Here is a 254,941-nt window from a genome sequence, read left to right on the forward strand (position 1 = left end):
AAAACGGCAGTAAAGTTTATGAAGAGTTGTAAGTCAAAAGTCTTTCATCAACTGATAACATCCCCCAAATTATATGTATATATCTATCACAATTATAACCATATAGTCCCTTGAAGATATATGTAGATTGAACACTTTAAATATCTAAATATACCTAATAATTATAGATGAATATTAAAAATACCACTTATGTCAAGGCTATGGGCCTTCATTGCATTATTGCAAGGTGTGAGCACTGCAGTTCATCACTGCCGAGTATCTTGAACACTTGAGAACACAATTAAAAAATAAGTTTTGTTGATATTTCTTTTAAACTTAGTTGTGCTGTGGTTTGTTGTCTTGTGTACAGAAATTTTTTTCTTTTGGAATACAACAACATCTTACCCAAAAATTCTGGTTTTGTTATTTTTCTCTGTCAATTTTCACATAAAACAAAATTCAAGGCATCTAAAAAAGACTATTTCAGTCAGAAAATTGAGTTTAAAAAACTTTTAATTTACAAAATAAAAATGTATTCAGTATTTAAATTCAAGAATGTGTTTAACACATAGATTACTTTGAAACAATATCTTCCGTACAGGAGGTTTTCAGTATAGATAATAAAGGGCAGAAAGAGCAGAATAATGGGCAAAAGTAATAAAGGATAGAGAAAAGTGGACATAAAAAAAAAAGAATAGAGAGTAATTGAGTGGTAAATTATAAAGCATGGGGGGGGGGGGGGGGGGGGGGGGGAGGGGGGGGGGAATAAATTAAGTATAGAGAAAAATAGTCTAAAAAATTAAAAGAATAAAGAATTGAAGGACACCCACCAGACCCTCATACAGAATAACTTGATTGTAATGATCCATATAATAAGATTAGTTTGTTTCATTTGATCACTGTTATATTATATTTAGTAACAAAATTTCAGGACAAAGTGAAATAAAAGAAAGACTTCTTAAACCAATATTGCACTGCAACAGCAATAATAAAATATTAAAAATATAGACTTTAAATAGCCATGGCAACAGTCATGGAAAAATATGAACACTGAGTAGATGTGAGAAATAAAGAATGTGATCTTTGGCAATAAATAAACAAATATGATATGTGATTCAACAACAAAAACACAATTAGGAAATTTACCTGAACACAAAAAATATGTCAACTGTCTTTAAAAAAAAAGAGAAAACTTTATATAAAAAAATACTTATTTGGGTTGTTGTCTCTTTGACACATTCCCACTTCCATTATTACTTTACATATACAGTGAAACTGTTTAAAACCAACTTGTCTATACTTGTCTATACTGAACTTAGTTTATCAGGATGTGCAATTCATTTTCTGTAGTTACTTTATTGTATAAAATGAAATACACAAATCTCAAGTTTGTCCAACAACAAAGGATAATCAATATTTCCCGCAATTGACAAAAGAAAGCAGTTGTCAAAGACCAAAACAGATTAATTTGCAAGTGCCATCATGTCAATCTGAGCAAAAATGACGTCAGTTAGAGTAAAATCGTGGCTCAAAATAGGTGTAAATCCAACTTGTTTATTATCCTTCCAAAATAGTAAGTCTCAAAGGGGTATTTGGTTTTAGACAGGTTTCACTGTTATGTTTTTTCAAGTATGACATATTTTGCATATTATACTTTTCATTTCGTCCCAAGAATTTCAAATGGCCCCATGTATGTTTAAATAGAATAGTCCTTTGATCTCACTTCTATCTGAAAAGAGATAGTTGATGAGACTTATTAGGAATTTGAAAGCCTATTCTCTACAAATTCCAATATATTTATTATGTCCAATAGGCAGAGAATTCGCATCAAAATTGGAAGACAGTTGCCTCCCTTCATGTGACAATTAACTTAAAGCTTTCGTAGTATAAATCAACTCCACTCCTAGAGCATTTAAAACAATCAGTAAGATGGTTCTTTAAAATGATATCATTTACAGGTTGATGAAGGGCAGACACATCATTTGTCTTGTACACATAACTTTTTAAAATCACCCATAAACTGTCAATCAGAGGAAATCTAAAATGTACATTGCCAAAAGGTTAACTAGTTATTTTTAATACAAATAAATATTACCACACAATTGCATAGTTAAGATGGACAGGCATTAAAATATCAGAAACTTTAAAAAAATAATTGAAATCTCAATGGATAAGACATATTATTTTTTAATGTACCAAACTAATTTTTTTATTTAAAAAAAAAGTTCCTCTGTTAACTAGTCGAGTGAGTTCAACAATGTTTTAATCTGCAACAAGAATCTGAAAGTCACAGTTGTATGATGGTGGTGTTGACAAAACCTTTATTTTAACTAACAATTTTTTTTTTCATTTATTTGGTTTTATTCAGTTCTCCTTTCAAAAGTTTAGCATGTTGAATACTAGGACTCCATATATCGTCTAATAAAAAATTACTTACTTTAGACCTTGCTCATAAACACCATTGAGAGTTCATTAACTATTTAAAGAATAAGATAACTAGATTGAAATTTCAAAATCAGTTGAAACTAAGCTCAAATGAATATCTGTTTCTCAATCATTAACAAAACTAACTCATTCAATATTACTCTGGGATTGAGTAGCAAAATGCACAAAGAGATGCACATTAATGATTTTTTCAATGGTATTTCTAAATGCCGTGTAAACTGTAAATAGCTATTACCAAGTACATGTAGATGTAAGTTAAAGATTCTTAACTTTTAGATGAAGACCAAAAGAGGGATTATTATAGAGGTCACAGATAAAACATGACAATTTCAATTAAAACAGTAATTCTATTTAATTTGGATTTCTCAAAGTAATTGATGCACAAGAAATGATATAATGAACACGAATATAACTTCTTTTAAATTCAATAGAACAAAACAATTGATAAAGATAATATGTTTTACGAAAGTAGACAATGAAAATAAAATCCATTTACAATGCATAGAAATTTCATTTAAAAAATACATTAAAATGTTGAATGGGTAAATACATCAACTGTTTACAGCTGTTTTGTGTCATCCCTCAGTATAATACCACTGATAAATACAAAACAACTAAAACTTCCTTGAGACTGTTACAGAAACAGTTTGATATTATGTTTCTAAAAATAAATATTCTATACATATACATAATATATCAACACTTTGCACATTATATACATATATATATAAATATTGGATTTATTTGTGAAAAATTAATCTGACCATGAATATATAAAACTAGAGGGCTCAGCAGCTACATACATTTACATACATATATAAATAACAATGATTTATAACAACTGTAACAACATGTATAAAATATACATCTTTAATATCACAATGAGTTAGCTCCCCTGACAGGAAATGGGACAATTACACAACCAATCAATCAACTTCAATATACATAAAATGAATTTCAATTGCAAGGATTGATCTTTAATATAATCAATGTTTTAACTTAAATATTTTACTATCTTGTTGTATAATATCTATATAAAGGATCTTCCACTATTGATTAATACATCATGAATGGTGTAAGTAAAAACAGACTTATCTTTTGTATTTGTATGTTTGCTTTGTTTTTTGTAGGAGGATAGTCACTTACTATCAAATACCAGTAAATCCTTTTTAACAAAATCTTTGCTGAGGGCAAATCTAAACCCCAACTAGGGTTAATCAGTTGAAATTACCAGAGCTAATGATAAAGCCTTTTTCAAGCTGTTTCAAAGACATTTCTGATATTTTGTTGTTTATATTTTCCTTCAGACAGTTAAGCACCTCTTTTTTATTCCTCTTTCCCCTTACAAAAACAGTTTTAAAAGAGTACAGGATTAAATATTGTACAGAATTTATTTTGCTAAGAGAAAATGTCTCTTTTTAAAAACATATCTTAAGACGAATTAATATGAAAAAAGTACTTCTATAATATGCAGATCTGATAATATTGGATAATGGAAGAATTAAGTATGAGAATTGAAGTGGCTAAAACCTTTAGTTCAAAAAAATTCTTGTTGACAAGATTAAAAAAAATAGCTTTTAGTAATATTCCTATCTTTATACAACTTCAGTTAATAAAACCAAGAAATATTCCAGCGAAGGGAGATTTAAGACATTTTTTTTTCTTCAGAAAAGAACAGAAATGGAAAAAAAATTCACAATGGTACATGTTATATCTTACTGCAAAATGCACTCAGTGGCATCTACCTTTTAAATGAACATAACAAGATGCAACAATCAACATTGAATACAAAAATAATGAACATGAATTTGATCATAGAAATGTGATTATAATGTCTCACAAATATGATCATAACTTTTCACAAAATAAAACATGTTTATCATGATCATGATGTTCATGGTGACTATGATTATCATGAAGTATTGAGCTGGTCTCTTTCCTGGGACTACTTTGAAATGTATTTTTCTGATCATTATTTTGGTCAAGTTTTTTTACATTCGTCAATTTCACATTTTCTGGAGCTCTTTGTCTCATGTTAGTTCCACTTGTGATTAATTCTCCAAAACCTTGAGAATGTGAAAATGCATAACCAGACCGCAGAGAACGTGTACTCCTTCTCATTGTTGATGCTCTCCTTAGATGGAGATCTTTAGATCTGGACTTTGACGCAGTCATTCTCTGCTTTAATCTAATACGATCAGAAAGTGTTGGCTTTGTATCAACCATATAATATCTGTAAGCCACAACTGGCATTAGTAATACAACATTTGTTAATAACAGGCAAAACCAGAAATTAGGCGACCCAAAAACTTGGTATGCAGCGCCTTGATAGACGTAGTTGAACACTGGGGCATAGAAAGCTAAGATGAAACAGTAGTAAAAGATACAGCTTCCCCAGACCACAACATGACTAAATCCTGTCCAGTAGGATGTATCCATTCCACACTGAAAAATATAAACATGATATTAATAATTGACCGATTAATTGACTTATCATTTATATTTACTACTATTTTAAAGCCTCACAGCATAATGTTTTCTCTTTCTGATCCATGTTACAGGTTGAGATCTAATACATCATTTATACACAACATAGTAATTAGTTTTAGATAATGGGGCATCCAGCATGTTTAAAAAAGGGAACAGTAGTAAAAATTCAGAAAAACTTATGAAAAAAAAAAAAAAAAATAAGGGAGGGCCCAAGTTTTTCTTCTTTGTTTAAAGCCTTATATTTGTAAAATTCTGTTTCATGTTCATATATTGACTTGTTTACTTGGGTTGTTTACTCATTAATATTTCCGTTCATATATACGTATCATTCAAGCCTTTGGTATATAAAAGGAAAAAAACTCAAAATTAAAACCAAGCCATTGTGTTTCTTCAACTTATGCCCCCTTGGTTTCTTATTAAAAAAAAAAATATATATATATATATATATATATAAATAAAAATATAGTTACCCTAAGATTGACAGCTACAACTAAAATACTGGCTACAACAACTCCAAATGATTGAGAATCTGCTAGATCTGTTCCTGAGCGACCAAGACCATCATGGAAGGCACCATAAGGTATGAAGAATAAAACTAAAGACGTTATAAACCCCTCAGCAATACTCCAAGCAAATACTTTCTTATTGAACATTGAGTCTTCTATACCTGGTGCATACAACTTGGGGTAACGAAGGGAATAGTATTCATTCACATCCTACAAATAAAATATATTCTGTCATAAAGGATTCAAATGAAATACATGGTCATAAAGGATAAAAATGAAATACATTGTCATAAAGGATACAAATGAAATACATTGTCATAAAGTATACAAATGAAATACATTGTCATAAAGGATACAAATAAAATACATTGTCATAAAGGATACAAATAAAATACATTGTCATAAAGGATACAAATGAAATACATTGTCATAAAGTATACAAATGAAATACATTGTCATAAAGTATACAAATGAAATACATTGTCATAAAGGATACAAATGAAATATCAGTCAAACCAAAAACTATGCATATTTCAACCAATTATCTTGCAGATGTAGGATTCTATTTTAATTTTCTTGTGAGCCATAAAGAAATCAGTGCATTTATTACAACTGAAATTGCTCATATGGAACTTAATTTTCTTGAATGCACTTTCAGGCTTGTTTGATCTGCCATATTGTGTGCCTATTGTCCAATCTATCAAGGTCATTTTCCAATATAACAAGGACAATAATTCCTGTTCTTGAATTACGATAAAAGTGAAAATCTTCAATATATCTAACTTGACCTCAATTTTGTCAATCGGTAACAACATATTAAAATATAAAAAGCATTGGTTGAACAGTTCAAAAGTTATTGCACCGAAACTGTTGGCTGTCGCTTGCCAGCAGCCTGCAATACTTCAACAAATGGATAACCATATTTTTCCTTTGGAAAAACCTCTTTAAAAGATTGTGACTTTCATATTCTTGATAAAACTTTTATCATAACTGTACACTGCATACATCATTTTTATATAATAAATAAATGGTCTTTTTCAGTTGGAGATGGCTAACTTATGCAAGGTAAGGGGACATGCTCTGATATTTTTTTTGTCTGTTTTTTTTTTCAAAGACATATATATTTCTAATGGAATTTAAAATCTAAAGTCTATAATGTCTTTTCCACAATAATAATAAAACTACCATTACCATATATATTTATTTCTTACCTGATCAAATACTCCCATCATCAAAACAGGCAGTGAGGTATACATTACATTGTAAAAAGTGATGAAGTATGGATCAAATAATGTCTGAAAAATATAATTGTATAATTACTCACAAGATTTTCGACAAGGGGCAAATGTTGAGATTTTCTTTTGAGAGGTCAGAGTCAAACATAGAAATGTTAACCCATGCAAAATAAAAATTTTGAACTTCCTATCAATGTAGGGAAATTATACATATATATTTTTTTTATATAAATTTGTTCTTTTCAAGCACATATTCAAAGAAAGTTCTATAGTTTTATCTGCTCAGTACCCAATATGAGTCTGGTAAATGTACTTCATATGACCACTGGAATGCTATAACATATGATTTAAGAATAAAGCCCACGTTACTTTGGTTATCATTAAAATTGAGAATGGAAATGGGGAATATGTCAAAGAGACAACAACCCGATCAAAGAGCAGACAACAGCCGAAGGCCACCAATGGGTCTTCAATGCAGCGAGAAAATCCCACACCCGGAGGTGGTCCTCAGCTGGCCCCTAAGTAAAATTGTGTCCTAGTTCAGGGAAAATGGACGTCACACTAAACTCCAAAACATATAAATGAACTAAAATTAAAAAACATACAAGACTAACAAAGGCCAGAGGCTCCTGGCTTTGGACAGGCACATAAATGCGGCGGGGTTAAACATGTTTTGTGAGATCTCAACCCTCCCCCTATACCTCTAGTCAATGTAGACAAAAGAAACACAGCAATACGCACAGTAAAATTCAGTTTAAAAGAAGTCAGAGTCCATTGTCAGAATAGATAACAAAAGAAACTAAGCAAAATGACAATGATAAATAAATGAACAAAGGACTACTAGCAGTTACTGACATGCCAGCTCCAAACCTCAATTAATTTGATTGAAAGATTATGTCTTCATCAATTAGTCTTTTTCATTAAACATCAGAAAAAGAGGTAAATAAATCCATGTTCACATTTTGACAATACATTTCTATCACCCATATTTTAAACTAAATACCCCAATGGTGATTGTGGTCAAGTTTGAATAAATTTGGCCAAGTAGTTTTAAAGGAGAAGATTTTTGTAAAAGTCACTACATCTGCCATTTTTAGACCTTGCTGGTGACCACATACACATTTTGTCCTACTTAAAAATAAAGACTTACCTGAGCTGAAAATCCACAGAAGAATGCATACCAGAAATGACATAATGTGAATGCAAAGTTTTTGTAGAAAAAGTATTTTAGAAATTTGCACATTCTGAAATAACTCCATCGTCCATGCACTAACAACAAGCGTTCTAAGTATCTAAACTGACAGATTGAATAGTCACTGGCCAGAACAGCCTGCATTCCTTCCTGACCACTTATTCCAACTCCTATATGTGCAGCTAGAAAAATAGAGATAATATATTTAATGGTTAAATTATGACTTTACTATTGTTTGAACTATCATTAAAATCAATTTTTAGAGGTGTGGACAGAAGGTCCAGTTATTTTCATCCCTCCCCTTGTTTTACTTCTACTTCTATCTATTCAACTTTTATTTCACTCCAGATCTAACTCAAGTTCTTCACACATGTCTATAGGCAGCGGTGACCACAGATATTTTCCTGAAGATTATTTGGTAATTTGTATCATTAGGTAGTTGTCTTATTAATGTATGCCCCTCATTAACATTTTGTTTTTTTTTAATTCATATTAGAAAGTACTGTAAATTCAGAAATTAATGGGTTCGTTATTATCAAAATTCCAAAATATGAATAAAATTGACGGAGAATGTGTCCATGGGACACAAATGATGCCCCCCTTTGCATATAACGTTATAAAGGGACATAACTCAAGAACAATAAAAGTGAGGCCACCTTAATTCAAGCTTGATCTGAGTTCTGTGGTAATAAGCACTAAGAATAAGTTTAATAACATTTGGTTGATGCAAACTGAAGTTAGAAAACAGAAACCAATTTCGGGATGTACGTACAGACATACAGACAGACAAGGGTAACACTTAATGCCCCCCCTGTTCCATTAGTGAATATAAGTAATTATACGTCAACTTACAGCCTTCAACAAAGAGAAAAACCTATCCTTATAGTAGATTATAAAAGGCCCAGACATGAAAAAATGTGAAACAATTCAAATTAGAAAACTAACGGCCTAATTCATAACAAAACAATTTACAAACTAGACAAAGTGATGCCCCTGCACTCCACTCTGAAGTAACTGTATTATAACAAAGTCAATGTAGGACTTTCTTTGAGATATTATTGTGTCTGGGAGACACAAATGATGCCCCCACAGATGCAAAATGTTATTTTAAAATACACAAAGTTCAGCATGGGAGCACATAGGTCTATGGTTCACTGTAGGAGGAGTTATACGGAAACCCTTATGCACCTCATATGCAAGTATATACTCCAAAAATGACAAAGTTCAACTATCTCCCAAAAGAGCAAATATTAATATAAATCAATATCCTGACAAAATGCACACCTTCAATATATGTACAAACAGCCAGCAAAGTGAAAACTTCCTAGCATTCAAACTGTAGGAGAAGTTATCCAGAAACTCTATGCCCCTCTTATGCAAGTATATACTCCAAAAATGACAAAGTTCAACTATCTCCCAAAAGAGCAAATATCAATAAAAAATCAAAACCCTGACCACATGCACACCTTCAATATACGTACAAACAGCCAGCAAAGTGAAAACTTCCTAGCATTCCAACTGTAGGAGAAGTTATCTGGAATAGCTATATACCCATAATGGGACAGACTGACAGAAGGACGCACAGACTGATGTACGGACAGGGGTAAAACAATTTGCTCCCAACTCTCAGTTGCGGGGCATAATTATTGCGGGAACATAAAAACAAATATGACAGTGATGAACAAACAACATTCATTATATTCAGATGTTGTCCAACTTACAACCAAAAAGGACCAAAAGTAAAGCAAACCCAGACAATTGTTTATATACCAGTAAATACAAATGTAATTTTAACTGGTTATGATCAAGTTCAAACTAAACTGACCACTTGTAAAAAAATTGGTTTACATATATGGTTTTTGTTGTAATTTGCAATCATACATTAACATTGAACAGTGAAGAACAAATGAAGATCACAGCTTTATTTGGTTAATCAAAGAATGCAGGAGTTTTTATTTCTAGCAGCAAGTATGATAAATTGCACAAAATAGTGCAGATTTTCACAGTTTTTACTGATTGTAAATTATTATGACATACCGTAATCTGTAACATCATCGTATCATACAAAATGTACATTATGCTTCGTTATAATAATATTTGATCAAGGACAGATATTTTGCTACATTTTCTGTACTGCTAAGCAATACTAACAAAGTACAACAATTTTGTATCCAAAAAACTAGACCTAAAATTCAATATTACTTACTTTTAATCATACTGACATCATTGGCCCCATCACCAATAGCTAAAGTTATAGATTTTTTGTTCCTTTTAACTAGATCAACAACCATAGCTTTCTGTAAAGGTGTGACTCTACAGCATATCACAGCTTTACAAGAACAGCCTAGTTCTAACAATAGTAATTCCATATCTCGTTGCAAGGCATGAATCTGAAAATACAAAAGTACATACATCAGTATTCAAATTTGTAGTACACGTTTTTTTAAAATACCACTGAAATATGTTTTCTGATTTAACATTACTCTCACTAGTTTGTACTTTTAGTCCCTTGATCTCACAACAAGATTGAACAAATATTTGTAATAAACAATCAGTACTGACAGCTATTGCTCACTAATAAAACCCAAACTATATAAATTATAGGTATTCATTGAAGAAGATGTCAAGGCATTGATGTGATAACACAGTATAGAATGCTCACATGAAGCTTGATACCAAATTTCAGGAAGCTCTGATATGAAGTTTGTGTGAAAAATGTGACAAAAATTTCATTGGATGGACAAAAGGGTGACAGATGAAGAGCAACCTACCTAAAATCCTCAGAATGAGGAGGGGTGAGGGGTATAATAGTTGATTGGCATACATATGTTCAATAAAGTTATGCTCAAATAAAAGTCTGTGTTATTTTTTCAAATAAAATGTTTTCTCCAAGCATCGATTCCATTTTTTTCTAAAGGGAGAATAACAAATATACCAAACTTTAAGGAAAATTAAAAAACCAGTTGTGTCGCCCATGCCTGGTGCAAAACACAAAAGGACTGCCATACTTCGCAGTTCTTTTCAACTGAACATTGAAAAAGGGAGATAGCTGAGTACTGCAATCTTAAACTACTGTAACCCCATTAAACTATTTTTGTAACGGTTCATTCAAAATGTGCAAGTCTCTGTCAGTAAGTTCATGTCAACATATTAAAAATACATTGTACAGTAAATATTCTTTGGTTGCTGACAAAAAATTTGAAAGTTCATTCAGCGGTATATGTATATTTTCACAGTAAGAATCTAATAAAAACTAAAGCAGTGCAAAATTAACATATATAGAGAATTTTAGAAACAAAAATGTAAAAGTATGTTATCGAAATGCTAAATTTTATATAAATAACATTACATAAATATTTCTTAGTATACAGTTTGCTTTATAAAAAAAAAATCATATGTTTGGTATTTTTATATACAAAGACTAGATGCGTCGGAACGACACGAATGGCCCCGTCTCAAAAAGTTGAAAAATCTGCAATTTCAACAACACATGTGGACACAAACATGCATGGATAGTATCCAGCTCTCAAGACCAATACTAGTTTGATGAAAAATTTCCTTGATCAATGAGTAGTTAAATTTCAAACTATCAGCAAACAGGAAGTGGATGTACTGAAGATGTGTTGAAACGACATGAAAATCAGCATATCTGAACGAAACATAAACTTGACCTGTACTTATCATTGTAGACTCACATATCAAAAATCAGCGCAAAATCTGAAGACGTATAGAAGAAAGTCTGTATATCTGTGATTTTCAACCATTTATCAAAGTCCAAAGCCCGTAATTTTGGCAAAAATTAGCAGAGCGGAACGAAACTTAAAACTTGAACTGTAACTCATCATGGTTAACTCACATACCAAAAGGTCAAAACCCGTAATTACGGCAAAAATCAGCAGAGCAGAACGAAACTTAAACTCGATCTGTAACTCATCATGGTTAACATACATACCAAAAATCAGCCCGATATCTAAAGGCATTTAGAAAAAAAGTCTGTATAAATGTGATTTTCAACAATTTATCAAAGTCCAAAGCTCGTAATTTCGGCAAAAATTAGCAGAGTGGAACGAAACTTTAACTTGATCTGTAACTCATCATGGTTATCAGCCCAATATCTGAAGGTGTTTAGAAAAAAATCTGTATAATGGTTTGTTGCGGAATGTCGGAATGACGGACAAGGGTAAAATTATATGGCCCCGACATCTTTGTTGCGGGGCCATAAAAATATACTTCATGTTATGAATTTTTTCAAGTACTTCTTGTATGGTTGAAAAAAAAATCCAGTGTTTAAATTCTTACCAAACTGTGTCCATTTATAACCAAAGCAAATTCGTCAGTATGAGGCAGGTCAGGACTGACGTCTGCTTTTCGTCCATTATAATAAACTCCACCATTGGCAAAAGCCACCCCTACTTCCTCTTCTTTTTGGGTTTTATTTTCATGTTTGATCTTTTTTATATTTTGTAGTGCATCTTTCATTTGTTTTTCAACTGATTCATAAGTTTCACCATCAACGATAAAAATCTCCTCCATTTCATCTGTGATCAGCTGACATGAATAACCAATGTTTATTGCAGTTTCTGAAACAAATAAACAATCAGTGATCAGCTGACACGAGTTATCAATGCTTTTTGCAGTTCCGGAAACAAATAAACAGCCCATCAATTACCGGTAGCCGTTATTTGTATTTATTCTTAATGATTACCAATTTTGATCTGTCTATAAAGTTTTTGACAACATGAACAAAGATTGGAACATAAAAATAGTATATAGCTCATATATTATCAGCTGGTAGAAAAGTTCTTAAACCTGTTCCTTTAAAACTTACTACATTAAACCTTAATTATAATATTATGGCATTTGGTATCTTGTTCTTACCTTGTTTATCACCTGTAAGCACCCAAATTTTAATCCCTGCTAGAGCAAGGTTTGCTATTGCATCTGGTACCCCATCCTGTAACTTATCTTCTATAGCTGTAGCACCTATCAATACCAAATTTTTCTCAATTTCTTCATAAACTTCATGTAACTTGTCATCTCTGTCTTCCATAGCAGTGCTAAAATACAAATACATTCATTTAGTAATTCATAACTTAAAGACTTGCTTTTTCTTGAGAAAAAAATTACTAATATACTTCTTTTGAATAGGGCCCATACATTTCTTGATCTGAGATGTTTCCCTTTAGAAGACGTTCTACTAGAGTATAAAAGTGTTGTTATAAATAAAAAAAAAATATTTATTACTTTTAATTCAGAAATTCTGCTTCTATTTATAATTCCGATGAACAATGGACAAAGATGTGAAATAAATTTTTCGATTTAGAGAAATGCTGCATACAAATAATGCTAGAAAAAAATTGAAGCCAGTTTTTATTTTTGTGAAATCTATCCTGTGGCAAAAGAGACAACCCCTGGAAGATTTGCACAATATTAAAGTAAAGCGAAGCAAAAATTCCTAACATTAAGATCATAATCATCATTATCATTATTGTATAAATCATATAAATTGACAGCATTTGTTTTTTTAAATGAAATCATTGCAACTGTTTTCTCTCCTTTATCATGTTTATTAATATATAAACATAAATCTTGTCATACCTTGCAGCATGATGTTTTTTCTTCCATTCAGCATAAACATTATCAGGAATATCTTTGACTGCCAAACATAACGTTCTAAGTCCTTCTGATGCATACTCCTGGGAAAAAATGTGGTTTAAGTCAACAACAGTATAATTGAAATCATCTGAACAATATCTAAATAAAAGTCTTGAAATAATAGGGTCATATTAAAATATGCTCAATATAGTTTAGAGTAAGAGTTCAATCTCTTTTATGGGTATATTAATGAATCATTTATAGCAATTTTAATCAACCACAAATTTTTTTTCTGTTAGAACAATGGTACGATGTTGTGTCTGTGCCATAACTTTAGTTCTAGTTCAGATTATCATGAAATTTTTACACTTTGATCCTTATCATTAAAGGAAGATTAGTATTACATTGTAGCTTTGAAAAACTGTTTTCAAAACAAGAGGCCTATAGGAGATAAAAATTTAATTTTAATTAAAAAATGTTCATCCTACTTTTTGATTTTGGTTTCTTATAAAAGTTTCTTCAAGTAGTAAGTCAACACATTTGAGCAAGCTTTTCCAGTTTTCAACATACAACGACTTATACTGTAACAGTTGAATTTGATGAAATCCTAACAGTTAAAAGGTTAAAACTGAGATACACTAAAAGTATAACTTAATAAACTGCTTCACCAAGTGCAGATGGATACGACCGCAGAGGTCCAACCCTGAACAGTTGGGGCAAAAATGGACACAATATTCAAGCTTGATACAGGTCTGAATTTGGATTGTAATTAAATATTTTACACATTATAGGTTTCTGACACAGAATAAATGTAGTCAAAGAGATTGAAATTGGTTGTATGATTTGAATTTATATTCAATTGAAGATTTCTTGCTGTTGTGCAATACACAGTGCTGTTGCGCAATACTTAGTAAATCTGTTTTCAGACTATATAAAAACGAATTAGCAAAATAAATTGTGACCCCCAATTTTTTTCTTTGGAAAATTGACAATTTCTTAAATCTTGAGGAAAAAAAATTTTACCCCCCCCCCCCCCCTCCAAAAAAAATAATATTTGAAGAGAATTTTCTTTTGAGGAAAAAAAAATCCCCCCCCCCCCCTCCCCCAAAAAAAAAATTTTGAAGAAAATATCTTTTTGTAAAATGTGGTACAAATTAAGAGACATCCATACACTTAAAACACAAGTTTTTATCTGAAAACTAGAAAAATGCTTGTTTTAGACCCTTTTTGGCCCCTAATTCCTGAACGATTGGGACCATTACCCCAAAAACAATCCCAACCTTCCTTTTGTGGTATTGAACCTTTTGGTTAAATTTCATAGAGATCCATACACTTAAACTAAAGTTATTGTCCTGAAACCAAATGTCTTCAAACGACGACGTGATACCAATATACGACCGCAAAATTTTTTGGCGGTCATATAAAAATTAAATGGGTATTTGATAGTTTGGTTTTTTGGCACTGACTTACTTCAAAAAAATCCTCCCTGCATTGCCATGCTTTTGTGTAGGTTCATATATCACAAATACCTGTCAATTTATACTTAACTATTTTCCTAAAGTGGTAACAAACTTACATTTAGATGGTGTAATGTCAATTCCTTTAGGTCTGCACATTTTGGATCCATTCTTTCTAAGACAAGAGAATCAGCTCCTTTACAAAATAACTGTATTTTACCTTCTCTTCTTACTATAACCTGTTAACAGAAGATAAAACAAGTGTGTTTGAAATTACTATATAATAGTCAGAATGATGTCAGACAACTTAAGTATTTGTAAAGTTGTAGTGCTCATTGCTACGACATATCAAACATTTGTAAAAAGGTCAATAGAAAATTTCATAATTACCCCTTTTTTTTCATTTTTGACTTTTATCTTCAAAACTATTCCTGCTCTATCCCTTTTGTCTTAGAAATTGGGAGGAGCATTTTTGCCAGATATTCATAATAAAGATAAGGATTGAGAACTAGATAATTTAACCCTATGTACATCCCCTGCAGATGCACATACTTTATCTGTCCAAGGGCAATAACTTATTTTGGGGTTATTTTAAATTATTTTTAAATATCCTACAAGAAGTATAGGCATGAGATTGCTTACAATAATATTTTCCATATAATTTCATTTTCCAAGGGTTATAATTCCAGAAAAAAATAGTTGAACGGAACTGATTATCAAACTCTTCAGACCTAGCTTGTATAAATTTCATAAAAAAACAACAATGAATGTAGGTGTGAGAGTGCTTAAATTCCAAGGTTCTATATAAATTACATTTTAAAGGGAGATAATATTGTAAAAATCATTGATTTGCACTTATTTTCCAAAGCATCCAAGACATTGGAGAGTTGTCTCGTTGGCAATTATACCACATCTTGCTATTTTTATAATTACTGATATAAATCTCTGATATAAAGTTAATAAAAAATCTGACAAGAAACGTAGACTTGAGAGTACTAGCAATGTAATTTCCTACAGAATTTACATTTCTAAGGGACATAACTTATGTTAAAGTAGTTGACCCAAACTGATTTTCATATTCGTCCCAGACACTGCTCATTTAAACCTTTAATATAATTTCATAAAAATCTGGCAAGAATTGAACATATTAGAAAGCTTACAGGACCAGACAGACACCCAGTATTTCTATGTCCCCTGCACTGCTTTGCGCTGGAGATAATTAAGGAGCATAACTCTTTAAGGGTTTATAAAAGCAGAAAAAAAATAAAAAAATTACTTACAGACATTCTCTTTCTGACATTGTTGAAGTCAAGAATACTCAACAACTCATATACTCTCTGTTCACCTTGGATCTCTACTGTTATAGTTGTTGGTGTTCTAGACTGTAAATAGTGATTTAAAAATTTTAATTAAAATTAAATCTAATGAAATTTTTAAGATATAACATTAAATATTAGTTTAAAGAAAAGTCACATTATATACAATCCTAAGTAAAGTTTCTGCAGTGAAATTCAAATTCAAATTAATAAACTGTTAACACAAAGATATGTCTCGCCTATTTGTTATTTTGATAATGCAAATGTTGAAAATAAAATAGCAATACTTTAACAAGTAAGTTATGCAAATATTCAAAGTCAATGAACCATGACTGAAGGTACAGGGCTAAACAATCTCCATTCAAATCAGATGTGCCAATGCTAATACAACTGCATACCAAATACCATTGACTTTTCATGTTGTTCTCTTAAACAAACCTAAAAAAAACATTAACTTGTAAACTATGTAAAAGTTTCAAAGTCAATGAACCATAATGAGGGGTGGGGTTATATAATCTCCGTAGAAATGAAACTTGCAAATGCCAATACACTTGCATACCAAATATCATTGACTTAACATTAGTGGTTCATCTTAAACTGACCTAATCACAAACTAATACATGTTAACTAAGCAAAAGTTTCAAAGTCAATAGACAGTGACTGAGGGGTAATGACCAAATATTCTCCATGGAAATGAGATGTGCTTATACAACTGCATACCACTTATCATTGACCTACCACTAACGGTTCCCCTTAAACTGACCAAATCACAAACTAATACATGAAAACTAAGCAAAAGTTTCAAAGTCAATAGACCATGACTGAGGGGGCGGGGCCAAATAATCTCCATGGAAATGAGATATGCCAATGTTTATACAACTACATACCAAATATCATTGATCTACCACTAGTGGTTCCCCATAAACTGACCTAATCACAAACTAATACATGTAAACTAAGTAGAGTTTCAAAGTCAATAGACCATGACTGAGGGGGTGGGGCCAAATAATCTTCATGGTAATGAGATGTGCCAATGCTAATACAACTGCATACCAAATATCATTGACCTACCACTAGTGCTTCACCATAAACTAGACCTAATCACAACTAATACATTGTCGACGCTGCCGCCGCGGGAAACAGCATACCTATGTCTTGCTTTTTGACTCCATCAAGGCGAGGCAAAAATACAGCAAAAGATTTTAATCCATAGCTGCTATACTTTATAGATATATTTTGGTATTAAGGGTTTAACATAAGGTTTTGGGACTTTTTGCATTTCTGTTTGAACAAGCAGTCTGAGAGTATTGCATGGCAATACATAGTCCCATACCGATTAAAAATTCATTGTACTGGAACAAAAATGCTAACTTGATCTATAACTTGTCGTGTAAACTATATAACAAATATCAAGTCAATATCTTCAAGCATGACGAAAAAAAAGTGTGAAAAACTGATTATTTAAGTGAATTTTTCTAAGTCCAAGGACCATAACTCTGCACAAAATCATCAGACCGGAACAAAATTTAAACTTGATCTGTAACTTGTCAAGATTAAACTATATACCAATTATCAAATCAAAATCTTTAAGCATGAAGGAAAAAAGTGTGGAAAACTGATTATTTGGGTGAATTTTCTAAGTCCAAGGACCATAACTCTGCACAAAATCATCAGACCGGAACAAAATACGAACTTGATCTGTAAATTGTCATGATAAAACAATATACCAAATATCAAATCAACATCTTCAAGTACGAAGAAAAAAAGTGTGGAAAACTGATTGCCGGACTGACGGATGGACAGACAGACAGACGGAGTGCAAACCTAAAGTCCCCTTTGACTTCGTCGATAGGGGACTAATAGGAAAATGTGACTAGGAAAGGTCTTCTAGAAAAGACATTATATGACAGTTGTTATCCATTCGTTTGATGTGTTTGAGCTTTTGATTTTGCCATTTGTATAGGGACTTTCCGTTTTGAATTTTCCTGGGAGTTCGGTATTTTTGTGATTTTACTTTTTACATAATTAACACAGTCCAGCTGACCAAATTAACTTCAGAGGTGGCTATTCCATTTTCAAAGAAGTACCCCTTGGCAGCACAGAATTTAAAATGTAACATAACTAATAAACAAAGCAAACCTTGAAAACATAGCCAAAGTTTCTAGCTGCTGACACAAGTGCACCTTCATCTGGAGACTGAGCTTGATATTCAAGTTTGTCTGAAATGATGATAATTCAAATAATATAAAATGCAGTTAGTTCAAATAATTAAGGTTAATCTAATTTATAAATTTGTTCAGTTCTATTGAAGTTATGGATCCATGCTTAGTGTAGAGATTTTTTTTATTCTTGTATTCTCTTCTATAATTTGTTAAAAAAAATCTTTATTTCATAGATTTTTGTCTTCATGGTTACAGAATATAAACTAGTGTTGGGTTACATGAATGTTCCCTCCTGTTGCAAAGGCCATTGTTCTGTGAAAAGGTCATCTAATGATGAAACACACACAAAAAAATCAGATTAACATCTACACCATAAAGAACAAAATTCATACAACCATTTAATTTCAAGAGGATGGGAGGACAGTTTGGTGGTTAGAATGAGGAACACATGTGGGTAGCACTATATCCATGGTAAAAATTTAAATAAACAAATTGACACATTAAAATGTCTTGTCTGTTGCAATATTAGAATTAATAATGGGGTAAATGAATTCTATAACGGAGTTAAGATACATAGAAACCTGTCTGGTGCAAAATACTTTCTTAAATTTTGGCTAACCTACATGAAAGTAGGAATAAGGTATAAACCAATTTTTTAGTGTCAAATGCTGTTGCCCAAAGACTGATATCAAAGTATCCCCTTACACCAAAGACAAGATAACAAAAACATTGTTAATACACTTGTAAAATTAGTACTGCTTGAAATTGTCAAAGATCAGTTTTTTTAGGGATTTTTACATTACCAAAATAATAATAACAATAAATAAATGAAATAGAAAAAATGTATAAAACAAAATAAATTTACCACTGCCAAAAAACAAAAAATCTTAAGAAACAAGAAATGATTGTAACAGGATGCTGTTACGAAGTCTCCCAAACGAAGCTCCCATAATTCGTAATTCCCAGGGTCGCCTGACATTGGACAAAGTCCAGTGAAAATTGGTTTGGTCCAGGAAAGTTATTTGCATTAGTGATGCCTGGGGACTAACCCTGCATATCATTCAAATCATCTTGGCATGACAAACCAGAATATATATGGTTTAGGGGTGGGGATCTCGACCATTTACAAGATACTAGAACATTGGGGGTGGGGGAACCCCTGGGGATTGACCCTAAACGTCATTCAAATGTTCGAGACATGACGAACAGGAATATATATGGTTTAGGGGTGGGGATCACGACCATTTACAAGATATTAGAACTTTCTCAAATGACAGGGGGTCGGGATGACCCCTGGGGACTAACCCTGTATATCATTCAAACCATCTTGGTATGACAAACCAGAATATATATGGTTTAGGGGTGGGGATCTTGACCATTAACAAGATATTAGAACTTTCTTAAATAGCAGGGGGTGGGGGTGACCCCTAGGGACTAACCCTGTATATCATTCAAACCATCTTCATATGACAAACCAGAATATACATGGTTTAGGGGTGGGGATCTTGACCACTTACAAGATATTAGAACTTTCTTTAATGGCAGGGGGTGGGGGTGACCCCTGGGGACTAACCCTGTATTTTATTTGATGTGCTTTATCATGACAAACCAGAATATATATGGTTTAGGGGTGGGGATTTCGACCATTTACAAGATATTAGAACTTTCTTAAATAGCAGGGGGTGGGGGTGACCCCTAGGGACTAACCCTGTATATCATTCAAACCATCTTTGCATGACAAACCAGAATATATATGGTTTAGGGGTGGGGATCTTGACCACTTACAAGATATTAGAACTTTCTTAAATGGCATGGGGTGGGGGTGACCCCTGGGGACTAACCCTGTATTTCATTTCATGTGCTTTATCATGACAAACCAGAATATATATGGTTTAGGGGTGGGGATCTTGACCATTTACAAGATATTAGAACTTTCTCAAATGACAGGGGGTCGGGATGACCCCTGGGGACTAACCCTGTATATCATTCAAACCATCTTAGCATGACAAACCAGAATATATATGGTTTAGGGGTGGGGATCTCGATCATTTACAAGATATTAGAACTTTCTCAAATGGCAGGGGGTCAGGATGATCCCTAGGGACTAACCCTGTATATCATTCAAACCATCTTAGCATGACAAACCACAATATATATGGTTTAGGGGTGGGGATCTTGACCACTTACAAGATATTAGAACTTTCTTAAATGGCATGGGGTGGGGGTGACCCCTAGGGACTAACCCTGTATTTCATTTCATGTGCTTTATCATGACAAACCAGAATATATATGGTTTAGGGGTGGGGATCTTGACCACTTACAAGATATTAGAACTTTCTTAAATGGCATGGGGTGGGGGTGACCCCTGGGGACTAACCCTGTATTTCATTTCATGTGCTTTATCATGACAAACCAGAATATATATGGTTTAGGGGTGGGGATCTCGACCATTTACAAGATATTAGAACTTTCTCAAATGGCAGGGGGTCGGGGTGACCCCTGGGGACTAACCCTGTATATCATTCAAACCATCTTAGCATGACAAATCAGAATATATATGGTTTAGGGGTGGGGATCTCGATCATTTACAAGATATTAGAACTTTCTCAAATGGCAGGGGGTCGGGATGACCCCTGGGGACTAACCCTGTATATCATTCAAACCATCTTAGCATGACAAACCAGAATATATATGGTTTAGGGGTGGGGATCTTGACCACTTACAAAGATATTAGAACTTTCTTAAATGGCAGGGGGTGGGGGTGACCCCTGGGGACTAACCCTGTATTTCATTTAATGGGTTTTATCATTTAGAACATTTTCAATTAAAAAGATTGTGTCTATCACAAACGGTTTTCAAGTTATAATCATTTGAAAATTTTAAAAAATAAAATCCCATAGGGTTCTATAGTAAAACCCTCTTTTCTTTTTGCCCCTCAAAGTACCCCTTTATAAACCCCATTGCACAAACAAAACCCTGATTGCACCACTAGACATGTTAGTCTAACATATTGTGAAACCCTAAGTTAATCTGACAAGCGGTTTTGGAGAACGGGTGCGGACAAGTTCAAATTTAAAAGCGGCGGAAGAGGAAGAGGAAGAAGAATAATAATAATAATAAGAACTGAGCAAAAACAATAAGTCTTCCCAAACTTCGTTTGGGAGACTTAACTAGTAATGGATATTGTTTTAATAGCTACAGAATAATGAACAAAATGTACAGAATAATCAATAGAAAAAATAAAGAATAGAAAAACTAGGGTACTAAAATATAAAGAATAGAGAAAACTGACATAAAGAATTAAAGAATACCGAAATGAGGGACCCTCATCCAGAATCTTATATATACAGGAAAATCTATCACCTGAATATCTCCAATACGTTTTCAGTCCACTATCTTACCATCTTTAGTTTCAGGCATCACAGTATGACATAAGGCTAACAATGTAAAGAACTGTTCCACTTTAAAATCTTTTTCTCTCATTTTCTCTATCAACTGTCTATCGTAAAACTCAAAGTTGGGCTCTGCATAGGGATTGCTGGATAGGTCAACTTTTGGTGTATTCTGAAAAAAATTTAACAATCAGAAGTTCAATTTATTTTTAAAACAGAAAAGTAATTCAAATATTTATTCCTTTAGGAGTTGTATCTTTTTTAATATGCACATGATTGCAGTAGAAAAGGAGATTTTTGTTCTGCACCCTAAAATATATTTAACATGAATCATATTTGAGGGAAAAAGTTAATTATATAAAGTAAGCTTCACTGTTCATAACTTTTCACTTAGACAAATTATATTTAAAAGTTCTGTATAACAACTCCCATCCCCTCCCAGTCTCAATGGTTAACTGGTGACAAGCACAAAACATCAAGGTGTTAGAGAAAGGACTGTTTCTTGGTATAGTCATGCCCTCCTGTGGTCTGTGGAAAAGGAAAATGGAGATTTTTAAGAAATTAAGCTTTGGCATAGTCATTAATACACAACTTTAATAGAAATTAATCATTTCATTTTGATATTTCTGAAAAAGATAAAAAATATCAGTGTATAAAAAAGCAATGGCTTGTCTATTTTATTTTGTAAATTAAAAACATTGGAGAAAACTATATCTGATTACATGCAAGATCAAATATTTTTTGAAAAGGTTTTTTGTATAAAATTTACATAGGACATGCAGTAATTCCTTTTTGGTCATGTTTTGGTTAAATACTCATAAAAGATTGATTGTAACTTGTCTAACCAAGAGCACTAGGTAAACCATAAGATTTCTAACCATGTTGACGGTTAACTTATACAATTTGTGTAGTTAGAAATTCCTGTCTCTTCCACAAGTTTTGAATTTATTTTTTAATCCATTTTAATATTAGAAGTGTAGCAAATCCATATCTTCATGCCCCTTTCATAATGATGTTGCAGTGAAAATGTGACAAAAGCCTCAATTAATATAATTAACATGTTCTGAAAACTTTATTCGGAATTTTGAAAAATTATTACATAAAATGGTATTTTACAAAAGGCACTAAAATTTAACTTCTGTTTGATCCTTACTTTCAAAAGCACAGTTAACCTCCTTACAAATTTTACAAATGTTGAGAGAAAGCTTTTGAGTATAAATATTCAGCGTAGTATTATTTGTACATACACTGTACATGATGTATGTATATCAATTGCATACTAGATAGTCATTTAGATATACAATATGTATAAATGTATGAACAATAATAAGTAAGAACATGTTTCCTGAAAAATATAATTCTCCATGCCTATATCATCACAAAAGGAAAGATAACATATATTTGGATAGTTTTGTGTGGCAAACTATGATTGCAATTTCATCACTTGTTATATAATGTTATATTTGCTATTTCATCTCCCAAATGATAGAAATAAATTATTTTTTCATGTGTTTCTAACAGTTAAGACTTTTGTTGAAATTGTATAAAATTGCCTCCACACAAAAGTGTCCATGGTAACAGTAAATAATTCATTTCAACTTACTATAAATGTAAACAATCATCACTTAACATAATAATGAAACAAACAAAGCTAAAGAAGGCTCAACATGATTTCTGCATCATATCTTAATACTTACTTCGGCAATTTCTAATATTAAGTTGATATCATCCTGCATATTTCAAATATATTTATGAAATTTTTGTTTATGTCATTTTTTAAAAATTTTGTTTCATACTTAAATAGATGTCAACTTTCAAACCTCCAAAGTTGGAGATCTCCTTCCAAGGAAAATATCAGATTTTAAATAGAGTATAATAATTTAGGAGTAAGAGCTCTACTCAAGGTTAAGAGTGTAACTTCTTCTGTGGATTAGTTATTCAGTGAAATTGTAAACTAAAATCAACAAGAAAGGATGGTCTTGAACAAAAACTAGGTTTTTATGCATATCACACAGACATGGCTTTTTCCTGAATACATGCATCAAAATGACAAAACCTCTGGATTGTGATGTTAAAAATTCATTCATTTATCACTTTACTAACAACAATTTTTATTTTTTTTTTTTTAAGACAGTTTTAAGCAATGCAATACTGTTTTTGTTTCTACAGTATAAACCATATAAAATTATGTTTTAACCAATCTTTTTGTGCAATATATTTGATTACAGTCAATTTTTTTTTGTGAGTTGTGTTGAAAATTGTTCTAAGCAGAACTAGTATAAATTTTTGGTAAAGAAAGCGAAATGAAATCCAACCATACCAACTGAGCAAACAATTTTCATACCCCACCTAGGGGCATTATGTTTTTCGGTCTGTGCGTCCTTTCGTTCATCTGTCCGTTCGTCTGTCTGTCTGGCTTCAAGTTAAAGTTTTTGGTGCTTCAGGTTAAAAGTTTTTGGTCAAGGTAGTTTTTGATGAAGATGAAGTCCAATCAACTTGAAACTTAGTACACATGTTCCCTATGATATGATCTTTCTAATTTTAATGCCAAATTAGAGTTTTGACCCCAATTTCACTGTCCACTGAACATAGAAAATGATAGTGTGAGTGGGCCATCCGTGTACTTAGGACACATTCTTGTTAAAAAACTTTGAATATGTTTAATTGAACTAATCAGTCAAAAGACAAATGGTTAAAATATGATAACTTATACTGTAAACTGACAAACTTCTTATTTAAACATAAAAGGGATGATGATTGTTATTTTATTTATTGAGGATTAGTTAAGTTTACAACATTTTGTCATACATGTGATGGACTGTGAAACTCAGATCAGGAGATTGGGAAATTTTGGTCAGGAGATTAGGACTCAGATCAGGAGGTTTTTGATCGACATAAATTTTGTTGTAAATGTAACCGTGTGATGTAGAAATTGTCTTTTAAAGTGTTTTTTTCTTCAACTTTCCATCCAAATGTAATATGTTTATGGTACCCTTGTACTATTAAATTTTCTTTAACTTTATTCAATCTAACATTCTGTTTTTCATACATTCTTTAATTTCATATTTTTTTTATGTCTATATTCTATACAACAATCACTGCAGAAGGCACATTCTTTCTTGCTGTTATCATCCATATACTGTTATTGTTTTTGGAAGCTTTTAACAACTCTGATTAACTTAATAGCCCTTGTGCAGACGGTATAATTTAATAGAAAGGTCATACTTATTAAATAAATTTCAGTTTAAGCCTTGAAAAGAAGTGTAAAACCCTCAAATAATTTCCAAATTATTATTTTTTTATTTGTCCTAAGACATTTAAAATCATTTTATTACCATCCTTTTATGATTATTTTGTTCAATTCATGTTTCATTCATATTCTTTTAACAATTAACATTATTTAAAGGAAAATAACTTGAAACAGAATAAAACAAGGGAAGTAACCCAAAATTTATTTCAATTACTTTTAAATACACAAAGTTTTTATTACACAACGGCAGTTAGCCTGAGGTAAAAATCGATGATTACCAATATGCTTGACACCCAAGCTGGCAAGTGAAGCCATATAATTATGCATGTTCTTTGATTTACAGGTAAAATTTAACTTCAGGTAATGTCAGTTACACTGGATATGGCAGCTGAAAGTTTTCATTCATGAAATGTTAAATGTTTTGTGGTGTTAATGTGCAAACCTTATCTTACCAAACAAGCTACCTACAAAACGATACATTTCTTTCATTGAACAATGGAAACAAAGTGCTGAAAACACTATTTTATAAAATAGTTTGATAATGATTTTAGATATATATCTTCTTGACTGGTACATCTTGATACTTTCTATACTGAACCTGAGACAAAGAAAGCAGAAGGGGAATCAGATTTCAAAAAGAAGAAATGTTTGAGTAATTTTAAAGAATGACAATCACAAGGTTTTGGTGTATGTTTTTGGAAATATTCCTTATTATGATTCTAAAGCAGCATACTACCTCAGTAATGACGATAGAATTTCCAAACTCATCAAAGGCATCTCCATATGATTTCCCAGCTATTGAACATTTCTTAAATTCCATGATATTCTACAAACAGAAGTAAAATAATAAAACTTTAAAGTAAATGTAATGGTTGGTATATTAATCACCTAAAATAGCATTTTAACTAGAAGTTGCTGTAATGTCTGTGATAATGGTAAAGAACTTTATAAGATCATCCCTTTCAATAGTTTCCAGACACAATTATGTGTTTAACTGTTATGGAATATCTGTGTCATAGATGACCACTGATATGATCCACTTGTCGTAACCGCAATCCTGATCTCTTTTCCTCGATTGAGACATAAACCAAAAAGTGACATCATTTGATTTTTGAAACACTGTGGGTGCCACATGGACCAGGAACAGTTTACCCTTCCAGAGCACCCGAGTTCATCCCCCTTTAGTGGGGTTCATGTTGCTTAATCTGTGGTTTTATAAGAAATCAAACGGTTTTGTCTTTTCTTTTTTCTTTTTGGCCATGATGTTGTCTGTTTTTTTTTAACTTATGATTTTTTATTATCCCAATAGTATCTTCTCCCCCTATTTGTACTTGATTTGACATTTTATTTGAAAAAGTTTTCAGTCTAACAAGACATGTGAGCCTTGTTACATTGAAAGAAGTTGAGGTTTAATACCTGTCTAGTTATAGTTAAAGACATAATTTGATAATTGTTGCCATTTTGTCAACTGAGTGACTAATTGTTGTGTTGGCTCATGTTTAACAGTCAATTATGGCAAAGTAGTATACACTCTGGTGGATGGTTGTCTCATCGGCAATCATACCACATCTCCTTATTTTTATACGCTTATGTGGTATTTCAGATTTGATGAAATTTTGTATGCATTTAGAACTTGTGGAACTGCATCTGAGTATGGGATATTTATATGTAGCATTTATATCTTCAGAGATATAATCAATTAAAAATGTATGCCTTCTGGGCATCAATAAATAATACTTTTAAAACACAAAAATTCAGATGAAAATGGGTTTAATATTTGACAATCAATCTTATGATTAAGAAAATTCAGGCAAGTGGGCAAGCTCATATTCATAACCCAAACAAATCTAGCAAATTATTATGTAATGTTCAAGTTTATATTCTACTTTGTTAACAACTATATTTACCTGAGTTAAAGTCCCAGTCTTATCTGAGAATATATATTCTATCTGACCTAATTCTTCATTCAAAGTTGTTGTCCGTGCTTTGGCAGCGGTCTTGACCTTGTCATAGTACATCTTCACATCCCAATTTATCCACATGCTATTGACTAATCTAATTATCTCTACACTAAAATATCCATAAATGTATCTATTAAAATCTTGCATGTCATATAATTATAGTTTTATGCAGAGGTTGATGTAAGTTTTTACAGACATAAGACATACAAATTGAGCAATGCTGTAGCTGTGAAATGTGAAAGACTTGCAACAACCTATTCTCCTACTACTGGTACTTCAAAGCTTACAATCTGCCACTGGACGTTAAGCAACCAACAATCAATCAATCAATCAAAGCTTACTGATATCACAGCAGAAGCATGAATTTAAGGTCACAGTGACCAAATGTTGAAAGCAGCATTTCTTTTTATATTATACACAAAAAAAACCAACTGAGTACTGAGTAAAATGGCTGTTTAACGTCAAATATGTGATTTTGATATCTTTAGGACACCACAAATGACTTTTCTGTACTACACTGACCAGGTATAACATTCTACTCATGAATTGATATAATCTACATAACTTTTTTAAGAGTTGAAGAATTTTACTATTTTTGCAACTTCAGCTGCCTCATAACTTGCATACAGTATTCTGGAAAATCCCAATACTTCTAGTATCTGATAGAACTTGTCCAGATATGCTACCTCTGAATATTTGAGATTTTCCTGATTTTTTTCTATTGACAATGAATTTTGTTTTTGTCTTTAAACAGGTACTGGAGTGTGAACACAATTAAACAGATAAATGTCTTACCTGACATATAAAGATATAGGCACAACTGTATTCAAAATAATGATGTATGAAAAGAAGACTAAGAGTGCAGTGACAGTGGCTCCCTCTTGTTTGCTGCCATCTTTATCAGGGGATCCTGGGATATAACTATCCCATGGTAAAAAGACCTGAAAGTCATTTCCTTTTAACGTCTCCCATATACCACATGCTGCTGTCATTACCAAACAACAGGTCAATAGAAACAGAAAGATCTGAAAAAATAAATAAAATTCCAAAGTCAGGTAAGATAATAAGTGTACTTGGTTAGATTGTAAAAGAACAAACATTATAGCACCAATAGAGAAGTCTCTTCTCCCTATGCATTCTATGATTCTGAAGAAGTGCAAAAACTGCTGTAATTGGGTGATATTTCAGAAATTGACTGTCTCTTTTAAAGTATAAATGATTTATATATCATTATTTCAAATGCTGGCATCTAATAAAAAAAACACACAGACCATATTACACCATAGTTTTGATGTATTATAAATTTTCTATTGGTAAATAAAAGAAAAACAGTACTGTAGTTGAACAGTTGCCACTTTCCCTTAGGGATTTGACAGCGCAATCTTACTGGCAACATGTAGCAATCATTATTGAAAAGAACAGACAATTCGTAGTAAATCTCAAAATTCTGAAAACACTGAACATGAAATGAGGACATTTTTTTTTTTTTAACAAAATACTTATTTTTTATGACAAACATGATAAAAATAAACAAACAAAAAACCCTAGCAAGCTGTATAGAATACTATTAAAATAGTTTACTTTCAACCTACCCCAATAATTAAAACATTCATTAGTCTATCAATATTGGTCCTTTTGAATATGGCTTTACCACTATTCTGCATCAACTTGGTGTCCTTGCCAGCAAAGATGACCAAACCATAACACCATTTGGTATTACGTAAAACACACCCACGTAACAATATCTTCTCATTATCAATGGAGTATGTATTGTTCTTATAAGTCATCTTTCCTTCAAACTTACTCAAGTTGTTGTTAGGAGCTTCACACACTATATCAGCTAAAATATAATAAGGATGGTGATTAGGACTTGCTAGCATAGACTCATTTAGAAGGGAAACTTTAATGTTTATGACAACAAATGCCAACAGCACACAGGGCCAAAACTTAGCCAGTTATTACTAAGTCATAAATTCTGCTCAATAATGGTTAAAGTGACACTACCCAAATTCAACTTGATCTGTGTTTTATCAGTGGAAATCAAAATTCAACATTGCATTGTATAAAGCATTGATTGTAGTTGATTCAACTATAATCATGGACAAAGGAACAAAACTCCAATTTTAAAAATTTCTAGATATTTAGAAGAAAATAAAAATTTTGCAATTTTTCCATTTATAAAGGGGCATAACTCTAGAACGGTTAAAGTGACGCCACCAAAATTCAAACTTGATCTGTGTTTTGTGGTAATAAGCATTGTGTATAAGTTTCATAACATTTGGTTGAGGCAAACATAAGTTAGAGAACAGAAACTAAAAATTTTGCAATTTTTCCATTTACAAAGGGGCATTACTCTAGAACGGTTAAAGTGATGCCACCAAAATTCAAACTTGATCTGTGTTTTGTGATAATAAGCATTGTGTATAAGTTTCATAACATTTGGTTGAGGCAAACTTAAGTTAGAGAACGCATACAGACGGACAAGGGTAAAACTTAATGCCCCCACCGCTACGGCAGGGGCATAAAAAAATGCCGACCTATTGACCCTTTTTTTGTAAGGATGTAACTTGAACCACACATATATTTTTATTTTCATTATGACTGAAGCAAAATGTCGAAAATATATTTGTTTCATTTTCCAGTATTCTACATTTACAGAGAGTCTGGGATTAAATGTTTTTGACATGATAAATTTGTAAACCTCAATGGATAGTTATGAAACTTTGACAAAAGATATTCTTCAAGATCAAGAAATAACACCTGTAGAAAAAAAGTTTGATTTCAAAAAAAAATTCTGTATTTAACAGATAAATGGACTTACTTTTAACATTCAGCATTACGCTTATATACTGATGGCAGCAATCACAGACAAGACACCTTTACGAGTTTTTATCATATCAAGCAATTATACACTTGCATAATTAATTACCATGGTTATATAATTTAAAGACAAATAGCAATGAAGAAAGGAAAATATCCTAGTAGTACATGTATAGAAGTTTTAACTTGATACTTATATGGATGTAAAGCATGTATTACCATCAAAGTTTGACAGTTTTTGTATATCATCTTCTAGTTCTGATGTTTCTGGAATGGCTTGTCTTACTTTCAAATTTGTTTCTCTGAAAAAAAATAAGCTGAGATTAAGTAATAACACATAATCATATTTACATTTACCTATAAAAAATATATTAAAAGCAAATCTCAAGATGCTGAATATTTTAGGTAATGTTTTCTATTATCATATTGTAAAAACGAACCACACTCATATCAATTAACCAAAGAAATTCCTGTAACTTTGTAAAATATTTGGCTTCTGGTGAGAAATATAACAGAGACTCCTACAGCTATGTAACTCTTACAGAAAATTTCTTTCACTTAAAAACAATTATTTTAATATCATGCTTGCAATATATAGCTTGTCATTTTTATCAAAAATACTGTAAATTTCCAAATTTTTGCAATGTTTTTATTGTTGCAAACATTGCTACGGGATAGCTTTTGCAAAATTTAAAACTCACATTTCAAATTTAAATAGCATTATTTGAAGGCAGCATTTCCTGAAATTTCAACAATTAACACAATTTGGTCCATTCTTCAATAACCGCAATAATAAATAACGAATTTACAGCAACAAACTTTTTCAGAGTCACACAAAATTTGATAGATAAGATAAATGAAAGAGACTTATCAATGTTTTGATGAGATTAATCAGAATAAGAAAATCTCAGATTTTAAAAGGATTATCAACTTAATCAAATTAATGATTTTATTCACATACCCATCTAGTTCAGCAGTTTCTATGTAACACAAACTATGTGGTTCACTGGTAGACAAAAGTAACAGGTCAGCCTGCAATAAAATGTCATATATTTTATACATTGATACATGCATTTCAATACAAAAAGTTATCTAAAAAGGACAGATGGTTTTTTATCTCTTTGTGACATTTAGTTGCTGTCTCATAGACAAATACCTTTCATCCAGAAAAAAAACTATTAATTATTACGAATTATGAATATGAATCCTTTTTTGTACTACTCCACAAAATTTTAGATTTTTAATGTGCTAGTTCATAAGTAACAGTCTGCAGAAAGACATGGGATTCTGCTCCAACAGTTTATTCCGACTCAAAGCCAACATGTCTTTACTGCTACTCAAAAGGATCACATGCTTATGGCTTGTTATGACAGCATTTGTAAGATGTCTTTACCTATTATAGTCTATTTTTGAAGATATTACCCAATATCTGAGTTTTTCAATCCTCAAATGTATTATTATTAACAATTGACAAAGAATTCCAATGAAACCTTTACTAATGGCCCTCTTCCGCATTCAGTGAGGTGTCAAATTTTGCTCTGTGCTGATAGCCTCATTTTGACTTCCGAGATGAAATACAGCAATTAAAGTGCTGTTCCTTTGCTTTAAGATGTTGTCAGTGTGTGTAGGTATTTTGTGTCAAGAATTCATACTCATTTTCTGTGTTTCTATCAATAATTTTAAAACACTTTAAACTTTTCTGTAACTACTGAATATTATCAAACAACTTACTGCAACGAACTGATTATTTTCCATCTTGATAATATCCCCCACAACGACTTTATGCCATTTTTCATTCAGAGGCTGTCCATTCCTTAGAACATCAGACAACCTGTTGTTGACCTGGTTATCACTACTGTGTCGTCTCTGTCAAATGTAACCAAGAATTTGTTATACATCAATAACAATGTTAAGCCTTGATGGAATTTTTTGAAACTTGGACACAAGCTTCTTCATGATCAGTATTCAGAGCAAATCTTTTGAATGAAAGTATTTTATATTTCCATATTTCACTAATAGAACAAAATTTTTATGACCCCATTCAGGTAACATCTTTGCTTTGTGAGAGTGATAAATATCAACATTTGGCAAGGAAATCAACTTATTTAAAATCTCAGTTTAGTAAATATTTTAAAAATTAAGTACTGGTAACAACAGTTCAAAACATGAATTCAGAATTTAAAAGGCGAATTACTTAATGCAAATCTTTGAAAGCCAATATTAATTCGAAATGAATCTGTAATTTCTTTGCTTTCCATGGTAGATTACTTAATACAAGAGGCTGTCGAGTGACAGCAAACCGGATTTTCCTGCAGAGGTCGAACCCTGAACAGTTGAGCAAGTATGGACACAACATTTTAGCTTAAAACAGCTCTGAATTTCGATTGTGATTGAATATTTAAAATAGATTATTATCTAATTAATAATTAAAATGATATTTGCAAATTTGAACCCCAAACAGGATCATGTAAAAATTAAACATTAACACTCACAACAAAAAAAAAATACCACATAACAACTGTGACATCTACCTCCATAACACACATGACTTAAAAAAAATGGTTATAAAGAAATTTTGATGTTATCATGTGTTCATGGAATATGTTTGAGTTATTTCCCTTTGAACAGAAATATAGTTTAACATAGTACTCTAACATTAGACATGATTAATAGTTCTCTAAAATTAGATATGATGTAGCACAATGTATATCTATTTTCAAATTATATTCAAATATAATTAATAGTTCCAAATATTTTTTCTTTTATTTGTCAAAAACTAATACAGATCTGCAACTTATCTATGATCAATGTCAACAACTTTAAATGTAATGAAATATGTCCTATAATAAAAATAGATTATTGTCTAATTAAAGGAGTTCACTTCAAAAAAAAAAAAAAAATATATATATATATAGCATTCAGAAAATTAGTTTATACAGAATATCAAACAAACCTTCCACAAAATTCTTCAAACAATTTACCAAAGAAAAGAAAAAAAGTCCAAAATGTCATTTATCATTAATACAATGTCTTTTAAAAATCTTTAAAAAATGAGTTATTTCCCTTTGTACAGAAATGGATTAATTCATCAAAAATTGAATTCTTGGAAAGCGCTATAACTGAACAACGAGAAAAGCTAAAATTGTGAAAATTGAACTTGACCTTCATTTAGTCACAGGAAACAACATATCTAAATTTGAAAAAAATTCTTCAAAGCGTTTTCATGTAAATGAACGGATACTGTTTGGCAGCCGCCCGCCTGCCGTACATCCCCAAATCAATAACCGATTTTTACTTCCAAAATCAGGTTATATATAAAAATTTTAAGAATGTGAAAATGTATTCTGAAAAAGTAGTTACAATCAGGACTCATCCTCATAGAGGCCCTATTGTATATTGAAAACTTTCTTGAAGAAACATATATACATGTGCCTTTTGCATTAAAAAGTAAATATGGTTTTCTTTCCCTCATTTTGATATCTTAGAAACCTTTCTAAATATCATGGAAATCTGTGATCAAGCTACTGTTACTGCACATTTAATTCTTCTAATTTTGCAATAGAGTTACGGATAACTAATTTTGCAATAGAGTTACAGATAAAGATTCTGCATTTTTACAACAGACTTATATTATGAATACATATCAATGCATATAATAATGAAATAAAATAAATTCCATCATTTTCTCAATAATAAAAATACAACATTGTAACAAAAAATCTATCAATCAATAAAGTCTATAAACTGCATCTAAAATATAAAAAAATAACAGTAAAAACAAGACAAACGCTCAAGAAATTAAAACATAATTTGACCACCCACAACACATGAAACAGCTGTTAAATACTGACGTACAAAGAAAAATATAGAATAAATGAGTTTGAAAAATCATCACGTTTACAAATGTCAAAGGTTGTAATACTTCTAAAATATAAAGAAGGCAACAATAAGGAAAAAAAAACCATATGTTCAATACAGATGTTAAATAAAATATGTATTTATTTACCAAAATTGATTATTTTTTCAAAAATTTTTGCTGTTGTTTTTTATTCAGTTCAAGATAGTAGTAAAAATATGTTAGGGATCTAAGGACTGAAAATTTTCTCATGTAAGGCTAAATAATATATATAATCATAATGGAAGAATGTTACATTTTCCGTAATTGAAGACCCATTCAAAATTCATGTAAACTCATGTTTAATCTACCAGTATTCAAACTTTTTATTGTATTGAGATGGAAACAGAACAGTAATGTTTACAGTTTACACTCCCAAAAACCTACTAAACCATGCAAAGAAATCAAATATAACAATCGTTCACAAAAACCTCTTTAAAAAATCTTTTTCAAATTCATTACACAAATGTTAATTTCACTGCATGCATTGGGGGGAAAAATTCACAAATGTCAACATGCTGAATTCCACAGAAAGACATTTCAATATTATCAGCTACAAATCATGCTCTACGATGATTCCAACTCACAAAATCGTCATTTATATCTTTTACTGCAGAAACACACAATACTGCCATCAACGGTATTAATGTTGTTAGCGGGGTCAATGAAGAGATCCATGGGATCAGCTGTTTAATATAGACAAGACAAAAATATGTTAGTGACAGAAATTGAGGAGTGAAACAAACCACAGGAATCATCCTGCAATACTGCATTCCATCCATTCCTCACTGCATCTGAGCTGAAAGTGCAATCAAAGCTGAAAGTAAGCTGAAGCTAAAAGCTAAGTGTATGATTTATGTCCCTTTCATAATTTTTCAAACGTTTGAATAAGTTATGCAAATTAAAAAAAATAATACATACCTATATACAGAATGATATATGTATGTATTAAAAAGAGACATTATCTCGGCAGTTTTTGTTTAAAGTGATGAAAAGAATATAGAAAAGTGTATGAATATACCAAAGAAAGAATTTTAAATAACAGTGAAAATTTGAGAACAAAAGAAGTGCAATATGTTAGTTGCAAAAACACAGCCATTGCAAGAAAGAATATGTTAGTTGCAAAACACAGCCATTGCAAGAAAGAATATGTTAGTTGCAAAACACAGCCATTGCAAGAAAGAATATGTTAGTTGCAAAACACAGCCATTGCAAGAAAGAATATGTTAGTTGCAAAACACAGCCATTGCAAGAAAGAATATGTTAGTTGCAAAACACAGCCATTGCAAAAAAAGGGTAAATGTGATAACTACCTGTCAAGAAACAGATCTAAATAAAGCTTCAAGCGGTGGAAGAAGGAAATACCTCATATCAATAAAACAATTCTATATAATATCATGAATATAAAATTATAAAAAATGAAAACAACACGTTAAATGATTGCATGTGTCCAAAAGCGCTTTTCTTGATTTACCTTCATCAGGAACGCTCAAAACCGAATATTTGAAAGAAATTAGCCTATTTATCAATTTAATTGGTTCTACATATGTCAAAAGCACTATATTATTTTCAATTTACTAAATATATGTAGTTTCACAATTAGAATAGCTTTACCTTTTGTTATTACATTTCATAAAAGAACTTTGAGATATTCCCTTCTTTTGTTAAGCAGAGCAAACCAATGTCACCAGGTGACCAAGATGTGTAGTCATGGTTACAGGTGAACTTACAAAGTCATCAACAGCATCTTTGATTGCTGTTACTCCTAAGACAAAAGCCAAAGGAACCAGGGTTGAGTACCATGGCAGTGAACTTACAGCTGGAATAACCTGAAATCATCAATTCATTAAAAAACAATGGACAAATATAAGATTAATTATTGCTATTTCAAAAAATGCATCATACGAAAAATGTTACCAAACTTAAAATGTGAGTTTTCATTTTTATTAAGCATATCACATTGCAAAAAAAAAAACCATCTAAAGATGTACCAAGGCTTATACAACTGCATACCAAATATCATTGACTTATGATACATGTAAGTGGTTCCTTTGAACTGACCTAATCACTAACTTAAATATGTAAACAATGCAAAAATATAAAAGTCAATAGACCATGATTGAGGGGGCAGGGCTCTGTCAAGTTGGGACATAAAATATTTTGGAATACCAATGCATATTACCATTATAGAAAAAAATAAAGCGTAGCTCATTAACCCATTATAACACATGTATAGACAAAAACTATACAAAGATTTCATTAATTCATTGAGCCATGAAATGATCTCAACAATGAAGCCATTAAAGGACCTACATTGCATGTATAATTCAAGTGGCGTTTGTTGCCACTCTCACAGTGACTGCCCAATTAAAATATCTTGCAGGAAAGATACAAATCATGTGGACTGGATGAGAATCTGTATATGAGATATGAAATATTAAACATGAAAGCAATCTAAACTTTAATTACAATCTATTTTTGTTAATGTTTACTAAATTATATATTTAAATCAATATTTCATACAAACATATACACAAGAATGAAAATTCCATTTAGGTTTTAAATTAGGGTGTTTTTAAAAACATTTTATTTATCTGAAGAATTACATGATAAATAAAATATAAGTACATTTAAACATCTGTAATTTATGACATTTCTTCAATAGTCTCTGTTATTATATTTATTCGCAATTTTTCTAGCTATAGGGCGTTTTAGAGCTTGACATATTGTACACACTGGCCACTTGTCTATTGTTGAAGACGATATGTCTTTCTGTTCTTTTTTGTCATTGGGTAGCTGCCTCATTGACATATACTACACACCTACTTTTTCCTATGGATTATAGGACAACACCTGCTTAAAAAAAGATTGACATCACCACACAGAAAGCTAAAGAATCATTAGTATGAATCCTACTAAAAATTGAGGGTGAATTTAGGTGCTCTTGTAGGGTAATAAGCTGTTTCTGTGGTAGCACCCAATTTTTTACCTCAGCAAATATTGGAAAATTTATATTGATATCCTGATTTTTCAAAATAAAAAATCAATTTACAGATAAAAGTTCTGCCAAGAATTACTTTCCATTTACAGATTGTTGTTTTGAACTAAAATATTAATCAAATTCTAGTTAAGATTTTGTTGGTTGAAATAAAATTTTGTCATTTGTTAATTGTTCAAAAACTTCTACCAAATAAACTGCCTTTTGACCAACACAAGCTTTACTAGACTTCACAAATTAACTAGAAATGGGGAATGTGTCCATGGGACAGATGATGATGCCCCCGCTTGCATATTACGTTATAAAGGGACATAACTCAAGAACTGTAAAAGTATTTGTACTTGGTCTGAGTTTTGTGGTAACTAGCATTGTGCATAAGTTTCATAACATTTGGTTGAGGCAAACTAAAGTTAGAGAAAGGAAACCAATTTTAGGACGTAAAGACGAACAAGGGTAAAACTTAATGCCCCCTCTGCCAGGGCGGGGGCATAAAAAAGAAATCCTATTAGAAAACTTAAATTGTCAACCTTTTTAATTTATAGGAGAAAATCACAAGGTGGCAAAAATAAGCCCAAGAATTTTCAATGGACAAATATCTAGGGAAATAAATATCAAATGTATATAGAGTCCAAACAAATATTAAGAGTTTTAAAGGATTTTGCCTATTGAATTTTAATGTGTTTTCTAATGAAAATTAAAGAAAAGAATAAATATACATTTTGTATCTAGAAATGAAGGCAATCTCTTGAGAACCCAGCTTACAGAGAGGTTCTAGATGGAAATTGTAAGGAGTTAGGCAAACAAACCATGTGACCTTTATGAGGATGTCCACAAAGGGATACTTACTGGAAAACTTGACATATATGTTACAATATGCTCCCATCCCTACCCTCAAATCATCAAAAGTCAGGACAAAGAAAATGTTCTCCAGTAATATGGTATTGTTACTAAAATTAGGAAGAGAATATTTTAACAAATGGAGAAATGAACTATGACCTTTGGCAGAAAGATTCAGTTTTAATCATAACCTTTTCTATGCCAATCACTTCACCTTTTACATCAGCAACATATGTTTACGTACCTGTAACACTAAGAGACAGAGGAAGTACGTGTTAGCCAATCTCCGAAACTGTTCCAATAGATTCTTCGGCAGGAAGGTAAGGAGTGTATACTTGGATGTACAGATATAATTGTTCTGAAAGTAAACAATGAGCATTATGTATAAGTTTTATAACATTTGGTTGAGGCAAACTAAAGTTAGAGAATGGAAACCAATTTTAGGACGTGCGGACAAACGGATGTACGGACGTACGTACAGACAGACAAGGGTTAAACTTAATGCCCCCGTCGCTACGGCGGAGGGGGCATTAAGTTTTATACAGTGTTGCACAAGTTTTATACATTGTTACATAAAATCATTATGATGATAAGAATATAATCTTATGAAATTGCATCTGCTTTATACTAAGAACAATCTTTATCTAACCACCAATAGATAAACTTCATCAGCGTTTGATCAGTTTGAAGAGATAAAATAGAAGCACAACTTAGAACTATATTTTGGTTAATTGATAATTGTTAATGGTGTATATTTCTTTGAAAAACATAGTTACAGCAACATTTTAAGATATATGTTACGTAGCCAATTAAGCATTTTATTCTGTAATAGAAAACAACATTTAGACAATAATTTGCTAAGGTTTTTGGGACAAATAACTACTACCCAGGTTAAATAACTTTACAGTAAAAGTGGTATGCTTATGATATGTGAAAATACTTTGTGAGACCATTTGATGTCACTGCTAGTTTTTTTTAAAGAGTTTTATTGTTCTAGTGATTAGCATTGTGTATGAGTTTTATAAATTTTAAATGAGGCAAACTTAAGTTTGAGTGTGGAAATGAAAAAAATTTCAATTTTCCAAGTTATAAAAGGGCATAATTCTAGAATTAATCAAAGCAAAAGTTTCAAAGTCGAAACTTTTTGACTGAGGGGGCAGGGCCAAATAATCTCCACAGAAATGAGATGTGCCAATGCTAATATAACTGCATATAAAATGACCTAATCACAAACTAATACATTGTTGATGCTGCCACTGCCAATGCTGGAAACAGCATACCTGTCTCGCTTTTTAACTCTGTCAAGGCGAGACAAAAATTCTGCAATTTTGAAATGTATAAACACGTTCACATGATTATTCCATATTTTATCCAGTTGCTCACTGTTAGGTGTATGACGAAATTATAGGGACACACCCTGCATTCTTTTTTCATCGAGTTAAAAATATTCATACTTATTGAGATAAACCAAAGAAAATAATATATAAAAAAAAAGAGATATCCAAATCAGTTATTTTTGATTAATATCTATTTACACAAGAATTTTTGGGGGTGAGTTTAGGCTGGGAAAATAACGGAAAAGAAGAGAAATAAAATGCTCCGCAGGGCGCAGCTTGATACGACCGCAGAGGTCGAACCCTGAACAGTTGGGGCAAGTATGGACACAACATTCAAGCTTGATACAGCTCTGAATTTGGATTGTGATTAAATATTTGACACAGCATAGGTTTCTGACACAGAATGAATGTGGTCTAAGAACTTAAAAATTTTAAATTGGACATTCAACTATTATGGTCCAATATCCAAAATCTAAATACATGGTTAGATTCAGCATATCAAAGAACCCCAAGAATTCAATATTTGATGATATCAAACAAAGTTTAATTTTGGACCCTTTTGACCTCAATGTGGACAAAGTTGATAACGGGGCCCAAAAATCAAAAATCTAAATACATGGTTAGATTCAGCATATCAAAGAACCCCATATATTCAATTTTTGTTGAAATCAAACAAAGTTTAATTTTGGACCCCGATTTGGACCAACTTGAAAACTGGGCCCATAATCAAAAATCTAAATACATGTTTAGATTCAGCATATCAAAGAACCCTAAGAATTCAATTTTTGTTAAAATCAAACTAAGTTTAATTTTGGACCTTTGGACCTTAATGTAGACCAATTTGAAAACAGAACCAAAAATTAAGAATCTAAATACACGGTTAGATTCGGCATATCAAAGAACCCCAATAATTCAATTTTTGATGAATTCAAACAAAGTTTAATTTTGGACCCTTTGGACCTCAATGTGGACCAATTTAAAAACGGGGCCCAAAATCCAAAAACTTAATACACGGTTAGAATCAGCATATTAAAGAACCCCAAGAATTCAAGAATAAAACCCCATTGAAATTGGTCAAGAAATAAGCAATTTATACGAAGTATCTTCTTTTGCACAATACTATGCAATTGAATATTTCTTGCTATTGCGCAATACTGTACAATTGACAATTTCTTGCTATTGCGCAATATTGTGCTATTGGATATTTCTTGCTATTGCACAATACTGTGCAATTGAAGATTTCTTGCTATTGCGCAATACTGTGCAATTGAAGATTTCTTGCTATTGTGCAATACTGTGCAATTGAAAATTTCTTGCTATTGCACAATATTTATTTTATAATAATTTACACATCCTGTTTGGTGTGTATCTCCTACCATATCATTATTTTTTGCTTTTAAATATAAAACAGAAATAACCAACTTAAAATGGAAAATTTTAAAAGAAAAAAAAAAGGAAAAAAAAAAAAATCCCCCCCCCCCCCAAATTTTTTGAACCCCCTTATGATTCATCACCCCCAAACTCAATCCCAGCCTTCCCTTTGTGGTATGGTACCTTGCAGTACAATTTCAGAGAGATCCATACACTTGAACACAAGTTATTGTCTGGAAACTAGAAAAATGCTTATTTTTGGCCCCTTTTTGGCCCCTTATTCCTAAACGTTTTGGGCAATTGCCCCAAACTCAATTCCAGCTTTCCCTTTGTGATATGGAACATTGTAGTACAATTTCAGAAAGATCCATACACTTACACACAAGTTATTATCTTGAAACTAGAAAAATGCTTGTTTTTTGCCCCTTTTTGGGCCCCTAATTCCTAATATTTTGAGGCAATTACCCCCAAAATCAATCCCAGCATTCCCTGTGTGATATGGAACCTTGTGGTACAATTTCAGAGGGATCCATACATTTGAACACAAGTTATTGTCTGGAAACTAGAAAAATGCTTATTTTTGGCCCCTTTTTGGCCCCTTATTCCTAAACATTTTGGGCAATTACCCCCAAACTCAATTCCAGCTTTCCCTTTGTGATATGGAACCTTGTAGTACAATTTCAGAAAGATCCATACACTTACACACAAGTTATTGTCATGAAACTAAAAAAATGCTTGTTTTTTGCCCCTTTTTTGGCCCCTAATTCCTAATATTTTGAGGCAATTACCCCCAAAATTAATCCCAGCATTCCCTGTGTGATATGGAACCTTGTGGTACAATGTCAGAGAGATCCATACACTAACACACAAGTTATGTCTGGAAGTTACAAAAATGCTTATTTTTGGCCCCTTTTTGGCCCCTAATTCCTTAATTGTTGGTACCATAACCCCCAAAATCAATCCCAACCTTCCTTTTGTGGTATTGAACCTTATGGTAAAATTTCATAGAGATCCATTCACTTAAACTAAAGTTAGAGTGCGAAAACCAATGTGTCTTCGGACGACGCCAGACAACGACGCCAGACAACGACGACGCCGACGCCAACGTCATACCAATATACGACCGCAAAAATTTTTTGCGGTCGTATAAAAACAACTCTCAGATGATAAAAGCAATTATACATGCATGTTAACATATCTTAAATTCTATGAATGATTTAAAGTAGATGTGAAGTATTCATAATTAATTTAGACAGCAACCCAATCACAAAACAACACAGCAAAAAACTTTATTAAGTTTTTTAGCCTCCCAAGTCTAGCTATAATATATAGAACAGCTGATAATACATGTGAAAAATTATCTTAACAGTGAAAAATGATTAGATATTGTTCTTCCACGTCGTAAATAGCATCATAATGCTAAATTCAATGATACCTTATCTAACCTGCTCCTTTTTCTAGAGTCTTTTAAAAAACATTGATTAGTTTGTTTATCGGGGCTATTGTCACCTGTGCATTTTACCTACACTAGCTTTATTTTCAGATCTCAACCATACCTGTTTTAATCAGTCTTCAATGACAAAAGGCATATATAAGAAGTTGTTCATTATAAATCATCACAAGATGAGCGCTTTACTTGAAAGCAATGGTGTAGTACATAAAAGAGAGACATGTACAAGTAAAACAGTAACAAACAATACTGTATCAAACTGTGTGCTTTAAACTGTTTGTTTTTGTAAAATTTGTTAATTTTATTATGTTGATGACCTCATATCGAAATCTAATATGGCATCACAGCACTTATCAAATTCTTTATAACGAAATTACTATAATATTGAAAAGAATAGCAAAACTACTATGTTCAGAATCTCAGGCCCTTATAATAGGTCTTATAACAAATCCCCCTTTTGAGTATTTTTTCTCAAAATGTATTTGAGAAGTCCAATAAAAACTAAATACTAGTAGTCTCTAAAAAGAAACGTTTTAATTTTAAGGATACTTTGGTCTCCAGTGTCGAGTTGTCTCATCGGTAATCATACCAAATCTTATTTTTATCTTTATTCAATTATAGAAAAAGAGGCATGGAGTATTCCACATTACAGTCCAACTACAATGAATATACAAGATCTTTAACAACAACATAACAATGACTATACCATATGTAAAGCTTAAAATTGTAAGGATCATTTTGAAAAGATGTCAGAAATCTTTTGAAATATATTATTTGTGTTCTTAAATGTTTGAATTTTACTACGTTACACGCTCTACACTTTTCGATGCCTAATAAGAAACACAAATATTCAGGTGAAAGTGGCAATATATTTAATCTAACACAAAAAAAAATAATTGGTAAAAAGCTGATTAAGAAATACCCTCTCCTTTTCATGTTTTTATAAATTTCCCTGGAAAGAAATGGGTATGTATATCTCAAAAAATGTATTAGTCTTTTATAATTTTTAAAATTCATATACAAGGCTGTTCTACATGAATTAAAATACAATGCAATAACATTTTTTAATTTCATCAGATATGAGACAGCTAGCTTTTTAAAAATTATAAGCTATTACTTGTTAAATTTTGCAATGAAGAACATTGAGAACCAAAATATATTAATTTGTATCAGAAAGACAACACATAGCTTTACTTTCTACAGAATTTTGGTTTTGGGTTAACAATGTCCTTTTTATACCTTTTAGGGATAAATATTCTAAATTTTTGAAATAGCAGTTCTTTGCTATAGATCTTGAGGCGTTTATGATTTAGTGATCTGTGTAGATATTAACCATAATATTGTTAGACCCCAAAAGTACAAGCATTGATACTTTGAATTGTAGTAAAGATTGAAAGACTTGTTGAAAATATATCTGATATCAAATAAATTTAGGGAATTTGACCCTACCTGTTAACACCAATGGCACAAGCATTTCTTACAGACATACAAGATAAGATCACGGGACAATTTTAGAACCTAAGAAGGTCAGGAGGGACAGAAATGGTTAAGACTATATGACCCAGCTACTGAGTTACAAGTTCATCTAAAATATTGGAAGACTCCCATCAACATCTGGAGAGCAGAAGCCTATGTTAATGTTTCTTTTACTTACTGCATATTCAAAATGGGCATTCTCTGATGGACTGTTGGCTTTGATTATTCTTTCTAATTCTGAAAAGAAAAAACCCAAAGAAATTACAATAAGATAGTTAAAGTGCTAGAAAGATCTAATGCTAATAAAAAGAGCTGATCATTTTTGCAGGGTTTAGTCAAGTGCATAGGGGGTCTCTTTTTGTATGAAGGTTACAGAGATATGTTGCTGGACTAGGTCAATTTTTTATAAGTCAAATACACCAATAGGTCAGTAATTTTCATCTTTTGATAAGATATCTGAATATACTGTGCACCACTTCTTATATCTAAACTATAAATGACCCCATTTGGTAAACATCTTTAATTGGCACAAGTTAAACAATACTATTACAAATAAAGATGTCATAGATTGTATATTATGTGATTACTGAGAAATACATGAATGGGAATATATGATATTGCCAAGAAATAAACACAATGTATATGGCCCATACTCGGTTGTGATTTTCACTAGACTTCACTATATAGATAGAAATTAGATCCCAGCTGCACGTCTGTACCCAAAATCCTATGATGGGAACCCTCTGTGGTCAAGCATATGTAAAGATTTTGTGTCATGCATAAATACACTATATCCCTCTTTTCTCATTAATAATCACAAACCAGCCTCAAAGTGATATTGGTAAACATATATTTTTTACACAATTTGAAACAGAAAAAGAAATTGTGTGACCCCTTGTAAAATTTTAGGTTCTTTTCCCACAATGAAAGTGTGTTCATTGATTAACTTTGTGTACTAGATACAGAGAAGTGTATTATGACAGTTTTATTTATGGCTGTTTTTTCACACTTCATTACCTCTTTAACTAATTTAAAATGTGACAAACCGTACAAGATTTCAAATAGGAAAAAAAAAAAGGACCCCTTCACCTAAAATGCAGGAATGGCAAAGTCAATTATTTGCTAAGGGAGACCCCATGACTAGGAAATGAAAAAGGAGGTATGTATACAATAAAATAGAAAGGACAGACAGTGACACATATCACTATATACCTCCTGCTTCAGAACAAAAGAGGGGGTATGATAAATATCATAGTACTTAGTATATTATTTTGTCACTAAGCAACAGTCAACCAGGAAGAAGTTTATCTTAAATTGAATATAAAGGGTGCAAGAATAAAAAAATAGGCTTCTTCACCAAAAACCCTTTGTTATGTTAGTATATAATTTGTTAGTAGGTATATATACCATATTTATTAAGAGAATATTAGAAAATAACATTGATCATTTATAAGCATGGAAATCAAGTCAATTTAAAGCATTACTATACAATGTAGTAAGAATTTCGTAACAGGGGAACACATGCACAGCGGATCATAAATAAATGTCTTTCTAAGAAGAACAACAATCTGACAGTTTCATTCCTTTCACAGGGCAAAATGATTGATTGGTTGTTGGTTGCTTAAGACGTCCAGTGTGGGCAAAATGAATATGTTGAATAAAACACTTCAAATAAAAAGCATCTTGCATGTTAAATGCAAATGGGCAACAGGTTGAATGAGCAAATATTATACTATCCTCAAAGGGATGCTTCATTGTACAGGCAAAAAGTGTAGACTCAAGAGCTTTATACCAGCTCTCTACTGGTAAGCTCCTCAAAAGATGGACCCAATCACTTCTACATTTTGTAAAAAAAAAAGAGTTGGTATCTTAAAGTACAGATACAGCAAAACAATGACATCTTATATTATTGAACAAACTATCAAATCAAATCAATTGATATGCATCACAAAGACAATAGTCTGTGTCATATAATATTGTGATAATATACTGATTAATAATTGGTATAATGCAAATAATCTGTGAACAGCTGTCATTATAAAGGAATAAATATAATGATTTATCGTGATTTATATTTCCTTTAGAGATAAAACAAATAAATGGGAATGTGTCCATGGGACACAGATGATGCTCCCGCTTGCATATAATATTATAAAGGGAAATAACTCAAGCACTGTAAAAGTGATGCTACCCAAATTTGTACTTGATCTGAGTTTTGTGGTAATAAGCATTGTTTATAAGTTTCATAACATTTAGTTGAGGCAAACTTAAGTTAGAGAACTGAAAGGAAAAATTCAGCAATTTTTCCATTTGTAAAGGGGCATAACTCTTAGAACGGTAAAAGTGAAGCCACCAAAATTCGAACTTGATCTGTGTTTTGTGGTAATTAGCATTGTGCATAAGGTTCATAACTTTTGGTTGAGGCAAACTAAAGTTAAAAAACAGAAACGAATATTTCAGCAATTTTTCCATTTGTAAAGGGTCATAACTCTAGAACGGTAAAAGTGTCATCACCTAAATTCAAACTGGATCTGTGTTTTGAGGGGAATAAGCATTGTGTATAAGTTTCATAACATTTGGTTGCGGCTAACTAAAATTAGAGAACAGAAACGAATATTTCAGCAATTTTTCCATTTGTAAAGGGGCATAACTCTAGAACGGTAAAAGTGTCAATACCTTAATTCAAATTTGATCTGTGTTTTGGGGGGAATAAGCATTGTGTATAAGTTTCATAACATTTGGTTGAGGCAAACTAAAGTAAGGGAACAGAAACAAATATTTCAGCAGTTTTTCCATTTGTAAAGGGGCATAACTCTGGAATGGAAAAAGTGTTATTACCTAAATTCAAATTTGATCTATCTCGTGTTTTGGGGGGAATAAGCATTGTGTATAAGTTTCATAACATTTGGTTGAGGCAAACTAAAGTAAGAGAACAGAAACAAATATTTCAGCAATTTTTCCATTTGTAAAGGGGCATAACTCTGGAACGGTAAAAGTGTCATCACCTAAATTCAAACTTGATCTGTGTTTTGGGGGGAATAAGTATTGTGTATAAGTTTCATAACATTTGGTTGAGGCAAACTAAAGTTAGAGAACAGAAACGAATATTTCAGCAATTTTTCCATTTGTAAAGGGGCATAACTCTAGAACGGGAACAGTGTCATCACCTAAATTCAAACTTGATCTGTGTTTTGGGGGGAATAAGCACTGTGTATAAGTTTCATAACATTTGGTTGAGGCAAACTAAAGTTAAAGAACGGAAACAAAAAATTCAGCAATTTTTCCATTTGTAAAGGGGCATAACTCTATAATGATAAAAGTGACACCACCAAAATTAAAAATTAATAATCATGTCTTTGAGTAATATGGGATTGTCTTAGTCTTTGTCATCTGTATAGGATCAGAAACAGCTATAATGCACTTGTTTTAATCTCATATTATTGCTCTTATTGTCCTGTCAAATGTTTATGCCCATTGGGTCCTTAATTGGAATAAAATATTTTTAATTGTACACCTTTAATATCTTGTTTAAAAACAAAGAAAGTATTCCAACTACACTGTATATCAGGATAAACAAAACAGTGATAATTCAAAAGAAATAAAAGAACAGAGTTCCAATGTCCCCTGAGTTGCACATATTTTATCTATCCAAGGTACAAAGGAAATAACTAAAAAAACACTTTTTTTTACTTTTTTTTTTCCTTCAAAATATTTCATAAATATCTTAGAGGAATGAAGGCTTCAGAGCAATTAATGCAATGCGATTTACATTATAATTAATTTTTCCATATAATTAACGTTTTCATTGGGCATAACTCTTTTAAAAATAATTGATCAGCACTGATTTTTGAACTCGTCCAAGACATTGCTGATATAAACCTATGATATAAGTTTCATAAAAATCTGGTAAGCACTGTACACTTGAGAGTGCTAATAAGACCGGCCGTATTTCTATGTCCCCTGCAAGGCATTACGCGGGGGACAAAAAAGGACCAGGCCATTGTAATTATAATACATGATACTTTCTGATTTAGTCACATTCATTTTCTACATGTTAATACTAGTAGATTTTTTGTCTTTTCAGTGTTTGCCCCAGGTCCTAGTTTGTTATCCTCAATTGTACCATCATGCTACAATGCAGTTTTTTAGTCTAGTTATATAAACAGAATTCTTTTAATGCACTTAAAATTTATTGATACCTCTGAAGTTTGAGCTCTCATTGGTGAAATTACGCTCCTCAAAAAAGATCACCCAGCATTCTTTAATTATTTTGTTGGTCATTGCACGGCAGCATTATTGTTTCATGCATATCTATCTATTTCTTGTAGCTTCTTATACATTTATGTATTCTACTTGTTTTCAATGAACTAAAAACTGAATACTATAGTACTAACCATGTATTTTCGCTGAACGACATGACCATGAAAAACTTGACATAATGTCTTTCCCCGTTCCATGTAATACTATACACTCCAATCAATAGAACTATTGTCTGTTTTTACTAAACCCTTATTAAATTCTAAACTTTTTCCAGAAGTATTATCACTATTTGCCATGCAATTTTTTTGTACACTTAAATCAGTACCATGATGTAAATAAATAATGTTATTATTTTCTTCTTTTGTTAACTAAGAAAAACTACAGATTCAACTCTATCATTATAAATTTTCCCATGTAACAGTTAATGATCACATTTTAACTGAAATGTGAATAATATATTCACAAAATAGCATTTTGTAACCAGAAAAGGAAAATCCCAAGAGAAAACTCCAACTAAACAGAAAACTATTGCATTTCATGTATAATTTATATTATTTGATAAAGACAATGATTTATTTATTTATTGTATATATATAGAACTTAATCAGATGTTGTAAACTATATTGGTGGTATATAATTATGTTTTGACAACAAGCTACTGCATTATTTTAAACCTGATTAGAAAAGATTCTGAACAAGATAAAAACTTGTTATATTTCTGGCTTTCTTAGGATGTTCAACTCCAGAAGGTTTGACACTGAAACTAGTCTGGTAAAAGGATGTTTTCAATATCTATCACATTGCCATTTTAGAAGTAAGAAAAAAGAAAGATCAACACAATTTGAAAAAGAAAATGTGTCCATAGGACACCATGTCCCGCTTGAACTAATTTCCCTTGTTTAACGAACCTTAAAATCAGGGTAAAAACCATCAGATAGAACATGTGAACTAAGATTCAAGTTGATGTGACTCAACTAACCTAACCAAAAACTTTAACCTGAAAATGCACTGGTGCCACACTATCACATTTCCATGTTCAGTGAACCATGAAATTGGGGCCAAAACCATAACTTGGCATATAATTATAAAAAGTTCACATCAAAATGAACATGTGTACTAAGTTTCAAGCTGAGGTGACAATACAATAAAGAAAAACTTTAACCTGATAAAGGATATACAACAGAATTTTTGAGGGACAGACACACAGACCAGAAAACAAAATGCTGTTCTAGTATTATCATAGGCATGGCAGGGAAATCACTGACAAATTTAAAATGGTAGCAGAATTTTGTGCAACACCCAAATTTTTATTTTTGATATTAATATCTTGTTTCATTGTTCAGCTATTTGTAAATTTTCCATTTTCTCGTTTGAGAAATCATATATCAATCTAAACAGAATATTCTAAGGAAACCGTAAATAATAAAATGTATTTGTAAGTTGTTTGTGTCAGAATTCTGTCTCATTATTAGGCTACTAAAAACCTTATGACATGACTGGTAGGAAAGTTAATATCCTCAAACTATAACCTAGGCAGATATTTGTCTTGTTGACAATCATATCACATCCACTTCCTTTTATATTGTTTGTATCAATGCAATGTATGAGATAAAAATTTAAATTCCGGTGCATTAGAGATTGTTTTTGATAAAGGACAGTGTTGCCTTTGTTTCATAGTTCTTATTGCAGGCAATATGAATTGCCTTTGTTTCATAGTTCTTATTGGAGGCAATATGAATTGCCTTTGATTCATAGTTTTTATTGGAGGCAATATGAATTGCTTTCGTTTCATAGTTCTTATTAGAGGCAATATGAGTTACATTCATTTCATATATCTTATTGGAGGCAATATGAGTTGCCTTTGTTTCATAGTTCTTATTGCAGGCAATATGAATTGCCTTTGTTTTATAGTTTTTATTAAGGCAATATGAGTTGCCTTCATTTCATATATCTTATTGGGGGCAATATGAGTAAAAATAGATGGCTATATGCTTTGATTACATTCACCTCCATTTTATCTTAATGTAATAAAAAGTGTAAGTGTTGTCTGACATGACTTTTATTTCTTTAACCATCCTGATATACAGGCACAGCTGAGGTAAGCTCTACTTTAGCTCAATTGTTACAGGTAGGGCCATAGGTCTAAAATAAAGTTGGTTGCTCGGAGGTCCATAAATTGTAGGTCTAAAATACTTTTGGTGTACTTTGTTAGTTTGGAGGTCTATGGGTTTAAGTTATAGGTCCTTGGGTCTAAGATACAGTTGGTGGCTTGGAAATCCATGGCTTTAAGATACAAATGGTGGCCATTGGAGGTCCATTGGTATAAGATACAGATTAACTTAATTTTACAGGTGTTTCATTTAGTGTTTAATTTAACAACAGATGGTCTATCAAGAGTAAAGATGGGTCACTCACGAGTTGTGTAAAAATAAAACAAGTTTAACCCAAAACAATTTTTGGTGAGAGAACCAAATATAATCCAGTTTATATATGTGCCATCAGCTGTTCTCTGTAAAAGTGTTGTTTTTCCATACAGTATTCACTATTTAGGATCAATAACTGATATCCTCACCCCTCTGCAAATTTAATTCGTACATACATCCTATTAACATGTTAGAACATTTTTCTTAACAATTTCACCATCTAAAATGACATTAAAATATTGTTTAAGATGATGACGGACCAAACACTGCACCATGTATCATTAATATCGTTAAAAGTTTGCACAGACAAATAACATGACTCCCACATTTTTGTACCAGGTAAGTCAAAACATGACTCCCACATCTTTGTACCAGGTAAGTCAAAACATGACTCCCACATCTTTGTACCAGGTAAGTCAAAACATGACTCCCACATCTTTGTACCAGGTAAGTCAAAGGTTCTCAAAGAGCAAAACAGAGTTTGAAGAGTTTGAAACAGAACAAATTAAACATAAAAACAAAGCTAGTGAGGTACAACACTAAGTAAAGAACAGTGAAAGGCAGAAACAAAACCTAGTAAACTTAAAATTTGATTGCATATAAATGTAATCTACATTCTTTATTTAGCTGTCCAAAGTTCAGGAGCCTGTAGTTCAGTGGTTGTCGTTGGTTCATGTCTGTCATATTTGTTTTTTGTTAATTGTTTTGTTATAAATTAAGCCGTTAGTTTTCTCAATTGAATGGTTTCATTGGCAATCATACCACATCTCCTAATTCTTATATTAGCGTATCACTGGTAAAATCTAATGTAAAGACACCTCGATCAAGCTAAAGGATGTATTTCAATAGAGAAATTTTGATGTCAGAACTTACTAACAACAGTCTCTACAATGATCCAAATAAGGAAATAAATGAGCATTTACAAGAAAATCAAAGGAATATATAGTGTGCCTCTGCTTAATCAAGTCTGCAAAGAGCTTTATATTTTCAAATATCTTAATTCTTGATTTACAATTATTTCTATTGTACATAACATGTTCTCTTTCCTTTTTGTACCTCTGTAAGCCAATCAAAGTTATTCAATCAACAAATGAACATAATCTTAAGTTAAAACTTTGGCTATCGGAAAATGATTAAGAAAAAGAGGCATGCAAATTATACAGAAAATTCAGATTAAAAATCTAAAAAGTGTAAATAAATTAAAAAGTTAGAGTTATTACTAGTAATAAAACAATAATCACAATATAGATATTGGCTGTATAGTTTATTTACTATAAGAAATTTTCTATGAAGAAACAAAAATTTTCCAGTACAATTGGTCCATTCTTTTTTTATTGCTACAGCTGTCAATGACTGTTAATATTTTTGACAAAGGCAGCTGCAGAATCAAATCTTTTCAAGAGGAAATCACACAAAAACCTGAATAAAAATATTTCACCTGATAAGGTTTGATCTCACAGCTAACAAGTTTTTAAATAGCTTTTGCAACACCCTAAATGGACTTGGATCACTTGCAGAAAAACATGTATAAGACAAAAGATATTTCCACAGTTATTCAAACAGACAATTTCAGTTTGTTTTCCTATGAAATTACTAAATTCCCTTTCAAAAGACATATAAATCCTGTACACCATTGACTTTTGTCAAAGTAAACAACCAAATAGACTATTAACCAAACCTTCTATCAAGTCTGCGACTACAGACTTGTAATATATAAATTACTTTCAGACAAGCAGAAGTAATTGAAAGTGTTTACGTCTGAAGCAAAATAAGGAAAAAAAACCTTTGTCCAACTTCGTTTATGGAAAAAATAACTGATTTATCATAAATGAAATTCATCTGTGATAAGACGCAAACCAAAAAAAGAGCTGTACTATTTATTTAAGCTGGCAGCCGAAAGTTAATAAAAGACTTGGTAATCAAAGAGCTGAAAGCTCTGAGGAAAAATGACGCCACTGTCTCTAATATTGTGATATTTTTTATGCAAGTCTTGATTTTCACATACCGTAATTAGTTTAACATTCCAACATGTCTCGTAAGCATATAATTGATATTCGTATATGCGTGTGTTATGTGAAGATGACAACTGGCTGTTTTTTTAGTACAAATGTATAGGTCAACACTACCTGAATGATCTACAGTATCCAATGACTACTGGCTGTTTTTTTCTATAAATAAATAGGTCAAGACTACCAGAATGATCTACAATATCCAATGACTACTGGCTGTTCTTTTGTACTAATAAATAGATCAAGACTATTTGAATGATCTACAATATCCAATGACTACTGGCTGTTCTTTTGTACATATAAATAAAGACTACCTGAATGATCTAAAGTATTCTAAGTAATGTGATTTTTGTCTTACAATTACATTTTTCTAAATCAAGAATATAGACTACTAGCATCCTTTTCAAACCAAATGATTATGAAGAGCCTGTTGTTATCAAGCTCTTATACCCCACATACTCATTAAATAAGTTACTATTGACCTAGTTATTTCTGTTACTTGAAGCAAATTATATTTCTGTAGATTTAGACAATAGTATAATATTGTTTTACTAGTTTTATTTCACCTTGAAGATTAGACAAATAGGGATACTCCTTTGATTTTTTATTTCATGTCAGTCAGGTCGCTTTATATGAAACTTGAAACCACTTCTCTGCCATATTGTTATTTCATAACAACTGTGCCCTTGACCATGTTGACCCATGTAATTGATATTCATTCTTTAACCATATATCATAGTCAGTTAGTTTTTGATTTTGCACTCCCACACCACCTTTCAGGCCAAATGTCTGTCTCCATTTAAGTTAATGACATTGAAAAATCATGGTATTAAACACAATTTCAATAGTGATAATGCTGTTCTAGTAGGTCACCATATATTCAACTTGGGTAGCATTCCAGTTATTGAAATTTGTGTCAGATTAGAACAATGATCTAGACCTTTAGGAATGGATCTTACAATTTAATATGGAGCCATAGTATGGGACCCCTACACGGTAACAAAAAAAAAACAAGCTTGAAAGGATACAACGTCAAGCGGCAAAATCTATCACCAGAAATTACAAGTCAAGAGAGGATGGACGGGATACGTCTCTAAAATGCTTGCCTAACTGGAACTACAACAAGATCTCCAGACAAGACGAACAAGGAGTTGAAGCCAGAAGTTAATATTTATGTAAAAAGTAGTTGAGGGGCTGATTCCCGCTATTGAACCATACTGCCATTCTATAATATTATTGCGTAAGTATTTCTGTATTGTCCTTAATTGTTATTGGTCCATGTCTTGGTGTATTGGTCTGAGGCGAAGCCGAAGGCCAATACTGCTGGCCGAGGACCAACAATAAGGCCAATACAGAAATACATGTAATAGTATCTTTATTAATTAACTGCAGTGTTACAATATTTTTTTATTTCATTTCACAAGAGATAAACATTTTTACCTTGAAGTGGAACTATCCAAATCTCAGTTTCTTTTTATAAGATGCAATATCTAATGATTTGGTGCCGTTTCCATGTATCTTCAGCCTTTACTCATCTGATGAATTTTTCTACCCTTTCCAGTCACTATAAAGTGTTACAACTTTAATTTAGACACAACACATAAATAGTAATTGGAAAGGTACTGCCATTGCATGTGTAATGCAAATATATTTAAAAAAAAAATAATGTAAGAGTTGAAATTGATACAACTATCCATAAGCCAATTGACCAAAGAACGAAGATTTGCGCAATTACAGAATGCATATGCCTGGTTCGGGTTTAAAAATAAAAGACCGTTTACAAAACATGAGAAGCGAAAGTAAACAGTAAAAATCGATTTGTACCATCGACATGATGAAATTATGAGGTCGTCAAGAAATGAACTTTGTGATAATTGACTCGTTCCCCAAACCTGAAATAATTCCATCGTCTACTTTCAAAATGCTTTTCAAATGAATGGGACCGTCTTTAACATAACATATATGCCATACTGAACGTTTCAGCTTGTTTATGGTGAGTAAATAAAAACTGCGTCGTACAAACAACTGTTTACTTTCAGTTTGAGTTTTATCGTGACTTACGATCTAAAAACTAGAGACGTTCCGAAATCCTGTTTTGGCCGGATCAGAACTCGGCCAATACGGAAAAAAAATCTGTATTGGCCGAGTTGACATCTTATATTGCATATGCAGTTTTCATCATATTAAGTACAATAACAGTGTAGTTAATTAATAATGATACAGTTACAGACTCTGCTGCTATAACTTTGTAAACAAAGATTCATACGCACCGCGTGGGTATAACCGTATTACTAATTTCCGATTATTAAAATCTTCGTAAATCTGGATAAAGACCAGTTTCTATCCAATGAATATCAAAATGATTCCGATTATTACTTTTTTAATGATTGTAAAGTTGAAATGGCATGAAAGGCTGACATTATTTAGGAGAACTATTTTGTCTAGCGATTGCTGATCATTGGAGGGTAAAAAGTCCAACACCATAACAAAACGGATCTATTTATCATGTATACATACCGATTGTTTACGATTGTAAGACATGTGCATAAAAGTCAAAGCTCGAATAAATATGAAAAATATAACAAAGTGATAGCTCCAAATACCATTTAATAACAAAAAACATATGGACAGTTCAAGATATCTTTTTGGTAAATAAAATAACGTATGTAAACTGGTTCCTGTCCGACTACAACACTTTGTTCGAGTGTAACGAAATACAATCAGATTCCAGTCAGTATGTTAAATAGTTAATATGAAACCGAGTGCGGTAGGCGGAGGCATAATCAACTTCCGTTAGTTCTGGTCAATGGTATCGGAAACATGCCGCTGATAGCGTCATTTTCCAAAAACAAATAGTGAATGACCAGACCTTAATTGACTATCAATGGACGATGGGTTTAACTTGTACACTATATAATACCATATTAATTTAATGTCAGTGTCTGTGTTACAGATTTACTTCTGTAATATTGATAGATCGAAACCCTTTGTAGTAATAATCTGATCTTTTCTAGTGAACATAATCTAGAGAATGTTAAAAAAGAACTGAAACTTAAGGTGTATCCATTTATTACCAAAAATATCAAATCAAATCAAAATGGATACAAATACCTGCAAATTTGGCTAAATAATAAATGTTTGCAGCATTATAATATCAAAGGAAATGTTGTAACTTTCTATTAGTACCTGAAGAACAGGTCATAAAAGGTTTCTGACAGATCTCTTAGTGTTATCTTGTGTTTGTTTAAAGATCTAGATTTATAGATTAATTGTTGTTTGCTTAACATCCAGTGACAAATATTTCATATGTATTCAGGATGAAATAAAATTTAAAATCAATAGGTTCTGCTAAGTGTGGTTAAGCTGGAAAGATAGGCAGGAAATTTACATAGCCATTGGGAACATAAAACACAGGTGATAGGGGTTCAATGGAATTGTTTCTCTCCATATAATATTTCTGTTTTGTTCGCATTTTGATAAAATCTTTACTTTCATTGACTGCATGGACATGCATTGATTTCTTTGGATACATTTCCCAAAGGATCAGTCAGCTAAGCCTCCACAACTCTGTATTTCAACATTTTTAACCTATATTGAGGCTTAAAGACTTGCCATCAAACAATTTGTCAAAAGTATCCCTTACGTCATTGATTTAGACTTTTCAAATGTTGGGAGTTCCATTATGAAATTGGTGTCAATTTATATTGCAAACAACTTTTCATTTTATTCAATGTGATTGCATGTCTCAGAGTCAATCAATGTATTTTCGTGTAGTTTCATGTATGACAATTGATCTCTCTTTTTATTTGACAATTTTAGCTGAATATCATTAACCTGTTTCTGGTTGTAAACAACCGATCCCCTAATCTTGTCAACTTGCTATTTTTATTTGTTTTGGTCTGTCGCTATAAGATGCCAATTAGATTGTCTTGCTAAACTGAATTCTTCATTTCAGTAAATTGAGAAACGCTCAGGTCAATTCCACCTACAAATTCATACTTAGCAAAAAGTACAAGTACTTCATGTCCATAAAAACTGACAAATATCATAAACAAATAAAATCTTCTAGTACATAATGTTCTGAAATACAATCATTGACAATTATAAAAATATTGACATCACTTTAACGTTTATATGATGATTTTATTTACATTTTACCACAAAATCAATGGTTACAATCACAAGTACACTTTTCGTTTGTAGGGGTTTTTCTCTGCTACATTAAGCAATCAATTTTTTCAGACGACAAGCTGCCAGATTTCTTAATGTCTTTATAAATGAGTTATATCAATATACAAAACTAATAAATGGCTTTACTTATATCCTTGGAAACTTCTTGGAAACATAATAACATTATACAAGTGCAAAACAAGACAAACATTTCAAATTTTGAACTTGAACTACAATTTATATTATGAAAATTAAACTCTGCTAAAATTATTAAATGTATCCTAATTTGGGAATAAAACTTTATAATTTTCTTTTTGCCTAATGATTATACTAAGAATACAATGAAAGTTTTCAAAAAACCAAAATAAACATTAAAATACAAATTTAATGGATCCTTCTTGTTTCGGCAGCATAAAATTTCGCTATTTTGTTGTGTATTTGTAATAGCTTATACTCAATTACTAATTAGTACGCAGTTCATGCTCCAATTTGTGGCACACATGCAACTCATGGTCAAATTAAGTGACATGTAAAACCTGGTAATACAAATGTAAGTGTTATTTAAACACCATTTTGGCCAACAGAACAAAGATAAAACAGCCCACAAAACTCTACACAGAAAACTAGAATGAGCAACACAAACTCTATAAATAAACTGTTATCACAGAGATATGTCTCGCCTTTTTGTAATTTTGATAATGCAAATGTTGAAATTAAAATAGCAATACTTTAACACGTAAGTGTGCCAATGCTAATACAACTGCATACCAAATACCATTGACTTATTATAAGTCGTTCCCTTTAAACAAACCTAAACACAAACATTAACTTGTAAACTATGTAAAAGTTTCAAAGTCAATGAACCATGATGAGGGGGTGGGGCTATATATAATCTCCATGGAAACAATACTTGCAAATGCCAATAAATTTGCATACCAGATATCACTGACTTAACATTAGCAGTTCATCTTAAACTGATCTAATCACAAACTAATACATGTAAACTAAGCAAAAATTTCAAAGTCAATAGACCATGACTGAGGGGGCGAGGCCAAATATTCTCCATGAAAATGAAATATGCCAATGCTTATACAACTGAATACCAATTAACATTGGTCTACCACTAATGGTTCCCTATGAACTGACCTAATCACAAACTAATACATGTAAACTAAGCAAGATTTTCAAAGTCAATAGACCATGACTAAGGGGGCAGAGCCAAATAATCTCCATGAAAATGAGATATGCCAATGCTTATACAACTGCATACCAAATATCATTGACCTACCACGAGTGGTTTCTCATAAACTGACCTAATCACAAACTAATACATGTAAACTAAGCAAAAGTTTCAAAGTCAATAGACCATGACTGAGGGGGCAGGGCCAAATAATCTCATGGAAATGAGATGTGCCAATGCTAATACAACTGCATACCAAATATCATTGACCTACCACTTGTGGTTCACCATAAACTAGACTTAATCACAAACTAATACATTGTTGACCGCACCCGGAAACAGCATACCTATGTCTTGCTTTTTGACTCCGTCAAGGCGAGACAAAAATAAAAGAACAGAGTTCCAATGTCCCCCCGCCGCGTTGCTCATATTATATATTTCCAAGGGGCATAACTCTTTTAATAAAGTTGATTGTCCACCATTATAGAACTTGTCCGAGATATTGCTGATAATAACCTATAGTATAAGTTTTATAAAAATCTAGCAAGAATTGTACCCGTGAGAGCACTAATGAGGCTATTTTCCATAAATTTAATATTTCCAAGGGCATAACTCTTTTAAAAAAAGTCTGTCGTCCACCATTTTAGAACTTGTCCAAGATATTGCTCATCTTAACCTATAGTATAAGTTTAATAAAAATCTGGCAAGAATTGTACCCGTGAGAGTGCTAACAAGGCCATTTTCCATAAATTTAATATTTCCAAGGGTCATAACTCTTTTAAAAAAAGTCGATTGTCCACCATTATAAAACTTGTCCGAGATATTGCTGCTATTAACCTATAGTATAAGATTTATAAAAATCTGGCAAGAATTGTACCTGTGAGAACACTAACAAGACCGGAAAGACAGACAGATGCCCGGTATTTCTGAGTCCCCCGCAACATTTACGCATTTACGCAAAAGTGTAAAAACTATGGACTTATTACATGTATTCAAAGTATTAAATTTTCAAAGAACTTATTGTGTGAAAAAAGGGATTTTTTTACCATGAAGAGCTGCATTACAAAAGGATTTTCGGGGTATGCTAATTTACGGAAAAATGAATCACACTTCGTACCCTGAAATTTAACCACATATGTGAAAATGTCTCAGCTTCGAAACGAGCCATCATACATATCCAAGTTTTTGATATGGACTGAGCTACAGAAGATAACGTAACCATTACGGCCTATGGAGAAACAATTGCGCATATTTCCCCAACTACTGGTATGACAGGATGCTGGTTCTAATTTTTACTCAGTTTTAAATCTAACTTTTCTGCATTTAAACCACTGGCCTGGATAAGGATTCACCATACATTTTTCCCAAAATCACACGACTCTTTTCTTCAAATATCTGTTTCATTCTATTGAGCATCTCATACATTTACACAAAAATGTAACACACAATCAAATAATCTTTCTTCCTCTGTTAAAATATAGTCTAGGGAAATGAAATTAGAACTCCATAAAATTACAGTCTTTGTCAAATAAATCGGAAATCCATACCTTTAAATTTCATGTACATTTCAATCAAGATTACTGAAGCAACAGCACTATACAAATTTTATCAAACAGCACCTTCCAGTTCACTATGCTTGTCTAAAAATTTTCTTAGCAATTATTTTTAAGACGTTATGAAAGCATTCTGCCTTTGTTTGTCAATTAGTGTTGATGCTACAATAATCTTGAAACACTCAATCAATAGAATACAATCATGACAAAGGGATGGAACAAAACAGTTTCAGTTATGTGTAATATGATAGTATGATGTGAATGTTGAAATTTATTCTTTCAAAGGACAGACTAATGGGAGGGGCATACAAATCAAAACTAATGTTAAGACAGCTATAACATGGAGGAGCATAAAAATCAAAACTTAAGTTAAGACAGGTATCACAGGGAGGGGCATACAAATCAAAACTTAAGTTAAGACAGGTATCACATGGAGGGGCATAAAAATCAAAACTTAAGTTAAGACAGCTATCACAGGGAGGAGCATAAAAATCAAAACTTAAGTTAAGACAGGTATCACATGGAGGGGCATACAAATCAAAACTATAGGTTAAGACAGCTATCACAGGGAGGAGCATAAAAATCAAAACTTAAGTTAAGACAGCTATCACCGGGAGGGGCATACAAATCAAAACTAAAGTTAAGACAGCTATCACATGGTTGGGCATACAAATCAAAACTAAAGTTAAGACAGCTATCACATGGAGGGGCATACAAATCAAAACTAAAGTTAAGACAGCTATCACAGGGAGGGGCATACAAATCAAAACTAAAGTTAAGGCAGCTATCACAAGGAGGGGCATTCAAATCAAAACTAAAGTTAAGACAGCTATCACAGGGAGGGGCATACAAATCAAAACTAAAGTTAAGACAGCTATCACAGGGAGGGGCATACAAATTGAAACTAAAGTTAAGACAGCTATCACAGGGAGGGGCATACAAATCAAAACTAAAGTTAAGACAGCTATCACAGGGAGGGGCATACAAATCAAAACTAAAGTTAAGGCAGCTATCACATGGTGGGGCATACAAATCAAAACTAAAGTTAAGACAGCTATCACAGGGAGGGGCATACAAATCAAAACTAAAGTTAAGGCAGCTATCACAGGGAGGGGCATACAAATCAAAACTTAAGTTAAGGCAGCTATCACAGGGAGGGGCATACAAATCAAAACTAAAGTTAAGGCAGCTATCACAGGGAGGGGCATACAAATCAAAACTTAAGTTAAGGCAGCTATCACAGGGAGGGGCATACAAATCAAAACTAAAGTTAAGACAGCTATCACAGGGAGGAGCATTAAAATCAAAACTAAAGTTAAGACAGCTATCACAGGGAGGGGCATACAAATCAAAACTAAAGTTAAGACAGCTATCACCGGGAGGGGCATACAAATCAAAACTAAAGTTAAGACAGCTATCACAGGGAGGAGCATAAAAATTAAAACTAAAGTTAAGACAGCTATCACAGGGAGGGGCATACAAATCAAAACTAAAGTTAAGACAGCTATCACAGGGACAAGCATAAAAATCAAAACTAAAGTTAAGACAGCTATCACAGGGAGGGGCATACAAATCAAAACTAAAGTTAAGGCAGCTATCACAGGGAGGGGCATATAAATCAAAACTAAAGTTAAGACAGCTATCACAGGGAGGGGCATACAAATCAAAACTAAAGTTAAGGCAGCTATCACATGGTGGGGCATACAAATCAAAACTAAAGTTAAGACAGCTATCACAGGGAGGGGCATACAAATCAAAACTAAAGTTAAGACAGCTATCACATGGAGGGGCATACAAATCAAAACTAAAGTTAAGGCAGCTATCACAGAAGACTTCTTTGAGTGACCTGATACTTCCCTATTTATCAAAGATAAAAGAAAAGTTTTAACCTGCAGTGAATTGCTCCCCACTATCTTAAAATGCTATAACTTTCATTACACAATTTACAATCACATTTGTTTACTGTTTACATTGCATTTTATTGGGTCATAAAATATATATATGATGTTATTAAATAACACTTTATCACTGAAGTTCACATTAAGCCAAGCAGACAGATAAAATAAATTGTCATCATAAAACTACTGTTTCTAAAATGACACTATAAAGAGAAATTACATTTTAGGGCTTATTTGGCCATCTTAATTAATTAGCATGCCCACATGAAGCTCACTACCAAATTTCAAGAAAATGATCTGTAGTTCCTTAAAGAAATGCAATGAAAATTTCATGGGACAGACAGATAGAAACACACAGTCAAAAGAGATAAAAAAGTATACCTCCTTCCTTATAACAAAATTAACTAGAGGCTCTAAAGAGCCTGTGTCACTTACCTTGGTCTATGTGCATAACAAACAAAGGACACTCTCTAACATTGTAGACGAGAATAGGCTTCATGACAAAATCTCTATTTTGTTGATCTTGTATTACTGATCTTTTAGTCTGTTTTGTCTCTCTCTATCTTCTTTAGTTTTTTCTCAAAACACAGAAGAGGGTTAAAAAAATCCTCATTTAAGGTCAATCATTCCTATGAAGAGTGACAGTGTACTAACTATATCGGCAAAATTTGACTTTTTAATTGATCTTGCCTTGCGATGCTTGCTGATCATTTTTGTGATTTAAAGTGTTTATTTATCTATTACAATTTAAATCACATAAGGCATAACAGAAAAAAAATGTTTCTCTCTAAATATCATAGTTTTCATGATAATAGACAAAAATGAAAAAAAAATGGTAAAATTTGTCATTTATGGGCAATAACTCCTATAAGAGTTTGTCTAACAGTTTTGACATATATGGACAATTGGTAGAGCTCATTATTCTGAACATTTTTGCTCCTTTCAGATTTTCTCTATTCATAACGGTTCAAAAAATAATAGACAAAACTTGCATCTTACCCCTATGTTCTATTTTTAGCCATGTCGTCCATGTTGGTTGGAAGGCGGGGTCATCGGACACATTTTTTGAACTAGATACCCTAATGAAGATTTTGGCCAAGTTTGGTTAAATTTGTCTCAGTAGTTTCAGAGGAGAAGGTATTTGTAAAAGATTACCAAAATTTACAAAAAATTGTTAAAAATTGACTATATAGGTTAATAACTCCTTAAGGGGTCAATTGACCATTTTGGTCATGTTGACTTATTTGAAGACCTTACTTTGGTGAACATAATTGCTGTTTACAGTTTATCTCTACCTGAAATAATATTCAAGATAATAACCAATAAAATGCTTCGCTTTACACAATATTCGCGCTTGATACAGGTCTGAATTTGGATTGTAAATAAATATTTGACACATAATAGGTTTCTGACACCAAATATGGTCATAATCTCAATTCCAATTTCCAATGGAGTTTGCAACCATAATTACCAATTTAAATACATCATAAAAGTCTTAAAATAGAAAAAAAAATCCCCCCCCCCCCCCCAAATTTTTTGAACCCCCTTATGATGCATCACCCCAAACTCAATCCCAGCCTTCCCTTTGTGGTATGGTACCTTGCAGTATATTTTCAGAGAGATCCATACACTTGAACACAAGTTATTGTCTGGAAACTAGAAAAATGCTTGTTTTTTGGCCCCTTTTTGGCCCCAAATTCCTAAACGTTTAGGGCAATTACCCCCAAACTCAAACCCAGCTTTCCCTTTGTGATACAGAACCTTGTAGTACAATTTTAGAAAGATCCATACATTTACACACAAGTTATTGTCATGAAACTAGAAAAATGCTTGTTTTCTGCCCCTTTTTTGGCCCTTATTCCTAAAATTTTGAGGCAATTACCCCCAAAATCGATACCAGCATTCCCTTTGTAATATGAAACCTTGTGGTACAATGTCAGAGAGATCCATACACTAACACACAAGTTATTGTCTGGAAGTTACAAAAATGCTTATTTTTGGCCCCTTTTTGGCCCCTAATTCCTTAACTGTTGGTACCATAACCCCCAAAATCAATCCCAACCTTCCTTTTGTGGTATTGAACCTTATGGTAAAATTTCATAGAGATCCATTCACTTAAACTAAAGTTATTGTGCGAAAACCAATGTGTCTTCAGATGACGACGACGACGCCAACGTCATACCAATATACGAAATTTTTTGCGGTCGTATAAAAACTGCAAAATTTCCTTAAATTTACCAATTCAGGGGCAGCAACCCAACTACGGGTTGTCTGATTTGTCTGAAAATTTCAGGGCAGATAGATCTTAACCTGATGAACATTTTTACCCTGTCAGAGTTGCTCTTAATGCTTTAGTTTAAGAGATATAAGCCAAAATCTGCATTTTACTCCTATGTTCTATTTTTAGCCATGTCGGCAAGTAAGTTGGCGGGCCGTATCATCGGACACCTTTTTTAAACTAAATACCCCAATGATGATTGTGGCCAAGTTTGGTTAAGAGGAGAAGATTTTTGTAAAAGTTAACGTGGACGGACGACAACAGACAACGGACGCCAAGTGATGAAAAAATCTTACTTGGCTTTTTAGGCTAGGTGAGCTAAAAATGGACCCTTATTGGTTATATTTCTTAAACTCCCAAATATAGGTCTTCACAAAAATGGAAATATAATGATAGTCTTGATTGATAATGCAATATGGCTACAAGTTAATTGTGAATTCTAGCCATAAAAATAGGATTCCAATTTCCTAACCTTTATCACAAGAAATCCATTTGCAGACAGTACTTTTTTTATATATTGTTTGATTAGGTGTGAAGTATTTGCCACAGTTGACTGAACATAAATTCATCTAATTTTCATCCAGTTAAGCGTCCCATGTAGTCCACTTATTTTAATTCAAGGACTTCTAGAGAAAAATCTTCCATGTCATACATCCAATTAAACTCTGAAACTTTTGTTTGATTCACCTGATTTCATTAAATATTTAGCTATTAATGAAACTGACTTTTAATTGACATTTTCATAATAATATCCTTATGTTCAATCCAAGAGAATTAAAACTATTCAATTATAAAGGTGTTGTGAGCAATTCTCTTTTCATCTCCCACATTGTTTTCTGAACTAGAGATTAGACTAGTATGTTGTATTTTGTTTAACCAAAGGGTTTAATTTTCTAAAGAATGTAATAATTATTTCCATAAATTGATAAAGTACATGAGTACTTTGAAAATGGACTGTTATCACAATTAGCATCAAAACTTACAACAACAAAATACTCTGTTCAATAAACAACATTCTAAATTAAAAATTCAACAGTGACATTTAAAATAAAGTTTTGAAAATCAATGAAAGGGAAAAATATTACATTTGTATCTAATAATAATTGGTCATGTCACATGATGACTTGATCAATATCACATGGAGACATAAGAGCCAGTTGAAGCCCGCCTCTGGATGAGGGATTTTCTCGCTGTGTTGAAGACCCATTGGTGACCTTTGGCTGTTTTCTGCTCTTTTGTCGGGTTGTTGTCTCTCTGACACATTCCCCATTTCCATTCTAAATTTTATTGATCAATATCACATGATGACTTGATCAATATCACATAATGACTAGACCAATATCACATGATGACTCAGATAGACTTGATCGATATCACATGATGACTAAGAATCTATGTGATCTTTATAACAATGTGTTAAATTTTTGGAAAAAAGAGCAATGGAAATTACATAACTCAACATAATTTGTACTAAACTTTATTTAATTGCTCATATGCTGAGTTTTAGGTAACAAAATTGGCTGATTCATGACAACTAGAGCCAATGAGTTGTATATATGCATTTGAAAAGCTATATATAACTTATAACTTTTAAAAGTACATAAAGTAAATTATTCATCAAGCTTATGCTCACAGGTATTACAGTCTCCAGCTATTACACTTAACAAGGTATTACAGTCTCCAGCTATTACACTTAACGAGGTATTACAGTCTCCAGCTATTACACTTAACAAGGTATTACAGTCTCCAGCTATTACACTTAACGAGGTATTACAGTCTCCAGCTATTACACTTAACGAGGTATTACAGTCTCCAGCTATTACACTTAACGAGGTATTACAGTCTCCAGCTATTACACTTAACGAGGTATTACAGTCTCCAGCTATTACACTTAACAAGGTATTACAGTTTCCAGCTATTACAATAATAATTATTATTGAAAATTTTAACATGATCAGGAAAAGTATCGATAGGATTGTATAAAATGTCCAAATTCCTTTTCACAAAATTACAATTTTCAGTTCCAGAGATACTTTTCCTAAACAACTGAAATAATGAGAATTCTTACATACTGTTATGTTAAATAAAATGCTTCGCTGAGCGCAGCTGGATACGACCGCAGAGGTCCAACCCTGAACAGTTGGGGCAAAAATGGACACAATATTCGCGCTTGATACAGGTCTGAATTTGGATTGTAATGAAATATTTGACACATACTAGGTTTCTGACACAGAATAACTGTAGTCAAAGAACTTAAAAATTGGTTATATGATTTGAATTTATATTCAATTTTTTGCTTTTGTGCAATACACTATGCTGTTGAATATTAACCCCCCCCCCCCCAAAAAAAAAAATATTTTGAATAAATTTTCTTTTTAATTTCTGAAATCTGAAATGAGAAAAATTGTAGCCACCCCACAAATTCTTATTTACCACCCCCCCCCCCCCAAATTTTTTTCAACTCCCCTTTCCCTTATTCCAAAAATTATCTCATTTCAAATTTCTAATGGAGTTTGCAACCCTAACTACTCATTTAAATACATCATAAAATATTAAAATATAAAATGACATACAGTCATGATTAAAATTAATATCAATTAATAGTAACTTCTAAAAATAAATTTACAGCTAATCATCTCAAGACAATCATTTCTTAATACATAATTTACAAGCAGTGTAAGGGAGGTAATCAAACATATATACAACAGTATCCTTTAAATGGATTGGATTACCTCCCTTACACTGCTTTTAAATTGTCTAAATTGTCCTTAAACCATAAAAACCCTTGTTTCCCCCCCTTTTTTGCCCCTAATTGCTAAATGGTTTGAGCCATAACCACCCATAACCATTCCTTTGTTGTATGGAAACTTGTGGTATAATTTCAGAGAGATTCATACACTTAAACACAAGTTATTGTCTGGAAACTGCAAAAATGCTTATTTGGGCCCCTTTTATGGCCCCTTATTCCTAAACCTTTGGGGCAATAACCCCCAAAATCAATCCCAACCTTCCTTTTGTGGTTATAAACCTTGTGTTAAAATTATATTGATTTCTATTTACTTATACTTAAGTTATTATCCGGAAACCATCTGTCTTCGGACGACGTTGACGACAACGACAACGTGATACTAATATACGACCAAAATTTTTTTAATTTTTGCAGTCGTATAAAAATGAATTATAACTATATTTAAATTCCACATTCTTGGTTCATCAAAATAATTAAATGAGAATAGACAAGATATCAATAAGACAGGAAATCAGCAGGAAAAACCCAAAAGATGTTAAGAGGTTTTCTTTAACAGACAAGTGTCTTTACCATAAATAATGTCAAGCTTTAAATCACCGTAAGTACACAAATGTGTTGATAATCAATCTAAGAGACTCTTCCGGATGCACACCTCTGAGGAGCCAATTTTTTTAGAATTAAACTTTTTTTTCTTTACCTGATTTTTGGGTTTATATGACTGTAAAAAAATAATTGGTGAAGAAAAAATCATATGGTGGTGCACTTCTTTTTTTGCTACGGCCCTTTGAAAGTACCCAATTTTGATGATTTTCCCATTTTTGGGCTATTATCGTGAAAAATACCACAGTTCCACAATTAAACTTTTTTTCATACTTTCAATAAAGATGAAGTGGACCATTCTGTATAAATTTAACTTTCAAAAAATATAGGTAGGTGTTAATATAAGAAAGTTTTATTATATTTTGATGTTATTTCTTGTCAAATTTACCGTGCTGTCAATTTTGTAAATTTGTGATTTTTCTCTATTTTAAGAACAAAATGCATATTATTTCAACTTCTCTGTTATAAATGATTGAAAATATACATATCTAAGAAATTTGAAAAGAAAAAAATGATATGGGATGTACATGTTTCTGATAAAATCATTTGTTGTACCCCTCATCCATTTTCTCAAAAGTTTGGCTAAAAAGACTGACTTGATTGGTAATAAAATTTGAAAAATTTATAATTCAAAAACTACTTATTGTAGATACACAATTCTTTCACATAGTTAAGTTTGATTATAATTTTTTTTAGATTCATTGATATTTTCCACTTGTATCACATGTTTTGGAAATAATTCCAGAACAAGATTTTAATGAGACTGAAACGTCAGAAGAATACATCCTTAAAAAAGTTAAAATACTTTCCATGAAAGAAAGAAAGAAAGAGAGAAGCTATCACCAATTTCCTATTTAAAAGAATAACAAATTCCAAAGAATCCAAACCCAGAAAACTAATTGTTATGGAATCTGAAATGTATCAGTACTACATACATGTCCACTGACATTGTCATGAACCAGACTACAATGCTACCTTAATCAATGATTGATTGACCCAGAAGTTTTTGCTGGCTTCTTAATGTAATTAAGCACTGTAAATTTGTATTGATATTTATATTAATGCGTCTATAATAAGGGTTATACATAATGTTACAACATTTTAACAAAGGCTTAAGTAGAATTCCATATATGTAGATGTTTGTCTGTAAATATAAGTACAGATTTATCTCCTCTAAATGTTTATATTTATCTGTTCTCAAATTGTTATTTTGCAGAGATTGTTCATCTCTTTTTGTTTTTGTCTACTAAACATTTGGTGTTGGGTGTAAGATATTTGGTAGTTTGTTGAATGGAACTTCTCAAAAAACTCAAAGCAGTTCAGTGGTTTCTGTATAAATGTGGATCCAGTATTTTGGAAAAGGGGGGCCTTGGGACCCCCAAACTAGGCAACGTTGGAGTGGGACATATAAAAAGTCTATGTATTAACCATATATGTAGTTCCATAAGAGGTAATTCCTTCTTTAAAGGCTGAACTGTCGGTACAAACTCAGCATCAAACCCAAAGTATCTCAAGAGTTTTACACATGTAAAAAGATTAACTATACTATACCTGGAGGTTTCTCTTTACCAAAAGGCCACATGGTATTTAATCTACAAGATGTTTAATCTGCAAAAGACAGAAATTTTATTCTTTTTTTTTTAATTTCACAATGTCAACATGTTTCAATGAATTTATAACTCTTAATAAGGAAAACATAATTTCTATATGAAAAAATAAAAATGTTTAAATAGACTATTTTCATATTACCGACTTTTGACTCCAGATTATATAATTTGTCGACTGGTTACCTTGGACATCATGGTACCAAGTCAGGTAAGAGCAAGCTAAAGAAGTAAAACCAAGCTTTCAATCGGTACAATTTTTGGGGAAAATTTCCTGCTTAACATTTTTATTTCACTACAAAATCATCGGAAAACAGTAAACTTTACCCTCAAATTACACCGATTATATGTTTGAATTTTCTTATTTTGGTTGCTCTTACTTGACAGAGAACCATGATGTCCAAGGTAACCAGTCCACAAATTATATAATCCGGAGTCAAAAGTCGGTAATATGAAAATAGTCTATTACCTAGTTATTTGATCAAAATGATAAATCAAAACAAATGTCTAATTAGCATATACCCAACATATTTTTTTTCACATATGTTAAACAAGCTACTAAAGATATATTTGTTTGTATTTTAAATATGTGAACAATACTATTTTATTTTAAGCTTTGTGTTTAACATTCTTTTAAAGAGTACCATATCTATATTTGTGGTTAATTGATATTATGCTAGGCATTTCATTACGAAATCAGTATTGTAAGTGTACCATTTTTTTTGCACTTTTGTAAGTAAAGTGTACTAATAAAATTATGAAAATTAGTACAATGCCAAAAAACAGTCCTTTTTTCTTTAAAAAATGTCATACCTCTGTTGCCATGGTGTGTTGTACATTCCCAAACATACATTAGTATCTCAATAACTGACATAAACACTGTTTATTTTTAAATATCTTTTAACATGTTTAATGTAATACTTCCTTAACTTTGTTAAAAAAATCAGATGTAACATAAGACAAAAAAACTTTTCGTATTTTAGCAAAAACGTTTTGTACCAAATTTAGAACTGATTTCAAATATATTGCACTATTCAATTAAGTTTCAGTTTATCTATAGGTTAAATCAATAAACTTTATAAGGCTTATCATCTTACAGGAAGCCACTAGATCTTTGACTATAAAAGTACTTAAAATAAACCATTGTAATTTACTTCCTCATTCTGTTTTTAATTTCTAAGTTTTTTATCTACAGGCCACTGATAGTTGTTTTAAATCAGCAACAATACAATTTACGCAAAGTGCTTCAGTACAAAATCACCCTAGTGGAGTGGAGAGATTCTCATTAAAACAGTGTGATTGTGCATGATTAATAAGAATGTTTGCAATTTGAATTATGGTCACTTAAATTTCTTTTCAAATACTGCTGTAGGAGAAAAAGTTAATAACACAAAATCACCAGCATTCACCAAAAACAATTCCCGCTGGAAGAGTGATTTTTTACTAAATCACAATGCATATATGAAAAATGTTTTCTCTAAGATGTTATCATTATCTTACAGTGTGATTGGGGTTTTCACAAATTTAAGATTCAAAGTGGGCTGATATCATAAATATTTTTTTTTCATTTTAACATAAAAGTTTATTTTTAAAAGGAGAAAATTGAGATCTAAATAAAAAATAAGATATATAGTGGCAGCATGTGTGGCCACAGTGGATGTTTTTTATTATGTTTTGTGATTCTGTAAATTCAGAAATAAATGTGTACATTTATTATTGCGATTTTTAAAGAATGGACAAAAAAGATAGATTAATTATTGTCTGCAACCAGATATATACAATGTAGGTAACTGATACCTGAATACGAGTTCTTATTATTGTGAATCTCAGCCAGTTGCATTATTCCCATTAATAAAAACGTCAAAATAATTTTTGAATTTACAGTAGCTTATTGTTTTTGTCATTTGGGAAATTTGGTTCAAATCTTTAATAATCTGTTGAATCTGTCAAAACTAGGCCTATGGTGATTTATAGTTGGCATACTGTATGAACACATGTATATTGTTAGAGATCATATGTTTTCCTCTAAATGTCTTCATTTTCTTTGTGTTGTTTGAGGTTGCTGTCTCATATATCTAGATCTTTAGAAACTATTAACACCCTTCCAGTTTGAAGTACATATGACTTCCAACCTTCTTTTGCAATAACTTCTTGACAATTTTTTTAAGTGATGTTATTTTATTTCAGGAGTTTATGTCACCATTTCAATACTGACCTTAACAAATTAAATGTGTGCCAACAACTTTGTCTTACATATACTTATATAGGTAAAAAACATTAAAGCAAACAATATGTGCCATTTTTTCAATACAAGCATTATATGTTAAGTATATCAAATTGATAGGTCAATGAAGTCAAAGCAAACATTAATTCAGACCACATTCATTTCAACCAATAACAACCATATCATTCAAAACCAATGATGTGTATTGGATCAAGCTCCAGTGATAACTACAGTTTTTCCTTATTTATTCCTACAATTTGATCGAACAATACACCAGGGATTACTTATATCTAGTGCTTAGCAATATCTGCATACAAACAAGTGATTAATTTATCCTAGGAACAATCAATGAATCAATCACACATATTAAACTCTTACCTTGAGTCCTTCAATCTGTTGCCATCATCTTAACATCCTGAAAAAGACCAATGTTTGTCATCAAATATATAAATTCTGTACAGTGCATGAGTATAGTCATAGTTGGTACATAATAAGACATCCAGTGAACCATAATCGTCAACAGGCTTTACACTACTATGAATATTGATATTGAGTCCTTAAATTATCAATTATGAATTATTGCTATTCCATGTGTGATAGAATTATGATGAGACTGAAAAACAATAAAAAATTACAAATGCACAAACCATGTTTTTCTTGTAGAAATTTAGGACTTTAACAAAAAAGGTTAGAATTGTTTTTTTATTCCATTTGGTTGAAAACTGTTTTTATAATTTCACCATGCCCCTCTCGCACTATCATAGGTCCAGGGAACCATGAAATAAGGGTCAAAATCTGAATTTGTCATATTATAAACTGACAACGAGCATGCGTACTAAGTTTCGGGATTATGTGAACACATCTTCATGTTAAACTACCTTAACCAAAAATGTGATCATTTGATGATTTTATCTATATATATATATATTTTTTTAGCCTACTTGAGATCACAGATTGATTCTTTCCAACAAAAATCTATACCAGTTTTTAAACCTCATTTACCATTGATTCAAATCATTGTTAATATGCAAGGATTTGCTTATATACAGTTTTCTTATAAAATATTTACAGCAAGTTTCTGCTTCACAATCTTATCACTTTCACCTGTTTATTTAGCTGGATAAAGACATTTAATTATATGCATGTTTACATAGATTTACCACAGTCAATCATACTAGATTTACAGTAGTAAAACATCATCAATAAACTTTGCAAAATACTACCCCTTAAATGAATCAATAATTCCTCGTTTGAATAAATTATTTCAAAATACTCAATCACAACATAATACAGTTTGGGTGGATTTTAAAATTTCCATCCCTCCACAAAGGGCGCAGCTTGATACGACTGCAGAGGTCTAACCCTGAACAGTTGGGGCAAGTATGGACACAACATTCAAGCTTGTTACAGCACTGAATTTGGATTGTGATTAAATATTTGACACAGCATAGGTTTCTGACACAGAATGAATGTGGTCTAAGAACTTAAAAAATTTTAATTTACCTATTCAAACCATATCATTATTATTTGCTTTTATATAAAAATCAAAAATAAACCAATTTAAATTGGAAAATTTTAAAGAAAAAAAAGGGGAAAAAAATCCCCCTTCAAATTTTTTGAACCCCCTTATGATTCATCACCCCCAAACTCAATCCCAGACTTCCCTTTGTGTTACAATGTATGGTGCCTTGCAGTACAATTTCAGAGAGATCCGTACACTTAAACACAAGTTATTGTCTGGAAACTAGAAAAATGCTTGTTTTTTTTGCCCCTTTTTTGCCCCCAATTCCTAAAATTTTGAGGCAATTACCCCAAAAATCAATCCCAGCCTTCCCTTCGTGGTATGGTACCTTGCAGTACAATTTCAGAGAGATCCATACACTTGAACACAAGTTATTGTCTGGAAACTAGAAAAATGCTTATTTTTGGCCCCCTTTTGGCCCCTTATTCCTAAACATTTTGGGCAATTACCCCCAAACTCAGTTCCAGTTTTCCCTTTGTGATATGGAACCTTGTAGTACAATTTCAGAAAGATCCATACACTTACACACAAGTTATTGTCATGAAACAAGAAAAATGCTTGTTTTTTGCCCCTTTTTTTGCCCCTAATTCCTAAAATTTTGGGGCAATTACCCCCAAAATCAATCCCAGCATTCCCTTTGTGATATGAAACCTTGTGGTACAATGTCAGAGAGATCCATATATTAAACTAAAGTTAGAGTGCGAAAACAAATGTGTCTTCGGACGACGACGCCAACGTCATACCAATATACGACCACAAAAATTTGTTTGCAGTCGTATAAAAATTCAATCCATTCCCATCCACCCATTTAGTTGGGAGCACATGCCAAAACCTTTTTTCAGCAAGAGAATGGAACATAGAATACATTGTACCATGGTAGAGGCCATCAAAGCACACTAATCTACTTGACATAAAATTCTTAGAATGTAACATGGACATTTATGATTTAACATAATCTAGGTCAATGAAGCATGAATAGTAGGTCAGAGTGATTAACTTTAAATGGAAATCTGTTATCCTAACCTATAAGAAATTTTTAAAGTTTGATTTTAGATTGTAGCAGTGGTGCCAAATGTACTCCAATAAAACCCTCAAACTAAAGATCCTAACAAAAAAGGCCTTCTTAAATCTGACAGACAATTACAAAACACTATCATCTGGAATAGACACTTGAATAATATGTATTCAAAATATGAATTCTACATACAGGTAAACTTAATTATAACTTCATACAATTCTCCTGCTTAATTGGAAACAAATAATTTAAAAGCAGAAAACCTAAATTAAATAAAATCAAGCATAAAAAACATTGTCTGGAAATTATTTCTACAAAAAATCCTAACTTGATCTGTTATACATGTGTGAAGTTTTTGTATTTAAAATAACTATCTTCTGGCTTTAAGTCAAGTACAGGTGAGACAAAAATGTGAATGTACTAATGATGTTTCAAATCAAATTACATTCTCTTTAAATATGCTTAAATATATATTATTTATTTTTGTTTATTGAAATAATACAGCAACATTTATCATGCCAATCTTATAAGTAAAGGGAGATATTGTGTAGATGGTAATGTTATATCATTTGACGCTGATCATCTAGATATAATAAAAACAATCAAGAAATGTATTAAAGAATAGAAAATTTGTAAAACAGTCTGTAGAACGGCTGTGTCTCTCCTGCTATTGCTGCTGTATGTACTTCAGAGTAAAAGTGTAATGTTGACTGTCAAAAAGTCCATTTATCAGTAAAATACAGAAAATAAATTAAAAAAAAATCAGATGCTATTTCTTGATCTTGAAGAAGCTTCCATCCAAGTTTCATAAAATTCCATGAAAGTTTGACAAAGTAATTGATGTTCTCAATTTTTTTGATCCCAGACTGTTTGTAAATGTTAATAGCAAAAATTTAAGTTCATCTATCAGTAAAATACTAAAAATGTGGGTTATATGCAGATGAGACAGGAACCTAATACCCTTCCCCCCCCCACCCCCCACCCCCCCACCCCCCAAAAAAAAGACATCTAGGTGTCAATATACAATCTTTTACAACAGACATTAAGCGTCCATACAATGCATTATGACCAGCTCTAAGCTGTTTGGAGATATGTATTTACTGCAGATTCAGAAATCATTTTTTATGTAGCTTTTTAGTAAGTGTTACAATTGAATATTGCAATGATTATACATTAATTTGGATTTTTACTTTTATTACATCGCGTTGACCCTGAGGGCATTCCGATGTATTGCTATCGCCTAGATTTCCATTACGTAACTTTCGTTTAGGGTTTGTAACCGATCTATAAACATGATAAATACGAGGATATTAACGAGTGCAAACTAACATTCTTTATTGTTTGCTATAAAAACATCTCTTCACTGAATACTGATAAAAATATTTTTGTTTAGAACATAAATTAATAATATGAAAATGTTTTGTCATTAGATATATATATTTCTCTAATTCTTCGTCAATTTATCCCTTTCTGCACCCATTGTATAAAAAAAATTTAATCAACGTGTTGTTTGTTTGATCTCAGTTCTTCATTGGTTAAAATCAGATTATGACGTAAAATTTTCTTGCTTTCCTCTGAATTTCCTATTGTGACGGCATGAAAAAAGGCGACCATGCCTGATGACGTCACATAGAAAGAACACATCTTTTTGCAGATCATTCGAAAAGAAGGAATAAATTTGCCTGCGTATTGTTTGAAAATCATTAGAGAAACAGATTCCACCACCAAATCTCGTGTAATACGATATTTATCCACTCTCGGCAGTTAAATTTTAAATATTTAAAACGCTCGGCGAGCCTCACGTTTTAAATTTGAAAATTTAACTGTCTCGAGTGGATAAATATCGTATCACACTCGATGCAGTGGTAGAATCTATATATATATATATATATAAGTAAAAAATCATTGATAATATCTATGCACACGTACCGAAAAATTGTGTTAAAGCATGCAGAAGAATATCTCAAGAACGTTTTGCGACAATCCCGGCAAGGACCGGTAACTCTGTAATTGTTTTTGCGGGAAAATATGAATGCCTACTCATATCCAATCTTTTAGAAAAATAAGAATGTCCACCATGCACTTGCACTGCACTATTATTAGAATAGTATAATAGAATGATATACAAATGGATGAAAATTATATATATATGTAACTGTTATATTAATATAATATATAACAACAAACCAGTGTATACTGATTTGTATCACTATAATATAATAGTTATTACGGTGAGGTTGAATTTCCTGTCATTTATTCATCATCCACACACGAACTTGTCTCAGAAAAAAATATATCTCTGTAATTTAACCTCAGTTTCAGGTATAGAGATGTGATTTTTTTCTGTGACAAGTGCTTTTGACCATCCACAAGAACTTGCCGTCATCGGATGTTCAGTACTTCAGTACTTTGATTTTACTTTATCAGGTCAAAGATTCAAATTGAAAGATTAGGCATTTATAATGGATTGTCAAAGACAAAACTTCTCAATGATATTGATAAAATGCATGCATAATTAGAAGTGATCAAAGTACAGGTGTGTCCCTGAGCTGGTGTCTAATCCACATATACCACGTATCTCCTTTTTCATTTTCTTTGTTCATATTACAGCAAAAACATTCAATTGTAAACCAATTGTCTGACAAGTGGTCATTTTTCATTCTTGTTTTATAAGAACCATTTGAGGAATGGACAGGTGTTAAATAAATGGGGAATGTGTCCATGGGAAACAGATGATGCCCCCGCTTGCATATCATAAACAAGAGGCTGTCAAGTGACAGCAAACAGGATTTTCCTGCAGAGGTTGAACCCTGAACAGTTGAGCAAGTATGGACACAACATTTAAGCTTAAAACAGCTCTGAATTTGGATAAATATAATAATCTATTTTGAATATTCATTTTCAGCCTCTTGTTTATGATATGCAAGCTGAGGCATCATCTGTTTCCCATGGACACATTCCCCATTTATTTAACACCTGTCCATTCCTCAAATAGTTCTTATAAAACAAGAATGAAAAATGACCACTTGTCAGACAACTGGTTTACAATTGAATGTTTTTGCTGTAATATGAACAAAGAAAATGACTTTAAGGTCGAAGATTCAAATTGAAAGATTGGGCATTTAAAATGGATTGTCAAAGACAAAACTTATATTAGACACACCTGTACTTTGATCACTTCTAATTATGAACAAAGAAAATGAATATTCAAAATAGATTATTATATTATCTAATTAATAATGAAAATGATATTTGCAAATCTGAACCCCAACCAGGATCATGTAAAAATTAAACATTAACACACACAACAAAAATAAAATACCACATAACAACTGTGACATCTACCTTCATAACACACATGACTTAAAAAAAATGTAACACAATGTATATCTATTTTCAAATTATAATCAGATATAATTAATATTTTTTCTTTCATTTGTCACAAACTAATATAGATCTGCAACTTATCTATCAATGTGATCAACTTTAAATGTAATGAAATATATCCTTTAATAAAAATAGATTATTATCTAATTAAAGGAGTTCACTTCAGAAAATTAGTTTATACAGAATAACAAACAAACCTACCACAAAATTCTTCAAACAATTTACCAAAGAAAAGATAAAAAATCCAAAATCCCATTTATCATTGATACAATGTCTTTTAAAAATCTTTTTAAAATGAGTTATTTCACTTTGTACAGAAATGGATTAATTCATCAACAATTGAATTCTTTGGAAAAGGCTATAACTGAACAAGAAAAGCTAAAATCATGAAAATTGGACTTGACCTTCACAGGAAACAACATATCTAAATTTGAAAACATTTCTTCAATGCATTTTCATGTAAATGAATGGACACTGTTTGACAGACGCCCGCCCGCCAGCCAGCCGTACATCCCCAAATCAATAACCGAATAACTAAAGTTAGAGCACGGAAACGAAAAATTCAGCAACTTTTTCATTTGTAAAGGGGCATAACTCAAGAACAGTTGAAGTGACAGTACCAAAATTCAAACTTGATCTGTGTTTTGTGGTAATAAGCATTGTGTATAAGTTTCATAACATTTGGTTGAGGCAATCTAAAGTTAGAGAATGGAAACCAACTTTGGGACGTATGGACAGACAAGGGTAAAACTTAATGCCCCCTCCGCTACGGTGGGGGCATAAAAATAAAAGTTCAGGTAATTTACCAAAAGTGCTCCATGTATTATTTCATTATGTTTACCTGAATGGGTGCAGCTGGACTATCTATATACTTATTTTAGATATATTGTACTTAGGTGATAGTAGAAAAAGGTATTGACTTCCAATTATCTTATACATATCCCCATACAAATGTACTTGTACAGTGGGCCTCACTTAATTGCATAAAATCTGTTCTTAAAAGCAATAGAATTTAAGATACATATAACATATATGTATATATTGTTATATGAATTTTACTCATTTCTATCCATATGATAGAAATGAGCTAAATTTGATCCCCCAAAAAACAAAAATAAAAACAAAGTAAATGTTACAGTAGTCAATTATAATATTATGTACTTATTAGATGCAGGCTTTTTTTTAACAGTTAAACAATTATTCTACCATTAGGCTGTCAGTTTTGACATAAATTCTAATTTGGCACTAACAATTTCCTAAATTTCAAAATATAAGTTCATGAAAGGTCAAAAAAAAATTTTCAATACAAAATGAAATACCATCCAATTAAATGACAGAAATTGCAAAATTAAGTAGAAATTAATAACACTAGTGTATGTACAGCTTTTTGTGACATACTGTAAATGAGGAAAAGTAAAAGTTTGGGGGTTGTTTAAAAGCAAAAAAAAAATGTGTACCAGCACCAACAAAAAGAAATCTATATGATCATGCTGATAAAAAATCACAATAAATGAACAGTTTGGGCACTACAAAATTACATGAGAATGGGACCAATGTCAAGTGTACACATATCAAATTTGCTACTGAAACATATTGCATTTTACGGGGGCCAAAGTACAATGTAGAAAATAAATCAAATTTTGTAAGTCCTAAAGGAAAATGTAGGTAAAAGAACTAAAAAAGAATTTAACTGACATATGGAAATGTCTTCACAGTGGCAAGGAGGAAGGTATATGAATATTTTGTAAGTTTAAACTTCTGTTTTATCTAAACTATTGAACTTAAAATTTGGACACACAAGAACCAGCTTAGGACCTGAGGTTCTATACTTTGTTTTTAGGACAAAAGCACAAACTTTAATTCATTTTGTAGATTATCAACATAGTCATTGTTGGGACCCTTTATAGCTTGCTGTTTGGTGTGAGCCAAGGCTCTGTATTGAAGGCTGTACTTTGACATGTAATGGTTTACTTTTACAAATTGTGACTTGGATGAAGAGTTGTCTCATTGGCACTCATACCACATCTTCTTATATCCATGATATCTATAGGCTTACACTGAGTGTTTGGATAACAAAAACATTAAAAGAAAAGACAGCACTTCCATAGATATTTTCAAAAAATTTCATAAACAAATTGCAACTAGAAGTTAAAAAATGGTCTTCAAGAAACAGACATATATGTTAAAACCATTAAATTTTTTTTTTACAATTTGATGACCATTTTTTATTTGTTCCCATTTTGTAAAAGGCTACAAAGCAATTATCTAGAAAGGTATTTTCATAACCTACCAGTAAATATCTCATGATGCAAATGTGGTTAGATCATTATCACATCTAACTTTAACAAAATAATATGCAATAAACAGGTATTGACTGCAAAATATTAATAACAAAATCTATCAAAATATAAAGATAAAAAAATCACCATGGCAACTGAAATGACAATGTTTTCTGTATCATCAAGTTGCATCAAATTAATTTTACAATCTATGTTTCATCATTTGAATGACAAAAGGAAATAAATATGAGCATAATTCATATCCAATCTGATTATATTACATGTATACATGTACATATATATTAAGTTAAAGTTCATACAAGCAAACATTATGATTATCACTATATTTGTCTGTTTGAGCTTTTACTTAAAAGAGCATTAGCTGTCAAATTCATGTTCACTTTTATAAATTTTGACTTGGTTGGAGAGTTGTCTCATTGGCACTCATACCACATCTTCTTATATCTATCAACAATTTGACTCAAATACATGTATTTGATTTATAATTTAAGAAAATGTATACATCCAAATTACAAAAAGTCTTAAATAAACAATTCATGGACTAGATTATATGCATCAACAGTTGTAATTAACAATCAAATAACCTCTGAAGACTGCCTACAGACTGCCTACGGTCATATAACCCAATTAAACATGAATTTAAATATAAACAGATAGAAAGCACTTGCAATTGGATTTTTCTAGGTCTGTTTGATTTCATGCTATAGGTTAAAAAATATGTTAATCATCGTTTTAACCTGCACATAAGAATGATTTTTTGGGATCGAATCAGTCAATGAAATGATTCACCCTTGTTTCACTTCCAATGTTGACATTCTTTTCCTTTTTATAGCTGAAAACGCCTTGTACATGCGTAACCTATCTCCAGCTAAAGGGTTAAATTGAAGGTCACATGAATACGGATTCAAATGAGGTTGAATTATTAACTTGCAAGTCAATAATACATCAGCAATGTTCTTATTTTGACAAATTTGGGCCAAACTGACAGCTTTATATAACGAAATATTATTTCTAAATTCCACTTTCATCAATTCTTGAAACAAAAAGAATAGAATTTAAATTTTTGTCTAAATCGTAGCTTATTCCACTTAAAAGTCATATGAAACGAGTTTCTGGAAATTATGATGTAAAGGAAATTTTTTAACCAATTTCTGACTGTTAATGACGTCTTTACACTAAATCCATTGGATGTTGGATGTGTACCGATTGATATTTTAGTCTTATTTGTCTTATATGCGGTATGGGTTTAACTCATAGTTGAAGGCCGTACGGTGACCTATAGTTGTTAATTTCTGTGTCATTTGGTCTCTTATGGAGAGTTGTCTCATTGCAAATCATACCACATCTTCTTATTTTTATATATATACTAAACTAAGTCCATTATGAACAATTCTTTACAATTATTACAAATCCATAACCTATAATCGACAAAAAAATAATTAATTCAGTGAAAACTTTTCCAGTATAAAAAACATAATGTAAATTCAGAAATCATTGGGAGGTTTTTATTATTGCCAATATTGCGAATATGTCACAGTATCACAATGATATGAATTTGCATTCTGAATTTATTATCATATGCAGATTTTCCTGAAATCGCAATAATTAATCTCACATTTTTGTTCATTCTTCAAAAATCACAATAATTTTTACATTTACAGTAATTAACTTTTTTAGAAAATTTGAAGTACCACATGATTTTAATATGATTCTCTATAACATTCCTTCAGTCCATTGCTGAATTGTGAGGAGTACATGCAAAAAAAAAAAAATGTTATGATTTCTCAAATGCATATTTTATGGAAAAATGAAACAAGACTAATTGATGTTTGATTGATAAAGCCTTTTTTCATATTCAATAGTTGCAACAGCTTTCTCAATTAACTATTGACACAGAGATAATTGTCTCTCCTATGGGCAGATAATTCAGAAAAAGACAATCTGATAGACAGCAACATTGCTAATTAATTCAGTCACTGGACCATGACCTAGTGGACAGGGCCTTGAAATTATTGTCAAACTGATATGTACTAATAGTAATGCAACTTTATAGAAAATATCATTGATCTATCACAAGTAGTACCTATCAAATTGACTTCAGCAGAAAACTTAACAATTGTTGACGCTGTAGACACAGTCTTTACTGACAAGGACTTCTTTTAAACTGTGTGTATAGCTGTGTGTTTGTTTATTCCACATTGGCTAGAGGTATAGGGGGATGGTTGAGATCTCACAAAACATGCTTAACCCAGCCGTATTTATTGCACCTGTTCCAAGTCAGGAATCTCTAGCCTTTGTTAGTTTTGTGTGTTTTTTTAATGTTATGTTCATTTATATGTTTTCGAGTTTTAGTGTGGCATCCATTTCGCTAAATTGGTATACATTATTGTTTAGGGGCCAGCTGAACCAAACTTCCGGTTGCAGGATTTTCTTGATGTGTTAAAGACTCATTGGTGGCCTTGCACTGTTTTCTGCTTTTTAGACGGGTTGTTCCCTGTTTCCATTCTCAATTCTATTAAGCAGAAAACTTTACATTGAAAATTGCGTATTAATTGAAAGTCGCTAGACCAGGATCTAGGGGGAGGGCCTCGAAAATAGTTGTAGAAACTGATATGTACTGATAGTAATGCAACTTTGTAGAAAATATCATGAATCTATCACAAGTAGTTCCTATCAAACTTACGTAAGCAGAAAACTTAACCATTGTTGACTCCATCGCCATTGTAGATGACGGAAAAGCAACACCTATGTCTTACCTTCAGGAACTTTCTTCCCAGGCGAGACAAAAACCTCAATCATATATGTATCATGTGTATGTACAAATTTACCAGTCCAATGAAGCAAGTTCCATGTATTTATATAACCATGAACTTATGACATGCTTGCTCGAAACCTCAATCATATATGCCATCTACAAATTCACCAATGAAACAAGTTCCAAGTATTTATCTAATAATGAATCTATTTTAAGTGGTATGTCAAAGTCTCAAACATATTGCAGGAGTGCTTTATCAAAATCTTAATCATATGGGATACATGTACAAATTCACCAATGAAACAAATTTCAAGTATTTATCTTACAATGTACTTCTTATAAACTACTGATACAGATCCTGCATATAATTATATAAATATGAACATTACTGTTAATAACATTAAGACATCAAACACTAATCTAATAAACTTGTATGTTGCAATTAGATTACAAACCCTGTGTTATTTCTTATTCATTGACAAGTAAACATAGGGCTGGCAAAAGTCAGTAACAAGACTGTAAGACAATCATCAAGTTAAAATGAAGTTCAAGTGTCCTCAGCCATGTGGAGATTTTTCTAATATTTCCTGCAGGAGTAATTATTTCTAAAATAACAAACAAAATAATAAAAAAAATGTCCATACATGTAAGATGTCATTATACTCTCATACTTTCACTTTTCTATGTTCAGTGAAGTGAAATCTGGGTCAATATTTTAAACTTTGTCATAACTATATGCTTGAAATTTACATCATATAATGAATATTAGTACTACGTTCCAGGTTGATGTGACCTGATAACTGTCATATTACAAAAAAAAAAACAATTACGGTATAACTTATGATCAATATAAATAATCATAATTTTTATGAAGACAGCTGATTACTTTTATTACTTACCTGTATAAAGGTCTGTAATTCTAATTATTTAAAAAATGAACGGTCGGTTTATAAGGTCTAACCTAGAAATGGTAATAGTATTAAACACTTGTGTCCACACATTATACAGTGTACATTTACTTTATATTTAACAAAGTATGTGTACACTATATTATATTCAACAGGTTATAAAATTTTAGGTTCATTGATTATATGTATCAAATTCAAAATCTGATTGAATGGTTTACCTGTATATTCTGTAGCTATCAAATTTTCTGTATAAAAAACTCCATATATTAATGATTTAATCTTAACATCTTGTACCCACCCTAGGGTGTAAGTTCATTTTTATCAGTCAAATAAATAATATCTATTCCAAGCACAAGGGAAAATACACCTTACTGTTACATTTTACAAAATAAATGGGCAAAATATACAATCTACATTGGGCTTGTAATTATAAAGGGGATCAAGTGGTCCTACTGGCCCATGCATATGGTACCACAGTGCTATCTAAATTTAAATATATTATAGTGAAAATTTATTAGAAATAATAGTATACATTGGGGAGAGGGGGTATTCATTTCCATTTTAATTAGGTCATTTTTCTCTACTTGTTATTTTTTGGCCAATTATTCTCTTTTCTGTACATTTAAGCACCCCATTATGTTCTATTCTTTTTCTGCCTTTTTTCCTTTTTTTTTTTTTTTTTGCCCATGCCAGTATTCTCTTTTCTGTAAATTCTCAGCTTCCAGACTCTCATAAACATGTTTAAGACAAACACTGCTATTTCAAAATACTGGGGAGAACACAGGCCTAACCTGACATAAAAGAAATAGAGTCTATTATTTGTGTAGGCACTTAAGTCTTTTCCAAGTACCGGTAAACCCAAACCTTTGGAATGTTTCAAATCCTTCAACTATACTTTGAGTGACTGATCATAATTGTTCATGATTCTTTTTACTTAACAGCATGAATAATGACATTTCCTGCAAATCAAATAAGCCATTTTCCTATCTATGAAAAAAGTAGGTTTTTTTTAGAGCAATTTCCCATTTCAGCTATCAATTTTTTAAAAGGATTTGACATTACCAGTATCTAGAAGAAGAAACAGTTTCAACATGAATGAACTACACACACATATAAATACCTTGTAATACCTCCTTCTCAGGCACACCCCAATATGAAAAAGTATCTATTATTGATATAATGGAAAAATTACAAAATATTTCCAATATATCAAAATTAATGTTTTTCATATAAATCAATAAACAGCTGCGCCATGAGCGCATGATACGCCCGTTGTCTTGTGTGTGAATTTTTATGCAATAAGCATAAATAGTTTCTGACATACGGCGTGACATGCGAAAACCCCTCCCCCTTTTTTTACAAAATACTCAATATCTCAAAAATAAAATTTTGAATCAAAACCAAAAAGTATACAGATCCTTAGATTAATATAACTAAGAAGTGTGTAAAATTTTAAGCAATAATCATAAATCGCTTTTGAGATACGGCGCGACATGTGAAAACCTCCCCTTTTAAAAAAAAAAAATCAATATCTCAAAAATAAAATTTTGAATCAAAACCAAAAAGTATACAGATCCTTAGATTAATATAACTAAGAAGTGTGTAAAATTTTAAGCAATAATCATAAATCGTTTTTGAGATATGGCGCAACATGTGAAAAACCCCTCCCCCTTTTTTTACAAAATACTCAATATCTCTAAATAAAATTTTGAATCATCACCAAAAAGTATACAGATCTTAAGATTAATATAACTAAGAAGTGTGTAAAGTTTTAAGCAATAATCATAAATTGTTTTTGAGATACGGCGCGACATGTGAAAAAAAAACACACACCTGTTTTAGTTACTAAGTCCCCTAACTCAAAAAGTTTTAATCTTATTTTCACCAAAAAGTATACAGATCGTTTGACCATCATAAGAAACAACTATGTTAAGTTTCATGAAATTTGGATAAGTCATTCTCAAGTTACGGTACGACATGTTTACGCCGGACAGACAGACGGACGGACAGACAGACGGACAGACAGACGGACGGACGCCGGACATTTGTATACCATAATACCTCCCGTCAAAAATTTGACGGGCGTATAAAAATGGTGCAAGCAGATTTTTAAAATGGTGACAAAACAATCACTTATTATTCTACAGGTATATATTTGTACACAAGGAAATCCCAATCTAGGATGAGTTTATATATATGTGTACAAAACTTACATCTTGTCTCCATCAAGTCAGTAAAAGTGCAAACATTGACACATGTACCGATCCCCCCAAAAAGGCACCTTTCGTCCAAATGAGCAAATAGGAAATAAAATACTCACAATAACTTTTGATCAAAGATAATTCCATAAAACAAGGAAAAAATGTACATTACAAAAGAAGACTCACCTTTAAATGTAAAACGATTAGTTTATGGTTTATAGATCGACACAGATATTGACCCAAGAATGAATTCATCCAAGTTGTCATAATAGTAGTAAATAGCACATAGTAATTCAACTCTTGCCAGTACATATTCATAATGCATACATTCTTGTGTTTAAAAAATCAATAAATCTAAATTAAGTACAAAAAATCATCCTTCTTAACATGTTACATGTATATAATGTACAGAGATTTAATAGTCTTTATAACATTTTTAAAAATAGTTTGAGAATACATGTAAGTATAAGCAGCTGAAATTTAATCAATGAAAAAAATTGGACCAATTCTAAATATGTACAATACACTTATTAACTTTTTATTGAATTAATGCATATGTACATCAACAGTGCACAAGTAAATTTTGACATTATATTGGTTATTAATTCAGGTTTTTAATTCTATTTATTTAGTTAAAAATGCAAACCTTGATAAAATTTCATCAAAAAAACTCACTGGGATTGATAGGAACAAATGAAACAGGATATGAAATATCCTTCGTTACAAATTTATGGTTTACCCCATCCACAACAACAGTAAACAAATTTATGGTTTATCCCATCCACAACAACAGTAAACAAATTTATGGTTTACCCAATCCACAACAACAGAAAACAAATTTATGGTTTACCCAATCCACAGCAGCAGTAAACAAATTTATCAATAATGATTTAGTACATGTACCTCATGCATTCAAATTAAACAAAAACGAATTTGAACAGAAAAATAAGCACGATACCGTTTTCTTCCGGAATCCTTGCAAAATATTTTAAAACAATGGATCGATGTCAAAGTAGGCCTCTGGGATAAGCAAATTATGAATATTAAACAAAGAAAAGAATAACAACCAAATAGTATTATGGATTTAGACTTTAATTATCACATACGTCAATGGTGATTCATGTATCATATCACCTATCCTTTTGAACACAAATAAAATTGACATCTTATATATAGGCCTATATAATTACTATCTTATAATAGGTGATGTCCTGTATGCAAATTTAAACATATTTTTTCAATGTCATCTACAATCTAATTGGAAAAAATACCATAGATTCTAACAAAATTATTTTATTTATATAGTTACAACTAATGTATTAATTTAAAAATTTTATTTAATGCCTAGAGTGTCATTTATTAGGATTCACTTACTTTTCATATGGCATCCTACATTAACTGAATCTGAAAAGGGGCAGAAAGGAGGGGGAGGGGGATTTAAGATTGGAACTTTGGAAACTATTTTCTTTTTGATCACATAACAATCAATAAAAAGAATGTGTCCATAGTACTCGCACTATCATTTTCTATGTTCAGTGGACCGTGAAATTGGGGTCGAAACTCTAATTTGGCATTAAAATTAGAAAGATCATATCATTGGGAACATGTGTACAAAGTTTCAAGTTGATTGAACTTCAACTTCATCAAAAGCTACCTTGACCAAAAACTTTAACCTGAAGTGGGACAGACCGATAGACGAACTGACAGATGAAAAGGATGCACAGACCGAAAAACATAATGCCCCTAGGTGGGGCATACAAATTAAACTGGAACCCCAACAACCTTGCATCAGTTGTTCTCCTTATATTTTGAAATATATAAAAAAGATACACTACTAAATTAAGAGTGACTATAAGATGTCTCAGTATGACAGGAATGGCCCTGCTTAAAGCCTAATTGTTAAATGTACATTTCTGTGAATTCATAATAATGGTGAGATTAGCAAAAAGGTTTAGAATAGTATACTATCCATGATGTTTGACAAATGTTGATCATGATCATCAAAAAAATAAAACGCAAGTGCTATTCCGTGAAAAAAGGTCAACTGGAACAATTAAAACCAAATCTGGTTCTGTAAGTCATCATTATACACAAATGTACTTTAAATCAGATACAAATCTGTCTTATAAAAAAATGACATTTTCTTACATTGTAGTTCAAGGGCTGTAACTCTATCAACTCTATCAAATGTCAGTCAACTGGAATGTATGTGTTCAATTAATTTCAATACTCCAACTACAAGTTTGTTACAAACTTACAATTTTCAAACAAGTCAATGAAATTTAAAAAAAACAAGTGTACTCAAGTTTGATAGCAAATATGTGAAGATCAGACTGTGCTTGAAATTATCATATACATGTACCACATGTACATATGTCAGTATGTTATTCCACAGAATTTAGAATTTAAGTATTATGTATACTTACATTTTTCTTAAGAAATTCACACATTGACAAAATGTTCACATATATATATGTAAAATTATCCAATTTTCTTGTGTCTCAAATTACTATTGAAATTGCCCTATACGTCATTAAATATATATACAGCACAATAATGAATGTTTCATAGTAAGACGCCCCAGACGTCATACAGAACAATAATGAATGTTTCATAGTAAGACGAATGTAGCAAGCTGTCGCTGTATTTTTTCGAATCATTTAAAATCGGTAACACTTTACATTGATTGGGCTTAAATATAAATATGATAAATGTGTCAGAACAGAGAAATTTACCTTATTTAATTGTACATATGTACAAAATAAGTTACAGTGTGAGCAGGTCATAGAATAGATAAATTGAAACAGTTGTAACACATGCAATTTAATGTTAACTTCAATATATATTTGAATTTCAATATTAATTGATCACTTTTCTTTAAACAAATTGTTACACTAATTTTGACAATAATGATATGGTGTTTCACTATTCACTAAACAATTCTTGTTTCCTACTCTGATACATTTAAACTTGGATACAGCCATATGTCCCCAACATCAACATAAGAAATGGAAGACTTCAGCAGAAATATTCAAAATCTGGTAAAAGATGACAATTATGCAGTGACAAACATCAATGAGGCAAACCAACTACAGAACAAATCTAGAAATGCCATCTAAAAGTCAATGTATGGACTTCACATAAAAAGAAAAACAATTGTCCATGAGGAGCTGAAAATCAACCCAAGTACAGATAAAGTTCTGAATAAAGTTATCAAAGACTACAAAAAAACATAAATGGAGAATGAGTCCATGGGACACAGATGATGCCCCCATAATTCAAACTTGATCTGTGTATTATGGTAAAAATCATTGTGTATAAGTTTCATAACATTTGGTTGAGGCAAACTAAAGTAAGGGAACTGAAACTAATTTTGGGACGTACAACAAGGGTAACACTTGATGCCCCCTTGTAAAAAGAACAACATCTCTAATATAAACAATGACAACCATTTATAAGGAAATTCAATATATCTATACCATTAAATTTGTAGACCAAAATTTTTTAGCCGGTTTGTCTTCTAGCCGACGATCTTCTGAAGTATTATATAATAATAAATACTCAGTGTATGTAATGTACTTTATAACTTCATATAGTAATTGCTTTAATTAGCGTAGCTTAATGAATTAAACCACAAATAAAGTTCCGTAGCTGGTTCCTTACCGTCTACATTTTGTATGCAGGCGGAAATGGTTTTGTATTCAATTTGTCTTGAATTTATGACAACCATTGTGACAGCTAGGCTCACGGCCACTCGCACCACTCAAACACTCTCACTAATTATTACAACTTGCATCACTTTATCAAAACGCATTTGACTAACAGGTCAAACAACGGATGTTCTTAAACCCTGCTGACTGCCATTTGCGATTGCCAAATAAATTGATCACCAGATGTAACAAAATGGATCTTAATATTAATTATATTAATTATATACCATATCCGGATTTCGACAATTAATGTCTCTTCAGTGATGTTAGGAATCGAAAAGGTATTTGGAAGGTCATATAATTTACCTCAATTTAGGATAGACTTTTGAATTTTAAAGAGTCAAAATAGGATGAACGGATCATATAAACCCAAAGGAAAATATAATACAAGCCCAAACGAAAAAATATAAACAAGTCTAAATTGAAAACAACGTTCAAACCTATGATTGCGTTGGATAAAAACCGCAATTTTTATACGTGGGCATGTAAAACATATATGTAGACATAAAATATACATGAACTGATGCACTGTTCATAATTTTTCAGCAACATTCTGCACGTTACATTTATGAGGTTATATTATGATTGTGTATCGAGTTAAAGATATATCCAAAAGTTGTATGGACAAATAGATGGTCACACATCATAATTATATGTGTCAATCTGCAGAGATCTGGTGGGGACAAAAATAACTTAAGATGTTACCTAAATAGCGACCTCTAGAAGTTTAGATGCATGTTTATGATACAATCTGTATCTAAAGGTAAATTCTAACCAATATCAGCCCTCAGGACTTTGAACCTGTGGGTGATATAGTTTGATATGTCATTTCATTAAGATTTTTTGTCTATTTTATTATCATTCAATTATTCAGTAACAAAATGAAAACAACATGTAAAAACTAAAAGAAAATAATTAACTATACCACTTCATACAGAATTTTATCCAACAAAAAACTCCATATATAACTGATATTGTCTAGAATACTGTAAATTCAGAAATTATTGCGATTTTGTCATTTTAGACTTAAATACGATTTTAATTTTTACGATTTTGAGAAAAATCCTGTTTAGTTCATATAAAATATTTCAAATGCGAGTTTAAATTATTGCGTTTACAACTCTGTCGCATTTGTCACAATAATAAAAACCTCACAATAATTTCTGAATTTACAGTAGTTATTTTAGAAGGTAAACAAGATGTCACCATCTAAATATGACCCTATAACTCTATATTAACTTCTTCACTTCTATCATTGTCTATGGTTTCCCCAGTTAATATATCAAAGTATCATATTGACATTTACAAGATCAATATTGAGACTGAAGATATAATCTATTCCCTGTTTATTTAACATACAAATATAAATTAATTGTAATCAAATGCTGGGATAAATCATTTGAAAATTCTTTCTTAGATTTTCAGAACTAGTTTCATATGAAGCTTGCAATTTTTCACTGTACATTTTGTATTGTTTTTTTTCATTACAAAATTGAAATGACATATATACATGATATACAGATGACCTCAACTCTTAATAAATTAGGATTTAGGTCATAATGATCTTTATGCTGCTGTTTTGTTACATGGCATCAGTTCTAAACACACAGATTTCATGGAATACCTACACAGAATGTATAGTTTTTTAAGCATTAACTGAAGGCATTCAAGGACAACAGACTTATGTTAGAAACAAGAAATAGATAATTTAGCTCTTCTACCTTTTGGAATATTAGCATACCTAGCTATGACTCTGTCAGAGAAAAAAATGACTTATAAAACTTTTGTGCTTATAAGAACGAAGTATACAGTTGAGGATTACACAGATTGTATTTTCCACTAGAAATCCCTACTTAACATATTCATTAGAGTTTAGCACTAAGAAAGTATATTACTCATCTAACAATATGTTGCCTTACATGCATTTACATTTTTACATATTACTTCATCTGAAACAAATGTAGAAAAATTTCAATGTGGTTATCTTTTCCATAATGATTTTACAAATTATTCATTGTTAAGTTTTCTCTAATTTGTGCCTGTAATTTATTACATATAATGCATTCAAATTTGATGAAGTTCTTTTAAAACACTTGTTGATTAAAGAGTCACACATCACATCTCACATGTTACTTCTGCTAAATTGATTTGAATATCAAACTGTCAAATTGGGAAAGTATATCAATAGTCATAAAATATTCTTATAAAAAAGAAGTGTCTAAAAAGACACCATATGCATGTCCAGCACAAACTATTAATATCAATGTTCTACCCAATAGATAAACACAAAAAAACTTTAAAAGATACATTTGTACCTTTACATGTAGGTCAACATGCATGAACTAACAAAGTTACATAGCTAAAAATGCACATGTTATAGGACTTTTAACACTTCTAATTCCCTTGACATTATTTTATTTCAGAATCTGATTAAATTTGTGATTTCATGATAATAATAATGATGTAACCACACAAACAATAGTTTTTCCTTAAAAATAATCCATGGGCACTGACTGAGGAATAAAAAAACACTGGACGCTACTCAAATCGAGTAGGAGGGCAGCAGCAGTTGATAAGCATTTGAGAAGTATAGGGAGAAAAGTCAAAATGTGTGAATCCTGCCAATTGCCACGTGGTAGGCAGAGTTGTGAAACTTATAAAAAAAGAAACAAAACTTTATGATAAAATTTTAATATGCATGGTGTTGTTTTCTGTTTGTAGATTTCATATTCATGATTGATTGTTGGTTGCTTAACATATTTATGAAGTACTAAGACAAAAGAAATGGGCATTTTGCTGTTTCATGCATGGAAATTATTTCAAATATATCAGTCTAGTGAAGTAAATTAACAAGTAATGTATGTGCAGTACTAAGTAATTCATTGGGCATTTTTCTATCTTGAAATTTAGTTTGAGAGGTTATATATAGCGTATTGTCCATCCATTTGTACTATAAGATCTGTCAGTTCAGTTGTTTTAAAGGTAATTTATGTATATCACTTCTTCGGTTCCATGGTTTTCAATGTACAAATATACATGTAAATTACTTTAAAGGGCAATTTAAATTTTTAACAAAATTTGCTGAAAAATTACTTATCACCCTTCTGATTTGCAATATATTTGATATGAATCGACAGCAGTGGCCAATCAAATGCTAATTTACACAAAGTGTAATATGTGTTTGTATTAAAGTCATATGAAACTTCAAAATTTAAAAAAAAAGTTGAATATGTTTTATACTTGAATGGCTAAGTTTTACTATACAACAAGCTAGTGTACATGAACTTTCTTGTAAAAGAAAATCCTTTATATTATCAAAATCTTCATAAATGTATTGCTGTTGAATTATTGTCTTCCTGTACACTAACTCGCTGATAATTTCCCGTATGCAGTGACCTTCAGTACGAGACCTCTCGTTAGAACTTCGACCATCGTACAGCGCAAGTGCAAGGGGAAAACCATGATGAAAGAATGTAAACAAAGTTTTTTTTAACGTGGACTGGAAGGTAAATAGTCATAACTGATTCTTAAAGAACAAATTTAATACAACAAATCATTTAACAATTATTAAGGAAAAGTTTAATTAACAAATAGGAACGCATGAAAAATATTAAAAAAAACAATATCAAGGCTTTATCAATTCACTTATTTGTTACGTGCTTCACGTGCTATGCATTGATCATTTTTCAATGTCACTATCCAGCAAACATTGGCAACAAACTCAAAAGTCAATTAGCTTACGATCAACAATCACTGAATGAAATTTTATTTCTTGATAATATATTATAGATTCATAAAAAATACAAAATAAATGGGGACTGTGTCCATGGGACACAGATGATGCCCCAGCTTGCATACATGTATCATATAAAGTTATAAAGGAACATAACTGAAGAACAGTAAAAGTGACACTACCCAAATTTGTACTTGATCTTAGTTTTGTGGTAATAAGGCCAAGTAAATTTAATTAGTAGATTTTCATCCAAATTTTTGAAAAAAATGGGGTGGGTGGGAGGATTTTATTTTTTATTTTTTATTAGATATGAAACGCTCTTGTGACGTGTTCTTCATATATGCAAGTGTAATAATAAGGTTCTATCATGTATATACATGTATAACAAATCAAACATACAAAGAAATGCAAAAACCAAAATTTGAAACAGGATGTTATTAATGAAACGAAATTATTGACAGTTACCGGTAACGAAAATGAACAAAATCCGGAAATCGTAAATTTTTCAAAATAAAAAAAATTGGGGCGGAACGATTTCAGAGGGGCGGGCGGGGATGAAAATCTATCAATTAATTTTAATTGGCCTAAGTATTGTGTATATTAAGTTTCATAACATTTGGTTGAGGCAAACTTAAGTTAGAGAATGGAAACGAAAAATTCAGCAATTTTTCCATTTGTAAAGGGGTATAACTCGAGAACAGTAAAAGTGACACCACCAAAATTCAAACTTGATCTGTATGTTGTGGTAGTTAGCATTGTGTATAAGTTTCATAACAATTGGTTAAGGCAAACTAAAGTTAGAAATTGGAAACGAAAAATTCAGCAATTTTTCCATTTGTAAAGGGGCATAACTCTAGAACAGTTAAAGTGACACCACCATAATTCAAACTTGATCTGTGTTTTGTGGTAATAAGCATTGTGTATAAGTTTCATACAGAGGGGAAGGGGGGGGGGGGGGGGGGGGGGGGGGGGGGGTGTGGCATAAAAAAGTGCATAAAAATAGGACTTACTTTTGTATTTATGCATGTATTGGTTCAATAATTTCGTTAACATTAATTATAAGAAACTCGTTTCATATGACATTAAATTGGGTGATAAAATTTCTGTGAATATCATCTGCTTTTGTGGGCCAGTACTTTATCTATACATTGTAAGTTTCTATATCTATGGTTATCATAAACATTATTTGTAGGTGGTTTTTTAACATGATAAACATTATCATTTCATTGTCTAAGAATCAATGGACTCGACTAAGTCATTTTAATATTTATAAGCGTACAGAGGTAACTACATGTACACGTATATTCTATTTTAAGCTTGGCCTACATGTTTGTAAAATGCAGGTTTTACTGTCACAAATTGAGTTAACCTAGCTACACACAGCAGAGCTACACATACACTGTAGGTAAACACCAACAGATATTTGCAAAAGTAAAATCAAGTCTTAACCACGCCTACCATCATTTGACGAAATTTCACCTCTTGCCAAATACGCTGGTCTGATTTTCAGAATGTAACTGATTAATGCAAGTATTCAAATTTATCAAATTTAATATACCTGTTTAAAAAAAAGATATTAGGCATATAATTTTGTATGTCAGACACGTCAGAAGCATGTTTTGTTTACAAAAGACTCATTAGTAACCCTCAACTAAAACTAAAGGCTCTAAAGAGCCTGTGTCGCTCACCTTGGTCTATGTGCATATTAAGCAAAGGACACAGATGGATTCATGACAAAATTGTGTTTTGGTAATGGTGATGTGTTTGTAAATCTTACTTTACTGAACATTCTTGCTGCTTACAATTATCTCTATCTATAATGAACTTGGCCCAGTAGTTACAGTGGAAAATATTTTGTAAAAATTTACAAAAATTTACAAAATTTATGAAAATTGTAAAAAATTGACTATAAAGGGCAATAACTCCTTATGGGGTCAATTGACAATTTTGGTCATGTTGACTTATTTGTAGATCTTACTTTGCTGTACATTATTGCTGTTTACAGTTTATCTCTATCTATAATAATATTCAAGATAATAACCAAAAGCTGCAAAATTTTCTTAAAATTACCAATTGCTTGATTGGTCTGAAAATTTCAGGGCAGAATAGATCTTGACCTAATGAACAATTTTATCCTCATCAGATTTGCTCTAAATGCTTTGATTTCAGAGATATGAGCCAAAGACTGCATTTTACCCTATGTACTATTTTTTAGCCATGTCGGCCATCTTGGTTAGCAGGCGGGGTCATTGGACACATTTTTTAAACTAGATACCCTAATGATGATTGTGGACAAGTTTGGTTAAATTTGTCATAGTAGTTTCAGAGGAGAAGATTTTTGTAAAAGATTACAAAAATTTACGAAAAATGGTTAAAAATTGACTATAAAGGGCAATAACTCCTTAAGGGGTCAACTGACCATTTTGGTCATGTTGACTTATTTGTAGATCTTACTTTGCTGAACATTATGATGTTTACAGTTTATCTCTATCTATAATAATATTCAAAAAAATAACCAAAAACTGCAAAATTTTCTTTAAATTACCAATTTAGTGACAGCAACCCAACAACAGGTTCTCCGATTAATCTGAAAATTTCAGGGCAGATAGATCTTGACCTGATAAACAATTTTACCCCATGTCAGATTTGCTCTAAATGCTTTGGTTTCAGAGATATAAGCCAAAATCTACATTTTACCCCTATGTTCTATTTTTAGCCATGGCGGCCATCATGGTTGGTTGACCGGATCACCTGACACATTTTTTAAACTAGATACCCCAATGATGATTGTGACCAAGTTTGGTTAAATTTGACCCAGTAGTTTCAGAGGAGAAGATTTTTGTAAAAGTTAACAGACGACGCCGGACGACAACGACGATGACGACAACGACGACGGATGCAAAGTGATGAGAAAAGCTCACTTGGCCCTTCGGGCCAGGTGAGCTAAAAAGTAAAGTCGTTTTCGGTTCCTTCAACAACACGGTCAACAGCATTACTTTGTCAATATTTTTTACCGAATTTAACAGCCTGATTTTTACTGTTTCTGCACCATTGCATCTTTATACATGAGATAGGTATATGTAACACATCTTTATTGGCTGATAAGACGAGTTCCTGATAACTTACATACAATTATGAGGAAATATATAGTGATAATCATCCTCAAAGGGAACTACAGGGTGCTAAGGTGGGCAAGCGCATATTCTGAGTACTAATCTACTATATATAATGTTTAAATTTGGAAATGGTGACCCCTGAAAATTTTCTTTCATCTCCCTTTTAGCATCAAGCTCAAAGAAGATCATAGAACAATCCTATGGGTGAAAAAGGGTTGAAGTTTTAAACTGTTGTGCACTTTATAAATTTAAGTTATAAAGAAACGATCCTTCCAAATAACCTAGAATGGAAGCAAGTCAACTCGTACCACGTCAACTCATACCAATGTTAACTCGTACCACTGCGAAGTTGTATCAACTTGTACCACTGCAAACTTGTACCATTAAAAATATATGCATTGTTTTTGAAAACCTTTAAAAATATTAATTGATTGTTCAAGGGAGACAACAAAGCCAATCTGCTACAGTTTTCAGGGGCGGATCCAGCCATTTATAAAAGGGGGTTCCTAACTCAGGATAAAGGGGGGGGTTCCAACTATATGTCCCCATTCCAATGCATTGATCGTCAAAAAAAGGGGGGTTCCAGCCCCCTGACCCCCCCCCCCCCCCCCCCCCCCCCCCCCCCTCCCCATGGATCCGCCACTGGTTTTCTCTATTCAATGAACCAAGGAAAAATATGCTACAAATTGGTCATTGTGATTTCAAATTATATACTTTTTAATGACTTATGAGTTATTTAGTGAAATTTAAATATTTATTCATCATTTAACAGCTTTTGAAAGCATTTAACATGTAAATAAGTTGGTACGAGTTTGCAATAATTTGTACGAATTTACCGTGTTACTGTTACGAGGTTGCAGTGGTACGATTTTTCTTTTAGTGGTACGAGTTGACGTTGGTTCGAGATAACTATAATTCTTAATTATAAATGAATATTGCGAAACTATTTTAGTATAATCAATTATTTCAGTTCTTTTTTTTTGTGGTTAGTGTTTCTGTTTACATTTTAATGTATGACAAATTTCTGAAATTTTATTGATTTCCCCGTTATCCTCGTTTACTTTCTACATCTGTAATCGACGCTTAAGTTTTTATCCGTTTAAAAAGATAATTTCTACATTCCCTTTCAATAAAACTTACCTTACGAAGTAAAAGAATAATGTTTAGATCTGATTTACATGATATGTCTGATCGATGATCATAGTTACACATACGCAGGAAGCCATATTGAAATGAAATGAGGTCACTTTCTAGTAAATCGAGTTATCGCGCTTTGGTTGCAAACACTTATTTATTATGAAATTTTCCCATGTGTAAATCTGAAAAAGAATCAGAATGAATCAATCATTTAAACTATTTCTTTTTCGAGCTAACTTTGCTATTAACCCTCTTGCTGTCGGTAGTTTTTTATGGTTGCATTTCGTGTGCCAGAAAATACGACAGCTCGACGTCTGTGACGTCAGATGACCAACAATGACGTTATTCGATACATGACGTCACACCCTAATGACCGTTACATTTGGGACCCATTTAAGAAAAATATTGCACTGTGTAATCTTCAGTATTTTATTTGAAAGAGATACAGCAATGATGAGAAGCTTGTATAAATTAAAACATGGACATATGTGTCCCTCCGGCAGCAAGAGTGTTATATTAAAGGAATGCAGCTTATCCATCATTAGAGATCCATCGAATTTTACACACTACAAATAAGCCATACCATTATGAAATGAAGCTTTGTTTCAAATTTCCTAAACCGCAAATCATAAGTCATGACTCGCAGTAGAACATTTACCGAAATCCTATTGTTAGCAGCTTTGTCAGCTGGTGAAAGCACAACTGCGGCACCTAATTTTGTTTTTCATGTCTTGATTTCGATTTTGTAAAGCGATCTTGAGAAAGAAACAAAATGAAGAGTAAAATATGATAATCAATCGCAGTGAAACATTTTTTTAAAGAAAAGAATCCTGTAATCTTGCGTTTTTACCTTCAATGAGCAAAACGACAAATGTCACTTTACTTGAGCGGTAGCCGCTGACTGTTTTGAAGCGGCACCTTATTCATCACCAATTTTTGGGAAATTGTTTTCTTTGAAGTGGTTTGTCGTTCGGGTTTTTTTTCTTCAGTTTTTTACATTTTACTTTTTGAGCATGGTGTTTTCTACATTTTTCTTTTTTGGGCATGGTGTTTTCTACATTTTTCTTTTTGGGCATGGAGTTTTCTACATTTTTCGACTTTTTGATTGTCCCCTTGGTATCCTCTCTCTCATTTTTGATAAAAACAAAACTATGTTTTCCGGTTCTAAATTGATCCACCAAATTCACGTTTCCAAAACTGAAATTTTCATATATACAATTATTTATTATGATATCCATGTATTAACAGCTAAAGTACTGTTCTCTTTCTTTCATACAGTATCTGAAAATCTTATAGTCGCATGTTTATAGAATATTCACAAACGCAAGTTATGGTAATCGTAATGTTGCACAGCTTCAGGAAAATCTAGAACAATTCCTTGGTCGCACCAAATTTACTAAAGGATAATTTATTTTTCTAGAACTGGCTCGATACCGCTGCTGGTGGCCTGTTAGTCCCCGAGGATGTCATTCCAGTAGTCAGTGCTTCGCCACTGTCATGATTTATAACATGCAATTATTAAATTTTCCAATTAAAAAAAAAAAAAAAAACGTTCAGAAAACCCTTCAGGCAAAGTTGACCTTGGATGTTTTTGCCTATTCTTAGGTTTTGGTCCCATTCGGTCATATAACTCCAAAGGTATTTAAACATCCCCGGCTTTTATAATTTTTCTTAATTTGAGCATTATGAAGTTGAATACAAAAAATGATTCGAACACATCAAACTTAAAAGTGTTAGTCTTTTTTCAGATAAGCTTACTAGAAGCACTCTGGCTTCATCAATAACATTGTCCTTGTATTCCTTAAATAACAAACACCCGTCTAAAGAAAAATTTAACACCAATAATATGTAAACAAATATATTATCATGCCCTATACATGTTTGCCGGAAATTGTAGTACAAAAGTTGTTTTACTTTATGCTAAATAACAAACGATCGGAAGTTTAGCATCATCAACCAATTTTAATGCGTTGTAAAATGAATTTCGTCGTATCAATTTAAAAGATGTAAACATTTTATGAATGTCTCATTTGAAAGAAGTCTAACAGTGGTAAGTATAATACTATAATTTATTGATGGAATACATATAGAAGATGACAATTATTTATGAAAATTACTTCTCATTTTTCATCTCAACTTTTCAGAAAATTTACGTCGGTCCCAGCAACTACACCACGATTTTTTTTTTGAATAGACGCTCTCAAATGGTATCAAGTGGAAAACTGTATCATGTTCTCAAAATTCTAAATTATTTCAGAATTGATACCGAATCACTCCTTTAAGTTGTCCTGGTTTAAAACTTTAACTGTTCCTTTTTCTGGTTATAACAATATTAGAGTTTATAATTTTATGTTTGAGGAATATGTAGTCTTGACCCAAAGATAAAAAACAAACATTGAAGGTTATCTTATAGTTCTGAGTAGAATTTTTATTTGCTCTATGGTAAATGTTGTATAACCAATAGCAGTTTGGTACAATACCATTATAATATATAACAAAATATATCTATATAATTATTATTGAACCTGAACTGGGAGAGCAGAAAAACTCATTTAAAGATCATATGCAATGGTGTTCTTTCTTATAGAATAATAGTTTACTGTCAAGAAATTTTCCCGACTCGCCTTCAGAGATGACGCGACCATTTGGTCTAATCATTATTGGGATCTGCAAATCAGGTAAGCTTTGTATGATAAGCAATTTCTATAGATGTTTTCAAAATTCTACTAAAATGTGATCGAATGTACCATTTTTGAAAAATAACTGCAAATGTCCGATCTATCATAGATCGCCGGTTGAACCGTAGTAGTTAGGGCATGCACAGTTCTTTAAAAAGTCAAAACAACGTACGTTTGAGACCTTTTACGTCGAACTGTCATTTTTACGGTAGAGATAATCAATTTGTTAACATGATGCAAGAATGAAAAATAGTATCCCCTCGTCTTTACAACTTATGATCTTGTACCTTTGGAGCGGTTTGAAATTGACGATGAACTCAAGACATGATCATTTTTCAAAATTTAAACTAAATTGTTTTTATATGCCCTAAAAGATCGACTCCTGACTGGACACCACCAGTCTGTCAAATAGCAGCCTGAAACACTGACATTCAATGTTTTGAAGCTAATACCAAGTAATTCCTAGAAAACAAACGCAAATTTAGAGTGAATCCTATACAGTAGCCTCTGTTACACATTTTCATTATAAAACACAGTATATTATCATTTGGATCACACAGTCACACAGTCAAGTGACTGTGATGTTCAAAAGAAAAAGACCTGCATGAAACTAGGAAAAGACAAATACTAGTGTACGGACATAAATTGCCTTAGCCGTGTTTGGCACAACATTTCGGATTTTTTTTGTTTTCAATGATATCCCAACTACGTTTTATGACTGAGAGCCACTAATGCGTCTTCTGTAGACGGAACGCTCGTCTGGCGTAACAAATAACAAGACTGGTCTCTTTGAGGTTCTTTTATACAAACAAACAAAACACTGATATTGAAGTTTGGACAGAGGTTTTGATAGATGCCCTTTCCACTTTAAAATATTTCTATTCAGCATACAGAGTCTTTTTTCTCGCTGTGTTGAAGACCCATTGGTGGCCTTCGGCTGTTTTCTGCTCTTTGGTCGGGTTGTTGTCTCTTTGACACATTCCCCATTTCCATTCTCAAATTTATCTTTTGCCTGCTTTATCAGCACTAGTATATATGACTGCGATTTTTGAGAAATTTCACAGACTGAAAGTTCAATGTGAATCAATACGTATGATCACGTATAGGTTAGTCCTGGACAGTTCTGATAAACATGGAGCAAGACTTTCACGATTTGTACAAATAACGAACAGTTGATACTAACCAAAAATTACGATACCATGATCAAAAAGAAAACAAAGACGAAAAGTTACATGCTTTTTCATTGGCTATTATTATTTGGCGTGAATAGTTGTATTCAAAGCGACGAAGAGGACCCTTCATATATTACCATTATGGCACTTTAAGAACAGTGTTTTTTTTTAAGAAATCTGGTTTATTGTTGGAGTGACATAGATCATCACAACCCTAGAAAATACATAGCTATTTGAACTCACACTGCCAAATAGATATACATGAAAGAAGTTTAAAAAGTCAATGTACATGGATACAAACCACGGTTTATAACGTGTTTTGTGGTATGATGACCCGGGAAAAATAAATCAGAAATTCGGCATTGTCTTTTTAGTTACAAATATAATCAAAGTACTGAACATCGGATGACCGCAAGTTCTTGTGGATGGTCACAAGCACTTGTCTCAGAAAAAAGAATCACATCTCTATACCTTAAAGTGAGGTTAAGGTACATAGATATATTTTTTTTTCTGAGACAAATTCGTGCGTAGATGATGAATAAATGACAGGGAATTCAACCTCACCGTAATAACTATTATATTGTAGTGATACAAATCAGTGTACTCTGGTTTGTTGTTATATATTATATTAATATAACAGTTACATGTATATATAATTTTCATCCATTTTTATAGCATTCTATTCTACTATTCTAATAAAAGTGCAGTGCAAGTGCATGGTGGACACTCTTCTGTAATAGTTCGATTTTTCTAATAGATTGGATTTGAGTCGGTATTCTTGATTTGTTATTGATATTTTTACGACAAAACATTTTCATATCATTTATCTATGTTCTTAAAATTTATTTTCATGAATATTTATTGATGAAATTGATATATAACAAGCGATAAGGAATATTACTTTGCGTTCGGTTATCAGTCAAAAACGAAAGTCACGTGTGCCTGTCCCTAGTGAGGAGCGTGTATTGTTGTCTTTGGTTGCTGTCTGTCAAATTTGTTTTTCGATCATTGTGTTGTCATGAATTTTCAATAGAATTGTTTCACATTTTGTCATGTTGGGCCTCTTATAGCCGACTATATGTTTACAACTACGAAAAATGGCCGCTACCGGGTGTGTTCTAGTCTTACAAGAGACATGTTTACACTGTCTTTCGTTGGATAAATAGTCAGCTCTATAAATATACTAATTATGACCTCTTCCCCATCACAACATTCTTTCTTACTGAACCTGATTTCACATGTTAAGAGATGCATGCATATCAAGAGAAGCTTACCCTGTCGACTCACCTGGTTTTGCTATGTTTTGATTTCATGCGATATTCTCATTGTTTTTGTCTTTGTTTAGTCAAACTAGGTTTACAAGTTTTAAACATCGTTAAACCACTGTTGCGTCCATGAGTTTTCCCAAAGTCATCCTTGATATTAAGCTCTTTATAACATCTCAAGAGAAAATCAGTGCATTTGTTGAAAAGGGTTTTTTGTTTATTGGACGAAGTTTGAGTGAAAATTGTTTGGTTATGTCTTTTTACAAGGGCAATTACATGAATGGTTTTGCATCATCCTGGTCCAATGATATTTTATTTCATACTTATCTTTCCTGTTATTCCCAGTAGTCATCTGATTAGTTACTGATTATTATAAAATTTTGTTTTCTTGACCAGTGCCACTGAAGCAATCTAAAATTAATGTGTCAGTTCAGGGTTTCATAGCCAATGTGGAATGTCAACTGTCCTACAAGAATGAAACCACAGGACCCATACAAACCAGTTTCGTTTTTCCAATGGATGATATGTCAGCTGTATACAAATTTGAAGCTGACATCAATGGAAATCACATCATCGCAGAATGTCAGGAAAAGGATGAGGTGAGGTCCTCCCTTTTGGAAATTTAACAAGCCAAGGCAGTACATTTCTAGCAATTATAATAGTTATTGAATATTTCTACAGTAAATGAAATCAAATTACCAAAAGTACAAACATCAAGCTTAATGTAATTACAGATTTTTATGCAAATGCCTGTACTAAGTCAGGAATATAACAGTTGTTTTCCATTTGTTTTATGTGTTTGAGCTTTTGATTTTTCAATTTGATAAGAGACTTTCCATTTTGAATTTTTCTTGGATTTCGTTTTTATTTTGTTATTTTACTTTTACAGCAACCACCCCAAAATAGTGTCTAAACCACACCAACATATACAACATTAACATTTAAAAGGATTTGATTTTAAACATAGATATGTGCCGGCAAACAATAACTAAATAGGTCAACCTATCTGGTGCAGATTTTGTCTTACTAAAGATCGCTGAAATATTCTATATCTGTCTGTAAGCAGTTTATGTAATGTAATTTACACGCAAAAACGATGTTGTTTGGGGCTTTATCGGCGGGGACAACAACATAGTTGTCATGGAGGTAGGACAGGTGTTTTGCAACATTTAAATGTAGCATAAGTATTCATAGACCCATTTAGTTTTTTTTAAATTCAGAGTTGTATCAACGACCTCAGTCACAGCCTTAATCTATTCGGAAAGAGTATCTACGTCTTCTTTCTCGCGTTTAACCCATTGATTGAAACAATTGTTCATTGGTCTTTTTTTGTTAACCTTTCATCTAAAATATTTCGTTTTCAAATTGATAGCTAAAGAAAAATGCGTCATAATTTGTACAAACATTGATAACATTTTCGCATTCATGTACCATAAAATTAAAGGTACATTTTTTTCTGCTGCAGATTCGCCTTTCAACAATTATTGTCTCTTTGGTAAATAAATGTTATTTTTCAGGCGAGAAGAACTTACGATGAAGCAATTTCTCGAGGACACACGGCAATGTTACTAGAGGAGGAAGATACAGCCGGTGACATCTTTGAATGTAAACTTGGCAATCAGCCAGCCGGACAGACAGCTGTATTAACAATGAGTTACGCTGTAGAACTATCATATCAGCCAGGTGGGGCAGTTAGGTTCACATTACCTACTGTTCTTAATCCTAGATACATGCCAGGTGAGAGAAACAGAAAATGTAGGTACGTCCTATTGTTTTCTTTTATTTTTTCATTGACAAACACAAAGAAGAGTTGCTTACATCCTCTGCATTTGGAACTTGTATATTTGTCCTATTGGCAATCATTCCACATCTCCTTGTCTTATATTGTTTAGTCATTTGTCTTCAAAACAATCTTTTCAAACAAACCATGTTACATGCCTATATGATGTCCGAGTCAATATAATGTCTCTGTGTTTATCAGATCCTCCCTTGGTTTGTCAATTTACTATCAAAAGTACCCTCAAAAACAAATCAAAACGTTCTTTAACTGCTTCACTATATCGTCGGTATGAAAGTGGTTCATTAATAGGTCGTGTAAAATTTTTTTTTTTTAATTAATAAAATACGAAACAGATCGTATGGCATACATATTACTCTTTTACAAACAGTTTGTTTCAGAAATCTTATCTGATCTGATACCGATATCATAATTATAGTAGTCTTAGATCTGATTAAAAAATGTAAGAGGGAAAAAGCAAAATGAAAAATTATTGAATTTACTCACATTTATTCAATAAAATTATGGACCACTACATTTTTTTTCTCGTTTAAAATCTACAGTTAATCAATCGTGCAATATAAATTAAAAGTAGAAATCAATCAACTCTGAATTTTGGCTGACATTAGATAAATGTTATTCTATTTAGGGCCGTCCGGGTTTTTGTTTCTGTCTTCATCATTAAGTTTCTGTGTGGTGTTTCCTGAACTGTCGACTGTGATTTCTTCTTTTTCATTTTTAGCTCATCTTTCCCATAGAGCCAAGTGATCTTTTCTCATCACTTGGAGTCCGTCGTCGTTAACTTCTCAAAAATCTTCTCCTCTGAAACTACTGGGCTAAATTTAACAAAATTTGGCCACAATCATCGGTGTACGATGACCCCACCTGCCAACCAACATGGCCAACATGGATAAAAATAGAACATAGGGGTAAAATGCAAGTTATTTTATCTTGAAAACCGCCATAAATAGAGAAAACCAGAGGAGACAGAACTGTTCAAAATAATGAGATATACCTATTGCAATTTTCACCAAAACTATCAGACGAATTCTTATAGGAGTTATTGCCCCTTAAAAGAGGATTTTTCACTAATTTTGTTTTAATGTTTGCTTATTATCCTGAAAATTAACATATAGAGAGACACTTTCACTAGCAAAAATGATCAGCAAGACAAGACGAACAAATAAGTCAAATCGTCAAAATCGTCGGACGACTCCTTATGGGCGTTTTTGGCTAATATCCGAAAAAACTATAATAGATAGATAGAAACTTTAAAAAAAATGAACAAGAATATACGATCGACAAATAAGTATCGTTGTTGAAATCATCTGATGACCCCATATTGGAGTTATTGCCCTTTAATGGCAATTTTTACCAACGTTTTGCTTTTTTGCCTAAAAACTAAAAACTTTAATAGATAGATAGATAGAAACTAAAATGAGCACACATATTAAGCAAGACAGGATCTACAAATAAGTCTACTGGTCAAAATCATCAATTTACTTCTTATTGAAGTTTTTGCTCTGTAAAGACGAATTTACCCGTTTTGAGTGATCTGCCTCTTATCTTGAAAAATATCATAGATAGATAGCCACTTTGAATGATAAAAATGATCAACAAGATAAGATCTACAAATAAGTCAAAATAGCTGAAATCGTCAGTCCACTCCTTATTGCACTTCTCTCTCGTTAATGACGATATTTACCATTTGTTTTTACATTTTTGCCTATTATCTTGAAAACTATAAAAAGATAGATTGACATTCTAAATAGCTAAAAAGATCAGCAAGACCAGGTCTGCAAGTAAATCAAATTTTCCCGAAATCCTTAGATCTTTAACAGAAGTGATTGCCCTTAAAGACAATTGTTTTATTCTAATTGTGTTTTGGGCAAAAACTAAAGAAGATGGGAGAAACTGTAAACAGAAAAAAAAGACCAGTAATACAAGATCAACAAAAAAGTGATTTTTGAAATGAAACCCATTCTAGTCCACAATGTTTGAGAGAAACCATTGTTGAAGATGCAAATAGACCTAGGTGAGCGACACAGGCTCTTAAGCGCCTCTAGTTCTTTCAGTCATCGTGTTGTCTGTCCAACTTTTGACTTTGAAAGCCTATGGATATATTCTCACTTTTTACGTTGTTGTCACATAGTTGATGAAAGTGCAATTGGAAACCAGCCATCTCGTGGAGAAATTGACATACAATATCCCTGTCTTCTGACGTTTAATAGCACCATTACAGGACGGTATAGAATAAGGTCTGTATCTAGCTCCAAAGACAAACTGAATGTGACCTACAACTAATACAAGACATCAGCTGATGTAAGTAGCATATAAAATCGAGAGGACAATAAATCAAAAGAAACTTCAGAAAGCAAAATACGATTGTAGGTAACATGACACGAGTATGTGATAAACATTTTCATTCTCTGACAATATTGACATAATTATATGCCTACTTGCAGAAATTGAACATTCATGCTTTTCATTATAAAAACAGAAAAAAGTCGGTTGCAATAAAGACGCGTATGTTACGGTTTGAAGATACCAATCACACTGATTTAAAGGAAAGTAAATATACAAAATAATGAACTAAGTCCAGGTAAAAAGCTGAAGTGTCGAGGTTAAACGAACTCCATGACACTAGGTACTGACGTTGCATTGGCAGACCTTGCTTCATATGTCTGTTGAGTTTGCTCCTGAAATTTACTTATCCCTCACATCTTTTTTTGTTCACATCTCAAATAATAACCCTTGTGCTGACCAGAGGTAGAGTAATATAAAATTGAGAATGGAAACGGGGAATATGTCAAACAGACAACAACCCGACCAAAGAGCAGATAACAGCCGAAGACCACCAATGGGTCTTCAACGCAGCGAAAAAATCCCGCACCCGGAGGTGGTCCTCAGCTGGCCCCTAAATAAAATTGTGTACTGGTTCCGTGAAAATGGACGTCACACTAAACGCCAAAACATATAAAGGAACTAAAATAAAAAAAAAAACTAACAAAGGCCAGATGCTCCTGACTTGGGACAGGCGCAAAAATGCGGCGGGGTTAAACATGTTTTGTGAGATCTCAACCCTCCCCCTATACCTCTAGCCAATGTAGAATAAAGAAACACATAGCAATACACACAGTAAAACTCACAATTTAAAAGAAGTCCGAGTCCGATGTCAGAATAGGTAACAAAAGAAACTATATATAAGCAAAATGACAATGATACATAAATTAACAAAGGACTACTAGCATATACTGACATGCCAGCTCCAGACCTCAATTAAACTGATTGAAAGATTATGTCTTCATCATATGAAAATCAGGTACAATCCCTCCCGTTGGGGGTTTAGTATCATACCATCATAAGATATGTCAAAAGTTTGCGAAAGAACACACAACCACCTAAGATAATAATAACGTCTACAATCATTTCTGAAACACACATGATACAAACTACATTTCTAGATATCTTTTAGATTCACCTTGTCGGTTCATTCAACTTTGACCATGATTTAACCTTTGACATCCATTATCAAGATCCATATAAACCCGAGGTTCTGATTGAAAATGGAGATCCGACTAAAGGTATCTACTGTTATAATATTACTTAAAGAAGACTTAATTGACTAGGTCATATTCAGAGAAACCTCAAATACTAATACTAGTAAACAGAATTATATTTTCTTTTGCATTCATATGAACTTTTAAAATTTTATTATTTTTCTTTTGCATAACGCTTTATGATTCCAAAAAAATAAAGTCTGTTTAAGCTTAAAAGAACTAGAAATATTGAATTTGCCAATTTCTTTTTTTCCATTATGATACATATGTTTTTTTTCGGACAGCGGTATTATATACCATAAAAACTGTTTTAAGAGACCACTTAAGTGGTCTTACAAGACAGGTGGTCTTTTAATACATGTTCAATCTATATTAAATCCAATACATAAGGACATAAAATTAATGGTCTTATAACAGAGGTTTTTGTTTGATACAGGTGATTTCTAAAGCAGGTTTGACTGTTTATGTTTTCGTTAGCTATAAAAAAGGAGTTTACGTATGTCTATTTTATTTGTATTGTAGATGGCATGCTGAAGGAAGATTTATTAATGGTCAATTTCCTGCCACAGTTTCCAAGTGACGGGTCATTCTTTTCCAGTAAACGAGAGTTTATATTTGTAATAGATCGATCGGGTACGTGACTTCATAATTGTCATACTGCAAATCTTTTTTTCTAATAATATCTTAAACTAGCATGAGACTTAAGACCAGTAAGAACATCTCGCGCTAACATTTCAGATATGTAATGTTATCATATGACAATGGTAATCTTCATCTAAACAAATCTGTTACACCCTACGGACTAAGGGACCTGTGCATAACAAATGTATATTGTTATTGTATCCTCTGGCATCCAAACCTATTTTGAAATTATATTTAGAAAAAAAAAACGTTATGTCGACAGTTGTTATAGAGAGAGAGTTCAGATAATGGTAGATATTTCGTATTCTTTGTTACATTTATCGTTTTATGTTTATTATTTAAGCCTCAGGTAAGACAAAAGGTGAAAAGGGTAAAGGTTCCTTTTATCTTAGTTAAAAACCGTATGTTGAACACCAAATGTCTATACGTTGCCGTCTCAAGGCCACATATCAAACTTCATTGAAAAATTACATAACATGTAAAGCTAATTCGTTTTTTGCCATTGCATTGTCAGTTTATTTTCGACTTGTGAGTATCCCTTTGGTTTCTTTCGTCTCCCTTACAACAATGTCAGTCCGAGATGCAATGATCCCTCCTTTCAAAAGAACATTGACAAATAAGGACGTACTGGTTAAACTGTAATTTACACAAATAACTGCTTATTTAAATATACAAATATCCGAACATTATGGTATTTACAATCATTATAACTTTGTAGTTATGTGAGATAGATTTAAATAAATTTTGTAGTAACAAAGATAACATATGAAATGACATAACTTGAAGAAAAAAATAAATACAAAATAAAAAATGAACATCAAAGGAATAAATAAAAGATTTTTTATATTTTGCAATATTTACTTATGCAAAGATATTTTTGAAAGGAATATTCATGTTCAAATGTAGTGTACTAATACACAAAATAATGATCATAAAGAAGAAGCGAAAGATACTAAAGGGATATTCAAATTCATAAGTCGAAAACATATATTCGGTCAATCAGTTTGTGATGGCGTCCGTAAACTTTTCGAAAGGATGATTTCAACTCGCCACTTAGAACTGATGGTAAAATAGCTTCCTTGTAAGCAGCAAGTCTCTATCATGGAAATGATGATAAGAAATTCAAGCTCTGAAATATCGTATCAACTGGGAGATACACTCCATTTGCAGGCGCTGCTGGAATGTTGCTGCATAGAAATGGAAAGTTTTCCCCCCAGTTTTTGGTGGGGTTCGTATTGATCAGTCTTTAGTTTTCTATACTGCTGTTTGTCTTTTGGTCTATTTCCTTTTTTGCCATGGCGTTGTCAGTTCATTTTCGACTTATGAGTTTGAATGTCCCTTTGGTATCTTTCGCCTCCCTTTTACCAACCAGGAAGCTGAAATCATCTCTTTTGTCGTAAAGTTTTGTTCTCAACCGACAATCATTGTAAATTTCTAGATGTAGTCTAGGATATGAGACAGGCTTAACTGTATTTATTGTATTCTTTACTTCATGTTCGATGTAATAGATGCGTCCAACATAATCACCAAACTTTGAAATATTTAGTGAGAGAGCATCATCTATATAGCGGAAAGTGAAGTTAAAGGATAATGCTCGCTTCATTCTTTCGACGAAGCTCCTGTATGAAGTCAGCCTTATATGAATAAAGGAATAAGTCGGCAAGAAGAGGACCACAGTTGATTCCCATGGGAGTGCAGATTGTTTGTTGAAAACTACATCCTCCAAACATAGCAAATATTTAGTCAATCAAGAAATCAAGCAACTTCATAATGTCAGTTGCAGATGATTTTTTGTTTAAATCAGAGTGATTTTTAACAAATTGTCAGTAACAAATTCCTTTATCAAGCAGTTTATGTAATGTGATTTACACACAAAAAGAATGTTTTTAGGGCTTTATCTGCGGGAAAAACAACATATTTTGGATGGAGGTAGGACAGTTGCTGAGCAACATCTGGGATCGATTTAAAGATTAATGTAGCATGTGTATTCATACAACAGAACACACAGCCTAAACCAATTCGGAAGGAGTATCTTTTTCGCATTTAGCCCATTGCTTGGCATAATCTTCGACTAATTCCGTCAGTATTCTGAAGTTGCGTTTCCAATTGATGGTTTTAGGCTCATGATATTTCGGGCCTTTAGATAACACATTTCGCAGGGAAATTGACAATGTTCAGATCACCAATAATAAGGCGGACAGCCGGATTACATATGAATGGGGAACTAGCACAGGTGTAGGAAGAAGTTTTAGACTTAAAGTCGTTAATGATAAGATAATGAGATCCTGGAACACATGTTTGTAATTGAACATTTTAGTTGCAATTGTTTTTGGTATAGGTATGCGAAATCATAGGTAAAGACTGACCTTTAACAAGGAAACAACGAAAATCAGCAATATCACCCCAATCATCATAAGTGAATTCATTAACAAGAATGTGTACACATTATTTTAGGTAGTATGCATGGTGACAGAATAACAAAATCCAAAGAAACACTACTACTGTTATTGAAAAGCTTACCAATGGATTGTCTCTTTAATGTCGTTTCATTTGGAAGTCACCACACTTTCTTATTTAAAAAGTTAGTATGTACATAAAATGAGATAGTTCCGTCATAATATAAGTTCCAAGTGGGAATATTCTGTAACATTATTTCCACTGGAACAAATATAACAGTATTGGTTCCTTACTGAAAAAAGGGTATAGCATATTTGTCCCAACAGGAACAGATATTATGGCATTGTTTATAACAGGTGGAAAAATATACGTTAACAAACCAGTTCCATGAACATGCTTTTTTTATTTCGATTAGCAAAATGGCTTTTAAAAAGAAAGAAGAAAAGGCATATATAGTCAAAATCAGTCCAGATAAAGCGTTTACTTTTATAAAGCATCTTATGTTATTTTATAGCCTGTTCATGCAAAGGGATTAGTGTTGAAAATCCAAACATGAAACTTTAACTGTTTTGATTCTAATACATCCATAATTATGGATTTCAAATATTCGGCTGTGAGGGTTCATGATAAAGGTAGACCCAGAAAAGCTCTTCGGACGCATGAAATCTATTAAGTGTTGTATCATTTTATGGAAACCTCTCTGGTGTAAAATATTCTCTATTATTTTTACTGATGATATATTGCTGTCAGTGTTAAAAACTTGAAAATGTTTAATGACCTCTCGTTTTATCATTTAAAAACAATTGGTTTTGTACAGGAGTGAAGAGTATAATGAGAAAACTCTTAAGGATGCGTTGGTTCTCCAAAAGCATTTAGATGCAAATATGGGTGGAACAGAAATTTTACGTCCACTAACGCAGATATATCAACAAATGGCTAAAAGCGCATACCGAAGACAGGTATTTATATGAAAAATCGGTACTGACATTCTGTCTCTAAAATTCTCACTCCGAATATGAAATATCTAAGTTCCATTTTGACATTTATCGGTTCCTGGTTGACATTTCACACTCCCAAGCTGACATTTATCATTTCCAAATTAACATTTTCTCCGTTTCAAGTTGAAATTATTCAACTCGTAGTTGATTTTTCTGGATCCAAACATTACATTTCTGCCCTAAAAAGAAATGTCTAGTTGGAACTAAAGCGTAAAGTCGGAAGTGAGAAATGTTAAGTTTGTAGTGCGAAATATCAAGCTGGAAATGGAAAATCTTTTCTGTTGTTTATTTATGATACAGAACGGGTGTTGAACTCTATAACTGTTTTGAAAGGTTAATTTGATTTTCTTTATTTTTGAATTTAAAGGATTATTCAACCAAATGATCAATAAAATACTATTTTAAGGGGTTAGAGTAATTTTCTTAGAGACTGTGTATTGTCTCTGCATATTCTGTGGTAAATAGTATCGATAAGTCCACTAGTGTACGCAAAATCGTTTATTCTAGCTGATCTGATTATCTGAAATATTTCTCTATTTACGCCGCTCTACACCACCTGGATTTTGAAAAGAACATTATTCTGCATTAATATATTTCAGATATTTCTTTTGACAGACGGCGAGGTAGGAAATACAAATGAAGTTATATCTCTAGTCAAGCAGAATGCCACAAATACTAGGTAAAAGCACGGTAACTTAAAACAACAATTTTTATTCTTCAGTATTAAGAATTTTGCGAAAATCAGATAATGCTTAATATGTTAACTTTGAACTAAGGGCAAGCCAAATCGATTCCTCGATTGTCAGATTACCCATGTGTTGAATAAGGTCGGCACTAAATAAGATTGTTTTCTTAAAACCTGTGTCCATTACGGTCCGCCAGTCGTGCGTTGAAAGTAATATTATTTTGAAAACGTGGATTTCGACACAAAACAGATCTTTGAAATTTGTGCTCACGAGTCGAATATCTATCGTCTAAGCTAAAATATATAGTTTACTGCAAACCACACCTAATGAGTTTGACAAAGACATTTCACCTACGATGCAGGATGGTAATTGCGTTCGTCCTACATACAAATCAAGGTTACAGTAAAAAAAACCGGAGAGAATCGCAAGAACACCAATAGAAGCGATACCGGAGGTGTCGACCGGATAAGCGTCTCCTGCCATGAATACATCACCCGCGACGCGAATCCATACTTAGTCAAACTATCACAATCGGTAAAATTACAGATCAGACGACTCATCTTGTATTTAAAGATCTAAGACCGAAAAACACGTCGTTCTTCCTCATAACTCTTTTGGAGCATTATTAGAACATTTAAATTATTATTGGCATGCATTGAAAACCTAACTTTAAATAAATGGAATACAATGCTTGAATTACAAATATTCCATGTTTATTATTTTTTATTTTTGGACGAATTCCAAATCACAGCAGACCGCGATAGCCAGAGGGGACAACGAAATAAATTGTTACGCAAACATTAATTTGAAAAAAATTCCCGTTCGCGCATTATACAATTTGTACGAATAAAGCATTAGATTGTTTGAATATGTATTTGAATGTAGGCAAACAGCTGTTTGAATATGTATTTGAGTGTAGGCAAACAGCTGATTGTAGAATACACAAAGAAATCGTTTTTCTTTATCGAATAAATATCACGTGTACCCTAAGAGAGGCGAAAGATGCCGATGTAATATTCAAACTCCTCAGTCGAAGGAAAAATGACAACGCCATGGCAAAAAGCGAAAAACGATGAAAAGACAAACACCAGTTTACATAATATAATGCATAAAACTCAAGATATTTGAAATTGAATTTACGTGAATGTATATATATAATTAATATAACAAATTGAAAAATCCTTTAATCTTACAATTCCGAAGGTTAAACATCTGAGACGTGTATTCAATTAAAAAATGAAGCACGTATTATTACATTTCTTCTTATATTTTATTTTTAGAGTGTTTACATTTGGAATAGGCGAAGGTGTGTCAACAAGCCTTATCAAAGGCATGGCCAATGCATCCAATGGGAAAGCGACATTCATTAGAGACAAAGACAATATGCATGCAAAGGTTTTTTTCTTCGAGCTTCTTTTTAAAAGTGGAGGGGCAAGTTTGGCCTATAAAATATTGAAATAAGGATTTAATGAAATAAATAATAGAAAAAAATAAAAAAAATAAATAATGAAACTGAAGAAAACATTGTACACTTTTATTTTTCTTCACAGAGTTTTAAATTCTGTATCAAAATCAACATTGACATAACTAAAATGAATCATGAATGAAATGCATTGTGATAATAAATTAAACACACACATAAGTATATAACACTTTATCGAATTACTGATATGTTAATTTAATAATATCTAATATAAATACTTACTTGAACCAAAATAATACACCTGCACCGTATAACCTCTTTTGGAATGCATGTTAGGGTATAAAGCAAACCATTGCCAGATATCATTATTAATTCAATTTTGTAAACACCAGACGAAAGACAAAGAAACAAATGTGAATATTAGTCTTGATGACAAAAATGACTGTGACATCATAAGCGAGATTGTCAGAATTTAGGCAAATATAGGCTACTTGTAAGAACATTTTGGCTAAATTAACATTAAGCAAAAACATTGTCCAAAACGACTTTAGTTTACCAATGTTGAAATCCCATAAGAGACAAGGTAACAAACAGAAACTGAGGGGCTCGCATGAACTACAAAAGGAGCGCGACTAGTGCGTCGACAGGGCAAGCGTCTCTTGTTATGCATGCACAACAAATTGCCAATGAATAGATTAACACTTAAACCATTGTCGTGACGTCAGCCTTTACATTTACCGTGGATTCTTTTTCTAGAATCAACGCTTTCTAACTCTGTCGCTGAAATGGATTCACCAAATTATATTCAATTGTTTCTTTTGTGTGCCTAATTTCATTAAATTTCATTAAGTTTGAATTAGCTAATTTACTGATTTCTGTTCACTAATGGAATTAATTTAAAAACTTACCTTTAATTTTTGCAATTTTTATATGCCTTCACTGGGAATCGAACCCGTCTTTGAAATCTGTTATGTGTGACTGACATCAACATATCGACGAAACCTCTCGGCTACCAATTGGTTACAATTTAAATGTCTATTTTATATATATCAATGAACATATGATATACATCGGTACAACGGACACACAGGGCTTGTACCTTTATATATACATAATAGGCAATCGTATAGTATAAGTTGGTAGCCGCGAGGTTAGCATGGTTAAGATCAATGAGTTAAAGAGTTAAGTTAAAGGTAGGGACTTGTCGGTTTAGGTTCGAATCCCTGTATTCTCTTTGTTGTCCCTATTCTTTAGTTTTTCTGTTTTTTTCTTATTTTGTATGTAATTGTGGATATTTTTGTAATAATAGCGAGTTGTACCGGTTTTTTTTTTATTATTGGCTATTTCACATAGTTGAAACGAAAATGATTACATTCAATTTGTCCATTTTTGTTTTATAAATATAGTAAGATTTCATCTGTTTTACTACATAATTTTACAAATGTTTATTCGCAAGTTCCTATGCGAGTAAATCGTGATGTGCCTAGAATTAGGCTTCTTGCTAGAAATTTCGGTAACATACTTATTATATATACTTTATATATGCTCTTTTGTCAGGTTGTTGTCTCTTTGACACATTCCCCATTTCCATTCTCAATTTTATTAGAAATAAGTTCGAATATGTCTTACTTTGTAAACACAGATAATATTCATATGCCTGATAATTTAAAGGCAGACGTGTTGTGTTATATTTGTATTTTTCTAACCAATTAGTTGTGATCTTATATTTAGTAATGCATCGTTGAACATGATACCATGGTTATTTAAACTCACTTACAATACCTTCTAATTAAGAAAAGGCTTTAATTTTGAAAAATCATTAACACAATAGTTTAAGTTATAGATACAATGAATAAGCGTTGATTCATGAAAAACAAACCATTCGCCCTCCGGGCTCATGGTTTCTTTTTCAAGAATCAACGCTTATTCATTGTATCTATATTACAGAATGTACTCACTGTTTAAATATCTTTTAATTTGGCGACGGTTGTGCTGTGTATTATTATGTTCAAGTCAAATTGTCAAGACATTGCGTAATTTCTCTATTTTACTGAATTTTGCAGCATATCACACATCCCAGGATGTTGGTTGAAAGCTGTACTATATGACATTTGTAATCCCCATATACAAATACCTATGAAACACTATATAATTCTGTAATTTTCTGAATGTATATAATTTTTCTGAATTTTCATAGATATGTAATGTCTTACATTACATAACTTCTCTGTTATAATTTCTGTGCGGAACGAATATCATAAGTAATGAAATCATATTTAATTGTTGTTTCTTTTATTAACCCAGAAGTATTTGCTTGATGCCTTTTCTTTTAATAAGGTCATGTCAGTTATGAAATGGTCAATGGAGGATTGTTTTTGTAATGGTAAAGTTGAGTGGCACTTACCACCTGATTACAAAGTAACCACTTTACCAATACAGCCACCACACGTCTTCAGAGGAGAGAAATTAGTATTATTTGCGATGCTGAGCTTTCACGACAAAGAAGTAAACATTCGATTTTTTACCTTTCCCTCCCTTTTGTTCAGAATTTTTCTTCATATGACTACGTTAACTCTGCCAACCCGAGATTATAGAAAATCATGTATTTTGTTCCAATTACATCATTGTAATATAATATTCTATGTTACTGGAAAGCATAAATGTGACATTGCACCCGACTTCACTGGGGTTACAATCCAAGCCAAGTTTCAGATGTCGTGTCCCGCATTTGAAAATTAATCAGTTTTTGCATTATTTAATTTGATTCGATATGTAAAGGTTATAATTTTGTAAAAAATACAGAATTGTATGATATCAAAATCCTTTATTTGCACATTGATAGTGGTAAAGCAAACTGCTTCATTATAGACGTACACTTTTAAAATGAAGATATAGGTGTTTAATCCGATGATTTCGAACGATATTCATGTTTTAAAACAATTGACAATTAATATAATACACACCAAACTAAACGAAAAACCATTCCTGTAGCATATTTGTGGGACATATATGTAAAGTATAAGTTAATGTTGTTGCAGAGAACAACATTAGGTTCTGTAAATTTAAGAGGAGATCTTGGAGGAAAAACTATTACTCACAGTATGGAAATAGATGTCAAACAAACGGCACATATTGATCTTCCGCTACATCGGATTGCCGCTAAATATCAGATAAAAGAATTAGAATTAAATGATAACGGTAAGGATTTTCAATTTCCAATTACACTTGTTCTTATACCGCTATTACTGAAAACCCTTATACTTATCATTTATCGTACAGGACTGTGGCATACCATACAAATAATTTATACACGGAAAACATGAATATGTAATACCCTACAACCATGTCAATCTATGATCATTATCTTTCACAAAGTGCGCCAATATAATGAAATTCACATTTGATGTTCATCTTTAGACAATAAATAACTTTTCTTATATATTTTGACTTCTTTTCAACTGTAAAACGAGGCATTTTACAAAAATGACAAATTCACAAGTCAAAGAGAAACCGACATCAAAATAGTAAAAATAAAAAAGAGAAAAACGACGAAAAGACAAACAACTGTCTACATAGGACATCAAAGACTTAGTAACACAAACTCGACATATAACCGAGGGTGATCCCAGGTGCTCCAAACGGGTAAACAAAAAGTCAAAACTGTATATAATCTTAGCGTAAAGTGTTCTTAAATTGTAAAAATGCAGCCTGTAAAACAACTAAGAACAATGTTCTGCGATGATAAATTGATTTATCGCTATTTTACGAAATTTTCCTTTGATCTTACTGACTGATAATTTCCTTTCTCAGCACAGTAGAGTGATATGAAACTAAGGGCACGCGTGCCGTTGTCAATGAATTTAAATTAACAACGTCGTCATAGGTAAAATAGCGATAAGCAGATTATCATTGGTCATCTCATCGTACCGGTTCAAGCGAGAAAATCAATCTCGTTAAGATGACCAACTATAATCTATAATTCAAGGTGATGCCCTAGTCCTATTACATTTTACAATACTTTATTTTTTCAAAATACCTTTTATCTGCAGTCGATAGCAAATTGAAAATTAGAGTATGTGTTTCCAATTCTGACTATGACCGATTTATGAATGAACGATACAATGCATGTAAAATCCTCCACTTTTGTTTAATGACAAATTTATGACAAATGCGGCATATTTTATGTAGATGGTTCCAATAAGTGGCTCATTGTATTAGCAAGCAAAGCTGCTAATGTTGTATCTAAGTATACATCATTCATCGGCGTGGACAGGGAAACTAGAGTTCCATTAGAATTAGTGAGTACCACAAATTTAAAAAAATCTAAACAGGAAAATTGATTTATTTGCTAATTACATATGAAGTTGTCAATCACTCTGAATGTTATCATAATCATGGTCATAATTTAGAATATTTAAAGTAACTTATAAATGTATGGTGCTTTAATTAAAAAAAAAATCTTTACCGTTTTGTTAAGCAAGAAAAAACAACATAAGGATATAATAAATCAAATTGACAGAAATTGACAATTAGCTTAACCTTTTTAGTAACATTTCACATAGCAAACTTTAAAATCCAGAAAACACGATCTTTTATCCCAGATAAACCGAGAAAAATGCAAACGGTTATATTTTGAGATGCATTTATAAAAAGATTCTTTCACGTGAATTGCAACATGACGGCAACCAAGAATTATGAATTTATCTGTAGGTTACTTTTTTTCATTTTTTGCGCTGCTATTTTATCTATATATATACCAGACATCTGATTCTATTTATTTTTCTTACTCAATTTCACTTTCAGCATTTGATATTTTACCTTTCCAGCCACCTGAACCAATGATTGAACCTCATTTTTACAATATGTACATACCTTCGTATGCTACAGGGGGAGCACCTCCACTTCCAATGTCACGACCTTTTCCACCAACTGCCTTCGCTTCTCCACCACCAGGCGGTTATCTACCGACGTATGGTTCAGGACCACCGCCACCACCTCCACCACCTAGCGGATATCTTCCAGCGTATGGTTCAGGACCACCACCACCACCTCCACCAGGCGGAGTTTTTCCGAAGTTCGGTTCAGGACCACCACCACCACCTCCACCATCGTCAGCAACTCCTCCAACAAACAGAACAGCTGTGCCTCCTCTCCCTCGAAAGCTTACTACCCGGTCAGGAACTACAGGCAGTGATTCACAATTACCGCCTGCACCGCCTCCATCAATAACACCTCCTGGAGCGAGTATGCCGCCATTTAGATCAAGACCACCACCACCTGCTCCACCAACAAGGTATATTATGATACAAACAATGTTTTAAGTTAAAAAGTAAAATGAAGCTCAAGTATATGGTTGACTAAATTTTTTTTCAAAGGAAATATTGCTATCCATATTTGTAAAAAAAATAGTTTTTATTATATCCAACATTATTTTTTTTATGAAATGTAGCTCAGATGGAGTCAACATATCTAGCGAAATGGACGATATGATGTTACTGGTTTCATTACAAAATTTCAATGGATCCTGGTCGTCCTCCCTGGAGATTGGGAACATAACTTTGCTGAAAATCAATTTACTTGACAACGACCGATATGCGGTAAATTTTTTATGAAATAAGATTCTTTCAAATGTGGGTTCATTTTAGATATATATATATATATATAAATCAACTGGGAGAAAAATGAAACTGTATGTTATTTAATAACTGAACCTCATCTGTCTTCACCTATATTCATTGTACAATTCTCTACAATTTGTTTATTGTAACGAATTTTCTACAATTTGTATAATGTAACGAATTCTCTACAATTTGAATAATCTTTAAAATTCGTATTGAAACAATATAAATTTCGTTTTTAGCTCACCGGGCCCGAAGGGCCCCATGTTAGCTTATGCCATCACTTGGCGTCCGTCGTCGTCCGTCGTCCGTCGTCGTCGTCCGTCGTCCGTCGTCGTCGTCCGTCGTCCGTCGTCTGTCGTCGTCGTCGTCCGTCGTCGTCGTCTGTCGTCGTAAACTATTTTAAGAATCGTCTCCTCTGAAAACTACTGAGCCAAATACCTTCAAACTTAAACTAAATGTTCCTTATGGTATTTAGTTTATAGATTATATCCAAAGTTTTGATCCATTGACAAACATATCCGCCATGGCTAAAAATAGAACACAGGGGTCAAATGCAGTTTTTTGCTTATATTTCAAAAACTAAAGCATTTAGAGCAAATCTGACAAGGGATAAAACTGTTCATTAGGTCAATATCTATCAGCCCTGAAATTTTCAGACAAACCGAACAACCCATCGTTGGGTTGCTGCCACTAAATGGTTATTTTAGGGAAATTTTGCAGTTTTTGGTTATTATCTTGAAGATAAAAGATAAACTATAAACAGCAAAAAATTTTCAGCAAAATAAGATCTACAAAAAAGTTAATATGACCAAAATGGTCAATTGACCCCTTAAGGAGTAATTGCCCTTTAATGACAATTTTTACACAATTTGTTCATCGTGTTTGCTAACATTTAAAAATTTTCTCCTCTGAAACTACTGGGCCTAATACTTCTAAACTTAACTGAATGTTCCTTAGGGTAACCGGTTTATAAATTGTATCGGAAGTTTGGATCCATTAACAAACATGGCCGCCATGGCTAAAAATAGAACATAGGGGTCAAATGCAGTTTTTGGCTTTTATCTCAAAAACTATAGCAGTAAGAGAAAAAGTGACAAGTAGTTAAAGTGATGAATAAGTCAAAATCTATCTGCTATGAAATTTTCAGACCAATTGGACCACCCAAAAATTTATTTTTATGAAATTTTACTGTTTTTAGTTATTATCTTTAATATTATAATAGATAGAGAGAAAGTGTAAATGACAAAAATGTTCAGCTAAGTAGGATCTAAAAATAAGTCAAATGATCAAAATAGTCAATTGACTCCTTAAGGAGTTATTGCCCTTGAAACGTTTATTTTTTTACATTTTTTTTTCGTGCAAGTCTCTTACTTTTTCAAAAATCTTCTTCTCTGAAACTGCTGGGCCAAATACTTCCAAACTTTAATTGAATGTTCCTTATGGTATCTAGTTTGTAATTTTTTTCCGAAGTTTTGATCCATCAACAAACATGGACCCATGGCTAAAGGAACATAGTGGATAACAGCAGTTTTTGGCTTATATCTCAAAAACTACAGCAGTTGGAGCAAAAGTGAAAGGGAGATAAAGAAATAAATGTGTCATGATCTATCTGTTTTGAAATTTTCAGACAAGTTCGACAACACATTGTTGGGTAACTGTTGGAAATAGTTTATTTTTATTAAATTTTACTGTTTCTTTTAATCTTATTTCTTTAATATTATAATAGATAGAGAGAAAGTATAAATGGCAATGAATGTTCAGCTAAGTAAGATCTACAAATAAGTCAACATGATCAAAATAGTCAATTGACCCCTTAAGGAGTTATTGCCCTTAAAACGTTTTTTTTACATTTTTTGTGAAAGTCTAATTACTTTTTCAAAAATTTTCTTCTCTGAAACTACTTGGCCAAATACTTAAAACCTTTATTGAATGTTCCTTAGAGTATCTAGTTTATAGATTGTATTCGCGGATGGATCCATTCAAAAACATGGCGGCAGTTTCTGAAATAGAACATAGGGGTCAAATGAAGTTTGTGGCTTTCATCTCAAAAACTAAAGCAGTAAGAGCAAAACTGACATAGGTGAAGATTGAAATTCATCGTTTTTTGCGAATTTTAGAATTGTAGAATTGACCGTTACCGATTTACTTGCCGGATTGCCCGTCTTCAGATTATCTTGGACTTACATGGAATTCTTGTCCGCAGAAGTTCGGACATTTCCACGGAAATATTTTAGTGTACGATCAAGAAGACTTTTCCACGGACTTAAATGGAATTCATTCAGTGTGTGGAGTATTCGGATATTTCCTGTACTAATTTCCTTGTAATGATATCATGTGAAGCTCATGAGCTTCCTTCTACATGTCCGATGACTATCACTAAATATGCTTTGAGCTTTGACTGGAAGGTCATGCAAGCTCATGTAACTATATGATTATATCAAATCAAAAACTATAAATTGGATCCTCAATGCTCTTCAACTTCGTTCTTTGTTTTGACTTTTTAACTTTTTTTATTCGAGCGTCACTAATGAGTCCTTTGTAGACGAAACGCGCGTCTTCCGTACGAAATTTTGATCTTGGTATATATGACGAGTTTATTGGACTACTGTAATTGTACTTAATTTGGCGGTGTAATTATATTCACGAATTTCGGGGTTGGTATATTATTGCGAAAATAAATACACGCGAATTTAAATAAACAAACTAGATTAATATCAACAGGTGATGAGTAGATGACTCAAGATTACCTAGAACCATATGACTTTTCTATTGTAGTTGTTATCGATTGATTTACAAACATGTGTGCATAGTAGACAATTTTTTTGAAAGCTTTTCTGTAATCTTTAATTTTGATAACAAACAAAATTGCAATTATAATTAGATTTTATGAAAATAAAACAAGCACAAATAAATACACACGACGATTATTTACTAGCGTGTAATGGTTTTAAAGTGGAAAATTGGAAGTCGACCTTAATGTCATTAACTTTTTTCCGGGCTTTCATCCCAGTCATGATTTGATCAGAGTACCATTCTGATTATTTACCCATTTACTTTTAATACAGTTTACCAGATGTCTATTTACGTATTTAATTTTAATACAGTTTACCCGACGGCTATTTACGCATTTACTTTTAATACAGTTTACCCGACGGCTATTTACGCATTTACTTTTAATGCAGTTTACCAGACGGCTATTTACGCATATACTTTAAATACAGTTTACCCGATGGCTATTTACGTATTTACTTTTAATACAGTTCATTTTGACACAATTGTAACTGTTAACAGATTTTTTATTTTATTTTCGGAAAAAAATCGCGAAAATAGTTACCCGCGAAAATTATTATTGTAGGACAAAATAAGCACTTTTACAATTAATGTGCACACACATATGATGTATATGAGTTGAACTTGTTTATTTGATACATTGCCAGAATATGTATCCTTCTACATAAAAAAAGCCACTACTTTATATAAATCAAATGACATGGTGACACATGTTTGGCAGGTTTAGAAATGCATATCTGATCTTCTCAAAATCCATTCTTATCACCAACAATATAGATACTTGATTATGATATATCTATAAAAAGTAAAATAAGAAAATACCGAACTCCAAGGAAATTTCAAAACGGAAAGTCCCTTAACAAATGGTAAAATGAAAAGCTCAAACACATCAAACGAATAGAAAACAACTGCCATATTCCTGGCTTGGTACAGACATTTTCTTATGTAGAAAATGGTGGATTAAACCGGGTTTCATAGCTAACCAAACCTCTCACTTGTATGTCAGTCGCATAAAACAAATCGACGCAAAGACAAATAACAGTACATAGAAAACTAAAGACTGAGAGCAACACGAACCCCACCAAAACCGGGGGTATATCATGTGCTCCGATAGGGTAAGCAGATCCTGCTCCACATCTGGTATCCGTCGTGTTGCTCATGAAAGTACAAACCCAGTGGTAATTATAATTCGGTTGGTCACATTCGCGGAAAAGATGACGGGATTGTTGTAACAACAGATGAAACATATATTCGATAACGATCAACCAACTCGTGAAGGCGTCCGTAAATTTCCAATAGGGATGATTTCAACTTCACCACATGGAACTCTTAGTTCAATAGCTTCCTTTAAAGCAGCAACCCTCTATCAAGAAAACCATGATATGAAATGCAAGCTCAGGAATATCGTATCAACTGGGAGAAGTATACTCTATATGCAGGTGCTGCTGGAATATTGCTACATAGAAATGGAAAGTTCACCATTGGTAAGCTGAAATCCTCTCTCTTGTCGTAAAATTTTGTTTTCAACCGACCCTCATTGTCAATTTATAGATGTATGTCAAGATATGAGGCAGCCTTAACTGTATCCTGTAGTCACCAAACTTTAAATTATTTAGTGAGAGGACATCATCTATATATGGGGAAAAAAGTTCAAGGATATTGCTAGCTTCTTTTCATTCTTCCTAAAAAGCTCCTGTATGAAGTCAGCCTTATATGAATAGAAGAACAAGTCGGTAAGAAGAGGTGCACAACTGAATCCGACGGCAATGCCGATTGTTCGTTTAAAAACGCGTCCTCCAAACATAACAAATATGTTGTCAACCAAGAAATCAAGCATTTTGATAATGTCAGTTTCAGGTAATGTTTTGTTGGAATCAGAGTGAGTTTTTACAAAGTAAGATTTATCATTCCCTAAGACAAGATGCTTGTATCTACGTCAGCTATTTTTTTTAAACAAAGCAGGACTCATTATATCAAATGTTTGGAATGGGGAATACCTGTGTAAAGGGCAGAAAAGTCAAATGTTTAAATACTATTACAAGAGGAAAGATACTTAGATTGTATGTACTCTAACAGATCTTTCGAACTTTTAAGTATCTACTAGTATAGAATAAGGTATTCTGGTGTTTTGTTCTAATGTTAGCTTACTTCATTTTCATATAAGGCAAAACTGATCCCCATTTTAGTCTGTACCGGCAGTCTTTCGTGGCTGTCAAAACATTAATGACATAATAAATGACATTACATCTTTTATTCAGTAAAGACAGCCAAAATATGTTTTGAAATTATGCAATATGCAAAAAATCCTTGTACAATATATAAGTACCGCAGACATGTCCGAGTTCTTACTGAAAGTTCCACTGAAATGACATTGATTGTCGACGTTTTAATTTAAATTTCAGCTTATGCCATGGCATTGTCAGTTTGTGTTCGAATAACGATTTTTGATGACCCTTTGGTATCTTTCGCCTCTCTTTTACATGTCCGTGTATGTCCGGTTACAACCGAAAGATGCGCGGAAAAATTGATGGCTACTAGCGTGTTTGGATAAGAAATGCAAATTCCGCGGACGCACATGTAAATTCTTTTTTTTTTTAGTTTGCGGAAACACCGCAAATCTATAGACGGGTAATTCGCTCACTAAATTCACACAAAAGTTCAAACTTTGAATTTTTATTTCAGCAGTAGAAAATATACAAAATTAGTAAATACCTTGATGGTTGAATTTATTGAACGAGTCACCAGAGTTATAACAATTATTTGTTTACCCTTTTAAGCGCATTTAAAAGATCATTGTATATGTAGTCTTAGACAAGTTGATAGCTTTGTAATTTAAAATTGTAGGAAAATGTTTGGTGCACCGCTATTGTAATTAAGTTCTTACAAATGTTTTACCCAGACCTTCGAGATGTCTGGGAGATGATTCAGATGAAAGCACTGCAGTGGCTTAATTCGCAACTCAAAGAAGACCAAACAGTTGACGAACTCTTTCAAGATGTTGATGATGCTTGCATTGTTTAATATTGCAAGAAATGAGACAAGGGATTTATATGCTCATCATACAAGCACTGTATTATGAAAAAAAAATCCAATTTAAATGAGAGGATGTCTTTTATACGTTTTTAAATAGATTATTAGTCTCAAAATATTAAGCTTCATTTTAAATTAGATATACATATATTAACTGTGATTCAAATGTTTATTATTATATTATGAAATATGCTTTAAATGAAACTTCAAATTTCTTAAGACTGTTTTCGATTTATTAAATGCATTCCAATAAAGGACCAAGAAGATTTTCAAATTTCTATTGAATAAAGATTTTTGTTGGATTCTGTTAAACACTAAAAGACTATATAATATGATTAACAAATTTGAAAAAAAAAGTTTGAATGTATTAGAAGAAATGAATTCCGAAAACTGTAGTATATGTATTTGAATGATATTTTTGCAATAAAGTTTATTCGAAGGATAGGACTTCGAAATTTGTAGCGGTTTTTTTCTTCTGGATTTACCTTCATCAGGAGCGCTCAAACCAAAACTTCATCTTCAAGGGAATGCTTGAGGAGCATCACTCTCGTCTAATGTTTAAATGCAGGAAACACATTTGAAATCTCTCTTATGTGCCATTTGTTTTCATTAATTTGACTATAATTGGTAATTGACCACAACTTTATATAAGGAGAATATACCTCCCAGTGGACAGCTACTAAAAGTTTCCCAATGACAGTTAGTAAAACGAACACACTTATATTAAAGAGACTCAAGGGATCATTGCAACACAATCCGATGGGTATCGAATTGAAATATCTATATCTTTTTAAATTTGAACGTTATATAAGTAATAAGAATAAAGATGTATCAAGTATATCGTCATTCTCCTATGATAGTATATGTTTCAATCTTATATTCAATGAAAATAACACTTTATAATTCCATCCGTCTGAAGCGCTTTTCTGGATTCCCCTTCACCAGGAACGCTCAAAACCCAAACATTTGAATGGCAAGGCAAGGATGTATAACTACCTGAAACAATAATTAAGAATATTATGACCACAAGAGACATGGATAAATAGCCAAATTTAGCTAAGGTCAACTTTGCTTTAGGTAGTAAGCACCTTAGTTTCTTTAGTTATTTTTTAATTTATCAACTGTTATTCTATATTTGTATTTTATAAATGATGTATGTTCCGAAGCAATGACAACTTAGCTGATGATACACTCTTGGACTATACACTTGTACAATGACAATACAAGCCAACATTATTGAGAACAATTTAAACATAAAGATTCGTATGATATTTTACGAAGAAATCTACTGAAGGTAGAGCTTGAGATTTTAGTTTTTTGCCCCTGTAAGTTTATTAGATACTTACTTGCATTCTACCTTTCCGTTCAATTTCTAGCTATAAGGCTATGTTGAGTGGTTTGCGGCAAACACACACTTTTCAACGAAAAATATACCAGGGCTGTATTATGGCAAGTTTAGATGCAATTAGTAATTTTTCAGAGCGAAACATTTTTGAAGAAAATTTGACGACGGAACACTAAAAGGCTGCAATAGGTCACATGGCCTTTTGGCACAACGTGGAATTACTTAGCTAATTTGCGAGTTTTCCGGCAAAGTTGGATGTAGACGTATGTATATATTATTGTGTATTAAAGATCGTTTTGTTCCCAAACGTTTTAAGGTGTACAAGTACAAGCTTAACATTTTTCAAGAAACATACGCTGTATTTTCTTGGTTAAAGGAAAGGGTTGGGTTGTGTTAGGTGTAAGAAAATTTAATTACACCTATTGCTAGGAAGGTATATCTTTATTCTATTTTGTACTCAATTATATCATGCGTTTTGTCGGGCAGAATGTTACACAATTATTGTTTTTTATGAGGTAAATTGTGGTTTTATTGACCTTTGAACTGTTTTCTTCCATATTCCGAGCGAAAAAAAAAATGTACTTGATGACAAGTATTTAACAAATCCAATTGTACATCAAATATTGTGTCATGATAATACATATAAAAGAATGAACGTTTAGCGCGGTGTAAAGAAGTGAAATTTTCACTTCAGGGTTCTTTTAGTAAGGGGGACAATCAAAAAGATCTGTCAATTGGGCGTCAACCAAAACTAAATAAAAATTTGCATTTAATAATACCACAACCACAAGACAAACACAAAACACAAATATACACATATGAAACAACCTCTCCACGACCTCTCTTCTATCTCACAAAGACAATGACAAATACACGGAACTAAATACACATAACTAAAAGTTAAAATTAAAAGTAAATAAATAAATTAGTCCATCACAGTCCATAAATCACAAGTCTATATCAATCCAGAAATCTCAAAGGTTGTTCTCGTTTGATCCGAATTATAATACTGTTCAAATTTACTGTCTGTCAACTTGACAAATATTGAAAAACCAATACTTTGACAACATAACGTTAAATACTTCAGTATCTGAGACAAACTGTCAAACAAGTTTCTGCTATGTTTTAAATTGTAATTGTCCCGAAACAAATTCACTGACGGACTATTTAACCACACAGATATTCAGGTTGTTGTAATACTTAATACTTGAAAACTATCTGTTCCATTTAAACTATCAAATGTTAACCATACACACAGTATATATTTATCCTCATCTGAGATTCAACTTTATATATAGGAAATTGTCCCATTTTACTTATCACTCCTTTCTTTTAATGGTCTAAAATACTTCCATAACTCAACAAGTCCCCTGGGAAAGAAACAAAACACAATTTTAAATAACGGACCGATTTAATCCCGAATAAACGTAATAATTTGACAACCGTGCGCGCCATAATTACAATATGACAAACAAAATTTGATATCTCGTGCGAATATTTGAAACAGAAGACATAAGGGCGGGGCATGGTGTGTTTGTGTGACAAAACCTACCTGGGAGTTCTTTATTGTCCTGATGGACAAAATATTAATGAATTCTCCTGAACTGATCATTCCTGATATAATATCTGCCCTGACAATAGTCAAACTCCAACTCCAAGTTCCAGTCAGTTTTCAACATCTGACTTCAACACTGTCCAGGTGTTATACTGACAACACCTTATTTCAAGACTAGTGTTTCTAAATTAACCTGCCTAACCAGTTTCTCACCTTCACATTACCTGTTTGTCAAACTTGATTACTTTTGTTCTATTTATAAATCACTAAGATTTAAATCCAGGTAACACTCAAAGAAGGATAACTCAAAAACTTTACAATCCTCCCCACTAAGGAGACAAAATAACATTTTTGTCCAACCCAAACACTCTCTCATACCCGATACAAAATAACCTACCTGTCTACATCATTTAGACAGAATCTTATAACTGCCAAGAACAACATGCATAAACATATATACAACTATACACACCACCTGGAGTATTTCAGGGGACTTCTATTCCTCCAACCTGGACAACGCATCTGCCACAATGTTCAACTTACCAGGCACATACGAAATTCTAAATTTTAATTCCTGTAGGGTCAGACTCCAACGTAATAATCGCTGATTACTCATCTTCATTCTCTGAAGCCATTGTAATGGTGCATGATCTGTTTCAATATCAAATTCCTTACCTTCTAGATAAACCCATAAAGACTTCACAGCCCATACTATAGCATAGCATTCCTTCTCTATAACCGAATACCTACGCTCAGCATCTGAAAATTTCTTACTCATATAAAGAATCGGATGTCTGCCATCTTTAAACTCTTGTTCAAGTACACATCCAACGCCTGTGTTACAAGCATCAGTACATAAAATAAATGTAAGAGAAAAATCAGGCGCTCTCAACACTGGTTCTGATGCAATCATAGATTTCAACTTGTCAAAGCACTGCTGATGTTCACTGGTCCAATTTACCTTGTTTGGCAAGCCCTTCTTAGTGAGGTCTGTGATTGATGCAGAATACTTTGTTTGATATAAATTTCCTGTAGAAACCAATAAATCCAATAAAAGATCTTACCTGTTTCTTTGTCATTGGTGGTTTAAAATCCACAATAGCCTGAATCTTATCCTGTGTAGGCTGGATTTCACCCCCACCTACTATATGTCCAAGAAATTCTAACTTACTGAATCCAAAACAGCATTTTTTTGGTCTAGCTGCTACATTTGCTTTTCTAAGAGCAAGTAATACTAACCTTATATGTTTCAGATGATCTTCAAATGTATCACTATAAATTCCAATATCATCTATAAATGAATCAGCAAAGCCATCACAGTCTTTCAGGACCTTTCTCATCAGACGTACAAAAGACGCACTAGAATTTACCATACCAAAAGGCATTACTGTAAATTGATAGTGACCCATCGGTGTCACAAAAGCACTTTTCCTCTTGGCATCTTCATCTAGACTAAGTTGCCAATATCCCTTGGTTAGGTCTATCTTACTTAGAAATTTTGCCTTACCTATCTTATTTAGCACAGAATCTATCTGCGGCATCGGTGCTGGATCAAATTCCGTAATTTTATTAATTTCCCGGTAATCGCAACAAAACCGTATTGATGAATCTTTTTTTTTTCACCAATACCACTGGAGCTGCATACGGGCTATCCGAAATCTCAATAATGCCAAGTTTCAACATGTCATCAATTTCTTGTTGAACCTTCTCTCTAAGTGCATACGGAACAGGATATGGCTTCCTATACACAGGCTTATCTGTAATTAATTTTACCTTATGATGCACAAGATCTGTCCTCTTTGGTACATCAGTAAATATGTCTGAGAATTCCCAGATCAGTTCTGAGATTAACCTATGTTGCTCATCTGTTAAATCCTCTGAAATTCTGACGTCATTTACTGTTTCTTTACCTATCATCTGAGGAGTTACTTTATAGTCTACATCTATGTATTCATCTTCAAACTTATCTTCCACTACATCTATACATGCTAAAAATTCTACCTCATTTTTCAGTGCTTCAGGACGCTCATACCATGTTTTCAACATATTCACGTGATAAACTTTCTCTTTACCTCTTACCTTGACTTTATAATCTACTGGTCCTACCTTATCTGTAACAACGTAAGGCCCTTTCCACTGAGCCAAAAGTTTACTTTCACTAGTGGGAAGTAGAACTAATACCTTAGTACCAACCTCAATCTCTCTCGATCTTGCCTTCTTATCGTAATACCTCTTCTGTACCTGTTTTGCATTCATTTCATTCTGGTGTGCTAACTCAGATAACATTTTCAGTCTCTCTCGAGTTTCAATCAAATAGCTAAGTACAGACGATTGGCAATCCTCTGGTTCTTCCCATTGTTCTTTCAAGACAGACAGTGGTCTTCTTACATTTCGACCATACAATAACTCAAATGGCGAAAAACCTGTAGTATCATTTGGTACCTCCCTATAAGCAAATAATACATATACCAGGTACTTATCCCATGTCTTTGGTTCTAGTGAAGCATAGGCTTTCAACATACGTTTCAAAACACCATTGAATTTCTCACACATTCCATTCGTCTGAGGATGGTAAACACTGGATACCTTCTTTTCAACCGTTAAAAGTCTGCATACTTCCAACATAAGTGACGACTTAAAATTTGATCCTTGGTCCGAAAGTAACTCTTCAGGGAAACCTACTCTAGAAAATACTTCCATCAATGAGTCAACAACTGTCTCTGCATCTTGGCTTCTCAAGGCAACAGCTTCTGGGTATCGAGTGGCACAGTCCACAATTACCAAAATATACCTATTTTTTCGTTCTGTAACCGGTAATGGTCCAACAAAGTCAATAGCAATTCGACGAAAAGGTACATCTATTGGAGGAATACTCACTAGCGGTACCTTTGCTGACTTACCTTTTGTACTTCTCAACTGGCAAACATGACATGATTTACAATACATAGCCACATCCTCAAACATACCTGGCCAAAAGTAATGATGTAATATTCTATCCCTAGTTTTCTTTATACCAAGATGGCCTGAAAGAGGAATATCGTGAGCAAGTTCCAGTACTATGGCCCTATACTTCTGTGGTAAAACAACCTGATATATCTCTTCCTCACTGGGAGTCACATATACTCTGTATAGTATTCCTGACTTCATTATGAAATAGGATGACTGTTGTCCTGGATTTTCCTGAACTAAGCTCCTTACCTTATTCAAAGATTTGTCGTCAGCTTGAGCTAATTTTAACTCATCTCTGCTATACATCTTACCTACCTGTGGTAATATATTATCTGTTACATGTTCATTTAACTTGTCTATACTTACTTGTATCTTTTCTTCTTTTTCGTCTTCTTGTTTCTTCTTGGCCCTTGTTTGTACAGCCTGGCATGTGTTTTGATCAATATTCTTACCATCGTTTTCTACTTTTTCAGTGCATACATCTTTAGGAACAGAGGTATTTACATAATTACCTATAACTAAGTCCGCAAATGGTATGTCTAAAATCAGTGCCAACACTGAACCAGATATATATGGTGTAGTAACATTGATCCATACCTCTTCACAGTTTCTGACAGATCCATCTGCTAACCAGATATCTTTCATTTTACCTGTTCTCTCCATCCCTTCTACAAGACTACCATGTACAAAAACTGTGGAACTGCCGGTGTCACGTAAAACTGATACTGGCTTACCTTCAACTGTACCTTTTACAATTTCTATACCAGGACCCTTACCTTCATCAAATTTTGCATTTACAGCTACTCCTGATAATTTCACAACTTTACCTTCATCAACATCCTTCCTTTGTACACACTCTAAAACTTTATCTTTGTCTACACAAAGTCCAAAGCTACCTTTCTTACCTTTTTCCGTACCTTTCTTTTCAGTGCAATCATAACTCAAATGTCCTTGTTTATGACAAATGTAACAAGTTTTAGGTTTACTGTTATTCTGAGACATGAACGGTTTTCTGAAATCCTTACTCTTTCCTAGATCCTTCTGTAAGCCTCTGGTTTGACCACTATTATTACCTGATTGAGGTTTCATCTTGAAAGCATCATCTGATACAAGACTCTCAATCTTGTGAGCCACTTGATAGGATTCAGCTAAATCAACAACTTCATGAGCAGATTTAGGCTTGTGCTCATTAACCCAAAGCCTTAAATCCTTACTACAAGTTTGGAGTAATTGCTCACGCAACATCAAATCCAACAGTTTTTCATAACTGTTACCAACACTCTCACGTTCAAACCAATGTGCTAAATACCTTTCTAGCTTAACCCTGAATTCTCTAAATGACTCGTCTTTTTCCTGAATAGCAGACCTAAATCTTTCCCTGTAGGCTTCTGCAGTTAACTCATACCTTTTTAGAATTGCATCTTTAATCTTGTCATAATTACCACCATCAGCATCACTTAAACGAGAGTATGCCTCTAATGCCTTACCACTCAATAATGGCACAATACGAACTGGCCATTCAGACTTTGCCCATTTATGCAAGGCTGCTAGTTTCTCAAAAGACTTCAAAAAAACATCTGGGTCTTGACCTTCAATAAATTTTGGTAACTTACTATATTTCTGATCTCCTTTGTTAGTAACAGGTGCTGCAACACCTAGAGCTTGTTGCACTGCTATCTCTTTCTCCTTAATCTCAAGTTCACGCATGCGTATTTCTCTTTCCATCTCTGCACGTTTCAAATCACGATCTGCTGCACGTTCTTCGCGCTCCGTCGCTTGTATTTCCTTCCACAGGGTCAGACAATCTGTAACAGACCCCCCTTTTTCTACTAACTCGGACATCCATTTAGGCATGTCCATGACAAAGTTGAATTTCAGTCAACTAGTATAAACCCTACTGACAGATCCCACCGTGGATGCCAAATGTAAAGAAGTGAAATTTTCAATTCAGGGTTCTTTTAGTAAGGGGGACAATCAAAAAGATCTGTCAATTGGGCGTCAACCAAAACTAAATAAAAATTTGCATTTAATAATACCACAACCACAAGACAAACACAAAACACAAATATACACATATGAAACAACCTCTCCACGACCTCTCTTCTATCTCACAAAGACAATGACAAATACACGGAACTAAATACACATAACTAAAAGTTAAAATTAAAAGTAAATAAATAAATTAGTCCATCACAGTCCATAAATCACAAGTCTATATCAATCCAGAAATCTCAAAGGTTGTTCTCGTTTGATCCGAATTATAATACTGTTCAAATTTACTGTCTGTCAACTTGACAAATATTGAAAAACCAATACTTTGACAATATAACGTTAAATACTTCAGTATCTGAGACAAACTGTCAAACAAGTTTCTGCTATGTTTTAAATTGTAATTGTCCCGAAACAAATTCACTGACGGACTATTTAACCACACAGATATTCAGGTTGTTGTAATACTTAATACTTGAAAACTATCTGTTCCATTTAAACTATCAAATGTTAACCATACACACAGTATATATTTATCCTCATCTGAGATTCAACTTTATATATAGGAAATTGTCCCATTTTACTTATCACTCCTTTCTTTTAATGGTCTAAAATACTTCCATAACTCAACAAGTCCCCTGGGAAAGAAACAAAACACAATTTTAAATAACGGACCGATTTAATCCCGAATAAACGTAATAATTTGACAACCGTGCGCGCCATAATTACAATATGACAAACAAAATTTGATATCTCGTGCGAATATTTGAAACAGAAGACATAAGGGCGGGGCATGGTGTGTTTGTGTGACAAAACCTACCTGGGAGTTCTTTATTGTCCTGATGGACAAAATATTAATGAATTCTCCTGAACTGATCATTCCTGATATAATATCTGCCCTGACAATAGTCAAACTCCAACTCCAAGTTCCAGTCAGTTTTCAACATCTGACTTCAACACTGTCCAGGTGTTATACTGACAACACCTTATTTCAAGACTAGTGTTTCTAAATTAACCTGCCTAACCAGTTTCTCACCTTCACATTACCTGTTTGTCAAACTTGATTACTTTTGTTCTATTTATAAATCACTAAGATTTAAATCCAGGTAACACTCAAAGAAGGATAACTCAAAAACTTTACACGCGGTGAACATCAATTTCTTCAGGTGTATATGCTGTTTTATTCAAAATCCAACTTACTAAAATAATACCAAATTAGAATAATTATTTTAATCGTATCTTGTGCGTATTAAGTCTTTTCATCTTTCTACGGAAAGACCTTTGATTTTGTTAAGATCAATTTTTGCGCTACTTTTGTTTCTGAAATGTCGCTTTTGTTTCAAAACATGTCGATAAGATGTTTGGTATTTTATATCGAACTGTAATTGCGCTTTTGAAACGAATCCTTTTTAAGCGAAGACTTTTCTATATTGGAGTTATCTCCCCGTACAATATTCCATCTCTTCAGAAAATAAGGTCAATTTCAAAGGTCAAGGTCATGTTCTTAAGTTATCAATATAAGGTTTTTAATAATTTGACGCAATGCCAGTTCATTTGGATCAAAGTGCTTTGTTGACTTTATATGAGTTTTCTCCCCTTCAATATTCAAATTAAGTTGTTTGGTAGGATAACTTCTTAACCATACTTATATAAGATTTGGGGTTCTTTAAATCAAGACCTTGAAATTGTGGTCATGGTAAAAGTGATATTCTAGATTTTGATCTTAAAAATATTTCCATGCTAGAACATAGTAAAGATATCTTTTGCATAAGTTTGGACGACATATGACTTTGAATAAGGTTAACTGGAAGTGCCATTATATTCTAATTTCATGTTAAAGTACCTGGAAACCCTATAAAAATCAGTGTGAGGTTAACTATCATATATGAAACCGGACGTGTTATTTTATAAACCAGAAGTAGCAAATTATGTCCCGTATTTCAAGTAAAAGTATATAAAAACCATATATTTTTTCGAGTACAATAAAAGCTATCATTTGACACCGGAAGTAGCATTTAGTATACCGCAAGTGGCCAAATTTCTTTTTTTTTCATGTCCTTTTGAAACACTGGGAAATAACTGATCATCTCGCTTATCTTAAAGAAAAGAACTACAAACTATATTTTTTTGGAATCGGTGCAAGATAACCTATCTTCTGACACAGTTTTATAAACGAAAGTTACATTTTGTAATTAAAAAATAATTGTGCAAATCTGTATAAAAGTTCATGCAACAAATAACACATATGTGGTGGTAAGACATTCAGTGTACCCTGAACAAATGGTTTTTAATTTTTCTATTTTCAGTTCCTATCATGGAAGCTTCTTCATTTCAAAACTCTCCTGGTCACGCCAGCAGATCAAGTAATTATCCATTTAAAAAATGTTACAGGATTTAACATTACTTAATTTACCATTGAAAAAGTGTGACAGATGTTGCATGCACAGCAGAAGATACCTACACTGGTCTCACTCCAATTGCACTTCATCTGTTTTTCTCCCATCTTTGATTTAAACCTGAACTGGTCACATGAAGTTTGTATTTAATATTTGTATTTGACCTTTTATTTTATTTCAAAGGATTTCCAAGCAAACTACGGTGTACCATAGAACTAATTAAGAATGTATCTGAACAACACACGAACTGATCATCCTGTTAATATAACATGGTGTAGTTAATGTATGAGCCAACCCGTCACTCTGTCCAGCCAGCCTTGTGAGAATCATTTATGCACCAGTACTAGCATTCCTGCATTTAATTCAGGATACGAGTATGCATCGACTGGGTATAATTTCGATCTCTTGACAGAATTTGATATTGACCCGGTATACTTCTTTGACACGCCAAGAGAACTAAAAGACGAAATCAGCTCACCTTCTATTCATATTTCTGACATGGTATACATTAATGGTGGCGATGTTATTTTGTGTTGTTCTGGAACAAGAACCGTGGCAGAGAATTAATTTCATCTAACAGATTTTTGAATTGCCTAAAGATTTTGAAATATAGTGACAAAGGCATGTATATTGACCAATGCCGATAAGCTAAGAAGGTATCCCGAGAAGGATTTGTTTATTGTCCAACTCCAATGAGGCCGTCGTTACACTCGGAAGCCGAATTCAATTTGTTGACTTACCGGAAGTGAAACCTGGGAGATCAATGATGGTCGGGTCTATTAACTGTACAGGGATAGCCATTGCTAATCATATGATTTATGTTGGTGATTCCTCGAAAGTTCAAGTGCTTGATCAAATTGAACGACATTATAAACAAATTGACTGCTCGGATTTGTTTACCACCATATGCTTGAATCTAGATGGTCGTTTATACTGGACAACAACAAAAAACGATTATTTATGTTGCATTTCAACAGAAGAGTTTTGATCTACCGTTATAATTCGTCTATACTTGGTCCTAGCAATGATGAAAGTTATACGACGGACGATGTATTCCTTGAAAAACTATAATAATTGCATTTTTATTTACAATTATATTTCACTTATTTGATAATTGATTAAATTATTAATATGTACCATATTGTCCGTACGAATATGTTTTAAGAATATTTGGAACGAGAACAAATTAATAATAAGTTCAATGTGTAGATTTTAGTTGACCACGGGAAAGGGCGAGATATTCATACTGCCGTTGAAAACTTAGGAAATGTTCGGAAGTGGTAGGTTTTTTTGCTTTGTACCAAGACACCTATGGACCCAAAGTTGTTATAAATGTCCTTCAACGTACAGAGAGCGAGACACGGTTCTATCGCGACGTAGTGGATATCAATTTATCCAGCTGCCAGTCTAACGAGCATTGTCGGTAGACCCCACCGTACACATTTTTGATAAAACTGCATCCAGTCTCGGTCAACAGCTGGAATATGCAGCATAGCTGTGGAACCCGTTACCACGATAGTGATCATAAGAGTTTGAATGTATAGTTATATATAAATATAATAAAATTCCCATGAAAAACAGTCCAATTCTTTACAAAATGACATGCCAAAACACATGCACACATAATATAAGTAATCCCGACGTTTAGCAACTTTTTATTCATTCATGAATTTAAATATAACTTTACTGAACTAGATCAATATGGTGTCACAACAAAAAGCGAAACAGTTTAAATCAGTTAGGACTTTTAACAAGACAACTACATAGAAAAAAATTAAAGCACAGACAAAATAAGTATTAACTTTTCAATTAAACGATTTTACGAAAAATACCTGTTTCTTATTTTAATTCTAATAGTTTCGCCGGAGTATGTTCAAATATTAATACGAAATTCATGCGCTGGTCTTCAAGAATAATTTCGCACGGAGTATGTTCAGTTTTCAATTCATGCATTTGTATAAAATGAATTGAGGGGAAATTAATCCTTGCACTATCATCACTACATTTTAAAAATTTATTCCACAAAGAGAAATGTGTTAATTTAACATGGTTCTTTTTATTAATGCACATTTGATAGTAAAACATAGAATAAAAAAACTAAAGAAACGATGAACCATAAATCAACCGAATATTTAAAACTATTAGTTAACATTAAATGACAAAATAAGTAAAATTGATAACACAGAATAGCATAAAAAAAAGAAACGATTGGATAGAAAGTTTAAACGTTGTACTTGTTTTCCGGACGTCAAGCCTTTCTACCGGTCTCTACACAGGTTATCTGAATAAGACATTGACCCTGTTATTATTGAACATTGTTTTACGTTTTTATATACCGAGTACCTCATTAGTGATATTAATAGAAATTTAATCCCAAGTAATTGTGTTGCTATAAATAAAGATGTAAGCAGTATTTTTCTTTTGTGAATTGTTAATACATATATATAAATAAAGGACGTTCTATTGCAAGCCTGTGCTATTTACTATTATTAATAAGGTTGTTAATGAAATTAATTAATGAATAGCTATAAATAATTATTTATTTTGAATTTATTGAACCATAAAATTAATTTTTGACTCTCTATCAAAAATAAGGCTCAAAGAGCTTTTTATATTATTTATATTAACAATAGCAACGTACACACATGTTGGCGTATGAATGCACAACGTCAGAGTGGGCGTGTCGCCATAAAAATTAACAACATTGAAAATAAAGGTACTACTTTTAACCAATCAGAAGACAATAAATACACCAAATTTATTTATTATGTAGTATTAAAAAAAGAGGAGAGCTATTGAAAATTTAAATATGGTCCATGCCTCTATATCGCCTGTGATGTCTAATCTGTCATATTTACTGTCACTGTCTGAATGCTATACACGAGGACTGATTAACGAAACTTCTCTACCTTCAGGTCAGATGGATGAGGGTACATCAATAAGAATACAATTCAAAATTACGAGTTATTCATTTTATTGACATGCAAGGAAACGAGAGCCGATATAATAACATTCAATTTCATCGTTGATATTAATTTTGTAATAAAGTTGTCCATAAAATTATCCGATGATACATTCAAAAACAATCTTTGTCATTTTTCTAGCAGTCAATTCTTCCCTCCGCTGTCACTAGGTATGTCAACAACAAAGAGTACGTTCTCTACTATATTCGTCTATGTCATCACCAACACCTAAACCGTCACGGTTACAACCGATACATGTACAAGGACCGTTGGCGCCGCCTCTACCATGCTCGCCTCCAATAACATTGCTCATGTCGCCAATAAAACCACCAACACCACAGAGTACCTTACTTGATAACCTTTATCGAAGACCAAAAATACCAGAGTAAGTAACTGTTATTTGTTGTATGAAAATAAGTGTTAATTTTTTGAAGATTGTTTGGGGATGGAAAATGGATCACCTGAACTAATCACATACAGCAATAAAACACATACAGAAGAGAGGCCTCCCTATGGATGTATATGTTCAGTTATTATACGGTAATTATTCATATAATTATTTACCATATATAATATCATTATTTTTCGAATAGATTTTGCGAGTTTTTTAAGCACAAATACGCAAATATATAGCAAAAACTGTTGATAAACTCGTCCGGAGTTAATAATTCTATTCTTGGATTGCTGTTTATGAGGTATTCAATGGTGCCAAAATACGACCAATACTTCTTTAACCAACATTAAATGATCAGTTTGTAATATTAATAGTATTTTATGATATTTTGTTTTAGCAAGCAACCACAAACACAACCTCAACCAACAATAGAAGAAAAGCTGCGATTGGCTTTGGTTCTACCTTTTATCAAGTAATGAATTGTATTTTATGACAAATTGTTAAGCTTCTGTGGCAATCTATTTATTGCTTTGTGCATTTGGACACACTATACCTACATATGAATATATATACACCAAAATATCAGACAAAGAAGTTTAAGGTGGATAGGGCTCTTCATTAATATCCATAGAATTTTTTGATAATGTGTCAAAATGTAGTTTATATCATGCTTTTTTGCAAAAATATAATACAACGTATGGGTCATCGGGCTTTTTTTTCACGCTACATGTTGTGCAAAAATGTCAGATTTTTTGATAGATTATGCAAGGAAAACACAATTTTGTGTGATAAAGAGAAAACTACAATATGGAATTGTAAGATAACATATGAGAAGATAGCTCTTATAATATGCTTTCAAATAAGATAAAAAAAAAATGGGATCACCGGACTCGTTTTCTTGCTACATAATAGAATAGGTTAATTCACACACATTCTATTATAAAAGTTACTTTATCAGAGTTATCTCCCCTTCTATCTGAGTTATCTCCCCTTCTATCTGAGTTATCTCCCCTTATGTGGCAAAGTTGGAAAAACAATGAATCAAACAAAAATAGTCTGTTTTTTTACAGCCGTAAATATGATAAAACATATAATTTTCTATAGTTACACGAAAAGTCTTCCACATGAATTACATACTACTCTCGAAATTTGTACATTTCATTAAAGATATAGACCAATTGTTATCTGTTATTTCAAAATCCAAGATGGAAGAAGACACCCCAGCTACCTTAAATTATTTAAATGCACTAAAAGGCGCAAGACAGGGCCGACCGTGCGAGGGCTGTATAGCCAGTCAAGGTCGTTAAAAAAACCCATCATCAGCTACAGTAAATTTATGTACTTTGTTTTGATATTAGTATTTCCTCTGGTGGACTATCTTGCAGTAAATGATAAGATGTCAAACTAACCTACTTTACCCTTTCCCAGCCTGAGGATACAAACTACTACTGTCCCACCAAGAATGCATATTTCTCGTTCAATTGCTCTTATGAATAATTTCCTTAAAATCAAATTAGGAATCTTTTTTTATTAATTCATATAAAATAAGGAGATGTAGAATGATAAACAATGAGACAACTACATAACGGAATCCGAATGAAGCAGATTTAAGCAACTGTAGGTCACCGTACGGTCTTCAACAGTGAACAAAACCCGTACTGTAGAGTCCGCTATAACAGGCCCCGACATGACAAAATTTCAAGAAATATAAAATTTCTTCTAGTGGTAAACTTTTTGTAGAAAGGACAAATGTACATATATGATCTTTTTAATGTACACAAAAATTTAATTCAAATACTGCCTAAAGATTAATTTTTGTTCTGATTTTTTTTCTTCTGTTATTGTTGTTTCGGGAATAAAATTTCAGACCCCAGTAAAGACGAGGAACTCAAATCCATACTCTCATTTCATCGGAATGGATTTTGGTGTCCATCAGACGATATCGTAAACATAGTATTGCTAGAAGATGATGAAGAGTTAAAAAGTTCGAAATACAAAGTATTATTTTTTGCTTCTTTTTTTAATAGTATCTCCTTGATCAAAAAGGTTGATGCGATACTTTTACAATTGGAAAGAACCAATAAAATACCTTTCAAAATATAACATACTATATTTTCTGTATACATTTCTTTTGGCGTAATTCTTCTCATTAAAATCATGCAAGGTGTTCATGCCATTTCTTTCCAAATCACACTGATTTTGGTTATTTCGTCTCACTGATAATGCCTGTTTCTGGAAGAAATTATACAAATAGCCACAGTGACATTAACTTTGAGCTAATCGAATGGTCAGTTATGTGTGTTGAGTAATGCAATTCAAGAGTTCATGGTTTATTTTTTTTTTTTGCCCATTCTGTGTGTGTGTGTGTTTTTTTTTTCTCTCTTAATGTAAAAAAAACAGAGAGTTGATATGATACTAAAACAATTCGTAAGGGTTCCGCGGAACCCTGTGTCTCGCCTTCTTTTGCTGTTAGTCACAGGCTCAACAAAAATGGGGAAAAAAATTATTAAACATTTTCCTCTAGATACTATCTTTTGATTGTAAGAAGTTCTGTTCAAGTTTGGTAAAAATCCAAGAAGGTTTATGAATCTAATAAATGTTTTAAAAACTTTAACTGCAGACTGTGCGTAATGCTAACTGGAATAAAACTAAGTCCATGTATAAGTAATATACGGAAAAACAGGAAATAAATTATTACAAAATTTCCTTCTAGATACTAGCTTTCGATCATAAACAAGCTTCTGTCCAAGTTTGGTACAAATCCAGGATAGTTTAAGAAAGTTATTAAAATTTTGAAAGCTTTAACCACAGAGTGAATGTAATGTAATCTGGCAGAAAAACAAAGTCCATTTATAAGTAAAATACGGATAAACAGGATTTTTCTTTAACAAAATTTGCTTTTGAATACTATCTTATGATCACAAACAAGCTTCTGTCCAAGTGTGGTACAAATCCAGGATAGTTTAAGAAAGTTATTAAAATTTGAAAAACTTTAACCACAGAGTGAATGTTATATTAACTGGCAGAAAAACTAAGTCCATTTATAAGTAAAATACGGATAAACAGGATTTTTTTTAACAAAATTTTCTTATGGATACTATCTTATGATTATAAACAAGCTTCTGTCCAAGTTTGGTACAAATCTAGAATATTTTAAGAAAGTTATAAAAATTTGAAAAACTTTAAACAGAGTGAATGTAATGTTAACTGGCATTTATGAGTAAAATACGGAAAAACAGGATTTTTTTTTACAAAATTTTACTCTGGATACTATCTTATGATCATAAACAAGCTTCTGTTCAAGTTTGGTTGAAATGCAGGATAGTTTAAGAAAGTTATTAAAATTTCAAAAACTTTAACCACAGAGTGAATATTTGTGGACGCCGCCGCCGCCGACGACGACGACGACGACGACGCCGATGGAATGTAGGATCGCTATGTCTAGCTTTTGCGACAAAAGTCGCAGGCTCGACAATAAAAACATACGGTACATGCAGATATTTCTGATATGTAGGAGTTTGATAACTGACCAATATATCAGTATTACACTACAGTAACCTCTTTTGGAATTCGTAATCCTATTTTCTGATTTAGCTACTATACCACTCCCAATTTGACAAACCCTATTCAGGATGATTTAAAGATCTTTAAACGAGTTGGCACACCTCAAACTGTTTACTTTCCCGCCAATAGCTTATACTTAGGCAGATAAGTGCTGAAAAGTAAAAATAATTCCCTTTAAAAACTCGTTACAATAATAGTTATGCCTTGCCTTTATCCGTAGTTATAGGTTCAATTCAGGTTTTAATTTTGTCACATTATATTAGAACTCTTAAAAACCATTGGCGAACTTTAAACAAACTGATTTTCTAGGTCGGGATATATGATTGTTCTTCAGTTTTGTAGTTACAATTTATCGAAACACCACAGGTCAAAGAGTAAACAATGCGACTGGTTTCGAAGTGAACGTTTTCATTAGTTTTTTTTCGAAACGGATTTGTAACTATATTTAATGTAAATGTATCATTGTTGGTTCTTATACATCTTTGGCTTTCAATTATTCCACTTTGAGCGTTACAGATGAAGGTAAATCAAGAAAAGCGCTTCGGACCCATAACATTCATAAAGTGTTCTTTTCTTTTTTTAATGGTAAGTCAATGTTTAAAGCATTCAAACGACAAGGATATCTTCGTTTCAGTGCTTCATCGAAAGAATATGCGTTTAACCTAAAATTCACTTGCTGTAGGTGAGGTTACCCGCTTAAATTTCCCGAATAAGTGTAAACGTTTTTGAATAGGAACTATTGGCAGTCAAATGTGAAAACAGTTCAGAACCCCGAATACTAATAAGGATTTACCGAACCAAAAGCACCGTATGAAAAATACTAACCAAACAAGCGCGGTTGGTTAAAAAATGATTGAGAATCAAACTGCTATGTCTACCGTACATAAGCAGAATATCACTAATAACAGCAATAAGAATAATTCAAATTGAATATATGTTAAATGTATATTAGTACTTCATTGTTTCATTTTGAAACAGGATAATGTTTGGTGTACAGCACTTGTGATCAAATATTTACGACAGAAGGTTTCTGATTGTCAAGGAGAGTGGGTTGGATTAGAAAATAATGCAATGAAGTGGCTTTTGTCCCAGCTGTGCGAGGGACAAAGTCTCGAAATGTTATTTAAAGAAGCTGTATATCAAAAGGAGGACGAATGGTAAGACCATTTTGGGCAAAATTAAATATGAGTCCACTTCTTAACCTAACAGTATAATGTGATCAAAAAATTGCTGTTTTACATTATAACATTAGGCTTTATAAGAAGTGGACTAGATTATCTAAAATTTCATTAAACCAAATTTTCAAACAGTCCCATTTCTGCCAAGAAAATAGTGAACATATTAACATATATACTGTGAGGTAGCTCCTTACAATAGAAATGCACATGTTTGAATTTCAAAAAAAATTTCAACTTGAATGAAACAGTTTGATATACCCAATATATGTTAGAATGTAAAAGTCAAGAAATTTGAATGTAATTTCAATTTAAGGATACTTGTTTTATGTTTGTAATTAATTATATTAGAATTAAATGTTATTAAAATTATTGTCAATGACAAATTACGGTCAACTTCTTTAGAAAATCGGTATTAGTTAAAAGGGCATTAGCTACGAAATATATATAAAAAAAATATGTATGTTTTTTTCTTTGCTCAATCTTTAATGAAAGTGATATAGTGAAATAATAATTCGCTTTTAGCAGCCAATTTGGTTCAATTTTGTCAAAATAAGATAAGAAACATCGCTGATAAATTATTCACTTGCAAGTGAATAATTAGACCTCATTCAATTTGTATTCATGTGACCTTATATTTAATCCCTTCGCTTGAGATGGGTTACGCATGTATTCAGCTATTAAAAGGAAAAGAATGTCAACATTGAAAGCGAAACAAGGATGAACCATTTGTTTGACTGATTCGATTCATAAAAAAAAAATCATTCTTTTACAGGTAAATACGATGATGAACATGCTTTTTAACCTACAATATGAAATCAAACTAACCTAGAAAATCCAATTGCACGTGGCCGCTATCTGTTTATATTTATATTTATGTTTATATCGGGTTATTTGACCGTTGGCAGTCTTCGGAGGTCATGGTTTATTAGATGACGTCTAGACAAAAACACACACGAAATGTTGATACATATTATAGAGTCCATGCATTGTAATTGTTTATTTTCGACTTTCTGTAATTTGGATATACGTTTTAGTATGTTATAAATCAAATATGAGAATTTGAGTCAAATCGGTGAACATGATTTTGACAGCTAATGCCCCTCTAAAGATAATAATAGTTACATTTTTCAATTTTCCCAGGTCTGATTGACTGAAAGTATGGATAGTCGCATTCAGAGTGTATCATCAGCCCCGCAGTGAGAATTTCAAAGTTACACTGTAGCTGATTTGCATCATGGTGCTTTGATCAATTCATGTATAGAAAAACGAATCACGTTTCCTTTAAAAAAAAGTTAAAGATGTCGTAACTTAATTGTTAATAATTTATTTTAATATTTTATTGTTGACTATCTTGCCACTAAATAAACGGGTTATCAATAACTGTTACCTTAAATGATGTTAAAATCCGAACAGAAAATCTCAATTCCTTTTTATATTTCTTGTGAAATTAAACTTTGTCTTGAACACATTACTTTTTGATGGAAATATCTGATATTTTCCGTGTTTTTGGTGGGGTTCGGGTTGCTCATTTTTTAGTTTTCTTTATAGTGATTGGTATAGTGTTGTTTGTCTAAATTTGAATTGGAATTCGAGATATAAGATGGTATGCAATCAGCACTGAAAAATTTACTGCTAAAATCAAACGTCACAAACTTAATTACAACGGTATCAGATATATAGCATTAACCTATAATAACTGTACGGAATGTACAAGGGCAGGGGGTGTACAAAAACTGCTTCAACAGAATTATGAGGAAGAACGACACTACATGAATTTGATGTTCACCATCACGAATTTGTTCACCGATTCAATATGTAAGTGTCTCAGCTCACTAGTGACATGTTTTTTGCAGGCTTTGATCTTTAGATACCAGAATAGTCGTCTTATCTGTAATTTTACCGATTGTGTCCTATTCCAGACTATGATATTTTGACAAAGTGTACATTCGCATGACTGGTGATGTACGCAAAGCAGGATACGCTTGCCATGTCGACGCACTCGATCTCGCTCAAGCTATTTCCTCAATTGTTATGTGTTACCTTGATTTGTAATCTTTATCATTTATGAGATAAGAACATTGGTTAACTACTGTTGACATAAAGTATACATTCCGAGCCACGTCTCTTTGACTGTGCGATAACACAGTCACACCAAATCAGTTGGCTTTTTGACATTGTTTTACATCCCCCCCGTTTTTTTTTTAATTAATATTGTATTTATATTGTGTCATAGATCAAATTTATTCGTTCAGTGTATGTTTACTTTTTTTTGTTAATATGTCTTTTTGATCGATTTAAGCCATTTCAATTGATATTTTATAGTGTGTCTTTCTATGTTGTCATGTTACACTACTGTTTCAGGTTAGGGTGAAGGTTGGCGCCTGTTAAAACGTTTAAACCCGCTGCATTTGTTTGCACCTCTCCTGAGTCAGGAACCTGTTGTTCAGTGGTTGTCGTTTGTCGTTTGTTGATGTGGTTCATAAGTGTTTCTCGTTTCTCGTTTTTTATATAGATTAGACCGTTGGTTTTCCTGTTTGAATGGTTTTACATTAGTCATTTTGTGGCCCTTTATGGCTTGCTGTTCGGTGTGAGCCAAGGCTCCGTGTAATGGCCATACTATGACCTATAATTGTTTATTTTTTACACATTGTGACTTGGATGGAGAGTTGTGTCATTGCCACATCTTTTTATTTCTACATAGACTCAAAGATACAAAAAAAACAAAACAATCTAGAACAGGAAACCGAAAAACTGTCATACAATCTTAAAGGTTTGGCGTACTGCAAAACCTGGTTCAACCAACCTCTCTAATTCAAAAGTGCCTGTATTAATTCAGAATTCTGATAGGCATTTGCCAATGTTTGCTACCAAGATTATCGTCCGAAGAGATTTTGAGACACTAGCTAGTATAAAGATAAGGAGAAGTAGTGTTATTGACATTAAGACAACTATCCACCAATAGTATAACTATATCCACCAATAGTATAACTATATCCACCAATAGTATAACTATTGGTGGATAGTTGAACTTTCATGAGAAAATTTTAGTACCATGTCCTCTGTACGAAACTTCTTGGAAATCATACTAGTAACACATTTGTACTTAGAATTAAATAATTTTTATACGAACTTTTAAGACAATATTTCAGTATCATGTCCCCTGGAGGAGTAGTAGTATTTTTTACGTACACAACAGCCGTCTTATGAAATATTCGTCAAGGATCGTAATTGGAAATATTCTATGTTTTAACGGGATTACTAAAGTTAATGATTTGTTGTGCCAAATAAAATTATGTAAATGTATGAAGTCAAGAAGGCTTTGTTCAGAAATAATCTGAATAAAATACAAATCCTGATTCCATGCTTGTTACAGTATTCCTATGAAAATAAATATCATGTGTCTACGATTTGCTTAGAAGCAAAGCGTGGATTCAGAATCTGTATTTTAATCAGATTAGTTCAGAAGAGACAAGATTTGAGGTTCAAAAATATAAGCGAAGATATTTGTAGGCAGGAAGAACTGATGTTAAAATAAAAAAGAAACCTCTTGAAATTCTTGAAATAAATTGGCGAAATTCAGATAGCTGAAGACCGGGTGTCAGTAATTGCCATGAAGGTTATAGACTAAGATGGGAATATTAATTCACAACTGACAGATAAGGAAAATCGGAATTCAGAAATTTGTTGAATCAAAAGATAAACATTTTAAATTTTGTTTTATTGAAGGAATCCATGGATAGTACTTGCGTTTACCCCGTAGTTTTATTTCTAGCCATGACGGCCATGTTAGATAGCCATAGTTCATTAGAAACAACCAGCTCTTACTAAAAATGTATGTGTTGATTCTGCTCGATAAATATGCGTTAAATTATATAAAAAGTCAATGGGTCACCTTGTGTTTATGGAATGTTTAATATATAAATTATTGAATTACAAATGTTTATATGTAATGCAAAATAATGAACTTTACTTTATTTGGCTGTATAACATCACGTCCAAACGGAACAACCAAGTCTTAAAAGCTGGACTGAAGATGTCAGACCAATCTCAGACTAACAAAACAGTGGAACATGTTTTCCATTGTTCAATTTGCGCGCAGGTATACATACAGCACATCTACTATTATGAAAATTATACAAAAATTTGCGACATCACATATTTACTGTTCTTCTGCCATTAGGCAATGTATAATAGATAATTGATCGATATATCCGATGTTGGTGAAATTTTGTATGCATTTAGAATTCGTTGATTGTATCTGATTATAAAAAAAAAATATGTCATATATAGCATTTATAATTCAAGAGATACAGTCAACTAAAATTTTGTGAAATAGGTCTTAAAATGTAGAGAAATTTAAAAGTCTTATCATTACCAGACAGATCAATGGACATTTAATTTTTTAATAAATCGGTATGATCAGAATTAAGCGCTGTGCTTGTAGAAGACTTTTATTCTATGCTTTGACAGACAGACTTCTTTGAATGGACATGATTCAAAATAATTTTATTCAAAAATGTAACATATAAAAATCTATATGACAGTTAATTTACAGAAACACTTGTTTTATAGATTAAATTGTTATAAATTAGGTCAAATTTTTTCATGATTTTTAGGAAAACAAAGAATTTGGGAATTTTTCTTTTTTTATTTTGCTCTCAGTTTGGTATTGATTTTGTTTCTCCGTCGGAACGTATATGTGTGTGGGAGTTGGCTGATATAGTACATGTATTGATTATTGAGACCACAGTAAAAAAAGCTGTTTTTTCAATGAATAGGTACACAATAAGTACGTCGAAGGTTTTTATTGAATTTTAAACTATTTTTTTTTCAAATTATGTACTTCATGGGGTGACGTGAATCTGTTAAACTGTTTGGCATGTTTTAAATCTAACTTGTTATACTATAGAGTCTAGATTAAAAATTTAAACCGTAGTTCATTTCACTTCAGATTCTGTCTTTGTTTTTATTCATTTTTATCTGCCCTAAATGTGTTCACAAATTAAAGTTAAAGACTTTCATTAAATATTCGTTATATATCAAATGCGTAAATCAGTTTCTGTTCGTAAACACACAAGGTAACCCAAAAAGGAAGTGATATACTTTATTTACAATATTTTCTCTCTATATATATATATACATGAACGCATATAAGTAGGTTATGAGTTAAAATACAGAGTCGGTAAGTAAGAACGATTGAATTTTAAATTATCAATATACCACGATTAATTGTATATGTATGTGTACTATCAATTTAACTACGATACTTAATTGTAATGTCATGATCAATCAAAACTAATTCACCAGACACAATTCTCCGTACATAATGAAGCCAGAGTCGAGACCCTGTATTGGCTATGCATCAGATCAGCGCATGACTCTTTCATGCAATACATAATAAAAAAGTTCATGTTTAACAAAAGGATTTGTTCTGACGTATGATTCCACTCGCCGACTCGAATCATAACAGATTTCCGCACAACTTTTTATCGTCGATTTTTTGTACATTTGATGAGCAACTGGTAGAGTAAGGACTGCACAGTTATCATTACCATTCCAAAGGATCTGAGTTTGCTGCTGACATTGTGATTTCTGCTTCTTCTTCTTTAATTTTCTCCGGTTGTTTTCTATAGTGATATTTTTTATTTAAATGTGTATGTCTTTTTAATCTATCGATACTGATCTTGCACTCTTTCGTCCGGATTTCTTATTCTCCATTTTAGAGAATATACAAGTTTGGATGGTCAGTTCTTTCTTTGTCGTACAAAACACTATTCTCAACACATATACCTACTTTTTACACACAATGTTGCAAGTGCAGAATTGACGCTTGAATTCAACTTATAAATTTACATTTAAAATTTATTTATTGGTATACATTTATGGGATTTTTGAGATAATTTGATGACTCCCTCTGGCACCTTTCAAAGAAGATAATATCATATCCATGTATTAACATATCTATTGTAAGTATGATTAAAAACATTATTCAAGATTTCCTTGTGTTTTTAGAGAACCTGCATTGTTCTCATTTCCGATTTTCCAAAAATGCGTTTCGAGGAAATTACAATGAGGAATTTAATTAAACAACAATCGAAAATCATAATAGAATTACGTCTAAATGCTGTAATATATGTCCTTGTTTTAATATTTTAGAAAAAGTTATTTTGATCATAATGGCTGTTCTGGGATTGGAATTACGACTGTAGGTAAACGCTTATTTTAAAATGGACGATACTTCAGATGCGCAACTGACGCCTTCATCAATACCACCACCGCCACCTTTACCTCAAGCGTCAGCGTTACCACCAGTATCAGAGTCAGGACTTGATCATCAAATGATGTTGAAAGAACCATCATCACATGTATCTGAAGTTCAAAAGTTGGAAGCAATCCCTTGGTGGGTAAACTGATAATGATGTATTGATTTTCAGGTCGACTGTTTGAAACCTGAAAACACATGATTCTTATGATTTATAAATGGCAAGGTTTTTTTTCTCCATGCAATAGATCTATTATAGTTATACCATAGATAAATCTAAAAAAAACATAATTAAACCGTACTGGATGTAACGTAGCTACCAGGCACACTTTTTCAATATAAAATGAATCTATTAATGTTCTATATGGATACCTCAACATAGAAGAAAGGCGAAAGATACCAAAGGGACATTTAAACTCATAAGTCGAAAATAAACTGACAACGCCATGACAAAAAAAGAAAAAGACAAACAGACAAACAACAGTACACAAAACACAACATAGAAAACTAAAGACTAGAAGGAAACAATATTTGTTTGTGCTGGTAGTTGTGTTAAATTTTCTTATGTGCCTCTCTAAAAATAAAATCGGGACCGAACATAAATAATCAATTTGAAGTAAAAATTCAATCTTTTCTATTGCAGCAATGATAAAGAAGACATTTGTAATCGCTCTGACGATTCTATTAATGGGGACAGTGACGACAACGATAAGGATGACGACGACGACGACGACGATGAGGATGACAATGTCAAGACGCTGCTGTCTTTTTATCACGGTGGACACTGGAGTCGGCAGCAATCAAAAGATATTTGTAACGTTCTATGGATAAACGAAAAGGAGCTAAAAAATCTAAATTACAGGGTAAGTTAGTAAATGAATAAACAGAAATGTATGGCCAAGGTGAATTAGACAGTAGTCCCTTAAAAATAATTTTTAAAAAATAATTCCGAGGTTTCGTTAAAGGTAAGGGTCCACACCACGACAAGTCACATGCCGTTAAATTCTTAATGAACTGGACAAGGCGACCGAAAATCCAAATTCATAACAAAGTCCCAAACATTACAAATACACACGATTAATACATGAAGTACAATTTCAATATGCATGGAATCTTTCTGTGACGTGTCAAGGATATTTATTGAAAACTGAAGAAGTTGAATTTGAATACACTAAAATGGAACCGTCTTTTGAAGAAAAAAAAATTTAGCAAAATAACTAAGATATCAAGTCTGGAAAAACAAAAAAAACTGAGCCTATTTCATATTACTAGCAACAGGTGCACGAAATCAATATGAGTTTGTGAAGTTCTAAAGGTCTAGGTTGAAAACTGTAGGAGGAGTTGATTACATTAAATAGGTAGTTATTTATTATCGAAACTGCCAGACCGTCTACCCGCCCAATCAACCACACTCAAGTCCGACCGACATCACCATACCATAAGGCGGTTTTGCACATTGTGCAACCGACCAAAAGCACAAGTACAATTTGCATACATATACTTGAATGTGATTGGTCCGTTAGATTTTTTTCCCTTGGTTTACACTTCCATAGACCATGTTACCGGAACTATTTCGTAAACTTGTTAACACTGACTTGTGTGTTGTTTTTACTGGATATATTACTGGATGGAAATTGGATTCTCGAGGTTATTGGTGTGTAAGCTGGGCCGATGCAGTAATCTCTAGACAAAATGTGTTTAATCCAAAATTAAATTTCCTGATAGCGTATCTAAAAATGGTCAAAGTTATTGAAAGTATCAAGTTTGAATATTCCATGGAAAAACAGAAAAAGAAAACCACTTCAACGAAAAAATACAAATACAGTCACATTTAAAATACCGGATATTGAACGAAAGACACTCTAAAGACACGGATCAAAACAGAACAAAAACTGGTGAAATCAAACAATTATATATTTTTGGTGAAAAACCTAAAAAATAAAATGCATTGATTCATTGTAAGTGAAGAAAAAAGCTAGCCGTTATATACTATATATATGAGTTCCTTATATAAAACATTTATAATTATCATTATCAGGAAAATGTATGGTGTACAGCACACGTGATTAATTATCTGAGGAATAATGATATGACTTCTTGGGAAGAAAAATGGAAGGAAATAGAAGCTGAATCTACACAATGGCTTATATCCCAGCTACATGAGCGACAAAATCTTGAGATGCTGTTCAAAGAAATTGAACTACCAAAATCTGGTAAAAAACAAGATGATAAACGATTAAGTAAATTACGATTGAAACGTTTTCGAATATTTGCTTGTGACATATTGTAGTATAAAAATTCTGCCAAATAAAGTGTTTGTTATTTTAAGAAAGAAGGAATATTGAAATCGAAATTCCAGTATTGCTGGATTCAAAGGACACGTTCTACTCGTGTGTACCTTTTTTACTTATTTAATGCGTTTTTTTAGGGTTTAACGTCTATCTGTTAGATTAAATGAATCGTTGTAAATGTTACAACTAACACTATTATACAGATATTTATGGGTAAGAGTTATGCAATATTACTTACAATCTACTAAAATAGTGTAAAAATAACACGAAAAGAATTAAAGCTGATTGATATTCAGTGTATATTGTACCCAATTTGGTAGGTATAGGTTTCATCCACAAATCTCAAGACGGTCTAAGTTCTGAAATTATCCAAATCATCTGGGTTTTTTGTCAACTCGAAAAAGAACATTTAATTTTATTGTACGCTGCTTTATAATTCTATGAATATCAATTTTATTGGAACAGTCATCAATAAATATGGGAACTGATAAACTAAGCTTTAATTCGTTCTGCAGAACAGTTTTCAGTTTGGAATCTCTATGACCACAACACGTGTTTTTGGAAAACCCTTCATCAGGTAGGATCGACACCACAAGTTTGGAAAGTTATAAAGAGGTAGGCCCAATTTGTCCTGACTCTATTTCACACCTGGGCAAATTTTCTAAAAGTACTTTAAAATTTCTAAAATTCACAGTATCATAGATTTATAAGTGTACTTTAATGTTTTAACAATATTTGATGTATTTTCTAACTTATGACCAAATTAAAGATGGTTCAAACTAAAATTTTGATATATTTTTGTCAATTTTATATTTTATGCACGAAGTACTATACATACTTTAATAGCTAAGCTGTAAAAAAAGAGAATGTTTTTGTATTGCAAGCAAAACCAAGAAAAGTCTTTACATCACGGAAATATTTACCTACATTATTGACCCTTTTCATTGAACTGCATACAATTACTAAAAAAGAAAAGTATGTAGTGCTACAATACTATATATTTTAATCTGTTTTCCCTACAAATAACTGAGTTGTCATAGTGATGTTTTTGTTTTTTGTAATTAGTTTTTTGTGGGTTTTCTTTTCGTAATAAATTAACATGTATCTGTATCATGTTTTCTTTTTTTAAATAAGTAAACCAAAGGATTGATTGATTGATTGATAATTGATTGTTATACGTCCTGTGCGTAATCATACGGAATCAAATGATGCGAGTTATAAGAGAGGCAAAAGACACCAAACGATATTCAAAGTGATAAGTCGAAAACAAACTGACAACGCCATGGGGGAAAAAAAACGAACACTAGGAAAAGACAAACAACAATTCACAAAACACAACATAGAAAACTAAAAATTGAGCAAAACGCACCCATCTAAACTGGAGTGATCTCAGGTGCTTCGAAATGGTAAACAAACCCTGCTCCACATGTGGCATCAGTTAAAATGAGACATGATAATTGATCTACCTTTTTCCTTCTTTAATACGAATTATCTCTTTTCCTTGAAGATTGGAAATATACCTCTTGCTTACTATATAATATTTTGTTGTCTTTTAATGGCGATGTATCCCTTCACACATTCTCACTTTGGAATTAGTCACCAATCATAAATACCTTAACGTACATTGTGCACGTGAAACCTGAAGTATGCACAAGAAGCCCCTAAAGCGACTTGATATAAAAATAAAGAGTTTTGTTATCATTGAAAATGAGACAACTATCCATCAGAGTTCAAATGACGTGGATGTAAGCAATTATAGGTTACCGTACGGCTTTCAGAAATGATGAAAACCTACACCTCAAGAATGCTTCCAAGAGTTCTAGATTTTTGAAATTCTTTCCCTTGAAAAGATTCCTTCCCTTGAAAAGATATAAATTGTCAAAGATTTACTATCAACACCAATTCTTAATTAAAAAAACATTAATAGATATGTCATAAGACTACTACGGACATACGTTGGACAGTAACATCAATAGATATGTCATAAGACTATTACGGACATACGTTGGACAGTAACATCAATAGATATGTCATAAGACTACTACGGACATACGTTGGACAGTAACATCAATAGATAAGTCATAAGACTACTACGGACATACGTTGGACAGTAACATCAATAGATATGTCATAAGACTACTACGGACATAGGTTGGACAGTAACATTAATAGATATGTCATAAGGCTACTACGGACATACGTTGGACAGTAACATTAATAGATTTGTCATAAGACTACTACGGCCATACGTTGGACAGCAACATTAATAGATTTGTCATAAGACTACTACGGACATACGTTGGACAGTAACATCAATAGATATGCCATAAGACTACTATGGACATACGTTGGACAGTAACATTAATATATACGTCATAAGACTACTACGGACATACGCTGGACAGTAACATTAATAGAAATGTCATAAGATTACTACGGACATACGCTGGACAGTAACATTAATAGAAATGTCATAAGATTACTACGGACATACGCTGGACAGTAACATTAATAGAAATGTCATTAGACTACTACGGACATACGTTGGACAGTAACATTAATAGATACGTCATAAGACTACTACGGACATACGCTGGACAGTAACATTAATAGATATGTCATAAGACTACTACGGACATACGGTGGACAGTAACATTAATAGATACGTCATAAGACTACTACGGACATACGTTGGACAGTAACATGAATACTCGAAAGGTTTAACCTTTTTGTTTGATCATGTTTAAAACCCGCCACATTCAATGTGTATCAGTCCCAAGTCAGCAACTCTTTTCAAAAAAATCTTACGATTAAAATTGGTCGTAAGTTATACTGAAATGTGTATGACTTAAGAGTATTTTTACTCTTAAGATTTTTTGTGAAAAGAGCCACAGGATCTTGTAATTCAGTGGTTGTCGTTGTATGCTGTCTGTGATATTTGTTTTTGGTTTATTGTTTTGTAATAAATCAGGCCGTTGGTGGTTTCGGTTGAAATATTTCATGTTTAGTCATATCGGGGCCTTTTATAGCTAACTTTATGGTATGGTTTTGATCATTGTTGAATGTGTTATGGTGACTTATAGTTGCTTAATTCTCCTCACCCACTATTGTGCATCAAGTGTGTTCTTAATTGTATCTATTCAATTAGAATTATGAACCATTTCCAAATCTGAAAAAGTGAGTTATCTGATTTAAAAGTTGTTTGCAATACCCTATTCTCATATTATTTTTTAGTTATCCCCTTCTCTTACTCATGTTATATCAATCAAATATATTCGTGGTTCACATTTTCAGCTTTTCATTGATGATTTGTAACTCCTCCAGAATTTCTCTAATAATGAACAAAAAAGTCCGAAAAAAACAACAAGCTTCATGCACATTTTTGCATAAACATACGAGAAAAGCTCCCTGAAAATTACGTTTCAACCATGAAGCTCTCACAGATATATTTTGTGACTCTGAAAATGCAAAAACGAAATAAAAATTGATTGTGTCCTGTTTTCAATACAAACAAACTATTTTTTTTCCTCCCTTCTGAATTGATGTTTTTCCTCAAGAAGTTTAGAATAAAAACATGTACGTGTACTAATATTTAAAACATAAATATACACACCTTTAAAGATGAATGGTCGGTGCCATATGGTTTTTATATAAAATCACATTAATCTTAGAGAGATAATTGTTTTGGAAGCAATTCCCAGTGTCAAAATGTAGAACCGTCAACTGATGCCAGGAAAGGGAAGGTCAAGTACCATACGGTGCTCGGCTTCATACTGAACCATTGAAATAAAAATAAATCATTTAGCCTTTGAACGGATAAAACAATAGAAAGTCATGTGCTGTTTTGAAACGTGACTTCCGATTTTTTTGTATATTTATTTATTCACGACTTTATGATTTCATTTTCTAACAGTATTAGACAGCTTTACTAGCATTTACACAAAAGGTAAGATACAGAACTTATTAAATCTCATAGAACTCTATGTAAGAAGCTGACGTAAATCACAAAACTTTTTTTTTTGCATATTAATAAGCCAACTTTGATCTTAGAATGTTATCAAAATGAGATAAATTATATTATGGTATTGTTTTTTTTTTATATTTAAGCTAAATATTTTCTTGCAGTTTTGCCATTTTTTTCGAGTTATGATCCCTTTTATCAACTTTAAGGGCATGGCAAATATTAATGTAAGTACTAATGTTTGTCTTGGTACCTTCTTATTTGTTTAAGTATAAAAAAATCATTAAAAATTATAAATTTCTATGATTGACTCAAAACGTGGTAGGCGAGTACTGTTCTGCATTAAACTTTGCAGTCTTGTCTTAAAGTTGCATGATGTATGTTAATGAAAAGTGTTTGCTACTTGCATTTTTTATGATTTAAAAATTATGTGTTGGTACGTGGACTAATAGAATGGGCGAATACTGCTTAGTAACTCAAAGTAAGTAATGCTAAAAGAACACTTAGTAATTATAATAACTTTGAATGTAAAAGTTTTGATTTCATGCATCTTGTCCACGAACTTTATAGATGAGCCTTCTTAATTTCCCACCATTGGCTTCCTGTTGTACGATTCTAACTTAGAACAATTCCCCTTCTATTAGTCCGCGTACCAACTCGTGATAATTTCTAAATCATAAAAATAGGCTTCCTGTTGTGCTATTCTAACTTAAAACAATCGCAAATACTTCCTGTTTGTAATGAGCTTTTGCTAAGTGCGTTGGATAGTTTCATTGTATTAAAGAAGTTTGAAATGGTTGTAATTATAGTAAATTGTTTATAAACTTATTTTATTTATCATGTTTTCCGGGAAGAAAACAAAAGCCTCAACATATTATATTCCTCAGACTTTTCAAAATATAATATGAAGATCAAAATTAAACTACTAGTATAATGGAGAGGGTGTCGTAACTTATAAAACGAAATACAATAAAATGTAAACAATCAAACAATCTTCTTGTTTCGATTTTAATTGGTCAAAACAAATTTGCTCGTAAGATTGACTTATTTATCGTAATAACAACTCGCAAGCATTCCTAACGTGGGTTCGATCCAAACAAGCGATTCGGTTGATGCAAACTTTACATATGTGATTATAACCTTAGTTTTAAATTCAATTTCTTTTTAATAATGTAATGAAAAATAAAACTGTTTTCATCATTCATAAATTTCACCAATATTTCCACTTTTTGATTGACAGGATGTATTTCAACAACAAACCTACGTCGACCGACCATCCAGTTAATTTGAACTGGTGTAGTAAATGTATGTCTCAACCTGTGACTTTGTCAAGCCAAATATGCGAGAATCATCTGGGCACCAGTTTTGACGCGCTTTATTTAAGTCAGGACAATGTGCTTGACTTACCAAAGCCCAATTTCGATTTCCTGGCAAAATTCAATATCGAACAAGAACTCTGCTTCGACACAACACCAGACCAAAAAGATGACATCAAACTTACATCCACTGAATTTTCTGACATAGTCTGCACTGATGATGACCATCTCATTTTATGCAGTTCTGGATCAAGAGTTATTCAGAATAGACGAGCAAGAAACAGTGAAACTCGATTTAGCCAAAAGCTTTTAAAATATAGCGAAAAAGGTAAATATGTCAGCCAGTGTCATTTAGAAGGACCACCAAGAAAAATTTGTCTATTACAATCCGGAAAAGAGGCCGTCGTTACACTTGGACAAAAGATCCAATTCGTCAGTCTTACGGATATGAGCCCAATGAAATCGGTGATGATCGGATCCGATTGTACCGGAGTGGCTTTGGTTAATAGGATGATTTACGTTGGTGATTCTTCCAAAATCCACGTGCTTGATCAGATTGGTCGTCATTACAGAACAATTGATTCACCGTGCACACCAAACAACATATGTAGGAATTTAGATGGGCGTTTATATTGTACAACCGGAATCGCTTTATGGTGCATTACACCGGAAGGGAGCTTAGTCTACTCTTACAACGCGACTGACCTTGGTCCAGCCAATGCTGTAGTATCTGATAGTAAAGGAAACATCTATGTTGGTGGATCAGAACTTCAGATGTTCCATCCCTACAGAGCAAAAGTTGAACGCATTCTACTCAAAGAAGATGGACATGGCACGATTAAGGCATTGTGCTTCAATAACGACTACACAAAAATGTTCATTTCAAACAATGAAGGAAAATCTATTTCCGTATACACTTGTAAATAAAAAAAAACGGAACCAGGAAACATGAAAAAGTACATTCTTCATGGTGTAGTTTTTAGTAACATTGCATGCCAGTATATGGGACTCATTTTCAGTTTTTTTTATTCCTTCCGCATATATAGCTTTGAAGAATAGAATAGTAACTATGATATAATTGTAATAAATGTAAATATATATAAGCAAACTTTATGGACCCTGTAGTTTCTTAAGCAATGTCATTTTGACATGATATTTCCCACGTCATGTTGGGTAGTTGTCTCATTGGCAATCATATCACATCCCCTTATTTTATACACATATGTATTTAAATAAACTTTAATCGTTATATTTTTTTAGCTGTAGCTCAGCCCAAATAAACAAACTGTTACTTTAAAATACATGTCTTTCAGACATTGCTGCTTGTCAATCAAAAAGGCGAAATTTAGAATTTACAGAAAAATCGTCATGCAGATTACTTACCTGATGTGCTAGCAAGTCACAAATGCGGCCAAGCTTGTCAGTTTTTAGATATATTAATCTTATTGTCACGGATATGCTCGTAAAATTTGCCTGCAAAAATTCGAATAAAGGTGGCTGTATATTTAAACATTTCAAACAATCATAACGACACCCAATTTCAACCCATTTGGAAACTCATATTTCCTAATATATACATACTCAAACAGTAAAACGTTCGACTCAGAAAAACATACTTGTACGACTTTGCACATTCGGATACAATGACTGTACATTTCTCAATTCACTTAAAGACTCGGAATATTTTAATAAAGGTATTATTAACTTGCTGTTTCTGTATTGTCTCTGGTCTACATTATCGTCAGCTTTATTGACCCTTGACTTCTAGGCCAATACAGCTAACATCGTCTAAACCAGGGTCAATACAGAAACAATTACTTGATAACACTTTATAAATTTTAAGGTCACCCTCACGAGCTTGTTGGTCGTTAGCAGCTTATTAATGTGTAAAACATGACTATAGACATATTTTCCCAAGTGCTATACACATTCTTTTTTTTCAATTTTGACTCTTACAAAATTTGATTAAATTCAGCGGATTTGATCACTGATGGGTGTTGCATTTGACGTAGGATAGGCTAACCTCTACGGAGAACTGGATAAGACTTTCAGTATTGATGGGCTTTTTACTGGCACACATTTACACATACAGATCATATTTGTGTGTATGTGCTTACACCTGTCGGTTGGTCTATTTCTTTCGTTTATTATCTAAAGGTTTGTTTCCCCTTTTCATATTAAAAGTTTGGTATCTTTACTTGCTATTTTTCATCATGCTTCAGGCTTGTCATACCTTTCATTTTAATTGAAGTATGCGTTATCTATATTTGACACAGGGAAATGCAAAGTTATTCATGAATCAAATAATCATATTAAGATTCTTGTGGATGCCTGCGACGAATGCAGGGACATTAATGTCTCCCACAATTTTACTCTATCGAGCAAAATGAGGAAGAGCTTTGCTTTAATCAACCTTGTGGTATTTGTAGCGTTACAAATAGGAAAAGACAAGATATATTATCCTTCGTTATGTAACACATGATCACCGGGCATGATTCATTAACAGATTTTGTTTAGCTCCCCTGGCCTACAAGACCAAATGAGCTTTTCTCATCACTTGACGTCTGTCGTCCGTCGTCTGTTAACTTTTACAACACTTATCCCTTTCTCAAACTACCATAATTCTTAGTGTATCTAGGTTTAAATGTGTCCGATAATCACGCTTGCCAACCAAATTTGCCACCTAGGCTAAAATTAGATCATAGGGTTAAATTGAAAGCATTGTGTATTATCTTGAAAACCATTATAAATGGGGAAAATCTGAAAGGACATAAATGTTATTAGAATGTTACTGTTTATTTTGACCAAAATTGTTTTGTAAAGTTTGCTATTATCTAGAAAATTATAATAGATTCTAGTAGAGAAAAAGTGTAAAAGGGTAAATAATTTGCAGGACAAGATCGACAAATAAGTCAACATGGCCGAAATTATTGTCCTTGTACGACGTTTTTTTTTTTACCCTTTTTAGCTTTTTTGCGGAAACTGAAAACAATAGAAAGAAACTGTAATAGGAAAACCTATCTTTAGGGAAAGATGTACTTTAAAGTCAACATGGCAGAAAATGTTAGTCGACTCCTTATTGGAGTAATTGTACGTGTACGACGATTTTTACTTGAGTGTGTATGCGGAAACTACACTAAATGGAGAGAAACTGTAAACAGCACAAATGATCTGCAGGACAAGCAAGGTCTACATATAAGTCAACATGCAAGTTAACACGGTCGAGATACTTAGTCGACTCCTTTTCGTAGTTATTGCTATTGAATGGTAATTTCTACTCCTTTTGTTTTTTGGCATAAATCATAGTAAATAGAAACTATAAAAAGAAAAAATGATCCACAGGACCAGATCTACAAAAACGTCAACATTGCTGAAATCCTAAATCAACGCCATATAGGATCAACACCCAAATTTGTGTTCTTTGTGGGAATTATAGAAGATAGAAAGAAACTATGAATAGCAAATATGTTATATCTGCATGAGATCTGCACATCAGTCAAAAGGCAGAAATCCTCGTCGACTCCTTACAGAGCACATTGCCCTTGAATGACGATTTTGTTACCATGTTTGTGTTCTTTATGGAAACTATAGTTTAAAGTGATCAAGCTTTCCTTACAGGAATCTGAAAACGCTTCATTTTACTTTCTGTTCTAAAGACCTTTCGGGATCCTCTGGTTTTGTCGGATTAATACACATCTTCAAAAATCTGAAGGCTGAAATTTCAATGGCTGATTTGATAATTGCCAGAACAGAAAGTAAAACAGAGTGTTGTCAGATCCTTGCAAGCAAAACTTGCACACATGATCTGTATTCTAATCAGATTGGTCATCATGATGGAAATTCTCAATCGACTCCTTATACGTATAGGAATTATTGCCCTTTATGACGTTTTTTTTTACCTACTATGATGTTTGTGTTTTTGCATAAACTATAGTAGATAGAAAGAAACTGAAAATAACAAAAATGTTCAGCAGGACAAGATTTACAAATAAGTCAACATGACCGAAATCATCAGTTGACTCCTTATAGGACTTATTGACCTTGAATAATTTGTTTTAAATTTTTTTTTCATTGTGTTAAATAATAATAAACATTTTAATGCTTTTGATCGATGTCATGCAAACAATGCCAGGTGAGCGATACAAGCTCCTTGAAGCCTTTTATTAGTTAAGGAGTAAGGCAATGAGTGCGAGTAGTGCAGTAGTAACAGCTGTACCTACCGGAGCAAAGTAGCTCGTCCCCGTTTTTAGTGTTGGTAAATGTGTATTTCATTTTGTAGTCTGCGGATTATTGTTCGTCTTTCCTATATTTTTTTATTTTGGCCATATTATTATGTGTTTTCCTTCTTTTTATTTATTTTTAGTGTCCCTTGGTATCTTTTCCATTTTTATGTAGATCCTATATCATATATAGAGCCTGTGTTTTTTATGTAGAGTCTGGAAGATTCAATAATCTAATTGGAAATTCTTACGCGAATAAAATTGATAGTGACAATACATTATCCGCAAGGATGGCTCTATAAACATGTATTTATCACGAATTTAGACGTTTTCATCCAGATTATATAAAATAGTAGTTTTAAATTTAAAAACATTGCATTATATGTCGACCTCTAGACTTTTGTGTTTGTTTTGTTGTGTTACTGTCTAATTAACGTATTTCCACATCTGCTTTTTATTATGGTACTTTAAAGAACATTTAACCACTTAAAATGTGTTTATTTTCTTTAATGTACATTTCAAAACCTTTCAATTCACTCTCTGCTTTAGATGATATTTCTATTCTTTTCTCTGAATTACATAATTATTTCATACTTTTTTTATATTATGAAGCATACTTTGAATTTTGAAATACAACCAACAATACTTATGTAACGTGTAACGGGCGATCAATGGATCCGTACCCGAATAAATCGGGATTTCAAGTGCTAAACTCAAAATTGTACCACAACCAGTTGTCCTATTTAAATCAATTAACACACCCTTAAATGAATTCACAATGCAAAATATATACACAACACAATGCACATAAATCAAAATGCAAGGTGAAGTACCTCATTCACAATGCATAAACATGTATCATAACAGAATATATATACACAATGTCACAATGTCACCAGCAGATTACTATGCAACATGCATCAAGTTAGTATCACACAAAATGAATGAACACAATAACACAGTCATATATACAACTTCTATTTACAATGTCTACCAATTTGTAGTTTCACCTTGGGAATGTACAATTGAGCACAATACCCCTTTGATTATATCCTTCAATGCACAAGGAATATGTATAAACACAGCTCAACTCACACACTAACTCTCACTATGAGTCCGAACGAAATGAATATTCTCCAATCTGGTAAGGTTAAACACAGTATAATTTCACTAATACACGTCTAGGAAGAATTCATCCTTCAACAATATTACAACTTGCAACACCAGCAGGTATAAACCTTGTACTTTCACTGTACAATAACGTATTATGTAAGTTTCATTATATATCACAAATCCGAACACTATTTACATCCTTTGGAATTACTAAAGTCACTCTACTTACTTATCCATGAAGTTTACCCTTCAATGGCCAACACAAAACTGACAGCGTTTGATAGATAGCTGTTGGGTTTAAGTGTCCGGCCATCTGGGTTGATATTGGGGACTTCATGGACCTATTCTTGCAGAGTTGGATCTGCTGTTGTTCTTTTCCATTTTTTCTTGCTCCGACCTGGTGGTTGAAATTTGTACGGAGTGTCTGGCCGTTCTTGTAAGGCAAAGGGAGTTTGAATGGCCTCTGGATCTGGCATGGTTATCGGAGATGTATGTGATAGTATACGAAGTAGGTCGGGGCCATCGATGTCAAATTCCTTTGTAAAATCTATCCTACTACGCTTACTTCTAGGTTTGGATGGAGTATAGAAGTATCGGCGATGACATGCCTTCTGGGAGTTGTATGGGCTGGTGACAATGTCCGTGCCGATGGTGACACCCTCTGGTTCTCCACGATACTTTGTTGGTGTGAGTGGTATACCAATAACTGTGTCCATGGCTTGCGTCTGACAGATATTGTCTACGTTTGTACTGACGGTAGGTTCAGGGGTAGCAGCTGAAGGAACGGCTTTTTTGGAGTCCATCCACTGGGTGAAACGCTGGGCATTTCGTCTCCTGGTAGATGGAGGCTTGTTTCCTTTGTAGGGCCGGCTTAGGTTTCCTGGATGTAGTGTCCAGGTCCTTGACCTTGATTCAGGTGAGTTGGACTGTAACCTTGTTAGAACTAGCGGTAAATTACCATTTTGGTTCATTTCCTTCTAACGTCATGGTGGCTAGTAGCTGAAATCATTTGGAATTTCCATAATAAGTGCTCACGAGGTTGACGGTTCAAAATACAACCCACGTGTAATTTTGACTTTCTTGGGCTGGTTTATATACTACAGTCTGGATCAGTTCATTATACTTAAATAGGGTGGTAATGTAAAATCAAGCAAATACCAACTATAGGGGTGTTTTCAAGTAACAGGTGGTGTTCCAACCATGAAGAAACCTATATACATATAGAAACACAATCAATAGAAAAGGACAACTGGTATTTCCAGCCATTATATTCATTTATTTTCCTCCGAAGATCAACATCGTTGATAGGGCCATCATTTCCCAAAACATCTATAACCTTTTCATTATAATAGCCAATGGTTTTTAACAACTTGTCCCTACCATACCCATCTTTGTTATTCAAGTAATCTTCCTTGTCATAACTGTCACGCCTGTATAGGTCATAAACCCTACTTTTATTGTTTTCATAATTTTTCCACCATTTATCTTTACCATACCAAAACTTTTGTCGACCATGTTTCGCTTCGAAACACCTGTCTTATTTAGATCATTATATTCACCTGTTGTCCGCCTTGGACCATCCTCGTCATATCCATATTTTTCGGAAACATCATTATCATAACCATAATTATAATCTATCATCATTGCCATATTCCTTGCTATCATCATCATCAAATATATCTAGTTTTCATTTGATTGTGTTCACTGTTTTTCCTTACAGCATCCTTGACATACCCAGTATTTTTGGAAACACCCTTGACCGTACTATCATTATCATCATTGTGTTCCAAACTTTCATCATTACTATTTTCCTGATTGTCATCATGAAAATGCGAAACATCTGTCTTTTTACCGTTCTTGTTTTTACTTCTTTTCCACCATGTAGCATACTGGCCATATCCCAGTGTGCAAAACATCTTTCTTTTCACCGTTCTTGATTTCAATGTGTGAAACATCTTTTTTTTTATTTTTGTCAATGTGCGAAACATCTTTGCTATCTTCGTCAATGTGCAAAATATCTTTGTTATGTTCGCCAATATGCAAAACATCTTTGTTATCTTTGTCAATCTGCGAATCATCTGTGTTATTTTCGTCATTTTAAGAAATATTTTTGTTGTCTTCGTCAACCTGCGATTCATCTGTGTTATCTTCTTTATTGTGCGAAACATCTTTGTTATCTTCGCCAACTTGCAGAACATCTTTGTTATCCTCGCCGTGCACAACATTTTTGTTATGTTCGCCAATGGACAAAACATATTTGTTATCGTTGTCAATCTGAGAAACATCTGTGCTATCTTCGCCATTTTGCGAAACATCTTTGTTATCTGCGACAATGTGCGAAACATCTTTATTATCTCCGTTAATTAGCGAAACATCTTTGTTATCTTTGTCAATGTGCGAAACATCCTTGTTATCTTTGTCAATGTGCGAAACATTTTTGCAATCCTCGCCGTGCACAACATTTTTGTTATGTTCGCCAATGTGCAAAACATATTTGTTATCTTTGTCAATCTGAGAAACATCTGTGCTATCTTCGCCATTTTGCGAAACATCTTTGTTATCTGCGACAATGTGCGAAACATCTTTATTATCTGCGTAATTTTGCGAAACATCTTTGTTATTTTCGTCAATGTGCGAAATATTTTTGTCATCTTCGTCAATTTGCGAAATATCTTTGCTATCTTCGTCAATGTGCGAAACAACTTTCTTGTCTTCGTCAATGTGCGAAACATCTTTGTTATTTTCGTTATTGTATTTCTGGTATTCAAATTCCACCATACAGTGTTTTCGCCATATTCATTATTTTTGTTAAAATCCTTGACCTTACCTTCATTATGATTATTGTGTTTCCACCATTCATCATTGCCAAATCCCTGGTTTTCATTTTGAATTTGTAAAACATCTTTGTAATTACCGCTTTTATATTTACTGCTTATCCATTGTACATCATACTTACCATATATATCACGTTTTGAAAATCCTTAACATTAGCACTATTTTATCAAAAGATTTTTCTCCTTTTATCGAAATCATAACCATTTCTTTGTTCATCACTGAGCAAACGATCAATATACTGTTTCAACCATACTTTACCATCAACATAACGATCACTTCTGAATAAGTCTTTTATCTTCTTATAATTGTATGCACTTGTTTTCAACAAATCATTCTTATCATATCCATGACCATCTCCATTAATAAGAATTTTATTTACGTCATTATAAGAATTTTTTTCCACCATCAATTATCCTTACCATATCTGTCGATTCTAGAAATATGCTTAACCTTCCCATTATCATATCCACTCTTTTTCCACCATACATTATCATTACCATATCCATCAATTCTAGAAACGTGCTAACCTTCCCATTATTATACCCACTCTTTTTCCACCATCCATTATCCTAACCATATCCATTAATTCTCATGCTTAACCTTCCCATTATCATATCCACTCTTTTTCCACCATACATTATCATTACCATATCAATCAATTCTAGAACCGTGCTTAACCTTCCCATTATTCTATCCTCTCTTTTTCCATCATACATTATCCTTACCATATCCATTAATTCTAGAAACGTGCTTAACCTTCCTATTATTATATCCACTCTTTTCCCACCATACATTATCCTTACCATATCCATTAATTCTACAAACGCGCTGAACCTTCCAATTGTTATATCATTATAACCATGATCATCATTTTTGTTATAGTTTAAATGTAGCCACCATTTCCGCCGTATCGAATCCTGTCCATACTCACCACTTTTTACATCTATTTGCAGGCCACCATTGTCGTAGACATCACTTTCCTGCCTTACCGAATCGTCGTATCCTTCATTACTCGCAGAGTAATGTAAATCTTTTTCTTTCTTGTTACTCGTTTCACCTATATATTAATCATTTTGATCTCCAGTTTTGATATATTTCGTGAGGCCTGAAATGGAATCGGCCGTAGTATCATTTTTTCTATTATAGGATTAATATACACCAATAATGACTCTATTTAATTACAGTGTACGATTTTTTTTTAATTCAAAACTTCTTTTTACAACTGAATAGTAATCCTTGTTTATTTGTTAAAAGTATGTCAACTGAGCTGGCATATAATGTCACATGTTACGATTAAATACAATGCATAAATAAAATCATAAAAATTATAAATAATATATTTCAAGATAAAAAATTTGAAAGAAAAATTGTAGCACATTACAATCAAACACTTTGAACTGTTTGTTAAATATTGCTAATATTGTTAATAAGTGCACAGTTTATTTATGGTAAACACTCTTGTTTATTCAATTAATGATTTCCTCTATTGAGGCCATTAATAAATGCATGCATATATCTGAACAGAAAAATTGTAGAAAAAATTAGCCAAGTCCAGCTCAGAAAGAGAAAGAAATCTACTCCTCAATGTTTTCACATATTATAATATCTTACGAATTTAAAATCAATGGGACTAACAAAGTTTAAAAAAAAACAACAACAACAAAAACGAAAAAGTGATCATATTACAGACTCGTTATCCGTACAAGTTTTAAAGTTTTAGCATACTGTTTTAGATTTGAGGTATAGTGCGAATCAAGTTACAGACTATCTAAAGCATCAACATCTTACCACAAGTGTAAAAACACTACACCGTTTCTAGAAGAAGGGAAAGTTTCAACAACCTTCTCATTGTTCTGTCACAAGAGTAAAAAAACTGTTCAAACGGAGTGATACATTTCGATCGAGTGAGTAAGTGCTGTATGCAGTTTGACTTACATTACAATATATTAAAGTAGTAGAACATATGTCGAAGTAAACAAGATGTATTTCTGTAACAAAGAATCAAATATGTACATAACCTATTTAATAAACAGCTGCGCCATGGGCACTTAATACGCCCTTATTGTGCATAGGATATTTCGACCGCATTTAATCATAAGCAAATATAATGGCTCTATAGAAAAACATGCATGAAAATACAGTTTCTTAAATCAAACAGTTTGCTATGTTCATCAAATTCAACAATTATGTAAAGGTTATAGGAAATCAATTTAGGAATACTGGAGTTGATGCGCGAATTGTGAAAAATTGCCGCAAATGTAACAGTTAAAGTTCCTTAATTCCGTAACGACAAACCGAAAAATAAAAAAATAACGCAAAGGAGCTTCCTTTAATGTTGTGTTATCGTACGAAGTGTTAACGGACGAATGGATAGACGAACGAATGAACGGATGGACGGATATTGGTATACCATATTACAAGAAAGACAGACAACATTCAGGCCGACACTTCTTTATTTCTGTTCTAAATAAAGATTTTAAATCAACTTTGCCTTAGGCAGTAGTAACCTCAGTTTATGCCAATTATAAAAAAAACTTTTACCAGAGCACTGGCTACTGAGCGTGTGTTACTCTTCGAGGTGATCATCCGAAGAGCAGCTCAATTATCGACATTTTATAGTTATAGTTTAAACCTTAGTAAAAGAAAGGCGGAATATGTCAAAAAGATATTCAAACTCATAAATCGAAGACCAATTGACAATTCAAAGGCCAAACAAAACAAAACTAAAAACGACGAAAAGTCAAACAACAGTTTATAAATCACAACATTGAAAACTAAAGACTGAGCAGCACGACCCCTATCCAATAATAAAAGAGAAAAAAAATAAATAACGGGGGGAATCTAAAACTTATCAATAACTAAGGTTATATCCAAATGTGTACAATGCATTATGACAAACGGTGGACGTAATTATGTATAAAGAAAATCTCAGACATCAGGTTAAAGATAATAAAGAACATTTTTCATCGTATAGAGGACACTGATTTCCTCTAGATATGATCCATTTCTTTTGGATGTATTGTTGTGTTGCTATCTGGGTGAGGTTTGGCTTTAATTTCTATCATTTTCATCGTATTATGGACATTTCCTCTAGATATGAGCCATTTCTTTTGTATGTTTTTTGTGCTGCTATCTCAATGAGGTTTAGCTTTAATCTCTATCTTTTTCATCGTATTGTGGACATTGTTACGACCAGAAAAATCGACTTTTAATTGTAGCCAACAAAAAACACAAATCAATAATAAAAATTAACAAGATTTATTATACACAAGTTTACAAGAAGTATTACACAAATAGTAACGTCAACTTAACTGTCAAAATATGAGTCCAATCTTTTATCTTTTCTTTATCCGGAAATCTTCTTGGAATCCACAGAGAATATTACGTCCAATAGGTCACAATCTAGTATGATGTAGTTTGTAAATAAAACGTGTCAATCCAACTGTAGAGAATGTTGATGTCTATCGATGTCTATGTCTATCTAACTTTAGGGTCTGCATACTTATATATATACTTATAACGGAAACTTCTAGATAACGGTAGATGTTTAAATTACGCATCTTTTGTTATGATCATTCTGGAAACGTTATGTAAGTGAAATAGAAAGTTCTAATCATTCCATGAGTATCAATGATTAATCCAGTGATTTCTAAACTGCATAGCTGTAACACAATGTGTATTATTTTGTACACAATGTAAAAATATATAATAGGCCACACAAAATAAATTAGGCTAACTAAATAAAAATGGTAGTTACAATATCATAACAACATGTCCTCTAGATATGATCCATTTCTTTTGGATTTATTGTTGTGATGCTATCTCAGAGAGGTTTAGCTTTAATCTCTATCTTTTCGTCGTATTGTGGACATGTCCTCTAGATATGATCCATTTCTTCTGGATGAATTGTTGTGTTGCTATCTCAGTGTTTAGCTTTAATCTTTATTAATTATTAAATTATTATATTTAATAATGTTACATGCTTGTAGTGTTTATGTATATGACATATTTCATTTTTTGTTAGGAAAATTCAAAAAACATTATATAGTCACGTATTCCTGGAATAACGTTAACTGGTACGCTATCCACCTGAACCGTCCTGGCTCAACGTTTCCGGAAAGAATTACAAATAAAGTCTGGGAAAACATATTTTAACTATGAGCACTCGTGGATTGGTACCTAATGTTTTGTCTTTTTGTCTTTTTGTCATTTATTTTAGTGTGCATCGTACCGATCTGATAAGTAAAGTCCTTTCCAACTGCGTTTTACAGCTTGTTCTTATTTTGTGCTGTAACATGACTGTCCCAGATTATGGTAGTGTTTGTTGTTGCTTGCTTTAAGCCACAATTTATTTTCGTTTATTGGTTTTTTCTTTTAATTTGTTTCAGATTTTTTTTCATTTGGCTTATGATCATGCAAACTTTGAAAAAAAAATCATAAAAGTCGAATTTTAGACAGGTTTGATTGATTGGTTTGTGTTTGCTTACCATCCAGTGAAAGATATTTCTTTCACTTTTAGGAAGACAACAAATGAACAATAATACAATAGAGAAGTTATGCAGAATGTGTCGACCAGAATGGTTAGCACGGATTCCGTCTGCAACTGAAAAAGAAGGGCATGCTCGACACGGACACAAATTTTGCTTTGCAGGCCTCATATTGAGTCATAAAAGAGTTGTTTTAATCCGATGCCTCGAGTAGGGAAAGTGCCACGCTCTCTGCATGATAAAAAAAACATTACAACAGAGAGCGTGGCATTTTCCCTACTCGAGGCATCGGATTAAAAGTCCCCATTCCGACCGGACGTGGCTTCGTATTTATACATCCCACATTATACAGCCCTTCTTCAGTATCGGCTTTACTGCCGGAAGAAAGATGTCAAGAGATGTTCATATTTCCATACCCCAGTCAACTCTTTATGATTTATTTAGAACGAGAACAATCAATAGATCCAGTAAGTAGGTTCTATAATATGGGTCGATTTTAATGAAGGTTGGATGATTTGAATTGCCACTGAAATAAAAGAGTTTATGTTCGGATATGCCTGGACTATAGAATACGTTTCAACTATTTATAGTTGGAATCATGAGTTCCTCTGTGTTTCCCTTCTTTTTTGATATGGGTCTGTTGATAATTTACACACTTTTACAAAGTTCTTGCGTATCAAAATTCCAGTTTAGTCTAATTTTTAAAATGAAATAATGTTATTTATCGATCTGCATTAAGCGTAACTTCGCTGTTTTAAATTTCGATTCTCGGTATTAGTATTCATACTAATAATAATGATAATTAGTTTATATAAAGAGGGTGTCTCAATTAACATTAACTGGCCCTCACAAAAAAAACCCCAAAAAAACATACAGAACAAGTATTACAAATATTACATTTTTTGAACATATAATTCAACTTTCACACTAAATAAATGTCTGTAGAACAAGAAAAAACAAAATTATACATTATACACAATCATTTAAAAGACATGACAGAGTCAGATAGTTGTTACATATCATTTATAGTTAAAAAAATCTACACATTTTTTTTTAAAGTACACAGATTTTCACATAGTTTATTTCATTTGATAGTTTATTCCAAAGTATTTAAGAGCTATATGTGAATGATTTTTTCATCGAATTTTTATTACGCCTCACTACAGCTAGATTATTGTTTGCAGAAGATCTTAAACTTCTGTTGTGTAGGTTTATAATTGTTTATAATTCCATTTGCTTGAATGATTTAGAAAATTTTAGTCGTCAGGGAGGGGAGAAGAAAGTATGTACGGATTGTCTGACAGTACGGGTATTCGAGGCCCGATCGAATTGTTGTTTAGTTATACTTTCAAAATGGCGTATGTATCGGCTGAAACTAATATCCTCGTGAAGATTAAATGAAGACATCATCCACATTATATGTATTAATTCTACAATAATTGGAAACTATTTATTATGTGGCGAAAAATTAGTCGTCACTTCTTTTTGTTCTTTGTCTTCTTCTGTCGCCTTTGAATTGTACTTTTAACGCTACCAAATTTACCAGCATTTTTGTCTAAAAAAGATAATTATCTGCTTTTACATACAGAAATCACCTGACGCTTGTTTAGTTCTAATAATAAACAAGTGCTTCCAAAACCAATATACATTATACTTCAGAAGGGGTCTATACTAGATATGAAAAGTACACGAAATAACTTATTAACATACTTGTAATTAAACCATTTTGTCACAACAGCAGACCTTTAAAATAAGGAACATTCTAGCAATATTTAAGACTGGATAACAAATATTTTCAACATTCTAAAAGTGTAGTATCATGTCATTTACCTCTGTAAAATGTGCCGTCTTGCGATAAACCTTTGGCAATTGCTGCGTTCTTTTCGGCTACTAATTTTTTCTGCAAAGAAGAAAATCATAGATATCATTTGAATGGTGGCTAGAAAATAAAACCTTTTAGACTAAAGTGTCATTATGAACACGAAAACCACAATTCTTTTTAACATATACATTGTATATATAGACTGGAGAAATAAAAGGAGATGTGATTAGTAAATCAAACAGCGATCCTGCGACATAGGTTAACAAAAATAACAACATCCCCCCCCCGAAAAAAAAATCCTCTGAATGCCAGACACATCGGAACACCACTTTACGGTTTCAACTTCTCTCCCTAGCAAGTCCTAGCAAACCCAAAATCGTCTAAAATTAGAAAAGTATATTTAGAAATTTAGGATTGTTTCGACTTTCAAACAGTTCTGGCTTGTCCTGAGCAAATTGAATAAGCTGAGCATCTTTTGTAAAAAAAAATAATCTTGACGAACCAATGTTTTAGAACTGTATGCACCTGAAAGAACTAAAACTCTGAAATACCTATCTACAGATGACTGATAATTTTGAACAGGTCTGCAGGCATTTAGATCGATTAGCAACATCGTTATTACAGAAATATTACAATCATATACTTGGGAAAGAATACGTAAGTTTGACAAAATACTTTAATATCTAAAATTGCATTCAAACATACATGCAAAAATAAAAACAAACAAACAACAAACAAACAAACAAACAACAATCAAATCCCATTCCCCTCAAATTAGTTTGCCAATTTTCCTAAGACAACCTTTCTTTTTTATTTTCTTATTCATTTGATCATCCAATAGATAAAATCTATATGTCACTATCACCACAACAAAGCATATCAATATACAATACCCATTTTTGAGCTTCTTTTGCTCCATACAGAACCTAAAGCGAGAAATAAAAATAGTTAATGAATTCTAAAATAAGATATCTTTTATTTTTACAATTTTAAAATTACACACTGAAACTCTTCCTTTTTTAAGGCTGTGGGAAAGTGAGGAAAAAGAGAGGCGAAAGATACCAAAGGGACATTCAAACTCATAAGTTAAAAATAAACAGACAACGCCTTACCAAAAAAGAAAAAAAAACCAAAAGATTAACGACATTATACAAAAAAAAGTAAAAATAACAAAAATACCGAATTCCAAGGAAAATTCAAACTTTGGTACAGGCATTTCCTTATGTAGAAAATGGTGGATTAAACCTGGTTTTATAGCTAGCTAAACTTCTCACATGTATGATAGTTATATAGAATTCCATTGACAACAATGTGTGAGCAAACCAAACAGACATAATAGGTGAAAATGTCAAAAATTTGGGTACATCAGTCAAAATTGTGTTATAATCTTAATCACTATAAAAACAAATAACTATTTCAACAAAACAAAATTGCATAAAGACTCTCTATAGACAAAGTACATAAGCAAAAATGAAAGGCATGAATACAAAAATGACCATAGCACAATAACACATTGGCGGGATGTATTAATAATAGCAACGCCCAAAGTATATACCAAAATGGACTAAACAGTTTAACAGGTTACAAATATGCAAAGACAACTAAAAAGAACACTATAACACGTAATTAAGATGATTAACAACGTCAATACCTAGAATTCATACTTCAAGACCATCATGAATTATTTGTGAAGTTGATATGGAAATTTTATCGCAAGGTCTTGTTATCTTCCGATGAACTTTTTTTGGAAAAGGACAAGAAGTTCTTTGACATAACCCTGATTCATCAACTTTCTGCTCAGACACTGGTGACGTTAGACACCACATAGAAAGCTAAAGACTGAGCAACACGAACCCTACCAAAAAAAGGTGCTCCAGAAGGGTAAGCAGATCCTGCTCCACATGTGGCAAAGTGAAAGTGACATTTAAGTAGTTTTATTTACACAAAAGTTTCATTCATCAAACCACTTGACATTAAGCATGCACCAATCAATCAATCATTTGTCTCATATCTAAATACTAGTTTCTTGTTTTACTATTAACTATTTGTACTGATGAAGTTTATTGATAAAAAGTGATAGTACCATCGGTGAAGTACGAACAGCTTACCCTTCCAGGGAAACTGAGCTTACAGTAGACAGTTAACATTTAGGTTGCTCCATCACATCATATTGTTCACAATGAAATCATACTCGTCATTTGATTTATCTCAAAATCAGTTGGCATGTAGATTACTGATAAGGTTTTTAACAGAAATGACAGTTCAAACCTGGTCTCTGTTGAAAACAATTTATAGAAAAATTACAATATTTCGTGAGCGCTCAACCTACCCTCCCCCCTAACTAAAACAGTTATGTTACAGCACAACATAAGAACAAACTTTAAAAAAAAACCAGTTGGAAACTACTTGACTCATCACATCGACAAGAAGAACATAAAACAAATTACAAAAACAAAACAAAAGCGCTGATCTAAAAGTGTTTTGTCTCGCAGTTACTAAAGCTAGTTCAAATCCAATTTTAACGAATAAATGAATAGAATTCTTCATGCAGAACAGATAAAAATATCAAAGCATTAGGTTCTAGTATAACAGGCAAATTTTTCTTTTTCTTACCTGTTTTAGAACGATATTGTGTTGACAAATTATACAATATTACCTAGGAATAAATTTGCATGATAGATGAGTTCGCAATTTATTTTTACATGATAGTATTTTACTTACTCTGTCAAGTGCGATTTGTTGATTACTAGTAGTGTGTTGGTTTTGTTGTTTTTCAGGATTTGACGTTCCACATCCCATAGTACATGGCTTGGTAGGTTTAATGCAGTGTCATGGCAGGGCACTTAGTTGTATATGGTTGTAAATATGTACAGAACCACTGAAAAATCGGAAATGCCGCAAAGTATTAGATTACAAGAATAATGAAAGGAACGAATAAGGACAGTATACTAGAATACACAATATATTAATAATTAACATTTTTAAGTTTTCCCATCAAATCCTACTGATCACTACGATATCATTTGCCAATGGTTTATTGAGCCTTTGATTTTTTTAACCGTCTTGCAGGTAGCTACCAAGGGGTAATAAAAATTCATGTCAAAAATTGGCTGCAACAGGGCAAAAGAGAAAAAGAGAAGTCGATGAAAAAACAGCAGTCTTATATGTACATATATGTATTAATGCAAGATGCAACTGATCAACGGACGCATGAACGTAATTACAAGGTTAACACGATAAACCAAAGCCAAATTTCAGACAAAATTAAAACTCTGTATCGGCCTTTTGATGCCAAGTTCTTAGACGTTTTATATTTTTGGCTACCAAACTTTTAATCGAGAGTAAACTTGATTCATATTTCAGAAACATGTGTTATGCGCACACGAAACATACATGTTTTTATATTCTACCACTGGTCTGTACTGCTGCTTGTAGACTATCAGTCACCAAGGGTACCATCAGGGTACCATCAGCCCAGTAGCTAGTGTTTCGGTAGAGGCATTATGCAAATGACATACTATGTCATTAAATTTCTAGTTCATGATATTTTGTTACTGTTTTAACGTTTTATGAACGTCTGGATGGGGTCCTATACTTTATTCTTTAACTTTTTGACAATTTGTCTCTATTCTTTATTTAGTTTTTTCCCATTATTCTCTATTCTGTTTATGTCAGCACCCCATGGCCATAATTCTCTATTTTTTCCTATTTTTCTCTATTCTCTGTTTTATCATTTTTGGGGGTGAGTTATCATGGCTCATGTGTAAATAGTTATCAAAGGTACCAGGCTTATAATTAAATACGCCAGACGCGCGTTTCGTCTGCTTAAGACTCATCAGTGACGCTCAGATCAAAATAGTAATAAAGCTAAACAAGTACAAAGTTGAAGAGCATTGAGGACCCAAAATTCCAAAAAGTTGTGCCAAATACGGCTAAGGTAATCTATGCTTAGGATGAGAAAATCCTTAGTATTTCGAAAAATTCAAGCTTTTGTAAACAGTAAATTTATAAAGATGACCATGTGTAACATTGTAATTAATGATGAATTGTTTCTTTTTAAAAATGTGAATTCTATTTTATACATACCGTTTGTTGTAACTCCTGTATTCTCTTGGTTTTTGAAAATCTTTATTCCAACTTTGTTTCAATGTTAGAGTAAAAATAAAGTACTATAATGACTAAAATTTCACAAATTGAAAAATAAGTGGTAAAAATCTAGGTCGAATTAATTAAAGAGAACATACAATTAGTTTTATTACTTCTTTTATGATTTGATCAATCGAAACCAAGCGTAATATATCTTTTACAAATCCATTTAATAGAAGAAAAACAATTCATTTGATCATTTGAATGCCTAAACAGACGTATAAATATATTAAAAAAACATACATGTATTACAGGTTCTTAATATGAATATAAAAACAGTGAGAAAAAACTCTAAAAATGAAACGGTTTTAATGGTAAAATTCATAAAAACTGATGATCTTTTATTTTAAGTGCTGCAAGTATTTTTTTTTCTGAAAACATAAAGTCAAATTAAGACTATCAATTTCATAACATGATGCATAAGCATTAACCTACTTGATATTTAAATCTTCAATCACTCCAAAGTGTATATAAGACACTCATTGTGGTACACTATATTTTTAGTTTTAATTTTGCAATTAAAAACAAAGTTTTTATAGAATCACCATCGAAACTAAATACGAAACGGGTTTTTTTTACGGATAATAAAGTTAGTAAGAGAGACCAGGAACATAAATCGAGTTTTAAACAAAGTCACACAAGGACGAGATGTTGAATATGATAAGATCTCACTGTTTCATCCGACAGATATGTTTAACAGTTAAATGAAAAAGCACATATACAGTGCGATTTATAAAAAGAGAAAACGGGAAAATTGTGTCAATCTAACTTTGCCAACAAGAGAGAAAGTTGTAATTTAGAATTCGGATTAATAGAAAAATCACATTTTTTTAAATACTGTACACATTCTATACAATAACTGCCGTGTCAATATTTGGCATAACAAATCGGCCAATTATTCGACTCAGTCTTTTTCGAATGAACTAATACAAAGGGAAACAACTCTAAGGTTGATGCAGTAGTGAATTATAAGCAATGCTTTTGGGATGACATTTTGCATGTATTTATTTTTCTTTCACCGGTATGAATAAATATTCAAAATTTGAAATTGTTGAAAATTAGAGTTATCTTGTAATGTCAAATTGATATAACGACCAGAGAGATGATCGGCTGACCTTATTGTGATAATGATGATGATGGTGATTGGTGATTGTTTAACGTCCAAGTGGCAAGTTAAATGTATATTTGTCTGTTGCCCAATCCAATCAATGTATTTTAAATAATATAGTGTTTAGATTAAATTAAAGTTAAACTGTATATTCAGGACTATACCATGTTAATGTGATGTGAATATGAACCCTGTTTTGTACTAGACCGACACGCTGAGCCGGAGTTTTAACGTGCTAGTTCACAAGGTAACAGTCCGCAGGAAGACATGTCATCATACACGGAAATTATTCTGAATCTGGGCAAACCAGTCTTTGTTCTTACTCCTAAATACCGTATGCCTAGCGGAAAAGCAGAAAATATCAATGTTCAAATCTTTGGTTTGATCCGGCCGGGGGTTCGACCTCCCGCACTCGAGGCGAGCACCCTACCACAACACCACTAAGGCGGTCATTTTAGTATGAAGAACGTTTTTTTTCATCTATCACATGCTTCAAAATTTATAAAATGCATCTACTACACATTCCCCTCTGTGTGTATCATTAAGAACAGGAATGCAAATAAAAAAATGTAGATTTAAAAAAAACAACCGTAAGATTCTATATATACAAGTCCAATTAAACGTTTTTATAGAGAAGTACTTCTTGTTCTTTTGTGTTTTTTTTAAAGAAATGACAGAGAAGAATCAATGCACAACACCTCATTTTGGGTACTCGCGAGGCAATCGCAATTATTTGTGTATGTCGATTTATCTTTGACGCCTACAGATTTGGTTATTCTGACAAATGTTTAACTTTCGAATGTGTTTGAAGACTAAACGCTCTCGGAAGAAAGCTTTCATTTTGGGTCTAAACAACAAAAGTTTTCAGATAAAAAGTACCTTCTAAGTTATCCATAGACTGGTTCTAGTTATCCACGTTTTATCATACATTACCCCGTATTCATTGTTTAATAATGTATGGGATATAATAACTTGTTCAGGGACTTTGCCCGATGGATATGAACAAATGAAGATTTGGGTAATGTGTATTTGAGACAGCAATCAAACTACACACAAAACCCATCTTAAGGTCTGTGCATTATCTTCAACGATAGATATATGTCTATGTCATATTAAAACAACTACAACAAAACGGCAATAACCTGGGAGAACATGACTTATTCATATTAGTTGTAATTGGCTTTAAACTACCTTTCAGTAACTACTAGTACTCATATATTTTATTTTAGTTGTGCTTTTGTGTTCCGTACATATATATTTAGTTAAGCCATTTGCACCTGAATTTTACAGTTTGGTCTTATGATGTATTGTTACACGGTCACCACTGTCCTAGATTAGGAGACAGGTTTAGCGCTCACGCAGATGTTTAATCTTGCCACATTCTTAATATCCCTGTCTCAAGCTAGGAGTCTGTAATTCAGTGGTTTACATTGGTGCGTGTCTGTCATATTTGTTTTTCGAAAATTGTATTGTTATAGATAATGCCGTTAGTTTTTTGGTTTATATCCTCGTCATTTGAACTCTGGTGGGTAGTGGTATCATTGACAATTATACCTCATCTCTTTATTTTTATATAATGATGATAATGTAATAATAATAGGAAGAAGATTGAAGGGATGAAGAAGGTTCCTATTTTGGGGGGCAGGACATCAACAAAAAGAAATTGTTCAAGAGATATGGAAATGTTTATGTAACCAAAATAAACTAAAATAAAGGTGAACATTAGTTTTACTATCAACAATGGTATGAAATTTAACAATACAAACATTGATACATACACATTCCAAACATTCAACAGTATCATAGAAATAAAATAGCATGATCATATTTAGAGTTAATTTATACATGAAGATTACGAATTCAAAAAACGAAACAATAGCCATGCATTATTTCTCTTCATTAAAACATACATTTATCGAAACAAATTATGACTACTAACAACTGTTGGTGCCTTTGGTGTGATCATCATCCACTTATTTCCATGGTCCATACGTTGGTTTTGTTTGTATGGTTCTTATAACAGTCTTTTCTGAAATAGATAATACAGTTTTTTTTTATGAAATCTTAGTTAAACTATATACAGTTTCATATTTTCACTTTTTCTCATTTCCTTAGAGTATCATTAAACAACTTTTTAACAACTAATTAAATATTTTAATGTCAAAGCTTAATTTCATTGAAAGAGGCTAACAATGAAGAAATTGATTGTAAGGTTCATAATGGTAAAGTTGAAATTAACTTTTCGAAAGGTTAACGGGCGTCATAATGATTTTGTTAGGTGGCGATAATGGAGTAATTTTTTGTAAGTTTTTTTTGTTCATAAAATGATAAAAGTTTTGGAACCAATAAATTATTTCTTTCCCAAGGCATAGATAGCCTTAGTCAAATTTGGCACAACTTTTGAATATTTGGGTGGTTTTCAATACTCTTCAGCTTCGTAATTGATTTGGACTTTTAATTTTTTCGATTCGAGCATCACTAATATGAGGGTTATGTAGATGAAGTGTGCGTCTGGCGTAATGAATTATAGACCTTATATATTTGATCAGTTGTCATAGATCAAATTTATTCGTTCAGTGTATATTCACTTGTTTTTGTTAATATGTCTTTTTGATTGAGTTAAGCCATTTCAATTGATATTTTATAGTGTGTCGTTCTATGTTGTGATGTTACACTACTGTTTCAGGTAGGATGAATGTTGGCGCCTATAAAAACGTTAAAACCCGCTGCATTTGTTTGCACCTGTCCTAAGTCAGGAACCTGATGTTCAGTGTTTGTCGTTTGCTGATGTGGTTCATAAGTGTTTCTTGTTTTTTATATAGATTAGACCGTTGGTTTTCCTGTTTGAATGGTTTTACACTGTCTATTCATTTTTGAGGCCCTTGATAGCTTGCTGTTTGGTGTGAGCCAAGGCTCCGTGTTGAAGGCCGTACTTTGACCTATGATGGTTTACTTTTACAAATTGTGACTTGGATGGAGAGTTGTCTCATTTGCTCTCATACCACATCTTCTTATATCTAATTGATGCATAATAATTGGAATTGTAAAACATGCTTACAGAAATGGTAAAAATGAATTAAAAGATGTTAACCAGATCTTCCAATTTACTAAGTTAATTTGTCTTTAATAAGTTTGAGATAAGTAAAATTTCTGAGATCATACCATGTCTAAAGTAAGTTTAGAAAATCATCCGAGTTATTTGGAACAAGAAATCAGGAAAGACAACTCGTCTCTTTTACAAGATATGAGACGATTACGCACTGTTTATATTTGACTTATTCAATGTATTATACTTTACACCAATCACATAGCCTTATATCAAACGGTTAACTGAAAAAAGAAAAGAAAAGCCAAATCTAATTATCTTATATTAAGAGAAAATTGAATGTTATTTTTATTTGAAGTTCGTACCATTTTGGAAACTATACCTCTTCTGATTATCAAACCTTCTAGAATCCAAGTTTTGTATTGCTACAGCTTTCTTCTAAAAATACATTAAAATCAAATTAATATAAATTATAATGTCTTAAGCCTGCTGTACAATAGATGAACGTATTTCGTATTTCTATTTTGTTTAGAATTAAGATTTTAACATTGTATACTTATTTTAGTCATAGTCCTGCTAATAGCTTCATCCTATCATATTTGTGCTTTGTCCCGTGGTATCATCATATTCGCAGCGAGTACAATTTGTTAGTGACTATGGCGACTTTAATGGTCATCAACTAAACACGCACCTGACATGTTGTACTGGAGATTTTACCTTGTGAAGTCAAAATCGAAAAGCTCATGTTCAATCATAATATAACATATAGTTGCTACTAAGAAATGACTTGGTCATCACTTGGAGTTACTATAACTACAGAAAAGCCAAATGTTAGAGAAAACAGTAGGTTGCAGTGTCCAACAATTGTAAATCCATTTGGAATATACACACCAACACAACAACAAAAAACCAGGGAAATTGCATGAATGCTAAACGGAGGTAGGTCGGGTGTGTATCCTGCTTAGGCATACTTCACCGCCATAAACATAAACTCATGATTGATGCCAGGATTAAAAAAATCATAGCCAGTCAAAAGAATCATTAGTGATGCTCGAATAAAAAATGTTTTAAAATCCAAACAAAATATGAATTTGAAGATCATTGAGGACCACAAATCAGACTCATTAAAAAAGTCACAAACGACCATTTTATTTTAGGTCAATTGATTTTTCTGTTGTCTGAAAACCGATAACATGTTCCTCCGAGTTGAGACGTAATATCGGTCAACCTATTCATGATGACAATCATTTATCTTGTTAAGTGTCGATTTCAGTCGTACTTCCTCATAATCTGCTGGAGGACTCAGCAGCTTTTGCGTTTGGAGCACACCTATGTTGAAGTAATCCGTATAATGTGAATTCACACGCATGAAACGTATCTATATATTTAACAGTTGAATATAATCAAAGCACAACCCGACTTTTCAGATACCACATTAAATCCAATTTAAAAAGAAATGTCCATGCTATCGAAAAACCCTCTAGCTGAAAAGACTTACAAAAGTAACAATGAATCGATAAAAGTATTTGTACCAGATATCTTATCATATTTTTTTTCATTCCAGTGTAAAAAGTGTAAACACCTTCTTTTTTTCGACAAAATAATACAACGTACACTGTTTCTCCCAGATCTTAGCAGAGAAATTAACATACCCATCTTTGTGAAATCCTAGATCCATACAGCGCCTGAAACATAATCAATTTTTATAAATAACTGTGTTTAATGAATAATATTTTTGGTCAAAGATTGTAAGGATTATCTGACTCACACGTTAGAATTGGGAGTATACCTGCTATTACAGGTACAAAATACTACTTTGTTAAAATGGAAAACAATGAAAAAAGAGGCCAGAAAACAGACAAACAAGTGAGGAATTTTCGAGCAACAAAAACTTGTGTAAGAAAGGCCAATTTTATTTTTACTATGCCATTAATATGCTTCCGAATGATTGAACGATATAAATACGAAATGCCAATATCAAACTAGCAAAATTGATCCTGTTTCAGTGACAAAAAATGGGCTGTTTTAAAGGGATTCACTTAGCTTTAAACGCCAGCCTACTGTTACACGAACACTATCAAATACATATTTAAACGCAGATGATGGAGCATACTAACATTATAACGTTCGTCATAAGTTTTTTGTTCAGTCAACCTTTAGATAAGCGTGAATTCAAATATAAAGCAGTTTCTATTGTTTCAGTAGTGTCCTTAAATTCTAGTTCTGGCGGGTAGTTGATCGTAGAGTCTTTGTATTTATTATTATTCAAAGAAAATACATCATGTAAAGCTCAAGGGCATGACTAACATTTTTGATTTTTTGGTTATAGCAATTGCTAAAAAAAATATGTTTTGCTTTAGATCATGTCCAACCTTTCTCTCAATGACCAGGTTTAGAATAACAATTTGGATTTTAATAGTATTTAACTTATTGATTTGCGTTTTTTTTTATATATATATATATAAAAATAAGTTCAGAATTCATTACTCGATCTAAAATTTAAATACATTACCCGTTCTAATGCAAACTGATCAATAGATTTTCTCCTTCGTTTTGTTGTTGTAGATTTTGAGCAACTACATCCCATAGTCTGGTTTGGTCATTTAATTTGTCTTACATTCTTGTTTATCATCATTTCTATTCATATAAAAGAAAAGTTTACATATTCAATCAGAAAGAAATTAAGATAAGACACAAAAAATAAAACAACATTGGAAATATACAATCGGATAAAAAAAGATAAATATGGTAAGAGTTTCTGTGTTATCCAACCAAATCTTTTGTGCCTTATTAAGACCTAGAAAATTGAGGCAGTTGTCGTTATCTATGTTTCTTGTCTATTTAGTAATTTGGGGTTCATGTCAAATTAGGATCGGATCGTATTAAATAACTGGCCCATCGTTAAAGGCAGTATAATGACAGAAATATGTCTATTTCTTTAAACTCGTTTTTTTTCTTCTGAAATGTACGCATATCACAATACCTCCTTTTGGACAAAATAAAAATAAGGTGAGGAGGTATGATTGCCAATGAGATAACTATCCACCCTTATCCAAACAACTATAAGACCTCAGGTCAACATTACGACCGTCAACAATGAGCATAATCCATGCAGTATAGTAAACAATATTAAAAAAAAACCTAGTAATGACAAAATGGGAATTATTTCAAAGGGAAAACTTGGGAACCGTATATCTAACAATACATATGTTCCTGGGAAAACCAATATTTGCGCTATTTGTTCGATTTTCGCTAAAAACAATTATTGAACAAATATGGCAGACAGCAACAAGTGATCACTGAATGTCATGTTCTTGCCTTGGGATAGGCACATAAATAATTTTGCGGGGCTAAACATGTTTATGATCGCTTAACAATCCCCTCCTGGAATAGTGAAATAGTGATGTTTCAGCACAACATAAGATCAAAATATTAAAATCAGTTGAAAGGTCATGACTCAGGTATTCGGCTTCAAAACTATTAGCCTAATATGTACCTAATGAAGGGTTAATTACCCAGAGCGGAAATCTATATTATAAATTGTATGTTTCACTGCTGTTTATCATGTTTGCCATTTTGATTTATTTATTCAGCCTAAATTATTTTTTATTACTCACATGCACGACAGAAAGCATAATTGGTAATTCCAAAATAAGTTATATCAATATCCTTCATCTTATTAAATGTGATATCTATAATACTACATTTAATGTTTTAGCACATATAAACTAATAATACAATCCGGATTACATATGATTAAATCGGGTGCAACGAAAGGTCATTAGACTATATATTAAGCATTTCGATTTACAATTGAATTAACCAGGTGAATTGAAAATTTACAAGTCTTTTGTTTAATAATATTGTTGAAAAATTATTTTTGCTTCACTGATTGCATTCTAAACAAGGAAAACTGTCAACTATAACCTAAAATATGCAAAAGGTAAAACAGTTGTATACACTGGACAGCAAAAAGAAATATTCACAACATTTCCAGACGATAGTGTAATTACAGGATCGTGACATATTTATTCACCTCTAGATGCGTTATGTTGCTCTTTCATGGGCGTAAAATTCATAAGATTGATTGATTGTGGGTTGCTTAACGTCCCTTATTCATAAGAAGGAATTTATCTAGTATTGGTCTTCTGTTAAACTTTTATATATATTTCCAGTGACAGATATGTTGAAGAGAGTATAACTTATATTCTTGTTTAAACATTTAACATTATATGATAAGTTCTACATGTCCTGGTAATATAATTAATCTTTATCTTCATCAAATAGAACAGAGAGAAGTAACAAAGCAACTTTTGTAAAAAAAGAAACTAGAGAATAATGCAGAAACAAAATATGTATGTACATTAATCACAGATTGAAATTTGCCTTAAACGTATAGTTTGTTTTTATTTTACTTGTGCTATGTCCAATATATTGAATTTCCCGAAAGTTACTAAGTGAATACGAATTTATTTACAGCAAGCACAACTTCGTAGAAATAGTAAAATTGCCGATAGCTAAATATTAAAAAAGCAGTATTTTTTAATTCAGAGATATATCAGTTCAAGTTCAGATACTTCTTTGCCGTTATGGAATAACCGTTTCACAGATGATATCGGACATGTTCCTTATGTCGTAACTACAATACCCTTCCCTTTTCACGAATGTGACCTACCGAATTAGACTATTTACCGGATTTGTAATAACATAAGCAACACGACGGGTGCCACATGTGGAGCAGGATCTGCTTACCCTTCCGGAGCATCCGAGATAACCCCCAGTCTTTAGTTTTCTATGTTGTGTCATCTGTACTATTATTTGTCTATTTGTCTTTTTATTTTTGGCCATGGCGTTGTCAGTTTGTTTTCGATCTATGAGTTTGACTGTCCCTCTGGTATCTTTCGTCCCTCTTGCATATTTTATAACTAGTAAAAAAGCGTTTTTTATGTATTTTGTTTTCCAAAGTTTAGTGTGTGGCTGTTTGAAAAAATAATGGACTTTAAATTGGTTAGATTTTATTGCTCATTAAATGAACATATTGGAAATTAAGAAGATGTATTTATCTTTGAGTACAAAACCAAATCACTTAAAGAGAACATAAAATCACTTCATAAATCGATTCACAACGACATGTCCAGTCAATATGTGTAATATAATTATAATCATTTCAGTGACTTATTTTTAAATATATATAGATTGATGATTTACTGTCATTTAATAACCCATATTTCAGTGAGTCCTTGCATCTCATATCTCAAAGAAACTTCAGATAAAGGATACTTTCGACCTTTTACTTTCGATAATAAAAGGTCTGCTTCATATCTTATTCATTTTCCCAATATAAGCAGCGATTGAAGACTTCAATTTTTTTTTTAATGTCAAACGTGATGATTTCAAATTCTAATTGATCAGCAGTAAAATACCAATCGTATGGCGTTTCCATATCTCAGTTAGTAAGCACGCACGACCTTTAAATGTTTAGGTTTGAGTGTTCTTTATAAACGTAAATCCAAAAAAAGTTTCGACACACGAAATGTTTAACATGTTTTTTTTTCATTTACAGTTCTAACTGGGTTGATACCACTAATGGTGGACTGTTAGTCTCAGATAGTATAATCAGCTCAGTAGTCAGTGCTTCGGTACTGACACGATTTATTACATACAATCTAAAACTCATGTTGATGAAATATGGAAATCTCAAACTAAGGTTTCAATTCACTAATGCAAAGTTGACCATACATGAATTTGGCTATTCTTTTTATGTGCATTTTGGTCATATAACCCCTAACTTGTATTTACAATCGATCGCCCTTTTTATATATTGAATGAATAGAGAAATGTTGAACATACCATACCGCAATGAGACAAGAAATAAAACGAAAACTGGAATTCAAAATCTGGCCTAGGTTGATGAACCAGGGTTATGTCAAAGAACGTCTCGTCCTTTTTCTAAAATTGTTCATCGGAAGGTACCAAGACCTTGTTGATAAATATTCCGTATCAACTTCACAAATAATACATGATGGTCTTGAAGTATAGATTCTAGGTACTGACGTTGTATTTCATCATAATTACGTGTTATAGTGTTCTTTTATTTGTCTTTGTAAATTATCAACCTTTACTGTTTAGTCCATAGTCTTTGGTAATATCCTTTGGCGTGATTCAGTACTTATGCATACCGCCATTGTGTTTTTTTTTTTGTGTTCTTGTCTTTCATGTTTGCTTAAGTGCTTTGTCTTTAAGCCATTCTGTTTTTCTTTGTTGACATATTTGTTGGTTTTTATAATGATTAAGATTATAACACAATGTTGACTACTGTATCCCTATTTTTGACATTTTTACTTATCATGTCTGTTTGTTTTGTTTACACATTGTTGTCAATATAATGGAATTTTATGCGACTGTCATACAAGTGAGAGGTTTAGCTAGCTATAAAACCAGGTTTAATCCACCATTTTCTACATAAGGACATGCCTGTACCAAGTCAGGAATATGACAGTTGTTTTCCATTCGTTTGATGTGTTTGAGCTTTTGATTTTGCCATTTGATAAGGGACTTTCCGATTTAAATTTTCCATGGAGTTCGGTATTTTTGTTATTTTACTTTAACTATAGATAGTGTCCAAACAATTATCAGGCTATTATTCCCCCTAGTGTAGAAAATGGTGACTATTAAAAATCTACCCTCAACACAAAACCCCTTTAAGGAAAATGACATTGAGACATGCCTGTAAACAGCATTGTCGAGAATTTCTGACTTAGAAATAGGCATATAAACATGTGACTAAGCGAGAATTAAAATAGTACAAATTAAAAGCACAAGAGACACTGAAAACAAACGTAAAACCACAATAACAATACAAACTGAAACTGCTTTTTCTGATATATTTATATATCTGAATTTAATCTGCATGAAAAGCAGCTAGAAACGAACACACTTTAATTGACAAAATCATGTATAAATAAATTATTTTTACAATACTACATATACAATTTAACGCATTTTCATAGAATGATAACAATGTTGAAGTATTACCATAGTTCAAATTGAAGCAACCCCTAAAAATATTTAGAAAATACGAAAATAGTCTGCATAATTTAAGATTCAATATTACCTAAAGTATGTGTAAATATAATTTATCAAATTGATGTTTAAACTATTTTTTATCGCTTTGTTGTCATGAATACTTCAATCAATAAGTGTTGATAACTGTATAAAAAATCTTTGAGATTAAGTCTATAATCATGATAATTGCGATTACATTATTTAAGAAAATTTTAAATAAATTTCAGAAACACTGTCAATAAAAACAGCATAAAATATTACCATAATTCACAAATGAATAGGATGTTTCATTTTAATTCATTCGAAAACTGCAATAGATTAATATTGCCAAAATTACAACTCGCATTTTACTACTTGCTAGTTATATTTGACTACAAATATACTAGGACGCACAGTTATTGATCTAACATTAATGTCAGTCGGGTTATATCCGAAAAGATAAATGTAGGTATTTAATCATGAGGCTACAATATAACTTTAACAGTATATTAAGTGTATTTCTTAATTTATGAAGCATACCAACTCTGTACAGCAAGCTAATTAATAGCGCTATGTCTATGACATCTATTTTTCAATTTATTTAGTAGAGACAACTAAAAGTCAACAAATATTCAAAGAGCCAGAACCATAACGACAGCAGCAACCACGAAATCTGAAATAGTACAACCCATCATGTAACATGATCAAACTACTTTTGTGAGAAAAAATTTGCCCCACTATCTGCGATCTGTTTATCAGTCGAACGTTTTAAAGTGTTTAATCTAGATTTCAGTACCGGCGAGAATCTTTGGTCGGTTGTAGATTTATTTCTGTAAGTTGGGTTGTTCTGAGTACAAATATAATTAGTTTAGCTAATTTTTATTTTACATTATTAGTTTATTGTTTCGTTTATTATCACTGTACTAGCTAAAAGGAAGAGTTGATTGTTTAAAAAAATATCTTGTGATCCCATTCTACAATTTATGTACCTGCCAAAAAAAGCATGGAGTCTAAGGTATTTTCCTTTCATTCAAGTGTGTTTGCATTCTAATTCATCCTTTTGGCCTACATTAAGCCATTAGTCATCTAGTTTAACAATTTAGGATACCATGCCAATTGTAATGCTGACATTGCGGAATGGGTATTTAAAAAAAAATGTTAGGCCTAGTATTGTTCTCTATAAACTTGTTCGTCCGGTTAGTTCTGATGAACAAATGTCTCATTATCAGTTTAAGCATACATCCTGACTCTATATTTTACATACACTCTAGATTAATTTAAAAGAATCACAAATCAAAATGGAACACTTATATAATGGTTAAATTGTTTTTTATTATTCGCTTTTAAACAGTTAATATTTGTACATCTATTAAACCTTAGGCGTTAAAATATGTTTTAAATTTATACTCAAAAGAAATTTCTCAAAAATATTCGACTTCTCTTCTATACATAATGTACGTCATATATCAAGATTTCTTTTTTAAGCATTATATATGACCACAATTATCCTGTGATTTTTGCGGTCAGTATATCACAACGCCTTAGTCAGTATACCTATATTGAAAACGTCATGTTAGGTTGCATAACACTCAAAGAATACAACTGCTACTATTTAACTATCTACCAATCATGTCCACGTTGTTGATAACCAAACACTTTTTGGACGGATTTCACAATTATTGTATTTATTCTTTGACTCTTACAAGGTTGTCGAGGCATTGCACGTTAGTGCATGTTGTCACTATGACCAACACTACTTTTCGGTAGTACTTCCATTTTCAACAAAACTGGTTGTTTGTCATTGTTACTTTTTTGGACGTCCTTTTCATTTGTTTTATCAATTATACCTATTGTTTTAACTTTCTTTTTCATTAAGAAAAGTAAAATCAAGACAAGCCCTACCCCTACAACAGATACAGTCACCCCAATGCCTGCCTGAGCTCCTTTACTTATGTGTTTAGATTTGCTGGCGTCCGCTTTTGTTGCTTCAGTCTTTTTGGTACTCAGTGTATTCTTTGTAATTTGTTTTATATTCGATGTAGTTCGTTGGTTTGTATATTTAATATCAAATTTAAATTGAGAAGTTTTCTTGAATTCCACTGTGGGTTTCTTCTTCGTCACAATTTTGCTTGATATTGTGAATGATTTAGACGGTGAAATTGAATGTTCAGTGGATGCAGAGGATTGATTGGTAAAGTTCCACTTTGTTGACATATGAGTCTGCTGTACACTATGTTTGGTTGATATTTCTGTTCCTGGTTCTGTTGTGTGATCAGTATTGAGAATTTTGAATCTTGATGTCATCATGGCTATATGAGTAGTTGGCTTTGTTACAAATGCAGTAGTGCTAACAGAACTTGATGTAGTAACTGAAATAAAATTAATGTTTATACATTTGTAATTAAATAATTATTATATAATTTAAAAGATCCAATTGCAATGCACGTAAATATATCGAAGGCCGGATAGGAATATTCGAATCGAACATAAAAAAGAACATAAAACGGCAGTGTTCGGACCAACAATGATAAAACCACTAATGAGAACTATTTTGACTCGCAGAAGACCAAAAAGAAAACCAATGTCACTGTAATGGAGCCTTACGGTCCTATATGAATAAAGCCTTTCAAAGAATCATAATGATAAGATGGTTTTTGTTTGTCTTTTACGATTCTGAATTTGCTCATTTAGATTAGGGAGGAGAAAGGGCTTGTCTTTTTTTTTGGTAACTGAATTAAATCTACCTGTTAGTAGATATAAGACTACTCATTTGCATTTATTGTGTTAATTTACTTGATGAACAGTTTTATGCATCGTCTGAAATGTGTAAGCAGTCTATTTGAGCAGGTTAAATTTTGCGATTTACAAGTTAATTGTTTTAGGATTTTTTCTTTATTGTACATATGCCATACTCATACGATAAAGTTTAAATGCTTTGAAAATCCAAAATCTGTCTTAATTCAATTTATTAATTGAATTTTCGTGTTAGTTTATAACATTTAATTATAAAACATGCTGCTAACTGAAAGTAAGAATGTACTGTGACTGAGTACTCAAGATGATTTTATTGGGAATAATATAAGAACTTGTCGGATTGAAAAAGTAAGAAATATTAAGTAGGCAATCAAAATAATAATTCGAAGAATGGCAGACACCACCATTGTCAACAGAAAAACAACGATAAGACAGACAATAGTCCACAAAACTTTTCACAAAAAAAACATTACTTTAGTGCTCCAAATCTCTGCCTCATAGTAATCATTGTACTTGTTATTGCCTATTAAAACATATACATGCATGTGTTACAAGCAGGTGACTTAATTACAGTTTGACTTTCTGTATGACTAGCGCCATTTTTATTGAAACTTTGTCGCCTTGTACTATCATTTGCAATTATTTCTGTCTTCATATATTCGTTACATGATTTAATACAATTCTTTTTGATTTATCCAATGACCATTCGTGCTATTTCTTTTCATTAATAAAATAACATACACAAGTCATACACATACTAGACATATCATTTGAATGACACGGTCTGTGCTCCTTTAACTATGTGCTTGAACAGTTAGCATCAGATTATGTCGCTTTAATCTCCTTGGAAATTTATGGGTTTTTTTTTACTTGCTTTTCAAACATTTTAACTGTCATGTTTAGAAAAAAATAAGTTATCTTTAATATCTTGTATTACATTCTTACTTGGCATTGACACTGATGAAAATTGAGGTTCGTTGGACGAAGCATATTTTCCGGTAAGGTTCCAATTTGTCGAGATTTGCATCTGCTGTACAGTTGTTTGTACCAGCATCTGTTCGGTCGATTTTTCTGTAATTGGTTTTGTTGCATGAGTAATAGTAGTTTTTAATCTTGATGTTTTTATCCAACCTGTAATTTTGGTTTTAGGTGTAGTAAGGTTTGTAACAAATGCAGTAGCGCCGGCAGAATTTGATGTGAATGCTGAAATAGATAATGTTGAATAATGAATAAACTCATCATATATACCAGGATTAAAATTTTGTAAACCAGACGCGCGTTTCGTCTACAAAAGACTCATTAGTTTGAATCCAAAAAGTTAAAAAAAAAACAAATTAATTACGATGTAGAAAAGCATTTAGGACCCAAAATCAGAATCATTAAAAAAAAAGTAGCAATCGACAAAAATTCCGAAAATTTTTCCAAATACAGCTAAAGTAATCTTTTCATAGGGTTGAAAATCTTTAGTATTGCGAAAAATTCAAAGTTTTGTAAACAGTTGATTTATGTTTATGCCCATATCAATAATAATTCAACAAAAACGTGCTGATTACTGGGATGGAGATAGCATTGGGGTGGAAATCTCCAACAGCAGTGGCATCGAGCCAATGGTTTTAAATAAACTCATCATAGATATCTGGCTTAATTTTCGTACGCCAGATGCGCGTTTCGTCAACAAATGTAACCTGCACAATGTGTATTATAGATAGAAGATACGATACCAAGTCAAGTTCTAGGTAAACAACTCAAATACTAGAGGATAATACACGTATAAGAAAAACATAAACATGTGAAAAAACCACTGAATCAGAAACATGTGGACAGAACTAAAATCCTGTATATGTTGCTGTAGCTAAAGAAATTTTTTTTATAGAATCAGTTGTCCCGACAGAACCTGATGCGTGAACCCAGATAACGTAGAAGTTTCAACAATAAGCAAAACCCATACCGTATAAGAAGCAATAAAAGGTTCCGGAATTGCAAATATAAAACAATGCAAACAAGGTACTAACGGTCTAATTGGTGTACTAAACAATAAACGAAAAACAAATATAAAATCCAGCAACACGGTAATCACTGAATGTCATTTAAAATGTGGCGGGATTTAAGATGTTGCCGGGCGTCCAACACTCCCCTTACCTGGGATAGTGGTGTAATGACACAACATAAGAACATATTATCAAATATATATAAAAAAGGCTTGACTCATCAGATTGACACAAAGCACAAAAAATACAACTTACAGATACACTACAGACACATAATACAGATTTGAGAGTACAACCAGTTACTGAACGCTGGTACAAAGCCAATTAGTTTTTATTTTCATTTTTCGCCATATTACTGTTTACTTGAACCAAGCAAATGTAAACGTAAATGGTTGCATTTATATTATATGTGAATACAAGTAAGACACAGAAGATCAAAGATCTGCCAGGAGGAGAAAAACATGTGACCAACGACTACTAACATGAGCACTAGTTTAGGAAATGCACATGCACATGTGGTAGAGAAATTTTGTTTATCGCCATATATAATTTATATTTCGCATACGTTTAAATATTCTTTCATTAAGAATTCACATCGGAAAAAATCACCGACATATAACCTTTTTCTTTCAGAAATTCAAGAATAGAAACTAATCACAGATACCATGCTTATAATTTACTAAGCCAAACGCTCGTTCCGATTGTATAAGACTCGACAGTCGCAATCGAATAAAAAACAGTTGACAGGCCAACTCAATAGTGAAGTTAAAGGGTATTAAAAATGAAGAAAACGATGTGCCAAATCTAGATAAGGCCATATATGCCTGTGGTAAAACACCTTAGTGATTCGAAATTTTATGAACAATATGTTTACAGAAAATGACCACATTAATGACATTTCATGTTATCACTGACTTCTACACTAGTGACACCCTTGATATTTAATAGAATAAGACCCATAAGCAGAGATAAAATTAACTTTTCAAACGTCGACAATAATAAGCTTGGTAAACGCTTTTCGTTAATACGATAGAATCTAGAACTATCACATGCTCATGCTTTCTAAAACTAAAAGTGTTTGCAAATAAGCAGTTTTTGGATTCCCACTGTCAAGTCTTCTCTGATTAACATTTGAATAGTGTTTAATAACTACTTTTTCGAATAGGCATTTTAATGTTTACCGATGTAAGATATTGAACATATGGTTGGTACTTCATAGCATTGCATATTGGAATTTTATAATGCCAATGAAAAGTATATACTTTAATTTTTAAATTGTAGAACTTTGTTTTATTGTTAGTTTCAACAAAATGGAAAGCAAATGATCCCTTATTTTCCTTGTTCGAAAGCATTGCTGTTACAATTGACAATGGACTTTCGTTAAATTAAACTAAATCTAGAATGCATTTATGAAATTGAACAATTCAATTTGTGTAAAATCATTTCATCAGTGTAACAGAACTCAAGATTTTATTATACAGCATACACAAAACAGAAATTAAAAATGAGATTTTGATCATACTTTTGAGTCAAAAGATTAACAACCTATACTTATTAGATTAAAATATGAGGGACACACCTTTCTTGTAAAAAGACTCTTGATGTATTATTGCTTTTTTTAATTTTTGCATTCAATTTTAATTTCAGACAAACTGTTCTTTTAAAAGTAGTAAAATCATATCAGGCCTGCAATGTTCTGATGCTAAAGATTCAGCAAGGATTTTGTATTTGTCTGTCTAAGAGCAGTTAAGAGTTGAATTCGGTGTTCGAAGTGATAGCTGAGGGAAGCTGAATAGTACGGAATGACGGGATAGCTGCATGAAAGTATGTGGTTAACTTATACCTCATGCGTAACATTTTTTCCATATGTCGCTAAATTTCTCACAATGGAAACGAAATAATGATACTAATAATATCTTAAGAAATGATATCGGAACAATGTGGACCTTAACAATTCACTCGTAAATACATGTTCTCTGTTTTGTTTTTTAAATTATTTTCGACTTACTTTCTGATTTTCCATAAATGTGGATGTCGTCAATGCCAACATAAGACAGTGATGAACTCTTGTATGCTGAAAATAAAATCTATAAAAAAAAAGGTGAAAGTTAAATGCATTTTATACGTTGTATACCAAAACAAGAAAACTTTTTACAACATCCTTGTATAAAGATATATATATGTAGGGTAAGCGTTTTATTTTGTAAAAATCATAATACAGTTGTAAGTAGGGATATTTATTTAACAAATTTTGGTTGTTATTATTGTCTTGGGTTTATCTACTTTTTATGTTTTTCTAGATCTTAGTGCATTATCCATACCGGAAAAATATTTAGTGAAAATGAATCTATCATACCTACATCAATATAAGTATTGTAAGATCACGTATGAACAAAAACAATAAGGTTTTAAATCAATAAGGAATCGACTGAACTCACAATGATAAGATAAGTATATAGGAATTACCAAAACAAACAGTATAACAGACCAGAAAAAACACCAACACCCGACTTCTCCCATAAAATACAAGAAAAATAGACAAATAACCATAAACAACACATCTTTCAGATAACCTGACAAATAAGTGATTTATTTATGATTAGGAAGATAAATCAGTATGTGTTGTAAAAATATCAGTACCATCTCATTTTATAAAATAAAATTGTTTACAGTTAGTACTTGCCTTATATCTGTCAAGGCTGTTGATAACCAATGCTTTTGTACTCCATTTACCAGAGTTAATACTTCCACTTTTCTGCCAGATTGTCTTAACATGTCCCAAAGAAGTTTCTATTTCAACTTTGATACCTGAAGATGTTCCTGGCAGACTGTACAAAAATTCTAAACATACTGAGGCAATATTTATTTCTGGGGTTTTGAGTATTCCATCACCATGTCGTACTAAGTATGTCGACACATTCAAAGTAAGATAAAAACCTATAGAAATTATCAAAGAAGTTAAATAAAAAATCATTACAAGGATACATCTTACATTATCAGACATTTCATACCACTGACATTAAACTGACATACAGATAACATTTTAAAAGATTACTAGTTAAAACCAGCATCTAGACTAAAAAAAACGATACAAAAGAAATATAAATGTATGACTCCAAATTGAATAGACATACCGTACTTTATTTTGAGGCACAACTTTTCAGAATTTTCGGTTATTTTATGCTCTTCGACATCATATGTCAATTGGCCTTTGAAATGATTTGATTAGAATTTCTTGATTCTGAAATTTTAGAATATAAAGCCATTGCTCATTGAAATTTAGATACTTTAAAAACATTTAATCTCACCTGAAATTGAAGCAGGCTTTAGTAGAAAAATAAAGTAATAAAATCAGCAATGTTTTCGTTATTATTATGGTAAAAAAATTTTAATCATGTCATTTTCAATGGATTTGTATATTCATCTAAGGAATAAACTGGTAACTTTTAATTACATTTTGCATTGTGCAATTAAACACGGTATATTGTGAACTTGTCGTTAGATTCAGCATTTTGAGATTAAGTTTGTCAGGAAAAGAGAATGCCCTCTACTTATCGACATAACTTACTATTTGTAGTTAATAAACTAACGTATAATACCAATTTTAGCGTTCTGGACAAGTGCATTTGAAATAAACTACAGATACACTCGAAACCAACAGTTTTGAAATAATTTACATCGTTGAGAACAAAACAAAAATTTACTTTCATCAACGAAAACCGTGTCTGATCAATTTTGTCCTAAAAATCATGAACCGTGGTTTTGGCAAAATATTCAAAATTTCAAAACTAGAAATGACTGCAACATGTTAGTTTTGATGGTTTCCGTATTTTCAAAGGATATACATATATTTAATATCTCATCTTAGACTTAAAATTGCTATTTTTATAATTTATTTTATTTCATTCACGCAATCCAATTTGTTTACAATCATATGGAATAACAGAAGAATTAATTTGACGTTAGAAATACTTGTTCTGACGACTTCTTTAAGTCCTCTGAGATAAATTCAATTAAAATTAGGGGAAAAGTCTAGTAACAGCAAATTTTGTATCTATGTCCTTAGTTAATAGTAAAGTACCTGATAATGTATTTTTCCTTTCCGGAATTTTTGCTAACCAACTATTGCCCCCTGCTCCTTTCTTCCTTTGCCAATGCACAGGAGAATCTATCGTAGTATAATTACAAAAATCACTTGTAAAGTCACATGATAATGCACTTAATAAACCAAAATATTCTGATTGACAGGACGAAGTTTTGTTGAAGAACATTGCAGATGAAGTTTTTGTTGTCGGTCTCGTGATAGTAGTCGCTGCTCTTGTTGTACTTTTGGCGTATCCGTCACCTAAATGTAAATATATTTGCATGTGTATGTTATTTCAGTATTGTCCTTAAATATTTGAAACTATTTCATTTAAAACATATGCATATGAGTAAACTGAGATATTGAGTATATGATTTTAAAACAACAAGAAAAAAAGGCAGCTACAATTCAACACACAGTCTCCTTTAAAGATCAATGACGACACATTTCATGAAGATGTATTGGTATTCTGAATTGATTTGTTCTTAATGGTTATCAATTAAACATTGAAGTAAGATTTTTGAATATTGTCTTTATCGGTACTAAAACTTATTTTATATCAATATGTCGATAAAACAAAATGGATAACCTGCATTTAACATGCTTTTCAATTACATATGATCAAATCACCGAAAGATCCCCTTTCTAAATTATTGTAAACTATCATTCTCATTGATAATAATATCTTGGTGTAAATTAGATACATCCGTTCGGGCTAACGCCCTCAAGGTGTATCTAATATATGTATTGCTTTCAAATTTCTGACACTCGGGCATAGTTGACCTTAGATGGATTTGGCTATTTTTAGGTCCCTTTTTGTCATATAGCTCTTCAACTGTTTCGGTTCTTATTCATCCTTGGCTTTCAAATATTCGGCTTTGAGCGTTCCTGATGAAGGTAAATCCAGAAAGGCGCTTCGACGCATGAAATTTATAACGTGTTGTTTTCATTTTTTATGGTTATTATATTTTGGCACTGCACACAATCATGCTCCGGTCCGACTTCTCCAAAAGATATCTTATGGTAAAAAAAAGAGAGAAAAAAAACATACATACAAAGAGACACCTTATTGTGTTTAAAACTACGAAACTTAATTCGTTGATATAAGACAAATTGATCATGGAAGATTTAAAAAAAAACAACATACATATGCACATTGTGCGTTTGTACATTGTCATCACAAAATATGCACGATCTTAAAAAAGTAGGGAAAAACATATCTATACTAAAAGCTCTTCACAAACACTTTTTTGCTACTTTTTCTTAACGTCGTTATGGTCGAAAAACTTATATACTTAGTTTCTTAAATTAAATATTGTACTTACATATTCCCTCAACTAAATGAATATCGTCTATAGTGACCACGCAACCTGGTTCTCCTGAATAATAGCCTTCTATGACAACCTATAATACAAATAATGCAATGAATACATTTGAGTCCGTTTGGGTCATAAAGCTCCACACCTTTTATATATCCATAAAGATAAATTCAGAAAAGTGCTTCGGACTCAAGAAACTTTTTGTTTTGATGACAGAATATAACAATTCATATATGGTACAATAATACATGTTCTTCCATTTCGATACGAAAAACAACTATAAGGAGAAAGAATAGATGTTAAAATACCAAACCTGCCTTTTAGCCTATAGTTATGTTCGGTGATCGCAGCGGTTAGAAGATAAAGTAATCAATAGTTGCAAAGAAATCATCATCATCATCATCATCATCATCATCATCATCATAATAATAAAAGTAATAATAATAATAGTAATTCAGATGTGTATATATGCTTATGTTTTTACGTACCTTCATTGGTTCAAATGACGGTAAAAATTGAACAAATGTTGACTTCCAGTGAGGTCCATGGTAGCCCGACAGTTGTTTCATAAGAGTAGCAGTACCAGTATTAGTGCCTGTCTGAAATATCTGTATAACACCACTGGTGTTGCTTGGAAGACTATAGGCAAAAGTTAAACAAGTCATTTTCTGACTACGTATTGCCGGTATATATAAACTAGCTCTGTCCGCTATCAAAGCTCTCTTGTTAGCAATAGTCAGTGACAGATATGAACCTACAACATTGTGATAGAGAATTAATACAATTTGTTGTAAACATACAAAAATAACAATGAAGTCATATTATTTAAACACAAAAGAGGAAGATTCAGTAAGGTTTAAAATCGGCCGGTGAAATGTATAAGCCGTATTTTTAGATGCTGCCATTTAGACATAAATACTAGAATTAAACATGCATAATTCATGGTCTTTTGAATAAATATCAATAAAACAATTATTTTTCGAACAAGCCGTAACAGTATGTATGAAAACAAATAATTTATAACATTTTGGTGCAATTAAAAGATTCTTTGTCGTAAATCTCGCCAATTTTATCATGACTTGGTTTTCAACATTAACAGAGGCGGATCTTGGATTTTCAGTATATCTAAAGTGCGGATTGAGCATTCGAAAATGTTTATTGTCCAAACTGTAAAGGGATGGAAAAGTAAATGGAAATGAGAGCATAATTTTCCAACAGGTGGGTATGTAGAAAACCCTTAAAATTACAACACTGCTCTATTTCTTTCCATTCCTGCATATTGAAGCTTATGACAATGATTTTAAATTGAAATAATAAATATTTATTTTTTAAATATTAACAATCGGTTTTGAAATCTCATAGATGTAAAGGTGCTAATAGCTGCAAAGGCTTAACTACACATGGTCGTTGGGGATATAGTTGGAATTGTACGGATCTACCTATATAATAGAAAAAACAAAAGATATGGGGTATCCATCCATGACACAAAATCAGTACATGTACAGCAAAAAAAAAGCAAAGGAACATCGCTTTTATTGCTATTCTTCAGTATATAGTCTGCACAATATATATAGTCTGCACAACTCGAAAATCATCACAGGAACAAAGAGCTACATTTCCGCAGCTAACGTGGTACGTCATTCTTGATCCAAAAGATGTTTTGATAAATTATTGAACGGGTTTTTTTCAAAGTTGACTGCTTTACCTTTTACATATGATACAAGTACCAGTTTTACGTGAATAGCGGTAAAATACACGTAAAATACCAAAGATATCCTGAGTATTTATAAACAATCGTTGTACCTGATACCAAAGATTACCCGTGTATCTATATACAATCATTGTACCTGATTTTTTTTCGTTGTGTTTGATAACCAGATTTCTCCTAACTCATAATTCGTTTCTCAGTATTTACAATAAAGTCATATTGTAGATATATTATGCTTTTTATAATTCAGATAGATTTCAATGAATTTTTAGCATAACATTAAATGAACTGATGTAATTAGACACGAACAGTTGTATTTAATCACAATGATGTATAAATGTATTTCAGATGTAAATATGTTAATAACAATTTACCTTACATCTTTAGTGCACAAAATATCACTGAAACTAGATTCGACAACTTTTAATTAAACGACAAAGTTTCGAGTGCCTAAAAATTTGTGCGATGAGTATTTGAAAGGGTTGATGTAGATATTGATAGTAATTTAAAATTCCTAAGCACCTTTTTGAAAGTTGCAACCGGTTTGATGAAAAAAGATACAAACAATAAAACACAAGAGGAACAGATCATCTAGAACAGAAGCACGTTTCATTCCCAGAGGAATGCCAATTTTCTATCTAAAATCCATCTACCAAACGAAATAAATATGTTGACTTTATAAATTCAATACAAGGCTCTAAAAGTACTAATAAGTAAAAATAAAAACTCAATATTTTTCATCCGTCCGAAGCGCTTTTCTGGATTTACCTTCATCATGAACGATCCAAGCCAATATTTGAAAGCCAGAGATTTATAAGAACCAAAACAGTCGAAAAGGTGTATGACAAGAAAGGACCTAAAAATAATAGCCAAATCCATCTAAGGTCAATTTTGAGGGAGTTGAAACCGTAATGTCTTAAGAATTTCTAAATTTATATAAACGGACAATCTTTTATAAATGTATTTTGTTTACTGTTGCATGAGGCACTAATATGTTTTGTTCAGTGTAAATTCATTTTTTCAAAAGATAATCATTTTTTTTTCTAGAGTGTGATAACACAGTATCGTACGAAACAAGTTCATAAAAAAATGGAATATTCGGTAAATGAAAGATGAAATAGATGTAGTTACCAGAGCCTGTTGTATTATCACCACGTAAAAACGTAAAATTCCCAAGTGATTCTGTTCCACTTTTTCGTATCCATGATGCCGAGGAAAAATTACTATTATCAGTTTTAAATCCACACAATCCACCTTCGAAATTGCAATTAATTGGTAGTGCTGCTATTTTAACGGTTGTCGGTGATGAGGGGGATGTTGTCCGTTGTAAAGATGGAAGTGCTGAAGAAAAATACTTTAAATGCCAGTTCAAAAGTAAACATCTCCTTTTATTCGTTCATGATTTTAATAAAAAAGATATACAAGTTACTAGTTATGGTGTTTGTGTGGATTGGTAAAGTAAAGAAGAAAACATTTCCCATAAACCACAATATGATTGAAAATTAGCAAGACGAGTGCAACATTTGGGACAGGATCTACTTACCCTTCCGGAGCACCTTAGATCAACCACTGGTTTTTGAGGGGCTCGTGTTGCTCAATATTAGATTTTGATGTAGTGTTTCTAAATGTGTCTGTTTAGTTATCGTTTATTTTTTTCCCATGATTTTGTTGTTTTTGTTCGTCGTATGTATTCTAATTATCCCTTTCGTCTCCATCAGACTTAGTCGAAATCTATTTATTCATTTTTTTTATGTTTGTGTTTTCTCATTTTTTTTTTTTTTACCTTTCCTCAAGGTTATATCGTCCACTGCCAGATCGCTCCCATAATGGTATTTTGCTGTTGCCTCGAGTTCTATCTAGAGATAAGCCAATATGTTGATTACTATATAATAGTAGTGGTCTTTCTATGCAAGAAGTATACATGTACTAGTAGAAACTCAAATGCGTACTCTGTCAGCACATTATGTATTTAAAATCAACAATATATCTTGATCTTACCCTTATTTTTCAATTTCTTTCTTGATATAGAAGACGGGTACTAGATGGACATTCGTTGCTTCTGTCTGAAGTGGGGATTGTAGAGTAATGATAAACGTTTCAAACTAATTAAGTACACTAGTTTTAGTATGTTGCAGATTAAATTGAATGAAGAGTAAAACACGATCATGTGGTAATTCATAAATTTTACCATATGTAGAGTTATTTTCCCAAAGTGTCATGGCATCGGACGCTATACAGTGTTCGCTCATATTTTCAGGAAAGTTTATCCGCCTTTTTGAACTGCAATTTATCCTATACATAACATATGGTCTACGTAAAATTACTATTGCACTCCCCTATTCATACCTGTGAAACAATCGGGACATTTTGTCTTGTTACAAGTAAATTTTCCGTAGATTTGTTTTTGTTTCATGAATCTATAAGACAAATCACGGTAACACACAAAAACTGACGACATCGCATTTTCAAAACTTTAAACGACATATTAATTCAAAGTGATTCAATCTTGTCTATCAATAAAAGTATTCAAAAGAAACTAACGATACGCACTAACAGGAAGTTGAAAACTGTAAAATTGTACTGCAAATAAGGTTGTTACTTATTCCACCATCACTGACTCTGGGCAATTTTGTATTATCCGTTTAGACCCTTCAGATTTTGAAACTTCCGAACGCTTGTGTTTTTTTGCCTTTCAAAAGTATAATAAACATGCCAAACTCCATGGCAAATTCGAAAAGGGGAAATCCATACAAACGGACAAAATATCAAATGAGCGGTATCGGACGTGCGTATCTGACGAAAGTTGTTGTAAAAATATGTGTCGTCTTAATAAAATCAATGTCGTACATTTATTGACAAGTTACAAATGGGCCAGGATATCGACACTAAAAATTAAAGACTTTTGATTCTAACAGTGTCGATATGATTATTTTAGTATGTTGCAGATTAAATTGCAAGAGTAAAACACGATCATGTGGTAATTCATAAATTTATAATTCTTAGATTATACTGGGCATAATAAAGTCAACGAATCTGGATATTACTGTTTACATTTAACTGTATATATATAATTGATTTTTTTTTTATTAATTTCACCGCAATTAATTTTCTAGACACTACTACACTACATGTACTGTGAATCCTATATCATACAGTAATTTTTAAATCATATATTTTGCAGCGACAAGAAGGCCTTCAAATTCTTAAATAACGTTATTGGATCTCATTTATATTACCCGAACACATCATTCTCCTATTTCGTAAATTGAATTAACAACAATTAAGCATGGCTCTTGTTTAAAATAATTTAAGTTATTTTAAACTATACTTTATCCAATACAAAAGTTAGTAATATATGTCTGACCAACATCTTTTTGAGCAGACCCATGTTAAAATTCCATTAAAAATAATAGTCCACATTGATATTATCAGCAAATCAAATTTGGTCATCAAAATTCATTATATGACAATATATGAAGACTTTGCTAAAAAAATCATTTTACTTGAGTTACTTATTTTCCACTTGAAATCTCAATGTCCATTGTAAATTTTATAAACATATTTTTGAAAGCAAGACCGAAACCAGTATATTTGATAATTTGACATACCAAAGGCGTAAACGTCAAACAAGAATTATTATCGGCACTTTTAAGTGTTTGATAAAGACAGTTTACCTTTTTTTCACACTGACCAGGTCAACGTGTTTAATCGTGCCAACATATTGTTGATAGCAATATCGGATGATAATTTTATCTGCAAATACTAATACTATTAAATCTGTAGTAATTATTTAGGGGGTTTAGGGGAAAGGTATGAGACAAAAGATTACCCTACTCCTGTTCAAGATTCAAATGTTTCTTTAAATACAGAAATTGTTAAAACTTAATTTGTTTAATGCAATAGATTAAACCCTTTGATGTAGAAATAAATAATTCAACAATAGTATAAAACAGCTTGTTTACTGTATGCAAACACATTTGTTTATAGCGAATTCTGTACAATTCTATTTTTAGCGCCTATCTTATGTTTATGAGTGACGTTATTGCTTTGAAAAATGGCGGAAGATATCAAAAGGGAAAATCACAAACTTATAGGCGAAGAGAGACCGCTAAAATCATGGCAAATGAAATACTACGAAAAGACTATCAACTTTCAGTAAAACTCTACAGCGTAAAAACTAAATACTCAGCAACACAAAGGCCTTTAAACTCACACCATCAATGCATTGTCCCCATATTTATTTTGGCGTTTCTCGTCAAAATTTATATACGATTTGTTTTTCGAACCAATTTGTATAATTGTTTGTTCTTTTTTAAGAATTGCATATCATCCGCAAACGTTTAAAATCTGGTTTCAACTAACTTCCATCTCCACTCCAAATGTGCGCTACTAGAGATCCAAGGTAACCGACAGAGTTATCGAGAAATATCAAAATACAAATCCATTGGTTTTAATACATGTAGTACCATGTTATGATAGCATTTTGATCCACGTTCAAAATTCTCCTCATCCAAATCATATTTTCACAGGAAAAAATCAATCACTACAATTCGACCCTGTCAGTCAAATTTTGTTGATCCAAAAGTGAAATAATTCATTATTTATCATTGTTGATTAATTTTATAATGTTCTGAATCTTTCTGGGTCACTCATATAAGTATATCTTATCACTTAGCGTGCTTCATTATAGTATTAGTTGTATCATACCTGATAAGACCCATTTCTTATAGGTATGGTTGCAAGTAACCAGTCTGGACTCTGGCGTCCAGTTTTCTGCCATAATCTCTGGCGAGTGCCTTTGCTGACTAAGTAAACAGTCAAACTTCCGATCCCATTTCCATTCATATGATACCAAAATGAAAGGATGTTGTTTCCAGTAACTTGTAAGTTTGAACTGTGTATCACTGCTGAACAAGAGGAGTTACGTGAACGGCGACCATATATCAAAGCATAAGAACCGTTGGACGCTACAAAGTTTTAAAAAGAAACTAATTAAAGATACCAGGTTCTAATTTTGTTCGCCAGTCGAGCGTTGCGTCTACAAAAGACTCATCAGTGATGCTTGAATAAAAAAAAAAATAAACGTCCAAATAAAGTACGACGTTGAAGAACATTGACGGTAAAAAATCCCGAAAGGGTTTGCCAAATACAATATCAATGATACTTATTATAATTTTGATATGTAAATGGCATTGTAATTGTATTTCCTCTTTTTATCAAATTGAATACATGGTTTATTTGTTGGATTTTTTCAGCATAGAAAATATTTTCAAGAAATTCAAATGCATGAATTGGTGTTTTTTTCTTAATGATTTTTATTTATTTTATACCGACGTAAAATATAAGTTTTATTTGACAAAGCGGAGCTATTTGTTTTATTTCCGGTGCTCCACATCCTATGATAAATGACACAAACACATGCACCTATTCATACGCACCTTTAACAAGGTGAAAGTTATCTTGTTACGTATGTAAATAAGAGTAAATTGCATTAATATGTGTGTCAAATAAGATAATAATTTATTTATCAGTATGTAAATAATAAAAAAAAATCAGCAATGAAAATATACCTACACCCAGTGGTATGATCTGCTAACGGACCAGAAGTTTTATCTACTGTTTTACCGTTACCAATCGTCCAATTGAAGCAACTGCTTGCCTTATTACGCCAATCGCCCAAACCATTATCAAAATTACAATCTATTATTGCTTTAGTTGTCTCTGGAAACACTATAAACAGACAAATACTTAAAATAAGTAAGCTAAGGCATTTCAAATTAAAGAATTTTTTTGACAATTTAAACTACGAGGGAATCATATTTGATAAATTACTATGATAAAAGAGAGGCGAAAGATACCAAAGGGTTACATTAGTATTGAATCAAACCGAAATTAGAAACCCATAAAGCAATCCATAACCCCATAATCCAAACTCAGAGGGAAAGTTACGTAATTCCTTCCAAAGTGATATTCTTGGCCATGCGCTTCGAAAGATGAGCATGTATTGTTCTGTACAATTTGTAACGACATCAGTCGTGTTATGCCTTGCGATAATAAAGTGTGGTATGAGGACATGAAATTTATCGTTCATCCGAAAAAAAATGCAGCTCACATTAACGACCTTTTCGCACAGTTAGATTGGGATTAGTAGAGCTGTCAATGTAATATTTGGATAATTATCCTTACATGAGAAAAGTCTTTATCTGTTTGAGTACGGGATGGGTATCAGCTATACCAATGTCCATTTTCCCACTCAAAGTACACTGAGATACTGTCCTTTTAAGTAGACACCGAACCTGGGCACTGACAATATATATATATAGACTTATTTTGTCATTTAATGTCCTTCCTTAGGTTATAAGTCAATCAAAGTGCAAGTCCGTCTTCATGAATCAATAATTATCTTTCATTACTATTTACACAGATAAATGTTAAATCTCTTAATAATAAATTAAATTGATCAATGTAGATAAATATTGTAGGACACCATTAATTGATAATACTTTGATACGTTCATGTGACTTACTAATGGAAAATGAATTATCTTTTAAAAAAAGATATAAATAATAATCTAAGTAGTTTTCCTCTCGCTCTTTGTTCAACAATAATTCAGTGATTTTATTTTGGTTCAAATTATCATTTGCAAAATATTGAGTTCATTCTCTTCTCTTTTATTGTATAAATATTAAATGATTTAAATGATACGTAATTGCGTTTCATTTCAATAGCCCAATTTATAAATCATACTGAAAAACATAATTTCATTTGTTAAAAGTTCTTATGTTTTTTTTTTGTAATAACGTTTACATCAAAATTTAAATATGAATGTTCTCTGTATAACAAGTTGTTCACATAGTAAACACGGTGGGTTTGGTGCTATTCAGTCTTTAGTTTTTCTATGTAGTGTTCTGTGGATTTGTTTGTCTTTTCGTCGTTGTTTACAAGGAGTTTCTCTTAGACTTATTAGTTTGAATGTCCCCTTGGTATCTTCCGCCCTTTTTGTTTGGATTCTTCCCGTTACGAAAAGAATACAATAGCTTAAGTTCTAATGAAGAAATCATAGTTAATTGATGAAGTTTTAAGTACAATATTCTTGTAAAATAGCTGATTAAATACCAACAGTGTTATAATATATGATATATGAATATGATATATAATATATAATTACTAAACTAAATAAACTAAACGGATTTTTTTGTTCGCCAAACAAATATAAAAAGCTATAATTAAAGCTGGTGTACTCATCCTTCCTTAATAATAGAAAAATGATTTATTGACCATAATTTGCATTTTAATTCAATTAAATGATAAATGATTTCTATTTGTATCAATGATCTATAAAGCATTTGTATTGAAATTTCTCTTTGTTGCATAGTTCATATGATCTTTAAAACAATTTTGGGATAAAAGTACAAAATGAAGCTTCACCTGTAACAATAAAAACAAATCCGAAGTTAACTAAAATTATCCTGTCCATTGCTCTCAATACGGACAGATACACAAAGGCTACTAGTACAACGGAGTTTAATCATTAATGATGTTGATAACATTTATTGAGAGATAATATTTAAAATTATTTGTACAACTGCTCTTCAATCAACCTGTCCCTCGATTATAAACTGTACATTATTACAAATCATTAACCAATGCTAAATGTAAAATGAGGAAATTCTTGATTAACGTCAATTATATCAATTTAGCAAAACAAACACATTGCGAAACAATACGAAATAGACATTAAGCTTTGTTGTTTAAGCTTCAATGTAAAATGTCATACGCTGTCCCATTGTATTGCATTTACGTATCCCAATTGATACGTTACGCTAGTGCATGATTTCACTATACATATTTTATTAGCAGGATTGTTTTCCTTAAAAAAAACCCGGATGCAACAGAGGTATGAGGATGAAACACTGAAATGAACACTACACAAGTTTTACGGTCACCTTCACGAATTGGTTGACCGATACGATTCATGTATCTCAGCTCATTAGTGACATGTTTTCGCAGACTTATATTTTAAAATACCAGGTCAGTCTAATCTCCAATATTACCGATTGTGTCATTTTACCGATAGTGACATTTTGACTAGATGTGGATTCACATGTCGGATTCACATGCAAAGCAGGAGACGCTTAGCCAGTCGAAGCACCCGGTCTGGCTTTTTGTCCACCGCGTAACGCGTTGCAGGGGACATGGAAATACCGGGCGTCCATCCGTCCGTCCGGTATTGTTTGCACTCTCACAGGTACAATTCTTCGCAAATTTTTATAAAACTTATACTATAGGTTAATATCAGCAATATCTCGGACAAGTTCTATAATGGTGACCGATCGACTTTTTTTAAAAGAGTTATGTCCTTGGAAATATTAAATTTATGGAAAATGGCCTCGTTAGCGCTCTCACGGGTACAATTCTTGCCAGATTTTTATAACTTATACCTTAGGTTAATATCAGCAATATCTCGGACAAGTTTTATAATGATGGCCGATCAACTTTTTTCAAAAGAGATATGCTGGCCGTGTTAGGCGCAACTTTTTGGAAGTTTTGGTCCTCGGTGCTCTTCAGCTTTGTACTTGTTTTGGCTTTCAAACTTTTTTCACCTGAGCGTCACTGGTTGGTCTTGTGTGGACGAGACGCACGTCTGGCGTATTGAATTTTAAGCCTAGTACCTTTTGTTAGCTATTATTCGTGTGTTTCTTTGTCCTATATGTTCTTCCATTTATTTGTATTGTGGTCCTGTCATGTGATGTTGTCGTTTTGGTGTTGTGTTTGACGTTGCCATAAAAGCGGGAGGTTTGGCATGCCACAAAACCAGGTTCAACCCACCATTTGTTTCTTAAAATGTCCTGTACCAAGTCAGGAAAATGGCCATTGTTATATTATAGTTCGTTTCTGTGTGTGTTACATTTTAATGTTGTGTTTTTGTTGTGTCGTTGTTCTCCTCTTATATTTGATGCGTTTCCCTCAGTTTTAGTTTGTTACCCGGATTTGTTTTTATCTCTATCGATATATGAGTTTCGAACAGCGGTATACTACTGTTGCCTTTATTTATGCCCCTTGGAAATATTAAATTTATGGAAAATGGCCTCATTAGCGCTCTCACTGGTACAATTCTCGCCAGATTTTTATAGAACTTATACTATAGGTTAATATCAGCAATATCTCGGACAAGTTCACTAATGGTGGACGATCGACTTTTTTAAAAGAGTTATGCTCCTTGGAAATATTAAATTTATGGAAAATGGCCTCATTAGCGCTCTCACAGGTACAATTCTTGCTAGATTTTTATAAAACTTATACTATAGGTTAATATCAGCAATATCTCGGACAAGTTCTATAATGGTGGACGGTCAACTTTTTTAAAAAGAGTTATGCTCCTTGGATATATAAACTATGTGCAACGCGGGGGACATTGGAACTCTGTTCTTTTAAAAAAAAATTTGTTGAGTTTATGTGATTCCCTCAGTTTTGATTTGTCTTCTTAATCGATTTAAGAGATTTGAACATTATTAAACTACTGTTGCCATAATTTGCAAAAGAAATAACAGTTAGTATTTATTAAGCGCCTCATTATTTCACGAAGATTATAACCTTTAACGCTAACAAACCGGGTCAAACATTTTAATCGATGTCATGGATACAAATTTGGTGTGTTCGAAGCACTTTTCTAGTTTTACAATCATTATGCACGCTAACAAATGAAAGCCACGAATGTAGTATATCATGAGTACGTGGTATATAACTGCCTACTCTTGTGGTCTTCGTGTTCCTTTTTGGTCAGGTTTTAGTGATGTATTTTGTGATAGGTTTAAAACAGTATCTATTGTATTTATCGATAACGTTCGTGTCTATCCTTTATCCAAAAAAACAATGCTTCGTTCTTAAATTCTAGATTCAGTCAAGTTCTATGGTTTCAGATTTTACATGTATCAATGGTTAATGCATTTTATCATGCCGTAGGGTTATATAAAAAGATTTTTACAAATCTTATATTAAGTGTGTTACCTTTTCAACGGGATTCAACATGAGTGACATACCTGCAAAGCACATGTTCTCATCCCAAGTGATAGATGGGTTTGGTGTTACTGAATACTTTTTTTTTGTCTAGGAATCTCTGGTGTGATGTCTTTACGTCGTTTTTATTTTTGGCATGTTGTTGTCTGTTATTCCTTGACTAATTTTTATCAAACCCTTAATATCTTCTTCTATTTTGTTATATAGTCCGCTGCAGGTCTAACGTTGATATGCTTTAAACATATAAACGCCATAGATCATACATCTAGCAAAATATATATATGTATATCATTGTAACTTATCACTTTGAATTGAAATTCAACTCTATCAAAGTGAATCTCGACGGACAAGAAATCAAAGGTAACGAAGCGTGAAATAATGAGCACATGACGGTCACTTTATCACAAAATTTAGACACATCACGGTGCATCATATAAATATATGGTTAGTTACGTGTCAGTCACCAATAGGCCAAACATAACATTCTTGACCACCTGTAAAGGTAGAAGGGATGTTACAGAGATAATTTTTCAAATACCGCTTCCCACGGTCTTTCCTTTTTTTACTCAGATCCCCTTTTTAACGTTTTGACAAATACTTGTTGACAAAAATATAAGGCACACACTCCAAAAAAAAGCATTTACGGAAGATTTTGTGTTCTTGTCTATTTGTTGACAAAACAAAAAGTTGATCAAATTATGTGCTCTATGTTATATAAAAATGTCCTTGAAATTTATTATTTTTGCTATGAAACCAAAAAAAACAATCTTCATTATGACGTCACTTAAACTTCATCGTCAAATTGTGTCATTTATCTTCAGCTTAGATCTGTATTCGTAGTGATAAAGGTAACAACTAAGGGTAGGTATATTTATTTATGATCGGAGAATGTGGTATAATGGCGTGTGGACACATACAGTAGACCGTTGGTTTTCCCGTTTGAATGGTTTTACACTAGTAATTTTTTGGGGCCCTTTATAGCTTACTGTTCGGTGTGAGCCAAGGCTCCGTGTTGAAGACCGTACTGTGACCTATAATGGTTTACTTTTATAAATTTTGACTTCGATGGAGAGTTGTCTCATTGGCACTCATACCACATCTTCTTATATCTATGTTGAGAAAAATATTGAACACTATCTCGTCCAAAAAATTCATTTATATAGGACTTGTTTGGGTGTTCATCTGCCGACTGGCCAACCAATAGTTTGTGTGATGCATGTACTCTATGTTAATTTAGAAGAAAAATATCTCCGAAATTTGCCTTTTTGCTTAAACCAAATTTGACGAAGTTTCATTATGACACTAATAATTAGTGATAATGCTAGATAAAACTGCTGAACTAGATGTTTAAAACCTTTTAATATAGGCATGGGAAACGCCTTCGAATATTGCAGTTTTGGTAACTATGGAATCTGGTATCTTAAGGGGACAGAATGTCCCTTCACACAATAAGATCTTTTAGATTGTCTTATCATCCAATAAAAAATTAGAATAGCATAGTTATGATATCATCTTGAAAGTGTATTTTATAGCTGTACATTAATGTATGTCAATAAATGTTTAAATATAATCAAGACACAATATTGAACGAAATACTTTATTAGTAACAAAGCAAAAATAATGAATTGACAGGTCTTCAAATATAACACGTATAATCATCTTTATTTCAGCGAAAACAACGATGATTTATGAAATAATGCAGTATATTCAAGTATTCTCCAATTAAAAACCAAGTAAAGAAAAAACTCACAACTGTATATCTAGTAATATTTTTTAAATGCTTAAATAAAGGCAACAGTAGTATACCGCTGTTCGAAACTCATAAATTGATAGAGATAAAAACAAATCCGGGTTACAAACTAAAACTGAGGGAAACGCATCAAATATAAGAGGAGAACAACGACACAACAAAAACACAACATTAAAATGTAACACACACAGAAACGAACTATAATATAACAATGGCCATTTTCCTGACTTAGTACAAAAATGTTTTTTCTTATTTCGATCAAAACATATTTTATATGAACATATACTATGATACGTTCCTAACGGTTTTGAGATGTAACTTCGCGAAGAAAAGTCGGAGCTTTAACATTAAAAGCATACTTTTTATAAACAACTAAGAGATCAAAACGGGTATACAACTCACCAAAATCGTATATGGTCATGAAAAGTTCATGAACCTTTGTTTCTGTAATAAAACAAAAATCAGAAGACTATTGAAAGAGCTAATGAAACGTTTAGAGATCTAATTTCTTACCAGGTCCGTTTCGAAAAAAGTATTATTTTTAAATTTCATCATTTTCAGTGTATTATTTTTAAGCTCTTTAACTAGTTAAAAAGAGACTAAGAAGTTAACGTCCCGTTAATCGTATAGACATCATTTGTCTCTCTTTAATTATAAAATTTGTTGGTGCTTATTATGTTTGATTTGTTGTTTTGCAGTTACCTATTCAGGTATATGCAAATAAACAACATTCACTATTTGACTAAATTTATCCCAACCAGAACAGGCAAAACACTTTTGTTGAAATCTTCCGAATTTACATATTTTTAAATTACGAAATCTTAACAAAATAGAGGATGGCATTAAAGACAATACACAAATATAGGAGTTACAGCAATAAAAATACAAAACAAAACAAAATGTGCTATGAACTAACTTCAAATGTTAGAACTCATAAATCAACAAAGCAGTTTATCAATAAATATATGTACATCATGACTAAAATAACTTTTATGTACCACTTTGTTACAAAATACAAAATGCTGACATTTTATCACTATAAATCACTTTATCACTGGTTATAAATTAAATACATATGTTAGATATTTACTACAGATATCTGGGTATCAATCAAACTCATTAAAGATGTTAACTCTGATTTAAACATTTGAATGAACACAAATGATCAGAGGAATAGTATAAAGGTTTTGCAAGCGTTGTTGTCATGTAGAGCTTTATCTGCAAACCCTTCCGGAGCACCAGATATCTTTCCGGTTTTTGATGGGGTTCGTGTTGCTCAGTCTGTTGTTTTCTATGTTGTGTTTCGTGTATGGTTGTTTGTCGTATGATCATTTTTCGTTTTTTTGCTCTTGACTTATTCAATATCCTTGGGTATCTTTCGCCTCTCTTGTAATTGAGGTCAGTTTTTTTCGATTTTTGCTAAAAGTGCTTTGTACTCATCTTTAGTCTCAATTACAAAATAATATTCTATAAAAATCAGATGAAGGATACACGTCAATTGTATAACAACTTATCACAAGTGCATCCCTTTTGTTTAAACCAGCAGTAGATATGATTAATTCAACAATTGATAGACGATCTTCTGATGAATCGACTTACTTAAAAGACTGAAACACGAAGACTTCGACAACCACTGACCAGACAGTTGTTGCTGGGGTTCAACGCAATATGTTAAAAATAAGTTTTAGATCAGATTAATAAATCCGAAGCTATCAAATGCATAAATGGGTTGTGCTTACTGTTGGGTCGTTAATGGTCTTGTTAAACATTTATCACATTCGGTTTCAGAGCTCGGTTTATTGTTTACCTTACAATAAAGATTGTATTTGTTAATCAACCAATCCATGTAAAGTAAATTGTGTTTTTCGATTTTTTGTGGATTAAAGTCTCATTTGTATTAGAACTAAATCTCAAAATGTTTATGCTTTCTCAACTCTGTCTGGTCAGTTTAGTAGAATACAATCAGCAAAAGTCAGGCTATTTTATTAGTTTCGTGGTGTTTTGGATTTTAATATTCTAATTAACTGGCGATTTTTGCGAAATGGAAAATTGCAATAGCATTTCGTTTACCATTTATATAAACATTACGTATCAAATACTATAACACGTCATCTTTGAATGTATTATACACTGTCTGCTTATTATGCTTACGTTGTTGCCTAAAAAATGGACGGATTTCAAGACACTGTATTTGATCTTTTTACTCACTGCTTACATAATGGATCAGTTGATGTCCATGGAGTTTGATTGTCTGTATGAATAACGCTATTTTCTATAACGTATTTTGTGTCGCCATTTATGTTAGTTTCTGTCTTTGTATATTTGCTTTCCATTTGAATTTCATTCTTATTAAATTTATCTCCTTGACCTATCGTGCTAATTTTCTTCTTCATTATAAAAAGTATAGCCACCACAAGTCCTACACCTAACAAAGCTACAGTTATACCGATACCTGCCTGTGCCCCCTTACTTATGTATTCAGAGTTGTTAGCGTCAGATTTTGTCGCTTTATTCTTTTTGGTGGTCAATCTCTTATTTGTCACTTGTATTATATATGGTGTAGTACTCTGGTCTGTGGTTTTACTATCGTGTTTATTCAAAGTAGTTTTCTTTTTATCTGTTGTAGGTTTCTTCTTCGTCACGTGCTTACTTGGCGTTGAATAGGATGTAGATGGCGTGTTTATCTCGGTATGGGTCGAAGTTGTTGAAAAATGCGTTTGCTGTACAGTTGTCTGCTTGGATGCTTTCTTTATTTCGGTTTGACCAGTATTAGAAGTTTCTAAATTTGATGTAATGATGGTGGTAGCGGTTGTGGACATTGGTACAACTGCATAAGTGCTTACAGAACTTGATGTAGGTACTGAAATAAGATAACATTATATATATTTTTAGTTTAATATTCTTCGTTTAATAACAAGAGATTAGCTGCAAAGTATTTTAACAAATCAAATTTCAGACGGCAATATCCAAAGGGACAATTACAAATTAATAACGATCAACATTGAAGAAATAATAGACAACATGAAACTTTTTTTCTTTTTTAATAATCCACATACAAAAACATTGGGCTTTCAAAGTTTAACCATGATAAGATTGAAATTTGCTTTTGTTTTTACGAGACTGAACTCCATAACAAATAAAATATTGCAGTCCACCTGTCTTAGGGATACTGTTGCTTATTGATAAGTGTTGTGATAAAATCAAGTCTATTGAATTTTGCGACTAACATTTTATGCAGACGGATCACATGTACTAAAATAAATTATAAGCTTATAACATATAATAACATAGTATCTTTGAACTCAAGGTCTGTTTATTTTTGTGTCTGGTCGACTTCTTTTTCACACATATGAGGCAGACATCATGCAAGATCATCTCAATGCAAAAAATAAAAAAAAACATCTTGCCAAGTTCTTCAATGGCAATTTCAGATATAATGATGATGGCATGTGACTCAATTACCCTCACTTCAGTTTGTCCTAGCATCTCATCTAACCATAAGGGCTGTTTCATATGTAAATCTTTTTTCATTATTTTGACGACTTTGAACAAGAATCAAAGACAAACGTGACGAGTTCATACTTTCCTTTGTAAACATCTCCTTTCGTATCCGTAACCATATTATAGTTTGTTATTTTATTTTTTAAACTGATAGGTATGCGAGTGCATATTACCTTATACTTCGAGTTATTTTATTCTCCGTTGTTCAATTTTGAAATTATTAAGAAAAAAAGGTTCCATTTTTTCAGGCAAAGGTTTACCTTAGTTTTATTTAGTTATTATTCTTAGGCCCCAATGATCATATATAGTTCCTCATGTATATTTCAGTATCTTTCAGATCACTTGGTTTTTAGCGTTCCTGTTAAGGTTATTCTAGAAAACCGCTTCGGAAGCACCACAGTTATAAATGGTTATTTACATTTTCACATTATACATCCTTATTAACAGAGTTGTTCTCCTGACTCAAAAACTGCTTCAACTGGCTTGTGAGAAAACATGACTGAAATCGACACTACAAATTGTATGGCCACTTGTCACGATCCATAACTGGTTGCTTGATACGATATTTCAGTATCCGAACTCAGTAGGAACATTTTTACACAGATTTATATATCAAGTCTGCAGTAGAGTCGTAGAGTCGTCTGATCTTATCATTTACCGATGTTGTCTAATTAACGATAATGAGTGTTGTTTCGCATGATGGGTGATGCATACATAGCAGGAAACATTTCCTGTGTTCACGAACCTGGTCTCGCTCCATCGTGCTTCCCTCAAGTTTTGCTTTTAATTTCAATTTTGAAATGCATTATTCTAATATGACGTGCTTCTTTCGCTTTGTAAACAACACCGTGATAAAATTCTCGCTATATCTATACTTAGCGCAGACTCAGAGATATACATAATAATGGGTGTTACAATATACCTCCCTCGTAAATCCACATGTATTGGAACCTATTAGCAAACGCTATGCCGATTTTATTATTTTAAAAATTGCAATTGAAAAAAGACTACAGAACTTTTATTCTTATTCGGATGCATAACAAAAAGAATAAATGCACAAGAGCTCTGAGTAATCTACAAAATCAAAATAAAATAAAATTCTGCGAAAGTCCATTAATGCTTTTGGCGTATTTTTAAAAGTCATTTCAAAACATGACGTGTTACAAATGAAAACGCTAAAGCTGAAGGTTTTTCCGTTACGTGAAGCATCGAAATTCGTATAATATTACATTAACATGGATTTTTGAGGTAGGTGTTGTTTTATTTTCTATTTTATTGCATTATTCGCATATTTACTGATTTCAGCAAGTCAACACGGCTGCTCCTTAGTTACGAAATGTCAACTTTGGATTTGACGGTAGCTTACGAGAAAAAACAAGTAATTTAAAAATGGCAAATGTTGGGTTTGAGAATTAAAAGAATTAAGCACATTTTTCTAGCGGTTGTTTACGAAATAATTCATGCCAGCTACAGATTTATTAGAATGTTTTAGCTTTATCTAACAGGGAGTAAAAAAGAACAGCCACACATACGGCACACCCACCCTCGCTTCAGTTTTTTAATGACTGTATTTGTCCTATTAGAATCGAAATAATTCATGAAAGCCATAGATTTGTTGTAAATTTACACATGGCCTGGGCCGTGGTATTCGTTAACTTTATCCCTCGCTAACGCTCAGTATGAAGTTCGAATATCACGGCCCAGGCCATGAATAAATTTCCAACAAATCTATGGCTTTTATGAATTATTTCTTAATTAGATTTACGAGATTAGAGCATCAATAAACCAAAGGTGTCCTTTATGTGTTCGACTGATGAGGTTCAATTGCGATTGCAGTATGTTCTCAATCTTGTTACTGTAAATATCCGAAAGGTTTAGTCTTTTTGCAATATTAACTGACCAAAATGTCTTTTAATTGCAGTTTAAAATAATTTCTTCAAACTCGTCATCAAGTAAAAAATGTTAGCAATTTTCTAGTGAAAAGTTGTTAGTTAGAAGCAAATAAATGAAATATATACAAAAATGTATACAATTCCAGCAATTGTCTTTTGTTTTAATGAGTAAGTTGGAAGGATTAAACACTAAGTTATGAAGAACACTAGTGTACTTAAAGAAGTATGACATGGATATGAAAACCTTTGCAATTTTGGCCAATTAGTATTGTGAAGGTACTTAGACTTTCTGGTGAGCATAGCTATATGTTTCAAATAAGTCTATCGTGCTAATTATTCTTCGTTAAAAAGGGCAGCTTCCGCGACCCCCGATGATAGTTAATGATTTTGATGTCACATGTTTAATTTCTGCTGTAGAACTTTAATCTGTAGTTTTACCTGTCATGATTATAGAAACACATTTTAATATCTTTAGTCAGGTACTTACTAAACGTTGATTGTAAGGTAGATGGTGAAAATGAATGTTCGGTGGATGAAGGTTTGTTCTTGGTAAATTTCAAATCTGTTGAGATATGTTTCTGATGTACAGTTGTCAGTAACGGCATCTGTTTGGTTGATCTTTCTTTTCCTAGCTTTGTTGTAGTAGTTATTAATCCTGCATCCTTAGTTGAAGGTGAAGTAAGGTTTGTAATAAAGGCAGTATTGGTGACAGAACTTGATGTAGTTACTGAAGTAAATTGGTGGAATGCATTTTTAATTTAATATGTGTATACTATATAATACTTATCGAACCAACTATGATATTTACTAACAAATATATTCTAGAGAATGAAACACTATTAAGACAAATAACTAAACAATGAAAAATGTTGTGATCATTTTAAGAAGCATACGAACAGAAAGTTCTTGAAAAAACTTATACTCAATGTGTAACTAAACTTAAGTTTCCAAGAAGCTGATCATTTTGATATTTCTAATTTCTTTCCAAATGCTTTCCTCAAAAACAAAATAGCCGATTAACGATTTCGGCCACGTTGATTTATCTGTAAATTTTGCCATGTTGATCAGTTAAGCTTTTTTAATTTCTGTCCGCAAAAGTATCCGCAAAAATCACAGAAAGAGTAAAAAATTCTAATTAAAGGACAATAACTCGTAGAAGAAGTAAACTCTTTATTTAGATCTTGTCTTGCTGATTATTTTGTTTTGGTTATTACATTCTCACTCCATTGTCTATAGTTCAGAAATAAACCACTACAAAAACGGTAAAAATTGCCATTCAAGAGCAGTGAATCCTATAGCAATTCGACTGACAATTTCGATTATATTCACTAATCATGCTACTCTCTATCCACTATACTTTCGAGAAACGAAATAATAGATATGGCCATTCAAAAGAAATTATTCCAAAAGGAAGTTGACTGATAGTTTCCGCTTTTGACACTTAATGTAGATTCTGTCCTGTTGATTCTTTTTAGTTTTTTACTTTTTAATTAAATATACTTCAGTGTTCGCAAAAAAAAACATGTAACAAGGCAAATGCACTATTCAAATGCAACCGCTCCTTGTAAAGAAATTTCGGCTATATTGGTTTATTTGTAGATGTTGTTCTACCGATCAGTTCTGCTAAATACAGTTTCTGTCTATAAACTATATTTTTCTTATACACACAAAAAGGTAAAAGCGTCTTTCAAGGGCAATAACTCTTATAAATAGTCAACTAACCATTTCGTATTTGTTTACTTATTGTAGATCTTGTCCTGAGAATCATTTTTAGTATTAAAAGTTTCTCTCTATCTATTGAAAGTTTTGGTCAAAATAAACATAAGGAAGATCTTCACATTCTGAACATTGCTATCCTTGTCAGATGTATATGCTGCGAGTACATTCCAATCGTACTTTCTTGTTAATGACCTGTTGATACTAATTGTAATGCTTTTTTGTTATTTAATGTTATTCATGGTTATATCTGGTTTTTATACCAGCTTTGATAAGTGTTTGGTATTACTATAAATTTTCACTTCTTCGTACTATGAACATCAAAATTATTTATTTTGTAAAAATATTTCCTTTCTCTATTTGAACTGTACACGTATACCTAACAACAAAATTATTTTTATTTACCTGTGTTTGAAGTAATTGCAAATGGCTGATATTTTTGTTCAAGTATATTGTTTTTCTTAAATTGTTTAACATTTCACAGCGGTATAACATGTTACTTTAATTATTCTTCCCTTGATTTATTTATTTTGTATTTGCATTGTATCATAGATCAAATTTATTTGTTCAGTGTATGTTCACTGGTGTTAATATGTCTTTTGATTTAGTTAAGCCATTTCAATTGATATTTTATAGTGTGTTTTTCTATGTTGTGATGTTACACTATTTTTTCAGATAAGGGTGAAGGTTTGGTACCATTAAAACGTTTAAACCCGCTGCAATTGTTTGCAACTGTCCTAAGTCAGGAATCTGATGTTCAGTAGTTGTCGTTTGTTGATGTGGTTCATAAGTGTTTCTCGTTTCTCGTTTTTATATAGATTAGACCGTTGGTTTTCCTGTTTGAATGGTTTTACACTAGTAATTTTTGGGGCCCTTTATAGCTTGCTGTTCGGTGTGAGCCAAGGCTCCGTGTTGAAGGCCGTACTTTGACCTATAATGGTTTACTCTTATAAATTTTGACTTGGATGGAGAGTTATTTCATTGGCACTCATACCACATCTTCTTATAATTATTTAAGATATAAAGATTAACATATCAATGTTTTTCTATTTACAAAGATGTTGTAGAAGAGGGACGAAAGATACCAGAGGGACAGTCAAACTCATAAATCGAAAACAAACTGACAACGCCATGGCCAAAAATATGAAGACAGACAAATAATAGTACAGATGACAAAACATAGAAAACTAAAGACTAAGCAACACGAACCCCACCAAAAACTGGGGGTGATCTCAGGTGCTCCGGAAGGGTAAGCAGATCCTGCTCCACATGTGGCACCCGTCGTGTTGCTTATGTTATTACAAATCCGGTAAATAGTCTAATTCGGTAGGTCACATTCGTGAAAGGGGAAGAGTATTGTAGTTACGACATAAGGAACATATCCAATATCATCTGTGAAACGGTTATTCCATAACGGTCAACCAACTCGTGATGGCGTCCGTAAAATTTACGAAGGGATGATTTCAACTTCACCATTTGGAACTCTTGGTTTAATAGCTTCCTTGTGAGCAGCAATCCTCTATCATGGAAATCATGATAGGAAATACAAGCCCGGAAATATCGTATCAATTGGGAGATATATACTCCGTATGCAGTATTATAGAAATTGAGGTGAACAGAGGTCTAAATCAAAAACTGTGCTATGATCGTATTTCAATATTCATAACTTTTACATTTAAAAGAAAATCAAGACGAATGAAGTATCATATTAAAGAAGAGACAGCCATAAATCGTTCTGAGCATGCTGATAAAATCGTAATTACAAGCATGTTTCTAAATGTTCATTTTTGGTAGAAATTGAAGAAGAAGAAGAAGAAGAAGAAGAAAGAAACACTTTTCCTATTCTAAATTTAGCGCTATCAGCTTAAGAGATATTAAGTTTATAAATAATAATGTTTCAAAATTGTGTCTCAGATATTTTAACTAAGGTCCAGTTGAAAAATAAATCAATTTTGAAAAATACGGTCTTGCAAGGTCATTTAAACGAATATATACCCAGTCATTATCACGGAATAGGACATTTAGAAATCTCAGACACGTCATACTTTTTGAGCTTTTGTCATGTCATTATTTTTGCAAAATAAAACTATTTCGCTGTTGATAATGCTTATTTTGAAAATTAGAAATTTCGAAAATAATATGATTATTGTATGATTAAGCAATGGTTCGTCTTTCTCTAAGTACCTTTTCTGTCTTTAAATTGAAACATTTGATAAAGATTCAGCATTTCAAACAAAAACTGTGACATAAATAATCAAATTTCAACACCTTGGCGAAATTTCGCCTGCCGATGTGTACTGTGGAATACAGTCATAAAGTGTGAATATGCTGCAAAAGGATGAAAAATCCAATTACTCGCGCCGAAAATTATAGTATAGCATGGTCCACTACACATGACGACAAACAATCATATCAAGAATGAAGCCTTTCGCGATAAGAGTCTCAGAGGAAATATATTTACAAGGTTTCATTCTGTTACAATAGTTAAAAATGGTCACTGTCCCATAACTCCCACAAGAATCGTGGAGACAAATTGAATTTCTAAACCACCTCCCCCACCACCCACCTCCCTCAAAAGCTGTCCACCCCCTCATATACGGTCAACTACACATGCCGACAAACAATCTTACCAAACATAAAACCTTTCGGCACATTTTGTTTCTATGTTCAGACCTTTACTTGAGAAATAATTAAACACTAGACAATGCACTCCAGTGTGACATTTCATGACAAAAACAATTATTTGCATGATATTAGTATAAGATGTTACATTAGTATAATCAGACTTCATGATTCATTTTGTATAATAATAGATCATGACCTTAATTTCAACGATATTCTTTGTTAAAATGGTCAATTCACGTGTTAGGGTCCATTGCCCTCTTAACATCGATGTCAACGTTATATGTGCCTTGCCTAATAATCGGATCAACATTTTGTTTGCTGAGTTATGTTATTTTCTCAAATACATCTTAAGCGAAATTTCATTTTTACGAAGATAGTATATGTATATTTAGTAATAAAGTACAATTCAACGATCACTACACTCCGACTTTCAAAACAAAAATGCCCTCTGTCACGTCCCCGTTGTACTTCTACTAACTAATGAAATTTGAAGCTGAAAATGGTTGTGTGTCTACAAAGAAGTAATAATAGTTTTCAATTAAAAGAGATTGTTTACGATCATAGGAAATTGTTGCTAAAACTTTGGTTTTGATAGTTTAAAAAGAAGTTGAGCAACATTATTTTAATTCTTGGTTTCTGAACTATCGGTGATAAGATTTTGCCCTGGGTTAAATTTAACCAGCGGTTATATTCATCGAACGGTTATATTTAACCAAATATTGACTCGTGACAACCGGGTCCAGAAATGTAAGTCCGGATTTTGCTATATTTTTTGTCCTTTTTGGTTTATAAATACATTTTTTAATAAGTTTTTGATTTCAAATATTTGGCCTCAAGCATCACTCAAGAGACATTCATTGTCGAAATGCGAATCTGATGCAGAAAAATTGGTAACGTTAATGAATTCTTTGCACATATATACTCTCTTTTTTGTTCCTACAGTTTGTTCCACTTACCTTCTGATTTTCCATAAATGTGGATGTCATCAATTCCAACATAAGACATTGATGTCTTCTTGTTTGCAGAAAATAAAATCTGTAAAAAAGAAAAATAATTTTGAAATACTTTTTGGTAGTGATATACCATTGGAAATATTTTAAAATATTTGTATGGTATGAAAATCTATTTGCAGTAAAAGCAACTTATGTTTTGTAATAATCATTATATATAAGTTGACAGTGGTTATTTTGTACACTTTTTGTTTGTTTGTTTGTTTGATTTTCCGTTTTCTTTAAGAAAAATTGTTAAATGTATGATTGATTTTATACCTGTAAAATATTTTGTAAAATATGAATATGTCAATGTATTTGATGCTCGTTCAACCATAAACAGAAAAAAAAAGTTTTAGCTGGACGTCATCGAAATACAATTGTTTAAATGTCAGTGAGGTCATATCCTATACGGGTTTTTTTTAAAGTCTTATAGTTAGGGATATCTTTTAGTTCGTTTTCATTATTGAACTATGATATTGTGCTTAACATTAAAAAAAGGATTCAATTGAGTTAATATAGTTAATATTTTGTTAACAACCAGATGAAAAATGGCGTGAAATGGATAGTATTCGTTTTTGCCTGCTTGGGTATTGTCCGTAACAGTAAAAGAGGGACGAAAGATACCAGAGGGGCAGTCCAACTCGTAGATCGAAAACAAACTGACAACGCCATGGCCAAAAATAAAAAGACAAACAGACAAATTATAGTACAGATGACACAACATAGAAAACTAAAGACTAAGCAACACGAACCCCACCAAAAACTGGGGGTGATCTCAGGTGCTCCGGAAGGGTAAGCAGATCCTGCTCCACTTGTGGCACCCATCGTGTTGCTTATGTTATTACAAATCCGGTAAATAGTCTAGTTCGGTAGGTCACATTCGTGAAATAAGCCCAGATATGCAGCTGAACATTAATTTTTAATTTTGACACTGTCTTTAAAATCATAATCATAAATATCAAAGAAAAATAGGTGTGCTGTGAATCGTTGACTGTAGTTATCTTTGTTGAATTTAAGTGAGTACGGTGCTATAGTTTAAAGGGGCATTAGCAACGAGATATAAACAAAATAAAAATATGATTTTGTTTTTGTTCAATCATTAACGAAAAGTGAAATAGTGAAATAACAATTCGCTTTTAGCCGCCAGTTTGGTTCAATTTAGATAAAATAAGCTAAGAAACATCGCTGATGAATTATTCACTTGCAAGTGAATAATTCGACCTCATTGAATTCGTATCATGTGAACTTCAATTTTACCTCATAGCTAGAGATCAGTTACGCACGAACTAGGCGTGTTCAACTAATAAAAGGAAAAGAATGTCAACATTGTAAGTGAAACAATGGTAAACCATTTGGTTGACTGATGCGATCCACAAAAACTCATGCTTATACAAGTAAAAACGATGATTAACATATTTTTTAACCTATAATATGAAATCAAACAGACCTAGAAAAATCCAATTCCACGTGTTCGCTTTCTATTTATATCTCTATTTATGTTTATATTGGGTTATATGACCGTTGGCAGTCTTCGGAGGTCACCTTGATGGTTAATTAGATGGCGTCTAGACTAAAATACACATGAAATGTTGATACACATTATCGAATCCCTGCATTGTCAATTGTTTATTTTAGACTTTTTGTAATTTGGATATACGTTTTAGTTTGATATAAATCAAATATGAGAATTTGAGTCAAATCGGTGAACATGAATTTGACAGCTAATGAATCTTTAAACGATGAAATTACTTGTTTCGTAATAAGAAAAACTGTGCTAATAATGAGATATTTGGTGTCCATTGTATTACTACGTTATAATTTTCTCCGTAGTAGTTTATATACTACCATCCGTATGATTCCACTTTTAAATTCAGTATTAGTCATTTTAGCAAGTTATATCTTCATTAGCTATCGCATAACGTCTCAAAGAAATATTTCCATCGATGAACACCATTTGAAAAGTGACCAGTGAAATATAACAAGGTGAAAAAGTTCGGATGAATGATGGCAAGATAATAAACTAATTAACCGGAAACCATTTGTTTCAGACAGATGGAATGACGGACGTACGAAACGATTACCATATGCTCATATGATAGTCATATAAAAGTCTTGTAGCATTGATCTAACTACACATAAAATAACACAGTAAACCGTCCGTTGTGAATACATTGTCTTTTTTACGAACCTAAGGTATTGACGAATACAAAATTAAGGTTAAAGTAGAAAATTTTAGTATCATAAATATCCGTTTTTGTAAACGAAATTTTAGACACTGTACTTGCCTTATACTTGTCGTAGCAGTTGATAACCAATGCTTGTGTACTCCATTTACCAGCATTTATTTTTCCCTTGTTGCTCCAGATTGTCTCAACATGTCCCCAAGAAGTTTCTATTTCAACTTTGATACCTGAAGTTGATCCTGGCATACTGTACCAGAATTCTACACAAACTGAAGTGAGATTTATTTCTGGAGTTTTGAGTATTCCTTCACCATGTGGTACACGATATGTTGACATATTCAATGTAAGATAATACCCTAAAAAACATCAAAGTAGATGTGAAATAGGATATTGTTATCTGCTAAATATCTTACTGTAATTCAATTTTGTATGCTGTGTATTCGAAACTGAACAAACATATTAATAATACCTTTCCCCAGTGTTTTAATTACTATGAGCGTCTACGACAAAAGCTAGTATAATAGAAAAATAAATGTTTTATTTCTATATTAACGAAAATGGTCCATGCTTCTTGTATGACGAAGCACTTTAGAACAAAGGTTTAGAACGCAAATTAAATAAACGGTTGTTAGCTTCAAAACACTCACGAAAAAACAGGTAAATGTAACTTTTTCCGAATGAAATGCAGCCTTAAAATACCCCATGCGTTTAAATAAAAATGAATAACATGGCTAAATTATATGGACAATTTTTAAATGAAACTGTTGTAAAAACGATTTTCTGGTTTATAAATTCAAAACTTATTAAGAAACTAAGCTTCCAACTAACTCATGAAAATATTCGAAAATGATTTATCCTCTGACTTCTTTTAGTCTCAGGTATTAACTGAATTTCAATTTTGAAAAGTCTTCCAACAACAAGTTGTTTTTATTTTGCATACTTTTCATTTGGTGAAAAATACACGTAGGTGAGGAAGTAGTAAGGTACCTGATGATGTATTATTCCTTTCCGGAAGTTTCAAAAGCCAATTGCCATCTTTTCCTTGCTTTCTCTGCCAATGCACAGGAGAGTCAATCAGGGTATAACTGCAAAAATCACTTGTAAAGTCGCATGATAATGCATTTAATAGATCTACATGTTCTGAGTGACAGGATGATGTTTCTTTGAATGACATTGCTGGTAAAGTGGGCGTTGTCGGCCTAGTTGTAGTAGTTGTCGTCGTTGTTGTTGTTTGGACATATCCGTCACCTAAATGTAAATTATCTTTGTTTTCTATGTATGTATAATTGCCATTTGCACCAGTTTCTTTTGAGAAGTCACCTTGATATTTTAGAAACTAATTCATATTATATATGCATTAAAGGAATTAAAAGAGTTCTGGTGTAACAATATTCTCACAGTAAACCATTGACAGAAATAATCAAATGACAACTAGAATACGCAAACGTTTTCGAATAACGTGTAATCGCACTTTAGACATATATCGAAGTTCAATATGATGAAGTCTAAAATTACCAAAATGGCAACAGTTGCAATCCATTTGTTTTTGATTTTGTTTCATTTGCAATCAGATTCTAAATCTAACGTAAAAATTATTTAAGACTAATTGAAAGTTGTGCGTTTTTTAAGTTATCAAATGGGAATGTCCCTGCGCAATATCCCTTTTTTAAATGCACAAATGATGACCACAATAGCATAGATACATATACAACTTTCTTTATACTTCACGGTGTACAACGTAAATATTTCCCAGTTTCAACAAAAAAAGAAATTAGTCATTCGAAAATTCTAATTTGTTTAGTTTTTACGATACATTTGAAAATGTCATTTGAAGTTTATATAAAGACACATATCACCTGAAGTAGTTGCAATTATTGCAACTTATTTGATGACAAGAGATTAAAGGGGTTTATGCTGTTATAAAAAAATCATTTAATTAAGCATGTAAAGCATCAACACATTCAACCCAAACTTAAGAACAAGTGCCTTATTTTCTCAGAGAATCGGTGATCTTTGATAGTATTGAACTTCCATTTGTATTTTAAAATGCAAAGTAAAATTTAAAATGTGCATGTTTGAACCATGCAAAATCATTCGGCAAATCGGTTAAAACATTTCCACAATTTTACAATACCATGGAAAATATTAAGAATGATGGTTCAATAAATATTAATTGAAAAAAAACACAACTTTGGTACAAATATAAAAACCAAGTTAAGGAAATCTATTTTGATCCCAAAAATCCGCTTCATACAAAACAAGTTTTCGATTTTTTAGAGGCGTAGTACCCGTGGCTTAATTACATGTACAATGAAAAAAATAAATATAATTAATCTTAATTTTATAGAAAATACAGTTACTCCCATGTGAAATAATTCTAATGAAAGCTGACTGAAGGCCTGACAAACTGTCATTAATGTCCAATCAACTTTTCTATTGTACAATCACTTTGTCTTACGAGCGGCGATAAATAAGCAGTGTGAATAATATTATAATAAAAGAGTTCGCGTAAGGCATTCGGCGACGAGCAAATCCTATACCGTAAAGTAAACTACAAAAGGTTCTGACAAAATGTGAAACTATGCAATAGGGAAACACAAAGGCCTTTTTTATACTATAACAATGAACGAAAAACGAATATGGCAAACAAGAATCAGCGACAATCAATAGATTACAGGTTTCTGGGTTGAGACATGCACATAAAATATGATGCGGGCTTTAACGTATTTGTGAGCGCAACCCAAAACATGGGAAAGTGATGTAACAACACAACATATGAACATAAAATAAAAATTACTAGTATTTAGAAAGGACGTGACACAACATTAATTTTGACAAAGTGATTTATAACCACTGAGGTCAAATCTATCTTTATATACAGTCGAACCTGCTATAAAGATCACCTCTATTAAACAGAAAACTGTTTTGTCAGGACATCCAGTTTTAGTCCCACTGAAGTAATACCTACGATTAAGAAAATCATTTATAAGGTTAGGTTTCTCTGGCCCTGAGGGTGGCCTTCATATACATTAATATATACCCCTGGGGACCCTTGAAAATTTAGTCAAGATAAAATGGTTTAGGGGTGGTATTCTCAACAATTTCGAAGATATTAGAATATTATCAAATAACAGGGGTTAGGGAAACGTGGGAACTCATCTTTTATATAATTAAATTCATCATGATATGTCCAAGAAGAAAATATATGGTTTAGGGGTGCAGAACTCGAACATTTGCAAGATAAAAAAACATTATCAAATGACAGGGGATGGGGATGACTCTTTGGGACTCACTATAAACTTATTTGATATATCTTGTCATTTAGAAAAGTTTTCCATTCATTAGATTCTCCAAATACATGAATGTTTTTGTAATGCTTTTTGTAATGTGAAAATACATCTGAATTGCGGTTTCTGGGAATTTTCGTCGGCAACTTCAAGTCCGAGGAACCCGGAAGAAGGAGAATTGGGCAAAATGAGAATCCTCAAGTACAAACAAGAAGCTTTGATTATATAAATTTCTTGTATAGACTGATTTTTTTTCAATTAGCCTCCTTGTCATTTTATCTTTGGTAGATAACTCTTTCATTGACAAGCATACTACACTCTCTTTGTTTTCATTCTGATGTGAAATACATTTTTGGGAAATTGGCCTTATGAGTGAATTGAGAACAAAATAATCATTGATCGAAACAATATCATAGAAACCAGTTGCATTGTCGGAAAAAAACTTGCAAATTAAAACCTCCTTTTCCTTATACTATATAACTTAACTTGTAGATATAATTTACAAAGTCCTTTCTTTGCAATTAGATTTCATACAAATCCGTAGGATGAAACACGGAGGAGTTGCACATAATGTATTTTCAAGCTCAAAGTTTGAATAAGGAATTCATGTCATTTTAAAAATAACAATTCAAATAAATAGCTTAATCAACGCTATCCTATATCCTTTATTACCCAAAAGATATGTTTATCTAAAAATATTATAATGGGTACACTATAAGTACTAATGATTTTTAAAAGAGATATTTCAAAATTAATTTTTTTTTTAAATGTTAGCTCAAACATAGTGATCACAATTTCAAATAAGTAGGGAACAAAATATTCTATCATTACTTATATCTGAACTTTTGAAAATACTATTTTTTATATAACACATAGTACTTACAAATGCCCTCCGCTAAGTGAATATCATCAATGGTGACTACACAGCCTGGTTCTCCTGTATAGGAGCCTTCTATTACAATCTGTAATACATATTTATCATTTCTAAATAAAAACGTATAATCAAGTCGTAGAAAAATAAAATAATACAAGGGGAAAAACAGAATAGAGTGTATCGACAGGTTGTAGGTATTCATATGGGGCACCAATTGCGCCCCTTTAATAGCAGACTTGTTCTTTGACTGTTATGAATCACAGTTTATGACAAAACTCAGTAAAGACCCGTCTAAATTGCATTTAATTGATAAATTCAACAACACTTATCATTATCTTGATGATATTTTTTCGTTAAATAATCATGAATTTTCTAAATAAACTTCCAAAATTTACCCAAAAGAACTTTCTTTGAATAAATCAAATATAAATGGTAATAACTGTCCTTTCCTACATTTAGATATTTCAGTTTTACACGGAAAACTCTAAACTAAAATTTACGACAAAAGGGAAAATTTTTCTTTCCCTATTGTTAATTTTCCTTTTTTGGATGGTGATGTTCCTTTGGCACTATCTTACGGTGTTTATATAACACAACTCCTTCGCTATGCCCGTGTCTGTAGTGACGTTTTGGATTTCAATGAACGTAATCTATGTATTACTGGTAAATTATTTAGTCAGAGATTTCGTTACCACTAATTACTTAAAACCTTTACTAAATTCTTCCATAGATACAAAGATTTGGTTTGTAAGTTTGGCTGTACCAGTAGAAAAATGATTTTTACGGAGATGTTGTTTATCGAGGACCAAAATTTGGATACGAGCCGGATAAACTAATCGATCCTTTAAATAAACTTATTTTAAAAGGTTACCATTTTACATTGTAATTAGATCTTTAAATATTGTTTTTATTGGTATAAATATTGATTTTGTTATCAGTAAATTAAAACCAAACTAATATTATTGTTATATATACATATGCACATTCACGGTTATACAATCTGTCGATACCTGTATTTTTGGAATTGCACAAGGTCATATTTTTCTCTGACTGTTAATGACGTCTTTACACTACATTCATTGGATGTTGGATGTGTACTGATTGATACTTTAGTCTTAGATACATGCTTTTTTAATGGTTGTTATTGGCTTTGAACTAGCTGTCAGCAACCGCGAGTACTCTCAGATCTGTACTAAGTGTCTTTTTTGGTGTAGGGATGTATAAATACCCTGCCACGTCTGGTCTGTTTTTTTGTTACTTGTTTTTCTGCTTTGTATCGATCTGATGAGTTAAGCCCTTTTCAACAGATTTTTATAATTTGTTCATATGTTGTACTCTTACAGCACTGTCCCAGGTAAGGGGGAGGGTTTGTCGCCCGCTAACATGTTGAACCCCGCCACGTTCTGTATGTGTCTGTCCCAAGTCAGGAGCCTGTCCCAAGACAGGAGCCTGTTATTCAGTCGTTGTCGCTTGTTGCTGTATATCATATTTGTATTTCGTTCATTGTTTTTGTCTTGCCTTCGACGAAAGTCACGGAAAGTGAGACATAAGGATTGCTTTTTCGGCGACTGCTCCGGCGACGACGGCGTCAATAATTGTTAGGTTTTCTGCTTAAATTAGTTTGATAGCAACTACTTGTGATAGATCATTGATATTCTATATAAAGTTGCATTACTATCAGTACATATCAGTTTGACGATTATTTCGAGGCCCTGCCCCCTAGGTCATGGTCGAGCGACTTTGAATTAATTAGCTATTTCAATGTTAAGTTTTTTTGCTTACGTTCGTTTGATAAGAATAACTTGTGATAGATCAATGATATTTAATGTAAAGTTGCAATACTATCAGTTCATATCAGTTTGACGACTATTTCGATGCCCTGCCCCCTAAGTCATGGTCCAATAACTTTGAATTAATTAGCAATTATCAATGTTAAGTTTTCTGCTTAAGTTAGGACGATGTTGATAGTTTGTTTGATATTTTAAGCCTTGTAAAACACTCTTAAAAAATAATAGATAATTATACAAATATATGTTTTCCTTACCACCAGTGGATCAGTTGACGGTACGAATTGAACAAATGTTGACTTCCAGTGAGGTCCATGGTAGCCCGACACTTGTCTCATAAGTGTAGCAGTACCAGTATTAGTATCTGTCTCAAATACTTGTAAACTACCACTGGTGTTGCTAGGAAGACTGTAGGCAAAGGTTAAACAAGTCATCTTTCTAGTACGTATTGCAGGTATATATAAATTAGCTTTGTCCCCGCTCAAAGCTGTCTTTTTATCTACAGTCAACGAAAGATATGAACCTACAACATAATGGAATAGAATTATATTATGTTTTAAATATACAACCAGAACACCAGAATAATAGTGTCTAAACCTGAAAGAGGGAGATTAATTAAAGTAAAAAAATCGGCGTCTTAAATTTTTTAAACGTATTTCGGTATTCTTTCGATGAAACATCACTGGTTTAAAAGCATTGTACGTAGTCCTGTTGGTAACTCATATAACTATATAATTAGTTACTAGATAGATTAAAGTCTTTTCAACATGAACTTTTGTTTACATATAAATAATTGTAGAAAGTACATTTCTGAGATCACTAGACGTTTGTCTTATTTTGCCAAAACCGTGATTTCTTGGCAAACTGATCCGAAGGGTCAAGTGAGCTATTCTCATCGTTTGGCGTCCGTATTCGTCCATCGTGATGCTGAGTAATGTAGTTTTATTTGATATTAAAAAGGTCTGTTTTTACTCGATTTTGGTGTTTAATGTTTTTTTTTTAGAAGTATTTCAAAGAGTATAACAAAAATACCAAACTTCAAGATAAATTCAAAAATGAGAAGTCCATAAAAAACTAACAAAATTAAACGTTATACTTTATCAGCCAAAGGGTCGAACGGAAAACAACTGTCACATTCCTGACTTGGTCCAGTCATTTTCCGAAGAAAATGGTGGGTTTAACCTGATTTTATAGCTAGCTGAACCTCCAACTTGTATGACAGCTGTTTATAGTTCAATTAGATATCTGTTTATAATCATGTGCCAGATTGACGTTATAAAGAATCAAATAATGTGTTTTTTTCACATTTATTTTTTTAAAGTATTGGTTGAAACGTTTTCTTGTTCTGGAAACATTGTCTACTACTATGTAGGTATAATTTATTAGATTGTTTTCTTTCAAGCATCATGTTTTGACATTATAATTTCCAGTGATGGAACCTCAAAATTTCATAATTATAATCAGTTGTTCTCCCTAGGACTCTCATGTTAAGCATCAAGGTTATATAATTTTTAATTGCTTGAATGTGTCAATAGAAAAACAAAAATAAATTATTTCTTTTATTTGTGCCCGAATAAACCGAATATGTATATTGCAAAATGTGAAAGTAAAACTTTTAAAAAAATAAAAATTATTTCTAGAATATGATAAAACATTATCTTTATAGAACACTGTCCATAAAGAATATTTGATAGATGAATATTATGTTAAAAAAACTGATGTTTACCAGTGCCTGTTGTATTATCACCCCGTAAAAACATAAAATTCCCAAGAGATTCTGTTCCGCTTTTTCTTGACCATGATACCAATGAAAATTTACTCTTATCAGTCTGAAATCCACAAAATCCATCTTCGAAATTACAATCAATTGGTAATGAAGCTATTGTAACAATTGTCGGAGATGAGGGAGGTGTTGTCTGGAGTGAAGATGGAGATGCTGAAGAAAAGTACATTATACATGAGTCTGCATAACACATAACAATTTGAAAAAAGCAAAATCATTTTCAAAATCTACAAATGTTAATAGAAGTACTGATGATAGTTATTGTTCTAATACGTAAAGTATTATAGAATTATATTTCCTAGTATGAAGCATAACAGGATAAACAAATTAGTATGACGATAGGTAAACACGATTTACAAATCATACTTTCTTTTATTCTTTACGATATTTTGCTCTAATAATCATAAGCTATCCATATCTCTTTAAGAGGTAAATGCGATTTCAAAAAACCTTTTCTTTTACCTTTTCTCAAGGCTATATCATCTATTGCCAGATCGCTTCCATAATGATATTTGGCTGTGGCCTCAAATTCTATCTAGAAAGTATACAATATTTTGATTATTGCACTGGAATAATCATGTAATCATATGAGTTAAAATGTAGTAACAAAACTTTTATTTGATCAATTTGTACAAAAAGGATCGCACACAAGTTTAACCAAATTATGAAGTTTATATTTTGTCCTTTATAAACGATGATAACAATTTATATTAGCCCATACAAAGGAATATATAAAACTTAATTATAAATAACCCTTGATAGCTTATGATAATATAATTGAGAATGAAAATGGGAAATACTAATATTTACGTTATGTTAACTACCTCAACATGGATTTGAAAAGAGGTGAAGAAAATATCAATATAGAATCTGATGGTTACTCTCCCGAAACACTCTCTTTTTTCAAAATAATCCATTTATTTTTATCTTTTTCTCATTTGTCAATTCCTAGATATAGATGTTAGTAAAATAGCTGTGGTCTTGTTGTTTTTGATTTAAATTTGGACTAAAATAGGTTAACAGACCTTCTCTTTTTCGATTTTGGTATATTACACTATATATTATTAGCGTTATTTGGTATATTACACTATATATTATTATTATTGTTGTGTTTTAAAAATATTTTGTAATTTACTGAAGCCCATTTAGGTCCTTCCAAAAATATGCTTTGAATTCGAAATGACGAATTAAAATCGTAATTACAAAAATTTCATTTACATGTTTCATGTAAAAATAAGAGTTCTGACTACTGGGTTGGTGTTTCCCTCGGGGACGAATATAATACGGGTTTGAAGAATAACAAATGAAATCACAATGACATAGGTGCCATGGTCACCATTATTACCTTGTTGATCTTTAAAGTTAACCTTCTATATACATGATTATTCTGTCTAGACAACAAATGCCAACTAACGTCATTTTGTTTTTACAAACTTTTTGTTGTAAGACTGCTCTTCTATTGGTGCATATTCCACATCTTATTAATTCGTATAAGTGTTGTTGATAAATCTTGTATATAAAAACGAACTAGGCCATGGTAAACGTAGGTATAAACGTTTCGTACATCGAACTTTTTAAATTGCCAACAATCTAGCAAATGCTCTTTTTTCAATTGATATTTGTTTATCATTTACAAACATAAATCAAACATGTCTGACCCACATTTTTTTTTAGCAGACCAATATCAAATTCGAATTTCTATTGTGAATAATATTCCACTTTAGTCTTATCAGCAATTCAAACTTTAACATGGACGAAATATGCCGCAAAACAACTGCTTAATTACCATAGTATGACATCTTATGGAGACTTTGCCAAATCATTTTACCTTACTTGTTAGTTGTCAATATTGAAAGTTCTCTGCTCTTGTTTAATATCATTAAATGTCATAAATAGGTTAGTTTTGAAAGGAAATTTTAACCTACTTTGATAAGTTGACATACCAAAGACGTACACGTCAGACATGAATGAATAATTATCGGTTCTTTTAATCTTTTGATAAGAACAGTAATACCCTTTTTCACACTGACCAGGTCATTGTGTAGAATCGTGCGAACATAATATTGATAGCAATATCGGCTGATCATTTAATCTGTAAATCAAGTTTATAATAATTTCTAAAGAGTCGTTAGATAAGGAATGGAACATAAAATTCGTGGTTTAGTTCTAGATATAAGTCACTGCTAAGCACATTTAAATTTCATTTCCAATAGAAAAATTTTAATAACAAATTGTATAAACTTATGACTTATTAGTGTTTTCACATATAAAAGCTTTCTGCCTAAATATTACTTAAGGTCATGGTACAGTAAATGGTTCTGTTTGTGTCTGTCCCAAGTCAGGAGCCTGTTATTCAGTGGTTGTCGTTTGTTGCTGTATATCATATTTGTTTATCGTTCATTGTTTTGGACATAAATAAGGCCGTTTGTCTTCTCGTGTGAATTGTTTTACATTTGTCGGGGCCTTTTATAGCTGACTATGTGGTATGGGTTTTACTCATTGTTGAAGGTCGTACGGTGACCTATAGTTGTTTTTTTGTTTGTTTGTTTTTTTTTGTAAAATGTTGCATACCAACTTGACTCGTTGCACTTTAACTGAAAACCGAAAACCAAATACATTTATCTCTTTTATCATCTGAAATATTACTGAATGAATTCTTTCATATAAGATGAACATTTGTATAGAAAACTCATAAAATCGGCGAAAAACATTCTTAAATCGGTCTTAAAATCATCAAATCTCCAATTTCAAGTCCATAAACTTTCTTTAAAAATTGTATGTTGTTGGTTCAAAAATTGCCGTTTTAACAATGTAAAAAATAATAAGGTAACCGACTTAGTTTTTACAGTATTGATCATAGAAGTGGTGTTCTAGGTGAAAAAAAATACGACAATACGTCGAAACAAGCCTTACGTCATCGAGTTGTAAGCCATAAAACGTCAATTATTGCGTTTTTCAGTACAAACTTGGACGCAGATTGCAATACACCAAAAACAAAGTCGGTGAACATAATATGATTATTTTACATACTTTAAACAGAAATTTATGTATCAACAACAAATAATTTTAAAGAAAAATCTATGTACTAGAAATTTGAGATTTGATGATTTTAAGACAAATTTAAGAACATATTTCGCCGATTGTATGTGTTTTCTACACAAATGTTCATCTATTTTGAAAGAATTCAATCAGAAATATTTCAGACCATATAAGAGATAAATGCATTATTTTTTCGATTTTCAGTGATACATGTAGTTCAACGAGCAAAATTTTGTACGGAAAATTTTACCAAAATATGTGACATAGCCGATTTACTATACATTAACCTTAAGGAACATATAGAATAGACCTATGATCATTCAGGATTTCCTCTTTGGTAAGTGTTGTGGGGTATATTTTGAGTTTTCAAGTGAGTTGTCAATACCTAATTCCCTTGCTAGTATCAAGCAGTTGATGTAATCTGACATTAACGAGTCCTTAATTTTCATAATATGAGAACTGATGAAGACTTTGCAAAATCCTTTTACTTGACTTACTCTTTTTCAACTTTGTAACCTCTCTGACCCTAACGAATTTTATAAGCATATAAATTTTTAAAGCACAACCTATTTTGATAATTTGACAAAGGGTTGACGTCAGACATGAATGAACTATTATCGGTACTTTCAATCTTTTGATAAGGACAGTTTAACCTGTTTCACACTGACCAGGTCATTGTGTAGAAGCGTGCCAACATAATATTGATAGCAATATCGGATGATCATTTTATCTGCAAATTACTATTAAATGTATAGTAAGTTCTGGAGAGTCGTGAGACAATGATTGGACACGAATTCTACGTCACTATTGTCCTAGATGTAAGACACTGCCAAGCAGTACAGTTATGTTTCCCTATTTTCACAAATGTATTTTAACAAACTTTAAAACTTGTTTTAAAACAAAAGCGTGAATCATTATAATAGCAATTTTATTTTACCTGATATGACCCAGGACTAATAGGTATGGTTGCAAGTAGCCAATCTGGACTCTGACGACCGCTTTTATTCCATAACATTTGGCGAGTGCCTTTACTGACTAAGTAAACATTCAAGCTACCAATACCATTTCCATTCATGTGATACCAAAATGAAAGGATGTTGTTTCCAGTCACTTGGAAGATTTGACTGTGTATTACTGCTGTACAGGAGGAATTTCGTGAATGGCGGCCATAGATTACAGCATAAGAACCATTGGATGCTAAAAAGTATTATAATTCTGATCCACTAAATGACGAAGTGTTTTTTTTTTTTGCTCAATGATCTGCGCATATGGTTTTCTACGTACAATATGTTTTAATTGATCATCTTAGCTGAAATATTTGTCTATCTTTATTTCTGGAACGTTCCACACCATATAATGAAATAAACTCTTTCGTAATTTCATTTATTTATTTTTTTATTTTTTTACTTTGATTCTTCAATATCATATATAAGTACAGAGTTTATATAACTGTGTATTATCAGATAACTGTTATATCAGTCTTAAAATAATAACATTAACCATCATTTAAAGTATACTTACACCCAGTGGTATGATCTGCTATCGGACCAGACGTTTTATCCACAGTTTTCCCGTTACTAATCGTCCAATCGAAGCAACTGGTTTCTTTATTATCCCAATCGCACCAACCATTCTCAAAATTACAGTTTATTGTTGCGTTAATTGTCTCTGAAAACACTGTAAACGGTTAAAAATAATAAGTAAACTTCATTCAATAATAATCATTTTAAAAATCTTGAAAAAGGTATAAGGGCGGAAAGACTACACAAGTGGCGTTCGAATCAAAACAGTTGTAAGGCCAAATCAATTACGAAATTGAAGAGCATAAAAAACGAAAATTTCAAAATGAAAACGGCTATGGCAGTATATGTCTGGAAGTTGAAAAACCTTAGTGCTTCGAATAATTCAACATTTTACAGGCAGTGATCTTACAGAAAATGAACATATCAACATGAAAGTGCTAGCTACAGGACTATTAAACCAACCCTTACCCAGAAATTGGAAAACTATTAAACAATTCAAGACCCAGACTACAAAATATATGACCGGTTCATGAAAAACATTTAAAACACAACAGTACTGACAACAATTCCTCTCCTACCATCGAAATATTTGTATTTATGGTCAGATGATTCGGAATGTATGCCAGAATTAGTCACGTTATCAATTGTATCATACCTTGTAATATCAATGACAATGAAGTCTGGTAAGAGAAAAACAAAAATATATATGGTATTGTAGAATTATTCACAGCTCGAACGATGGATATATTCATAAAAGTAGGTTAACGGAAGAGGACGGCATCATTTTATATAAGCCGGTTAAGCTAGCTTTTAGCAACTGCGAGCATTTTTAATACGATATTGATTATTAAATTGTTTTATTTTGTTATCGTATTCTTAAATACTATATTGATAGAGGAGTATAATTTTTTCTGTTCTAATTTTTATTGCGTATTCTTTTTTATGTACATTTTATTAATCAACTGATCGAGATTCAAGGCGGAGGGTTGACATCTGAAACATTTGTGTAACGCTTCCCAATACCCATGTTCCTGTATCAAGTAGGGCACCACTCGTCAGTGGTTGACTGTTGACATATCTTAATTTGATTGTTATTTTGAGGAATAAATGTTGATGGTAGATCCTGATAATCTCAGTTTAATTAATTCACAACTTGAAGGGCGATTTAGTGCTTGACATACTGAATGGGTTTCTTTTTTTTAATTGTCGGTTTGCTACCTCATTTTATCGCTTTTTATTCAAAATTATCATGTACCTTCTATTGTTATAATCTAGCAACAATAGTAAAGCCCTCTTTTGTCTTTATCATCCCCTGAACATATGTTCCTTCTATCTTAATACATGACAAGTAAATCCCTAGACCTATGTAACTTTGGTCTGGCTAAAAGACGAGGAGCATCTCTCATAATAAAGGGTGAGGTACATCCCATAGACTATGTACCTTCTGTCATAGCAAATGGTGAGAAACATCCCCTGGAACTATGTACCTTCTGTCTGAGTAAAGAGTGAGGAACATCCCATAGACTATGTTTAGTATGACCTCCATTATCAATGAACTAGTATACATATTTGTTTAGGGGCCAGCTGGAGGACGCCTCCGGGTGCGGGAGTTTCTCGCTGCATTGAAGACCCATTGGTGACCTTCGGCTGTTGTCTGCTCTATGGTCGGGTTGTTGTCTATTTGACACATTCCTCATTTCCATTTTCAATTTTATGTACCTTCTGTCATAGCAAATGGTAAGAAACATCCCCTTGAACTATGTATCTTCTGTCTGAGTAAAGGGTGAGGAACATTCCATAGACTTTGTACCTTCTGTCATAGCAAATGGTGAGAAATATCCCCTGGAACTATGTACCTTCGGCTGACCAATAAACACCCTTGTACTATGCACCTTTTGTCGTAGTAAATGATGAGAAACATTCCCTTGACCTATATACCTTCTGTCTAAATACATGGAGAGAAAATCACCTACACCTTTGAACCTTCCATTCAAAGAACACTGCGCTTCTGTCAATGTGAATACACACAGAACCTTGACATTGAAAATACAAATGATCTTATTTCGTGATGGATCGTCCTTCCTTAAAGTTTAAGTCAATCAAAGTGCAAGCCTGTCCTCAAGAAACATTAGCTATCGCTCATTATTATTTACGAAGAAAGATAACCTTTAGATCTAAAAACAAATACAAATGATACACGTTGATAAATGTTGAAGGACACAGTTAATTGATAATGCTTTCTTTCAACCACTTAATATCATACAAACTGCACTAAATTTACAGACAGTGTCCAGATTATGACAACTACCTGTATTCACGGACAAGAATTGATAATATTACAAGAAGTGAAAGAAAACAATATCACCAACATCGTAAAATGTTAACTGATTTCAATTACATTTTAGTTAGTATGTTGCCTCTTTTCTGATTCTTTAATATTACGTTTTCCATTTTTTTCATTGAAATATCATTTTACTAATTCGCGCGTAAACAAAATTATTACCGAGATAAACACATGTTACAACATACAAAAATAAGGAGATGTTTAATGATTGCCAATGATACAACTCTCCACTAGACACCAAATGACATCAATGAGATGTATAGATCCTAAATAAATAAACTAAATATATATAGTTTTTACTTAAAACAATGTTAACAGTCACTTTAAGCAAGACTGTGTTCTTGATCCTTTTTTCAATCTGTGAAAATTATGTATTTGAAAACCGTATGCATTTTATTTTATATCAAGTTTTGACAAATAACTAATTTTCTTTTAATAATAAAACTTATGAAAATCGTCTTAAATTTGTCCTATAGTTTTAACGTCATGCCAGAATAATTGATTGTATATATTATTTTATTTTTGGGGTTAAAATTTCAAAATGTAACTTTACCTGTAAAAACTATGATCAGTCCGAAGTGAATTAAAATTAGCGTGTCCATTGATCTCAGCATGAACTGATACTAATGCTACTTGTACAACTGTGAATAATCTTTAAGCAAATTGATAAAGGCTATTTAAAGATAATATTCAGTAATTATTTGTACAACTGCTCCTTAATCAACCTCTACCTAGATTATCAACTTCGCCTTTTTTATATTTAATTGTGATCCGGAAACTAGTACTATATATATATATATATATATATATATATACGAGTAAAAAAGGAAACATGCAATTAACGTCAATTAATGAGAGAGTAATTTTAACGAACAACGTGCACACCAATTGAAAAAATATATCGAAGTGAACATTGAGCCTTAATTGGGAATTTAAGCTTCCATAATGCTTAAAAGATTATGAATTTTCCTAGAAAATATACACGGAGAGCAACAGTGTTTATTGCAAACCAAGAGGCATCTGGAAAACATGTAAGCCTACCATCCCCTCCCCCTTTTAATATAAAAATGTTTCCAGTTCATCTGAATGGAGTGGAAATAAACTGATAGCGTGCGATGGTTGATATTGAGATATATAACTATGTGCGAAGATGCACATTAAAGAGTCTGAATAAGTGCCATAACATGAGATATCGATGTTTTGATTTCACTGATCCATTAAGGCGACAGTAGTTTACCGATGTTCAAATCTCGTACATCGACAAAGAAGAGACAAATCAAAGTAATAGCAAATTCTGAGGTAAAATCAAGCCGCCAATGCGTTGCAACTGGCATTTTCAAAGTAATTCATTTTATAAAATAACAATAGAATCGATTTAGTCTAGTTTCTTTTTTGGTTTTTATGCTCTTAAAAGCTTTATGACTCTCATATATTTTTTCGTCTCAAACAGACTTGAACATATATTTGTTGCGCGATCGGAAATAAGAACTATAAGTTTATATTTGAGCAACAATAGTTCACTGTGGTATAGTGTAACTGTTCATTTTTGATCGACATATACTCACCTTGACCGTAAAATACACATAGTCTTATTTCATGATGACCGTCCTTCCATACAGTCTAAGTCAATCTAAGTGCAAGCTTGTTCTCAAGAAATCATCAGTTATCTTTCATAACTATTTACAGGGAAAGATAAACTTTAGAACTTTATATCAAATAAAATGATACAACGATAAATATTTAAGGACATCATTTAGTGATATTGCTTTCACTAATGTACTATATGACGTAAATACAAATAAAAATACAAATGTAGAACACTATGTACTTGTATTTAAAGCTTAGAATTTTGCCTACTACATAGTTCAACATCAAGCGTTACGGGCTTCATAGGCTCATTAATTGTTTGTTTTTCGGGCGTTCTGGTGGCTTTTAAGTCATGCGAGATTGATATTTTAGTCCAAGAAAACATGGTTTATATATAAGTTGAAATTGGATATGAACTATAGCTATCAGTAACTCCGAGTTCTTTAAGATCGGGGGCTCGTTAGCCGAGAAGTCGAAGTAGTCGAGCTACTGTATCACTAACCTGTCAACACTGAGGTTTTGAGTTTAAATCCCGCAGATGCACTCGACTGCAATATTTATTGACTAGGATTGTAAGTTTTCCTACCGAAGGCCTGTGGATCTCTCCAGGCACTCTGGCTTCTTCCACCAATAAAAACTGACCGCCACGAAATGAAATAGCACAAAAGTGCTGAACGTGGCGTAAAACACGAATCAATCAACCGATCAATCTAAGATCGGTACTTTGTGCTTTTAGTCTTTTTGTAACTTATTAGTATGTGCTTCGTGCCGATCTGATCTCTTTCCAACTGATTTTTACAATTTATCCTTGTGTTGTGCTGTTAAACCACTTTGTAAGATTAGCTGATGTTTAATCCCCTTTCCTCCACGTTCTTTTATTCTTTGTTCAATAAAGGCCTCAGTAGTTTACTGATCGATGTTAAAATCTCGTATATCGATTAAGAAAATACAAATCAACGTAGTAAACAAATACTGAGGGAATCGAATTAACGCTTAAGGTATAGAACCACTAATTAAGGCCCGGTCGGAAAGAACATACAAGAAAGTAGTACATATTTTAAACAAAATAGTTCCTACGCATAGCTTTATCTTTGTCAATAGGTGGAATATTTGGGTAGTTTTGGTATCAAATGAAAGCTTGGGGACTTGGGATCACTGTAGAACCCGTGTTGAAAGTTTCTTTTGAATAATAAAGAAGTATATACAATTTTAATAGGAGGGCACATTTGCCCTGTTGTTCAGATCAGAAGTACCTGTTTTTGTACTATCAAACTTCCGGGAACCAGTACGCTCTAAAATGCAATTAAAGGTATGTTGAATTTTTCAGCACAAGTCAGGATAAGGTATAGTTTTGACATGAAATAACTGCTACTTTATTTGAACTTAAGACAAATTAGCCATTAATGCTTGAAATTGCAGAATTTAACATAGAAAGCAATGGGGCTATGAATTAGTGGTTTTATACCTATTACTGAAAGGCATGTGAAATTCTATTTTTAGAAATGACACCCTTTACAATGAAATTTAGTCACATTTGTTGTCAGTAATCATGTTACATTATTTTTTTTATGTAACAATTATGTTGGTGTCAAATTACAACCCTCAAATTGCTACAATAAGGTATATCAGCCTTTTTTGATCATTTAGCATGCACATAGTTAAGATTTTACCTGATGTTTGAATTTTTGCATTACCTAAGACTGAAACCAATGAAACATGTATATTATGAGTAGTTAATAGTATAAATATTGCTTTTGGTCAAATTATCTAGTGAGTGTTCATGTTTTATTGGGTTTCTTAGTGAATCATTTATTTCAAATGAAATTGATGTATACTTATATAGGATTTCCCAAATCTCACTTGAAATGCATTTTATAACCAGTTTAGCAAGTTGTCTAACTGGGAGATACATAAATTGCTCTTGTTGATCCATGTTTATACATAAAAGTATGGTTTTTACCAAATCACTCTCCTTTTTCAACATGTAGAAAAAAGGGGGGTCAAAATTATCTATTATTTTTTTTATGTTTGGACCACTGTATTTATATTCAAGGAAGAATCTTTGATAAAAATAAGACAGATATGTAAGGACACTGCTATTTGAGTAGATATTAACAAATAATAACTGGTAAACATTGAAAAAGTGTCATATCTGTCACTATTAGTATCCATATGGAGTTTTCTTTGTATAACGCATATATTACTACCAGTCCAATTTGAGCTTGAATTCAGTGATATTGTGTTTTGACTAAAGCTTTATGTGTTTTTCTATGCTAGAAATAGATCATAGAAAGAAATTAAGTCAAGCAGAAGTCAATATAACAAGTTAGGTGCTGTTATAGGTATAGAACCACTAATTAAGGCCCGGTCGGAAAGAACATACAAGAAAGTAGTACATATTTTAAACAAAATAGTTCCTACGCATAGCTTTATCTTTGTCAATAGGTGGAATATTTGGGTAGTTTTGGTATCAAATGAAAGCTTGGGGACTTGGGATCACTGTAGAACCCGTGTTGAAAGTTTCTTTTGAATAATAAAGAAGTATATACAATTTTAATAGGAGGGCACATTTGCCCTGTTGTTCAGATCAGAAGTACCTGTTTTTGTACTATCAAACTTCCGGGAACCAGTACGCTCTAAAATGCAATTAAAGGTATGTTGAATTTTTCAGCACAAGTCAGGATAAGGTATAGTTTTGACATGAAATAACTGCTACTTTATTTGAACTTAAGACAAATTAGCCATTAATGCTTGAAATTGCAGAATTTAACATAGAAAGCAATGGGGCTATGAATTAGTGGTTTTATACCTATTATTATTTCATGATGACCGTCCTTCCATACAGTCTAAGTCAATCTAAGTGCAAGCTTGTTCTCAAGAAATCATCAGTTATCTTTCATAACTATTTACAGGGAAAGATAAACTTTAGAACTTTATATCAAATAAAATGATACAACGATAAATATTTAAGGACATCATTTAGTGATATTGCTTTCACTAATGTACTATATGACGTAAATACAAATAAAAATACAAATGTAGAACACTATGTACTTGTATTTAAAGCTTAGAATTTTGCCTACTACATAGTTCAACATCAAGCGTTACGGGCTTCATAGGCTCATTAATTGTTTGTTTTTCGGGCGTTCTGGTGGCTTTTAAGTCATGCGAGATTGATATTTTAGTCCAAGAAAACATGGTTTATATATAAGTTGAAATTGGATATGAACTATAGCTATCAGTAACTCCGAGTTCTTTAAGATCGGGGGCTCGTTAGCCGAGAAGTCGAAGTAGTCGAGCTACTGTATCACTAACCTGTCAACACTGAGGTTTTGAGTTTAAATCCCGCAGATGCACTCGACTGCAATATTTATTGACTAGGATTGTAAGTTTTCCTACCGAAGGCCTGTGGATCTCTCCAGGCACTCTGGCTTCTTCCACCAATAAAAACTGACCGCCACGAAATGAAATAGCACAAAAGTGCTGAACGTGGCGTAAAACACGAATCAATCAACCGATCAATCTAAGATCGGTACTTTGTGCTTTTAGTCTTTTTGTAACTTATTAGTATGTGCTTCGTGCCGATCTGATCTCTTTCCAACTGATTTTTACAATTTATCCTTGTGTTGTGCTGTTAAACCACTTTGTAAGATTAGCTGATGTTTAATCCCCTTTCCTCCACGTTCTTTTATTCTTTGTTCAATAAAGGCCTCAGTAGTTTACTGATCGATGTTAAAATCTCGTATATCGATTAAGAAAATACAAATCAACGTAGTAAACAAATACTGAGGGAATCGAATTAACGCTTAAAGGGGCGAGACCGGGTGCAACGACGATGTAAGCGTTTCCTATTATGCATACATCGCCAACCATACAAATTTACCCTCGGTCAAAATGTCACAATCGAGTGGAATGTAAACAATTTGAAAGTTGAAATCATCACGTTTGTCAAAGGTTTTAGTTTGAAGTCGTCTGTCTGTGTCCATATCGAGGAAAGTATCAAGATATAAAGCAGACCTTCTACTTTCGGTAGTATCCTTTATATTAGTTCGTTGGGATATATGAGCTGTACGCACTCATTAAAATGTGATTGCTGATATGCCAATTCACCAATTTCAACAAGTCATGCAGGATTCTGTTATTCAATGTAAGCCGTTAGTTGTTGCCTGTCGTATATGTTTTCGTTTATTGTTTTGTTATCTATCAAGCCGTTGAATTTCTTTTTAAAAAATGAACACATGTAGTCATTCCGGAACCCTTTGTAGTTTACCACACTGTATATGTTTTCTGATTGTTGTAGGCCATACGATGACTTATAACTATTTCATCCTCGTCATTAGGTCTCGGGGGGTGGGGGGAGGGGGGTGTTACCATCTCCTTATTGTCATTATATGTGAAGATGCATTTAGTTTAGTAAAACAGCATTCGATATACTCTGGCTAACTTTTTAAAAACGTCTAAACGAAGTCAAATACACAATACTATAACTTAGTCTAACGTCCCATCAATGTAAAACACTCTAGTCAGAAGTAGGTAACATTGATTTAACCTAACTTTTACCTTTGAAGTTCACATCTAGTAACTAAGTTTGTGAACGCCAGACGACGGAGCAGATGGTGTGATACTGCTGAGAAATGGGATGTTAACAATTTTAAAGTTGAAAGTATGACGTTTGTTATAGGATTAAATGATGTTGGTTAATTTAACCCAATGTGTGTATTACCTAATTTAACAGTCATGATTTTTGAGCTTCATATTTAGTTTTAGTTCATGTTACGATACGTTTCTGTTCTGTGTTTCAACTTTAAAACTGTTCGACTTTCAAATATTCATAAAATTCAATAATGATATATTTATGACATAAAAGTGGTATTACAATTGCTATTTTTGAACTACATAATCCATAATATATTATCTTTTTCAATGAAAAAAAAACATGATTTTTCTTAATTTTTGTAGTTTTACTAGTTTTGCATGAGTAGGAGAAAGTTACCAAGTTGAGAATCAAAACTCATATCGTAGAAAAACTGACAACATTGTGGTTGAAAATGAAAAAAGAGATAAAGACAAACAACAACCAACAAAACACTACATTAAGGACAGAGCGAAACGAACCGCACCAAAAAACGGGGGATGATCCAAGGTGCTCCGGAAGTATAAGCAAATAATTGTGAACGTTCAGGAATTAAATAGTTTATGTACTACTGCAATCAAAAAGTGTCATTTTAATTAACCTGTACCATGTACTTGCTACCTTGTCTGAAAGATGATAAACCTTATAATAAGTAATTAAACAATGTTTTACATGCATTGTTAAAATCAAATCATGTCAGTATCGTCGCAATTCCTAAATGCTTCTATCGGGTATTGGTAGTCGAGCATCAGCGCAGTGGTAGTAAATAAACTCATCATAGATACTAGGATTAATATTTTGTATGTTTCGTCTACAAAAGACTCATCAGTGACGCTCGAATAAAAAAAGTTTAAAAGGTCAAATAAAGTGCGAAGTTAAAGAGGATTTATGACCCAAAATTCCGAAAGATTATGTCAAATACATGTAAGGTGATATATTCCTAGGGTATAGTAATTTATTCCGAGTTTGGGGTTGCACGACACTTGTTTCAGGAAAAACATCCATCGAGTACGCTTGATACCAATACAATATTCAAACCAGTCATATTAACTAGATATGGAACTAAGTGTTCTCTTTCGGGAAATATTTCGCAATAAATACATCGATTATACGTTGCAAAACAAATGTTCAGATTTCTATTTTTGTAATATGATTTTATATATTAATCACAATATTTGATGATATTTTAATCCAGCCTGAGTGGTAAACAAGGTCAGACATGAATGAAGTGTTATCGTGATTGATAAAAAAAATGTTCTGACCGAGTTGGTCGGTACTAAGAACTTGATATACACGAATCTGTGGATATTGAGGGTAATATTTTCCAAAAGACGTGATCATTCAACCATGACAAACTTTAAAATTAGTTGAGATCCGTTAATGCCAATATGCCCGTCACGACAAAAAAACAAGTCGTCATGATTTCAAATTTTGGTATGTCGACTGGAAATAATATGATTAATTCATTATCATTGATCATTTTTGTTGTCTGTATATTTTCTTATGTTCTTTTGTTCTTATTTGGTTTTTGATAATTAGAAATTAGAAATTTACTTTAAAATTAAATGCTGAACATTTGGATTTAAATGGAAAATTTGCAATCCCAAAACTGAAACATTACTGTTTCACATTTGCAATAGCAAATTGAAGTATATACACAATTTTTTTCTCTCCAATGTTTCAATATAATTGATTTGATATTAATGTTTTATCGTATTTAACCAATTTGAACACGTTGACATACCTGTTATAGTCCAGAACTGTAACAAGTTAGGGAAAGAATGCCGTTATTTTGTTTATGTTGATTGTTGTTTTTGTTTGTTTGTTTGTTTGCATTGAATTACCTGGTTTTGTTTTGTTTTAGTTGGAACGGAAGTGCTTTATTCAAGAACTGAGAGATAATTCTACCAGAGATAACAATTTATAGATACTGGCATTGACAATGAACTCTTTAACCTACACCTTTTCATGTAGGTCTAAAGGGTTATTTCGTTACTAAGACTATACACGTTATACAAGTTAATACTGTAGTGCCTTCTTATATTCGTAAAAGAAGATGTAGGGATGACGTCAATGAAACGGCAACCTAACAACACCAGTAAAAAAAAACCATTTCATATATTTTCGTAGAAACAAATGAAATAAAAAGTGTGAAGTAGACATTGCTTAAAAAAACTCATCAAAGTTTTATAATTTGGTACGCCAGACGCTCGTTTCGTCTGCATGAGACTCACCAGTGGTATTTAAATCAAAGCATTTGGAAGGATAAATCAAATACGACATTAAGGAAGTTTGCTCCTCTTGTTTTTGAATTTTTGCCAGATATTCGGAATCCTCTGGTTTTATTCGTGTAGCGTCATTCAAAAATTTTGCCCGCTAACCCCTACTTTTCTTTTCATAATTTTATTACATATAGTTTCAAAAGCCATATTTGAAAATCTTATAAAATCCTTGTTATTTTTTCATAGTTTTTGAATGAAAAAAGGTGCCAATGTTAAATGTATGAAAAATCTAGAGAGAATTATTTCCCGCCAAATTTTAAATGGCTTATATCTCGAAAACAATCACACGGACCCTTCATTTTTTTCTGCTTATTTAATTCTTTTATTTATATACTATCAATTTATAACAATCTTTTAAAAAGCTTGTTATTTTGAAACATCGTAGCGAACATCCTTAAAGAGCATTTAAAAACTGAAAATTCCGAAAAGTGTTGTATTAATAATATACTTTATTTAGAGAGGGTAACTCAATTAGAACATTCTAATTTTCACTGAGACCCTCAAATAAAATACATGTTTGCATTTTACATTCATACATCAAAATACAAAATACAGAATAGATATAAATGAATCATTCATACATTAAAATGACAACAACTGATATTTTTTTTAGATTCCAACCTTAAAAGAAAAATTTTTTAAACTTGCATAGAATTTTCAAGAAAATAATTGTAACAATGTTTCTTGAATAATTCCACATAACGACTATTTTTTTTATTGTCATGATAAATTATTGGTTGCAGAATAATGAAAAGATTTTTTTTTTATTAGTATTTGGTCTAGGAAAAAAAAGACAGTTGTAGTGTTGATTATCATTATCAATTAGCATTGATAAGTAATCAGGTGTTTAGTCCATTTACATTTTTTTACATTGTAATTGATTGTTGGTACTTTACTCTTTTAGTAAAAGATAAACATTATAAAGACGAAAACATAAAATTCGATGGAACAGAAATATTACGTTCAAGTATAATTCTTGCTACTCTTTTCTGAAGTTTAATGACAACAACTGATAATTTTATAATTTATAATTTATTACAAAAAGGCTCTGATTCTATTTGAGCCTTTTTGTAATAAATTTCCCCAAACTGAACTACAATAGTCTATGTATGGTAGAATATATGCATTATAAAATAGTTGTGTATAATAGGCAAATATTCTTTAAGTTTATAGACAAAAGTAATATTTTTCGATGAGATAATCTTACATATACGATCAACATGTTCTTCCCAGCTTTTAATTTTAATCAATGTCAATTCCAAGAAATATGAAAGGATGGATATTTTTTTTCAATTTTCTTATGATCATAAAAATGCAATGTTGAATCATCAGCATATAAATCCATGTTGGATTGTTTAACATGAAGTGGTAAATAATTGATATAATAGACATTCTGTAAAGACTGTATGAAAATGTAATTGAAACTTAGTAATCTATAATGTTCTTATAGAGAAGGTTTGATATGCTTATAAATATTGATATATAACATAAAACGTATAACAAAATAAAGAAACGATTAGTTATTACAAATTTCAATTTAATACAATTCTTTTAAAGGGGCATTAGCTACGAGATATCAAAAAACAAAATATGATATTTTTTTGTTCAATCATTAATGAAAGTAAAATAGTGAAATAGTAATTCGCTTTTAGCTCCCAGTTTAGTTCAATTTTGTCAAAATAAGCTAAGAAACATCGCTGATGAATTATTCACTTGCAAGTGAATAATTCAACATCATTGAATCCGTATTCATGTGACCTTCAATTTAACCCCTTAGCTAGAGATTTGCTACGCATGTATTAGGCGTGTTCAGCTATTAAAAGAAAAAAGAATGTCAACATTGAAAGTGAAACAAAGGTAAACACTTTTTTTAGCTGATTCGATCCACATAAAAACATTCTTATTCAGGTAAAAACGATGATTAACTTATTTTCTAACTTATAACATGAAATCAAACCGACCTTGAAAATTAAAATTGCATGTGGTCGCAGTCTATTTATATTTATGTTTATGTTTATATCGGGTTATGTTACCGTCGGCAGTCTTTGAGGGTCATCTCGATGGTTAATTAGATGGCATCTATACTAAAATACACACGAAATGCTGATATATATTATCGACTCCGTGTATTGTTAATTGTTTATTGTAATTTGGATATACGTTTTAGTATGTTATAAATCAAATATGAGAATTTGAGTCAAATCGGTGAACATGAATTTTACAGCTAATGCCCCTTTAGAGGATCAAATTTTACAGCGAGACATGTATGGTTATCATATTAGGTGTACATTTTTTGATTTCAAAGATAATCAAAACATGATTAAATGAGTTTAAATTGACACCTTGTACATGGAAAGTTGAATTGCTACTGCATCCCTTGAGTTCAGACTCTTGAAAACAATTTAAATTTCCAATGTGAAATAAAATAAACATAACTCTTCTTACATGAAACAAAAATGTATTGTCTCGCAAGCAGCAACAATCAATATTTCATCTTTACAGAGTAGATGTGGAATATTAAAATGTCCTCGGAGTTCATGTCTAAATTATTATTAAGTTCGCATGAACAGATAAATCCATGGGACTTGCTATGTAAGTGCATCAGGTACCAACAAACATAAACCAAACCTTGTTTGATACACATGGTTAAATTGTTATTCTGTACAAATGTTTATCTTGCCTACAATTATGTTACTATGTGTAAGATAAGCATATGGAGGAGTAGGACAACATCCAATCCTATATAGTTTGCTTGGTCTTTCGTTTTATGTTTCCTTGAACCTAGTTAAGTTGTATGTCAAAGTTTATTGCTCTGATACTATGTAAAAAGTAAAATAACAAAAATACCGAACTCCAAGGGAAATTCAAAACGGAAAGTCGCTAATCAAATGGCAAAATCAAAAGCTCAAACACATCAAAACAACTGTCATATTCCTGACTTGGTATAGGCATTTCCTTATGTAGAAAATGGTGGATTAAATCTGGTTTTATAGCTAGCTAAACCTCTCGCTTGTAAAACAGTCGCATAAAATTCCATTATATTGACAACAATATGTGAACAAAACAAACAGACATTATAGGTAAAAATGTCAAAAATAGGGGTACAGCAGTCAACATTGTGTTATAATATTAATCACTTGAACAAACATGGCAACAAGAAAAACAAAAAGGCATATATACAAAGCACATTAGCAAAAACCAAATTCAAGAATACAAAAATTTACCATAGCACCATTACACAATGACGGGATGTATAAGTACCGAGCCACGTCAAATGAATATACCAAAAATAGACAGTAAAAGTAATAATTTACAAAGACAAACAAAGGCAACAGTAGTATACCGCTGTTCGAAATTCATAAATCGATTATTGAGAGAAAAAACAAATCCGGGTTACAAACTAAAACTGAGGGAAACACATCAAATATAAAGGAAAACTACGACACAACAGAAACACAACATTAAAATGTAACACACACAGAAACGAACTATAATATAACAATGGCCATTTTCCTGACTTGGTATAGGACATTTTAAGAAAAAAATGGTGGGTTGAACCTGGTTTGTGGCTAGCCAAACCTCCCGCTTTTATGGCAATGTTAAATATAACTTTAAAATGACAAGATTACATGACAGGACTACAATACAAATAAATGGGAGAACATATAGGACAGAGAAACATACGAATAATAGCTAACAAAAGGTACCAGGTTTAAAATTTAATACGCAAGACGCGCGTTTCGTCCACACAAGACTAACCAGTGACGCTCAGATCAAAAAAGTACGAAAGCCAAAACAAGTACAAAGTTGAAGAGCATTCAGGACCAAAAGTTCCAAAAAGTTGTGCCAAATACGGCTAAGGTTATATGTCTGGGATAAGAAAATCCTTAGTATTTAGAATAATTCATACTTTTGTAAACAGTAAATTTTTATAAAAATGACTATATAATAGATATACATGATAACACCGAAGTGGTGACTAACTACAGAATAAAAACGGATACATAAAACAACATAAACCAGAACATAAAAATTCACAGCCGAGTTAGCCAAAGAGATCAACACTAAAAAAAAGGGGTGACGTCACATTTGAATTTCTGAAATTTCCCTAAAATAGGATAGAATTAGGATAGAATTCAAGATTTGGTTTATAATACTCATATAACATTTATCAATAACAATGAAAATTACAATACTAATTAATATAAAATGTGGTAGTAATAAGATAATTAATAGTATTATCTAGCTATGTCGGTGTTTCTTCTAAATCAAACTGTAAACCAAATATATCGTATAAATTTAGTTGACCCAAACTAAAATCAAACAAAAGAACGCTTTAACACGTAATTAAGATGAAGAACAACGTCAGTACCTAGAATCTTTACTTCAAGGCCATCGTGTATTATTTTTGAAATTAATACGGAATATTTATCAAAAAGGTCTTGATCTCTTCCGATGAACTTTTTTAGAAAAAGGACGATACGTTCTTTGACATAACCCTTGTTCAACTATGTGACTTGATGCGCAAAAGGCGTGCACCAATAAGTTACTTGTGCATTTATGTTATTGGTGTTCAGTATGTCATATCGATGCGATGCTTAGAAATCGATAGTGCATTCCGGGGAATATATATAGCGATATAAATCAAGTTCTCGCAGGACAACCACATATGCGAGATCCGTGTTAGGAAGTCAAGGACGTTAATGATTTCATGAAGTAGACGATGCACTGTTTGTTAGTACTGCCTCAAGGTTATATAATTATGTATGTTTGCGTTTGTTTTTGTAGCAGTTCAGTGTTTCTGTTGTTCCATTGTTTCCTCTTATAGTTGATGTGTTTCCCTCGGCTTTGGTTTGTGACCCGGATTTGTATTCGCTTAATCGATTTATGACTATTGAACAGCGGTTTACTACTATTGCCTTTATTTATATATAATCGAATACGTCTGTTATAAGTAAATCACATTGAATACTAGAAGTTTGCCTGCTTCAATTTATCTGAATAATACACCATCCTTTCAGTTACTTGTATGTATATGGTAAAGGTTATTATCAAAATTCCACTTGACCAGTAATGTTAATCCTTCTTTGTCTTCCCTTTTGCTCGAATCGCTTCTACTATGGCGAACAAAATATGACTGAACAAACATTTCAGGACCAAATATAAGTACAACATTTACCTAAAGATATGTTTCCTTCTTATAGATCAATGTTGAACGTATTAAAAACGTTTCAATGTACTAATTGATTTAAATATGAGCATAGTTAGAGGGATAACACTTGGCATAAATTCAATAATCTCCTTGGTGCTAATATACAGCGCTAACATAAGAACAAAGAATCGACACAAGTATTTTTTTTGACAGTGCCATGCTTTATCGAATCGTTTATTCCATTACAGCAGTAGTGGCGGTTTTGTCACTCTGTTTAGCAAGTACAGATGTTAAATTACAAAACCTTAAACAAGAAAATGACATACGAATAAGTGGGACACCATTAGACACAACATTGACGATATCATTTCTAGAATGTGCTATGATATGTACCAGTCGGGATAGCTGTTCCTCTGCCAGCTATGAAAGTGATTTGAATATTTGTCATTTACATTCAGCTTGTTGTCCTGATGTGGAAGTTAATGATGGAGCACAGACAATAAGAAAGGAACCAGTACCTGGTAAGTGTTAAAGTCGTCTACTTTACATCTTTATAGTGCAACATTATCACGGGGACACAGACTATGAGAAAGGAACCAGTATCTGGTAAGTGTTATAGTCGTCTACTTTACATCTTTATAGTGTAACATTATCACGGGGACACAGACTATGAGAAAGTAACCAGTACCTGGTAAGTGTTATAGTCGTCTACTTTACATCTTTATAGTGTAACATTATCACGGGGACACAGACTATGAGAAAGGAACCAGTACCTGGTAAGTGTTATAGTCGTCTACTTTACATCTTTATAGTGTAACATTATCATGGGGACACAGACTATGAGAAAGGAACCAGTACCTGGTAAGTGTTATAGTCGTCTACTTTACATCTTTATAGTGTAACATTATCATGGGGACACAGACTATGAGAAAGGAACCAGTACCTGGTAAGTGTTATAGTCGTCTACTTTACATCTTTATAGTGTAACATTATCATGGGGACACAGACTATGAGAAAGGAACCAGTACCTGGTAAGTGTTATAGTCGTCTAACTTACTGTTTTATAGTGTTTTACAGAATCTTATAAAATTTTGTATTTCTAAACACCGTCGTACTATGCACAAGTTTTGTCTCTATTTTGGAATTAACGTCTTTTTCATATCCATATAGTAGTTTCTCGATAGGGGAATTAATTTTTGTATTCTTTAATTTTTTAGACAATCTTTAAAAAAAAATTATTTCTTTGCCCATTATTCTCTATTCTTTATGTTGTAGCTAGTATCCATTCAATGTCAATTCTTTATATTATATTTGCCTATTTGTCTCTATTTTGCTAATCATTCTCTATAATTATATATTCCCATCCAAACCCTCATATATAGGGAATTTCTCCAAATACGATGATTGTAAATACATGTACTGTAATAGAAAAAAAAGAATATGGGGTATCCATCCATGACACAAAATCAGTACATGCACATCAAAAACACATTTGCATGTTTTACGTTTTCGATAAAGGATAGGTTTCATACTTATTTTAACAATAGCACTTCACTTATTTCTGTTTCAAGGTTTATTTTCCTTTGAAGTATTACTATATATCATCATAAGATTGAGGTGTAATGCGACTCTAAAATTAAAAACAAAATACATTGACCAATTAAACAAAGGAAGTGCAGGCCAGAATGCCAAATGAACACCACATTAGATCATTCTTCGGAAAAATCAGGATCAAATTTTAGACCTTCGCTCAATGAAAATTACAACGCACATAGACCCTTTTGCTATAAATTAGATTAGGGACACACAAAAAACACATTATCACAAATATAAAACCGATTTTTTTTACGTTTTCAAATGATGTAAAGATATCCTGTACAATAATACAATACTATATGTATGTCTCAATTCTTATGTCATCAAAATTTCGAGTATGACCAATCTGTAAATTAATTCCACTACTCTTATAAAAAACTAAACATATGCATTTAGATATGTAGAAAATAAACCTTTCAAACTTGTAACTTGTCACAACTTGTTTAGATGACATTAACAATTATAAGAAACCAAAACATATAGATGGATTTATTCGGTTCATATCACGTGGTTCATATTTGAGCTTTGTTGTTCGATTTCAAAATCCAATAATCTTTTTGAATCCAATGAGTTGTCGAGACTCTAAAAAGCCACTTACAAAGACTCAGTTATACAAACGGTAGTATTATCCTAATTTTATAGGAATGTGTTCCACAGTAACAATGACATAGTTATTATCCCGATTAAATTCACGCTATTCTTTATAATATTTTTTTAGTTAAGGAAATTTGTTTTGCTTACTTGATGTTTCTCACGCCTGAAAAAAAAGTTCGACACCAATCGCGTCACCTTCATGATTTATTTTAACTAAAAAAGAAAAATATATGAAAATAGAAGGATCGTGATCGATTTTAGGAAAATCTGGTAAATCACAAAAACAAGATAATCATATTTCAGAATGATATATATAATCAAAGCTGAAGAAAGTAACATCAAAGTGAATAATATCATTTTCTGTCGTAATGCGAAACTCAAGTAATACGACCTACAAGAAAATAAAGAAAGATATGTAATTTATACGACAGTTTGTTTCTGATCAATATATATAACGACTAAAAACGGGAAACCGATATCATTATTTTTATGTTTAACTACTAAGCAGATGCATATATATTAGACAATAGATATAAGAAGATGTGGTATGAGTGCCAATGAGACAACTCTTCATCCAAGTCAAAATTTATAAAAGTAAACCATTATAGGTCAAAGTACGGTCTTCAACACGGAGCCTTGGCTCACACCGAACAGCAAGCTATAAAGGGCTCCAAAAATTACTGGTTTAAAACCATTCAAACGGGAAAACCAACGGTCTAATCTATATAAAAAACGAGAAACGAGAAACACTTATGAACCACATCAACAAACGACAACTACTGAACATCAGATTCCTGACTTAGGACAGGTGCAAACAATTGCAGCGGGTTTAAACGTTTTAATGGTACCAAACCTTCACCCATTACTGAAACAATAGTGTAACATCACAACATAGAAAGACACACTATAGAATATCAATTGAAATGGCTTAACCCAATCAAAAGACATATTGACACCAGTGAACATACACTGAACACATAAATTTGATCTATGATACAGTGTAAATACAAAATAAATAAACTAAGGGAAGAATAATTAAAGTAACATGTTATACCGCTGTGAAATGTTAAACAATTTAAGAAAAACAATATGCTTGAACAAAAATATAAGCCATTTGCAATTACTTTAAACACAGGTAAATGAAAATAATTTTGTTGTTAGGTATATGTGTACAATTCAAATAGAGAAAGGAAATATTTTTACAAAATAAATAATTTTGATGTTCATAGTACGAAGAAGTGAAAATTTATAGTAATCCCAAACACTTATCAAAGCAGGAAATAGACCAGATATAACCCTGAAAAACATTAAATAACAAAAAAGCAATACAATTAGTATCAACAGGTCAAATAAACAAGAAAGTACGATTTGGGAGTATTCGCAGTTACTGACAGCTAGTTAAAAGCCAAAAACAATTAATAATAAAAAAAATCATGCATCACAGACTAAGTTTGTTTTAAAATTCTGTTTAAAAGAATATGTTTCTAACCAGAACCACACATGGTTTTATATGTATGGCAAGCCGTTCTCGTCAAAACTATGTTTAAACCCTTTTTTCGAAAATAAAATAGACACTGAGAATTAAAAATACCACACTGAGATTTAAAAACCTAAAATAACACACTGAGAAATCGAAATTACACACTGAGATTTTAAAATTACACACTGAGATTTAAAAAAAATGAAAAACACACACTGTGAATTTAAAATTACATACTGAGATTAAAAAAAAAAAGACACACTGAGGTGAAATAAATCGAAAAACACACACACTGAGAATTGTTAATTACACACTGAGATTTCAAAAATACATTCTGAGATTAATATGCACATTACTAACTATTTTTTGCTTAAAATTGTTTAAGCATGGGTCCCTTTTCAAAAGTCTTTCAACTGTTACCCTGATTTCGCAAGGTAATCTTTTATATTTTTGGTACGTTTATATGCTATAATAGGCACTTGGGTAAAAATTTCACTGCATTGTTTGTCTTTTTGCAGATTGTTCCAATTTT

General features: G+C 32.2%; 8 protein-coding genes and 3 long non-coding RNA genes across 14 annotated transcripts; 4 read left to right on the forward strand and 7 right to left on the reverse strand.

The window, feature by feature from the left end:
• Positions 1-2,757: 2,757 nt before the first annotated feature.
• On the reverse strand, positions 2,758-95,991 carry LOC127735560 (phospholipid-transporting ATPase ID-like). 4 transcript variants are annotated; one of them, XM_052245789.1, is made up of 25 exons: positions 95,900-95,991; positions 70,491-70,527; positions 67,836-67,892; positions 43,343-43,401; positions 37,775-37,888; positions 35,426-35,524; positions 31,532-31,666; positions 30,762-30,832; positions 30,020-30,102; positions 28,573-28,820; positions 27,776-28,005; positions 26,927-27,089; positions 25,756-25,845; positions 21,779-21,941; positions 18,355-18,434; positions 16,180-16,281; positions 15,019-15,138; positions 13,446-13,543; positions 12,726-12,904; positions 12,147-12,427; positions 10,054-10,237; positions 7,806-8,029; positions 6,632-6,715; positions 5,385-5,630; positions 2,758-4,869 (listed from the first exon to the last, which is right to left on the reverse strand). In XM_052245789.1, the coding sequence occupies exons 3-25, from the start codon at positions 67,864-67,866 to the stop codon at positions 4,273-4,275; spliced, it is 3,681 nt and encodes a 1,226-aa protein (XP_052101749.1). In that variant the 5' UTR covers positions 67,867-67,892; positions 70,491-70,527; positions 95,900-95,991; the 3' UTR covers positions 2,758-4,272. The 4 variants fall into 4 exon arrangements, with proteins under 4 accessions (XP_052101749.1, XP_052101751.1, XP_052101750.1 ...); XM_052245791.1 differs by lacking the exon at positions 95,900-95,991 and adding an exon at positions 84,387-84,550; XM_052245790.1 differs by lacking the exon at positions 95,900-95,991 and adding an exon at positions 81,547-81,830.
• LOC127735605 (uncharacterized) lies at positions 61,973-65,268 on the forward strand. Its single transcript, XR_007998519.1, has 2 exons — positions 61,973-62,061; positions 65,156-65,268. It is a non-coding gene; the product is annotated as an uncharacterized LOC127735605 (long non-coding RNA).
• Positions 95,992-97,826: 1,835 nt separating the features above from the next.
• Positions 97,827-124,377, forward strand: LOC127735568 (von Willebrand factor A domain-containing protein 5A-like). Its single transcript, XM_052245806.1, has 17 exons — positions 97,827-97,946; positions 98,484-98,574; positions 101,408-101,610; positions 102,529-102,748; positions 104,941-105,110; positions 106,264-106,372; positions 106,871-106,981; positions 109,445-109,571; positions 110,205-110,346; positions 110,985-111,064; positions 112,352-112,466; positions 114,832-114,999; positions 115,533-115,692; positions 116,683-116,792; positions 117,321-117,787; positions 117,944-118,091; positions 123,750-124,377. The coding sequence occupies exons 7-17, from the start codon at positions 106,876-106,878 to the stop codon at positions 123,924-123,926; spliced, it is 1,800 nt and encodes a 599-aa protein (XP_052101766.1). The 5' UTR covers positions 97,827-97,946; positions 98,484-98,574; positions 101,408-101,610; positions 102,529-102,748; positions 104,941-105,110; positions 106,264-106,372; positions 106,871-106,875; the 3' UTR covers positions 123,927-124,377.
• A 1,659-nt stretch (positions 124,378-126,036) lies between these two features.
• On the reverse strand, positions 126,037-127,777 carry LOC127735596 (uncharacterized). Its single transcript, XR_007998511.1, has 2 exons — positions 126,833-127,777; positions 126,037-126,650 (listed from the first exon to the last, which is right to left on the reverse strand). It is a non-coding gene; the product is annotated as an uncharacterized LOC127735596 (long non-coding RNA).
• Positions 127,778-127,792: 15 nt separating this feature from the next.
• LOC127733700 (uncharacterized) lies at positions 127,793-131,491 on the reverse strand. Its single transcript, XM_052243013.1, has 2 exons — positions 128,915-131,491; positions 127,793-127,864 (listed from the first exon to the last, which is right to left on the reverse strand). The coding sequence occupies exons 1-2, from the start codon at positions 131,489-131,491 to the stop codon at positions 127,793-127,795; spliced, it is 2,649 nt and encodes an 882-aa protein (XP_052098973.1).
• A 15,835-nt stretch (positions 131,492-147,326) lies between these two features.
• On the forward strand, positions 147,327-151,931 carry LOC127735582 (probable ribosome production factor 1). The gene is made up of 4 exons (XM_052245827.1): positions 147,327-147,450; positions 148,425-148,668; positions 149,174-149,393; positions 150,569-151,931. Exons 2-4 carry the CDS (start codon positions 148,496-148,498, stop codon positions 150,818-150,820), a joined length of 645 nt encoding a protein of 214 aa, XP_052101787.1. The 5' UTR covers positions 147,327-147,450; positions 148,425-148,495; the 3' UTR covers positions 150,821-151,931.
• Positions 151,932-154,989: 3,058 nt separating this feature from the next.
• Positions 154,990-157,347, forward strand: LOC127735578 (uncharacterized). The gene is made up of 2 exons (XM_052245822.1): positions 154,990-155,009; positions 156,023-157,347. Coding segments are annotated over exons 1-2 (1,005 nt in total). The 5' UTR covers positions 154,990-155,007; the 3' UTR covers positions 157,026-157,347.
• A 12,271-nt stretch (positions 157,348-169,618) lies between these two features.
• LOC127735591 (uncharacterized) lies at positions 169,619-174,813 on the reverse strand. Its single transcript, XR_007998505.1, has 5 exons — positions 174,662-174,813; positions 173,297-173,453; positions 171,469-171,501; positions 170,584-170,653; positions 169,619-170,308 (listed from the first exon to the last, which is right to left on the reverse strand). It is a non-coding gene; the product is annotated as an uncharacterized LOC127735591 (long non-coding RNA).
• Positions 174,814-187,104: 12,291 nt separating this feature from the next.
• LOC127733701 (MAM and LDL-receptor class A domain-containing protein 1-like) lies at positions 187,105-222,784 on the reverse strand. The gene is made up of 8 exons (XM_052243014.1): positions 222,551-222,784; positions 220,230-220,308; positions 212,010-212,399; positions 202,480-202,676; positions 199,556-199,628; positions 198,904-199,113; positions 196,648-196,818; positions 187,105-188,288 (listed from the first exon to the last, which is right to left on the reverse strand). Exons 1-8 carry the CDS (start codon positions 222,782-222,784, stop codon positions 187,645-187,647), a joined length of 1,998 nt encoding a protein of 665 aa, XP_052098974.1. The 3' UTR covers positions 187,105-187,644.
• On the reverse strand, positions 209,373-220,304 carry LOC127735579 (hepatitis A virus cellular receptor 1-like). Its single transcript, XM_052245823.1, has 3 exons — positions 220,230-220,304; positions 215,420-215,659; positions 209,373-212,399 (listed from the first exon to the last, which is right to left on the reverse strand). Exons 1-3 carry the CDS (start codon positions 220,276-220,278, stop codon positions 211,744-211,746), a joined length of 945 nt encoding a protein of 314 aa, XP_052101783.1. The 5' UTR covers positions 220,279-220,304; the 3' UTR covers positions 209,373-211,743.
• A 7,318-nt stretch (positions 222,785-230,102) lies between the features above and the next one.
• Positions 230,103-236,192, reverse strand: LOC127733702 (MAM and LDL-receptor class A domain-containing protein 1-like). Its single transcript, XM_052243015.1, has 4 exons — positions 236,183-236,192; positions 234,156-234,415; positions 230,642-230,714; positions 230,103-230,332 (listed from the first exon to the last, which is right to left on the reverse strand). The coding sequence occupies exons 1-4, from the start codon at positions 236,190-236,192 to the stop codon at positions 230,103-230,105; spliced, it is 573 nt and encodes a 190-aa protein (XP_052098975.1).
• Positions 236,193-254,941: the final 18,749 nt, after the last annotated feature.

This window comes from Mytilus californianus, unplaced genomic scaffold (assembly GCF_021869535.1).
Source record: "Mytilus californianus isolate M0D057914Y unplaced genomic scaffold, xbMytCali1.0.p SCAF_3, whole genome shotgun sequence".
Taxonomy (NCBI): Eukaryota; Metazoa; Mollusca; class Bivalvia; order Mytilida; family Mytilidae; genus Mytilus; species Mytilus californianus.

Bases quoted from the DNA above. Each gene is read 5' to 3' on its own strand.
- LOC127733701 (XM_052243014.1), bottom strand. From the start codon at position 222,784: ATGTCAACATATCGTGTACCACATGGTGAAGGAATACTCAAAACTCCA. The intron at 202,677-212,009 runs GTAAGGGGGCAC...CTTGTTCAGCAG, and splicing joins TAACAACTCTGAATACATAA to TGATACACAGTTCAAACTTA. The intron at 196,819-198,903 runs GTAACTACATCT...ACAATGTTGTAG, and splicing joins TGATAATACAACAGGCTCTG to GTTCATATCTGTCACTGACT.
- LOC127735579 (XM_052245823.1), bottom strand. From the start codon at position 220,278: ATGTCTTATGTTGGAATTGATGACATCCACATTTATGGAAAATCAGAA. The intron at 215,660-220,229 runs GTAAGTGGAACA...AATTTACTTCAG, and splicing joins CATTTATGGAAAATCAGAAG to TAACTACATCAAGTTCTGTC. The intron at 212,400-215,419 runs GTAAGTACCTGA...ATCTTATTTCAG, and splicing joins TACCTTACAATCAACGTTTA to TACCTACATCAAGTTCTGTA.
- LOC127733700 (XM_052243013.1), bottom strand. From the start codon at position 131,491: ATGCGTGAACTTGAGATTAAGGAGAAAGAGATAGCAGTGCAACAAGCT. The intron at 127,865-128,914 runs GTAAGAGGTAAA...TGGTTTCTACAG, and splicing joins CAGTAGATTATAAAGTCAAG to GAAATTTATATCAAACAAAG.
- LOC127735560 (XM_052245789.1), bottom strand. From the start codon at position 67,866: ATGTGGCCTTTTGGTAAAGAGAAACCTCCAG. The intron at 43,402-67,835 runs GTATAGTATAGT...TTTTCTTTTCAG, and splicing joins TGGTAAAGAGAAACCTCCAG to AATTAGAAAGAATAATCAAA. The intron at 25,846-26,926 runs GTAAATATAGTT...TTCTGTTTGTAG, and splicing joins AGACTGGGACTTTAACTCAG to AATATCATGGAATTTAAGAA.
- LOC127733702 (XM_052243015.1), bottom strand. The intron at 230,715-234,155 runs GTAAAATAAAAT...TATACTTTCTAG, and splicing joins TTAGTCCTGGGTCATATCAG to ATAGAATTTGAGGCCACAGC. The intron at 230,333-230,641 runs GTAAAAGAAAAG...ACTTTTCTTCAG, and splicing joins TGATATAGCCTTGAGAAAAG to CATCTCCATCTTCACTCCAG.
- LOC127735582 (XM_052245827.1), top strand. From the start codon at position 148,496: ATGGACGATACTTCAGATGCGCAACTGACGCCTTCATCAATACCACCA. The intron at 148,669-149,173 runs GTGGGTAAACTG...TTTCTATTGCAG, and splicing joins AAGTTGGAAGCAATCCCTTG to CAATGATAAAGAAGACATTT. The intron at 149,394-150,568 runs GTAAGTTAGTAA...TATCATTATCAG, and splicing joins TAAAAAATCTAAATTACAGG to GAAAATGTATGGTGTACAGC.
- LOC127735568 (XM_052245806.1), top strand. From the start codon at position 106,876: ATGCTGAAGGAAGATTTATTAATGGTCAATTTCCTGCCACAGTTTCCA. The intron at 115,693-116,682 runs GTAAGGATTTTC...TATTTTATGTAG, and splicing joins ATTAGAATTAAATGATAACG to ATGGTTCCAATAAGTGGCTC. The intron at 118,092-123,749 runs GTAAATTTTTTA...TTAAAATTGTAG, and splicing joins TTGACAACGACCGATATGCG to GAAAATGTTTGGTGCACCGC.